The sequence below is a fragment of the Dendrobates tinctorius genome, unplaced genomic scaffold (genome assembly GCF_039654945.1).
Source record: "Dendrobates tinctorius isolate UK_male_01 unplaced genomic scaffold, ASM3965494v1 ptg000086l, whole genome shotgun sequence".
Taxonomy (NCBI): Eukaryota; Metazoa; Chordata; class Amphibia; order Anura; family Dendrobatidae; genus Dendrobates; species Dendrobates tinctorius.
This window is the reverse complement of record NW_027361754.1, coordinates 69,783,434-70,071,791: the sequence shown is the minus strand read 5'-3', so window position 1 is coordinate 70,071,791 and position 288,358 is coordinate 69,783,434. Positions and strand designations below refer to the sequence as shown.

Here is a 288,358-nt window from a genome sequence, read left to right as displayed (position 1 = left end):
TTTCGTTCCGTACAAATTTTCCTTCCTTCCTTTCCTTCCTGGAGAATCAGGCTTTCTATATCTCTTTCCAGTGCCAGCAGCTCCAGGTCACAGGAGACTGCAGCAGCACCTCCCTCCATCCATCCCACTCAGGGGATCTTCTCTCACAGACTGGCTTAGTCCTAATAATTTCCCGCTCTCTTGTGCAGACTAAGTTCCACCCACCTCCCAGCACTCTTCGTGTTCCAAGCAGGGAGCCACCAAAGGTGCTTTGCTACACTACTATGTTGTGTGGGATGCAGGTGTTGGAGCGTGGTCAGGTGTCTCCACCTTACCTGGATGGTGGGGCACCACACCTCAGGAGGAGGTGCAGTACCTCTGTGGCGACTCAACCCTCAGGGGCACCACATACCCCCCCGTTAAACACAGCATGTCCATGGGCTGCAAGTGAAACAAAGATGAAACAAAATAAGGAACATACAACATTTTTAAAATGCTTAATAAACAGTTCTTAAACTAAACTTCCCAATATGGGAGGCATTGACTCTTGAACGTTGCAGAACAATTTAACAGACTATCTATAACTTAACATATTACCTAATTTTAAAGTGCGATTGGATAATAATAATTACTAAGAAATTTACTGCTAATTCAAGTACCATCATCAACACATTTTTCTTCTTTTTGTCTTTCACATTTTCCACATTTTACTGTCTCTACTAGACCATGGGTGACAACCGCTGACTCCTGGTTCGTCACCGGAATTCAAACCTTTATTCAATATTTTTATTCAGAGTTTCAAATCTTTATTAGAACATCACTATGAGGCTAAACTCTTTAGAAAACATTCACTCCTAATCAGATACCTAAACATTGCTACCAGCTAAATTCTGTAGAAAATCTGTTTTATTGCTATCAATATTTTTTTTTTATAAAGGACTATCACTATAACCTATTCTTATAAAAGAAATGCTTTCACTATAAAATACTAAACATTATTTATCAAGACATTAAGTGCAATCATTATTAAGTGGTATAAATGCTGGTCCAGCCAGGGTTTCTTGCAGTGTCTATAGGATTGGAGCAGTACTCCAGGGTTGAGGTAGTTCTTTTTTCTAAAGAAGACTTATGTAAAACCAAGAGAGGGCACCTTAAATGGTGCAACTATTTTCAACAAAGTTTTTGGATCAGTCATTGTCCATGATCTCTTAGTTCAATAAAAACTGGTGCCAACTGGGGGAAAAACACAAATGAGGGCACAACGGTGCCCATACCCTCCTGGGTAACAGTTTAAACGATTATTGTAGCTTGTTCTTTATTGGTGATCCCCTCCTGGGGTGGTGGAAGCTGGTTTCTTTTGCTTCCAGGGAAGACTGTCTGTTTTTCCACCTTCTGGTGGGTTTACAAATTGTTGGTATTCCTTCTCCAAAGGAGCTAGGTTGGTGGCTGCCTGTGTAGATGAGGTGGCAGCTGGTTGAACTGCTGCCTGTGGTACAGCAGGGGTGGCAACTTGTACCTGGGGATGTTGTACCTCAGCTTCAGGTGGTGTCTCTGCTGCCTTGGCTTTTGGTCGGACCGCGGGTGAAACTTTTGCCTGTGGCTGCTTGTAGGGTGAAACGCGGGGATCATGAATCTCTGGAAGGGGGAACCCATGATGCATAGTAACACCCATCAGCTGCTCAGACTTCTCTGCTGAGATCAGAAGATGTCGAATGGGATGCGCCTGCTCCAGCCTTGCTCTTTTTAGCAGAGCCTTCTTCCAATTCCCCATCGCGGTCAGCTTAGTGCCTTGGAATTGAGAACACAGCTCTTCCATTTGTCCCATGCGGGGTACCGGCCCATTGCACGCAGTGTACGGGAACACGGGGCAACCCGGTTGCAGGGGTGGCGGTCATACCTGATGCTTCCCGGTGATGTCTTGGCTCTGGTGCCGATACTGGACAGCAGCCGGTGGCAGCGGTGGTTACTGGAGCTGCCTGGTCAGAGGCCGCGGACGGTGGTGGAGTGGATGGCGTCTCTGGGTCCGCAGGGGCCTCCAGCGGGACCTACGCGGCCGCGCTAGGTCCAGGAAGGAGCACAGCTTCTTCCTCCTCAGCTCCCAGGCCCTCAGGTAACTCCTCCTGGCAGGCAGCGCTCAGTGACGGTTGCAGCGTGGAGGTGGTACTAGGTGCTGCCGATGGCATCGCAGCAGCCGCAGGTTCCACAGGTGCTGCCTGAGGGAGAACCGGTGCAGCGGCGGTGGGTACCGGTGATGAAGGTACCGTTGGTGTAGGCCCCTCCTGGGCACGCTGCAAGTTCAGAATCCACAAAGCCTCCTGCTTCTGCCGCAGACAGTGCGTCAGCAGGGCAATTTCGTCCTCCAGCTGACGTAGGAATGACGCAGGAGGATCTGCTAATAAGGCTCTTCCTCCCGGGACCTGCTTTCACCCACTGTTGAGAAGGGTAGATCATCAAGAAGTTCTCTTCTGGAAGCTGCCCAAGTCAACAGCTTCCAGTACCCCAGGAGGGGACAACTAGTCATAACCTGCAAAATAACTAACTTTGTTACCCAGTAGGGTATTTGCACCGTTGTGCCTTCTTCTATTTTGTTCATCATGTTTTTCTGTTTCCAGTTTTGTTGCCCAGTTTGATTGGCAGCGCTTCTTCATTTGGAACTGTGGAGATCATGAACGCTGAATGATCCAGGACTGTTTGTAAATAGTTTGCACCTCTTTAGGTGCCCTCTCTTGGTTTTACATAGACACTTTGCGAAGATAAGGTCTACCTCATCTGGAGCATGGCTCCAATCAAAGGACATTGCAAGAGATCCTGGCTGGGAGTGGTGTCCAGCACTTATAAGAATTATTGATGTTTTAATGTGAAGTATTTGATAATGTGTCTTATAATAGCTTTTATATAGGATTTAGGAATGTTTTAATAAAGAGATGAGAGATTTGAATAAAGAATGAAGATTTGGAAGATGCAGGTGATGAACCAGGTATCAGTGGTTGTCACTTTAAGCTAATGATAGAAAAAGTAGAAAATGTGAACAAGAAAGGTGATGAAGAAATGTGTTGATGATGAAAGTTGCACTTTTGAATTAAGACTTTAGATAGTTAATTAAGAATTGTTGCAACGTTCAAGAATGAGTGCCTCTCACATTGAGAAGATTAGATAAGAACTGTTTACTAAGCATTGCAAAAATTTTGTATGTTCCTGTGTTTGTCAACTTTGTTTGCCTTGCAGCCTGCGGACGTGCTGTGTTTAACGGGGGGGTATGTGGTGCCCCTGAGGCTCAGTGGCCACAGAGGTACTGCACCTCCACTTGAGGTGTGGTATCCCACCATTCAGGTAAGGTGGAGACTCCTGACCACGCTCCAACACCTGCACCCCACAACACAAAGTAGTGTAGCAAAGCACCTTCGGCGACTCCCTGCTTGGAGTATAGCAAAGCACCCCTTGGTGGCTCCCTGCTTGGAACACAAAACGTGCTGGGAGGTGGGTAGAGTTAGATTACATTTCAAGGAGCGGGAAGAGTTTAAGTGAGTCAGTCAGTAGTTGGTTGGGGAGAGAAGAAGATCCCTAGAGAGAGGGATAGATGGATGGAAGTGCTGCAGCAGATCCCAGTGACCTGGGTCTGCTGGCACAGGAAAGGGACAAAGAGAGCAACATAGACTGAAAGCCTGGCTCTCCATAGAAAGAAAGGATTTGTACAGAACGTGAGGAGAAAAGGAGAACAGAGGACGCGGGTGAGAAGAGAACCCTTCCTAGAAGTTCTAAGCGCAAGGCTGGGGCCCGGTCCCCGAGGTTGTATGGATACTAATGGTCCTGCAGCAGACACCGGAGGAATAGAAGTAGTGACCACTTTATTCCCACATAAGGCTTGGGGGCACAACAGAAACTGGATAGTGAGCCGGGACTCAGTAGCAAGGAGTTCCCGAAGCAGGCTGCAGCTGTCTGCCATACAAGTAGAGTTCATAGGAACATCAGACGAGAGGAATTCCAGTGTAACTCAGTACTAGGAGTACTTCTTCTAAAGGCGACGTTCAGAAAAGCACAAGTTGGCGGAGTGTTGGAAAGGAGTGCTTCATCTTGCCTGGAGGTTGACTGACTCCCAGACCCAGAGGACACGGCACGGAGGCAGGCACCTGTTTGTACAACAGACTGTGAGTAAAGCTTTGGTGTCCTCCACTTATTCCTGCGTCAACCTGCCCGGCACTGCTACATCCCCTGCGCCTGACACTACACCACCTAAGTGTCACCATACCTACTCTGCCCTGGGACAACAGCCCTCCCTGTGGAGGGCTATACCATCACTGCTGCACCACACCATCTGTCCCAGAGGATCTGTCTGCAGCGTCAGCCTAACTTCTACATTGCCGAACACCACAGGTGGCGTCACGATTTACACATTGACACTGAACATTTACAATGGGCGCCCAGGGCCACGGACCGGGCCACAGCTACCATGACAACTCCCATTGAGATACACTGGGCCCGGTACCGAGTACCCCACAGCCCTGGGTGTGAGGGCGACCCATTAAGCACAGAGATGTAGCAGTGCTGAGTGGGTTGGTGCAGGAATAAGCGGAGGACACCAGGGTATGTAGTTCCAAAGCTTTATTCACAGTCTGTTGTGCATACAGGTGCCCACCTCGGTGCTGTGTCCTCCAGGTCAGGGGCTCAGCCAACCTCCAGGCAAGATGAAGTACTCTGTTCCAACACTCCGCCAACATATGCCTTCTCTGAACGTCTCCTTTCTAGCGCTTGTAATGAAGTACTTGTGGTTGTGTGTTAAACCCAAGTTCCTCCTTTAAGATGTTCCTTTGAACTCTACTTGTACGGCAGACAGCTGTAGCCTGCTTCGGGGACTCCTTACTACCAAGTCCCGGCTCACTCTCGTTGCTGTTGTGCCCCCAAGTCTTGTGTGGGAATAAAGTGGTGACAACTTCTATTCCTCCGGTGTCTGCTGCAGGACCATTAGTATCCATACAACCTCGGGGACCGGACCCCGGCCACGCGCTTCGAACTTGAGGAAGGGCTCTGCTCTGATCCTAGTCCTTAGTTCTCCTCTTCTCCTTACGTTCCGTACAAATCTTTCTTCCTTATGGAGAATCAGGCTTTCTATATCTCTTTCCAGTGCTAGCAGCTCCAGGTCACAGGAGACTGCAGCAGCACCTCCCTCCATCCATCCCACTCAGGGGATCTTCTCTCACAGACTGACTTAAGGGGGTTTTACACATAGCGATATCGCCAGCGATATCACTATAACGTCACTGATTTTGTGACGTTATAGCGATATCACTAACGATATCGCTATGTGTGATACTTACCTCTGACTGGCTCCCCCGCTTTCCATCGCTGATCGCGCGAGAATGTCCGGCTCCATTTCTCGTCGTCAGCTTCCTGCTGGGGCTTCCTGCTGTGACGACGAGCGACGCGTGGAGGCGGGCGGGAGGACGTCAGGATCGTTGTGTGTGAAAGGTGAGTATCGTGCGCTGCGTCGCTGCTGCATCGCTGTGAGGTCTGCCTGTGTGACAGCTCACTAGCGATCATTTAGCGATGCACCAGCGATCCTGACCGGGTCGGATCGCTGGTGCATCGCTAAATGTAAAAGGGCCTTTAGTCCTAATAATCTCCCGCTCTCTTGTGCAGACTAGGCACCACCCACCTCCCAGCACTCTTCGTGTTTCAAGCAGGGAGCCACCAAAGTTGCTTTGCTACACTACTATGTTGTGTGGGATGCAGGTGTTGGAGCGTGGTCAGGTGTCTCCACCTTACCTGGATGGTGGGGCACCACACCTCAGGAGGAGGTGCAGTACCTCTGTGCCGACTGAACCCTCAGGGACGCCACAATGACATAATTGTTTTTGGGATAACTCAAGCTGAACACAATCGTGCTCTATGTGCTATCTTCGAATTCCTGCTCTCTGCTGGACTCACTTTAAACAAAGAGAAATGTGAATTTGAGGAAAGATCATTGGAGTTCTATGGTCACATCTTCTCGGCAGAAGGAGTACGACCTGATACCAAGAAAGTGGAATCCATCAGGGCAGCCTCAATTCCACAGAATGCCAGTGAGGTGCGCTCTTTTCTTGGGATGGCCAGCTACTGTGCTAGATACATTCCAAATTTTTCAACAATCAGCAGTCCATTAAGAGAACTTGCAAAACAAAGTTGTGTCTTTCATTGGTCCCAGGACTGTCAGGCCTCTTTTGAAACAATTAAAAATGAACTCTGCTCAACAACCACCATGGCCTATTTTGATCCAGCTCTTTGAACTGAACTGATTGTGGATGCCAGTCCTGTGGGACTGGGTGCTATTTTAGCGCAATACCAGGATGACAACCAAAGTCCCCACATCATTTACTATGCAAGCAAAAGCCTAACAAGCACTGAATGAAAATATTCACAACCTGAAAAAGAAAGCTTGGCAGTTGTCTGGGGATGTGAACACTTTCACTTATTTCTCTATGGAGCTCCCTTTACCATTGTCACGGATCATCAAGCTCTCCTTACAATTTTTGGAAATCCCCGAGCTAAAATGCCTACATGGATCGAACGATGGGGTCTACGTCTACAGGACTACAATTACAAAATTGTTCACAAACCTGGAAAATATAGCAATCTGGCTGATTATCTCTCAAGGAATCCTGTGAACAGGGCTGGCATTTGGACCAGGCAGACCAGGAAGATGCCTGGGGCCCCCACCTACTAAGGGGGCCCCCTGCATCTGCAGTCCATTTATGAAGTGTCCAGAGGGTGTACAGGAGTGAATAATGCTGAGCATTGCTCTGTAGTCCGGAGCGTCTCTCTCGCAAAGCCCCTTGAGCCCCCCTGTCTCTTTCTCCCTGCAGTCAGGTTAAAAGTTGAGAGTGAGGGGGAGGGGCACAGTGACAGTGCAGGAGGATGCCTGCAGCTCTGTCTCCTCCTGATTCCTGATCATGGCTGCTCCTAGCACTGTCCTGCGAATGGATAGGCCTAAGGGCCCCGTCACACGTAGCGATCTCGCTAGTTTTGTGATGCAGCAGCGATCTCACTAGCGAGATCGCTGTGTGTGACAGCGATCAGCGACCGGCCCCTCTGCCGGTATCGCTGATTGCTCTAGGAAAGCCCTGGACATTTATTTGATCGCTGGTCTCCCACTGGCCCTCATGCATCGCTGCGTGTGACAGGCGGGAGACCAGCGATCAGATGGTAACTAAGGTAAACGCAGGGTTTCTAAGCACCGTGCGGTGCCTAGAAAACCTCTATGTACATTAGTTACCAGCGCGCTGATGCAGGGAGCTGGTAACCAAGGTGCACGTCAGGTTTCTAAGAGACGCACGTCCCTTAGAAACCCGATGTGTACCTTAGTTACCAGCTCCCTGCATCAGCGCACTGGTAACTAAAGTACACAGTGACGCCGGGCGCTCGGTGTCGCTGGTGCTGATCGCTGGTGAAGCTGTCTGTGTGACAGCTCACCAGCGATCACATAGCGACTCACCAGCGATCCTGACACGTTGATATCGTTGTCGGGATCACTGGTGAGTCGCTATGTGTGACGTTACCCTAAGTGAAGCCACAGAACCTGGTAAGAGCAGCAATAACAGGTCATAGTGCAGTGATTTACTCACTGTGGTCCCAGAGCTCTGTGCTGATTGCTGTAGGATCAGGATCACAGCCACAAACAGCAGCAATCAGCATCAGCTCTGACCACAGTCACTAATCACTGCTTGTAATGTGACAGGGCGACCTCCTGTCACTACTGTCTGGGTGACACAAGACAGGGATATTGTCTGCTGAATCAGGAGATTTATGATATAGAAATAAATGAATTCCCATGTGAAATAATATGGATAATCCATACATATATATAGTATTAGCAGGGCCGTATTTAGAGTTTGTGCTGCCCTAGGCACTTTTCGTGCTGCCTCCCCCCATTGGTGAGAATGACTAATGCAGACACTGTCGGCAGTGACATAGGCTTCTTTCACATCAGCGATTTTCGCCATTCATGGCAGATCCGGCAGCTTTTTCCGCATCTGTCACGTAACGGATCACTTATGGCAACGCTGCATTCGGCCGCATTCATTCCCTATGGGACTTGCGGACATGTGCGGCACTTGCAGTTTTGCCGTGATCCCACAAATGCGGTACTTGCAGCAATGGAAAAAAACGCTGCTAGCTGTGTTTTTTTTGTCTCACCGCAAGTGCAAAACCGCAAGCGCCGAACATGTTCGCAAGTCCCATAGGGAATGAGTAAGCGGTCCGAATCTATGTGTATGCCCATGTAGCTCTTTCAAAGACAATTCCAGTAATATTTTTACATGTTCAGTCTATTCATCTGAAATCAGTTTGCATCCATATGCAAATGAGGGAGTAGATCTGTTACTCCAGCTCTATACTCGCTGCCACCTCTTCCAGCTCTTTTTTTCCAGAAGGAAGCACATCATAGAGGCTGTCAGTGAAGGAGGTGGCACTCTGTGGGAAATAGAGCTGGAGTGATAGAGGGGTAAGATCCACCATAGTCGGTAGGCATTATTTATATGTCAATTGAAATGCTGATTTCTCAGTACAGCAGAACGGATCTGGTTCACAGATCAGTTTTTTCACGGATTTGTACAGATCCGTCTCCATAGACATCCATGTTATTTGACTCAGAAAGCTACAGATCCACGTCTGTCCATTTGTGTCGGCGTTTTTCAAGGCAGCTCAAAACCAGAGCAGTCTCCGATTCTGGGTGCATGAAAAAACCTGACACAAATGGATCAGAGAAAATGAATAGAATAAAATGAATAACAAAGAATAGACACGGATCAGAAATTTAGCAGTGTGAAAGCCGCTAAGATGTTTTTGATTGAAAAAGCATTTGAATTCAGTAAATGTGGCCTCAGACTGGAGACACAAGGTGTGAGATGCAGTCGAGATACTTGTACGAGTCTTGCGTGACTCAGCTGGGACGGTTGCATGAGGGAGCACGTCGGCTGTATGAGTTTCTATGCAGCTGACACACTCACGCCCAGAGAGCCTGCCGCTGTCCCGGGTGAGTCATGCGACACTCATGCGAGTATCTTGTATGCCTCTCGGTCCGTGTTTCCAGCCTTAATGCTGCGAAATCAACAAATGACCATTGGAACCTACTGTATAAGTATGGTAAAATAGCAGTTATTATTCCATGAAGCGCTACAACGCCTTCAGGCAACTGATCAGTGCTGGTGTCAATATTGATGGCCTATTATAAGGATAGGATATCAATATTACATCCACAAATAAATCAATAAAAACAGATGTGTAGTGCATATGATGAGCACACAAAGAACTAATACACAATGCTGCCAGCAAAAATATTCTTGCATAGCTATTATGGCAGCACGGTGGCTCAGTGGTTAGCACTGTACGCGGTGGCTCTGTGGTTAGAACTGTATGTGGTGGCTTAGTGCTTAGCACTGTATATAGTGGCTCAGTAGTCAGCACAACAGCTTGTAGCACTGGGGTTCAAATCCCAACAAGGATGACATCTGCAAAGAGTTTATATGTTCTTCCCGTGTTTGTGTTTGTTTCCTACCACATTCACAAGACCTACAAATAGGATGTTTAGATTGTAAGCCCCAATGGGGACAGTGTTGATGATGTATGTAAAGCGCTGTGGATTTAATAGCGCAATATCAATGAATAAATATTATTCTTAATATTATGTCACAATACCAGGATCTGAGGATCTTCTGTTTCGAGGTCACGAGCTCTCTGATGCGATGTTGCTGCCTGTTTCGCTGTATTCCTCTTTTGACACTGCAGTGTGGTGGACAAGAAAACATTAACTGGTTAACAGCAAGAAGTTTGGTGTCTGTACTAACTGAACTATAAACTATCCCCATACCATGTCCAGCAGACATTGGAGGATTACCCGTATATACTTGTGTATAAGCCGACCCCCTTAATTTTGCCACAAAAAACTGGGAAAACTTACTGACTCGCGTATAAGCCTAGGGTGGAAAATGCAGCAGCTACTGGTAAATTTCAAAAATAAAAATAGATACCAATAAAAGTAAAATTAATTGAGACATCAGTAGGTTAAATGTTTTTGAATATTCATATTGAATCTGGAGCCCCATATAATGATCCATACAGTTCATGATGGGCCACATAAGATTCTCCATACAAAATACACCCCATATAATGCTGCACAAAGGTTAATAATGACCCCATAAGATGCTCCATATAATAATATGCCCCATATGCTGCTCCATAAAGGTTATGGCCCCATAAGACGTTCCATAGATTGTGCCCCATATGCTGCCTCATAAAATGCTCCATAGAATAGGCTCCATAAGATGCCCCATAGATTATGCCTGATATGCTGCCCCATAAGATGCTCCATTGAATGTACCCCCATATGCTGCCCCCATAAGATGCTCCATTGAATATGCTTCCATTGCTGCCTCCATAAGATGGTCCACTGAATATGCCCCAATATGCTGTCCTCATAAGATGCTCCACTGAATATGCCCCCAAATGCTGCCCCCATAAGATGCTCCACTTAATATGCCCCATATGCTGCCCCCATAAGATGCTCCACTGAATATGCCCCCATATGCTGCCTCCATAAGATGCTACACTGAATATGCCCCCATATGCTGCTCCCATAAGATGCTCCACTGAATATGCCCCCATATGCTGCCCCCATAAGATGTTCCACTGAATATGCCCCCATAAGATGATCCACTGAATATGCCCCCATATGCTGCCCCCATAAGATGCTCCATTGAATATGCCCCCCTATGCTGCCCTCCATAAGATGCTCCATTGAATATGCCCCCATAAGATGCTCCATTGAATATGCCCCATATGCTGCCCCCATAAGATGCTCCAGTGAATATGCTCCCAGAAGATGCTCCATTGAATATGCCCCCATAAGATGCTCCATTGAATATGCCCCCATATGCTGCCCCCATAAGATGCTCCATAGACTATGCCCCCATATGCTGCCCACATAAGATGCCCCATATATTATGCCTCATATGCTGCCCACATAAGATGCCCCATAGATTATGCCCCCATATGCTGCCCACATAAGATGCCCCATAGATTATGCCCCTATATATTGCTGCTGCCGCCTGCCGCTACTGCAGGTATTAAAAAAAAGCTGCTCAGTCTCCCCCCGGTCCCCATTCTCCCCCTGGCACTCATTAAAACCCCCCTGCTCATTCCTCTGCCCACTGCTCAGTCTCCCCCCCGGCCCTCATTCTCCCCCTGGCACTCATTTCCCCCCTCATTCTTCTCCCCGCTGCTTAGTCTCCCCCCAGCCCCCATTCTCCCCCTGGCTCATTGCCCCACCCCGGCGCTCATTCCCCCCGCGCTCATCTCCCCCCTGCGCTCAGTCTTCCCCCGGCCCCCATTCTCCCCCTGGCACTAATTTCCCCGCCCAATTCCTCTCCCCGCTGCTCAGTCTCCCCCCCGGCCCCCATTCTCCCCCTGGCTCATTGCCCCACCCCGGCGCTCATTCCCCCCGCGCTCATCTCCCCCTGCTCATTGCCCCCCGGCGCTCAGTCTTCCCCCGGCCCCATTCTCCCCCTGGCACTCATTTCTCCCCCTCATTCCTCTCCCCGCTGCTCAGTCTCCCCCCGACCCCATTCTCCCCCTGGCTCATTGCCCTCCCCTTCAGCTCATTCCTCTCCCCGGCCCCTATTCTCCCCCAGGCTCATTGCCCCTCCTCCTGGCACTCATTCCCCCCTGCCCCGCTCATTCCTCTCCCTGCTGCTCAGTCTCCCCCCGGACCCAATTCTCCCCCTGGCTGAGCTGGCTCATTCTCCATGCAGCTCACCTGAGTGGTGGCACGGTCTCGTCCCTGCTTCAGCTGCTGTAGCTGCATCATCATGTGATTCTTCTCTTGTCATCTAGCCAGGCACCCCGGCGCCAGTAAACTTCTTCCTGCTTGTGAGTCAGTGTGCGGTCACGTGGTACCGCTCATTAAAGTTCATGAATATGGGTGCCATGCCTGGAAATGGCAGCACTTTGGACGCAGCAGACATGTGCTCCATCTAAAGTGCTGCCATCTTTTGAACGCAGGTGATTCCGCATATGTTCATTGAACTGTGCGGAATCACCACATCCTATACATTGTACGGGTGAGATTTCTCTTGCGGAGACTCGCATCAATGCAAGATAAATTGACATGCTGCAGTCTGGAGTGTCGTGCTGCATGTCTGTCTCTGCAGGTGAGGTGCGGGCGTATGTGCATGCATAGTGGACATGGAATTTCTAGAAATCCCATCCGCTGTGCTGTAACATCTGGCCGCTGCGGGTTGGATGCTGCGGATGTACGCAGCGTCCATAGTTTACTGATTGTGGACACATACACTTAGAGTTTTTGCTGGTTTTTTTTGTATAGTATTCATTTTGTCTACAGTACATGTTTAATAAAGTTTGTTTTATTCACCAAAAACACAGCAAAAAAACAACATTGCGACATTTGCAGCTTTTCTAAAACTTTTTCATTGCTTTCTACAGGTGAAAAAAATTGCTGAAAGAAGTGAGACGCTGCAGATTTAAAAAACGCTGCAGTTGTGAAATTCAGTCAGGAGAAAATAAAGGGTGTGCGGGAGATCTCTGAAAATCTCATGACATGAGGGTACTCGTGATTCAAATGAGCTTGGATTAAGCCCCATATTTACCCTGAATGATTGCCCCACACCAGTTATTACAAAAGACACCCCCCATTAAATACACTAGACATATAATGGATTTAATGGCCACAGCAGCCTTTTATTAACAAATATTACAAACATTTTTTAACATTTTAAAGCCAAACATTTTACCATATGAGGTGGTCCTCGAAGCCCCAAAGTTTGAAAGCCACAACTGCTCAAAAATTCCACCTTGGCCCCAGGTTGAGTTGCAGGGGTCTCTTTCCCTGCAGGTCCCTGATCCAATATGGCGACAGGGACCTTTGGGGGCTGCAGGGAGCTGGCTTCCTCAGTGCCTGCAAAGCGCAGGCATGAGGAAGTCTGCGTCTATGCCTGTGACAGATCACTGATCTGTCACAGTGATCTGTGATGTGACAGATCAGCGATCTGTCACAGGACAGTGATGTCCCCCCTGGGACAATGTAATAAAGTTAAAAAAAAAGTGTAAAAATAATTTTAAAAAAATCGCTAAATAAATTAAAAAAAAAAATATTCCCAAATAAATTCATTTTTTGGAAATAAAAAAAACAAAACAATAAAAGTACACATATTTGGTATCGCCGCGTCCGTAACAACCCACCCTATAAAACTGTCCCATTAGTTAACCCCTTTAGCGAACCCCTTAAAAAATAAAAAATGAAGCCAAAAATAATAATTTATTATCATACCGCCGAACAAAAAGTGCAATAACGCGCGATCAAAAAGACGCATATAAATATCCATGGTACCGCTGAAAACGTCATCTTGTCCCGCAAAAAACGAGCCACCATACAGCATCATCAGAGAAAAAATAAAAAAGTTATAGCTCACAGAATAAAGCGATGCAAAAATAATTATTTTTTATATAAAATTGTTTTCATTGCATAAAAGCGCCAAAACATAAAAAAAGACCTAAATGAGGTATCACTGTAACCGTACCGACCTGAAGAATAAAACCGTTTTATCAATTTTACCGCACGCAGAACGGTGTAAACGGACCCCCCAAAAGAAATTCATGAAACGCTGTTTTTTGTTCATTCTGCTTCCCAAAAATCAGAATAAAAAGCGATAAAAAAAAGTCACGTGCCCGATCATGATGCCAATAAAAACGTCAACTCGTCCCGCAAAAAATAAGACCCCACATGACTTAGTGGGTCAAAATCTGAAAAAATTATAGCACTCAAAATGTGGTGATGCAAAAACTATTTTTACAATAAAAAGCGTCTTTTAGCGTGTGACAGCTGCCAAACATAAAAACCACCATAAATAGTAAATCAAACCCCCCGTTATCACCCCCTTAATTAGGGAAAAATAATAATATTAAAAGAAAATGTATTTATTTCCATTTTTCCATTAGGGCTAGGGTTAGGGCTGAGATTAGGGTTAGGGGTGTGTTGGGGTTAGGGTTGGAGTTAGAATTGGGGGGTTTCCACTGTTTGGGCACATCAGGTGCTCTCCAAATGCAACATGGCATCTGATCTCAATTCCAGCCAATTCTGTGTTGAAAAAGTCAAATGGTACTCCTTCCCTTCCAAGCTCTGCCATGCGCCTAAACAGTGTTTTACCCCCACATATGGGGTATCAGCCTACTCAGGACAAATTGCAAAACAACTTTTGGGGTCCAATTTCTCCTGTTACCCTTAGAAAAAAAAAAAATTGGGGGCAAAAATATCATTTTTGTGGAAATTTTTTTTTTATTTTCACGCCCGGGCGTTATAAACTTCTGTGAAGCACTTGGGGGTTCAAAGTGCTCACCACACATCTAGATAAGTTCCTTAGGGGGTCTAATTTCCAAAATGGGGTCATTTGTGGGGGGTTTCCACTGTTTAGGTACATTAGGGGCTCTCCATAGGCAACATGAATGACACCCGCAGACCATTCCATCAAAGTCTGCATTCCAAAACGTCACTACTTCCCTTCCGAGCCCCGACGTGTGCCCATACAGTAGTTTTCTCCCACATATGGGGTATCAGCGTACTCAGGACAAATTGGACAACAACTTTTGGGGTCCAATTTCTCCTGTTACCCTTGGGAAAATGAAAAAAATGGGGACTAAAAGATCATGTTTGTTGAAAAAATATGATTTTTTTATTTTCACACCCGGTCGTTATAAACTTCTGTGAAGCACTGTTGGTTCAAAGTGCTCACTACACATCTAGATAAGTTCCTTAGGGGGTCTAGTTTCCAAAATGGGGTCACTTGTGGGGGTTTTCACTGTTTAGGTACATCAGGGGCTCTCCAAACGCGACATGGTGTCCGATCTCAATTCCAGCCAAAAACTGCTTCCCTTCCGAGCTCTGCCATGCGCCCAAATAGAGGTTTACCCCCACATATGGGGTATCAGCGTACTCAGGACAAATTGCACAATAACTTTTAGGGTCCTGTTACCCTTGGAAAAATAAGAATTGAGGGTGAAAAGGTTATTTTTGTGGAAAAAATATGATTTTTTTAATTGTACGGCTGTACGTTATAAACTTCTGTGAAGCCCTTGGGGGTTCAAAGTTCTCACCACATATCTAGATAAGTTCCTTGGAGGGGTCTAGTTTCCAAAATGGGGTCACTTGTGGGGGTTTCCACTGTTTAGGTACATCAGGGGCTCTCCAAACGTGACATGGCATCCGATCTGAATTCCAGCCAATTTTGCATTGAAAAAGTCAAATGGCGCTCCTTCCCTTCTGAGCTCTGCCATGCGCCGAAACAGTGGTTCCACCCCACATATCAGATAACAGCGCACTCAGGACAAACTGCACAATAACTTTTGCAGTCCAATTTCTCCTGTTACCCTTGGTAAAATAAAAAAAATTGAACCTGAAGTATTTTTTTTGTGAAAAAAAGTTAAATGTTCATTTTTTTTCTTTAAATATTCAAAAAAATTCCTGTGACGCACCTGAAGGGTTAATAAACTTCTTGAATGTGGTTTTGAGCACCTTGAGGGGTTCAGTTTTTAGAATGGTGTCACTTTTGGGTATTTTCTATCATATAGACCCCTCAAAGTGGCTTCAAATGTGATGTGGTCCGTAAAAATAAAATGGTGTTGCAAAAATGAGAAATCACTGGTCAACTTTTAACCCTTATAACTTCCTAACAAAAAAAATTTTTGGTTCCAAAATTGTGCTGATGTTAAATAAACATGTGGGAAATGTTACTTATTAAGTTTTTTGTGTGCTGTATCTCTGTGATTTAAGGGCATAAAAATTCAAAGTTGGAAAATTGCGAAATTTTAAAAATTTTCGCCAAATTTCCATTTTTTTCACAAATAAACGCAAGTTATTTGAATGAAATTTTACCACTAACATGAAGTACAATATGTCCTGAGAAAACAGTGTCAGAATCACCACGATCCATGGAAGCGTTTCAGAGTTATTACCTCATAAAGGGACAGTGGTCAGAATTGTAAAAATTCTTTATACCGTGTGGACATTACAGGGGGCAGAAAAAAGGACCAGGATGGATATAAGGGGGCGGCAGGATGTACATATGGGGGCAGGAAAAAAGGACCAGGATACATAAATGGGGTCAGGAAAAAAGGACCAGCATGGATATATGGGGAGCAGTAAAAAAGGACCAGGATGGATATATGAGGGGCAGGAAAAAAGAACCAGGATGGATATAATGGGGGAGGCAGGATGGATATATTTGGGGCAGGACAAAGGACCACGATGGATACATATGAGAGGCCAGGATGGACACATATGGGTTACGGGGAGCCAAGATGGATACATATGGAAATGCCAGGATATATATATTGGGGGCCAGGACAAAGGACCAGGATGCATATATATAGGGGGGAGCCAGTATACATATATATGGGGAGCCAGGGTGGCTTTATGGTAGAGCCAGGATGCATATTTATGGGAGTAGAGAATGGATATATATGGGGGGCCAGGAGGATATATGGGGGGCAGGCCAAGGATGGATATATATGAGGGAGCCAGGATGGATATGTATGATGGAGCCAGGATGCATATATATGGGGTCCTAGATGGATATATGTTAGAACCAAGATGCATATATATGGGGGGTAGGATGAATTTATGGGGGGGGTAGGGCAACGGACCAGGATGAATATATATATGGGGGGTCCAGGATGCATATATGTGGGATCATGTTGGATATATGGGGGGAGCAAGGATGGATTTATGGGGGATGCCAGGACAATAGACCATGTTGGATATATGGGGGTCCAGGAGAGATATATGGGGGGGCAGGACAAGGGATATATGGCGGCCAGTATGGATAGCTGAGGGACAGGATGGCTATCTGGGGGCCAGACTGCACAAAGGACATAAGAGGCCAGGCTGGGGCATATTATAAAATAAAGGGGGCCAGGCTTGGTGAGATTATTAAATAAAGGGGGCCAGGATGAGGGACTTAATTACTATTTGGGGGCCAGAATGAGGAACATGCTATATTAGTTTATGGTGACAAATGGGGAGCATATTTTCTTCAGGGTAAGTGCAAACATTGCGGATATTGCTGCAGATTTTTCCGCGTGGATTTGGCAAAATCCGCGGGTATATCTGCAGGTCAAAAGACCTGCTTTTTATCTGCGGATTAGCCTGCGGTTTTCCCCTGCGGTTTGACACCTGTACAATTGAGCAGGTGTAAAACCACTGCGGATTCCGCACAAAGAATTGACATGCTGCGGTTTTGAAACTGCAGCAAATCCGCACGGAAAAATCCGCAGCATGTGCACTCCGGTTTTCAATTTCCATAGAAAATAAAGGTACTGTACAATGCGGCAGAAACTGCTGCGGATCCGCAACAGAATCTGCAGCGTGTGCACAAACCCTTAGGGTCCAATTAGGGACATTACTACTACTGTAATATAATTTACTTTTCAGGAAACTGTTTTCCATTGTCCATGGAGGGAACAAGAGGGAGGTCCTGTTACTGTGCATGGCAGCACTACGTCTCTTTTTTTTCTTCATCTGACGTAGTGTAGAAGTCAGGGGAAAAGTGGGGAAAGTGCTCTGGAAGCGATCAGCTATTGATGACTGTGTGTTATTTTTTGCAGAGATGAGTCCTGGCTGGAAGAAGTGATGGCAGTCTGTACTGGCTGGAGAAGAAAAGCGAAGAGGAAGAACTTCAACTATAGACGTCACCGGGGAGTCAGTGTATTACATGTACACGCACACTATAGACTGTGTACAGAGTTCCTGTGTATAATGTCACTGGTGATCACTGTATTACCTGTACACTGACACTATATACAGAGTTCCTGTGTATAATGTCACTGGTGATCCCTGTATTACCTGTACACAGACGCTATATACAGAGCTCCTATATATGTCACTGGTAATCACTGTATTAGCTATACACTGACACTATATACAGATCTTGTGTATAATGTCACTGGTGATCACTGTATTACCTGTACACTGACACTATATACAGAGCTCCTGTGTACAAGGTGGGCCATTTATATGGATACACCTAAATGAATTGGGAATGTTTGGTGATATCAACTTCCTATTTGTGGAACATTAGTGTGTCAAGAGTGAGAGAAAAGGTTTGCATTGACAATCCAACACAATAGGCAGCACTTTGAACACATTTTATAAGTGGTCATAAACTTGTAAATAACTCATGAAAGAATAAAGTTACATTAAAACCAAGCACACCATTGCGTTTCTTGTGAAATTCTCAATAAGTTTGATGTGTCACATGATCCTCTTCCCACTGAAAAAAATAGAGTTGGATCCAAAATGGCCACCATGGTCACCACCCATCTTGAAAAGTTTTCCCCCTCCTATATACTAATGTGCCACAAACAGGAAGTTGATATCACCAACCATTCCCAATTTATTTAGGTGTATCCATATAAATGGCCCACTCTGTATATAATGTCACTGGTGATCACTGTGTTACCTGCGCACTATACACTGTATACAAAGCTCCTATGTATAATGTCACTGGTGGTCACTGTATTACCTGTACACTAAATACAGAGCTCATATGTATAAGGTCATTGCTGATCACTGTATTACCTGTACACTGACACTATATACAGAGCTCCTGTGCATAATGTCATTGGTGATCATTGTATTACCTGTACACTGATACTACAGTATATACAAGGCTCCTGTGTATAATGTCACTGGTGATCACTGTATTACCTGTACACTGACACTAGATACAGAATTCCTGTACATAATGTCACTATAGTGATCCCTGTATTACCTGTACACTGACAGTATATACAGAGCTCTTGTGTATAATGTCACTGGTGGTAATAACAGTGTTGTTAGTATTGTGGTTTGTATTCATGATCAATACTGTAGTATTCAGTCACTGTGATGGTGATATGTGGTCAGGTCATGGTGTGGTGGTATTATTTGGTGACTATGTGGCGTTAATTTATGGTCTGGTCATGGTATGGCGGTATTTATCTCCTATATGTGGTATTATTCGCTCACCATGTGGTGGAATATGTAGTGTAGTTATGATGTGGTGGTATTTCTCCTTGTATGTAGTATTATTTGGTGCCTATATGCTGGTAATATGTAGTAGTATTCGGTCACTATGTGATCTGTTCATGGTGTGGTGGTATTTCCTCGCTGTATGGGGTATTATTAGTCTTGGTGAAGTTGATTGTGTTGTGTATGGCAGTCATCTGTATTCTCTGATATTAATTAGGAGAAAATTCTTTATTTCCATTAGAGATTAGATACTTGGATCACAACGTCAGAGATGCTACAGGGGTTCTCCTGTGAAAAAAGTAATCACCTCTCCACAGCATTATTGATAAAGAATTGATTGGTGGTGGTGGGAGGGTCTGACTACTGGGACCCAGTCGGCAAAATGTTGAATTTTTATCCCCATTAGACTGGAGCGGTATGTCCGACTTGACCACTGATCCATTCATTCCCTGAGTGGCTGCTCTTGTTTTTTTCTGGAAGCCCCAAAGAGAATGAATGGAACTGCAGTCAGACATCTGAACTGCTGCTGCATTTTAAAATGGGGATAAGTGTCCTATCAGGGATAAAACTTCCCCATTCTTCCAATCGGTGCAGTTTCTAATGTTCGGACCTAAGTGATCACCTATCCTGTGTAGTCCATGGATCGGTGATAACTTGTTTTAACCATAGAACCTTTAATGTAAAATACCGTAAGGCTGGGGTCACACTAACCGACGAGAAATACGGTCCGTATTTTACATGCGTAATACGGAGAAATGTCCCCTAAATAGTGCTCTGTATGTCATCCGTAATCAGGTGTGGTCATGTATTGTGCGCATGTAAGCATCCGTATGTAATCCGTATGGCATCCGTATGGCGAGATTTTCTCGCAGACTTGCAAAAAGGACATATAATGGATGCCTATGACAGGTTAAAACCCAAATGAAAGAATAGATATACTGTATATACATAGAATACATATATATATATATATATATATATATACACACACACATGTCATTGAGACACATATATATATTTACATTTCATAGAGTTCTACATAGTAGAATAGCCGCAAATTCAATTGCCGGCTTCTGTAAAATCATTCCAAAACCCGACATGAAATGACACATGGTTTACATACAGTAAACCATTTTATTTCATGTATTTTTTATATGTCCCTGACTAATAATTAAATTAGGGATTGTGTGTAAAATTTGGGACGTCTAGGTGTTAAATTAAGGGGTTAATTCGTTGGAAAAAAATGCGTGGGCTCCCGCGGCAAAATCGCAACCAGAGAGGTAAAGCAGGTGAGTGAGGGAAGATTTTAATAGCCTTGAGAGAGACCATTGTTTTTGCACCCCCCCCGGCTACAAAAATCTGCCCCCAGACACTCCAGAAAAGGCGCATCTATTAGATAGATACCCATGTATCTACAGGGTGATTTTGGTAGTGTAGTTTATGTGAATAGTTTGTGACGCCACCTGTGGTGTTTGGCAAGTAAGATGTTAAGCCAACGCTGCTTGCAGATCCGCTGGTACTGATGGTGTGATGCCGCAAAGATGGTGTAGCTCCCCACAGGTGGAGCTGTAGTCCCAGGACAGTGTAAGTGCAATGGATCTGGAGAAGTGCAGGATGGGGTGGATGCTGGTACCCAGATGTAGCTGTGCTGAAGGTGTTAGCACACAAATCAATGGAGGACACAGGAGCTTGCAGTTTCAAAGCTTTACTCACAGTTCATGGTACACACTGGTGCCTGCATCCGTGCCATGTCCTCCGGGGTAGAGACTCAATCAACCTCCCGGGCAAGTCAGGGCTCTCCTCTCCAACTCTCTGCCAACATGTACCTTTCCCGAACGACTCCTCCAATGCGCCTTGTGGTGTGAAGCACTCCAGTACTTAGTTACCCTGGAATACCTCCTTTCTAGATGTTCCTAGAACTCTACTTGTATGACAGACAGCTGTAGCCTGCTCGGGGATTCTCCTGGATCCCGGCTCTCTATCCGTGTTGCTGTTGTGTCCCAAGTCTTGGATGGGAGTAGTGCATTTACAGCCAACTACTCCACCGGTGTCTGCTGCAGAACCATAAGTGTCCATACAACCTTGGGGACCGGGCCCCGGCCTTGCGCTGAGAACCTATAGGCAGGGTTCCTATCCAACCCAATCCTCTTCTCTGTTCTCTACTTCTTTGTTCCGTACTTGTCTCTCCTTCGTATGGATGCTTAGGTTACAGGTCTACATCTTTCCACCTTTCTTACTTTCCCATGCCAGCTGGCTCAGGTCACTGAGGCAGCTGCAGCACTCCTTCCTTCATCCCTTCTTCCAGGGATCCTCACTCCTCACTCTGAGTGACTTCCTACTCCGCCGACCTTCTGTCAGACGGCCCCCTAAGGGACTGACCTGTAATTCTAAACCTTCCCAACATTTTATATGAAACTAAACTCCACCCACCTCCCAACACATCCAATGTTCCAAGCAGGGAACCATCAGAGGTGCTCCTAATATATAGGAGGAGAAAGGACCTCAATGTGATGTGCAGAACTACCCTGTTGTGTGGGGTGCGAGTGTTGGAGTGTGGAAAGGAGCTCCCAACTTACCAGAATGGTGGGGCACTACACCTTAGGTGAAGGTGCAGTACCTCTGTGGCGACTGAGCCTCAGGGGCACCACATACCCCCCCGTTAAACACAGCACGTCCATGGGCTGCAAGGTAAACACAGCAAACAGCAGAGAAACATACAAAATTTTTTGCAATGCATAACAAACTTTTCTTATACTAAACTTCCTAGTATAGGAGGTACTCATCTTGAACGTTACAAACAATTCTATCTAAAATTTTTAATTCTAAGTGCAATTCTCAATTCAAAGTGCTATTCTCTACAACACATTTTCCTTAGTATTTTTCTTTTCTTTCTCTTTCTCTTCTGACGCAAGACGCTGACCGCACATACCTGGTCCGTCACCTGTCACTTTAATTCTTTATTCAAATTACTCATCTCTATATCAGACATTCCTAATTCTTCTATAAAAGCTATCTCTCAATTATTAATACTCTTATAAAACACATTATCAAGTACTTTACAGTAAAACATTCAACAGTTACTCTTGTAAGTGCTGGACACCACTCCCAGCCGGGATTTCTTGCAGTGTCCTTTGAGGTAGACATTATCTTCGAAAAGTGTCCATGCAGAACATCATCTTCGCAAAGTGTCTCTTATGTAAAACCAAGAAAGGGCACCTAAAGAGGTGCAAACTATTTACAAGAAAGTTTTGGATCATACAGCTTCCATGATCTCCTCAGTTCCATTGCAAAGGCTGCCAATCAAAAACTAGACAACAATTTTTGCTACCAGCAAAAATAGAACATGATGAACCAAAAGGTACAACTGGTGCAAACTAACCCTCCTGGGTAATGAGATTTGAAAAGGAAATTTTCTAATTGTGGTCTCCTCTTGGGGTTCTGGAAGCTGAACCGGAACTGCTACCAGTGGAAAGGTATTCATTAGCAATCTTTAGGTATTGTTCCTCCCATGGTGTCAAATTGGAAAACTTTAGCCTAGGCTGCCGGGTTGGTGTTGGTACTGGGGCAGCTGGTTTCTCGGGAACTGGTACAGGAACAGTCTGGATGGCAACTGTGGATGGAGGGGCAGCAACAGGTCGCTTCGGCTTGTACCTTTCAATCAGCTCTGCTGGAATACGGCGTACATTCAGGGCATACCATCCCCTGAGCCCCTCATGCCTGGTAAATGTCACATACTCTCCAGGCCGCAGATCTCTGTCAGGCTGTCCCTTCCTCAGATGCGACTCGACATCCCTCCTGCTGAATAACAAGTCACTGATTCTCTTGGGGTCTGCTATGAATCCAAAACCCCTCTCCCGGTTCACATTCAGGACTTGTCCCCATCCAGCTGCATCCCGGGGACCAAAGTGACCAGCACGGGCTCTCTCTTTGCGGTCTATATCAGGGCCCAGCACCGACATCTTCCTCTGCTCCCTCTCCCGGTATTCAGCTGCCAGCTGCCAGCTGCCATAGGGTAGCCTGACAATGGGCCTCGGTCTCTTCTTCCTCCACCTGGGACCTGCTCTCACCCACTGGGGCCTGCAGTACCACCATAAGGGGTTCAGATGTCTCCCCCTTGGGACTAGCATCCCGGTCCCAGACGAGGTCCAACACGACTTGTCCCGCCGCCACTACGGGCGCGCACCGCAGGGCCTTCCCAAGTGCAGGGGCTGCAGTCATACCTGTGACCTCCTGGCAGTGCTCTGGCTCCAGTACAGGCCCGATGCAGCAGGGCTTTGCGGGGACCTCCACCGGAACGGCGGGTCCGGGTCCTGGCGGTGGCGGAGCAGATGGCTTCTCCGGATCCGCATGGGCTTCAGTAGGGACCTGCGCGGCCGCGACAGGTCTGGGAGGGAGCACAGTCTCAGCTCCCGGGGTCTTTGATGGCTTTTCCGGGCGAGCGACACTCAGCTGCACGGACAGCGTGGAGGTGTAAACCAACGCTGCCTGAGGACAGTCCGGTGCAGCGGTAGCAGGTACTGGTGGAGCAGGTAACGCAGGCATAGGCCCTGCCGGGGCACACTGCCATCTCAGCTTCTCCAAGGCCTCCTGCCTCAGCTGCAGACGGGTTGTCAGTTCAGCAATTTTGTCTTCTAGTTGCTGGCGGTTCATTCCGGAGTCAGGTTGGAGCCGTCAGCCATGGCACCGGGGATATACACTTCCCCGCGCTCCACAGGCCTCCTTCCCTCTCTTTCCAAAATGGCATTCTGGCGTTCTTCTTCCTGCCTCGGCCCCTTTCCCGCCACTGGCTTCTCCTGCCCCTCCTTCCGGGGGCGGCGTCTTCTTCCAGCGCCTCCATACCAAGCCAGTATACGAACCCCTCGGGGGGTGGGCCATGTAGCTGTCACATAGTAATCCAGGCAGGGGAGGCCCAAGACTCTTCGGTCTTTTCCTAAGACCTCCCATCTCTTCATGCCCTTTTTCTCCGCGCTAGCGGCCAGTTCTAATGTCCTTTTTACAGTCTATCAAATCAGGTCTTCTGCACATTTTCAAAAGCGTAAAGTCCAATAAATCTCAGGCACACAGAACCCGATGGCATCGGGTCTCGTCATCCTGTTCGTGACGCCAAGTTGGGCCGCCCTCCCAGGGCCGTGGGGTACTCGGTACCGGGCCGGTGTCAGGGGGATGTGTCACAGCAGTGGTGACCTGGTCCGTCGCTCTGGGCACCCAAATCAAGGGTGATTTTGGTAGTGTAGTTTATGTGAATAGTTCGTGACGCCACCTGTGGTGTTTGGCAAGTAAGATGTTAAGCCAACGCTGCTTGCAGGTCCGCTGGAACTGATGGTGTGATGCAGCAAAGATGGTGTAGCTCCCCACAGGTGGAGCTGTAGTCCCAGGGCAGTGTAAGTGCAATGGATCTGGAGAAGTGAAGGATGGGGTGGATGCTGGTACCCAGATGTAGCGGTGCTGAAGGTGTTAGCGCACAAATCAATGGAGGACACCAGAGCTTGCAGTTTCAAAGCTTTACTCACAGTTTGTGGTACACACTGGTGCCTGCCTCCGTGCCGTGTCCTACGGGGTAGAGACTCAATCAACCTCCCGGGCAAGTCAGAGCTCTCCTCTCCAACACTCTGCCAACATGTTCCTTTCCTGAACGACTCCTCCAATGCGCCTTGTGGTGTGAAGCACTCCAGTACTTAGTTACCCTGGAATACCTCCTTTCTAGATGTTCCTAGAACTCTACTTGTATGACAGACAGCTGTAGCCTGCTCGGGGATTCTCCTGGATCCCGGCTCTCTATCCGTGTTGCTGTTGTGTCCCAAGTCTTGGATGGGAGTAGTGCATTTACAGCCAACTACTCCACCGGTGTCTGCTGCAGAACCATAAGTGTCCATACAACCTCGGGGACCGGGCCCCAGCCTTGCGCTGAGAACCTATAAGCAGGGTTCCTAACCAACCCTCTCCTCCTCTCTGTTCTCTACTCCTTCATTCCGTACTTGTCTCTCCTTCGTATGGATGCTTAGGTTACAGGTCTACATCTTTCCACCTTTCTTACTTTCCCATGCCAGCTGGCTCAGGTCACTGAGGCAGCTGCAGCACTCCTTCCTTCATCCCTTCTTCCAGGGATCCTCACTCCTCACTCTGAGTGACTTCTTACTCTGCTGACCTTCTGTCAGACGGCCCCCTAAGGGACTGACCTGTAATTCTAAACCTTCCCAACCTTTTATATGAATCTAATCTCCACCCACCTCCCAACACATCCAGTGTTCCAAGCAGGGAACCACCAGAGGTACTCCTATATATAGGAGGAGAAAGGACCTCAATATGATGTGCAGAACTACCCTGTTGTGTGGGATGCGAGTGTTGGAGTGTGGAAAGGAGCTCCCAACTTACCAGGATGGTGGGGCACTACACCTTAGGAGAAGGTGCAGTACCTCTGTGGCGACTGAGCCTCAGGGGCGCCACATGTATCTATTCCTATCCTGTGTGATACTGACTGCTGAGCTGTGTATCTAATCCTATCCTGTCTGATACTGACTGCTGAGCCATGTGTCTAATCCTCTCCTGTGTGATACTGACTGCTAAGCTGTGTATCTAATACTATCCAGTGTGATACCATCTGCTGAGCCGTGTATCTAACCCGATCCTGTGTGATACTGACTGCTGAGCCGTGTATCTAATACTATTCTGTGTGATACTGTGTGCTGAGCTGTGTATCTAATCCTATCCTGTGTGATACTGTCTGCTGAGCCATGTATCTATTCCTATCCTGTGTGATACTGACTGCTGAGCTGTGTATCTAATCCTATCCTGTGTGATACTGACAGCTGAGCTGTGTATCTAATCATATCATGTGTGATACTGACTGCTGAGCCATGTGTCTAATCCTCTCCTGTGTGATACTGACTGCTGAGCTGTGTATCTAATCCTATCCTGTGTGATACTGACTGCTGAGCTGTGTATCTAATCCTATCCTGTGTGATACTGGGCTCCCCCTGCAGTCTGTGTCAGAGGGTGGTCTGCGTTGGCACGGTAATAAATTGTGTTATTTGCAGCTTTACAGAAGGACTACAATATAACACCATAGAAATGATAAGAATAATAGGCCAAATTGTTTGGTTAATTGAAATATGCAGGGTTAAAATTTCGCCTCACAACATAGCCTATGACAATCTTGGGGTCCAAACAGGTGACTGTACAAAATTTTGTGGCTGTAGCTGCGACGGTGCAGATGCCAATCCCGGACATACACACATACATACATACATACATACATACATACATACATACATACACTTTTTCCCCATTATGTACCTAGGGGCAAAATTGTTTGGTGAATTGGAACACGCAGGGTTAAAATTTCACCTTACAACATAGCCTATGACGCTCTCGGGGTCCAGACGTGTGACTATGCAAAATTTTGTGGCTGTAGCTGCGACGGTGCAGATGCCAATCTCGGACATACAAACATACATACACACACACACACATTGAGCTTTACATATTAGATGTATTCTATGTGTATATATCTATTCTTTCGTTTCTTTATTAAACCTGTCAGTGTGATTTTACTGTATCGCGCACTGAATTGCCAGCTTTTGTTAAAGGACACCGGGTGCGTATTTCTCGCAAGTCACACATCTGGTCCGTGTGTAATGCCTTTTTTTTGGGCACCCATAGACTTGCATTGGCGTATTTTGGCCGGAATATGCTGACAATCGCAGCATGCTGCGATTGGCACGGACTGTGAAATACGCACGAGAAATATACGGTTGATGGGAGCTACCCCATAGAGAATCATTGGTCCGTGTGCAATACGTGGTTTTTACACCTCTCACTCATCCATAATTCTCTCTAGTGTGACCCCGGCCTAATTGTATATCCCAGTTATGGGGCTACAGTAGATGTGCAGGAGATCCCTGTGATTTACAGTAGATGCTCCACTATATCAGGGATAATGGGGATAATGACTGACAGATATTTGCATATAGTTGTAGGGTGGGCCCCTAGAGTCCATTCCCTTGGTGGATCCCAGACACCCCAGTCCGACACTGGCTGGGGGTGTTACACTGTACACTGTGTGTCAGGAGCTCTGTGGATTTCACCTGAGCAAATAAGAAGTTTGTGGATCTGAATGAAAGCATGGCTATAAGGGTGGTCTGCATCAACATTTCACCCTAAATGTCTATTTAAAGTGGTTCAAGCAAAAAAGGAAGCACACTGTAGCGCCAAATCATGCAAACATGAAAAATGAATTGCATTACTGCATTAGAAGTATGAAAAATTGAGAAAGTTTAGCACCTAAAATGGCCAAGGCATTTCTCGTTTTCCAGGTCCCTGTCTATGCCAATCCTCACTAAGACTGAAGTCTCCATCTGAATGGGAGCCTATGAAAAATCCTCTGTTTAGACTGAAGTCTATATCTCTGTGGAGGGGAAATGGCCCTGGTTTGATTAAAAACGCCTGCAGCTAACAGGTGGAGTGCTCAGTCAGAAGGTTAATGAATACAAATTTCAAAAACTGACCGTCACATCCAAGCATAAACATTGTGTGAACAGGTGCTTAACCTAGAGTCACCAACTCATATACATTCAAGCAAAAAAGGAAGCACACTGTAGCGCCAAACCATGCAAACATGAAAAATGAATTGCATTACTGCATTAGAACGTACCTCAGAGAGAAACGAACTGGACAATCCGGCCATAGAAGTTCCTCTAGGCCGAAGGATCCAGCTCGCGCCCCATGATCCAGTACCTACGCCTTCTGCTCAGGGTAAGAGATCTTCGTGAATGTGCCCTGATGCAGTGTTCCCCTTATGTTTTCCTCCTATAGGGGAAGAAATGCGCTGACAAGACAAAAAACAGGGAGTGCGCCCTTTGCAAATGCCCCTTGCCGGACGCCTACCCTAAAAGGCTGTGCCAGTCATGTATACGGCAGACGGTTAAAAAAAAAAAAAGGGGGAGTAGTCCCAAAAAATTACCATAATACTTCCTTACCCTGTCCCCCTCCTGTAGGTGGCGGAAGAAACCCCTGACTTCGCTACAAGTCTAAGGGAAATTATCAGGATGGAACTTAAAGCCCTAAAGTCCGGCGGCACGGTGGCTCAGTGGTTAGCACTGCAGCCTTGCAGCGCTGGGGTCCTGGGTTCGAATCCCACCAAGGACAACATCTGCAAGGAGTTTGTATGATCTCCCCGTGTTTGCGTGGGTTTCCTCCGGGCACTCCGGTTTCCTCCCACATTCTAAAGACATACTAATAGGGAATTTAGATTGTGAGCCCCATCGGGGACAGTGATGATGATGTGTGCAAACTGTAAAGCGCTGCGGAATATGTTAGCGCTATATAAAAATAAAGATTTATTTTTATTTTTACCCCAGGGGGAGTCATCTAGGAAAAGAAAGAGAGCAAGTTTCTCAGGGTCAGGCTCTTCAGCTGACCCTAGAGGAAATGAAGACTCCTCAGAGCCCTCCACCTCCGCGTCTGCATCCTCTTCAGAGGAAGACGCCAGTCATTTCTGCCTGGGTCTGGAACAAGTGGACAAACTAGTCAAGGCAGTCAGGGCTACCATTGGGGTAACAGACACAAAACCAGAACGGTCAGCACAGGACCTAATGTTAGGGGGTTTAGACCCCAGGAAACGTAAGTCGTTCCCGTTAAACGACAACGTCCAAAATTTGATCAATAGGGAATGGAGGAAACCAGAAAGGAAAGGCTCCCTACCACCAGCTTTTAAACGGCGATATCCCTTTGAGGACCCCGTGGTGAACAAATGGGACAAAGCCCCGAAATTGGACGCAGCAGTGGCTAAGGCATCTAAAAAATCCACTATCCCCTTTGATGACATGGTCTCTTTAAAGGATCCACTAGATAAAAAGGCGGACTCCTACTTGAAATGGACATGGGAAATGTCAGCTGGCGCCCTGAGACCGGCAGTAGCAGCTACCTGCACAGCCAGATCTAAGATGGTCTGCCTGGACCAGCTGGAAACACAGTTAGAGGACAGAGCCTCTAGGGAGTCTATCTTGAAAACTCTACCTACCATCCAGGATGCGGCAGCCTTTTTAGCCGACGCCTCGGCAGATTCCGCAAGGATGGCGGCCAAAGCCGCAGGGCTATCAAATGCAGCCTGACGGGCTATATGGCTGAAATGCTGGCCCAGGGACATCCAGGCCAGATCCCGGCTTTGCTCCATCCTGTGTGAGGGGGAATATCTATTCGACCAGTCCTAGATGAACTCCTGGAGAAAACTGGCGACGATAAAAAGAAATTCCCTTCCCTGCCCACCCCTTCCTATAGGCTTCCCTTTGCTAGGAAGAGATTTTTCCGTAGGAGATCATCCAGGGACCGGGGCAGATGGGAAGATAAAAAGAAAAGAGGTACCGGATTTATGTTTGGAGGGGGATGCCAGGAAATATCCCGTGAGACCAAGAAACCTCCCCAATGACTAGAGGCCCCGGTAGGAGGTAGACTATCGGACTTCTACCAAGCCTGGTCGCAGATCTCAAACAGTGACTGCATCCGGGGGTTGGTAGCCTCAGGCTAGAATTTGCCTGTGTCCCCCGGAACAGTTTTAGGGTCACCCCGCTCAGGTCTTCCCTGGCGGAAAAGGCTGCCCTAGAGACTGAAATTCTTGACCTATGCCATAAGGGAGTACTGATAAAGGTACCAGAGGCAGAGAAAGGCGAAGGCTTTTACTCCCCCCTATTTTTGGTCCGTTGGCTACAGGTTCTACACTAGGGATGGGTTGCACCTCAATGGGGAGGGTGCAGCTGTGCTGGGGGAGAAAATGGCTAGAAGGTTGGAGGAGTGTTTAAACTAGTGACGGGGGGAGGGTATTCCTTTTATAGGAGAGGAAGACAGTGCAGATGGAGACCTGGGCACAAATAATGAAATTGGGGGTGGGGGTGGCATGGGGGGTGGGGTTAGAACAGTTAATAATTTAAGAAAGAATAGAGGTACAGAGAGATACATAAAATGCATGTACACTAATGCCAGAAGCCTCGCCAACAAAATGGAGGAATTGGAGTTAATGTTGTTGGAACATAATTATGACATGGTGGGGATATCTGAGACATGGCTGGATGAGAGCCATGACTGGGCGGTTAATTTACAGGGCTATAGTCTGTTCAGAAATGACCGTACAAATAAACGAGGGGGAGGCGTGTTTATATGTAAAATCATCCTTAAAACCCATCCTTCGTGATAATATATCTGAATCTAATGAAAATGTAGAGTCCCTGTGGGTAGAGATAAGGGGAGGGGGGGAAAATAATAAATAGGGGTTTGTTATAAGTCTCCAAAAATAATGGAAGCAACAGAGAATATCCTCATAAAGCAAATAGATGAAGCAGCGACTCAAGGAAAAGTCATTATTATGGGGGACTTCAACTACCCTGAAATACATTGGGGAACCGAAACCTGCAGTTCCAGCAAAGGTAATAGGTTTTTGACAACTATGAGAGACAATTACCTTTCACAACTGGTTCAGGACCCAACAAGAGGGGGGGGCACTGCTAGACCTAATATTAACCAACAGGCCAGACCGCATATCAAATGTAAGGGTTGAGGGTCACTTGGGTAATAGTGATCACAAATTAATAAGTTTTCATGTATCCTTTAATAAGATGTGTAGTAGAGGGGTTACAAGGACACTAAACTTCAGGAAGGCAAATTTCCAACGGATGAGAGATGATCTTGGTGCAATTAACTGGGACGATATCCTGAGACATAAAAATACACAAAGAAAATGGGAGACGTTTATTAGCATCCTCAATAGGACCTGTGCGCAATATATACTATATGGGAATAAACATGCTAGAAATAGGAGGAAACCACTATGGCTAAATAGAGCTGTAAGGGGTGCAATAAGAGATAAAAATAAAGCATTTAGAGAATTAAAGTAAGTAGGTAGTGGTGAGGCATTAAATAAATACAGAAAATTAAATAAATTCTGTAAAAAGCAAATCAAGACAGCAAAGATTGAGACAGAGAGACTCATTGCCAGAGAAAGTAAAAATAATCCCAAAATATTCTTTAACTACATAACTAGTAAGAAGCTAAAAAATGATAGTGTTGGCCCCCTTAAAAATAGTCTGGGTGAAATGGTGGATGAGGATGAGGAAAAAGCTAATATGCTAAATGACTTTTTTTCAACAGTATTTACACAAGAAAATCCCATGACGGATAACATGATCAGGGATAAAAATTCTCCATTAAATGTCACCTGCTTAACCCATGAAGTACGGCGGCGTCTTAAAATCACTAAAATTGACAAATCCCCGGGCCCGGATGGGATACACCCCCGAGTACTGCCGGAATTAAGCACAGTCATAGATAGACCATTATTTTTAATCTTTAAAGATTCCTTAATAACAGGGTCTGTACCACAGGACTGGCGTATAGCAAATGTGGTGCCAATATTCAAAAAGGGGACAAAAACTGAACTTGGAAATTATAGGCCAGTAAGTTTAACCTCAACTGTGTGTAAAATCCTGGAGGGTTTTCTAAGAGATACTATACTGGAGTATCTGGAGAAGAATAACCTCATGACCCAATATCAACATGGGTTTACAAGGGACCGTTCCTGTCAGGCTAATCTGATAAGCTTTTATGAAGAGGTAAGTTCAGGACTGGACCAAGGGAATGCAGTGGATGTGGTGTACATGGACTTTTCAAAAGCTTTTGATACGGTGCCACACAAAAGCTTGATACATAAAATGAGAACAATGGGGATAGGGGAAAATATGTGTAGGTGGGTTAAGAGCTAGCTCAGGGATAGGAAACAAAGGGTGGTTATCAATGGAGCACACTCGGACTGGGTCACTGTTAGCAGTGGGGTACCACAGGGGTCAGTTTTAGGCCTGCTTCTTTTTAACATATTTATTAATGACCTTGTAGGGGGCATAGAGAGTAGAATTTCAATATTTGCAGATGACACTTAACTCTGCAGGGAAATCAATACAGAGGAGGACAATTTTATATTACAGGAGGAGTTATGTAAACTAGAAGCTTGGGCTGATAAATGGCAAATGAGCTTTAGTGGGGATAAATGTGAGGTCATGCACTTGGGTAGAACGAACAAGATGTATAATTATGTGCTTAATTGTAAAACACTGGGCAAAACTCACTGAAAAAGACCTGGGTGTATGGGTGGATGACAAATTCACATTTAGTGGCCAGTGTCAGGCAGCTGCTGCAAAGGCAAATAAAATAATGGGATGCATTAAAAGAGGCATAGATGCTCATGAGGAGAACATAATTTTACCTCTATATAAGTCACTAGTGCGACCACACTTAGAATACTGTGTACAGTTCTGGTCTCCGGTGTATAAGAAAGACATAGCTGAACTGGAGCGGGTGCAGAGAAGAGCGACCAAGGTTATTAGGGAACTAGGGGGTCTGCAATACCAAGACAGGTTATTACACTTGGGGTTTGTAAAATATCAGTATTTCTATAATAAAAAATATATGGATTAATTCTCTCATACAGAATCTAGCTAACAGGCTTTGCTTACTTTGGAGAAGTGACTGAGTTATTCTGAGTTCCTTGGCTCACACAGCTGTCTCTCTTGTCAAATGTATAGGTCAAGATAGTCAAAGCTGTCAAAATGTGACTATTTAGAGATAATGAATGGTTCTAAAGATCTCAGACTTTAGGCTTAAATATCTCAGACTAAGGTAATGCATAAATAACTGTATGCATATTGTTAAAATAACTACGGTTCACTTAATATGGAAGAACTTCTGAACATAGTGGCAAGCCACCATATGTGGTTGTAGTTTATAGTATATAAAGCCGGTCTAACTCTTGTTCAGGAGATCTCATATCCCTTGAGACTCTCGAACACCCGGACAGCTGCTCATGACTATATGTAAGATAATGCTCGTTTTCTCTTCAAATAATTACTGCATGTCATGAACTTACTTTTCTTCATTTTTGTAATCACTTTTTGAAATGAATAATTAAAACAAGATTTATTTTATCCTCAATTCAACATTGCCTTTACTTTTGATTCTCAACCGTGCAAGAAGATATATATATATATTTTTTTACATTTTGGCGAGCCGTAGCCAGCCTGATCTTTTGTGCTAATTTTGGTTGGCATTCCTTCCTCGATTGTACAAGGGGGGAGCACGAACTCTGCTAAAAAACCACCTGTTGTACAAGCTTCCTCAGGAATTCTACTATTTCACGGCACAAAGATCACACTGAACCTGAAGACGACGGGTGAGGATCGTAAAGAGCTGCATGCGTCTCATCCAGACGGAGATCTGAGGATTGCATAAGGACACAGAGGACCATCCATTGACGGGAAAGACTCTCAATAGGTGAGAAAAAATATAATGGATTTTATACATGATTATGCTAAGAAAAGTAACATAGATTTCAAGTTTGTTCATAATCATACGGATGCCCAATTATGGTCTAGTTTGTATAATCAATGTGAGGCAGAAAATGTTAAAATTGACAAAAGGTTTTTCTCAGTTAGAAAATTACAAAGGAAATTTCAAAATGTTATGCAGCTAGTTCATGTGTATAATAGCCTAGTCTTTGAGAAAACTGAACCTAACACCTATAAAACATGCATTGTCACACAAGACATTAATCACACTGACACACCAGGTGACACACAAGAGTCTGACGGGGATTACTTTGATTGTCCAAATTGTTTGATTTTGTCAGAACATATAGAACAATTGGAAGATCAAATAGATACCAGGACAGAGTTATTGTCTAAATTACGACAAGATATAAAGAGGGTTTCTGTTAACACAAGATCAACAGGTAAACAGGAGGACGATGTTGCCTCTTCATTTGTACCAAATATGCAAAATCCAGATGATTCAGTAGAGGAATTAGAGGCAGTAGAATTACAACGGAAAAAATTACATGACAGAGCAGCACGCATTAATCTGAAAATACACGATCAGCTAATGAAAATTGTAAAAGACATTCCAAATTACAATGATAAAATGGATGCCTTTTATAATGCGGACACTTTTGAATCAAACACAGACAAATACAATCTGAATGATGAGCAAAAGAATAAAATATTCAAAGTTTGGTTACCTTCACATATGGGAAAAAGATTACAGACCACACCCAGATTAAATGATGAGAATGAAATGGCACATAGTACAAAAGAAGACAGACTTAGACAATTAGTATTGTTTACAACTGGAGAAGACATGCCTACAGTTGATATTTTAGGGAGTTTACAAACAAATATTTCTGAAGACCCATTCTCTTTTTTGGTAAAGTTTGAACAGGCCTATAGGATGGTAATGGATCTCAGGCCTCATGAAGAGCCAGCATCCATGATCAAATTTTTTGTAAAGAAGTTCAAGTACTTAGATCCTGCCTCAGTGCAATTGGCTAACACTCAGCCATCATTGCAAGAAGCAACAGTTTTTATTGACAGAATAAGGAGATCCATGAAACAAAATCAGCTCAAGGCTAAAATAGCGGTAGTTCATGAGAAGGAAGACAGTCAGCTGAAACCTAGAGCCACAGTAATCTCCAAGAGCAGGGATTACATTGAGCATAGAGGTAAAAATACTACACAAAGGAACAATATCCATTGTTATTTTTGTGGTATACCTGGACACTTGAAGTGGCAGTGCAGGAAATTTTTGAGAGCAGAATCAGAGATGGGTACACAAGGAACAGGTAAGCTTGGAAGGGAAAACGGACTCATGCCAAAATCATACAACACACCTTCCGCACCTGCATTACAATTATCTGCACCTGCTCATACTACCAACAGACAAACACAGTCACCATATGCACCATTAATCAGACAGATCAGAGAAATGACAGTGAAGGAAACAGAGTCAAGGGATAGAATTCCAAGGTCTTTTAAAAAGGACACTGGTCTTCTCCCATCTCCTTCATCTTTCTGACAATCACAGACTATTCCTGTACCACATCCATTGGAATTTGTGACTCGAGTTACATTGGATGACTGTGGAAGACCATTTATCAAAGTAAGTTTAGCAGGACAGAATGTTGTATTTCTTATTGACACAGGAGCTCAGTTAAGTGTTACAAACCTTGATTTGAAGCTAAACCCAGATTCACCAGTTTGTACAATTGTCGGTTTCAGTGGAAAAGGTGGAACTAAAGCAACCTTAGTTCCCAATGTGATTTTGGAAATACCTAGTTCTTTCAAAACAGAAATTGACATCTGGTATTGTCGTGATTCTGAAAATATACTTGGCACAGATTTTATGCAGAAATTCGGATGGGTAGTTGACCTAGGAAATCAAGTGATCTGGAAAGATTCCAATGGTTGTAAACCGGTAGTCATTGATCCTAATGATTATAGCCATGTTGGAAGTATTTGCTTGAATGATGTGGTGTCATCTGACCATTTGTGGCCTGACACTAATGATGACAAGGTATTGACAGAAATTGTACAGCTTTTTCCTTCTCTTTGGGCTCAGTTCAGGAATCAGGTTGGAACAATGAAAGACGTTATCGTGAATGTAGAGGGGCGTGATCCCCCGCCACAGCGTCAGTATAAATTGCCTCCAGAATCAATTGACTCTATGTCAAAGATCATACAGGAATTGTTAGATCAAGGTGTTATCCGAAAGGCTAATTCTGTAAGTAACAATCCTTTGTGGTGTGTTTTGAAATCTGATGGTTCTTATCGAATGATATTGGATTTACGGATGTTCAATAAGCATACACCCAATGTCGCACCAATTGTGGCAGATACTCATGACATGATGGCAAGGTTAAATGCAAAGGCCAAATACTTTTCTGTACTGGACATTAGCAATGGTTTTTTCAGTATACCTCTTGAAAAGAGTTGTCAGTATAAGTTTGCATTTACTTTCTTGGACGAGCAATATCTGTTTTGCAGGTTACCTCAAGGAGCACATTTGTCACCTAGTGTTTTTCATCAGGCATTGGCAAAGGTATTATCCAGATTTTCGAGGCCTGATTGCATTCTGCAATATGTGGATGATATTTTATTGTCTACAGAGGATAAAGAGACACATGTTTCTCTTCTGACAGAATTGTTTGAGTTGCTGCATGATGCAGGGTTGAAATTGAACACCAAAAAGGTCAAATTGATGCAGACTGAGGTCAGATTTTTAGGAGTGCTGTTGAGTCCAGGAAAAAGACAGCCACTGCAGGAAAGAATTGAGGCAATTGCTTCCCTACCAATTCCGACATCACACAAGGCATTGAGACATTTTTTAGGTCTTATGAATTATTCAAGGGATTTCATTGAGAATTTTGCAGATAAGGCCAGATCTTTATATGATCTTTTGAAAGGTGAAAACAGTGATTACTTTGGTCCTTGGGGTGATGAACAGCAAACCTCATTTGAACAATTGAAAATGAATTTACAAAATGCACCTGCTTTGTCCACAGTAGATCCTTCGGCTCCATTTGCTTTGCAAGTGCATACATCAGGAACATCTGTTTCTGCTGTATTACTGCAATTACAGGGAGAAGAGTGGAGAATTTTGGGCTATTTTTCAAAACTTCTCTCACCTGTTGAAAAAGGTTTTGAGACCTGTGCAAGACACTTGGTAGGTGTGTACTTTGCAGTCAAAGCAACCGAACATATTGTCGGGTTCAACAAAATCATTTTGCAAACTCCTCACTCTACACTAAAACTTCTCTTTGAGAATAATATCCCAGGTGTGTCACATCAGAGATTTGCTCATTGGTTATTGTCATTGTCTCCCAAACAAATTGAGGTAGATTACAAGGCCAAATATGTTCTTCCTCAGCTGATGCAATATGAAGGACAAACTCATGATTGTTTACAGTCTTTTCAGGATCCAAGTCCATCACTTTTCAGACGGAAAGCAGAGGTAACAGACGAACCAATTTTTGTAGATGGTTCCAGATTCTATTCAGATGGGCACTATTATTCAGGATATGCCATTTTTTATCCCAAAAGAGGACAGGTTGTGAAGCACAAATTACCGAGTCATTTTTCAGCTCAAAGAGCAGAGCTAGAAGCAGTAAAAATGGTACTACAGCTGAATGAAGCAGATGATCAGTGTCCCATTGTGATCTACAGCGATAGCTCTTATGTTGTAAGATCACTGACAGATTACTTGTCAGTTTGGGAAAAAAGAGGCTATGTAGATTCATCTAATAAGACTCTTGTTCACAGTGACACACTGAAGACAATTTTCAGGATAGCATCAAAAAACCCTAATGGTTTTGCTATTGTCAAGGTTCCGGCCCATAAAAAATCTGATGATGAATTATCTGTTGGAAATGCAACCGCAGATATGCTAGCCAAAGAGGCAGCCCTGACAGGAGAAGAGGTGTTTGAACCTGAACCTCTCGAGGTTTCAGCAGTTCAAAGAACAGACACGCATATCCCTTCTTTTGCGGAAGAACAAGAAAAAGACTCATCTCTTGTTGCTTCCCGGGTTGATCCAAAACCTCCCTTTGTTTGTGAAAACGGGGTTTTGTGTCATGACTTAAACGGGGAGTTGCGTCCTGTTGTCCCAAGACATCTACAGGTTGAGTTCACAAAATACAATCATGAAAGTTTGGGTCATTTGGGCCAACAAAAATTGTTAGGCATTCTCAGAGAGAAATTTTACTGGGAAAAGATGGAAGAGACAGTGCAAAGTGTTGTTCAATCATGTCTCATTTGTGCCCAAATTAATCCAAGACCAAAAGGACAGAAACCGCCACTACTCCGAATCGCACCTGCAGATGGTCCATGGTCTACGTTGCAAATCGACTACATTGGACCGTTACCATCAGGTAAAAATGGTCTCAGGTATGCATTGGTTGTGGTAGATGTTTTTTCTAAGTGGGTTGAAATTTTACCTGTCAGGAAAGATGATGCTTTGTCTACAGCTAGAGCATTAGTTAATCATGTCTTTTGTACTTGGGGGATCCCAAGAATGATCACCTCTGATCGAGGAAGTCACTTTACAGGAAAAATCATGCAAGCCGTTTGTGCTATTCTAGGGGTACGACAACAGTTTCATGTACCCTACCATCCACAGTCTGCTGGTATTGTGGAAAGGATGAATAGAACAATAAAATCCAGAATTGCCAAGATGTTATTGGACAAAGGCAATACTTGGGTTGATGCAGTACCTTTTGTACTGTTGAGTGTAAGAGGAACAACCTCTGCCACAACTCAGTTTACTCCTTTTGAACTGATGACAGGAAGAAAAATGCCATTGATTTTTCCTCATGAACCATTTTTGTCTACACCACAAAAAGATGCTGTTGCAAGGTCCAAATGGTTGCAATTGTTACAGGAAAATTTGAAAACGATTCTTCCACATGCTGCATCAAGAATGCAGAGAATGGAGCCACCATATGTATCCAAATTCAAGAAAGGGGCTCTAGTGATGATTAAAACTTTCAGGAAGAATGGACCTTGGGAAAGTAATTGGGAAGGTCCCTTTGAAATTATCGAAACCATGGGACAAGTGATGATACTTGTGCAACGAGCATCTAAGGTGGTTAAAAATACCCGCAGACAACAAAAATTGTGGGTACATGTTGATCAATGCAAACTGTATATTGCAAAATAATGATACTGCATTTCTTTTAGGAAGAAATGGATTCCAATAAGAACTGGAATATGAAACTCCACGTCTTTGACGAAAGGGATTCAACACCAATCCTTCAGGAGAAAAAGACGTTGCCCAGGAAAAGCTACTATCTGATGGGAATCACATTTCTGCTGTTTTGTACTGTTTCAACTGTGATCTACGCTGAAGATATTTCACACCATGGAACAAATACTAGTGAAGTGAAGGAACTTTTCAAAGGAACTTTACATCCAAGGAAACCAAGAGGAACGAATCTACAAAGCTTAATAGATGAAGACATACCGGACGATTCAGTAGATATTACTGGAAACATTTGCATGGGTTTTGGTGCAAAATGCTGTATTGAGCTACACTTCATACATGACACTGACATAATATTACACGCAGCCACAGGACCAAAGACGAAGTTCACACAGTTACAAGGAGATTATATACACAATAATAAGACAGGCACATGGGAATGTAGTCCTACAGATGTGTTATTCTGGAATATAGAGATAAGAGGTGAAGAGAAAGCTGTGTGGTCAGGCGACATTACAAATGATATGATCGCAAAAGGGAAAGTTGAAACATCCAAAACAGATGCTTGGTTAAGGACACAACTATTTGGGAAAGTTTTAGATCCTGCATTTCTTTCTATTACAGAAGGAGACGAGGATTGGGTAAAAACATGGAATTTTCAGATAACCAGAGAACCAGTACAAGTACAGGTATCTGTAGTTTTTACAGTTTCAAATACTATAGCTCCAGAAGTGAGGGTTACACCACAAGCAGTATATAGTCAAGAAAATATGTCTCCTTTATTACTAAAATGCAGCACGAGGTTAGAGCTACCTTCAGAATCTTTGTTAATATGGACCAAAGATAAATCATTTTTGGGAAGTTTTTCAAATGGTCCAACAAATGTTATACACAGAGGTCAATCCGGTAACGTGAGATGGTTAAATAAGGATTTTATTTTTTCTGTAGATAATCCATCTCCTAAGGATTCTGGACTTTATCAATGTTGCATTTTAACGAAATATAACTACAAACAATGTAGAGATGTAAAGGTAAATATATGGTCAGCAGTAGATAATGTATGCACACAGACAAGATTTCAACCATCTACTCCTTTTCAGATCAATCAGTTCCAAACTAAACCTCTGTTACGAGATGGAGTGTTTCTAACCATGGTATGGACCTTTAACATGTCTAACTGGAAAATCTCTTCTAGATATCCCCAGTGTCAACCACATCTCACTAACATGGAGATGGGAATAGAACAATGGTTTGGGAAAAGAACTTCAACACAGGTTAGAAGTAAAAGGGGAGTGTTTGAAGGTATTTTGGGGGGATTAGGAACAGTAGGAAGTTTAATTAACACTATGGACATTCATACACTTAAATCAGATCTGGAAAATATTGGGTATATTGGAGGAAAAGGGGTAAAGATTCAGAAAAGCTTGAATCAAGTCCTTGAAAAGATGGTTTTGAACACTGCTACTGTATTGGGGTCTTCTGTATCACATCTTCAAGATGCTACTTTAGCTTTAATGGAAAGTGAACAGGAATCTCAAGTGGCCAAAACATGTCTAGAAATTCAGATTGAATATTCCATCAATCTGAAAATGATTGCACAAGCCTTACAAAGTGGAATTACCCCTTTAGGGCTAATAAGAAATTTGCCCATAGAATATAACTTTGCGTTAAACCATACAGATTTGTGGGTAAATAAGTGGTTAGGATGTGAACAGAACATTTGTGTAGGAACATCACTGATTCCAGTGTCAGGAAGAGAAGAAACCCTGGTTCCTATAGGTGTTCTGGGGATTCCTGTCAGCCCTACACAATTGTTATATTATCAATTACAGTACACAGATTTTGCATTTGATGGTACAAACATTGAACAATTAGACATTTCGTCATGCTTAAATTTTGTTTCCAAGGTAATGTGCCTACCTGGACAGGATAAAGTCATTTATCATTCATGTTTCCATAATCATACCTCATGTCATGCCAGAGTTGAGAATGTCCACACGATACATGACTTGGTGACACCAGTAAGCGCTAACAAAACTTGTTTCCAAGTCATGTCAGGAAAAGAAGCAGTTTCTGCATTCTTCTCATCTTGTGTACATGTCGAAAATCTGACAATGGGTTTATATTGTATTGAGGGAAATGTTAAAACTCTCACAAAGAAGGAAGGAAGTATTAATATTACGTCAATAGGCTCAAGACGTCTGAAAATCCTTCCGATCCAGTTCAATTTGTCACAAGTCAATAAATTCCCTTGGGATTTGTGGACAAATGAAATAAAGAAAGACAAGGGTTTATTAAATCTGCTGACAAAACAATTAAAAGAAGCTGAAATTGTATTTAGACATGAACAAGGTAATCTAAATGATATTGAACATGAATGGACGAGTATGTCAGGCTCATCTTGGTGGAGAAATTTAGGAAAATCTGTAACTAGTTGGTCACAGTCTTCAGCGAAAATGGCAGCAGGGAATGTATTGTCTAATCCGATCGTTATTTTATTTATCATAGTTTTGCTGTGTATAATATATCAAATAATTATTATGTGTAAAATTAGGAGAATTTATAAGAATATAAAGATAGAAATGAAAAAGGAAGATGATATTTTAAGAGAGATGTTAAAACGAAAAAAAATTATAACTCTCTGATCTAATTTTTGTTTTTACAATAGGTTTGAAAATTCAGATGACATTCAGGGCAGATGTTGATACAAGGTTTTCAGAATAAAGAATGAATGTGATACGAATGGTGAGAGAATGAGTTAGGATTGATTATGATATTTCTCAAATCATAATCAGGGGGGACTGTAAAATATCAGTATTTCTATAATAAAAAATATATGGATTAATTCTCTCATACAGAATCTAGCTAACAGGCTTTGCTTACTTTGGAGAAGTGACTGAGTTATTCTGAGTTCCTTGGCTCACACAGCTGTCTCTCTTGTCAAATGTATAGGTCAAGATAGTCAAAGCTGTCAAAATGTGACTATTTAGAGATAATGAATGGTTCTAAAGATCTCAGACTTTAGGCTTAAATATCTCAGACTAAGGTAATGCATAAATAACTGTATGCATATTGTTAAAATAACTACGGTTCACTTAATATGGAAGAACTTCTGAACATAGTGGCAAGCCACCATATGTGGTTGTAGTTTATAGTATATAAAGCCGGTCTAACTCTTGTTCAGGAGATCTCATATCCCTTGAGACTCTCGAACACCCGGACAGCTGCTCATGACTATATGTAAGATAATGCTCGTTTTCTCTTCAAATAATTACTGCATGTCATGAACTTACTTTTCTTCATTTTTGTAATCACTTTTTGAAATGAATAATTAAAACAAGATTTATTTTATCCTCAATTCAACATTGCCTTTACTTTTGATTCTCAACCGTGCAAGAAGATATATATATATATTTTTTTACAGGGTTATTTAGTTTGGAAAATCGAAGGCTTAGGGGTGATCTTATTACAATGTATAAATATATGCGGGGACAATACAAAGACCTTTCTAATGATCTTTTTACTCTTGGACCTGTGACGGGGACAAGGAGGCATTCTCTACGTCTGGAGGAAAGAAGGTTTAAGCATACTCACAGACGTGGATTCTTTACTGTAAGAGCAGTGAGACTAGGGAACTCTCTGCCATATGATTTTGTAATGAGTGATTCCCTAATAAAATTTAAGAAGGGTCTGGATGTATTTCTTGAAAAGTATAATATTACAGGGTATATACACTAGTTTCCTTAATATTGCGTTGATCCAGGGAGCTAGTCTGATTGCCGTATGTGGAGTCGGGAAGGAATTTTTTTCCCCAATGTGAAGCTTACTGTTTGCCACATGGGTTTTTTTTGCCTTCCTCTGGATCAACATGTTAGGGCAAGTTAGGATAGGATATGGGTTGAACTAGATGGACTTAAAGTCTTCCTTCAACCTTAATAACTATGTTACTATGTAATTCTTACAGGACCATAATCAACCTGAGGGCACTCAACAAATACTTGGTCATTCGACCTTTTAAAATGGAAACGATCAATTCCACAATAAAATTACTGTTTGAGAATTGTTTTATGGCGGTGTTGGATTTAAAAGACGCTTATTACCATATACCCATCTATGCGTCTCATCAGCGTTTCCTTAGAGTGGCGGTTCATTTAGAGGGGTCGTTACAGCATTTTCAATATGTCTCCCTTCCCTTTGGTATAGCAGTCGCCCCCCGGGTGTTCACTAAGGTTATAGCGGAAGTTATGGCCCATCTGCGGGAAGTAGACATCCTAGTAATCCCCTACCTGGGTGACTTCCTTATTGTAGGCAAAACAGCAGACCATTGTCTGGATCAATTGCAAAAAGCAAAATCAGCTTTGGAACGGTTAGGGTGGCTATTAAACATTAAAAAGTCCCATCTACAGCCCATGAAAGTCCAGCAGTTCTTGGGCTTAACCCTAGATTCTAAGAATCAGGAGTGTCGTCTTCCACCCGAAAAATTAGTTCGCCTACGTCAGCAGGTCCTGAACGCCTCCAATAGCCCTACCATGTCTCTTAGGAAGGCAATATCCCTCCTGGGTTCTCTCTCATCCTGCATCCCCGCGGTCCGGTGGGCCCAGGTCCATACAAGGGGGCTACAGGGCGAGGTTTTACGCCATCAAAAGATCCTGGGCGGTTATCTAGAACAGGGTTTCCCAACTCCAGTCCTCAAGGCACACCAACAGATCATGTTTTCAGGATTTCCTTAGTATTGCTCAGGTGATAATTGCTTCACCTGTGCAATACAAAGGAAATCCTGAAAACATGATCTGTTGGTGTGCCTTGAGGACTGGAGTTGGGAAACCCTGATCTAGAAGGCCAGCTGACTCTGTCCCAACATACTTTGAAATCCCTGGAGTGGTGGCTAGATGAAAACAATCTAGCCAGAGGGGTGCCCTGGGAATATAACGTAACCCAGGTAGTCACCACGGATGCAAGCCCTATGGGTTGGGGGGCCCACATGGGGGAAATCTTGATCCAGGACCTGTGGGAATACCATCAGTTGGAAATGTCCTCCAACCTGAAAGAGCTAACAGCCGTAGAGCAGGCAGTCAAAAACCTTTTCGTGTACCTACAGGGTCACCATGTTCGAATATTCTCCGACAATCAGGTCACCGTGGCTTACATCAACCACCAAGGTGGGACTCGTTCCAGGACCCTGATGGAGGTAGCAGAGCGACTGTTCCAATGGGCAGAGCAACATCTCCGGTCTTTAACAGCTCTGCACATAAAAGGGAAAGAAAACACCGCAGCAGACTACCTAAGCCGCAACATTCTAAAGCAAGGGGAATGGTCCTTAAATACCTCCATCTTCGACCCTTTTCGTAAAAAAATGGGGGAAGCCAGAAGTGGACCTCTTCGCCACCAGAGAGAACAGGAAGGTGCCTCAGTTCTGCTCTCTAAATCCCAGGGAGAACTCTCTGGCAGTAGATGCCCTTCTGATCAAATGGGACTTCGGGCTAGCATACGCCTTCCCTCCCCTGTCTCTACTACCCCTGGTGATGAGGAAAATCAGGAAGGACAAGGCGAGGATTATAGTGATCGCCCCGTTTTGGCCCAGGAGGGCATGGTTTTCATGCCTCAGGACCATGTCGGTGTCCGACCCTTGGGTCCTGCCAAACATCCCAGACCTCCTATCCCAGGGCCCAGTTTACCATCCTCAGGTAGCTGGCCTACATCTGACGGCGTGGATTTTGAACGGGCACTACTAAAGGAGAAAGGTTTCTCCCCAGCCCTAATTAACACCCTGCTCAAAAGCAGAAAGCCAATTACAACTAAAATCTACGTCAGGATTTGGAAAAGATTCCTTCAGGGATTAGGGGTAGCAGCTGGGCAGTCCACTCCCATAGCACAGATCTTAGAGTTCTTACAAAGAGGTCTGGACATGGGACTCTCCACCAGCACCCTTAAAGTACAGGTGTCGGCTTTAGAGGCACTTTTCAACTGCAACATCGCCAATAACTATTGGATCAATAGGTTTATTAAGGCAACAGGCAGGTCCAGACCAGTAGTAAAAAATAAATTTATGCCGTGGGATCTAAACCTAGTCCTCACGGCCATGACGGAGGCCCCGTTTGAAGCTATCTCATCAGCCTCCACAAAAATCCTGTCTCTTAAAGTAGCTCTTCTGCTAGCGTTGACATCAGCCCGTAGAGTAAGTGACATCCAGGCGCTATCTAGACTTCCTCCCTACATACAATTCAGGGACGACAGGGTAATTCTTACACCCGATCCAGCATACCTGCCTAAAGTAGCCTCCAGTTTCCATAGAACTCAGGAGATAGTCCTTCCATCCTTCCTCCCTAATCCCACGAATGATAAGGAAAGGAAACTACACACTCTAGACGTTAGGAGATGTCTCCTAGAGTACCTGGCGGTTACCGAACCCTGGAAAAAGGATAATGCCTTGTTTATCTCCTAACTGGGCACCAGAAAGGGCCTTAGGGCTTCAAAAAGCTCGCTAGCGAGGTGGTTTAGGGAGGCCATTTCATTAACATACACCTCAAAGGGCAAACCGGCTCCTGGCAAGCTGAGGGCGCATTCCACCAGGGCCATGGCAACCTCGTGGGCAGAGAGATCGGAGGTCTCGATCGACCAAATATGTAAGGCAGCTACCTGGTCCTCTCCGAGCACCTTTTATAACCATTATAGACTAGACCTGGGTGCTTCCTCAGACCTCTCCTTTGTTGTCAGGGTTCTGCAGGCTGTAGTCCCTCCCTAAAGTAATTATTACTCTCTGTAATTCTCTCAGCTGGTGCTGTCATGGACGACCGAATAAAGTCGTAGTTACTCACCGGTTAACGGTATTTTTCGGAGTCCATGACAGCACCCGTATATTCCCTCCCTTTAGTTTAATTTGGGTGTGCACTTCTTCCTCTTCATGTACACGGGTAATTAATAGTCGTGTAGAGTATTGTATATAAATTGTGCTATTAACTTCGGTGGTCCTCTTGTGCTCTGTAAACCAACTGATGCGTGGGAGAGGTGCCGCCCTTATGTATCTGTAGGATTTCCTGTTCCTGGAGGGCGGATCCCCTCTCTCAGGTGGTGCTGTAATGGACTCCCAAAAATACCGTTAACCGGTGAGTAACTACGACTTTCTCAATTTTTCATACTTCTAATGCAGTAATGCAATTCATTTTTCATTTTTCATGTTTGCATGGTTTGGCGCTACAGTGTGCTTCCTTTTTTGCTTGAATGTATATGAGTTGGTGACTCTAGTTTATGCACCTGTTCACACAATGTTTATGCTTGGATGTGACGGTCAGTTTTTGAAATTTGTATTTAAAGGGGTTGACTGGCCTTAGAGTGACTGCAGACTTGTAACTTATATTACAGCAGACTAGTGAATCCTCCCATTGCGCACACTGCACGTCATGATGATTCTCCGGAGCCAGGAGCTGTGGGCAAATGACTGACAGTATGTATCATTTTCATACATGTGGTCACATGCCGACTAGATGGTCGCAGCTTAACTCAATGCCAGTGTACTGAGCAAGGCCGGAAACAGGCTAGCTGGAATGTGGTCTGAAGTATGTAAATCACATACTTGCAGACATGTGTCTGCGGCTTCTGGCTCCAGAGAATCCTCACAGTGTGTGGTGCACCCAATGTGAAGATTCACAAGTCTGCAGTCTCATAGAGAGTATGAGAGAGATCCGCATCAAAATCCGCAACGTGTGCACATAGCCTAAGGGTTTGCAAATTTATTGTCTTCAGAATGGAAGTAGAAAAAAAAGAAGGGTTACAGTAGAGAGGGAGCCATAGGACATTGTTACCTAAAATATTTTAGAAAAGTGATTAAGTGATTACATTAAAACTTTAGGATGAACTTCAAATTTGGTTTCAGACCACCCCTTTTTACCCCTTCAACCGAGGGTCCATTTTCCGTTTTCATTTTTTACTCTCCTTTTTCCAAGAGCCATAATTTTCTTATTTTTCATCAATATAGCTGTATGAGGGCTTGTTTTTTTGCAGGACGAGTTGTACTTTTGAATGGCACCATTTATTTTACCATATAGTGTACTGGAAAATAAATAAAAAAAATTCCAACTGCAGCGAAATTGCAAAAAAAAATTGTTTATTGGGTGTTTTTATGTACCATGTCTACTATATGGTAATACTGAAGAAAAAAACAGAAAACTGAGCCGGAGTATAACTTGAGAACATGCAGTGATGTAAAGGCATGTTCCCACTGGCCATAGAAACAAGCAAAATCAAAGAAAAGACAATGTGTGCATATACCCTTACGCAGCAATACCAAATATGTGCATTTTTGTGTTAAATTATTTTATTGTCAGTGGGGCAAAAGCGTTTTGGTAGAAGGAGGCGTGGTCTGTTGGGGAAGACGCATCATTTCACCAGCTTAGTGCAGTGTCGGCTTGTTGATGGTCAGACTCCAGATCATTGTATGTGGTGTGTGGACAGTGTTGCATGGTGGACATGTCTGACTGGTCAGTGCCTGGCAGCAACCACATTGGAGCTGCCCAGAGTTTTGTAGACGTGTGCCAGAGATAATAGGTTATGCAAAAAAAAACCCTGTTTGGGAGAGAACAGACAAATTCTGCGCCCTAAGTGCGCAAACACAATATATGATAGTCTTTGATGGGTGCACAACTTCTTGCACTCACCTGATGGAAGACCACAGTATATACTCATGTATAAGCCGACCCGAGTATAAGCCGACCCCCCTAATTTTGCCACAAAAATCTGGGAAAACTTATTGACTTGCGTATAAGCCTAGGGTGGAAAATGCAGCAGCTACTGGTAAATTTCACAAATAAAAATAGATACCAATAAAAGGAAAATTAATTGAGACATCAGTAGGTTAAATGTTTTTAAATATCCATATTGAATCCGGAGCCCCATATAATGCTTCATACAGTTCATGATGGGCCCCATAAGATGCTCCATACAAAATACACCCCATATAATGCTGCACAAAGGTTAATAATGGCCCCATAAGATGCTCCATAGAATATGCCCCAAATGCTGCCCCATAAATGCTCCATAGATTATGCCCCATATGCTGCCCCATAAAATACTCCATAGATTATGCCCCATAAGATGCCCCATATGATGCTCCATAGACTATGCCCCATATGCTGCCCCATAAAATGCTCTATTGATTATGCCTCATAAGATGCTCTATAGAATATGCCCCATAAGCTGCTCCATAGATTATGCCCCCATAAGATGCTCCATAAAGGTTATGGCCCCATAAGATGATCCATATATTATGCCCCCATATGCTGCCATTGCTGCTGCAAATAAAAAAAAAAGATATACTCACCTCTTGTCATGGGGGGCCAGGTGCCGATGTCCTGAGCATTTACTATGGGGGTCGCCATTTTGCCGTTGCCTCACGCAGCAGAGGGGCTAAGTTCACCCCTGGGTGTTCGGTACGGACGCAAAACTTTACTGTTCGGGTTTGCCTATTTCTACTCACGTGTTTGCATGTAGGTCTGTGGTAGCTGCATCATGTGAGAGCACGGGAAAACATGGAAGGTTAAAAGCTTTATTAACTTTCTCATAAACATCTTTATTAACGGGCGCCATGATGTGGGCTTTATAGCCTTTGACCTTAAACTCCTCAGAGCTTAAAAATGTACTTAACATTTTGTCTCTTCCCCACTATCCCATAGAATGTAAGTCCGCAAGGACAGGGTCCTCTCCCCTCTGTACTAGTCTGTCATTGTAAATTTGTTTACTGTTAACGATATCTATAACTTTGTATGTAACCCCCTTCTCATGTACAGCACCATGGAATTAATGGCGCTATATAAATAAATAATAATAATCTCAGGAGGAACATGGATGCCTTTTATCATTTCCTACATACAGTGAGTACGGAAAGTATTCAGGCCCTTTTAAATTTTTCACTCTTTGTTTCATTGCAGCCATTTGGTAAATTCAAAAAAGTTATTTTTTTTCTCATTAATGTACACTGCACCCCATCTTGACTGAAAAACAGAAATGTAGAAATTTTTGCAAATTAATTAAAAAAAGGAAAACTGAAATATCACATGGTCATAAGTATTCAGACCGTTTGCTCAGCATTGAGTAGAAGCACGCTTTTGAGCTAGCCATGACTATTCTTGGGAATGATGCAACAAGTTTTCAAACCTGGATTTGGGGATCCTCTGCCATTCTTTCTTGCAGAACCTCTCTAGTTCCATCAGATTGGATGGTGAACGTTGGTGGACAGCAATTTTCAGGTCTCTCCAGAGATGCTCAATTGGGTTTAGGTCAGGGCTCTGGCTGGGTCAGACAAGAATGGTCACATAGTTGTTCTGAAGCCACTCCTTTGTTATTTTAGCTGTGTGCTTAGGGTCATTGTCTTGTTGGAAGGTGAACCTTCGGCCAAGTCGGAGGTCCAGAGCACTCTGGAAGAGGTTTTCATCCAGGATATCTCTGCACTTGGCCGAATTTATGTTTCCTTCAATTGCAACCAGTCATCCTGTCCCTGCAGCTGAAAAACACCCCCATAGCATGATGCTGCCACCACTATGTTTCACTGTTGGGATTGTATTAGGCAGGTGACGAGCAGTGCCTGGTTTTCTCCACACATACTGCTTAGAATTATCACCAAAAAGTTCTATCTTCGTCTGATCAGATCAGAAAATCTTATTGCTCATAGTCTGGGAGTCCGTCATGTTTTTTTTAGCAAACTCTATGCGGTCTTTCATATGTCTGGCACTGAGGAGAGGCTTCCGTCAGGCCACTCTGCCATACAGGCCCAACTAGTGGAGGGCTGCTGTGATAGTTGACTTTGTGGAACTTTATCCCATCTCCCTTCTGCATGTTTGGAGCTCAGCCACAGTTATTTTTGGGTTCTTGTTTACCTCTCTCACCAAGGCTTTTCTCCCACGATTGCTCAGTTTGGCTGGACGGCCAAGTCTAGGAAGACTTCTGGTGGTCCCAAACTTCTTCCATTTAAGGATTATGGAGGCCACTGTGCTCTTAGGAACCTTGAGTACTGCAGAAATTCTTTTGTAACCTTGGCCAGATTTGTGCCTTGCCACAATTCTGTCTCTGAGCAACTTGGTCAGTTCCTTTGACCTCATGATTCTCATTTGGTCTGAAATGCATGGCAGGTGTGTGCCTTTACAAATCAAGTCCTATCAGTTTAATTAAAGACAGCTGGACTCCAATGAAGGAGAAGAACCATCTCAAGGAGGATCACAAGGAAATGGACAGCATGCGACTTAAAGATGAATGTCTGAGCAAAGGGTCTGAATACTTATGACCATGTGACATTTCAGTTTTTGTTTTTTAATAAATGAGCAAAATTTCTACATTTCTGTTTTTTTCAGTCATGATGGGGTGCAGATTGTATATTAATGAGAAAAAAATGAACTTTTTTGAATTTACCAAATGGCTGCAATGAAACAAAGAGTGAAAAGTTTAAAGGGGTCTGAATGCTTTCTGTACCCACTGTAGGTAATTAAGAAGTATAGAGCATTTTCGCGAAGAAATAATGGGATTATTTTGTTTTGTTGGTACAAGAGTAAATTGAAGTATGCCATCTGGACCACTAGATATATCATTACCTGTGCAAGAGGCTTTGGAATATCTGATCTACTTACAAGAGCTTGACAAACCTCAGCTGTGAGATTGCCCTCAGCAATGTCTCTACATATTATAACAGAAGAATGATCGACTCCATGTTTTTGTGCCGACTTCAGATATACAGGCGCATCTCACAAAATTAGAATATCATCAAAAAGTTAATTTATTTCAGTTCTTAAATACAAAAAGTGAAACTCATATATTATATAGAGTCATTACAAAGAGAGTGATCTATTTCAAGTGTTTATTTCTGTTTATGTTGATGATTATGGCTTACAGCCAATGAAAACCCAAAAGTCATTTTCTCAATAAATTAGAATACTTTATAACACCATCTTGAAAATAATGATTTTAAAATCAGAAATGCTGGCCTACTGAAATGTATGTTCAGAAAATGCACTCTTTACTTGTGTAGGGAGATGGACCAGGCTAGTGGTACCTTTCTCATATCAGGGCCGGAACTATTGGGGCTGTCACCATTGTTGCCGGGGGGAGCACTTTCCGACCTGGACAGACCTTTGCACTTGACTACAGCGGGTCAAAGATAAAAGGGACGAATGCACCAAAACAGTCTCTTTGTACAGCAAGCAACAGCACATGTGAAAAAGATTTGGGTATACTAATAGATCACAGACTGAATATGAGTCAACATTGTGATGCAGCAGCAAAAAAGGCAAATGCAATTCTAGGATTTATTAACAGAAGCATACAGTCTAGATCACGTGAAGTCATTATTGCCCTCTACTCCTCTTTGGTCAGACCTCATCTGGAATACTGTGTCCAGTTTTGGGCGCCACATTTTAAAAAAGACATCAACAAACTGGAGCAAGTTCAGAAAAGAGCGACCAGAATGGTGACCGGTCTGCAAACCCTGTCTTATGAGGAAAGGTTGCAGAATTTGGGAATGTTTAGCTTGCAAAAGAGAAAACTGAGAGGAGACTTAATAGCTGTCTACAAATATCTCAAGGGCTGTCACATTGTAGAAGGATCTTCTTTATTCTCTTTTGCACAAGGAAAGACTAGAAGCAATGGGATGAAACTGATTGGGAGGTGACACAGATTAAATATTAGAAAAAACATTTTGACAGAGTGATCAATGAGTGGAACAGGCTGCCACGAGAGGTGGTGAGCTCTTCTTCAATAGAAGTCTTCAAACAGAGGCTGGACAGACCTCTGTCTGGAATGATTTAGTTAATCCTGCTTTGAGCAGGGGGTTGGACCAGATGGCCCAGGAGGTCCCTTCCAACTCTACGATTCTATAATTCTATGATTCTATGACAGCGTGCGCAGCAGGAGAAGGTTGACTCACTCTCTGCAGCACAACGCCAGGAGACCAGGCCATGTTTCCGACGAACGACACATGAGCAGCGAGACTGCGAGCAGCGCGTGACTGTGGGCTCTCACCTCCGACACTGGGGAGACGTCCCATACCGCTGTCTGCCACGGTGCACGCTGTAGGCCTGACTGGGGTAAACATGCAGAGACTGCCAGAATATTCCCGATCCCCACCACTGACCTCCATCCTTCTGCACCGGCACCATAGACTGTTGTGAGTTCATTTTCCCCTTCGTCACTGAGGTCTGGTGAACTCCCTATTCTGGTAAAGGAAGGTAATGAGCCTGATTATCAGGCACCTGAGACTAATGATGATGACTGGCTGAGTGGAGTCACTGACTGGATATAAGGCTGCCGACGCCCTTCTGCCCTGCGGGTGATTTCTCTGTGGACTTCTAGGACACCAGTCTGATTCCTGCTCCTCTAAAGCTAAGTTTTCTGCTTTGCCTTTTTGCATTCGTGTTTTGTTTTTTGTTTGCCTTGCTTTTCTGGATTCTGCCATTCCCTGCTGGGGTGAGCTGAATCTCCTTTTGCCTGTTGCTCTGTCTTCAGAATACTCCAGAGTACTGACATAGTCTTTTTGAAGCCTAGCATCTTCAGGGCCTTTTTCACTGTCAGTCTGTTGGCTCTTATTTTCATAGGGTTTTTCACGGATTGCAGACAGCAGCCTTCCTGTCCTTTCCTATCTAGTTAGCTTGGGCCCCGTCTTTGCTCAGTCTATCTTTCTGTCTGTGTTGTGTTCTTTCTTCTTGCTTCACCGTCAGTATTTGTGGGGGGCTGCCTTTTGCTTTGGGGTCTGCTCTGGGGCAGTTTAGATTTCCCTTTCTGTCTTTAGGCTATCTAGTCCTCCGGCTGTGATCGAGGGGTCTAGGGCATCGTAGGAACCCCCCACGGCTACTGCTAGTTGTGTTGATAGGTTCAGGGGTCTGCAATCCGATAGCTGCCAACCTCTCTGGTTTTCTGGACTTAGCTTGCATTTCTGTTTTTGCCTCCTACGGTGACTCAATCATAACAGAATCACCCGCCATACCGCAGATCCTAGGGTACTGTACTCAATAGCAGGAAAGAATTGTGTTTAAAAAAAAAAAAAAAAAGAGTGTGTATATTCTTTCCTCTATATCTCTGAGGCCGTAGGGGGAATTTTTTTTTCTCTCAATGGAGATAAAGCAATTGTCTGATCGTGTGGAGCAGCTCGCTCTGGAAGTGCGGGGAATTTCTGCCTACCTTGCTCGTTCACATGCTGTTGAACCAAAGATCCCTATACCTAATGTATTTTTTGGGGATCGATCTAAATTTTTGAGTTTCAAAAATAATTGTAAATTATTTTTTGCCTTGAAGCCTAACTCGTCAGGGAACTCCGCGCAGCAGGTTAAAATTGTCATCTCTTTGCTGCGTGGCGATCCCCAGGATTGGGCGTTTTCTTTGAAACCAGATGATCCTATTCTGACTAATGTGAACGCATTCTTTCAAGCCTTGGGATTGTTGTATGACGAACCTAATGCTGTTGATCAGGCTGAAAAGACCCTGTTGGCATTGAACCAGGGTCGAGATTCTGCAGAGTTGTACTGTCAAAAGTTCCGAAAGTGGGCGGTCCTTACTACCTGGAATGATAATGCCTTGGCTGCTCTCTTTCGGAAGGGTTTGTCAGAAGCTGTAAAAGATACTATGGTGGGATTTCCTGTTCCCTCTGGTCTGGACGATTCTATGTCATTAGCCATTCAGGTTGATCGGCGTTTACGTGAACGCAGGATTGCACGAGAGGTGTTGCCACCAGTTGAACAGACGTCTGAACCTATGCAATGTGATAGAGTTTTGTCTAAGGCGCAACGTCAGGAGTTCAGAAGGCGTAATAAGCTGTGCTTTTTCTGTGGAGATGCCTCGCATATTATTTCTGTTTGTCCTAAACGAGAGAAACGCTTTGCACACACGTTTTCTGTTGGTGGTGTTCAACCTAAGTTTCTTCTGGCAATTACTCTGATCTGCTCCCTGTCCACATTTTCCGAAAAGGCTTTTTTGGATTCGGGAGCAGCTCTAAACCTAATGGACTTGGATTTTGCTAAACGTTGTGGATTTCCGATGACACCTCTGCAGACGCCTATCCCTTTGAGGGGGATTGATGCTACTCCTTTGGCGAAAAATAAACCTCAGTTTTGGACCCAGGTGGTCATGCGGGTCGCCCCAGACCACCAAGAAAATTGCAGATTTTTGGTGTTGCATGGTCTGCATGATGCCGTTGTTCTGGGGTTTCCCTGGTTGCAAATTCATAATCCAGTTTTGTATTGGAAATCTGTGTCTGTGGTGAGTTGGGGTTGTCGTTGTGCCTTTAGTGAGGCTCCGGTTTTTTCCACCTCTCCTCAGTTGCATGATGTTCCTGACTATTTGGCGGACTTTTATGATGTATTTAGTGAGAATGAGTCTGCGTCCTTGCCTCCTCATAGGAGTTATGACTGTGCAATTGAACTGAGCCCGGGGTGTAAATTTCCTAAGGGTCGGCTCTTCAATTTATCTGTACCCGAGCATGAGGCTATGCGGTCCTATATTAAAGAGGCGTTGGAGAAGGGTCATATTATACCATCCTCTTCACCCTTAGGTGCCGGTTTTTTTTTGTAGCCAAAAAGGATGGTTCTTTAAGGCCTTGTATTGATTATCGTGCCCTCAACAAAATTACTATTAAATATCAGTATCCGTTACCCCTGATTTCGGATCTATTCTCTAGAGTTAGAGTGCTTGCTGGTTTACCAAGCTTGACCTCAGGGGGGCGTATAATCTTATCCGCATTAAGCAGGGGGATGAATGGAAGACGGCGTTTAATACTCCGGAGGGACATTTTGAGTACCTGGTGATGCCTTTTGGGCTCACTAAGGCTGGTTTCACATTAGCGCTTTTTAAGCGCACGCACGGCCGGGGGTAGCTCCGCCCCCGAGCCGGCTCTCTGCCCGGCGTGCCCGCCCCTTGCTTGTAGCGCCGCCTCCTAGCGCACAGCGGCGCCTGCGATCGGCGCACCCTATCTTTAGCATAGGGTGCGCAGACCGTGCGCAGGCCGTGCGCTAGTTGCGCTTTGACCTGCGCTGCGCACTTTTGACGGTGCGCCGTGCGCGCCAAAATCCGAAAAGTTCGATTTTGGTGTGCACGGCGCACCGTCAAAAGTGCGCAGCGCAGGTCAAAGCGCAACTAGCGCACGGCCTGCGCACGATCTGCGCACCCTATGCTAAAGATAGGGTGCGCCGATCGCAGGCGCCGCTGTGCGCTAGGAGGCGGCGCTACAAGCAAGGGGTGGGGACGCCGGGCAGAGAGCCGGCTCGGGGGCGGAGCTACCCCCGGCTGTGCGTGCGCTTAAAAAGCGCTAATGTGAAACCAGCCTAATGCCCCTTCTGTCTTCCAGTGCTTCATGAACGATATTTTCCAAGACTTTGTCGATAAATTTTTGATTATCTATCTGGATGATATTTTGATCTTGTCCAAGGATTGGGATTCTCATATGGAACATATTCCTACTGTGTTCCGGATCTTGAGGGAGAATTCCCTGTATGTCAAAGGATCGAAATGCCTTTTTGGAGTACAGAGGATTTCATTTTTGGGATTTATTTTGTCTCCGTCAACTATTGAAATGGATCCAGCCAAGGTACAGGCCATTTATGATTGGGTTCAGCTCACTTCTTTGAAGGCCCTCCAGAAGTTTTTGGGTTTTGCTAATTTTTATCGGAAATTTATAGCAAAATTTTCTAGTATTGCCAAGCCATTGACTGATCTGACTAAGAAGGGTGCTGATGTGTTGAATTGGTCTCCGGAGGCTGTTGCTTCCTTTCAGGAGCTGAAGCAAAGATTTACCTCCGCCCCGGTTTTGCGGCAACCTGATGTCTCACTCCCGTTCCAGGTAGAGGTGGATGCTTCTGAGATTGGTGCAGGAGCTGTTTTGTCCCAAAAGGATCCTGTAACATTTAAAATGAATCCCTGTGCTTTCTTTTCCCGAAAGTTCTCTCCATCTGAACATAACTATGATGTGGGGAATCGGGAACTGTTGGCCATGAAATGGGCATTTGAGGAGTGGAGACATTGGTTGGAGGGAGCTAAACATCAAGTTGTGGTCCTCACTGACCACAAGAATTTGATTTATCTAGAGTCAGCTAAACGCTTGAACCCTAGACAGGCTAGGTGGGCCTTGTTTTTTACACGTTTTGATTTTGTGGTCTCTTTTCTTCCTGGAACTAAGAATGTCAAAGCAGACGCCCTCTCTAGGAGCTTCTGTGCTGATTCTCCTGTGGTGACCAAGCCTGCTACCATCTTAGGCGAAGGGGTAGTTCTTTCTGCCATCTCGCCCGATTTGAGACTTGCTCTGCAAGAGTTCCAGGAGGACAAACCTGAGCGTTGTCCCAGTGGGAAGTTGTATGTTCCTGACCAGTGGAAGAAGAGAGTGATGTCTGAAGTTCATTGCTCTGCATTGGCTGGTCATCCAGGTATTTTTGGTACTAGAGATCTGGTGAGTCGCTCTTTTTGGTGGCCCACCTTGTCTCATGATGTCAGGAATTTTGTGCAGTCCTGTGGGACGTGCTCCCGGTCTAAATCTTGCTCTCGCTCTAGTGGGTTGTTGATGCCTTTGCCGGTCCCCAGGAGGCCATGGACCCATATTTCAATGGATTTCATCTCTGATATGCCGGTCTCTCAAAGAATGACTGTTATTTGGGTGATTTGTGATAGGTTCTCTAAGATGGTTCATCTTGTACCACTCCCTAAGTTCCCGTCTTCCTCTGAGTTGGTGCCCCTGTTTTTGCAACAGGTGGTTCGCTTGCACGGGATTCCTGAGAACATTGTATCTGACAGAGGAGTTCAGTTTGTGTCTAGATTTTGGAGGACTTTCTGTTCCAAGCTGGGAATTCAGTTGTCCTTCTCCTCTGCTTTTCACCCTCAGACCAATGGGCAGACAGAGAGAACAAACCAGACCTTGGAGTCGTATTTGAGATGTTTTATTTCCGCTGATCAGGATGATTGGGTTTCATTTTTGCCCTTGGCCGAATTTGCTTTAAATAATAGAGCTAGTTCTGCCACTTTGATGTCACCTTTTTTTTGTAACTTTGGGTTTCATCCTCGATTTTCTTCAGGGCAGGTGGAGCCTTCTGCCTGCCCAGGTGTTGACACTGTGGTGGAGAGAATGCACCAGATCTGGGACCAAGTGGTGGATAAGTTATCTCTCTCCCAGGAAAAGGCCCAGTGGTTTTCCAATCAACATAGGACCATTGGTCCCCAGTTTAAGATTGGTGATATGGTGTGGTTATCATCAAAAAATATTGCTATGAAGGTGACTTCTCCTAAGTTTAAGCCTAGATTTATTGGACCTTACAAGATTTTGGAGATTATTAATCCGGTCTCTTTTCGTTTGGCTCTTCCTGTCACATTTAAAATCCATAATGTGTTCCATGTCCTTGTTGAAGAGGTTTGTTGAACCAGTTGTTCCTGTGGTGGCACCTCCGGACCCTGTATTGGTTGAAGGTAACATGGAATATGAGGTAGAGAAAATACTGGATTCCCGTCTGGCTAGACGGAGACTCCAGTATTTAGTTAAGTGGAAGGGTTATGGTCAGGAGGATAATTCCTGGGTCTCTGCCTCTGATATTCATGCCAAAAGATTGGTGCGTGCCTTTCATCGGGCTCACCCTGATCGCCCTGGTGGCGTGGTTGAGGGTTCGGTGACCCCTCCTCAAGGGGGAGGTACTGTTGTGAGTTCATTTTCCCCTTCGTCACTGAGGTCTGGTGAACTCCCTATTCTGGTAAAGGAAGGTAATGAGCCTGATTATCAGGCACCTGAGACTAATGATGATGACTGGCTGAGTGGAGTCACTGACTGGATATAAGGCTGCCGACGCCCTTCTGCCCTGCGGGTGATTTCTCTGTGGACTTCGAGGACACCAGTCTGATTCCTGCTCCTCTAAAGCTAAGTTTTCTGCTTTGCCTTTTTGCATTTGTGTTTTGTTTTTTGTTTGCCTTGCTTTTCTGGATTCTGCCATTCCCTGCTGGGGTGAGCTGAATCTCCTTTTGCCTGTTGCTCTGTCTTCAGAATACTCCAGAGTACTGACATAGTCTTTTTGAAGCCTAGCGTCTTCAGGGCCTTTTTCACTATCGGTCTGTTGGCTCTTATTTTCATAGGGTTTTTCACGGATTGCAGACAGCAGCCTTCCTGTCCTTTCCTATCTAGTTAGCTTGGGCCCCGTCTTTGCTCAGTCTATCTTTCTGTCTGTGTTGTGTTCTTTCTTCTTGCTTCACCGTCAGTATTTGTGGGGGGCTGCCTTTTGCTTTGGGGTCTGCTCTGGGGCAGTTTAGATTTCCCTTTCTGTCTTTAGGCTATCTAGTCCTCCGGCTGTGATCGAGGGGTCTAGGGATTCGTAGGAACCCCCCCACGGCTACTGCTAGTTGTGTTGATAGGTTCAGGGGTCTGCAATCCGATAGCTGCCAACCTCTCTGGTTTTCTGGACTTAGCTTGCATTTCTGTTTTTGCCTCCTACGGTGACTCAATCATAACCACAGACGCCTCCTCCATGGACACTTTGCCCTGGTACCGCAAGGCTGCGCCTAAGAGAGCCATGATACGTCACGGCTGTCAGGAGACAGTGCTTCACATTCCTCCAGGACCAGACCAGAGACTTCACGCATCTTCTACCATGCCACCGCGGGATTTCCAAGCCTCCATCCTCTGGAATCATCAGACTAATAAGTTTACTCGTTATTTGAACACTTATTCTCATCCTGAACCTTAACCCCCCATTCCTCCTTTATACTCTCCCTGCATGGAGCATTCCCTGTATTAAAGACCAGTTAACTCTTGATCTGTCTCCTGCTCGTCACTGCTTCCCACGTTCCTGCTTAACCTTACACTTGGTCGGGGCTCCTTTGGCATCAATTACTGCATCAATGCAGCATAGCATGGAGGCGATCAGCCTGTAGCACTGCTGAGGTGTTAAGGAAGCCCAGGTTGCTTTAATAGCAACCTTCAGTTCTTCTGCATTGTTGGGTCTGGTGTCTCTCATCTTCCTCTTGACAATACCGCAGAGATTCTCTATGGGGTTAAGGTCAGGCGAGTTTGATGGTCAATGAAGCACAGTGATACTGTTGTTTGTAAACCAGGTATTGGTAGTTTTAACAGCGTGGAAAGGTGCCAAGTCCTGCTGGAGAATGAAATTTCCATCTCCAAAAAGCTTGTCGGCAGAGGGAAGCATGAAGTGCTCTAAAATTTCCTGGTAGACAGCTGCGCTGACTTTGGTCTTGATAAAACACAGTGGACTTACACCAGCAGATGACATGGCTCCTGAAACCATCATTGATTGTGGATACTTCACACTAGACCTTGAAAATATAGTCTGTAAGGCTAGTTTCACACTAACGTATCTTCACGCAGCGCACGGCGCCGCTAAGCCCCGCCCCTGCCACGCCCCCTCCGCTCATCTCCTCCTACTATCGCACAGCGCTGCGTGCGATCTCCGCACCCTATCTTTAGCATAGGAAAGAAAAAAGAAGTTCCAGCGCCAGGAATGGAAAATTAAAAATCCATTTTATTGTGCCATTGCATATTAAAATTCCAGCAGGTACAGCATATCTGTCGGATGACTACAGAACAACGCGTTTCGACGCCTCAGGTCTTAATCATGATTAAGGCGCTGGAACTTCTTTTTTCTTTCCTATTATTGATTGACTGCCTAGTCAAATCCGTGCGCAGGATCTGGATCCTACCAGCAAGGCAGTGCGGTGAGCTGGATTAATTTCTCTTTTTTTATCTTTAGCATAGGGTGCGCAGACCGTTCGCTGACCGTGCGCTAGTAGGATTTTTGCATGCACTGCGCACTTTTTGAAGGTGCGCCGTGCGCACCACAATGCAACATGGTTCGTTCGGCGCACATCAGCGCACCTTCAAAAGTGCGCAGCGCACGCAAAAATTCTACTAGCGCACGGTCAGCGCACCCTATGCTAAAGATAGGGTGCGCAGATCGCATGCAGCGCTGCACGATAGTAGGGAGGAGATGACCGGAGGGGGCGCGGCAGGGGGCGGGGCCTAGCGGCGCCGTGCGCTGCGTGAAGATACGCTAGTGTGAAACTAGCCTAAGAGGGTTAATAAAATTATATTACACTTAGGCTGCGTTCAGATTTGCGTTATTTGTGTACCAGTGCTATCCAAGGTTTTCACAGATAGCCCTCGTAACTATGACAGTCTATGGGGCCATTTACATGTCCGTGATTTTTGGTGGACCGTACGATAGGTGGAAAATCTAGGAGACGTGTCAAATTTTGATCTGAAGGTGAAATCAAAATCGACAAAGCAAGTCTATGGGTTCATGAAAAAATTGGGCAGATGCCATATGAGTGCGGTCCGATATTTACAGACTGTCAGAATGAAGAAGGCGGAGAAAGTTTTTTTCTCCAGGTACGAGAAAAACGATGGTACTCAAACCAAACTCTGATCAAACTCTGATCAAATTGTGATCCAAAAAAATCAGTCAATTTTTCTCGTATGTGGAAAAATTAGAAGCTTGATTTAGGCCTTACTTTCTACAAAGAAGTGAAATGGACTTGGATATTACATGGAGGCCATTCTTATGTTTTGGACCTTGACATCCTCTATTGGCTGCTGTAGGTCCCATTGATGTTGCCTTCTTTTTACCCCAAAAATACTGACCCAAGAATAAAAAAGGGACATGATTTTAGTGTCATGGTGTCACACATTATGAATTAACACTTCAATCTGTAATTAAATTATTGTCAAGATAATTTAGTTGCTTTACATATTGGGTCTCCTCTAATTCCTCCTAAAATATTTATCCAGTTTAAGGTCAAATTCAGACTTCTAGAAAATATGGCAGATGTACACATGGAATGTCCGCGGATCTCCAACCTGAACTCAACAGCCTCATATATGTCTATGAAGCTGTGAAATTTGTGTCAGGTGACCTGTGGCCAGTCCACGTATCATAGTCTGTACACACGCCTAATTTCATGGACTTCTGAATTCACCCTACAAAAGTATACAAACCTGAGGCAACCAAAAGGATGTATACAGCACACCAACACTGCAAAGTGCATTGTGAAACCATCAGTGCGTAAACTTTGCTTTCTATTCACAAGGCTGCATACAGTGTGCTGTTGTGGTCGCTGTTGCGGTCTCTGTCACTGTGTAAGGGGGTGAACCGGAATAGTGTCAGAAAAAAGAAATATGCTCTGGAGCTGGAACTATCGGGGCCGTCACTGCTGTTGCAGGGGGGTGACTTGCCTGATGTCCCTGACTTGCCTGGGCGGGAAGAGCGTGAGCACCTGACTGAAGGGGTGTGGGGGGCTTAAAAGGAGCGGAGTGTGGGAAGGAGACGGACTTGGCGGGAAGGCGTCTGCAGAGCATGACGAAGGTTGACTACCTCTCCTCAACTACCGCCACTGACGCCAACCCTTTTCAGACTGTTTCCCCCTCAAGCACTTTATCCAGTGCCTCCCCACATACGAGACCCATAACGGGTAGTGCAGCAGACTTACCGACCCTTCCTGGATTCTGTACGAAGCCTTGTAATACCTGAGGCCTGTACGACTTTGTGCTTCCGGCGTGTTGCGTCACACTTCAACAACCCACAGCAGGAACTGTATCCCAAATTCAACGGACCCAAGTTCAGCAGACCCAAGTTTAACGACCCCAAGATCGACGGATCGGGATACTTCGGCACGGTCAGGAGACAGTGCATCTCGTTTTTACGCCACAGAGCCAAAGACTCTGTTTACAGACTGCAATGCCGTCGGGAACTGTTCCAACCGTTCTCCAATAAGATCTTCAATCGATATGTATTTTTCTTCTCTTTCACTGTTTATTGTGTTGTATTGTATATTTCACTGCCTGTCTCAACACCTCCCTGCGTGGAAGGTTTCCTTGAATACATATTCAATAATTGCTTTAGTAAACTTTGTTAACCCCTTCTCTGCCTCCTGCTGTTCACTGCATCCGACAAACCTTTACAACTGTCTCTCTGCAGATTTGTCCATAACAATTCCTGGTACCAATTCTCCAGTTCATCTAGTCCGGACACAGCTGACATTTATAAGAAGTTGCAGTTTAGCAAAAGAGTAATTATTCATATAGTAAGTGCCTTGACCGCCACACGCCATTTTATATTAAAAATATACCATCAGTTGTAATTATTTTGCAAGTCTCCAAGCAGAAATACCAGTTGTGCCAATAATTTACCAGGAAGGGGTGAACATTGTTATAATTGACCTTCTTGTGATTTAAATACCACCTCGCTACCAAAGTTCTATCATTAATGTGTCTATGTCATAATGATGTTATGTTGTATAATGTTAGCTAGGCTGCGTGCCACCCGTACCACCCTGCGTGCCACCTGTAGGTATGTCCTTTACAGGAACACAATGTTGATGTGTGACTATAATAAAGTTGTAATAAAATTATATTGTTCTATTAAAACTTTATTAGCATAATAGCGCAACAGAATTGAGACTCATTGAGTTATGTGGGTGAATACTAACATCAATAGAATTTGCAAGTGAAATACGCCCTAAGAATCTCCTTTGCAGGTTATTGCTGGATGGTGGGTTAAGGGTCTGAAGTTCCGCCAGGAGTGGGTGAGTATTTTGCACTGTGTCGTAATAGTTAGAATTACATTAGGCTGCAAATGAGATGGCCGGTCATGGGTCAACATGGGGTTGACCCCTAACATCCCCTGTAGAGTCTGAGGGAGCATAGAAAAGGACTTTTCTGCCAGTAGGGGTCAGACTCAGATGGCACAGACAGGTACAGGATGAGGTTGTGTTAGGCTAGTTTCACACTAGCATTCAGGAGGGCTGCGGATGGCAGCCGCTTCCTCCTTTCTTCCTCTGTGAAGCTCCGCCCACGCTCTGCCTACTGCCTGATGCGTGCATTGTTTCCCTGCGTACCTATCTTTAACATTGGGTATGCAGGGACATGCGTTGTATGCGGATGCGTCCATATGCAGTGAATTGACGTGTGCGGCTGCACACATTTAAATCGCCGCATACGAACGCATTTGCATACAACGCATGTCCCTGCGTACCTGTAAGGAGAAGGCTCGGACCATGGCTACCTACTCTGTGACGGATCCGGAACTGTCGGGGCTGTCACCCAGGTTTCATGGGGGAAAGCTTAAAGCCCTGGACCGACCTCTGCACATAGGAGTAGGGGGTGTGGCTAAGATAAAAGGGCCACAGTGCGCGGCAAATCAGTTAGTTGCCCTGGGAATGTGCATCGTGCAGGAGGGCAGTGTCAGGGCTTCTGCGGGGGGAGGGGGGGCAACTGCCAGAGCGGGCAAAAACCAGCAGAGGCTCAAAGCTGTTAACAGAGACTGCAGACAACGATGTACCTGGTCCCTGCTGAGATCGCTGACCATGACTGACAGGACGCCCAGTCAGGACATAAGCCTGAGCACCCACCTATGGGAGAATTGGGACACCCGCTGTGAGTGGTTTCCCTTTGTACCTGAATTGAGTTGCTCATTGTCCCTGTACGCTGACAGGGGAAAGACTGTGCTCTGCTGGGTCATCATTTCCTGATACACCGATCACCGACTGGACCACAAGGAATCACCGTCGCCGCAAGAAGTCAAGACGTCATCTTTTCCAGGACTACATTGGACCATGAGGAATCACCGCCGCTGCCAGGATCCAGGACGCCATCTTTTCCAGGACCATACCAGACCCCTTATGCACCACTGCTTTGGCGCCAACGTCCACATCCTGAACTAACTGCATTCTGAAGTCATCAGACTGATAAGTTTGCTATCCTTGATCTTCCTACCCTATGCTTCACACCCGCATCCCCTGAGTTACATCCCCTGTGTTCCTTTATACTGTTTTATCTGTTTTCTCCCTGCGAAGCGTATACCTGTTAAATTATACCCCACCTTAACGCTTGCTCTGCCTCCGACCTGCTACTGCATCTTCCTACCTGCTCACATACCCAATGTTAAAGATAGGTACACAGGGAAATGCTGAACGCATGCGGCAGTAGGCGGAGCGTGGGCGGAGCTTCACAGAGGAAGAAAGGAGCAAGTTGCTGCCATCCACAGCCCTCCTGAACGCTAGTGTGAAACTAGCCTAAGGCTGCCTTCACACATCTTTTTTTCATGTCCACATGCGGTCTTTTTAAGGACCCCAAATATGGTCATACGAGTTGTATTCAATGGTGGTGCGCAGTTTTCAGGTTTTTTACACAGACCGTACACGGGCACGGATCTCACCAGTACTGGTTTTTCCTGTACAGGAATCACTAGGACGTGTGAAAGAGGCTTTAAGTAAAAGCCTGCACCATAGTTAGTTAGCAGTGGGAATTAGTAATCATTGGCTATTAAGCTGCACCACCCTAGGGTTTAGATGGGAACACTGAGGAGCTATAAAACCTGAGCTGTAATCATGTGATATTTGTCCCAAATTGAAGAAACCAGCTCTCCTGCCACCGCAGACTGGAGCAATGAGGATTAGTCTTGTTTGTATATACTGTGCATCCTGTATAAATACGAGATAGACAGCCAAAAAAGTAAATTCATTTATTGACTGACATATACTGTGTGCAAGTAGACAATAATGTTAAATATATTGTAGGGTGCGCCAGACCAAGCAATAGAGGATAGTACAACGTAAGCACAAAATAAATACGGTATATCTAGAAATTGAATATACTATTAAACCAATAAAATAATGCATAAATGCCATGAGGAAGTCATTAAAACCATCAGTCCACAAAGAGTATAATGAAATAAAAATTGAGAAGTTACTTGGTTATAAATGATTTGCAGTATACGAATTAGCAACAAACACTGAATTACCATGGTGAAACGAGAAATCTATGTCCGGGCTAAAGAGAGAACTAAAAGTTAGCAAAGTGGCAAACACGGCAAGGAATAATAGGTGTATGACTGACTACATATCAAACAGTATCTGTCTTCTACTGCTGGAGTGATGCCGAACTCCGACATACATTTCGGCAGATACTGTTTGGTGTGTAGGAAGCACGCTTAGCTGCCAGCACCTCTCTCATCTCCCCTGACCACCACTGTACAAGGTAAGACCATCAGTTTGATGTTATAGCTGCAGCTCATTACGCGGAGGTCCGTGCAGCAATGCAAAATCACATTAGCTTGTTCTCTGATGTTTCAGCAGTGTGGTAAAAGGTATTTCAAAATGTTCGAAATCACTTGAAATGGCAAATTTCTGGAAATTCTACTCAAACTCGATACTGCACAGACCGAACCACTAATCTTAACATAAAGCCAAAAAATGGAAGATCTCAAAAATTTTCACTGCACAAGGTTTCAAAGGTTTTTAATGTAACTTATAACATTATCCAAAGCCAGCTTTCCAGACACCATGCCAGGTTCATTAAAAGAGGTGACAATCCCATGAAAGCCATCTTTAACAAGATACCATGTGACCGGGACACCATTGTCCTCCAGCCGTTTTTTGTATAGTATCCCATCATCACGAAGAACATCAAACTCACATGTTAGTATGTAGGCCTGTGGTAGTTGCCGGACTACTGCATCATCGGACAACAATGGGGAACATGGAAGATCAAGAGTTATCTTAACTTTCTCATAAATCTTTTTATTAAAGGGCGCCATGATGTGAGGTTTGTAGCCTTTGACCTTAAATTCCTCAGAACTCAACCACTTACTTAAATTTTGTCTTATTTCAGGAGGAACATGGCTGCCCTTTATCATTTCTTTCGATAAAGAAGGATCACCACCTATATAGGTAATTAAGTAGTATAGAACATCTTCTTGGAGTAACAATGGGACCATCTTGTTTTGTTGGTACGATGATAAATTCAGATCTGCCATCTGGAGCACTGGGTACATCATCACCTGGGCAAGAGGCTTTGGGATATCTGTCCTGCTCAGGAGAACTTGACAGACCCCAGCTGTAAGATTGCCCCCGGCACTGTCTCCACATATTATAACAGAAGAAGGATCGACTCCTTGCTCTTGTGCAGTCTTCAGAAAGTGAACTGTAGCCAAGACACAGTCATCCAATGCAGCCGGGCATCTGTGTTCTGGTGCCAGACGGTACCTAAAATATTAAACAACAAAAAACATTTTATATTGGACCTTTGTTGTTTAGTAAACAAGTGTCAATATCTGGATAATAAAGACCACCATATGCATTGTTTACCACTTCTACCAATTTCATATAGTTTGTAGTCATCTTGCATAAGGTATTATTAATTATTCCCGAAGTATGACCCAATGAAAACGAGCCATGGTCAAGCTAAGTCCCTCAGATGGAGAGATCAAATTTCAACTATGATCAGCTGTAATCAGATTTGTTGCTTTAGACAACTTACTTTTATCCACACTAATTATCAACATTACTGCAAATTGAAGTTATACAAATCCCAAATCATCATCACTACATCTTTGCATTAGCTAAAACATCAGAAAATGTTACAGGAATGTTGTCACCTTACCCAACAGAGACAACCACGGCTCCGGAATTCTTGGTTAGGTATCGGCATAAACTTTCATAGGTGTCTAACCCAAATAAACAGGAGATTAGTAATTAGGATCCATTCTACTATCAATGTCATAGAAATTCTTAGGAGCCATTCTATCAAAAACCAAAATCAATGTACTGAAATATAAGTTGATGTGCATGGAGTTTGCATGTGCATGATAACACTGCCACTAAACAGACAAAACCCAAGACAAAAAGAAAATGAACAAATTCCCTCATTAAATAAATGAATAGCAATAGTGCATAATTAATATACGGTACTTGGCTAACATAAATTTGATAAAAAAAAGTAAGAGACATCACACATTAAATTTAAAAAGTTCCCCACTGCTGGGTGTTCATTAGTCGGGGCCACGATCCTTCTCAACACTTATTCACATGTATGTCAATAGACACATGGTAATTTTTTAATACTGGTGGTTAGTACTGTCCCGAAAAGGGTCACCATGACGTGGTGGGGTGGCCTTTATGTTTTTTTGCTCAAAATTATGTTAACCAAGTATCCTATATTATTTTCTTGCATTATTGCTATTTATTTATTTGCTGCCGTGAATTTGCTTATTTTATTTTTGTCTTGGGTTTTGTCTGTTCTATCGGGACCTGTTAAAAAATGGCCATTATCGGGAAATGTATAAATTTTGAGAATATTAAATCAAATTGCCAAGAGATATATCACTCCATAGCTTTTGGCTCCGGTTAGGAACTTGCAGCTCTCTGGCACCCCCCTTACCCTCAGGTCATTCAGTGAACTGTGCCTTGGATAAGAAGTCGCCAGAAAGGCTGACGTGTCACGTACTGCTATCGGGCACTCTGCAGTGAGGGCGGAATGTATATCACCAGTCCCAGGCAGGGAATACATACATAACCTCCAATTCGTCACTGCCAGGGTTCCCCAATACCACCAACGCACTAAGCTGCCAACAATTCCTCGTTTGACATCAAAACCTATATAGGGCCAGGAACCAACCCAAAAGGTAGCGTGTTTTGCCATGGCGTACGTGTCGGTTCGATCATAGAGCAAAAGAACAAACCTAGTAAATTTATATGTTTACTCCAGAAAATATAGGCAGTGTTTACAAAAATATAAAAGATATTATGAAAGGAGACAAAATACAGTGTGTAAAAACAGTTACAAATAAAAGGGATTAAACTGAGAAACTTACTACATCTGTACATAATGTCTGTACTGTTACACACTTAACATTATGGCTGGTCCAAACAATCAGGGCAATTGTTACCACCCACCTTTTGTGTCTACCTTTTTTCCTCATAGATTGTAAGCATGTGAGCAGGGCCCTCATTCCTCTTGGTATCTGTTATGATCTATGTGATTACTGTTATGCTATAATGTCTATTGTCTGTACAAGTCCCCTCTGAAATGTAAAGTGCTGCAGAATATGTCGGCGCTATAGAAATAAAATTTATTATTATTATTATTATTATTATATCTCAGTCTCTGGTATGACGTGTCGATGAGGGGAGGGGGGTTCCCAAAGAACAGATTCAGACCACCGCATGAATGTTAGCTGTCTTCCCCCAGGTTCTGAACACTCTCAAAATGGTTGACCCGGTTTTATGGTTTTGGCCATAAACTTAGGAACTCCCACCTTTGTTAACCTCACAAATGGACTGTTCCCGGGAGGACCTCCCATTTTGAGAAGTTAGGGCAAGGAGAAGCTTTCACAATCTTCGGCTGAGAAGCTCAAAGGGTGACGGCAAGGGCATTTTACCTTTCGTTTGATGCCAAACACGCCATGTCTGCGTGTTACTGGGTGGCAGAAACTATTTCCCCAGCTTCAGATGTCCGTACCGGCTGCAAAACGTTGCCGTGCATAGCTTTAATTATACTGATTCTGGAAATATATATTTTTCCTGTCTCTAGGATTATCGTGGGTTATTAAATTCGACGTAGAATAGACAAAAGAACTCTTGGAGGGAAAATCTGCCTTTAACTGGCCAGGGTAATAAAAGTGACCATACTGCTGATGGGAGGTGGGGTGCAGCTGCGAGGCAGATGCTTGCTGTGTGGATGCGTTTGAAGCTAAGGATTACACCGCACAAAACAAATGGGGGTGGGGCAGCAGGGGCTCTGTGTGAGTACTTAGGCTATTATGAAATAACTCATATTTTCCTAACAGCCATAATAAATTGATCACATTTTCTTAAGGGTGTCTTCTAGTCTATTCGCCCGATTTTTATGCTATTTTTTTAAATTTTTTTGTGTGGAGGAAGTATAAGGATTTTGGGGATAGTGTATTTTACAGTATATTTACACATGTTTTCCAAATGCTTGCAAATTTTTATATCATGAAAAGAGTATAAATAAGTACTGTAAAAATTCAGTGAAGCGTCAAGGAAAACAAAATGGTGGTGAACGGTGGCCATGATGCCAGCTATTGTACTTGTCTGAAACAAAAAAAACGAACAGATTCTTAAGTATTATGATTGCCGCTATCTCTGGTAGCAGAATAAAAATAAAATATTTGAAAATTAAAAAAATGGCATCATGCTGAAAATTGAGTATCGATTTTTGCCACTTTTTAGCATCAATGGAGGCCTGTCAAAATTACAAAAAAAAAAAAGATTTCAACTTGATTCTGGTACAGGAGATAAGCAATTGTATACGGAAAATGTGTGCATAAGCCCAACTCATCTGACCAATTGGTTCTGGATATATTGTGGCCGCTGAATTGAAAAAAGTAGTTTCGACAAAAACGTATTCAAGTTTTTCATATTATTACACAGACACATTTACTAACGATCAGCTATTCCAGAAACATAGAGTGATCCTTCCTCGTGCTCATAAAATTTCTGCAGAGCTGCTCTTTTCTGAGATGAGATCGGTCATCTTGAGTCAGACAAAGGCCGCTCCGACCGACTGTAGCAAGCCTCGTCCCGAGTATGCGAGTACATCTCTGCTTGCTGTTTTGTAGTCATTCCCATAACATCCATTGCTTTTAGAATTCCACATTAAAGATAATTATTGTCAAAAGCGTAGCTATGTTCACAATCTTTGCATACAAATGCAGATATTTCGGAGCAAGAGTCCAAGTGAGTGAGTTGAGCGATTTGTTTTTATTTTGCTTTTCTGCTCCAACACAACGTTCCAGCTAATCATCATCCTACTAGATTTCTGATCAGTGTAAGGTGATTGCTAAGGGTCATAACACCAAGGACTTTTTTTTTTTTTAAATGGTGCCCAAAAATCAACCATCTATTGGGCAATAGAAAAACAAAAAAGTCAGCTCACCCATCAGTTGTTACTGGACTCCGAGGACGGAAACTGTAATGCAACAGGAAAAGCAATGGTCCAAGGTATAATCCAACTTAAACAAGTCTGTTAAAAAATTCCAAAAATTTTTATTGAAAAAATATTTTTCACAAAACAATGGTCAAACAGTGTAAAAAATCACAACCCCCATGTGGGAATAGTAGCGTGGGCAGATGCGTTTCGAACAATAGTTCTTAGTCTGCAAAGCCAACAACACTGATGATAGTTGTCATCACTATCCGACGCCTGTGAATAGCCGTAACTTTACTGCTATTCGCAGACGATGAAGTTGAATGTGAAGGATGTGGACTACGACGCAAAAGCTTTGTGGGAACTTTTTTTTGGGAACAAGGGATGTGTGGGGGACTCTTTATGCAAATAAAGTATTTTTTCTACTTGAAAGAAGAAAATGCCAAAGAATGCTCAGGTCACGTTTTTTAGCCGCTTGGCATCTTAAGAAACCTCAGTTGGTTAAAAGACGCTCAAAAGCTTCAACATATGAACAGAATGTCGTTTTTATATTGTGAGAATCATGTGGGAATAGTGGATGAGGGCAGGTATATCTCGCCCAGATTCCTTTCCTATGTGGCCTAGTCTGGTCAGTATCGCACCTGCTTACTAATGGATAATGGGAGGTGGATATAAAAGGATGCCAGGTCGTTGTGTGAGTGTCTCAGCCTGGGAACACAGAGAGCCTGTCTGTGTGAGAGACACACGTGAGTGGAAGCAGTGCCCACTGCAACTGTGGTTTGGCTGGACGGGAGAAGCCCGCCAGTTGGTAGTTAGGTTGTCCATTGTTTAGTTAGTGCCGGACAGGCAAGGATTTGTTTTATGTTTTATTTCCTTTTGCATTGCTTTCACCGTTAATAAACCTGACCCAGGGTCAGTTATACACGAATCCCAGCTCTGCGCCTGAGTTTCTTGCTGAACGCACGTGACCTTTGACCCCAGCAAAGGCGATCCCGGAGTGTTTTATCACATTGTGGTGGAGAAACGCGGGCATCACGTTGCAAGCATGAGCATGGAGGACGTGGTGAAAGCGCTGGTACAGTCCACCGCCGTCCAGCAAGAAGCTAATCGGGTGATGATGGCCCAGCTGAAGGAGTTGGTGGACATGACAGCTACCGATCGTTCGCTTCTCCAGCAGGTGGCGCAGCGCCTGGCAAGCCTACAGGAGGTTAACCTGGAAGCCGAGTCGAGAGTGATTCACGTGAGTCGGTACTGGCAGAAGATGACGACCGAAGATGACGTCGAGGCATACCTGACCACGTTTGAACGGACGGCGGTGCGAGAAAAATGGCCGAAGGCACGATGGGCTGGCCTGATTGCCCCGTTTCTTTCCAGTGAGGCCCAAAAGGCTTATTATGACTTAGAGCCTGAAGCCGCGCAGGACTTTGACAAACTGAAAGCCGAGATCTTGGCCCGGCTGGGAGTGACGACCGCTGTCCGTGCACAGAGAGTGCATCAATGGACTTATCAGCCGGATAAACCACCGCGGTCACAGATGTTCGACCTGATCCACGTGACGAAGAAGTGGCTACAACCCGAGGTGCTGACAGCGCCAGAGATAATCCAGAGAGTCGTCATGGACAAGTACCTGAGAGCTCTACCGCCAGCCCTGAGGAAGTGGGTAAGCCATGGAAATCCTACGACGGCAGATCAACTGGTGGATCTGGTTGAACGTTACTCCGTGGCGGAAGGACTCCGAGACGACGCTACACCACCTCGTTCTTCATCATCTCCACGGGGAACCGGTAAGACTGTTCCAGGGAGTAGGGGAGATGGAAAAATCCCTAAGACAGTGGGGGAGGAAAACTGGACTGCCCGCACTGCGAGGCCGAGAGTAACGAACTATGGTCTAAGCAAGGGGCCCGTTAGGTGTTTCCGCTGCCAAGAGATGGGACATATTGCTGCGAACTGTCCGGTCACTACTGAACCCATGCAGTGCGACGTCACAGACTCTAAAAACCGCATGTCTATGGTGGCACGGGTAGTGTGAATGCCGGTCAAAAAGATGTGGAAAAACATTTGTGTGATTTAACTGTTGATGGCAAAAGTGTGGTGGCATTGTTAGACTCGGGAAGTGTGGTGACTCTGGTGAAGGCCAGTCTGGTGTCAGCCCCGACTGGACCATCAGACAAATTTTTGGTAACGTGTGTGCATGGAGACACCTGTTCGTACCTCACCGCGGTCATATGCATTACTACTTCCTATGGGTCTGTGCAACATAAAGTGGGACTCATCCCGGCGTTATTGCATGATGTTATCCTGGGCTGGGATTTTCCCCACTTCTGGCAATTGTGGGAGAATCAGATGATGCCCTCGGGTAATAGTGTACATGATTCTTCTCCCAGGGAGTGTGTGGGTCCCGAACCCCTGGAAGAGGTCTCCCCGGAAGACTCGGGGGAAGAGTCTGCGGGAAATGACCTGCAGTTCCCGATTTCAGTCATGGCGGGTGATAATGAGGAGACCGGGGAAGAGGAGGAGGCTGACAGCCGTCCACCTCCCCGTTTGCCGGATTTAGAAGTTCAGAAAGATGACTTCCAAAGCGAGCAAATAAAGGATCCTACCCTTTCTCAGGCTAGGACAAATGTGAAAGTGATAAATGGGGTACCCGTAGAACCTGGCTCTAGGCTGGCATATCCTTACATGGTTCTGGAGAATGAATTACTCTATCAGATAGAGAAAAAGGGGGAAGATACGGTGCAACTATTAGTCGTGCCAAAACCCTACCAGCGGCAGGTGCTGGACCTGGCCCACGGACATGTGATGGGAGGTCACCTGGGAGTCCAGAAAACCACCGAAAGGATATTACACTGTTTTGTTTGGCCAGGCATGCATCACGATATTCGTGTATATTGCGAGTCTTGTCCTGACTGCCAAGCCTCTGCACCTAAGCCCCGGTTCTGTAGCCCTTTGGTACCCCTACCTATTATTGAAGTCCCGTTTGAGAGGATTGGGATGGATTTAGTAGGGCCCCTTCCACGGTCTGCACATGGACACCAACATATCCTGGTCATCTTGGATTATGCCACTCGTTACCCGGAGGCCATCCCTTTGCGTAACACGGCCACCAAGACGATTGCCAAGGAGCTGGTGCATGTGTTTAGTCGGGTCGGTATACCAAAACAGATACTCACCGACCAGGGGACCCCCTTTATGTCCAGGATAATGAAGGAGCTCTGCCGATTGTTACAAATCGAACCGTTACGCACATCCGTGTATCACCCTCAAACAGACGGGTTGGTTGAATGGTTCAATAAAACTCTGAAGCAGATGCTGAGAAAGGTGATAGACAAGGATGGGAAGAACTGGGACTATTTACTTCCGTATTTGCTTTTTGCCATCAGGGAAGTACCCCAGTCTTCCACGGGATTCTCGCCTTTCGAGTTATTGTACGCCCAATGTCCTCGCGGACTGTTAGACGTTGCAAAAGAAACCTGGGAGGGTTCAGGTCACTCCGTTTAAAACAGTGATAGATCACGTCACACAAATGCAGGACCGTATTGCGGCTGTTACGCCTATCATCAAAGAACACATGTTACAGGCTCAAGGAGCCCAAAAAAGAATCTATGATAGGGGCGCCAAGATCCGTAAGTTTGCACCCGGAGATAGGGTGTTGATCCTGGTCCCCACGGTGGACAGTAAGTTCCTGGCAAAGTGGCAGGGCCCCTTTGAGATCAAGGAAAGAGTTGGTGAAGTAAACTACAAAGTATACCAGGCAGGTAAACGGAAACCTGAACAGATTTATCATGTAAATCTGATAAAGCCCTGGAAGGATCGGTCTGCCTTGTCAGCGGAGCTGGCCCGTCCTGTCTGCTCGCATACCGTACCGGAGGTACGGGTTGCAGAGACTCTCTCGGAGCGGCAAAAGACGGAAGTCAGGCAGTTTCTACTTCATAACCAAAAGTTTTTCTCAGAAAAACCCGGGCAGACTATGCTAATGAAACATGACATCGTAACGGAACCTGGTGTCACAGTTCACGTAAAGCCCTACCGAATCCCGGAAGCGCGCCGTGAAGCCGTTTCCCGAGAAGTGAAGGCAATGTTAGAGTTAGGAGTCATTGAGGAATCGCACAGTGCGTGGTCCAGCCCGATTGTGCTAATTCCTAAACCGGACAGCACCATCCGGTTCTGCAATGACTTCAGGAAACTGAATGCGGTCTCAAAATTTGATGCCTACCCCATGCCCCGGGTCGACGAGTTAATAGATCGGTTAGGAAAAGCCCGGTATATTACGACCCTAGACCTAACAAAGGGGTATTGGCAGATCCCTCTGGTGGAGGCTGCCAGAGAAAAGACAGCATTTGCTACGCCGGAAGGTTTATTTCAGTATGTGTATATGCCGTTTGGACTGCACAGGGCACCGGCGACCTTACAGAGACTTATGGATCGAGTCTTGAGGCCACATAGGCGGTATGCTTCGGCCTATTTGGATGACATTGTCATTTACAGCTTGGACTGGGAGACTCATCTCCAGAAAGTACAAGCTGTGATTGACGACCTGTGGGAGGCAGGACTAACCGCGAACCCCAAGAAATGTCACATCGGGCTAGAAGAAGCCCGGTATTTGGGGTATGTAATTGGGAGGGGTGTTGTTAAACCCCAGGTTGATAAGATTCAGGCGGTTCAGGACTGGCCACAACCTGTCAACAAGAAGCAGGTGCAAGCCTTCCTGGGGATCGCCGGTTATTATCGCCGGTTCATACCCAATTTTGCAGCCATCGCTACCCCCCTGACGGATCTTACAAAAGGGAAAGACTCCGTCATGATTAAATGGAGTTTAGCGGCTGAAGAAGCCTTCCATAGCCTAAAACGGGCACTTTGCTCTCAGCCCGTACTGGTGACTCCGGACTTCCGCAGTGAGTTTGTGGTACAAACAGATGCCTCTGATACCGGTATCGGGGCCGTACTCTCACAAGTGAGGGACGGAGTGGAACACCCAGTCCTCTATCTCAGCAGGAAGCTGAATAAACACGAGCAAAGGTATGCAGTCGTAGAAAAAGAGTGCCTCGCCATTAAGTGGGCTCTAGAGGCCCTCAAATATTACCTGGTGGGCTGAAAGTTCAGGCTGATCACTGACCATGCCCCTCTCAAGTGCAAGTGGATGCACTTGAACAAGGAACGGAATAGCCGGGTGATCCGGTGGTTCCTTGCCCTGCAGGCCTACACTTTTACGGTGGAGCACCGCCCAGGAGTACAGATGGGAAACGCAGATGCCCTGTCCCGAGTGCACTGTTTGGCGGGTGTCATTGCTCGACCGGAGTGGTCTGAGCAGAGGGGGGGATATGTGAGAATCATGTGGGAATAGTGGATGAGGGCAGGTATATCTCGCCCAGATTCCTTTCCTATGTGGCCTAGTCTGGTCAGTATCGCACCTGCTTACTAATGGATAATGGGAGGTGGATATAAAAGGATGCCAGGTGGTTGTGTGAGTGTCTCAGCCTGGGAACACAGAGAGCCTGTCTGTGTGAGAGACACACGTGAGTGGAAGCAGTGCCCACTGCAACTGTGGTTTGGCTGGACGGGAGAAGCCCGCCAGTTGGTAGTTAGGTTGTCCATTGTTTAGTTAGTGCCGGACAGGCAAGGATTTGTTTTATGTTTTATTTCCTTTTGCATTGCTTTCACCGTTAATAAACCTGACCCAGGGTCAGTTATACACGAATCCCAGCTCTGCGCCTGAGTTTCTTGCTGAACGCACGTGACCTTTGACCCCAGCAAAGGCGATCCCGGAGTGTTTTATCACAATATCGATACACATACAGTATGTTAATTCTTTTTTGTGTGTCTGAGTGATTTTTTTTTAAGCTGGTTTCAGAGCAGACTTGCTCCAAACACACCTCAAGAAGACATCATATACCATTATACAACTGAATGGAAGAACCATCAGACAAATGAATAAGAAATACAGTCAATATCATCCAAACTACAAACAATTTAATGACACCCAATTGTGTCATTTTACATAATAATGGACTATAACTTGCGGACACTCCACTAAGACTATATATCTACAAGAAACATAGAATTCAAAGTCCAAAATCGTAGAAATGTGGCGCCCCCAGGAGTATGATCACCACAATGGCATTGCCTTCCTCCTAGGGAGGGTAATGTCAATCTTGGAAGCAATGAAGGTCTCTCTGGCAGTTAATCACAGCATACAACACAGCTCCCACTCCAGTCCAGCTGAGGGAGCTCCGAACCAAGACTGGGGGAGGAGCTGCTCTCTGTGGGCCGGGAAGGGAAAATTAGTCAGTTAGTGTGAGGAGGGCAACGTGTGTAGACATGGAGAGAGAAGCTGGAGGTTGAGCGGAGAATAGAGAGCTCACTCCTAGTGATAGCGCATGATCTGGAGCCTGGTCTCCAAGGTTGTATGGATACTGATGTTCCTGCAACAGAACCCAGAGGAATAGGAAGCTGTAAATGCTCTATTCCCACATAAGACTCGGAGGCACAACAGCGACGGGTGAGCCAAAAGAAGAGATAGAAGGCTACAGCTGTCTGCCATACGAGGTTAGATCTAAAAGGAAACAAGAAGGAGGAACTTCAGTGTAACACAGTACTGCATATCCCTCAAGTAAGCGCTAGGAAGGAGACTACACAAACCATCTGCACAGAGAGATTCCTGAGTTGCTTCCAGGCTAACCAGCTCCTGTACCATCTGTAATTTGGACCCTGAACTGCATTTACCAAGCAAAGTAAAGGTAAAGAAACTGCACCCTGTTGTGTCCTTGCCTCCTTCCTGCAAGATCTTCAGTACTGCTACATCTCTGAGCCAGACACTGCACCCTCTTCCTAAACACCTATCCTCACTGCCCTGGGACTACAGCCCTGCCTGTGGAGGGCTACAACATCATTGCTGAACCACATCATCTGTCTCAGAGGATCTGTTTGCAGCGTCGGCTTAACACCTTCCTTGCCGAACACCACCGGTGGCGTCACGAATCATCCACTCACAAACTTTATTCCCATCTCTCAACTCCCTTTTACATGGGCGCCCAGGGCCACGGACTGGGTCACTGCTGCTGTGACACCTCCCTCTGAGAGACCGGCCCGGTACAGAGTATCCCACACCCCTGGGGCGGCGACCCATTTTGGCGTCACTAACAGGATTTACGGAGCCCGGTACCCCCGGGTCCTGTGTGCCAGAGACTGTGTTTTGTGCCATAGACTATTTGTGCCATTGCCGCCATTACCCTGCTGCTTGGCGCACACAGGAAGCCTAAGGGGCGGGCAGTCGTGAGCGGAGCCAGCCGAAAAGCGCAAAAAAGTGGAGTGCCACGCGGGAAGAGGCCAGCCCGTGAGAAGTGGGAAGCCGAGGCTTGCAGTCCCGGCATCCCCTGATCGTCTAGCCGGTGGAGCGGTAACCGGTAAACCAGCGCAACCCAGGGCCTGGCCAAACGTTAACTAAGGGGGGAAGAGAATGTCGGAGGCAGCGGCGGACACCCCCGCCAACCCCTCAGCGCCGCAAGATGCAGGGCCCAACGCTGCTGCGGCTCCAATAGCACCCACCGCAGCGGTCCCCATAATGCCGCTGTCTAAGCCTTACATACAGGGAGCAGCATGGTTTCCGCAGTATTCAGGGGAGTCACATACCCTGAGTGACTTCAAAGAGAGACTGTGCAGTTTGTTTGAAGTGTATCCTCTGTCTGAAAACCAGAAGGTGAACATCCTTATTGGGCAGCTAACAGGTGCAGCACAGAGAGAAGTAAAAGCCTGGCAGGACACTGATAAGGAGACTGTTAAAAAGATCCTGGCTAAGCTAAGAAGCACCTTTGACACCCGCAGTGCCGCTGAAATCAAGATGAGATTCTTTGGGTGTAAGCAGAAAGCGCAGGACAGTATAAAGGACTATGCTCTTAACCTGCAGGAGGCGCTGCGAGCCGTCAAGCAGATTGACCCAGACAGTTTGAAAGATGGAGACGGACTGTTAAAGGAACAATTCATTGAGGGACTCCTATCCAGTACCCACAGAGCACAGCTGCGCATCATAGCCCTGCAAAACCCTGACCTAGACTTTGCAGACTTCAAAGACAGGGCTATCCGGGTGCTGCATGAACCAAATGTCAGCCGTCCAGCGCCCCCTAGGCGCCCAGCGATCACATACCACCAGGAAGCAGCGTCTTTCCCCTCCAGCCCTGTGGAGGCTGATGCACAGACTCTGGACAAAGATCCATCTGCCGAACTGCGTCTTCAGGTCCAGGAGTTGACCAAAGGTATGGCTGCCCTTGCCAAGACTGTGTAGTCCCTGCAACTATCCTCCAAGGAGAAGATCCAGCTGGCTTCCAGTCCAGAGGATGTCCCGTGGCTAAAGAAGAAGAGGATCCCACTACTCCGAGGGAGAACCAACGATCGCTATGACCAGGACGGACGTCCCATCTGTCGTCACTGCTACAAGGCAGGCCACATCGCAAGATTTTGTTATTTAAATGAGCAACCCCTGGGGCAGAGGGCCAACCCCCAGGAGTAGGACCACAAGGCCCAAAGAATTGGCGAGCTAAGTATGTTGGAGGGAGACCGGTCCTCCCAGTGGTGGTTGACGGCATCCCCATGAACACTTTGCTGGACACTGGCTCTCAGGTGACAACTATGCCATATATCCTTTACAAGCGGTATTGGGCTGACTCTGAACTTACCCGTGGCCCATGTGATGAACTGACAGTAGTTGCCAGCAATGGTCAGTCTTTACCGTAAGTAGGATGTAAAGAAATTACTGTTAAAGTGGGGAGAGTAGAGTTAAAATCTCAAGGTCTGATAGTTGTACACATTGATCGACGAGAATGTAACCCAATGATGACTCTAGGTACCAATGTGATTGAAAATTGTCTTTCCGAGGTTATTGTTTTGTTGCAACAGGTAGCCGAGACTGCTGGTTCCAGTGAACAACGAGTCCTGCAGAAGGAGATCAAAGCCCTGATGCAAAGACAGCAGGTAGAACTCTCTGGCGGAGAAATTGGCAGCGTCAGAGTGAGTGATTCTTTCCCCATTGCGATACCCCCCAGATGTGAAATGTTAATTTGGTGTCAGGGAGCCATAGGTCTCAGAGGAAAAGATTACCAAGCATTGGCAGAGCCAGTGTACTCTGATAGTCGGCCCACTGTCCTGACAGCCAGAGGGGTAGTTGATGTCCGCAAAGGGAGAGTACCTGTACGCCTCTTGAATTGTGGGGAAGAGGAGGCCACAATACCTCGGTATGCCACAGTTGCTAAGCTGCTTACTGTCAGTACCAATGCAATACGGGCAGCAGAGCCATTGGTCTCATCCGACCAGGTGGAGGACAATGGCTCTGTAAAGCACCTGGAGGAGTGGTGTCAGCAGCTGCAGGTGGGAACTAGAATCACAGAATCATAGAATAGAATCATAGAATCGTAGAGTTGGAAGGGACCTCCTGGGCCATCTGGTTCAACCCCCTGCTCAATGCAGGATTCGCTAAATCATCCCAGTCAGATGTCTGTCCAGCCTCTGTTTGAAGACTTCCATTGAAGGAGCACTCACCACTTCTCGTGGCAGCCTGTTCCACTCATTGATCACTCTAACTGTCAAAAAGTTTTTTCTAATATCTAATCTGTGTCACCTCCCATTCAGTCTCATCCCATTGCTTCTAGTCTTTCCTTGTGCAAATGAGAATAAAGATGATCCTTCTACAATGTGACAGCCCTTGAGATTTTTGTAGACAGCTATTAAGTCTCCTCTCAGACTTCTCTTTTCCAAACTAAACATTCCCAAATCCTGCAACCTTTCCTCATAAGACAGGGCTTGCAGACCGGTCACCATTCTGGTCGCTCTTTTCTGAACTTGCTCCAGTTTGTTGATGTCTTTTTTAAAATGTGGTGCCCAAAACTGGACACAATATTCCAGATGAGGTCTGACCAAAGAGGAGTAGAGGGAAATAATGACTTCACGTGATCTAGACTGTATGCTCCTGTTAATACATCCTAGAATTGCATTTGCCTTTTTTGCTGCTGCATCACACTGTTGACTCATATTCAGTCTGTGATCTATTAGTATACCCAAGTCTTTTTCACATGTGCTGTTGCTTAGCCCTATTCCTCCCATTCTGTATATGCTTTTTTCATTTTTATTGCCCAGATGTAGTACTTTGCATTTTTCCCTGTTAAAAACCATTCTGTTAGTTGCTGCCCACTGCTCCAGTTTATTTATATCTTTTTGAATCCTCTCTCTCTCTCTCTTCTCTAGTATTAGCTATCCCTCCTAGCTTTGTGTCATCAGCAAATGTAATCAGTTTACCCTCAATTCCTTCATCTAAATTGATGATAAAGATGTTGAACAATACAGGGCCCAGGACAGAGCCCTGAGGTACCCCACTTGAGACATTCTTCCAACTGGATATGCAGCCATTTACGAGCACTCTTTGGGTCCGATCACTAAGACAGTTATGAATCCACCTAACAGTTGCCTTGTCCATTCCATACTTAGTCATTTTTTCAATAAGGATTGTATTAGATACTTTGTCAAATGCTTTGCTGAAGTCAAGATATACTATATCTACAGCATTTCCTTGATCCACCCAATCAGTGATTCCGTCATAGAAGGAAATTAAGTTAGTCTGACATGACTTATTAGTTACAAACCCATGCTGACTCTGTTTAATCACTTCATTCTTATCCAGGTACTGACATACATGTTGTTTAATAATTTGTTCAAAGATCTTTCCTGGTATAGAAGTCAGACTCACCGGCCTATAGTTGCCTGGGTCCACATTCTTCCCCTTTTTGAAGATAGGAACAACAATTGCTCTTCTCCAGTCTTCTGGGACTTCTCCTGTTTTCCAAGAATTTTCAAAGATTATGGAGAGAGGTTCAAAAATTTCTTCTGCTATCTCCTTCAGTACTCTGGGGTGTAATTCATCTGGGCCTGGAGACTTGAATTCATTTATGTTAGCTAAGTGTTTCCTCACTATCTTTCTGTTTATAGATATCCTGGATTCTTCTATTCCCTTAATAGGACAGTGAACAACAGTTGATGTTACATTTCCTTTCTGAGAGAAAACAGATGCAAAATAGGAATTTAAAAGTTCGGCCTTCTCAACATCCTGTCTTACCATTTCATCATTTTCATCCTGTAAAAATCCTATAGCATCTTTGACCTTTCTTTTACTTTTGACATATCCCCCAAATCCTTTATTATTGCTTTTGACATCTCTTGCAAGCCTCAATTCATTGTCAGCTTTACTAATCTGATTTGTGCCCTGCAGGTACTGCAGACATCATTATATTCTTCTTTAGGTATGCCTCCCTCTTTCCATTTTATAAACATTTCTTTCTTCCTTTTTAGCATGTGCTTAAGTTCTGTGTTCATCCATCCTGGTTTCCTTAAATGCTTCCTATTCTTCCCTCTTTTCGGAATCGTTAACAATTGTGCTTTGAGAATTTCATTTTTCAAGATTTCCCATCCTTCCTGGACATTTTTGTCTTTAAGGATATCCAGCCATTGGATCCCTCCAATTCTCTTTCTGAATCCCTTAATATCTGCCTTTCTGAAATCTAACCTTGAAGTCTGAGTCTTCACAGGTCTTCCTCCTCTAGTTATCCAAAATTCTAAAATAGGATGGTCGCTACCTCCTAGGGTCCCAGCCACTTTTACCTCCTCAACCATTTCCTCCCTGTTTATAAGGGTTAGATCCAAGGTAGCAGATCCCCTTGTTTTCTCCCCTACCTTTTGGAAGATAAAGTTGTCAGCAAGAGAGGATAAGAATTTCCTTGACCTGTTAGTTTTGCCTGAGAGAGATTCCCAACAAATGTCTGGATAGTTGAAATCTCCCATGACAACTGTCATATTTTTTGGAGAACTTGGCCATTTGATGCATAAAGAGTTCATCCATATCTTCAGTTTGCACAGGTGGCCTGTAGTAAATGCCTACAATGGTGTCCTTTCCATGGTTCTGTCCTTGTATTCTTACCCAAACAGTTTCCACAGAACTCCCAGTCTCTGAAGCTTCAATCTCTGTGCAGATATACGCGTTTCTAACATACAATGCGACACCTCCTCCTCGTTTATCAAGTCTGTTTCTTGCAAATAAGTTGTATCCTTCTAGTCTTGTATTCCAATCATGTGTATCATCCCACCAAGTTTCAGTGATTCCAATGACATCATATTTTTTTTCCTGCGTTAGTAGTTCCAATTATCCTTGTTTGCTGCCCATGCTTTGTGCATTAGTATAGAAACATTTTAGTTTGTGATTGGTGTCTCTTTCTCCAATATTTTAATTATTTAGATTCTTTTGTCTTTGTTCTTCCTTTCCACTTCTAATAGCAGAGTTCTCAATAGCATTTGTCAGGTGTATGGCTTTTTCTGGTCTTTTGCTTCCCTTCCCACGTTGTTCTAGTTTAAAGCTCTCCTTACAAGTGTAGCAAGGCAACTTCCAAATACTTGTTTTCCAGTCTTCGTAAGGTGCACCCCATATCTAGCAAGTAGTCCATCGTATAGGTAATTCACTCCGTGATCCAGAAATCCAAATCGTTGCTGACGGCACCATCGACGTAGCCAGTTGTTCACCTGCAGAATCTTATTCCACCTCCTTGTTCCATGGCCATCCACTGGGAGGATGGAAGAGAAGACCACCTGCGCTCCCAGTTCTTTCACTTTCTTGCCTAAGTTTTCAAAGTCTCTGCAGATGGTTTCCAGGTCGTTTCTTGCGGTGTCATTTGGCCCCACATGTAGTAGCAGGAATGGGTAGTCATCTGTAGGTCTGACTCCACCACTTCATACCAAAAGAGTGGGGTTTACCGAGTGACTCAGGAGTATGAGCGGGTATTCAGTAAACACCCTCTAGAATTTGGGAATGCAAAAGGGGTTCAACACCAAATCCCCACTGGAGATCATCCACCCATTAAAGAAAGGTACCGGCCTATACCCCCAACACAATATCAATGTGCCAAAAGAATGTTGCGGGAAATGAAGGAGGCTGGGGTAATCAGAGACAGTTGTAGCCCCTGGGCAGCTCCAATAGTCTTTGTGAAAAAGAAAGATGGTACCATGAGAATGTGTGTTGATTACAGACAAATTAACAGCATTGCACATAAGGATGCCTACCCATTACCCACAATTGAAGAGTCATTAGCCACACTTAAAACTGCTAACTAGTTTTCCAACTTAGATCTCACTAGTGGGTATTGGCAGGTTCCCGTGGCAGAGGCAGACAAGGAGAAAACAGCGTTTACAACACCAATGGGTCTCTGTGAGTTCAACTACATGCCATTCGGGCTCTGCACTGCCCTAGGGACATTCCAACGGCTGATGGAGTGCTGTCTGGGACACAAGAACTTCGAGACAGTCCTGTTGTACCTTGATGATGCCATTGTTTTCTCCAAGACTTATGAAGACCATCTGGAGCACCTGACTGAGGTGTTTGAAGCCTTGTCCAACTTTGGCCTGAAAATGAAGCCATCCAAATGCCACCTCCTGAAGCCCAAGGTACAGTACCTCGGTCATGTAGTGAGTGCAGAAGGTGTGGCACCAGATCCAGACAAAGTCACTGTCATCTGGGACTGGCAGAAGCCCAGCAACCTCCATGAAGTACGTCAATTCCTCGGGTTGGTAGGCTACTACCCAAGGTTCATCAAAGGCTTCACTGAGCTAGCCACGCCTATGCAAAATCTTCTGGTGGACCAGCCAAAGAAAGCCAGGAAGAAGAGTCCTACATTTGAATGGCATGAGGAGCTAGAGATGTCATTCACTCGACTGAAGATGGCTCTCACAGGAGATGAAGTTCTGGCCTACCCAGATTATGACCAACCATTTGTTCTGTATACTGATGCCGGCAACGTGGGACTGGGAGCAGTACTGTCACAGGTACAGAATGGCAAAGAAAGAACGATCTCCTACACCAGCAGGAAGCTTCTTCCCACTGAAAGGAACCCTGACAACTACAGTTCCTTCAAACTGGAGTTCCTCGCTGTAGTCTGGGCATTACCTAGCTTCAGCCAAGTTTACCATCTTCATGGACAACAACCCGTTGACTCACTTGGAAACTGCAAAACTAGGTGCACTGGAGCAGCTGCTGTCTAACTATGAATTAACCATCAAGTACCGAGCGGGACACAAGAACGGTCTATCGTGAAAGAGGCCACCCTAAATCCATTGCCTCATCATGACTGGGCAGAAACGCAGGATAGCGACCCCGCAGTCTGCCTGGTAAAGGAGCTACTGTCACAAGCTGACTCACGCCCAGATCCAGATGCTCCTGAAGAAACCCAGCAGTTGTGGATGGAAAAAGCCAGGCTGTTCATTTATGAAGGAAAGCTGTGTCGGAGGAGTATCAATGCCCGCACTCATGAGTTGCTCTGGCAAGTGGTAGTCCCAAAGAGGGAGGTATCAATGGTCTTGGAAGCATACCACAATGGAGCTGGACACTTCGGATGGAAGAAATTGGAGGCCTTGCTCCAGGAGAGAGTCTACTGGGCTGGTATGAGGAAGGCCATTGAAAATTGGTGTCGGGAGTGTGGACAATGTAACCTGCGCAGAAAGGACCGTAACAGCCAGCGAGCTCCTTTGCAGCCAATAATAACCAAACAACCCCTTGAGTTGGTTGCCCTGGACCATGTGAAGCTGGTCCCAAGCCGTTCAGGCTACGTTTATGCTCTTACCATCTTTGACCACTACTCAAGATTCCTGGTAGTCGTGCCTGTCAAGGATCAAACAGCCAGGACAGCAGCCAGAGAATTCCAACAGCACTTTTGTCGACCACATGGATATCCCGAGCGAGTGCTTACAGATCAAGGTCCAGCTTTTGAGGCAGAAGTGTTCCAGGAATTCTGTAACTTGTACGGTTGCAAGAAGATCCGGACAACACCGTACCATCCACAGACCAATGGCATGTGTGAAAAGATGAACCAGGTGGTGATTGACCTACTGAAGACCTTGCCTTTGGAAGAGAGGAATCTGTGGCCAGAAAAGTTGCCAGATCTGGTAGACCTCTACAACCACATTCCTGTGAATTCCACCAACTGCACTCCAGCCTACCTAATGAGAGCGAGGTCTGTTAAGCAGCCTATTGATATGGATATGGGAGTCCTTACACCTGAGGTGACATCACCAGATGCTGACTGGGACACAGAGAGGCAGCAACAGTATCGAAGAGTACAAGAGTGTGTAGAAAAGAGTCTAGCTCAGGCAAGACAAAAACAAGAAAGGCACTACAATCACCATGCACCTGCAGTTCCCTTGTCACCAGGAGAACAAGTCCTAAAAAGGAAGAGGAGGATGCATAAATTAGATGACCAATGGGAAGCTGAACCCTACACCATCGTACCATCAAACTTCGATAACATCAATGTGTGCCTTATCAGTAAGGATGGGGGAGAAACCTCAGCAGCAGTATCGAGGGATCATCTGAAATTGTGCCCTGACCAACTAAAGGACAGAATGGAAGAACAAAACAACCTTCAGCCCATAGAGGAAGAAGAAAAGGTCAGCACTGTACTTGGAGAATTCCCTGCAAATTGGACTTGAGCAAACAATGCCATAGTGGTGCCAGTTTTGACTTTTCCTCAACTGGTAGTGCAAGAAGAATTGACTCAAGACCACCCTGAAAATCAGCAAGTGCAAGCAGCAGATGCTACACCAGCAGTGGAACAAGAGAATTCTCACCCTGCCAGTGGTGAATCTGTCATGCCCACAGTGAGTAGAAGTGGTCCTAGGAAATCTAGTATTCCTGTGCTACGTAGAACCAACAGTAATGTAGCCAGTACAACACACTACACCAGTAGTAGTAAACACAAGGCATCCAGTAAGGTCCCCAACAACACCAGTGCTACGTAGGTCTGTCCGTAGTACCCAAGGTATTCCACCCCAAAGGTTTCGTATATATAGGGCCCCTGCTCTTCTCCGTTTACACCTCCGGCCTCGGACAGCTCATAGAATCTCATGGCTTTCAGTATCATCTCTATGCTGATGACACACAGATCTACAGCTCTGGACCAGATATCACCTCCTTACTAAACAGAATCCCTCAATGTCTGCCTGCTATTTCATCCTTCTTCTCCGCTAGATTTCTAAAACTTAATATGGACAAACCAGAATTAATCATCTTTCGCCCATCTCACGTGACCCCCCCAACAGACCTATCCATTAAAGTAAGCGGCTGCCCACTCTCTCCAGTCCCACAAGCTCGCTGCCTCGGGGTTATCCTTGACACTGATCTCTCTTTCAAACCACATATCCAAGCCCTTTCCGCTTCCTGCCGACTTCAACTCAAAAATGTTTCATGGATCCCTACATTCCTCAACCAAGAATCTGCAAAAACCCTAGTCCATGCCCTCATCATCTCCTGCCTTGACTACTGCAACCTCCTGCTCTGTGGCCTCCCCTCTAACACTCTCGCACCCCTCCAACTATTCTTAACTCTGCTGCCCGACTAATCCACCTGTCCCCCCGCTATTCCCCGGCCTCTCGCCTCTGTCAATCCCTGCACTGGCTCCCCATTACCCAAAGACTCCAGTTCAAAACCCTAACCATGACATACAAAGCCATCCACAACCTGAGTCCTCCGTACATCTGTGACCTAGTCTCCCGGCACTTACCTGCACGAAACCTCCGATCCTCACAAGATCTCCTTCTGTACTCCCCTCTTATCTCCTCTTCCCACAATCGCATACAAGATTTCTCCTGTGCATCCCCTCTACTCTGGAACTCTCTTCCACAACATATCAGACTCTCGCCTACCATGGAAACCTTCAAAAAGAACTTGAAGACCTACCTCTTCCGACAAGCCTACAACTTGCAGTAACCACCGATCCACCAAACCGCTGCACGACCAGCTCTACCCTCGCCTACTGTATCCTCGCCCATCCCGTTGTAGATTGTGAGCCCTCGCGGGCAGGGTCCTCTCTCATCCTGTACCAGTCGTGACTTGTATTGTTTAAGATTACTGTGCTTGTATGTATTATGTATACCCCTCCTCACATGTAAAGCGCCATGGAATAAATGGCGCTATAATAATAATAATAATATAATAATAAGTTATGTAATTGTTAATCTGTAAATATGCAACGTTTCAAGTTTTGTGCCTACAGAGACTCTGTAAGAACCCCTATTTGAATATTCCAGTTTCTTTTGATGGACAATTGGGCCACAGGACTATGTGTGGTCAAAACTACCTTTGTACATAGTTTACCATTTGCTCAGGAAATGGACCATAGACATTGACGCATGGACTAATCGTCACAGGACTATTTTTGGAGCTTTAGCTTTTGTAATTTTTCATTTTTCTTAAATCTTGTACATTTATAATTGTTTATTTGTTAAATTGTTCACATGTTTTCCTTCAGTCCGGGAGTACTGAATTGCACTAGGGGGAATGTGGCGCCCCCAGGAGTATGGTCGCCACAATGGCATTGCCTTCCTCCTAGGCAGGGTAATGTCAGGCTTGGAAGCAATGAAGGGTCTCTCTGGCAGTTAATCACAGCATACAACACAGCTCCCACTCCAGGCCAGCAGAGGGAGCTCTGAACCAAGACTGGAGGAGGAGCTGCTCTCTGGGGGCCGGAAAAGGATAATTAGTCAGTTATTGTGAGGAGGGCAATGTGGAGAGAGAAGCTGGAGGTTGAGCGGAGAATAGAGAGCTCACTCCTAGTGATAGCGCATGATCTGGAGCCTGGTCGCCAAGGTTGTATGGATACTGACGTTCCTGCAACAGAACCCAGAGGAATAGGAAGCTGTAAATGCTCTATTTCCACATAAGACTCGGAGGCACAACAGCGATGGGTGAGCTAAAAGAAGAGATAGAAGGCTACAGCTGTCTGCCATACGAGGTAGATCTAAAAGGAAACAAGAAGGAGGAACTTCAGTGTAACACAGTACTGCATATCCCTCAAGTAAGCGCTAGGAAGGAGACTACACAACCCATCTGCACAGAGAGATTCCTGAGTTGCTTCCAGGCTAACCAGCTCCTGTACCATCTGTAATCTGGACCCTGGACTGCATTTACCAAGCAAAGTAAAGGTAAAGAAACTGCACCCTGTAGTGTCCTTGCCTCCTTCCTGCAAGATCTTCAGCACTGCTACATCTCTGTGCCAGACACTGCACCCTCTTCCTAAACACCTATCCTCACTGCCCTGGGACTACAGCCCTGCCTGTGGAGGGCTACAACATCATTGCTGCACCACACCATCTGTCCCAGAGGATCTGTTTGCAGCGTCGGCTTAACACCTTCCTTGCCGAACACCACAGGTGGCGTCACGAATCATCCACTCACAAACTTTATTCCCATCTCTCAACTCCCTTTTACATGGGCACCCAGGGCCACGGACCGGGTCACCGCTGCTGTGACACCTCCCTCTGAGAGACCGGCCCGGTACCGAGTACCCCACAGCCCTGGGGGGGGGGGTGACCCAGAAACATATAAACAAGCTTTATTACACAAGTAATAACAATGACTCACATAATAAAAAAGTGGAAGGAAATGGCACACAGTGTCAAAAGATATGCATTGCACAGATTCACCAAAATACCGGGCATGAGATATATGATGTATAACTAACAACAGGTCCATATAATAATATAATGTACAATAGTATCTGGATTTATAATAGATAATTCAAGCTGCCAAATATCAAAATAACCAAAAACAGAGGGATGTATACACAATGAATATATGTGTCATAGCATGTAATAGGGTACATAGTCCCAAAAGATGCTCTTATAATGAGAAAAATCATTACACCCTATGTTAAATGTAACTTAGTCATGGCAAGCATACATAGATAGAAGGACAGCTCACCCATTGTAACCCATTAGTGGCAGTGCAATAGAAAGCAGCCCCAACCACAGAGTTTTATTAGCTTACCAATACTCCCAAACACGAATCCTCCTCCATGAAAGAACATGACTCCTTTTCTGCCACCAGCTGAAGGAGATCGGTGTTGGTAGACCCTCACTGGCACTCCTCCAAATTGTAGGTCTTTTGTGACGATCTCTGGATCATCCTTCAGCCTAGGCATTAATATTTTTTGTAGAAAATTAATAGGTCCTGCAACGTTCCATACTCCAAGTTTATCAAGAAACTTCCCCTGTAAAGAAAAGAAAATGTGAAAAATCACAGAGACATGTCTGATGTTGATCCAATTCAATTAAAATAGACAATGCAAGTCTATGGGTCTGTGGAAAAAGCGGACAATATTCAAATGCCATCCCAGTGAGGTCAGTTTTTAGGCCACACAAAGGCCACATTCACATATTCATTCAGTATTTGTAAGCTAAAACCAGGAGTGGAACAGTCAGAGGAAAAGTATAATAGAAACACGTCACCACTTCTGTATTTATGACCCACTCCTTGCTTTAGCTTACAAATACCCTATGTAAAATACTGACCAAATACCGAATGTCTGAACGTGGCCTGATGCATAGATTTGCACTTGGGAGTTTTATCTTAGACTCAGATTAAAATCAGACAAGTCTCCTTCACTTTATATGGACCAATCAGTCTGCAAAAACACACTTACATGTGAACAGCTTCACACTATAATAAGTAGGCGTGCTAGCCATTAAAAGCATGTACTTCTTCCTCTGTAAAAGGTTGACCTATCATAGGCAGGCAGCAGCATAGAGGGAAAAAGAACATCCCCCACAAAAGTTTAGAAATTATTTTAACTTGTGTGAAACATGTAATGACAGACAGCCTACTCTTTCCACTAATCTCACTGTAGAGCTGTGTGTGATTACAAAATGCAGGGAATTGAGCAGAGATGAGTGTGATTGCATACACCTTTCATCTTCCATCTCATGGCAGTTGGTATGAGGGAAAGGAAAATTACAGCAGAGCTTTGTATCATTACAGTCAGTTCTGCATCTGCAGCTTTTCTTTCACAGCACTGTTATGATTGAGTCACCGTAGGAGGCAAAAATAGAAATGCTAGCTAAGTCCAGAAAACCAGAGAAGTTGGCAGCTATCGGATTGCAGACCCCTGAACCTATCAACACAACTAGCAGTAGCCGTGGGGGGCTCCTACGATGCCCTAGGCCCCTCGATCACAGCCGGAGGACTACATAGCCTAAAGACAGAAAGGGAAATCTAAACTGCCCCAGAGCAGACCCCAAAGCAAAAGGCAGCTCCCCACATATAATGACGGTGAAGCAAGAAGAAAGAACAAAACACAGACAGAAAGATAGACTGAGCAAAGATGGGGCCCAAGCTAGATTAGATAGGAAAGGACAGGAAGGCTGCTGTCTGCAATCCGTGAAAAAACCCTATGAAAATAAGAGCCAACAAACTGACAGTAAAGAAGGCCCTGAAGACGCTAGGCTTCAAAAAAGGCTATGTCAGTACTCAGGAATATTCTGAAGACAGAGCAACAGGCAAAAGGAGATTCAGCTCACCCCAGCAGGGAATGGCAGAATCCAGAAAAGCAAGGAAAACAAAACACTAATGCAAAAAGGCAAAGCAGAAATCTTAGCTTTAGATGAGCAGGAATCAGACTGGTTTCCTAGAAGTCCACAGAGAAATGACCCGCAGGCCAGAAGGGCGTCGGCAGCCTTATATCCAGTCATTAACTCCACTCAGCCAGTCATCATCATCAGCCCCAGGTGTTTGACAATCAGGCTCACTACCTTTCTTCACCAGAAGAGGGAGTTCCTCGGGCCTCAGTAGTGAAGGGGAAAATGAACTCACAACAGTACCTCCCCCTTGAGGAGGGGTCACCGAACCCTCAACCACGCCACCAGGGCGATCAGGGTGAGCCCGATGAAAGGCACGCACCAATCTTTTGGCATGAATATCAGAGGCAGAGACCCAGGAATTATCCTCCTGACCATAACCCTTCCACTTAACCAAATACTGGAGTCTCCGTCTAGCCAGACGGGAATCCAGTACTTTCTCTACCTCATATTCCATGTTACCTTCAACCAATACAGGGTCTGGAGGTGCAACCCCCGGAACAACAGGTTCAACAAACCTCTTCAACAAAGATTTATGGAACACATTATGGATTTTAAAAGTGACAGGAAGAGCCAAACGAAAAGAGACCGGATTAATAATCTCCAAAATCTTGTAAGGTCCAATAAATCTAGGCTTAAACTTAGGAGAAGCCACCTTCATAGCAATATTTTTTGATGATAACCACACCATATCACCAACCTTAAACTGGGGACCAATGGTCCTATGTCGGTTGGAAAACCGCTGGGCCTTTTCCTGGGAGAGAGATAACTTATCCACCACTTGGTCCCAGATCTGGTGCATTCTCTCCACCACAGTGTCAACACCTGGGCAGGCAGAGGGCTCCACCTGCCCTGAAGAAAATCGAGGATGAAACCCAAAGTTACAAAAAAAAGGTGACATCAAAGTGGCAGAACTAGCTCTATTATTTAAAGCAAATTCGGCCAAGGGCAAAAATGAAACCCAATCATCCTGATCAGCAGAAATAAAACATCTCAAATATGACTCCAAGGTCTGGTTTGTTCTCTCTGTCTGCCCATTGGTCTGAGGGTGAAAAGCAGAGGAGAAGGACAACTGAATTCCCAGCTTGGAACAGAAAGTTCTCCAAAATCTAGACACAAACTGGACTCCTCTGTCAGATACAATGTTCTCAGGAATCCCGTGCAAGCGAACCACCTGTTGTAAAAACAGGGGCACCAATTCAGAGGAAGACGGCAACTTAGGGAGTGGTACAAGATGAACCATCTTAGAGAACCTATCACAAATCACCCAAATAACAGTCATCCTTTGAGAGACAGGCATATCAGAGATGAAATCCATTGAAATATGGGTCCATGGCCTCTTGGGGACAGGCAAAGGCATCAACAACCCACTAGAGTGAGAACACGATTTAGACCGGGAGCACGTCACACAGGACTGCACAAAATTCCTGACATCACGAGACAAGGAGGGCCACCAAAAAGAGCGACTCACCAGATCTCTAGTACCAAAAATACCTGGATGACCAGCCAAAGCAGAGCAATGAACTTCAGACATCACTCTATTCTTCCACTGGTCAGTAACATACAACTTTCCACTGGGACAACGCTCAGGTTTGTCCTCCTGGAACTCTTCCAGAGCACGTCTCAAATCGGGCGAGATGGCAGAAAGAACTACCCCTTCGCCTAAGATGGTAGCAGGCTTGGTCAGTCACCACAGGAGAATCAGCAAAGAAGCTCCTAGAGAGGGCGTCAGCCTTGACATTCTTAGTTCCAGGAAGAAAAGAAACCACAAAATCAAAACGTGTAAAAAACAAGGCCCACCTAGCCTGTCTAGGGTTCAAGCGCTTAGCCGACTCTAGGTAAATCAAATTCTTGTGGTCAGTGAGGACCACGACTTGATGCTTAGCTCCCTCCAACCAATGTCTCCACTCCTCAAATGCCCATTTTATGGCTAACAGTTCCCGATTCCCCACATCATAGTTACGTTCAGATGGAGGGAACTTTCGGGAAAAGAAAGCACAGGGATTCATTTTAGATGTTACAGGATCCTTTTGGGACAAAACAGCTCCTGCACCAATCTCAGAAGCATCCACCTCTACCTGGAACGGAAGTGAGACATCAGGTTGCCGCAAAACCGGGGCGGAGGTGAATCTTCGCTTCAGCTCCTGAAAGGAAGAAACAGCCTCCGGAGACCAATTTAACACATCAGCACCCTTCTTAGTCAAATCAGTCAATGGCTTGGCAATACTAGAAAATTTTGCTATAAATTTCCGATAAAAATTAGCAAAACCCAAAAACTTCTGGAGGGCCTTCAAAGAAGTGGGCTGAACCCAATCGTAAATGGCCTGTACCTTGGCCGGATCCATTTCAATAGTTGACGGGGACAAAATAAATCCCAAAAAAGAAATCCTCTGTACTCCAAAAAGGCATTTAGATCCTTTGACATACAGGGAATTCTCCCTCAAGATCCGGAACACAGTCCGAATATGTTCCACATGAGAATCCCAATCCTTGGAGAAGATCAAAATATCATCCAGATAGATAATCAAAAATTTATCGACAAAATCTCGGAAAATATCGTTCATGAAGCACTGGAAGACAGAAGGGGCATTAGTGAGCCCAAAAGGCATCACCAGGTACTCAAAATGTCCCTCCGGAGTATTAAATGCCGTCTTCCATTCATCCCCATGCTTAATGCGAATAAGATTATACGCCCCCCTGAGGTCAAGCTTGGTAAACCAGCAAGCACCTTTAACTCTGGAGAATAGATCAGAAATAAGGGGTAACGGATACTGATATTTAACAGTAATTTTGTTGAGAGCATGATAATCAATACAAGGTCTTAATGATCCATCCTTTTTGGCTACAAAAAAAAACCCGGCACCTAAGGGCGACGAGGATGGTCTAATATGACCCTTCTCCAACGCCTCCTTAATATAGGATCGCATAGCCTCGTGCTCGGGTACAGATAAATTGAAGAGTTGACCCTTGGGAAATTTACACCCCGGGCTCAGTTCAATTGCACAGTCATAACTCCTATGAGGAGGCAGAGACGCAGACTCATTCTCACTAAATACATCATAAAAGTCCGCCAAATAATCAGGAACATCATGCGATTGAGGAGAGGTGGAAAACACCGGAGCCTCACTAAAGGCACACCGACAACCCCAACTCACCACAGACACAGATTTCCAATCCAAAACTGGATTATGAATTTGTAACCAGGGAAACCCCAGAACAATAGTATCATGCAGATTATGTAACACCAAAAACCTGCAATTTTCTTGATGGTCTGGGGCGACCCGCATTACCACCTGGGTCCAAAACTGAGGTTTATTTTTAGCCAAAGGAGTAGCATCAATCCCCCTCAAAGGGATAGGCGTCTGCAGAGGTGTCATCGGAAATCCACAACGTTTAGCAAAATCCAAGTCCATTAGGTTTAGAGCTGCTCCCGAATCCACAAAAGCCTTGGCGGAAAATGTGGACAGGGAGCAGATCAGAGTAATGGCCAGAAGAAACTTAGGTTGAACACCACCAACAGAAAACGTGTGTGCAAGGCGTTTCTCGCGTTTAGGACAGACAGAAATAATATGTGAGGCATCTCCACAGAAAAACACAACTTATTACGCCTTCTGAACTTCTGACGCTGCTCTCTGGAAAAAACTCTATCACATTGCATAGGTTCAGACATCTGTTCAACAGGTGGCAAAACCTCTCGTGCAGCTCTGCGTTCGCGCAAACGCCGATCAACCTGAATGGCTAAAGACATAGAATCGTCAAGACCAGAGGGAACAGGAAATCCCACCATAGTATCTTTTACGGCTTCTGACAACCCCTTCCGAAAGAGAGCAGCCAAGGCATTATCATTCCAGGTAGTAAGTACTGCCCACTTTCGGAATTTTTGACAGTACAATTCTGCTGAATCACGACCCTGGTTCAATGCCAGCAGGGTCTTTTCAGCCTGATCAATGGCATTAGGTTCGTCATACAACAACCCCAAGGCCTGAAAAAATGCGTTCACATTAGTCAGAATAGGATCATCTGGTTTCAAAGAAAACGCCCAATCCTGGGGATCGCCACGCAGCAAAGAGATGACAATTTTAACCTGCTGCGTGGAGCTCCCTGACGAGTTAGGCTTCAAGTCAAAAAATTATTTACAATTATTTTTGAAATTCAAATATTTAGACCGATCCCCAAAAAATACATCAGGTGTAGGAATCTTTGGTTCAGCAGCATGTGAATGAGCAAGGTAGGCGGGAATTCCCCGCACTTCCGCAGCGAGCTGCTTCCTTTTGGAAGTGCATTGAGCAGCAAGGTGGTGTGCTGGTAAAAGGGGAAAAAAAAAAAAAAAAAAAAAAACTCTTTTAAATCTTCTTCCTGAGCGAGTGTGAACGAGCTGAGTGTGACCTGAGCGTAAGTGCGAACTGTGGTAAGTGTGTGACTTGAAATTCAGTGACTTTAGATTCAGGGAGTTTCCAAGGGAGGTCTTACTGAATTGCTGTTATATTAATACTTTTTTTTTTTTTTTTTTTAATTTATTTTTGCTTATCTTATTGTCTGGTGCAATCCCCATTAGGATGTGCTCCACTATTGCCAATGCCATCCAGTGCACGTCTTGCCGCATGTATGAAATCCTTGAACAGCCGGTCGAGGGTGCATACTGCTGTGCGAGATGTGAGCACGTTGTGCATTTGGAAGCCCAGATACTGGAACTAAATGTGCAGCTGGCAACACTGAGATCCATAGACAATATGGAAAGGAGTCTTCTGCTCACTGAGCAGATGCTCAATGGGATAGATGAGGGGGGGATGCTAGGTTGGAGCTGCAGGACAATGAAGCAGCTAGCTGGGTGACAGTTAGAAGGCGGGGTAGAGGGAAGAGCACCAGGGAGGCTAGTCCTGATCTGGCACACCCCAATAAGTTTGCTAAGTTGGCAGATGAGGGGAGTGTTAGTGCAGGAGTAGCACTGCTGCAGCAAGGCATGTCCTCTGAAAGCCGGAGGAGTGTCTGCTCCTGTAAGGGGGGATATAGGAGAGCAGGGCAGGCCAGACAGGTGCTGGTAGTGGGAGACTCAATTATTAGAGGGACAGATAGGGCAATCTGTCACAATGACAGGGATCGTCGAACGGTGTGCTGCCTACCTGGCGCTCGAGTCCGACACATCACTGATCGGGTTGACAGATTACTGGGAGGGGCTGGAGAGGATCCAGCGGTCATGGTGCACATTGGCACAAATGACAAAGTTAGAGGTAGGTGGAAGGTCCTTAAAGATGATTTCAGGGAATTAGGCTGTAAGCTTAAAGCAAGGACCTCCAAGGTGGTATTTTCGGAAATACTTCCTGTACCACGTGCCACACGGGAGATTAGGGAGGTTAATAAGTGGCTCAGGAATTGGTGTAGGAAGGAGGGGTTTGGGTTCCTGCAGAACTGGGCCGACTTCTCAGTTGGCTACAGGTTCTACGCTAGGGACGGGCTGCACCTCAATGGGGAGGGTGCCGCTGTGCTGGGGGAGAAAATGGCTAGAAGGTTGGAGGAGTGTTTAAACTAGGGACGGGGGGGGAGGGTATTCCTTTTATAGGAGGGGAAGACAGTGCAGATAGAGACCTGGGCACAAATAATGACATTGGGGGTGGAGGTGGCATGGGGGGTGGGGTTAGAACAGTTAATAATTTAAGAAAGAATAGAGGTACAGAGAGATACATAAAGTGCATGTATACTAATGCCAGAAGTCTCGCCAACAAAATGGAGGAATTGGAGTTAATGTTGTTGGAACATAATTATGACATGGTGGGGATATCTGAGACATGGCTGGATGAGAGCCATGACTGGGCTGTTAATTTACAGGGCTATAGTCTGTTCAGAAATGACCGAACAAATAAGCGAGGGGGGGCGTGTGTTTATATGTAAAATCATCCTTAAAACCCATCCTTCGTGATAATATAAATGAATCTAATGAAAATGTAGAGTCCCTGTGGGTAGAGATAAGGGGAGGGGGGAAAAATAATAAATTACTGATAGGGGTTTGTTATAAATCTCCAAAAATAATGGAAGCTACAGAGAATATCCTCATAAAGCAAATAGATGAAGCAGCGACTCAAGGAGAAGTCATTATTATGGGGGACTTCAACTACCCTGAAATACATTGGGGAACCGAAACCTGCAGTTCCAGCAAGGGTAATAGGTTTCTGACAACGATGAGAGACAATTACCTTTCACAACTGGTTCAGGACCCAACAAGAGGGGGGGCACTGCTAGACCTAATATTAACCAACAGGCCAGACCGCATATCAAATGTAAGGGTTGAGGGTCACTTGGGTAATAGTGATCACAAATTAATAAGTTTTCATGTATCCTTTAATAAGATGTGTAGTAGAGGGGTTACAAGGACACTAAACTTCAGGAAGGCAAATTTCCAACGGATGAGAGATGATCTTGGTGCAATTAACTGGGATGATATCCTGAGACATAAAAATACACAAAGAAAATGGGAGACATTTATTAGCATCCTGAATAGGACCTGTGCACAATATATACCGTATGGGAATAAACATGCGAAAAATAGGAGGAAACCACTATGGCTAAATAGAGCTGTAAGGGGCGCAATAAGAGATAAAAATAAAGCATTTAGAGAATTAAAGCAAGTAGGTAGTGATGAGGCATTAAATAAATACAGAAGATTAAATAAATTCTGTAAAAAGCAAATCAAGACAGCAAAGATTGAGACAGAGAGACTCATTGCCAGAGAAAGTAAAAATAATCCCAAAATATTCTTTAACTACATAAATAGTAAGAAGCTAAAAAATGATAGTGTTGGTCCCCTTAAAAATAGTCTGGGTGAAATGGTGGATGAGGATGAGGAAAAAGCCAATATGCTAAATAACTTTTTTTCAACAGTATTTACACAAGAAAATCCCATGACGGATAACATGATCAGGGATAAAAATTCTCCATTAAATGTCACCTACTTAACCCAGCAGGAAGTACGGCAGCGTCTACAAATCACTAAAATTGACAAATCCCCGGGCCCGGATGGGAAACACCCCCGAGTACTGCAGGAATTAAGCACAGTCATAGATAGACCACTATTTTTAATCTTTAAAGATTCCATAATAACAGGGTCTGTACCACAGGACTGGCGTATAGCAAATGTGGTGCCAATATTCAAAAAGGGGACAAAAACTGAACTTGGAAATTATAGGCCAGTAAGTTTAACCTCAACTGTGGGTAAAATCCTGGAGGGTTTTCTAAGAGATACTATACTGGAGTATCTGGAGAAGAATAACCTTATGACCCAATATCAACATGGGTTTACAAGAGACCGTTCCTGTCAGACTAATCTGATAAGCTTTTATGAAGAGGTAAGTTCCGGACTGGACCAAGGGAATGCAGTGGACGTGGTGTACATGGACTTTTCAAAAGCTTTTGATAAGGTGCCACACAAAAGGTTGATACATAAAATGAGAACAATGGGGATAGGGGAAAATATGTGTAGGTGGGTTAAGAGCTGGCTCAGGGATAGGAAACAAAGGGTGGTTATTAATGGAGCACACTCGGACTGGGTCACGGTTAGCAGTGGGGTACCACAGGGGTCAGTTTTGGGCCTGCTTCTTTTTAACATATTTATTAATGACCTTGTAGGGGGCATAGAGAGTAGAATTTCAATATTTGCAGATGACACTAAACTCTGCAGGGTAATTAATACAGAGGAGGACAATTTTATATTACAGGAGGATTTATGTAAACTAGAAGCTTGGGCTGATAAATGGCAAATGAGCTTTAATGGGGTAAATGTAAGGTCATGCACTTGGGTAGAACGAACAAGTTGTATAATTATGTGCTTAATTGTAAAACACTGGGCAAAACAGTCACTGAAAAAGACCTGGGTGTATGGGTGGACGACAAACTCACATTTAGTGGCCAGAGTCAAGCAGCTGCTGCAAAGGCAAATAAAATAATGGGATGCATTAAAAGAGGCATAGATGCTCATGAGGAGAACATAATTTTACCTCTATATAAGTCACTAGTGCGACCACACTTAGAATACTGTGTACAGTTCTGGTCTCCGGTGTATAAGAAAGACATAGCTGAACTGGAGCGGGTGCAGAGAAGAGCGACCAAGGTTATTAGGGAACTAGGGGGTCTGCAATACCAAGACAGGTTATTACACTTGGGGTTATTTAGTTTGGAGAATCGAAGGCTTAGGGGTGATCTTATTACAATGTATAAATATATGCGGGGACAATACCAAGAGCTTTCTAATGATCTTTTTACTCTTAGACCTGTGACGGGGACAAGGGGGCATCCTCTACGTCTGGAGGAAAGAAGGTTTAAGCATACTCACAGACGCGGATTCTTTACTGTAAGAGCAGTGAGAATATGGAACTCTCTGCCATATGATGTTGTAATGAGTGATTCACTACTAAAATTTAAGAAGGGACTGGATGCCTTTCTTGAAAAGTATAATATTACAGGGTATATACACTAGTCTCCTTAATATTGCGTTGATCCAGGGAGCTAGTCTGATTGCCGTATGTGGAGTCGGGAAGGAATTTTTTTCCCCAATGTGAAGCTTACTGTTGCCACATGGGTTTTTTTTGCCTTCCTCTGGATCAACATGTTAGGGCAAGTTAGGATAGGATATGGGTTGAACTAGATGGACTTAAAGTCTCCCTTCAACCTTAATAACTATGTTACTATGTTACTATGTTACACGATCAGACAATTGCTTTATCTCCATTGAGAGAAAAAAAAATTCCCCCTACGGCCTCAGAGATATAGAGGAAAAAATATACACACTTTTTTTTTTTTTTTTTTATACAATTCTTTCCTGCAATTGAGTACCCTAGGATCTGCGGTATGGCGGGTGATTCTGTTATGATTGAGTCACCGTAGGAGGCAAAAATAGAAATGCTAGCTAAGTCCAGAAAACCAGAGAAGTTGGCAGCTATCGGATTGCAGACCCCTGAACCTATCAACACAACTAGCAGTAGCCGTGGGGGGCTCCTACGATGCCCTAGGCCCCTCGATCACAGCCGGAGGACTACATAGCCTAAAGACAGAAAGGGAAATCTAAACTGCCCCAGAGCAGACCCCAAAGCAAAAGGCAGCCCCCCACATATAATGACGGTGAAGCAAGAAGAAAGAACAAAACACAGACAGAAAGATAGACTGAGCAAAGATGGGGCCCAAGCTAGCTTAGATAGGAAAGGACAGGAAGGCTGCTGTCTGCAATCCGTGAAAAAACCATATGAAAATAAGAGCCAACAAACTGACAGTAAAAAAGGCCCTGAAGACGCTAGGCTTTATAAAAGGCTATGTCAGTACTCAGGAATATTCTGAAGACAGAGCAACAGGTAAAAGGAGATTCAGCTCACCCCAGCAGGGAATGGCAGAATCCAGAAAAGCAAGGAAAACAAAACACTAATGCAAAAAGGCAAAGCAGAAATCTTAGCTTTAGATGAGCAGGAATCAGACTGGTTTCCTAGAAGTCCACAGAGAAATGACCCGCAGGCCAGAAGGGCGTCGGCAGCCTTATATCCAGTCATTAACTCCACTCAGCCAGTCATCATCATCAGCCCCAGGTGTTTGACAATCAGGCTCACTACCTTTCTTCACCAGAAGAGGGAGTTCCTCGGGCCTCAGTAGTGAAGGGGAAAATGAACTCACAACACAGCACTGTCAGCTCTGATGTATCCATCCCCCAAACTGACTGCCATGAGATGAATGATAAAGGGTGGCTATAATCACATTAATTTCTGTTCCACTCCCAGCACTTGTAATCGTTCTGCAGTGCCATCAGTGAGAATATAAGACTAGTTGTCATTACATGACTCATTCCAAAGAATGTCTGTTTTAAGCTATTTTGGAGGAGTGTTCTTTTTCCCTTGTATGTTGCTGCTTGCTTATGATTGGACAACCTCATGCAGAGGAAAAAGTACACAACGCCAAAGCTAAAACAAAGGTAACGCCCCCTTGGACTTAAGGTAAATTACTTTACAAGCTAATATCTCCTTAATAATGAAGAGAAATTAAAATATACAGAGCTTTGAAAAATTATTTATATCCTGTGAAGTACTTAAGTGTTTTTTATTTCGATTTTATGTGATATACCAACAATAAGTAGCAAAAATTTGTGAATTGTAAAGGAAATGACACACAGTTCTCTGTTGTGAATTCTCTTACTTCTGAGTCGGGGCTACCTCTGGTGGTTACAGTGGGTAGTGGAGCTGGCCGGATTAACAGATGTCTGCCACCTGATGATGATGATTGGAGATCTTGGGTTACTGATTGGAGTATTTAAGTCAGCAGGCTTCCTTCAATCCCTGCTGGGGATTATTTCTTCCTGTGCATTCTGAGGTCTGATGTCTCCTGCCTGATCCTGCATTTTTCAGTTAAGTTGTTCATTTGCTAATCCTTTTCATCTGATCTGGTTTTGCCTCTTTCTGCTTGCTGTGAGGGTTCAGCGTGCTCCCTGCTGGGGGTAGTGCTGGACCCCTCTCCATATGTTACAGCTTGTGTCAGTTTTTTCAGTCCTCTGTTATATTAGTCTCTTTTGCTTTGCTGCCAGTTCTTTCCAGAATGCTGATATAGTGGGGGCGAGGTCGTGAGACCTCAGTGTTTTTTTGTACAACAGACGTGTTGGATTTTCTTAGAGTTTTTGCGTGACTGCAGACAGTATCTTTCCTTTCCTATCGTATCTAGTCAGTTCGGGCCTCATCATTTGCTCATTCTATTTTCTGCCTGCGTTTGGGTTTCATCTTGTTTCACCGACAATATATGTTTGAGGGCTATCTATTTCTTTGGGGTTCTACTCCGGGGCAGTTTAGATTTCACCTTTCTTGCTTTAGGCTAACTTAGTTCTCCGGCTGTGTCGAGGCATCTAGGGCATCGCAGGTACGCTCCACGGATACTGTTAGTTGTGTTGTTGATTAGGGGTCTGCAATCCGCTAAGTTACCAACCTTTCTGGTTTCCTGGTGGCCTAGCCTATTCCTGCCATCCCCCTTGGTGACCTGTTCATAACAGTTCTCTAATTCAGGGTTCCCCAACTCCGGTCCTCAAGGCCCACCAACAGGTCATGTTTTCTGGATTTCCCTTGTATTGTACAGGTGATGCAATTATCACCTGGGCAATACTAAGAAAATCCTGAAAACCTGACCTGTTGGTGGGCCTTGAGGACTGGAGTTGGGGAACCCTGCTCTAATTATTGTAAAAATATATATCTGTAGCCATTATTCCATGATGTGGCCAGTTTAACATGCGGTGAAAGTTTCTATTTAATAAAAGAATAGTCAATATATATACTGTGTATATATATATATATATATATATATATATATATACACACACACACACAGTGGGGAAAAAGTATTTAGTCAGCCACTAATTGTGCAAGTTCTCCCACTTAAAAAGATGAGAGAGGCCTGTAATTGACCTCATAGGTAGACCACAACTATGAGAGTCAAAATGAGAAAACAAATCCAGAAAATCACCTTGTCTGATTTGGCAAGATTTATTTTTCATATTATGATGGAAAATAAGTATTTGGTAACCTAAAAACATGCAAGATTTCTGGCTCTCACAGACCTGTAACTTCTTCTTTAAAAGGCTCCTCTGTCCTCCACTCATTACCTGTAGTAATGGCACCTGGTTGAACTTGTTATCAGTATAAAAGACACCTGTCTACAACCTCAACCAGTCACACTCCAAACTCCACTATGGTGAAGACCAAAGAGCCGACGAAGGACACCAGAAACAAAAATGTAGCCTTGCACCACTCTGGAAAGACTGAATCTACAGAAGGCAAGCAGGTTAGTGTAATGAAATCAACTGTGGAAGCAATAACAAGAAAATGGAAGACATACAAGACCACTGATAATCTCCCTCGATCTGGGGCTCCACGTAAGATCTCACAATGTGGGGTCAAAATGATTGCAAGAATGGTGAGCAAAAATCCCACATCCACATGGGGGGCTTAGTGAATGACCTGCATAGAGCTGGGACCACCGTAACAAAGGCTACCATCAGTAACACACTACGCCAGCAGGGACTCATATCCTGCAGTGCCAGACGTGTACCCCTGCTTTAGCCAGTACAAGTCCAGGCCCGTCTGAAGTCTGCTAGAGAGCATTTGGATTATCCAGAACAGTATTCTGAGAATTTTATATGGTCTGATGAAGCCAAAGAAGAACTGTTCGGTAGAAACAAAACTCATCTTGTTTGGAGGAGACAGAATGCTGAATTACATCTAAAGAACATCATACTTACTGTGAAGTATGGGGGTGGCAACATCATGCTTTGTGGCTGTTTCTCTGCAAAGGGACCAGGAGGACTGATCCATGTACATGAAGGAATGAATGGGGCCATGTATCGTGAAATATATAGTGCAAACCTCCTTCTATCAGCAAGGGTGTTGAAGATGAAAAGTTGAAATGTGGATGGGCCTTTTAGTATGATAATGATCCCAAGCACATCAACAGGGCAACGAAGGAGTGGCTTCGTAAGAAGCATATGAAGATCCTAGAGTGGCCTAGCCAGTCTCCAGATCTCAACCCCATAGAAAACCTTTGGAGGGATTTGAAAGTCCGTGTCGCTTAGCGACAGGCTCAAAACATCAATGCTCTAGAGGACATTTGCATGGAGGAATGGGACAACATACCAACAGTGTGTGCCAACCCTGTGAAGACTTACAGAAAACGTTTAATCTCTGTCATTGCCAACAAAGGATATATAACAAAATATTGAGATGAACTTTTGTTAATGACCAAATACTTATTTTCCGCCATAATTTGAAAAATAAATGTTGCCAAATCAGACAAGGTGATTTTCTGGATTTGTTTTCTCATTTTGACTCTTAGGCTGCATTCACATGTTCAGGTTTTTTTGCGTTTTCGCGGCGGTTTTTACCACGCGATTTTTCCGTGAAAATGCAAAAAAACAGCATCCCATGCAATCCTATGGGATTCCGCAATGCTGTGCTAATGCTGCGGATTTTCCCGCAGTGGAATCGCATCGCGGAAAAATCCGCAGCATGCTCATTAATTTGCGGAATCGTGGCAATTCCGCCCACACAGGAATGCATTGTTCTGCTTACTTTCCGCATGTGGCTGTGCCCACCATGCGAAAAGTAAGCAGAACATTTGCGGATGGTACCCACGGTCCAGAGGAGAGAAGACTGTTCTCCGGTGTCTGGGTACCATATCCCTGTAAAAAATAGAATTAAAATAAAAAATCGGGTTATATTCACCTTCCGGTGTCCCGTGCAGCATCCCCAGGCTTCAGCGATACACACGGCAGTTCCCGTTCCCAGTAATGCATTGCGATGACCTTTGCTGATGTCGCGTCTCGCGATGCTGTAGCGGTCTCGCGAGACCGCGACGTCATCAAAGGTCATTGCCGCAATGCATCACTGGGAACGGGACCTACCGGAGCATCGCGGGGGCCTGGGGACGCTGCGCGGGACATCGGAAGGTGAGAATAACACGATTTTTTATTTTTTTTATTATTTTTAACATTAGATCTTTTAACTACTGATGCTGCATAGGCAGCCTCAATAGTAAAAAGTTGGTCACACTCGTCAAACACTATGTTTGACGAGTGTGATTAAAGCTGTGATTAAGCTGTGATTAAAAATCATGGTTATTCCACAAAATATTAATTTCTGAACTCTTCCTGAGTTAAAACATTAGTATTGTAGTTTCTAAATGATTATGAACTTGTTTTCTTAGCATTATTTGAGGTCTGAAAGCACTGTTTTATTCTTCTTTTTAATTTTGACCATTTTTCTTTGTCAAATACAAAATTTATTGCTTGGAAATTCGGAGACATGATGTCAGAAGTTTATAGACTAAAAGAACAATTTATATTTTACGCAAAAATATACCTATAAAGAGAAAAATCAGACAAACTCAACATTTGAAAGAGGTCTCTTAATTTTTGCCAGAGCTATATACACTCACTGGCCACTTTATTAGGTACACCTGTCCAACTGTGTGTTAAGACTTAATTTCTAATCAGCCAATCACATGGCGGCAACTCAGTGCATTTAGGCATGTAGACATGGTCAAGACAATCTCCTGCAGTTCAAACCGAGCATCAGTATGGGGAAGAAAGGTGATTTGAGTGCCTTTGAACGTGGCATGATTGTTGGTGCCAGAAGGGCTGGTCTGAGTATTTCAGAAACTGCTGATCTACTGGGATTTTCACGCACAACCATCTCTAGGGTTTACAGAGAATGGTCCGAAAAAGAAAAAAAATCCAGTGAGCGGCATTTCTGTGGCCGGAAATGCCTTGTTGATGCCAGAGGTCAGAGGAGAATGGGCAGACTGGTTCGAGCTGATAGAAAGGCAACAGTGACTCAAATTGCCACCCGTTACAACCAAGGTAGGCAGAAGAGCATCTCTGAACGCACAGTGCGTCGAACTTTGAGGCAGATGGGCTACAGCAGCAGAAGACCACACTGGGTACCACTCCTCTCAGCTAAGAACAGGAAACTGAGGCTACAATTTGCACAAGCTCATCGAAATTGGACAGTAGAAGATTGGAAAAACGTTGCCTGGTCTGATGAGTCTCGATTTCTGCTGCGACATTCGGATGGTAGGGTCAGAATTTGGCGTAAACAACATGAAAGCATGGATCCATCCTGCCTTGTATCAACGGTTCAGGCTGGTGGTGGTGGTGTCATGGTGTGGGGAATTTTTTCTTGGCACTCTTTGGGCCCCTTGGTACCAATTGAGCATCGTTGCAACGCCACAGCCTACCTGAGTATTGTTGCTGACCATGTCCATCCCTTTATGACCACAATGTACCCAACATCTGATGGCTACTTTCAGCAGGATAATGCGCCATGTCATAAAGCTCGAATCATCTCAGATTGGTTTCTTGAACATGACAATGAGTTCACTGTACTCAAATGGCCTCCTCAGTCACCAGATCTCAATCCAATAGAGCATCTTTGGGATGTGGTGGAACGGGAGATTCGCATCAGGGATGTGCAGCCGACAAATCTGCGCCAACTGTGTGATGCCATCATGTCAATATGGTCCAAAATCTCTGAGGAATGCTTCCAGCACCTTGTTGAATCTCTGCCACGAAGAATTGAGGCAGTTCTGAAGGCAAAAGGGGGTCCAACCCCTTACTAGCATGGTGTACCTAATAAAGTGGCCAGTGAGTGTATATATATATATATATATATATATATATATATATATACTCTGGCTTTTCCATTTTCCAGTTTTCCATTAGGTTTTCTCTACCAAACTTATAGAATAAATCATTGCAAGACCACAAGAAATAAATGGCAAGAATTAAGAATAAACAGTGCCCATAACTAGAATTATGAGACTGGAGTAAGAACAAGTAGGACAACAAAGTAAATAACAACAGATTCAGGCTATGTACGGTACTTACCAAGATGAATGAGCCAACAACAAATGTATGAAATCTCTGAAGAACTTTAGGATTTGCAATCCCTGGTGGGTACTCCGCTTTCGAGGATTCATACCAGGTGACCCCCAAAAATATCAGAATACCCAAAACAAGGAAAATGATGATTATTCCGAGCATTCTTGCGGCTTCTGTCCTTTCTGGCTTTCTTTCTCTTTTTTGTTTCCTTTAATAGTAATTGCTGTCTGGTAATTACAGGGTAGCGGAGCTTTGCCACCTCTTATAGGAGAAGTGCCGCCCACAGTAGATTATATAATTGAATGATGATAATAATAATATTTAAGTTGAAGTTACCAAATATTCAAGTGCAAACACACCCTCTCTATACAGATCTTCTGACATTTCCCACCCCAGCCTGCTGGCTCTTCCCTTAGCAAAAAGTTGCTTTTAGAACATTAGGAATAAATTGACAACTAAGTGATACAGTTCAATTTTTTTTCTTTTAATGCAAAAATTCACAAATTTACATGAGCCCGACTGTTAGACTTTGGATTGTGATATCATTTAATACTATTAAAAATAAAACAGAAATTTGCGCTAGTAATACCCACATAAAACCGCTCTCTCTAGGGAAAGCAAAGCTGATGCCAAAGAATTTTGATATGCGTCTATGTGAAACAATAGTAGTGACGTCCCTTGATAACTGTTGGGGTATATTATAAATATGTCTCACTGTAAAGAGTGAGTAACAGTCTAAAAAGTACAACCAGTCTCACTACCCAATAAATGCGTCTGTCACCAGAGGGAGAAAATCACACTGACCGTCCAGGTTACCGTTTATACCGTGGGCGATAATAGCAGTCTTGACTTCAGCACATAGCAACTCCTCTCCTGATAGACTTTGATGAATTCCAATGGTGGTATAATGCTCAGTCCAAAAAAATACAGGCTGATAGTGGGTATAATCCAAAAAGGTTACCTCTGCTATAATCGCGGGCGATGCTCCGGCCGGTAGCAGTCGCCCAATTCCCCCGATGTTGCGCTGCCCGTTATTGGTGGGACATGCAGCGGGAGACGCGGTTAATGCCGGCAAGGTACAGGACCTTGCGTGACGTCACAGTCACGTGTTAAGTCACATGACCGGCTTAGAAAGACTGACAGAACCAACAACCAATCCTACGCGTTTCGGAGGCTTACTGCTTCCTTCCTCAGGGATGATTCCTGTCATTGAGGTGACACATATATACCCAGGTGTGCCACCTGTAGGTATGTACTTTACAGGAACACAATGCTGATGTGTCACTATAATTAAGTTTTAATACAATTGTAATGTTCTATTAAAACTTTATTATCGTTTTGACGCAACAGATTTCAGACTGAAAGACGTTAGTCCTCATTGAGTTATGTGGGTGAATACTAACGTCACTAGAATTTGCAAGTGAAATACGCTCTAAGAATCTCCTTTGCAGGATATTTGCTGGGAAGTTCCACCAGTAGCAGGTGAGTATTTTGCGCTGTGTCGTAATAGTTAGAAGTACAGTACATTGGGCTGCAAATGAGATGGCTGGTCATGAGTCAGCATGGGGTTTACATTACATTCATCCTAACATCCCCTGTAGAGTCTTAGGGAGCAGAAAAGAAAAGGACGTTTCTGTCAGTAGGAGTCAGACTCACAGATGGCCCAGGATGAGGTTGTGTTAGGCCGCCTTCACAAATCCTTTTTTCAAGTCCGCATGCGGTCTGTTTTTTAAGGACCACAAATACGGTCACACGCACACTCATTGTATTCAATGCTTGTTCGCATATGTCATATTTTTCACACAGACCGTGTTCAAAACCTGCAGAAATGTCAGGTGTATTTTTGTGCAGCGCAGCAAAAATGCGTGTTGCACACTTGCCGATTTCATCCATGTGTAATCATCAAGACATGTACTGGCGCCTGGGAAGAAGCGGTTACAGTTCATGCTGATCCCATGCGTCGGCCGGTAGCTGAATACAACTCTCATCATTGTCCCCTGGTCGCACTGATCTCAGCACAACCAAGAGACAATGATGAGAACTACCTTCAGCTGCCGGCGCCGGGGATCAGCATCAACTATATCGCTTCTTCCCAGGCACCGGTATGTGGCACACGGATGTGAAATACAGACCATGGACAGCAAATGGAAACACCATAACATACGTACATACGGATAGTACACGGATCTCACCAGTACAGTTTTTACCTGTACAGGAATCAATAGGACGTGTGAAAGAGCCTGCACCATAGTTAGCTAGCAGTAGGAATTAGTAATCATTGTCTATTAAGCTTGCCCCACCCTAGGGCTTAGAGGGAACACAGAGGAGCTATAAAACTCCATCCTGAGCTGCAATCATGTGATATTTGTTCCAGTTTGAAGACACCAGCTCCCCTGCCACCTCATAATGGCGCAGTGAGGAATAGTCTTGCTTGTATATACTGTGCATCCTGTATAAATACAAGATAGACAGCCAAAAAATTGTAAATTCATTTATTGACTGGCATATACTGTGTGAAAGTAGACAAAAATGTTAAATACATTGGAAGGTGCGCCAGTCCAAGCAGTAGAGGACAGTACAATGTAAGCACAAAATAAATACCCTATATCTAGAAATTGAATATATTATTAAACCACTAAAATAATGCAAAAGTACAATGAGCAAGTCATTAAAATAATCAGCCCACAAAGAGTATAATGAAATAAAAATTGAGACGTTATTTGACTATAAACGATTTACAGTATTTGAATTAGTAACAAACACTCAATGACCATGCTGAAACAAGACATCTATGTCCGGGCTAAAGAGAGAACTAGAAGTTAGCAAAGTGGCAAGCATGGAAAGGAATAATAGGTGTATGACTACATATCAAACATTATCTATGCTCTACTGCTGAAGTGGTGCCGTAACCTGACACACATTTCAGCAGATACTGCTTGGTGTTGTAGGAAGCATACATTTTTTATTTATTTTGTGAATGGCAAATTTCAGGAAATTCGACACAAGCTTGATCCTGTATTGATCGAACCACTAATCTTAACATGATGCAAAAAAATGGAAGATCTCAAAAATTTTCACCATACAAGGTTTCAAAGGCCTTTAATGTAAGTAATAACATTATCTAAAGCCACCTTTCCAGACACCACATCATTAAAGGAGCTGACAATTCCATGGAAGCCATCTTTCACAGGATACCATGTGACCAGGACTCCATTATCCTCCAGCCGATTCTTGTAGAGTATCCCATCATCGTGGAGAACATCAAACTCACATGTTAGTATGTAGGCCTGTGGTAGTTGTCGGATTACAGCATCATCGGACAACAATGGGGAACATGGAAGGTCAAAAGCTATCTTAACTTTCTCATAAATGTCTTTATTAAAGGGCGCCATGATGTGAGGTTTGTAGCCTTTGACCTTAAATTCCTCATAACTCAACCACTTACTTAATTTTTGTCTTATTTCAGGAGGAACATGGCTGCCCTTTATCATTTCTTTCGACAGAGAAGGATCACCACCTATATAGCTAATAAAGTAGTATAGAGCATCTTCTTGGAGTAACAATGGGACCATCTTGTTTTGTTGGTACGAGGGTAAATTGAAGTCCGCCATCTGGAGCACTGGGTATATCATCACCTGGGCAAGAGGCTTTGGAATATCTGATCTACCCACAAGAGCTTGGCAAACCCCAGCTGTAAGATTTCCCCCGGCACTGTCTCCACATATTATAACCGAAGAAGGATCAACTCCATGTTCTTGCGCCGTCTTCAGAAAGTGAACTGTAGCCAAGACACAATCATCCAATGCAGACGGGCATCTGTGTTCTGGTGCCAGGCGGTACCTAAAATATTAAAAAACAAAAAACATTTTATATTGGACCTTTGATATTTAGTAAACAAGAGTCAATATCTGGATAATAAAGACCACCATATGCATTGTTTACCACCTCAACCCATTTCATATAGTATGTAGTCATCTTGCATAAGGTATTATTAATTACTCCTGAAGTATGTCATGATCAAGCTCTGTCCCTCCGATGGAGAAACAATTTGTGTAGCTATTGTCGGCCTTAAGTGATAGTGGTCGTGCGCTGGGAATCCTCTGTACAAGGACAGATGTTGTCTGAAGCAGGGAGCACTGTTCCTTCATTACACTATTTTATTTGAAATACATTGAAATAGCCTTCGTTTTCCAAAAATGGGACCTGAAATTTGAGTTATTGCCTTGGACTTTTTTTTTGCTTTTTAATCAATGTCCCATCTAGGCATTTTGCATGAAAATGAATATAGTTGCAGAAGGTCCCCTCAAAAAAATCAGATTTCAACTATGATCAGCTTTAATTGAATTGGTTTCTTTAGACAACTCACTTTTATTCACACTAATTGTCACCATACCTGCAAACTAAAGTGATAAAATTCCCATATCATCATCACTACATCATTACATTAACTAAAACATCAGGAATTGTTAGAGGAATGTTGTAACCTTACCCAACAGAGACAACCACGGCTCCGGAATTCTTGGTTAGGTATCGGCATAAACTTTCATAGGTGTCTAAACCAAATAAACAAGAGATTAGTTATTAGGATCCATTCTACTATCAGTGTCATAGAAATTCTCAGAATCCATTCTATCAGTAACCAAAAACAATGAACTGGAATATAAGTTGGTGTGTATGTAGCGTGTAGATACATGTTCACACTGGCCACTAAACAGACAATACCCAAGACAAAAAGAAAACTAGCAAATTCCCTACAGTAAATAAATGAATAGCAATAGTGCATAAAAATAATATAGGGTACTTGGTTGACATAATTTTAATCATCCCTCCATGTGATGGTGACCCTATTTAGGACGATCCTAACCTCTAGTAATAAAACCTTACCATGTGCCTAATGACATATGTGTGAATAAGGGCTGAGAAGGGGTGCTTGGAGTTGGACACTATGTTTAAAAAGCTCCTCACTGCTGGGTGTCCATTAGTTGGGACAAATGTAGTCACTTTTGTTACCAGCAGTTTAGACATTAATGGCTGTGTGAGTTATGTAGAGGGCACACCAAATTTACACTGTTATATAAGCTGTTCGCTGACTTCTTTACATTGTATCAAAGTGTCAGATCTTCAGTGTTGTCCTATGAAAAGATATAATAAAATATTTTCAAAAATGTGAGGAGTGTACTCACTTTTGTGAGATACTGTAGGTAGCAAAACCCACTGCAGGATCCAACATAATGTGAACAGACTCTAATAAAAGTGGGTGATGCTTATAGTAAACGATGGGTTAATCATCAGGTAACAAGCGGAGGGATAAGCAGCATGTTAGAGGGTTTGTAGAAATCGCAGGAGTTTGCAAGGATGAAAACAACAGACGACAAAGGATGGTGGCAAACTCCAAACAAACAACTGGACATTTTACTGTCTCAATTCTACAAACAGTGTATCCAATAAAGCCTTAAAAGGCCTTGGGAGATGATGTCACTGAGGAATTTTGGAGCACTTGTGAGACCTGACATTGAGCACAACAAATGGTGGTGGCCATAGGGAATAGTAGCGGAGTGCTTCCTTCAAGACGAAACCAGTACATAATAGTGTACATGTTTATGGAGTCATTGGTAAAAACATCTATTAGTTAAAAAAGTCATCAGCCAACAGCTATAATATATGTATGGCTAGATTTAACATTTTTAGAGCTCATGCACAGGTCCTGTACATTGCTTTGTAGTGATGATCGAGCGCTAAAATGTTTGAGTGCTTATTACTAGAATTGAGCTGATTGGAGGCACAGATGGGCTCCACTCGAGTAATGAATATAATGGAAGTCAATGGAAGACTTGAGAATTTTTTTTGCTGAGTGCAGCGTTGAGCCAGTGGCACTGATGAGAGTTCTCGTCACTACCCGGCACCTGTGAATAGCAGTAGCTTTACTCCTATTCACAGACGCCGAAGTCGGATGCGAATAATGTGGCCTATGGCGTAAAAACTTTGTTGGAACATTTTTTTTAATAAATTGGTGAACGAGGGACAGTGTGTGGGAGTGTTTATTCAACTAAAGTATTTCTTCTACTTGTGTTTTTTTTTATTATTGGATTAGTAATGGGCATGTCTGATAGAAAACCTCTTCATTACTAACCTTTTAGGCTTGGTGCCAGCTGACATTAACACCAAAAATATTACCCCAATTGCCACCACAACAGGGCAATAGGGAAGAGCTGGGAAAAACACCTGGTTTGGCGCATCTAATGAGATATGCCAATTCTGGGGCAGTTGCAAATTGCTATTTTTAGACTGGGAAGGGTCCAATAAACATGGACCTTACCAGCCTGATATCATCAGTCCCAGATGTCTGCTTTTACCTGGATGGTTATCAAAAACGGGGGACCCTTTGTCATTTAAAAAAAATGTACAGTGGGGAAAAAAGTATTTAGTCAGCCATCAATTGTGCAAGTTCTCCCATTTAAAATGATGAGAGGCGTCTGTAATTGACATCATAGGTAGACCACAACTATGAGAGTCAAAATGAGAACACAAATCCAGAAAATCACCTTGTCTGATTTGGCAAGATTTATTTTTCAAATTATGATGGAAAATAAGTATTTGGTCACCTAAAAACATGCAAGATTTCTGGCTCTTACAGACCTGTAACTTCTTCTTTAAAAGGCTCCTCTGTCCTCCACTCATTACCTGTAGTAATGGCACCTGGTTGAACTTGTTATCAGTATAAAAGACACCTGTCCACAACCTCAAACAATCACACTCCAAACTCCACTATGGTGAAGACCAAAGAGCTGACGAAGGACACCAGCAACAAAAATGTAGCCTTGCACCAGGCTGGAAAGACTGAATCTACAGTAGGCAAACAGGTTAGTGTAATGAAATCAACTGTGGAAGCAATAACAAGAAAATGGAAGACATACAAGACCACTGATAATCTCCCTCAATCTGGGGCTCCACGCAAGATCTCACAACATGGGGTCAAAATGATCACAAGAATGGTGAGCAAAAATCCCACAACCACATGGGGGGCCTAGTGAATGACCTGCATAGAGCTGAGAAAAAGAAATCCAGAAAATCACCTTTCCTGATTTAGCAAGATTTATTTTGCAAATTATGGTGGAAAATAAATATTTGGTCATTAGCAAAAGTTCATCTCAATATTTTGTTATATATCCTTTGTTGGCAATGACAGAGGTCAAACATTTTCTGTAAGTCTTCACAAGGTTGGCACACACTGTTAGTGGTATGTTGGCCAATTCCTCCATGCAGATCTCCTCTAGAGCAGTGATGTTTTGGGCCTGTCACTGGGAGACACAAACTTTCAACTCCCTCCAAAGGTTTTCTATGGGGGTGAGATCTGGAGACTGGCTAGGCCACTCCAGGACCTTCATATGCTTCTTATGAAGCCACTCCTTCATTGCCCTGGTGGTGTGCTTGGGATCATTATCATGCTGAAAGACCCATCCACGTTTCATCTTCAATGCCCTTGCTGATGGAAGGAGGTTTGCACTCAAAATCTCATGATACATGGTCCCTTTCATTTCTTCATGTACATGGATCAGTCGTCCTGGTCCCTTTGCAGAGAATTGGCCCCAAAGCATGCTGTTGACACCCCCATGCTTCACAGTAGACATGGTGTTCTTTGGATGCAACTCAGCATTCTGTTTCCTCCAAACACAACAAGTTTTGTTTCTACTAAACAGTTCTACTTTGGTTTCATCAGACCATATGACATTCTCCCAATACTCTTCTGGATAATCCAAATGCTTTCTAGCAAACTTCAGACGGGCCCAGACATGTACTGGCTTAAGCAGGGGCACTGCAGGATCTGAGTCCCTGGCAGTGTATTCCGTTACTGATGGTAGCCTTTGTTATGGTGGTCCCAGCTCTATGCAGGTCATTCACTAGATCCTCCCGTGTGGTTCTGGGATTTTTTCTCACCTTTCTTGTGATAATTTTGACCCCATGGGGTGAGATCTTGCGTGGAGCCACAGATCAAGGGAGATTATAAGTGGTCTTGTATGTCTTCCATTTTCTTGTTATTACTCCTGACAGTTGATTTCATCACTCCAAGCTGCTTGCCTATTGCAGATTCAGTCTTCCCTGCCTGGTGCAGAGCTACAATCTTGTTTCTGATGTCCTTCAAAAGTTCATTGGTCTTCACCATAGTGGAGTTAGGAGTGTGACTGTTTGAATTTGAGGACAGGTGTCTTTTATACTGATAACACGTTCAAACAGGTGCCATTACTACAGGTAATGAGTGGAGGACAGAGGAGCCTCTCAAAGAAGAATTTACAGGTCTGTGAGAGCCAGAAATTTTGCATGTTTTTAGGTGACCAAATACTTAATTTCCACCATAATTTGCAAAATAAATCTTGCAAAATCAGACAAGGTGATTTTCTGGATTTGTTTTCTCATTTTGTCTCTCATAGTTGTGGTCTACCTATGATGTCAATTACAGGTTCCCCTCATCTTTTTAAGTGGGAGAATTTGCACACTTGGTGGCTGACTAAATACTTTTTTCCCCACTGTATATATTATTTAATAGGTTTAAAAAAGATTAAAAACACCATTTAGTGCCACATGAAAGGAACTAAAGTGCGCAACTTTATAGTATTTAGATGACTAGGGATCACAAATAATCTTTTTCCCTCCTAACAACTCTCCCTGAAGTACTTCCTGTTGAGAGTGTAGCAAGTACCGCGTCACCGGGTCTTCTATAAGACTCGATGACGCGTTGTCGTCAGCCAACCACAGTAATTCCAGTAGCCAACATGGCTATGTCATTACCATAAACGGCGGGCAATCACTGCATGCTTATCGGCTATCTAACAGCCGCAAAACATGTAGGTCGGGGACTCAAGCATGGCGCTCGAGCATCCGCAATATTTGATCGAGTAATGAGAGTGCCCGAGCACCCTGATGATCTATAGAGTATAGAGCAGTGCCGAGAACGCTCGCTCATCACTAGTGCTTAGGATTTAAGATCCAGATATAAGGAAATCGTTTCAGAAATGCCAGCATTTTTTGCCCATGAAATATCTTTTGCAACATTATGCAGTTTTCTTTCATCGTTTTCCCAGTGTTTTTAATACACTTTTTTAAATTAAAAAGTAAAGAATCTGCTAGTGGTTATTCAAGCAAAAACACTGACAAAACTTTTAAAAATACGCCCAAGAATCATTTCAGCTTTACCATTGACTTGTATTATAAAATATAGAGCATTTTTAAAAAGGAAAATGCCTGAAGGATGATTAGGTTACTTCTTTTAACCACTTGGCATCTTAGGAAACCTGAAGTGGTTCAAAGACGCTCAAAAGCCTCAACATATGAACAGAAAGTCGTTTTTTATTTCAAAATACATTTGTTCATTCTTGTTTGTGTTTCTGGGTGATTTCTTTAAGCAGGTTTCAGAACAGACTTTCTCCAAAGAAACCTGAATAAGACATCATGTGCATATACCGTTATACAGCTGAATGGATAAACCATCAGACAAATGAATAAGTAAGTACATCCCTTCATACAGTGGATCAATAAACCACAGAGTTTTATTTGCTTACCAATACTTCCATACATGAATCCTCCTCCATGAAAGAACATGACTCCTTTTCTGCCACCAGCTGAAGGAGATCGGTGTTGGTAGACTCTCACCGGCACTCCTCCAAATTGTAGGTCTTTTGTGAAGATCTCTGGATCATCCTTCAGCTTAGGCATTAATATTTTTTGTAGAAAATTAAAAAACCCTGCAAAGTTCCATACTCCAAGTTTATCAAGAAACTTCCCCTATATAGACAAAAAAGTGAAAAATCACAGACACATGTTGCAGTGACTATAAAAATTGATATTTTGATATTTTGAGTCTATATTGAAATACACAGAATGCATTCAGACCATTACAGAGCAGCATTCCTGGTCATACATCTACAGACAGACAATGCTCATAGTGACACAACCTTGAGAACTGTTTACTAGTGATGAGTGAATGTGCTCGCCACTGCTTGGTACTCACCCGAGTATCACGGTACCTGGTGTACTCGGTGAGGACCGAACATTTCTGGGATTGTACACTGGGAAAACGATGAAAGAAAACTGCATGGCGGGTGCTCGGGTCTCCACCCAGCATTTTTGGTGGACTTTAGAGACCCAATCACACTGCAGGGATTTTCTGCCAGGCAATGAAATGCCGTAGCCATCTTTGTTGTGGTCGTGCAGTGATTGGCTGGCCACACAGCATCATCAGGGGTATAAGAGACCAGACGCCGCTCTGCTCGGCTGGCGGCCCTTCTCATATATCTGTGCGGGGGTCTGCGGAGCTATGCGGGGGTCTGTGCGGGGGTATGCGGGACTGTGCGAGGGTATTCGGGGCTGTGCGGGAGTATGTGGGGCTGTGCAGAGACCCCAACTGACCTGAGGTGATCTAACAGCGTGGGAAAAAGTTCAGAAACTTTCCCACGCTATCGAGCTCACTTCAGGTCAGCTGTGGACTCCGCACAGCCTCAGTGATGTGTGCGGAGCTATGCGGGTCTGTGCGGGGGTTTGCGGGGCTGTGCGGAGGTATGCGGGGCTGTGCGGAGTCCCTGGCTGACCTGAGGTGATCTGACAGAGTAGGAAAAAGTTCAGAAACTTTCCCACTCTATCGAGTTCACTTTAGGTCAGCCAAGTACTTCGCGCAGCCTCAGTGACGTCAGCAGTGTCCCCGGCTGACCTGAGGTGATCTGACAGCATGGGAAAAAGTTCAGAAACTTTCCCACGCTATTGAGTTCATTTCAGGTCAGCCGGGGACTCCGCACAGCCTCAGTGACATGTGCGGGGATATGCGGGGGTGTGCGGGGGTATGCGGGGCTGTGCGGGGGTCTGTGAGGTAGTATGCAGGGGTATGGGGGTCTGTGCGGGGCTGTGCATGGGTATGCGGGTCTGTGCAGGGGTCTATGAGGGGCTGTGCGGGGGGTATGCGGGTCTGTGCAGGGGTCTGTGTGGGAGTATGAGCGTCTGTGCTGGAATATGCAGGTCTGTGTGGGGGTCTGTGCGGGAGTAGGCGGGGCCATGCGGGGGTCTGTGTGAGGGTATGCAGGTCTGTGTGGGGCTGTGCAGGGGGGTATGCGGGTCTGTGCGGGGCTATGTGGGGGTCTGCGGGTCTGTGCGGGGCTTTGCGGGGGGTATGTAGGGGTCTGTGTGGGGCTGTGCGGGGGTCTGTGGGTCTATGCGGATGTCTCTGCGGGGGGTATGCGGGGCTGTGTGTGTTTGTGTGTGTGTGTGTGTGTGTGTGTGTGTATGCCTGCTACAGTGACAGTGATTGACACATTAGCCAATGATGGGATAATAGTAGTCCCATCATCTGGCTAATGTGTTGAATGTAAAAAAATTAAAAAATTAAACATACACACATACATTGTCCATACTTACCATCTACACTCAATCCCCGAAGCCATTGATTACCTGAAAAAAAATTAAAATGATAAACAAACACTGTACTCCCTGTCCGACGTAATCCATTTAATACGATTGTCCCACGACGATCTCCCGTGGAGAGAAGTCATATCAGCTGATGCGACCGCTCTCCAGGGGCTCCAGGGATACAATGATGGAGATAATCCTCTGCATTGTATCACTCCGCCACCGACAGGTCATCTGAGTTCACCTGTCACTTTGCGACATATCTCCCAATCCTCCCCCCCGCCTCATACACCCCACTAATCTTCACCCCTATTTTTCTCACACTAAGAGAAACTTCCGCAATCCTTCACACTTAAAACCTGTGCCACTGACCCCCACCCTCCCGCTCCCTCTCCCTGGAGCACTTTGGAATGCCCACTCCGTCTGCAACAAGCTCCATGTGATCCATGACCTCTTTACCTCCCGCAACCTTTCCTTCCTGGCCCTCACTGAGACCTGGCTGACACCCATTGATATGGCCTCCCCTGCCGCACTGAGTTCCGGCGGCCTCCACGTTATTCACACTCCTCACCCTGGCAACAGACATGGTGGAGGAGTGGGTTTCCTTCTTTCTAAAAACTGCTCCTTTAACCCTATCCAAACCCCACCCTCCCTTATCCTCACGTCATTCGAGGTTCCTTCTCTCTGTATCTACTCTCCCTCTAATCTCCAAATAGCTGTCATATACCGATCACCGGGCTCAGCCACTGCCTTCATTGACCAATTCTCCACCTAGCTCCTCCACTTTCTCTCTGCTGACATCCTCACCATCATCATGGGGGACATCAACATCCCCATTGACACCCACCAGCCAGCAGCCTCCAAACTCCTGTCACTTACCTCATCCTTTGGACTTACTCAGTGGTCCTCCACAGACACCCACACAGACGGACATACATTAGACCTCATCTTCACCCACCTCCCTTCCCCCTATCTGACCGCCACCTACTCACAGTCTTATCCTTATCTTTCTCACCTGTCCCCTCGCAGAAACCTCACATACCCAGACACTCACAGACTCTCAGACTCTCTTCTACCTCTGTCCGCCATATCTTCACTCCACGATACAGACACCGTCACCACTTTCTACAACGCCACCCTCATATCAGCCATAGACTCAGTTGCCCCTCTCATGCATGGCAAAGTGCGACAAATCAATAGGCAACCCTGGCACAACAACCTCACCAAAAACTATAACAAGCATCCAGGGTCGCGGAGCGGCGTTGGAAGAAAAAACACGCCTGCCAGATGACTTCACTGCTCTCAAACAAGCTACACTTGCCTTCAAATTAGCCCTCACCTCTGCTAAATAGATCTATTTCTCAAACCTTGTATCTTCATTATCCCACAACCCAAAACACATTTAACTCTCTCCTCCACCCACCACTGCCACCTCCAACTCCCCTCATCTCTGCGGAGGACTTTGCACCTACTTCAAAAACAAGATCGACCAAACAAGACAAACCTTTACTGTTCCACCACCCCAACCACTCCACATACCAGACCTCTGCTCTTCCCTAATAACCTCCCTCTCCAACATCACTGAAGGAGAGCTTACTCATCTCCTTTCCAAATCACACTTCACCACCTGTGCACTTGACCCCATCCCTTCCCACCTGCTCCCCAACCTCACTAACACGCTCATCCCAGCCCTAACCATCTCTTCAACCTATCGCTATCATCTGGTACCTTCCCCTCTGCCTTCAAACATGCCACCATCACACCCAACCTCAAAAAAAACAACCTTGACCCAACTGCTATGCCCAGCTATCGCGCCATATGAGTGCTCCTGTTTGCTTCCAAACTCCTTGAACAGCATGTCCATGCTCAATTTTCCTCCCAACTCTCATCTAACTCCCTCCTTGACATTCTCCAATCAGGTTTCCGCCCCCACCACTCCACTGAAACTGCCCTGACCAAAATTACTAATGACTTACTCACAGCCAAAGCTAACGGACAGTTCTCCATCCTCCTCCTTCTCGACCTGTCTTCTGCCTTCAACACAGTCGACCACTGCCTACTGCTACAGATTCTTTCTTCCCTTGGCATCAAAGACCTTGCCCTGTCCTGGATTTCCTCATACCTTTCTGATCGTACATTCAGCGTTTCCCACTCCCACACTACCTCCTCATCCCCCACTCTCTCTGTTGGAGTCCCCCAAGGCTCTGTCCTGGGGCCCCTACTTTTTTCCATCTATACCCTTGGCCTAGGACAACTCATAAAGTCCCATGGCTTCCAGTACCACCTGTATGCAGACAACACTCAGATCTACCTCTCTGGTCCAGATGTCACCTCCCTGCTTTCCCAAATCCCAGAGTGTCTATCAGCCACATCCTCCTTTTTCACCTTTCGCTTCCTAAAACCCAATGTAGACAAAACTGAACTCATCATCTTTCCTCCATCTCACATTTCTTCCCTACCCGATCTATCTATTATGGTAAACAGCATCACGCTTTCTCCCGCACCTGAAATCCGCTGCCTCGGAGTAACTCTCGACTCTGCCCTGTCCTTCAAACCACACGTCCAAACTCTTGCCACCTCCTGTCGCCTCCAACTCAAAAATATTTCCACAATCCATCCCTTCCTAAGCCCTCAATCTACAAAAACTCTTGTACATTCCCTTATCATCTCCCGCCTTGACTACTGCAACACTCTCTTCTGTGGCCTCCCTAGAATCATAGAATCGTAGAGTTGGAAGGGACCTCCTGGGCCATCTGGTCCAACCCCCTGCTCAAAGCAGGATTCGCTAAATCATCCCAGTCAGATGTCTGTCCAGCCTCTGTTTGAAGACTTCCATTGAAGGAGAACTCACCACTTCTCTGGGTAGCATGTTCCACTAATTGATCACTCTGTCAAAAAGTTTTTTCTAATATCTAATCTGTGTCTCCTCCCATTCAGTTTCATCCCATTGCTTCTAGTCTTTCCTTGTGCAAATGTGAATAAAGTTGATCCTTCTACAATGTGACAGCCCTTTAGATATTTGTAGACAGCTATTAAGTCTCCTCTCAGTCTTCTCTTTTGCAAACTAAACAATCCCAAATCCTGCAACCTTTCCTCATAAGACAGGGTTTGCAGACCGGTCACCATTCTGGTTGCTCTTTTCTGAACTTGCTCCAGTTTGTTGATGTCTTTTTTAAAATGTGGTGCCCAAAACTGGACACAATATTCCAGACGAGGTCTGACCAAAGAGGAGTAGAGGGAAATAATGACTTCACGTGATCTAGACTGTATGCTTCTGTTAATACATCCTAGAATTCCATTTGCCTTTTTTGCTGCTGCATCACACTGTTGACTCATATTCAGTCTGTGATCTATTAGTATACCCAAGTCTTTTTCACATGTGCTGTTGCTTAGCCCTATTCCTCCCATTCTGTATATGCTTTTTTCATTTTTATTGCCCAGATGTAGTACTTTGCATTTTTCCCTGTTAAGAACCATTCTGTTAGATGCTGCCCACTTCTCCAGTTTATTTAAATCTTTTTGAATCCTCTCTTCCTTCTCTAGTATTAGCTATCCCTCCTAGCTTTGTGTCATCAGCAAATTTAATCAGTTTACCCTCAATTCCTTCATATAAATCGTTGATAAAGATGTTGAACAATACAGGGCCCAGGACAGAGCCCTGTGGTACCCCAATTGAGACATTCTTCCAACTGGATGTGCAGCCATTTACGACCACTCTTTGGGTCCGATCACTAAGCCAGTTATGAATCCACCTAACAGTTGCCTTGTCCATTCCATACTTAGTCATTTTTTCAATAAGGATTGTATTAGATACTTTGTCAAATGCTTTGCTGAAGTCAAGATATACTATATCTACAGCATTTCCTTGATCCACCCAATCAGTGATTCCGTCATAGAAGGAAATTAAGTTAGTCTGACATGACTTATTAGTTACAAACCCATGCTGACTCTGTTTAATCACTTCATTCTTATCCAGGTACTGACATACATGTTGTTTAATAATTTGCTCAAAGATCTTTCCTGGTATAGAAGTCAGACTCACCGGCCTATAGTTGCCTGGGTCCACCTTCTTCCCCTTTTTGAAGATAGGAACAACATTTGCTCTTCTCCAGTCTTCTGGGACTTCTCCTGTTCTCCAAGAATTTTCAAAGATTATGGAGAGGGGTTCAAAAATTTCTTCTGCTATCTCCTTCAGTACTCTGGGGTGTAATTAATCTGGACCTGGAGACTTGAATTCATTTAGGTTAGCTAAGTGTTTCCTTACTATCTTTCTGTTTATAGATATCCTGGATTCTTCTATTTCCTTAATAGGACAGTGAAGAACAGTTGATGTTACATTTCCTTTCTGAGAGAAAACAGATGCAAAATAGGAATTTAAAAGTTCGGCCTTCTCAATATCCTGTCTTACCATTTTATCATTTTCATCCTGTAAAAATCCTATAGCATCTTTGACTTTTCTTTTACTTTTGACATATCCCCCAAATCCTTTATTATTGCTTTTGACATCTCTTGCAAGCCTCAATTCATTGTCAGCTTTAGCTAATCTGATTTGTGCCCTGCAGGTTCTGCAGACAGCATTATATTCTTCTTTAGATATGCCTCCCTCTTTCCATTTTATAAACATTTTTTTCTTCCTTTTTAGCATGTGCTTAAGTTCTGTGTTCATCCATCCTGGCTTCCTTAAATGCTTCCTATTCTTCCCTCTTTTCAGAATTGTTAACAATTGTGCTTTGAGAATTTCATTTTTCAAGATTTCCCATCCTTCCTGGACATTTTTGTCTTTAAGGATATCCAGCCATTGGATCCCTCCAATTCTCTTTCTGAATCCCTTAAAATCTGCCTTTCTGAAATCTAACCTTGACGACTGAGTCTTCACAGGTCTTCCTCCTCTAGTTATCCAAAATTCTAAAATAGCATGGTCGCTACCTCCTAGGGTCCCAGCCACTTTTACCTCCTCAACCATTTCCTCCCTGTTTATAAGGATTAGATCCAAGGTAGCAGTTACCCTTGTTTTCTCCCCTACCTTTTGGGAGATAAAGTTGTCAGCAAGAGAGGATAAGAATTTCCTTGACCTGTTAGTTTTGCCTGAGTGAGATTCCCAACAAATGTCTGGATAGTTGAAATCTCCCATGACAACTATGTCATATTTTTTGGAGAACTTGGCCATTTGATGCATAAAGAGTACAATGGTGTCCTTTCCATTGTTCTGTCCTTGTATTCTTACCCAGTTTCCACAGAACTCCCAGTCTCTGAAGCTTCAATCTCTGTGCAGATATACGCATTTCTAACATACAATGCGACACCTCCTCCTCGTTTATCAAGTCTGTTTCTTGCAAATAAGTTGTATCCTTCTAGTCTTGTATTCCAATCATGTGTATTGTCCCACCAAGTTTCAGTGATTCCAATGACATCATATTTCTTTTCCTGTGTTAGTAGTTCCAATTTTCCTTGTTTGTTGCCCATGCTTTGTGCATTAGTATAGAAACATTTTAGTTTGTGATTGGTTTCTCTTTCTCCAATATTTTTTATTGATTAGATTCTTTTGTCTTTGTTCTTCCTTTCCACTTCTAATAGCAGAGTTCTCAATAGCATTTGTCAGGTGTATGACTTTTTCTGGTCTTTTGCTTCCCTTCCCATGTTGTTCTAGTTTAAAGCTCTCCTTACAAGTGTAGCAAGGCAACTTCCAAATACATGTTTTCCAGTCTTCGTAAGGTGCACCCCATCTCTAGCAAGTAGTCCATCGTAGAGGTAATTCACTCCGTGATCCATAAATCCAAACCGTTGCTGACGGCACCATCGACGTAGCCAGTTGTTCACCTGCAGAATCTTATTCCACCTCCTTGTTCCATGGCCATCCACTGGGAGGATGGAAGACAAGACCACCTGCGCTCCCAGTTCTTTCACTTTCTTGCCTAAGTCTTCAAAGTCTCTGCAGATGGTTTCCAGGTCGCTTCTTGCGGTGTCATTTGTCCCCACATGTAGTAGCAGGATTGGGTAGTCCTCTGTAGGTCTGAAGAGTCCTGATATCCTGTCAGACACATCTTTAATTTTTGCACCTGATAACTCTTGCACCAATCCAGTCTGTCCTCAACTCTGCTGCCTGACTAATCCACCTTTCTCCTCACTATTCCCCTGTCTCTCCCCTCTGCAAATCCCTCCACTGGCTCCCAATTCTCCAATGAATCCAGTTCAAACTACTAACACTGACCTACAAAGCCATCCACAACCTGTCCCCTCCCTATATCTCTGAACTAATCTCCCAATATCTTCCCTCACATAATCTTCGATCCTCCCAAGACCTCCTACTCTCCTCCACACTTATTCATTCCTCACACAACCACCTCCAAGACTTCTCCCGAATATCCCTCATCCTCTGGAATTCCATGCCTCGACACGTCCAATTATCCACCACTCTAGGATCCTTCAAACGGAACCTGAAAACCCATCTTTTCAGGAAAGCTTACAGCCTGCAATAACCATTCTGCCGCATCACTACCGCCCAAGCTGCCGCCTCATCACCACCAGAGCTGCTGCACCCCTGACCTTCTGTCTGTTCCCCCCCCGTAGAATGTAAGTCCACAAGGACAGGGTCCTCTCCCCTCTGCACTAGTCTGCCATTGTAAATTTGTTTACTGTTAACGATATCTATAAATTTGTATGTAACCCCCTTCTCATGTACAGCACCATGGAATTAATGGTTCTATATAAATAACAATAATAATACAGCGTGAGAATTTTCTCACGCTGTAGTGCAGTAAAGCAAGAGGCTTATCTCCAATGACACACTGCTGGAGGGTTATCTCCGGTCAGTGTGTCATCGGAGGCCTATTGAGAGGTCACATCTGCTGATGTGACAGCTTTATAGGGGAGATCATCGTGGGACAATCGTTATTAATGGGATTATGTCGGACAGGCAGTATATTGTTGGTTTGTTTTTTTATTTTTTTTTTTGCAGTTGATCGATGGCTTCGACTAGATAGGTGTGTAATAAAAATGAAGTTGTGTACACATGATCACAAAAATTGTATTCACATGTGGCATAGATGTCTAGGACACAGACAACCTGAAAGTATAATGGAGCTACAAAGAAAAGAATTGACAAAGGATCAATTGATATCTGATTGCTCAATTACTGTAAGTTGTGAATGTTGTATAAAATCTAAAGATACAAGGATATCTATTCCTAAAGAAAGTGAAATGAAAAGCAAAAGACCACTTGATTTGGTGCATACTGACGTATGTGGACCCATGAAAGTGACTACATCAGGAGGCAATAGATATATTGTGACTTTTATGGATGACTACTCAAGATACACAGTCACATACTTAAGAACAAAAGCGAAGTTTTCAATAAACTAGTGGACTACGTGACAAAGTGGAATAACAAGTTTCAGAGGAAGCCAATTGTCATTAGAAGTGATAATGGAGGTGAATTTAGGGGAGACATTGGGGAGACATATCTCAACTTCCTGGAGAAGAAGCTAATAAATGGATACAGGCAAATAAAAATGGAAATAAAATCCATGCATGACTAAAAGACATGGACACTAAAAGAATTACCAGAAGGAAGAAAAGCTATGCGATGTAAATGGGTTTTTAAAGTAAAGTACCAAACAAATGGCACAGCTGAACAATACTGAGCAAGACTCGTAGCTAAAGGTTATTCTCAAAAATATGGAGAAGACTATGATGAAACATTTGCTCCAGTTGTCAAACATACTACAATAAGAACTTTGTTTGCAGTTGCAGCAATGAAACAAATGGAACTGAAACATCTGGATGTAAAGACAGCATTTTTGAATGGAAGTTTAACAGAAGATATTTACATGGAACAACCTCCAGGATTCAAAGATGATAGTAACCCAAACATGGTTTGCAAATTACAGAAAAGTATATACGGTTTAAAACAAGCTGCTAAAGCGTGGAATGATAAAATCAGGGAAGTGCTCACAAATGAAAAATTTCAAAGAAGCAAAGCTGATCCTTGCCTGTACACAAAAAGACTAATGGACAGATGGATTTATGTACTCATATATGTTGATGACATTTTAGTTTGTTTTGAAAAAGAAAGGGATAAAGAAGACATACTAAAAATCCTGAATCAACATACCGAGATCAAAGACTTGGGAAATGTGAAACAGTACCTAGGAATACAGATAGAAAGAGAAGATGGAAGTTTCCTATTTAATTAAAATTGCATGATTCAAGACATAACCGAAATATTTGGATTGAAAGATGCAAAAACAGCGAAGTCTCCAATGGAAACTAATTACCTTAAAGAGATGAATAGTGAGAAAAATGTGTTGCCAAATAATGAAGAGTACAGAATGGCAATTGGAAAATTACTGTATCTAGCGACTGTTACAAGGCCAGACATCGCAGCAGCAGAAGGAATTCTGAGTAGAAAAGTGTCTAAGCCAAATAAAGCGGATTGGAATGCCGTGAAGAGAGTAATACGTTATTTGAAAGGAACTAGCAATATTAAACTGAAACTGCCTACAAGTGATAAATGCATTTTAACTGGATACATTGATGCAGATTGGGCTGGAGATCCAACTGACATAAAATCTACCAGTGGCTATCTTTTCTCTTTCTCAGGCGGACCAATTAGTTGGACTAGTAAAAAGCAATCAATGGTAACGCTGTTGTCAACAGAAACAGAATATGTTGAAGCAGCACATGCGAGTCAAGAAGTTCTATGGTTAAGACAATTGCTAACAGACCTAGAACAACCTCAGTTGGAACCAGCAAAAATAAATGCGGACAATCAAAGATGTCTTGTTCTTGCTCAGATGGAAAGAGTTAACCCAAGAACCAAGCATATTGATGTGAAGTATCATTTCTTGAGGGATCATCAAGAACAAGGAATTCTGAAATTAGAATATTGTCCAACTGAAGACATGACAGCAGATATTTTCACAAAGCCATTGAATGCTGAAAATCATCAGAGACTAATGAAGAAAATAGGTTTGACTGAATATGTCCCTACTGTTGAGAAAAGGTGTTTGTATATGCAACAGTTGTGGACTTCTCTGTTTATGTGAAGGAGTACTTTATGCTGATCTGACAATAGATGGCATTGTTGTGTAAAGTTTCCTTGCTTAATATATTGTAAAAGAAAAGGTCTCTCTTGTACTTTCAGTTTTGTTTACTACTTCCTGGTGCAGCACTGAATGACTGTGCATTTTTCCTTTACCTCATGTTCTGAGAAGTAAAAGCTTGTTATCCCATTTAATCTGCTCTGTGAAGTTTCTACTGCAACTGTTGGTATCCAGAAGCTGTGCAACAGGAACTCTCTCCCATGGAATGGCAAGTCAAAGGAGGGCGGGAGTGTAAGGGGGAAGACCAAGCTGCGGGTACCTGCACCATGCCAGGTCCAGAACTGTCGAGGCTGCGTCCAGTGTTGCCGGGGCGAAAGAATGGGGAACTGGAAAGGTCCCATTACCCCGGGGAGAGGAAGAGTGACTAGGCCTGGCTGTGAGCTGGACACGCAGGAAAGAGACAGAGTTTTCCCGCCGGCAGCGAGAGCAGGAGCAGGTGTTGTCGGTACTCCAACTCCCATCAGACTGTGTGTGGATGAGGACCTGTTATGATTCCACCACACGGCAGGGGAAGAGGGTGCCACTGAGCTCCACCCACCACTGACCCTACCTACTTGCCGGTCCCACCCTAGCCGGTGGGCGACAACTGGGCGGCGGTCCCTACCTCGGCGTAAGTGCAGGGAGCTACAGTGTGGGTAAACCGAGGGTGGAATGAGTGCAGGACAACCTAAGGGAGACAAGCAGCAGCAAGGAGGACTCCTAGAGTGAAACTAAGGAGTGAATGAACCTGAAGGGTAAAACCATGAAAACCCCAAGCTAACACAAAAATACTAAGATTTCAGCAAAGACCAAAGCGGAAAGCTGGAGTCCCAGAGGTACTCAACGAAAGAGAGACCAGGAGGCTGTCAGAGGTTGTACCGGACAGCGCTGTAGGGAAGACAGGAATCCGTACCACAGAAGAATCACCGGCAGGGAGTGAGCCCTGTGGAGTGCTAAATAGGAAAAAGGCGGGACATAAGCACAGGAAACAGTGAAGCAGCCAATCACCAGAACGGAAGAAGAACAATGAACGAAAAAGAACTAGTTGATCAGAAACTGTATAATACGAATGGTTGTGTGGCACAGCAAGTAAGGCAGCGAGACTTGCTGTGGAAACCAGACTAGACCCCTGTACGAATCCTGACATTACCCCCTCCCTTATGAGGGGCCCCTGGACCCTCACACAGGGAAGGCTTCTCATGAAAATTGATATGGAACCTCTTACATAACCTGGGAACATGAACCTCTGATTGAGACACCCACGACCTCTCCTCAGGGCCATACCCCTTCCAGTCCACCAGGTACTGCAGGACCCCACAAACTTTCCTGGAATCCAAGATCTTTTTTACCTCAAACTCGGGGTGACCAAGTACAACAACAGGAGCAGGAGGTGTGTCAGCCGGACAAACTGGAGGTACATAAGGTTTTAGGAGAGCGACATGGAATACCTTATGCACTCTCATCGCCTGGGGGAGATCCAATTTGACAGAAACAGAGTTGATTATCTGAGATATTTTAAAAGGACCAATGTACCGGGGAGCCAGTTTACCAGAGGGGACTCTTAGTTTCAAATTTTTAGTAGAAAGCCACACTTTCTGCCCAACTTCAAAGGAAGGACTTCTCCTCCTTTTCATATTAGCAAAGTGGCATTGTGACTCCTGAGCCTTTTTTGATGTTGCCTTGGACTTGCTCCCAAACTGACCGCAGATCAGAGGAAACAATCTCTACCTCAGGATTGTCCGAGGGGTCCTCAGAGAAAGAGCTCGATTTAGGGTGAAATCCCATGTTGCAGAAGAAGGGAGATATCCCTGTGGAAGAGTTTACCCTATTATTTATGGCAAACTCTGCCAGGGCAATAAAAGATGCCCAGGTCTCTTGCTTATCAGCCACATAGCAACGTAAGAATTGTTCAAGGGCTTGATTGGCCCGTTCTGTCTGCCCATTGGTCTCCGGGTGAAAGGCCGATGAGAAAGCAAGGGAAACGCCAATTTTACTACAGAAAGCTCTCCAGAATTTGGAGACAAATTTGGTCCCCCTATCTGACACAATATTAGAAGGAATTCCATGCAGCCGCACCACATGATTTAGAAACAAGGGGACCAATTGCTTGACGGATGGCAATTTGGGTAAAGGAATAAAGTGTGCCATCTTACTAAAGCGATCCACCACAACCCACAAGGTAGTCATTCCCAGGTAGGAAGGTAAATCAGTAACAAAGTCCATGGAAAGATGGGTCCATGGCTTGGAGGGAACAGGTAGAGGACATAGTTCACCCAAAGGCCGTGAGCGGTTAACCTTAGACCGGGCACAAATGTCTCACGCCTTGACATAGGCAGTGGCATCCCGGCGTAAGATCGGCCACCAAAAATTTCTGCAGATTGACTCCATCATACCAGAGATACCAGGGTGACCTGAAAGAGGCGAGTTGTGGTGTTCATTCAGCAGTCTCAAACGCAAATGACAGGGAACGAACCATTTATTATCAGGAGAGCCGGACGGAGACAAATGTTGAAATTGCTTAACTTCAGCAAACAAATCAGAGGAATTAGCAGCCAAAAATACTTTATCAGGTAAAATGGGAACAGGTGGGATGTTTGACGGTTGTTCAGGCAAGAAGCTTCTAGATAGCGCGTCTGCTCTGGCGTTTTTGCAGCCGGGTCTGAAAGAAATCACAAAATTAAAACGTGAAAAGAACAACGCCCACCTTGCCTGTCTTGGATTAAGCCGTTTGGCCGTTTTGAGATATTCAAGATTTTTATGGTCGGTGAGGACAGTAACAGGATGTTTGGCCCCCTCCAGGAAATGTCGCCATTCCTCAAAGGCCAATTTTATAGCGAGCAGTTCCCTATTCCCAATATCATAATTTTTTTCAGCTGGGGAAAACTTCTTTGAGAAGAACGCACAGGGTTTCAAACGAGTCAAAGACGAAGTCCCCTGTGAAAGTACTGCCCCTACCCCTGCCTCCGAGGTGTCAACCTCAACAATAAAGGGTCTCTCCTGATCGGGCTGGGTAAGAACAGGAGCAGTGGCAAAGCTCTCCTTAAGAAACGTGAAGGCATCCACTGCATCCTTACTCCAGTTTACCAAGTCGGAACCTTTCACAGTAAGATCTGTGAGAGGCTTCACCACAATGGAGAAGTTTTTTATAAACTTGCGGTAAAAATTGGCAAACCCCAGAAATCTTTGAAGAGCTTTCAAAGATACAGGACGAGCCCAATTAAGAACCGCTTTTACCTTCTCCGGCTCCATTGTGATGGCCTGGGGTGTCAAAATATGACCCAAAAAAGATAGACTTTGGACCCCGAAAATACACTTTTCTTGCTTGGCGAAAAGTTGGTTATTGCGGAGTACCTGGAGAACATCCCTTACATGCTTTAAATGTGAGTCCCAGTCCGGAGAGAACACTAAAATATCATCCAGATAGACAATTACATAGCGGCCAATAGCATGTTGGAAAATATCATTGGTGAAATTTTGAAAAATCGCCGGAGCATTGCACAGCCCAAAGGGCATAACCAGACACTCGAAGTGGCCCTCGGGGGTATTGAAGGCGGTCTTCCACTCGTCGCCAGCCTTTACACGAATGAGATTATACGCCCCTCTCAGGTCCAACTTCGAGAACCATCGAGCCCCCTGAACCTGGTTGAACAGGTCCGGAATCAACGGTAGAGGATATTGGTTACGGACAGTTATTTCATTAAGACCTCGGTAGTCTACACACGGCCTAAGTCCTCCATCCTTTTTACTGACAAAAAAGAAACCTGCGGCCAGAGGTGAGGTGGACGGACGGATATGCCCCTTTCTTAGAGCCTCTTGTACATATTCACGTAAAGCTTCTCTCTCAGGAGGTGATAAATTATACAGGCGTCCCTTAGGGAATTTACAATTGGGAACCAAATTGATAGTACAGTCATAGGAGTGATGAGGTGGCAACCGCTCAGACTCCTTCAAAGAAAAGACATCTGCGAATAGGCCCAAAAGACTCTGAAGAGAAGCTTGTGCGGAGACGATACCACAAACGTGTGTTAACAAGCATTTCTGTGAACAATCTGCACCCCACTTCTCCAATTCACCAGAAACCCAGTTAATGTTGGGGTTATGGAGCTGGAGCCATGGAAGCCCCAGTATGACACTAGTTGGGAGGTCATGCATAACCAAAAATGACAGTTGTTCCACATGCAGTACACCAACCTGAAATGATAGCAATGGAGTACAGAGACTAATCTCCCCATTTGCTAGTGGGGTGTTATCAATACCAACTAATTTAGTGGGGTGAGCGAGTGGAATTAAAGAAATACCCAATGAGACAGCAAACTCATAACACATAAAATTAGCAGTAGCCCCTGAATCAATCATGGCAACTCCTTCTCCCTTAGAGGAGGTGAAAGCAATAGAAATTGGCACTAAGAGTCTCTTAGAACTTAAAGGAATTACCTGTCCACCCACAGGCCTAGGTGGTGTATTCCGAGAAGATTCCTGTGGAGTGCCAGGGCGCCGCGGATCCAGTGCCAAGGATCTCCGCAGTAAAAACAGGTTCCAAGTGCGTGGCGTGGACGGCAAGGACTTGGATCTGTGGCAGCTTGCATGGCTCCCAATTCCATAGGTTCGGCAGCTGGCAGATTCGGAACAGCCGGGGTGACCCTAGAGAAAATGGGAACTTGTGCTGCTGCCTGCTCCGATCTCCTCACCCTTAACCTGCGATCTATTCTGACCATTAAAGCCATCAGCTCCTCCAGAGACTGGGGCAGAGTGTAGTGTACCAATTCATCCTTTAGGGCTGGTGAAAGGCCCCGCTGAAATTGATTCCGAAGTGCGGGATCATTCCAACGGGTAGCTAAGCTCCATCTACGAAACTGGGTGCAATAAACCTCTACCTCCTGATCACCCTGGGTCAGGGAGGTAAGATTTGCCTCGGCCAGAGCGACTTGGTCAGGCTCATCGTAAATATTCCCTAAGGCTTGAAAGAAGTTGTCTACAGAATCACGGAGATTTGAATCTGGCGGCAGAGAGAAGGCCCACTCTTGGGGTCCCTCCCGTAAGCGAGAGATTATGATACGGACTTTTGAGCTGGGGGGCCAGAAGAAATAGGTCGTAATTGGAAATATAATTTACAATTTTCTCTAAAAGAAGCAAATTGGCTTCTATCTCCGAAAAATGGCTCGGGTAAGTTAACTCTAGGCTCAGAATTAGTTGTCCCTGCAACGGCAGCTGCTTGAATTTGCTCCTGACGCTGGACCTGCGCAGCAAGATCTTGCACCAGCTGAGCAAGACCCTGCATTTGATTGACTAAAGAGGTCATAGCGTCCATAGGGAAGGCCGGTGATTCTGTTATGATTCCACCACATGGCAGGGGAAGAGGGTGCCACTGAGCTCCACCCACCACTGACCCTACCTACTTGCCGGTCCCACCCTAGCCGGTGGGCGACAACTGGGCGGCGGTCCCTACCTCGGCGTAAGTGCAGGGAGCTACAGTGTGGGTAAACAGAGGGTGGAATGAGTGCAGGACAACCTAAGGGAGACAAGCAGCAGCAAGGAGGACTCCTAGAGTGAAACTAAGGAGTGAATGAACCTGAAGGGTAAAACCACGAAAACCCCAAGCTAACACAAAAATACTAAGATTTCAGCAAAGACCAAAGCGGAAAGCTGGAGTCCCAGAGGTACTCAACGAAAGAGAGACCGGGAGGCTGTCAGAGGTTGTACCGGACAGTGCTGTAGGGAAGACAGGAATCCGTACCACAGAAGAATCACCGGCAGGGAGTGAGAGCCCTGTGGAGTGCTAAATAGGAAAAAGGCGGGACATAAGCACAGGAAACAGTGAAGCAGCCAATCACCAGAACGGAGGAAGAACAATGAACGAAAAAGAACTAGTTGATCAGAAACTGTATAATACGAATGGTTGTGTGGCACAGCAAGTAAGGCAGCGCGACTTGCTGTGGAAACCAGACTAGACCCCGGTACGAATCCTGACAGGACCAGAGAAAATTATGGCAAGTGCTGTTTAAATACCAGACTGTAGCGTTAACCCTTTACTTCCCTTGTTTACTGTTTACTAACTCCCTGCGAGGAGACCATTACCATTCTTTTTGTTAAAAATTGAATAACATTGTTATAAAGCATTGTTCTGCAATCCCTGCGTTACTGCATTCCCATACCTGCTTACAATATTGCAAGTAGTAGCCTTCTTTAAATCCGTATCCGAACCTTAGTGTTAAAAATACATGTCTGACATTGATTCAAGTGTCTGATCAAAATAGACAAGGCAAGTCTATAGGTCTATGGAAAAATTGGACAACATTCGGATGCTATCCCAGTGCGGTCCAATTTTCACATGCTGTTGAAACTCTGATGAAACTTGGTCAGTTTTTAGGCCACACTAAGGCCACATTCAGTATTTGGTAAGTATTTTACATCAGTATCTGTAAGACAAAATCAGGAGTAGAACAATCAGAGGAAAAGTATAATAGAAACACGTTACGACTTCTGGATTTATCACCCACTCCTGATTTTGGCTTACAAATGCTGATGTAAAATACTGACCAAATACCGAACGTGTGAACATGGCTTGATGCATAGACTTGCACTCGTGAGTTTTATCTGAGACTCAGATTAAAATCAGACAAGTCTCCTTGATTTTATAAGGACCAACAGTCTGCAAAAATACACTTACATGTGGACAGCTTCACACTATAACAAATAGGAGTGCTAGCCATCAAAAGCATGACTTTATCCTGTGTGAAACATGTAATGACAGACAGCCTGTTCTTCCCACTGACCTCACTGCAGAGCTGTGTGTGATTACAATATGTGGGAAATTGAGCAGAGATGAGTGTGAGTACATACACTTTTCATCTTTCATCTCATGGCAGTCAGTATGGGGGGGTGGAATATTACAGCAGAGTTTTGTCCCATTACAGTCACCTGTGCCTCAGCAGCTCTTCTTTCACAGCACTGTCAGCTCTGATGTATTCATCCCCCAAACTGACTACCCTGAAATGAAGGATAAACAGTGTTTATAATCACGCTCATCTCTGTTCTATCGCCAAAACTTATACTCTCTCTGCAGTGTGATCAGTGAGACGTTTAGACTATCTGTCATTACATGTCTCATACCAGAATGCCTATTTTAAGCTATTTTGGAGTGTTCTTTTTCCCTTGTATATTGCTGCTAGCTTATGATTGGTCAACTTCATGCAGAGGAAAAAGTACACAACCCCAGAGCTAAATCTATGGTAACACCCCCTTGGACTTAAGATAAATTATATCCTAAACTTTACAAGCTAATATCTCCTTAATATTGGAGAAATTAAAATATACAGAGCTTTGAAAAAATTATTCATACCCTGTGAAGTACTTACGTGTTTTTTTATTTCGATTTTATGTGATACACCAACAATAAGTAGCAAGTATTTGTGAAGTGTAAAGGAAATGATCCACGCTTCTCTAATTATTTTAAAAATATAAATCTGCTGCCATTGTTACATGACATGGCCAGTTTAACATATGGTGAAAGATTCTATTTAATTACAGAATAGTCAGTATATATATATATAGTGATGCAGTGAAACGTGTTACAGGTAGGGGGTCGCTGTTTGTTCTCCCCAGGATGTGCACGGAGGCGTATTGAAGCCATGAGGAGGCATTGTAGTCGGAAGCGTAGCTATGATTGCAATGGTGAAGCAGTGACCGATGTCACAGATAGGGGTCGCTGTTTGTTCTCCCAGGTTGTGCATGGAGGCGTATGAAGGCCAAAGGAGTGCATGGCAGTCATGTTAGTAGCTGTGACCTTAATGCAGACTGAAAATAAAATAAGTGTCAGTCTTGGACATGCTTGTGTCCAAGGCAGATTTAGGGAAAACCCGCTCTGGGTTTTGTGTTTTGAAACAGACTGCAGGATAGTAGTCGTGCAGTCTGTTTCATTCCAGATCTGGGTTTTCCATGTGGCTTGAGGCCACAGGTTTCTATGTTAAAAGGCCCTGCAGGAAAGGGTTTGGGTGTGTCAGTGTCAGGTCCAGTGTCAGGGCCAGAGTGAGTTGGTGCTTGTTGCTGTGCAGAGCAGTTGGCGTTGCAGAGCACAGTACAGAGTGGAGCCAATAGGCCTGGCAACTACAGTGTATACAGTGGTGCTGTCATTCACGGTGACTCATCTCGGATGTGGATGTCTTGTGCCCGAAGGTGAACCAGAGGTAGACTGTTCCTGTGCCTGAAGGAGGACTGGTGTATGTAATGGCTACAAACAGGTGGATATGGTGCCCGGCTGTGATCCGGAACATATCAAGTACTGTGTACAGCTGTGCGTATGAATAAAGAGACATTGGCACAGCGGTGCGGTCATCCGCGCTAACTGGTTAGAGGAGGACTGGCGTGTGTAGTGATTGCAAACCTAATGAGGAAACCTGCGTGAATAAAGAGACATTGACACGGTTGCATAGTCACCCACAGAAACTGGTCAGAGGAAGATTGGAGTGTTTAGTGACTACAATATAAAGTATATCATGTTCTGTGCAAACTAAAGGAGGCTGTGTGTAAGAGACTTTGATATGGCATGCAGTCGCCCACGGAAACAGGACACAGGGAAGTCTGGCGTGTTTAGGGACTGTGATTTAAAGCCATGTACTAGGTAGAGCTATGAACTAGTGTGAACTGAACACTAATGAGATACACTTGTGTGAATTTGAACTTTAATGCTGTTAAGATAACACATTAAAGATACTTTTGTGTTTCAACTTTGTGGGTCACTGCCTCATCACTGCGTACAGTACTTCCGCAGCACTACAGTATATTATATATATATAAATATACAGTACAGACCAAAAGTTTGGACACACCTTCTCATTCAAAGAGTTTTCTTTATTTTCATGACTATGAAAATTGTAGATTCACTCTGAAGGCATCAAAACTATGAATTAACACATGTGGAATTATATAATTAACAAAAAAGTGTGAAACAACTGAAAATATGTCTTATATTCTAGGTTTTTCAACGTAGCCACCTTTTGCTTTGATTACTGCTTTGCACACTGGTACGGTTGCTGTAGCAGCGAGGGAAGGAGGAGCAACCCGGAAGTGGACCCTCTGGGTCACGGCTCCAGAACCCCCGAGGGCGAGCACCCAGGTGAGGACCACCCCCTATACAGGGAGTGTTAGGGGCAGACCCCCAGGGGATGGAACCGCGACAGCCGCAACCAAAGGGACGACTGGGGTTTAAGTCTGGTGTGGAGGCACAGGCAGGTCTGAAGAGGGAGCACAGGGGACCACAGAGACCACGGATAATGGGCAGGAAGCAGGACCGGAGCACAGCGGGTGGCAATAGCCGGAGACTGCAAAAGAGGAGGCACTGATATAACACCGAGCGTACGGCAAGGCAGACAAGCAGGGAAGATCAGAGACAGCACTAGCAGTGGCAAGGCAGACAAACAGAGACAGCACTAGACAGAGGCAAGGCAGACAAGCAGAGACACAGAGGACAGCGCAGACAGATGCATTAGGATGGGGGGCCTGAGACACAGAGACCGCTGCCAAGAGACAGCGTCACCGAAATCGTAGACAGGCGTCTTACCAGTCCAGACGCCGGCCATAAGTAGCGATGGGTGCTGCCATGTTGGAGGCGGGGCCATGCGCGTCACACAACCCAGGAGGCTGCGCGGCAGGATGGCAGTGCGCAGGTGCCTTGCACCGAGGGAACTGGAGGCCGGGCGCGGGGACGCATCGGAGAGCAGGAGCGCGCCGGGAGGTGTGCGCAGGGGACGAGGTAAGGGCTGGGGCTGTGACACACACTCTTGGCATTCTCTTGATGAGTATCAAGAGGTAGTCACCGGAAATGGTCTTCCAACAGTCTTGAAGGAGTTCCCAGAGATGCTTAGCACTTGTTGGCCCTTTTGCCTTCACTCTGCGGTCCAGCTCACCCCAAACCATCTCGACTGGGTTCAGGTATGGTGACTGTGGAGGCCAGGTCATCTGGTGTAGCACCCCATCACTCTCCTTCTTGGTCAAATAGCCCTTACACAGCCTGGAGGTGTGTTTGGGGTCATTGTCCTGTTGAAAAATAAATGATGGTCCGACTAAACGCAAACCGGATGGAATAGCATGCCGCTGCAAGATGCTGTGGTAGCCATGCTGGTTCAGTATGCCTTCAGTTTGGAATAAATCCCCAACAGTGTCACCAGCAAAGCACCCCCACACCATCACACCTCCTCTTCCATGCTTCATGGTGGGAACCAGGCATGTAGAGTCCATCCGTTCACCTTTTCTGCGTCGCACAAAGACACGGTCGTTGGAACCAAAGATCTCAAATTTGGACTCATCAGACCAAAGCACAGATTTCCACTGGTCTAATGTCCATTCCTTGTGTTCTTTAGCCCAAACAAGTCTCTTCTGCTTGTTGCCTGTCCTTAGCTGTGGTTTCCTAGCAGCTATTTTACCATGAAGGCCTGCTGCACAAAGTCTCCTCTTAACAGTTGTTGTAGAGATGTGTCTGCTGCTAGAACTCTGTGTGGCATTGACTTGTTCTCTAATCTGAGCTGCTGTTAACCTGCGATTTCTGAGGCTGGTGACTCGGATAAACTTATCCTCCGCAGCAGAGGTGACTCTTGTTCTTCCTTTCCTGGGGCGGTCCTCATGTGAGCCAGTTTCATTGTAGCGCTTGATGGTTTTTGTCACTGCACTTGGGGACACTTTCAAAGTCTTCCCAATTTTTTGGACTGACTGATCTTTATTCCTTAAAGTAAATGATGGCCACTCGTTTTTCTTAGCTGCTTTTTTCTTGCCCATAATACAAATTTTAACAGTCTATTCAGTAGGACTATCAGCTGTGTATCCACCAGGCTTTTGCACAACACAACTGATGGTCCCAACCCCATTTATAAGGCAAGAAATCCCACTTATTAAACCTGACAGGGCACACCTGTGAAGTGAAAACCATTTCCGGTGACTACCTCTTGAAGCTCATCAAGAGAATGCCAAGAGTGTGCAAAGCAGTAATCAAAGCAAAAGGTGGCAACTTTGAAGAACCTAGAATGTAAGACATATTTTCAGTTGTTTCACACTTTTTTGTTAATTGTATAATTCCACATGTGTTAATTCATAGTTTTGATGCGTGAATCTACAATTTTCATAGTCATGAAAATAAAGAAAACTCTTTGAATGAGAAGATATGTCCAAACTTTTGGTCTGTACTGTATTTCTATCTATCTATCTATCTATCTATCTATCTATCTATCTATCTATCTATCTATCTATTTGCCTCCCCTCTGGCTATTCCTTTTTCCATTGCGTTTTCTCTACCAAAGCTTACAGGATATAGAATTCTGAGACTGGAGTAAGAAAAAGTAGGGAAACAAAGGAAACATTCTTTAGATTCAGGATATGAACTTACCAAGATGAATGAGCCAACAACAAATGTATGAGCTAGGAGAAGAAATTTAGGATTTGCAATTCCTGGTGGGTACTCCGCTCTCAAAGATTCATACCAGGTGACCCCAAAAAATATCAGAAGACCCAAGACAAGGAAAATGATGATTACTCCAAGCATTCTTGCGGCTTCTGTCCTTTCTGGCTTTCTTTCACTTTCTGGTTTCCTTTAATAGTAATATCCGTGTAGTAATTACAGGGTAGCCAAGTTTTACAGCCGCTTATTGGAGAAGTGCCGCCCACAGGAGATTATAACTGAATGATAATAATATTTAATTTGACGTTACCAAATATTCAAGTGCAAACACACCTTCACACAAAAATTGTGATACTGTGATATAATTTAAAATTGTCTGCGTTCTGCTTATGGATGCAGACAAGTTTTTGCTTTTTGCCGTTGTTTTTCCGCCTTTTTTTCAAAGAGCCATTACATTTATGCATTTAATCGACATAGCTATATGAGGACTTGTCTTTTTTTGGGACAAGTTGTATTTTTGAAAGACACCATTCGTTGGAAAAAAAATTCCAAAGTTCGTTGAAATGGTGATCCCGCAATTTTGCCATTTTTTTTTATTTCATTTTTACAACATTAATTGAATAATAAAAATGTCATTTGAATATCATTCTTCAGGTCAGTGTGATTCTGGTGATATCAAGCATGTATAGTTTTTTTTAATTATTTTAGTTGCTTAAAAAAAAATCCCAACTTTGTAGGAAAAAAAATCTGTTTTGTGTTGGCATTTTCCAAAAACTTTTTTCATTGGTGGAGCTATGTATGGGTTTGTGTTTTGCCTGGAAGCTGACATGTATTGACATTGGAGTAAATACTACATTTCGATTCAATATTTAGTGGAGGTGCTGTGATAAAAAAACAACAATTTTGAGGTTTTCACTTTTCAATTTTTCTTTTGTTACGACATTTTTCATATGAGTAAAAGAGCCTTGTGTGGAACCTGGACAGATAGACAAGCAGAGTGTGTACAGAGCTGTGGAAAGCATCAAAATAGGTGTTCTGTTTAGTTTAGAAAGTACGGTAAGTGAACTTCAGAAGAGAATATAGGGAGTCACTGCAAACTGCAGTCAGGGCACAGAACTGGATCACTGCCTGAATACCTGCCCCATGTGAAAGGAGAACAGGTTGATCTAGTTGCCTTGCCACACTGTTTGCTGAATCATATGGTTTCCTCAGTAGAGAATTAATTGCACCACATTCATCAGGGTTACTGTTATCATCCACGTGAATTATTATAGAGCCTTCCTCCTTCAGACTTCTGGCTCTTTATTTAGAGGACTTTAGAACGCTACAAAAACGCAGACTTATTTAACCACTCAGGGTAACCCTTTGCAACAGCTACAGTCATATGTAAAAGTTTGGGCACCCCTATTAATGTTAACCTTTTTTCTTTATAACAATTTTGGTTTTTGCAACAGGTATTTCAGTTTCATATATCTAATAACTGATGGACTCAGTTATATTTCTGGATTCAAATGAGTTTTATTGTACTAACAGAAAATGTGCAATCTGCATTTAAACAAAATTTGACTGGTCCAAAAGTATGGGCACCCTTATCATTTTCTTGATTTGAACACTCCTAACTACTTTTTACTGACTTCCTGAAGCACTAAATTGGTTTTGTAACCTCATTGAGCTTTGAACTTCATAGCCAGGTGTATCAAATCATGAGAAAAGGTATTTAAGGTGGCCACTTGCAAGTAGTTCTCCTATTTGATTCTCCTATGAAGAGCGGCATCATGGGCTCCTTAAAACAACTCTCAAATGATCTGAAAACAAAGATTATTCAACATAGCTTTTCAGGGGAAGGATACAAAAAGTTGTCTCAGAGATTTAACCTGTCAGTTTCCACTGTGAGGAACATAGTAAGGAAGTGGAAGAACACAGGTACAGTTCTTGTTAAGCCCAGAAGTGGCAGGCCAAGAAAAATATCAGAAAGGCAGAGAAGAAGAATGGTGAGAACAGTCAAGGACAATCCACAGACCACCTCCAAAGACCTGCAGCATCATCTTGCTGCAGACGGTGTCACTGTGCATCGGTCAGCAATACAGCGCACTTTGCACAAGGAGAAACTGTATGGGAGAGTGATGCGAAAGAAGTCGTTTCTGCAAGCACGCCACAAACAGAGTCGCCTGAGGTATGCAAAAGCACATTTGGACAAGCCAGTTACATTTTGGAAGAAGGTCCTGTGGACTGATGAAACAAAGATTGAGTTGTTTGGTCATACAAAAAGGCGTTATGCATGGAGGCTAAAAAACACAGCATTCCAAGAAAAACACTAGCTACCCACAGTAAAATTTGGTGGAGGTTCCATCATGCTTTGGGGCTGTGTGGCCAATGCCGGCACCGGGAATCTTGTTAAAGTTGAGGGTCGCATAGATTCAACTCAGTATCAGCAGATTCTTGACATTAATGTGCAAGAATCAGTGACGAATAGTGTTGAGCATTCCGATACCGCAAGTATCGGGTATCGGCCGATACTTGCTGTATCGGAATTCCGATACCGACTTCCGATATTTTTTCAATATCGGAATTCGGCATCGGAATCGGAAGTTCAAAGTTGATTGACAGCCTGACGTCATCATGATGCGCGGTGTGTGCGCATCATGATGCGCCGTCATTTCGGGCCTTCCGGGGGTCTCTGCCGGCCTGCCGGGGGGCTGTGTGGACTGCCCAGGGTCTGTACCGGCCTGCCGGGGGGCTGTGCCGGCCTGCCGGTGGTCTGTGCACCCTGTGGGGGTCTGTACCGGCCTGCCGGGGGGCTGTGCCGGCCTGCCGGGGGGCTGTGCTGATGTCCGGGGGTCTGTGCAAGCATCGTCCGATGGGACTACAAGTCCCATCTGGCGATGCCTGCTACCATGACAGTGATTGACACATTAGCCAATGATGGGACAGTAGTAGTCCCATCATCCGGCTAATGTGTTAAATGTTAAAAAAAAAAAAAAAAATACTACATACATACTACATACATACTACATGCATGCTACATACATACTACATGCATGCTACATACATACTACATATATACTACTTGCATGCTACATACATACTACATGCTACATACATACTACATATATACTACATACATACTACATACATGCTACATACATGCTACATACATACTGCATGCTACATACATACTACATACATACTACATACATACTACATACATACTACATGCATGCTACATACATACTACATACATACATACTACATGCATGCTACATACATACTACATGCATGCTACATGCATGCTACATACATATTACATGCTACATACATACCACATACATACTACATACATACTACATGCTACATACATACTACATATATACTACATGCATGCTACATACATACTACATGCTACATACATACTACATGCTACATACATACTACATATATACTACATACATACTACATACATGCTACATACATGCTACATACATACTGCATGCTACATACATACTACATACATACTACATACATACTACATGCATGCTACATACATACTACATGCATGCTACATACATACTACATGCATGCTACATGCATGCTACATACATACTACATGCTACATACATACCACGTACATACTACATACATACTACATACATACTACATGCTACATACATACTACATATATACTACATGCATGCTACATACATACTACATGCTACATACATACCACATACATACTACATACATGCTACATGCTACATACATACTACATATATACTACATACATACTACATGCATGCTACATACATACTACATACATACTACATACATACTACATGCATGCTACATACATACTACATGCATGCTACATGCATGCTACATACATACTACATGCTACATACATACCACATACATACTACATACATACTACATACATACTACATGCTACATACATACTACATATATACTACATGCATGCTACATACATACTACATGCTACATACATACCACATACATACTACATACATGCTACATGCTACATACATACTACATGCATGCTACATACATACTACATATATACTACATGCATGCTACATACATACTGTATGCTACATGCATGCTACATACATACTACATACATACTACATGCTACATACATACCACATATATACTACATACATACAATACATTCATACAATACATACATAGACATACAGTACATATAACATAGAGTAACATACTTACCAATACTTGTCACATTGTTCCCCGAAGCCATTGTCTTTTCCGGAATAAATATTAACATAACAAACCACAAAAATACTCACCCACGATCCGAAGCAGTCCACGAGTGTGTCCCACGACGATCTTGGGTAGAGAACTGCAGCATCAGATGATGCTGCCGTTCTCTACGGGCTGCAGGAATCCAATGACGGAAGGTAGGTATCCTTCCGCACTGTATTCCTCCGCCACTTAAAAAAAAAAAAGTCCCTAGTCTCACTTTATGCCATTGCTGCGTGGGAAATTCCCACACAGCAATGGCATAAAGTGAGACTAGGGACTTTTTTTTTTTTTCCTCAAAAATGATTTTTTAGCCCGCTATGTTTTATTTTATCAAGGGTAACAGGAGAAATTGGACCACAAAAGTTGTTGAGCAATTGTACTGATTACGATGATACTCCATATATGGGGGGAACCATTGTTTGGGCGCATGGGAGAGCTCGAAAGGGAAGGAGTGCCATTTTGGAACAGACTTTGATGGAATGGTCTGCCGGCATCATGTTGCGTTTGCAGAGCTACTGATGTGCCTAAACAGTATAAACCCCCCACAAGTGACCCCATTTTGGAAACTAGACCCCTGAAGGAGCTTATCTAGATATGTGGTGAGCACTTTAAACCCCCAAGTGCTTCACAGAAGTTTATAAATGCAGAGCAGTGAAAATAAAAAATCATTTTTTTTCCCTCAAAAATGATTTTTTAGCCTGCTATTTTTAATTTCTTAAGGGTAACAGGAGAATTTGGACCACAAAAGTTGTTGTGCAATTTGTCCTGAGTACGCTGATACCCCATATGTGGGGGGGAACCACTGTTTGGGTGCATGGGAGAGCTCGGAAGGGAAGGAGCGCCATTTTGGAAGGCAGACTTTGATGGAATGGTCTCCGGGCGTCATGTTGCGTTTGCAGAGCCCCTGATGTGACTAAACAGTATAAACCCCCCACAAGTGACCCCATTTTGGAAACTAGACCCCCCAAGGTGCTTATCTAGATGTGTGGTGAGCACTTTGAACCCCCAAGCGCGTCACAGAAGTTTATAACACAGAGCTGTGAAAATAAAAAGTTTTTTTTTACACAAAAGTGATTTTTTAGCCCCCAATTTTTTTATTTTCCGAAGAGTAACAGGAGAAATTAGACCCCCAAAGTTGGTAAATAGTGGAAACCCCTCAATTCTTGCTTCAACCCTAACCCCAACACACCCCTAACCCTAATCCCAGCGCTAACCTTAATCCCAACCCTAATCCCTAATTCTAACCCTAATCCTAATTTGCCCTAACCCTAATTCTAACCCTAATGCTAATTCTAACCCTAGCCCTAACCCTAATTCCAACCCTAACCCTAATTGTAACCCTAACCTTAGCCCTTACCCTAGCCCTAACCCTAATGGAAAAATGAAAAAAAAATATTTTCTTTATTTCATTATGTTTGCCTATCTAATGGGGTGATAAAACGGGCGGGGAGGGGTTATTTCCTATATTTTTTATTTTGATCACTATGATAGTTTATCACTGTCACATTAAATAACATTGGTCCAAGCGTTCTCCATGTTTTTCACCGATAGACTCGTACCAAAACTACAGTCATACAAATGAGCCCAAATGAGCATAGTTGCATGTGATGTTTAAACAGCTACAACCTTCATTTGATTGCATTTTATTTAATTAGTAATATAGCTTCAAAATAAAAGGATTCACAGTTTCGTAATTAATTGTGAATATCAATTTATACGATAGAGGGAGAATTGAATAATTCTGCATATTCGAGATTGATCCTTTAGCTGTTCTGATACAATACACCTGCACCCCACTGTTTGTCTTACCATGAATCAGGACATTGGCGCCATGCTCTTTGGAGACACAATAAAATATGATCATTTTCCCTCTGGAGACTCATTGATGTCATCGGAGGGGGAAATTTAAACATGGTGACTGGCAGAAAGTAGATTGATCACATTCTCAACAGGACATCCACTCCTTTAGAGTGCTTCTTCCACGAACTGTCCTCTTGATGAACCTACATCTTTAAAGGGAAACGCGTTGAGGCATTGGGGCATTTCCATTGAGACTAAGAGAATTTATTGGAGGCATCAAGTAAATTGATAAGTAATAATAATAGTATGATGCGATTACTATTGTTGAAATATCAATTATTAAGGGGATGAATTACTCTTTAGTTCGATAAGTGGATAACTTTGGATCATGGACATGTGTAATCATTTTCTTCTTTTTAGAAAGACTAAACAGCAGCAAAAAGAGGAATAAAAATCCTCCAGAAATTAAAAAAAAAAAAACAGAAGAAAAAAGGCAGCAATGTTTTATCTGTCTAGGCCTCCATACAATTGCACTAGGCAGGTAAAACATCGCTTCCTTTTTTTTACTGTTCTTTTAAAAAAAGAGTATACATCTATGTCTTTCTATATTTTAATAGAGATATATGTTTAATAGTTTAGTATCTTTACAAGTGTGCTGGTTGGTGTTATATTAATTTCTGTCCCTTGGCAGGGTGTGTCTTTTTATTCATTAAACCTGTTTATCGTGGGTGTAGATTCACCTGTACTAGGGTGTATTAATGAGAGCCACCAATTGGTGGGGGGTACCAATTTGCGCTCTAATTTTTAGACTGCCAAAGTAGAAGATAAGCTTAGAGATAAATTAGGGTTATAGCTACCTGCACTGTTGTTCCTGGATTTGTACCGTTCTGGATATATCTAATCACCATGTGAATTGACACATACTATTTTTATCAGAGGTCTCATTTTTCTCATTGAGAAATATTTTCACCATTTTTGGATATTTAGTCACACACTTAGTAGTATACAGGGTCGGGACAAGGTATTTTGATGCCCTAGGCAGATGAATTTGACGGCGACCCCCACCCCCAATCTACCCCGATGAACACTCAGCACCTAAGTGAAGGAATGGGTCAGAGACCAAGTGTCAGGACTGGCTCTGGATTCTGTTAATCTGTGGTGCTTTATTGCCCTTTTTCAAGATGGTGTCTGCTGCCTCATTTCTGCTCATGTGATCTGCCTTCCCTGTCTTTATAACCCTGGTTTGCCGTCCAGTCCTTGCTTGTGTATTCTGCTTGAATCCCTGGCTCTGTGCTGCAAGAGATTGCTCCTCTCCAAAAGATCCGTTTCAGCCCTTCCAGCAAACCTCTCCAATTCTCAGTAGCGAGCTGTGTGTGAGTTCTTCCGCAGCTGCATCTGTCTCCACCTGCCTGCTTAGGACACGTAAGCTTGGCCTACTTCAGCTAACCTATTTGGTGTGCAGTGGCAGTATTTGTGACTGTTCTGGACTTCCTAAGAGACTCACAGCCCTGCACTGTTTTCAGAATTCTTATTCAGAGACTGCCAGCCCTGTTGTGAATTGTGTCTTCTGAACGGCTTTCCCTAGTGTGTGCCTCGCCCAAGAGACTTTGCCTGCAGCAGTGCTGCATATAAACTTCTTCACTGTCTCCCTGTTTGCTGTGTTTCCTTGAACTGTTGCTCACTTGCAGAACCTGCATTTATTTGTGTAAATACAGACTTGTTACCATACTCCTGTTCAGTTTACTCATTGTCTCAAGCCAAGAGGTTCTTGAGTGTTAAACTATAATTGTTACACTAAGGTAAGAGGACCCCTAAAGTAAACCCCCATTTTTACCAGAAAATACCAGCAAAAGTAAAAAAAAAATGTGATGTAATTTAGGGTTGAGGCTCCACAGGGAGTGGGACTCTTGGGCTTCAATTAAAGTGTCCATCATTTGGCAGATGCCCTAAAGGAAACTAAAAGAAATAAAGTGATACAGATACGTATGATTGTTCTTAACCCCCTTACCCCCAAGGGTGGTTTGCACGTTCATGACCGGGCCAATTTTTACAATTCTGACCACTGTCCCTTTATGAGGTAATAACTCTGGAACGATTCCATGGATCCTGGTGATTCTGACATTGTTTTCTCGTGACATATTGTACTTCATGTTAGTGGTAAAATTTCATTCACATAACTTGCGGTTATTTATGAAAAAAAACGGAAATCTGGCAAAAATTTTGAAAATTTCGCAATTTTCCAACTTTGAATTTTTATGCCCTTAAATCACAGAGATATGGCACACAAAAAACTTAATAAGTAACATTTCCCACATGTTTACTTTACATCAGCACAATTTTGGAACCAAAGTTTTTTATTATTAGGAACTTATAAGGGTTAAAAAGCGATTTCTCATTTTTACGTCATCATTTTTTTTTTACGGACCACATCACATTTGAAGCCACTTTGAGGAGTCTATATGATAGAAAATACCCAAAAGTGGCACCATTCTAAAAACTGCACCCCTCAAGGTGCTCAAAACCACATTCAAGAAGTTTATTAACCCTTCAGGTGCTTCACAGGAATTTTTTGAATGTTTAAAAAAATGAACATTTTTTTTCACTAAAAAATTACTTCAGGTCCAATTTTTTTATTTTACCAAGGGTAACAGGAGAAATTGGACATCAAACGTTATTGTGCAATTTGTCCTGAGTATGCTGATAACTGATATGTGGGGGGAGCCTCTGTTTCGGCGCATGGCAGAGCTCAGAAGGGAAGGATAGCAAAATTGGCTGGAATTGAGATTGGACGTCATTTCACGTTTGGAGAGCCCCTGATGTGCCCAAACAGTGGAAACCCCCCACAAGTGGCCCCATTTTGAAAACTAGACCCCCCAAGGAACTTATCTAGATATGTGGTGAGAACTTTGAACCCCCAAGGGCTTCACAGAAATTTATAATGTACAGCTGTACAATTAAAAAACAATTTTTTCCACAAAAATGATCTTTTCACCCCCAATTTTTATTTTCCCAAGGGTAACAGGACACCAAAAGTTATTGTGCAATTTGTCCTGAGTACGCTGATACCCTATATGTGGGGGTAAATGACTATTTGGGTGCATAGCAGAGCTCGGAAGGGAAGCAGCGCCATTTGACATTTTTGTCTGGAATTGAGATCGGACGCCATGTCGCGTTTGGAAAGCCCCTGATGTACCAAAACAGTGGAAACCCTCCACAAATGACACCATTTTGGAAACTAGACCCCCCCAAGGAACTTATCTAGATGTGTGGTGAGAAATTTGAACCCCCAAGGGCTTCACAGAAGTTTATAATGTATAGTCGTAAAATAAAAAGATCATATTTTTTTCCACAAAAATGATTTTTTCCTCCCAATTTTTTATTTTCCCAAGGGTAGCAGGAGACACTGGACCCCAAAAGTTGTTGTGCAATTTGTCCTGAGTAGACTGATACCTCATATGTGAGGGGGAAACTACTGTTTGGGCGCATGACAGAGCATGGAAGGAAAGGCGCACCGTTTGACTTTTTCAGCGCAGAATTGGCTGGAATTGGGACCAGAGGCCATGTTGCATTTGGAGAGCCTCTGATGTGCCTAAAAAGTGGAAACCCCCCAATTCTAACTCAAACCCTAACCCTAATCTCAGCCCTAGCCCTAACCCTAATGGGAAAATGGAAATAAATACATTTTTTTTAAAAAATTTTATTTTTCCCTAACTAAGGGGGTGAAAAAGGGGGGGTTTGATTTACTATATATGGTGGGTTTTTATGTTTGGCAGCTGTCACACACTAAAAGATGCTTTTTATTGTAAAAATAGTTTTTGCATCACCACATTTTGAGAGCTATAATTTTTTCATATTTTGACCCACAGAGTCATGTGAGGTCTTATTTTTTGCGTGACGAGTTGACTTTTTTTGGTACCATTTTTGGGCACGTGACATTTTTTGAACACTTTTTATTACGATTTTTGGAACGCAGAATGAACAAAAAACAACATTTCATGAATTTCTTTTGGGGGGGCGTTGACACCGTTCCGCATGTGGTAAAATTGATAAAGGGGTTTTGTTCTTTGGGTCAGAACAATTAAAGCGATATCTCATTTCCATCTTTTTTATGTTTTGGCGCGTTTATACAATAAAAACTATTGTAAAAAAATAATTATTTTTGCATCGCTTTATTCTGCGAGCTATATCTATTCTTTTGCTGATGATGCTGTATGGTGGCTCGTTTTTTGCAGGACAAAATGACGTTTTCAGCGGTACCATGGTTATTTATATACGTCTTTTTGATCGCGCGTTATTCCACTTTTTGTTCGGCGGTATGATGATAAAGCATTGTTTTTTGCCTTTTCTAAAGGGGTTAACTAGTGGGACAGTTTTATAGGGCGGGTCGTTACAGATGTGGCAATACTAAATATGTTTATTGTTTTTTTTTATTTACAAAAAAAAGAATTTATTAGGGTTTTTTTTTTTAAATTTATTTGGGATTTTTTTAAAATTATTTTTACACTTGATTATTTTTTTTTTTAACTTTATTATATTGGCCCAGTGTGGGACAATATAATAAAGTGTCAGATCGCTGATTTGACACCTTGCACAGTGTGTCAGGTCAGCGATCTGACAGGCACTGAGAAAGCCGCCTCTCTGCCAGACCCCGAAGGCCCCCGTGGCCATATTGGATCCGGGGGCCTGCAGGGAGGGAGGCCCTCAGAACAGCACGATCATAGTGCAAGACATATGAAAGCCTGCATTGAGTTTGCTAAAAAACACATGAAGGCTATCAGACTATGAGAAATAAGATTCTCTGGTCTGATGAGATGAAGATAGAACTATTTGGTGATAATTCTGAGCGGTATGTGTGGAGAAGACCAGGCACTGATTATCACCTGCCAATACAATCCCAACAGGGAACCATGGTGGTGGCAGCATCATGCTATGGAGGTGTTTTTCAGCTGCAGGGACAGGACGACTGGTTGCAATTGAAGGAAACATGAATGCGGCCAAGTACAGAGATATCCAGGATGAAAACCTCTTCCAGAGTGCTCTGGACCTCAGACTTGGCTGAAGATTCACCTTCCAACAAGAAAATGACCCTAAGCACAAAGCTAAAATAACAAAGGAGTGGCTTCAGAACAACTCTGTGACCATTCTTGACTGGCCCAGCCAGAGCCCTGACCTAAACCCAATTGAGCATCTCTGGAGAGACCTGAAAATGGCTGTCCACAAGCATTCACCATCCAACCTGACAGAACTGGAGAGGATCTGCAAGGAAGAATGGCAGAGGATCCCCAAATCCAGGTGTGATAAACCTGTTGCATAATTCCCAAGAAGACTCATGGCTGTACTAGCTCAAAAGGGTGCTTCTAATCAATACTGAGCAAAGGGTCTGAATACTTATGACCATGTGATATTTAAGGTTTTCTTTTTTAATAAATTTGCAAAAAGTCTACATTTCTGTTTTTTTCAGTCAAGATGGGGTGCAGGGTGTACATTAATGAGAAAAAAAAAGAACTTTTTTGAATTTACCAAATGGCTGCAATGAAACAAAGAGTGAAAAATTTAAAGGGGTCTGAATACTTTCTCTACCAACCTAATCCTGGCTATCTGTACATTTTGATAGCGCTTCTTCCCTAGAGCCAAGACACAGGGACTTGTTCTGCTATTCTTTTTCTGCTTGTCTCTGGTTACATGCACTGATAGCAGAACCCTGTTCTGAGGAATGTCTTTGGGCCAAAACATCAATTATTTTTGCAACACTATGGACATTGTGTGAATTATCTTATTTGCATCATATTTTGGAGTGCCAAATTCTTTTACGGAAGTTATTGGGGTGGATTCCTATTTGTGAACCCTGTATAGTTAGTGTATGTGTGTGTGTGGCTTAGTATTTTTCATATCTGTACATGGTGGCGCCCGTCTCCTCTTGCTTCCTGTACAGCAGTGGATGCTGAATGGCGTGATGACATCACCGTGTTGCGCCATCCGACATCCCCTGCGTGCGCATGACAGCTCTTCTGCTCCTGTCTGAAAAATTCGCAATAAATAACCTTAGATTTAATTAAATTACTTTTCTGAAATACATGTAATTAGCAAAGTAAATGATTTCTCTCAATATTACAGAGAAGCAGGTTTTAATTATTAACTTTACCGCCGTGAGCTCAAAATCTGGTGAGATTCTCTTCTCTGTGAGGCAGCTATTGTATACAGCATGTGACTGGTATATGGATCCTTGTGCTCAGATCCACAGGATTTGGGGTTGACTCATCAATTTGCCTCTTTTGCTAAGTCACTAGTACGTTCAATTTGATGGGAGAATCAATTCACCTATTTTCCTTATAAAGCTGCCTAACTACACAAACATGGCAAATTGTTGCACAAATTGATCCCAACAACCAATGAATCAGTGAAATAGAAATCAAGCCAAATTTTTTCTCTATTTCAACCACGAGAGAGCGTTTTACTTATTAATGACAATCGTTATATATCAGAGATGTAATAAGATGTCCATGTGTATTATGTCAACTAGCTAAATTAAGTGCACATACCTACTGTGTATACTTGTGTTTAAGCCGAGTTTTTCAGTAACTTTTTGTTGTGCTTGTACACGAGCCTTTGTCCTAGAAAGATGGCGGAGGAGTGGGAGCGAAGGAGCAATGGGTCACAGAGGCTGGAGCCGGCGGCTGTGGCCGTAATTGTGCCTGTTCCTAAAGAGAAATGAATATTCACTGCGCTGGCAATGAATAGTCATTTCTCTAAAGGTATATGCACACGCTGAGGATTCTGCTGCAGATCCGCCGCGGTTTTGGCCCTGCGGATCCGCAACAGAATTAGCTACGTTGTACAGTACCATTATATCCTATGGAAAATAGAAACCGCAGTGCAGACGGTGCGGAATTTTCCGCACGTTTTTTGCTGCGGTTTTCAATCCGCAGAAAGAATTGACAGGTCATTCTTTTCTGCGGATTCCACAGCGGTTTGCCATCTCCTCCATTGTAGAGATGATAAACCGCAGGGCAAAACCGCAGGCTAATCCGCAGATAAACCGCAGGTCTTTTGACCTGCAGATTTTGCAAAATCCACGTGGAAAAATCTGCTGACCAATCCGCAGCGTGTGCACATACCCTTATAGTGCGCACAGTTACAGCTGAAGCCGCCGGCTTCCAGCACACATTCTACTTACCTTCCCTGGCTGCCCTCGCTGCATCTCGTTCGTTCCTGCGCCAGCAGCTCTTCTGGCCAAGCGATCAAGTGGCCCCGCTCATTAAGGTGGAGTGAATATTTGTGAGTGATCGCTCGTCCAAAAGAGCTGCTGGCGTTGAATGAGATGCAGTAAGAGAGCACAGGGAAGGTAAGTAGGATGTGCTTTTTTTTGTAGGAACTATGCATACAAGGATAGGGGATAAGGAGCCATGCATACAAGGACAGGGGAGTCATGCATACAAGGACAGGGACGGGGGAGCCATGCATATGTAACAAGGTGGCACAGGGTGGTAGTCATGGGTGAGTTCACTAAGCAAGAGTAAGTGAGCACCCCGGCACCTTATACATGAAAGGATAAATAAAGTCCTGGTACTCCTATACAGTTCGTTACCTGTTGTGAATTCGCTTTCTGGCCTACCTCTGGTTACTAGTGAAGGTAGTGGAGCTGGTTCTTTTTCCTGGCTCCCTCTGGTAGTTACTGGAGGTAATGGAGCTGATCTAATTAACAGAGGCCTGCCACCTGATAATGAGGGTGATGACAGGAGATCTGGAGTTTCTGACTGGATTTAAGACAGCCGACTCCCTCTATCCCTGCTGGTGATTTTTTCCTGCCTCCTGAGGTCTTAGTTTCCAGCTCAGTCCCTGCATGCTCAAGCTAAGTGTTCTTTTGCTATTGTTCACATTTGATTTGGTTTTGTCTATTTCAGTTTTGTGTGGTCAGCCAGCCCCAGCTGGGGCTGTGCTGAATTTCCATCCTTTTGTTACTGTTTGTGCCAGTTTGTTTTTGTCCCTTATTAGACTGGCCTCTTTTTGCTCTGCTTTCAGAATAAACCAGAGTGCTGATATAGTGGGCGAAGTCCAGTAACTTCAGTATTTTTCTATCCGACGTGTTGGACTTTTTTGCAGGGTTTTTTGCGTGATTGCAGACAGAGTCTTTCCTTTCCTGTCCTGTCTAGATAGTGTGGGCCCCATCGTTTGCTCAGTCTATTTTCCTATCTGCGTTTGTGTTTTTATCTTGTCTCACCAACAATATGTGTTTGGGGGCTATCTATTCCTTTGGGGTCTGCTCTGGGGCAGTTTAGATTTCCCCTTTCTTGCTTTAGGCTTATTTAGTTCTCTGGTTGTGTTGAGGCATCTAGGATCATCGTAGGTACGCTACACGGCTACTGCTAGTTGTGTGGATAGGATCAGGGGTCTGCAATCCGCTTAGTTACCAACCTCTCTGGTTTTCTGTGGCTTGGCTTCGTCTTGCTCTCCTCCTCAGTGACCCAATCATAACAGTTACCTCTGTTAATCCAGCTTCTGGCTTCTAGGTTCCACAGAGTCACAGTTCTTTTCCAACAGTTGAACTTTACTAAACAGTAAGGTATCCATCACATCTGCAGCACAGTTCTGTCACGTTTCCGCCAGACTTAGGGCCTGCTGTTCCGGTCGCGGCCTCTAGGAGGCGCCGGACCGCCACTTTATCGTCAGACTCAGGGACGGCTCTTCCTGCCTCGGCCACTGGACAGGGCCGTGGTTCTGTCACGTCAGGCTCAGAGCCTACTGTCCCGGCTTTAGCCTCTAGGAGGCGCCGGTCTGTCACGTCGCCGTTAAATTCTGGGTCTGCTGCTCCTGTCGCGGTCACTAGGAGGCGCCATGGCTCGCCCGGGAGTTATGGTGCTGACAGAGTAAGGGCACCTGCGCAGGCATCTGGTGGACGCAGGCTCCACCCCTCTGTCAGTCATCAAGAGGTTACTGCATCTCCATCTGGCCTGGTCCTGGGGGCGGTACTGATGACATCATCAGTCCAGGAACCTATGAGGGGTGACCTGATCCCTGAAATACCTTGGGACTGGTCTTGCAAGCCGCCGGATATATTCTTGGTTCCCCTGTGTGTTACTGTGTGAATTGCTTTCTGACTGACTGACTTTGGCCTGGACTTCTGACTCTCCTTCTGCCTAACGATTCTGTACCTCTGCGACTCTCCTGGTTTATGACTTTCGGCCTGAATCTGACTCTCCTTCTGCCTAACGATTCTGTACCTCTGCGACTCTCCTGGTTTATGACTTTCGGCCTGAATCTGACTCTGCTTCTGCCTAACGATTCTGTACCTCTGCTACTCTCCTGGTTTATGACTCTCGGCCTGAATCTGACTCTGCTTCTGCCTAATGATTCTGTACCTCTGCTACTCTCCTGGTTTATGACTCTCGGCCTGAATCTGACTCTGCTTCTGCCTAACGATTCTGTACCTCTGCTACTCTCCTGGTTTATGACTCTCGGCCTGAATCTGACTCTGCTTCTGTCTACCGTTTTTGTACCATTGCTGCCCGACTGGTTTAGACTCGCATATCTCCACGTTTGTGTCCTGTATTGGAACACCTTTCTGGCGACCGTCCTGCTCTGGTCACTGCTCCTATTCAGACAGCGCCTCCTGGGCTCTGCTATAAATCCAGATCCCTGTATAGGGGTAAAGGGTATCAGTGTTTCTCGGGGTGTTGCCTGGCTGCAGCCCAGACCCGCAGGCGGACATCACATTATATCCGGCCATATAAAAAAAACTGCTTCTTGTGTATATAACCAGCATATACAAAAGCAGTCTCCCTGAACTTTTTTTTTCTCTCCCTTCTTCTGACTGAGCTGATTTCTGGCCTAAACACCTGGTTCAGTGCACAGCCTGAAGGAGCACTTTCATCTTCCTGCACCAGTATGCTGCAGTCTGGAGCCTTCAGAGAGAGAGCTGAGCGTCAGAGATCCATACTACTGAGACATCGGCCTCTGGGCAACTCTGGCTATGGTTGCCCAGGGGCACAGGTATTGCCCGCAGATGCGGCTAAAGTTTTATTGCCTATTGCCCTTTCTTTTGGTCAGAAATCTCAGTGTGTGAACGCATATGTGGATTGTGGATCTGAAGGGAATTTTATGGATTCTTTGGTTGCTAAAAGTCTCGGTGTACCCCTATTAAGACTTAATGCCCCTATAAAAACTACGGCTATTAATGGCACATCTATTGTCCAGGAGGGGGTTAAATTTGTTACTGACAAAATCACTATGTCGGTGGGAGCATTGCATACCGAGGTTATGTCATTTTTTGTGATGGATAATTTGTCTGCTGCAGTCATTTTGGGGATGCCATGGCTACGCCAGCATAATCCAGTCATCGACTGGCACCTAGGCGATGTTATACGCTGGAGTTCACACTGTCAGGAAAACTGCATGTCGCTAACAGTAAACCAAGTTAAAGTTAAACCCCTCCACATACCGTTTGCCTTCAGAGATTTTGAGGATGTCTTTTCTATTGCAAAATCTGAAAAGCTACCCCCTCACAGAAAGTATGATTGCCCTATAGATCTGATTCCAGATGCCCGTCTCCCAAAAGGGAGAATATTTAATCTCTCAGGTCCAGAGCGTCAGGCTATGAATGAGTACATAGCTGATAGCTTAAAAAAGGGGTTTATTAGACCGTCCATTTCTCCAGTTGGAGCTGGCTTCTTCTTTGTAGAAAAGAAAGATGGTGGTCTCAGACCCTGCATTGACTACCGGGAATTGAATGCAATCACTATAAAGAACCAGTACCCGCTTCCACTCATCCCTGATCTTTTTAATCAGCTAATGGGAGCCCGTTGGTTTACTAAACTGGACCTCCGGGGGGCATACAATCTAGTCCGCATAAGAGACGGGGATGAGTGGAAAACAGCCTTTAATACCCCTCTTGGCCACTTTGAGTACCTGGTAATGCCCTTCGGACTCAGTAACGCACCTGCCGTGTTCCAGCACTTTGTAAATGACATTTTCAGGGACATTTGTGGGGTGTATGTCGTCGTGTATTTAGATGACATTTTGATTTATTCTGCTGACCCTGTGACACATGCTCAGCACGTTCGCTCTGTACTGCAGAGACTGCGAGAACACTCCCTGTTTGCTAAACTGGAGAAATGTGTTTTTTTTGCGGAGGAGGTACAATTTTTAGGATATGTGGTTTCAAGCACAGGCTTCAGTATGGATCCTGCCAAGATCCAACCTATTAAAACTTGGGTGCAACCCAAGTCGCTAAAAGCGCTGCAGCGATTTTTAGGGTTTGCAAATTATTACCGAAAATTCATCAGGGGTTTCTCCGAAATTGCTAAACCACTCACGGATTTGACCCGAAAAGGGGCAGACGTGACCAATTGGAACCCTGAGGCAATTCAGGCTTTTGCTACGTTAAAAGAGTGCTTTGTAGCCAACCCAGTTTTGGTTCAGCCTGATCTGGACCGCCCGTTTATTGTAGAGGTGGACGCCTCTGAGGTCGGAGTGGGAGCAGTGCTGTCGCAAGGCACTGCATCACTCACTCAGCTTCGCCCATGTGCCTTTTTCTCCCGCAAATTCTCTGCCACTGAGAAGAATTACGATATAGGTAATCGGGAGTTATTGGCGATCAAATGGGCCTTCGAGGAATGGCGCCACTTCCTCGAAGGCGCCAAACATAAGATCACTGTGATTACAGATCACAAGAATCTGACTTACCTGGAGTCAGCAAAAAGATTAAATCCTAGACAAGCGAAGTGGGCCTTGTTCTTCTCTAGGTTTGATTTCTTAATAACCTTTCGTCCTGGTACCAAAAATGTGAGGGCTGATGCTCTCTCTCGAAGTTTCTGCCCCTCACAGGCTGAGGACTCGGAGCCAGTTCCAATACTGGCCAATGGTATTGTTGTGTCGGCTGTGTCTCTGGACCTTCTGGAGGAGATCCGTAGGTCCCCAGAACCAGCCCCTGACTCGACGCCCCCCCAGAAATTGTTTGTTCCAGCGCCGTTTCGCCTACAAGTTCTGAAGGAGTCGCACGACTCCGTCCTGGCAGGCCATCCTGGGGTCAATAATACCGCTAGACTTGTGACTAGGAGTTTTTGGTGGCCAACGGTAGTTAAGGACTGCAAGGATTATGTACTAGCTTGTGAAATCTGTGCTCGCGCCAAGTCCCCTTACAATCGGCCTGCCGGCTGGCTCCAGTCCTTGCCCGCTCCAGAGAGTCCATGGACCCACATCTCCATGGACTTCATTACTGACCTACCACCCTCAGAGGGGAAGACATGTATCTGGGTGGTGGTGGACAGGTTCAGTAAGCAATGTCATTTTGTTCCCCTCTCTGGATTACCTAATTCAGAAACTCTGAGTAAGTTGTTTATTGTTCATGTAATAAGGCTGCATGGCGCTCCAGAGAATATCGTGTCCGACCGAGGTACCCAGTTTGTTTCCAAATTCTGGAGAGCATTCTGCAAACGTATTGGTATTGAATTATCCTTCTCCTCCACTTACCACCCTGAGACCAATGGTCAAACGGAGCGTACCAACCAGGCTCTAGAGCAATATCTTCGCTGCTATGTCTCGGAACATCAGTCTGATTGGGCGGAACATCTCCCATTAGCTGAGTTCGCTCTAAATAACCAGTACCAGGAATCTATCAAAACCACCCCGTTCTTCTGCAATCATGGTTTGCACCCACGTTTTGGTTCATTTTCGGCCAAGATGTCGGAGCTTCCGGGAGTAGAGAATTCCATACGTCACTTAAGGACAATCTGGTCGGAGGTGAACACAAACTTGAAAGGGTCCCAGGTCAGGCAGGCTTCGGCCGCAAATAAACGGAGGTCCACGGGGCCGCACCTAGGAGTTGGGGACAAAGTTTGGCTGTCTACCAGAAACATTAAGCTTAAGGTGCCATCTGCCAAACTGGGGCCCAGGTTTATTGGTCCCTACGAGATATTAGAAGTAATTAACCCGGTAGCCTTTCGTTTAAGGCTCCCTCAGTCTTTTAAAATTCCTAATGTTTTCCACAAATCCCTTCTCAAGGTGTACCGCTCCCCAATTCATCCCGTCCAGTCCCCTCCTCCTCCAGTTTTGGTCAAGGGTGCCTTGGAGTACGAAGTCCAGGGCATCCTTGATTCCCGTTTAGTGAGAAAGTCTGTGCAATATTTAGTTCATTGGAAAAGCTATGGCCCAGAGGAGAGGTCCTGGGTCCCCGCTAGTGACATTCATGCCAAGGGGTTGATTAGAAGGTTTCACCTCCTTCACCCTGATAAACCGGGTTTTGAGGGTCCGGAGGCCCCTCTTGGAGGGGGGGTACTGTCACGTTTCCGCCAGACTTAGGGCCTGCTGTTCCGGTCGCGGCCTCTAGGAGGCGCCGGACCGCCACTTTATCGTCAGACTCAGGGACGGCTGTTCCTGCCTCGGCCACTGGACAGGGCCGTGGTTCTGTCACGTCAGGCTCAGAGCCTACTGTCCCGGCTTTAGCCTCTAGGAGGCGCCGGTCTGTCACGTCGCCGTTAAATTCTGGGTCTGCTGCTCCTGTCGCGGTCACTAGGAGGCGCCATGGCTCGCCCGGGAGTTATGGTGCTGACAGAGTAAGGGCACCTGCGCAGGCATCTGGTGGACGCAGGCTCCACCCCTCTGTCAGTCATCAAGAGGTTACTGCATCTCCATCTGGCCTGGTCCTGGGGGCGGTACTGATGACATCATCAGTCCAGGAACCTATGAGGGGTGACCTGATCCCTGAAATACCTTGGGACTGGTCTTGCAAGCCGCCGGATATATTCTTGGTTCCCCTGTGTGTTACTGTGTGAATTGCTTTCTGACTGACTGACTTTGGCCTGGACTTCTGACTCTCCTTCTGCCTAACGATTCTGTACCTCTGCGACTCTCCTGGTTTATGACTTTCGGCCTGAATCTGACTCTCCTTCTGCCTAACGATTCTGTACCTCTGCTACTCTCCTGGTTTATGACTCTTGGCCTGAATCTGACTCTGCTTCTGCCTAACGATTCTGTACCTCTGCTACTCTCCTGGTTTATGACTCTCGGCCTGAATCTGACTCTGCTTCTGTCTACCGTTTTTGTACCATTGCTGCCCGACTGGTTTAGACTCGCATATCTCCACGTTTGTGTCCTGTATTGGAACACCTTTCTGGCGACCGTCCTGCTCTGGTCACTGCTCCTATTCAGACAGCGCCTCCTGGGCTCTGCTATAAATCCAGATCCCTGTATAGGGGTAAAGGGTATCAGTGTTTCTCGGGGTGTTGCCTGGCTGCAGCCCAGACCCGCAGGCGGACGTCACAAGTTCATACAAGGCAATGTTTCCTGTACATTCCCTTCCTCTGCCATATGGGCAGTCCCTTTGGACAGTCAATGTCCCATCTGTACCTTCAGCGTCACCAGCTCCCCGTCAGGCCCTTGTCCCGTTCCAATAGGGTAAGGTGCCGTGAACGCGATCTCAGCTGCTCCCGCCCCTAGACCCCAAATCCTTCCTGTGGTTGATTCCTTTAAGCTGGTGCCCGTTTTCGCTATTCTTCAGCTTGGGGCCCCTTACTGCCATCTGTAGACTTATCCCCGCAGCTTGCTACTGTGCATTGCATATGTCCTGCCCTTGGGCAGACTGCCCGGGCGTCTGCAGAACCAGGAAGTATCCTGACTAAAAAGTACTCTGATCTGTGCTGCCCCTCCCATCAGGTTAACCCATGTGCTTCCTGTGTCCTTCTCTATTCTATACTCTAATCCAGGCGCGTAACTACGACGGTTACAGGAGCTGCCACTGCGACCGGGCCCGGGGGGAGTCAGGGGCCCGGCAGGCATATCTCCCAATCGTCCTGATTCTTGTGGGACAGTCTCATTTTTGACCCCCCCCACCCGTGTCCCGCACTGCTCTGAGCCACCACGCCCCCCCCATGCACCCCATCCTCGCCCTCCCGCAGAGACCCACCACACTGACAGCAGCCCGTCGCTAGGCTGTTTTCTCCAATGTGCGCACAGGACCTGTGATGAGGTCACAAGAGGGGAGGAGTTAAGGGTCACATGATCAGGGGACTCCTTGTCTGCAGGACTCTGCTGTGCTGGTTGTCATGGTGCTGGATGAGGCAAAGTTTGTGAGGGGGTCAGGAGGGGTTTACAGTGTGGATGTAGCAGAGCTGTGTGTGTACAGTTTTGGAAGGAGAGGAGCCGTGTGTGTACAAGGTGTACGGAGCGGAGCTGTGTGTGTACGAGGAGTACGGAGCAGAGCCGTGTGTTTTCGAGGTGTACGGAGTGGAGCCGTGTGTGTACGCGGTGTACAGAGCAGAGCCTTGTGTGTGCGAGGTGTATGGAGCGGTGACATGTGTGTAAGGTGTACGGAGCGGATCCGTGTGTGTGCGAGGTGTACGGAGCGGAGCCATGTGTGTAAGAGGTGTACGAAGCGGAGCCGTATGTGTACGAGGTGTACGGAGCGGAGCCGTATGTGTACGAGGTGTACGGAGCGGAGCCGTGTGTGTACGAGGTGTACGGAGCAGAGATGTGTGTGTATTTTGGCATGGGGGCCCCCATTTGAAAGTTTGCACCCGGGCCCATAACTTTGTAGTTACGCCACTGCTATACTCTAATGTGCCCTCTCTCTTCTAACCCCACTACAGTGTCTATACTATGTCCTATTCTATCCCTAATCCTACAAACAGTACACTCACATCACATGACATAACAGCATATGAACATTAATAAACCATGAGGTGCCGCATGTGACCGTGAGAACAGGATCCTGAAGAGAGGAGGCACGTGAGGCTCCCTGCCACCTCCTTACACATACAAGGACAGGGATGGGAGAGCCATGCATACCAGGGCAGGGACGGGGGAGCCATGCATACAAAGACAGGGACGGGGGAGAAATGCAAAGAAGGACAGGGACTGGGCCCGGGGGAGCTATGCATACAAGGATAGGGACGGAGGAGCCATGCATACAGGGACGGGGGAGCCATGCATACAAGGACAGGGACGGGGGAGCCATGCATACAAGGACAGGGATGGGGAGCCATGCATACAAGGACAGGGATGGGGAGCTATGCAGACAAGGACAGGGATGGGGAACCATGCATACCAGGATAGGGATGAGGGGACAATGCATACCCGGCTTATACTAGAGTCAATACGTTTTCCCAGTTTTTCGTGGCAAAAGTAGGTGCCTCGGCTTATACTTGAGTCGGCTTTTACTCGAGTATTTACAGTACTTCTAAATGGGTAATCTGCAAGACGAGAACATAGCTGTTGGTAAATGGTTACCCTAAGAAAACACCTCCGGCACTAAAAAAAAAGATATTTTTAAGGAATATTCTGTGTAACAAAAGAATCTTTATTTACAGCAGATATATGAAATGGACAAGACAAGATTTCCAATGTTTCAGCTCTCAGGCCTTTATCAAGGATGTATATCAACAAATCAATAGAAAAGAAAATAAATAAATACAAATAAACTGAAGCATATCACTTCTATGCAAAAAGTCCTGGCTATGTTACAGGATCTGTATATCATATATCATAAAATAATAAAGGATGTAACCACCTTTACATCAAAATGTATTATTCAAGATTACAAAATGACATAATAATGACATAATAATGTGAATATTCTTAAACCAAGGGTTTTTAAATAAAGTGAACAAAAATATATACAGTATAAAGCCAATGAGGTCAATATCAAAACCCACATTGCTAAGGTAAATATCTACCAAGAGAACACTTGCAATCTCTGAAAAGTTATAATATATGGAAAATCCACAAAGACCCAAGAAGGGAAGATCAGAACAAAGGCTTAAGATAAGAAAGAAAGAGTAGAACTGCCAAAGCAGACCATGTAGGTAAGGTAAAAAAAAATTGCAGGAAAGGCTGTCAGAAAACACAATGAATCACAGACAGAAATCAGGAAGAGATTACCTGTCTCAAAATGAATTGGCGTACTTGCAGCCAGGAGCAGGGTAACAAGTGTGAGGAAATTGGTACGAGAGTTTTTAAAGACCGGCCTGGTGAGCTACTTCCGGGTGAAACACCAACCCCAGGAGAATCATCTGACCTCAGGTCCAGTGTCCCTAAATAAACCGTGCACGCTTATTAGAAAAAAGACATGGGTGCAGCTGGAAGGAAGCCGAACAGTCCCCGGTGACGAGACATAGTAATGCGCACGCGTCAAGTCTTATGTTAGATATCTGAAAGGGGGGGTGGGGTGAGTAATGAACTTATGCACACCATGCAAAAGGACCAAAAAACATATTAGGACAGAAAGAATAATTCAAAGGACAAAAAGTAATAAGAATTCGAAAACCAGGAGAAGACTAAGAAAAGTGGAAGGGGAATAAAATATGTTAGCAAAGGAAAGTGGAAAATAGGAAAAAAGGGGAAAAGGAAAGAGGGAAATTTATGAGAACCCATGTAACTGGTATGCATAACCTGCAAGTTTTTTTTATTCAGGATTCATTGTGTGATCTAAAAAAGAGCAAGAGACTATATGGTTATCTCACAATATATAGCAGGAGCAAAAAAACCTTAAGGAATAAAAACGCTACAGCTCTTAAATCAATAGAAGACCTCGTATTCCCTGTTTAACCCATGAGGCTCTAATGTTTGTAAATTATATATCCAATAAGCTTCTAGTTTTTTCAATAGCTTAATGCGATCTGCACCGATTCTAGGAACCCTCACATTCTCATTAACCCGATACCTAAGTTGGCTATTGTGTGTCCTATAGAAATAAAATGTGCAGAGATGGGTAGCATTGTTCTTTTGCATCGAATATTTGAATATTGTTGGGAGATGCGGTCCCGGATATGCTGCGTGGTATCCTCCACATATCCGAGACCGCGTGGACGCTTAATCAAATATGTTACGTGTGAAGGATCGCACGTAAAAAACCCTTTAGTAGGAAAATGCTCGCCAGTTCTGGGATGTGTGAAGAATCCCGTTTACTCACATTTGAGCACTGAAGGCAATGTAAGCCTTCAAAGTACCCTGTTTTTGTGTGGCTAAAAATCTCTGAGGTTCCACAGTTCTATTGGAACCAATATCAGCTCTAACCAAGAGATTTTTCAGGTTTGCAGGTTTTTTGTTACAAATTAGTGGTAAATTATAAAATTCAGACACATTAGGATATGCCTTTCTGAGTAAATGCCAGTGTTCGTTAATGAAGTTCTTAATGATCCGCATGAATGGATGAAAAGTATTTACGAGCGGAACTCGAATTTGATTCATAGTGATAGTTCTAGTTGACATAGTAACATAGTTAGTAAGGCCGAAAAAAGACATTAGTCCATCCAATTCAGCCTATAAAATTCTGTCAGAATTAATCCCCAGATCTACAGTACGTCCTTCTAAAGAACCTAACAATAACTGTAAGATACAATATTGTTACGCTCCAGGAAGACATCCAGGCCTCTCTTGAACCCTTCGACTGAGTTCGCCATCACCACCTCCTCAGGCAGGGAATTCCAGATTCTCACTGCCCTAACTATAAAGAATCCTCTTCTATGTTGGTGGAAAAACCTTTTCTCCTCCAGACGCAGAGAATGCCCGTTGTGACCGTCACCTTCCTTGGTATAAACAGATCCTCGGAGAGATATTTGTATTGTCCCCTTATATACTTATACATGGTTATTAGATCGCCCCTCAGTCGTCTTTTTTCTAGACTAAATAATCCTAATTTTGCTAATTTCTCTGGGTATTGTAGTTCCCCCATCCCCTTTATTAATTTTGTTGCCCTCCTTTGTACCCGCTCTAGTTCCATTATATCCTTCCTGAGCACCGGTGCCCAAAACTGTACACAGTAATCCATGTGCGGTCTAACCAGAGATTTGTACAGAGGCAGTATAATGCTCTCATCATGTGTATCCATACCTCTTTTAATGCACCCCATGATCCTGTTTGCCTTGGCAGCCGCTGCCTGGCACTGGCTGCTCCAGGTAAGTTTATCATTAACTAGGATCCCCAAGTCCTTCTCCATGTCAGATTTACCCAGTGGTTTACCGTTCAGTGTGTAATGGTGATATTGATTCCTTCTTCCCATGTGTATAACCTTACATTTATCATTGTTAAACTGCATCTGCCACCTTTCGGCCCAAGTTCCCAACTTATCCAGATCCATCTGTAGCAGAATACTATCTTCTCGTGTATTGACTGCTTTACATAGTTTTGTATCATCTGCAAATATCGATATTTTACTGTGCAAACCTTCTACCAGATCGTTAATAAATATGTTGAAGAGAATAGGTCCCAACACCGACCCCTGCGGTACCCCACTGGTCACAGTGACCCAGTTAGAGAATATACCATTTATAACCACCCTCTGCTTTCTAACACTAAGCCAGTTACTTACTCATTTACACACATTTTCCCCCAGACCCAGCATTCAAGATATACCACATCCAATGACTCACCTTGGTTCAGTCTATAGCTTACCTCTTCATAAAAACTGATTAGGTTGGTTTGACAGGAGCGATTCCTCATAAACCCATGCTGATATGGCGTTAAACAGTTATTCTCATTGAGATAATCCAGAATAACATCCCTCAGAAACCCTTCAAATATTTTACCAACAATAGAGGTTAGACTTACTGGCCTATAATTTCCAGGTTCACTTTTAGAGCCCTTTTTGAATATTGGTACCACATTTGCTATGCGCCAGTCCTGTGGAACAGACCCCGTCGCTATAGAGTCTCTAAATATAAGAAATAATGGTTTGTCTATTACATTACTTAGTTCTCTTAGTACTCGTGGGTGTGTAGGGAAGGTGACCTGACAGACGGACGGACGGACTTGTCAGAATAGAGAAAGGAAGGTTTGCACAGTTTAGAAAGGTGTCAGTTACTACAGTGGGGAAACAGCTGAGAAAGTGTAGTGGACGTGCAGTACCTAGGGTTGACCATTAGAGGGCAGGGAGGAGTGTGAGCAAAGGACTTGACATCAGCTTAGGGCTTAGGAAACCGTTGGTCATAGGGGGTGGAGTTACAGGGAACCAGGAATGATATAAATGCTGAGGTAAGGTTCCAGAAAGTTCCAGTCCCCAGGGGGAGCTCGAGTGACAGGAGGACTACGACAGTTTGTGCACTCTGAGGAAAACCAAGCCAGGGGGACTGAGGAGAGAGAACATCAGGGGGGTGGTCCTGACAGGAAAGTACCGCAGCATAGACGAGGCACCGAGGTAAAGCATACCGTATTGAGAGAGACGACTGTTCAGTAAAAGTACTGTTGGTTTACTGGCCTAAGGCGGCCACAGTGATGGATCTGACAGGAGCGTCGAAGAGTGAAGAGGGGACGGTGCATATAAGTACATCCCCGGTGTAAAGTACGGTGTGCGTGAAGCGGCCTTGGAAACGGAGGGCCGATTAGTGAAGTGAAGTAAAGTGCTGTGAATTGAAGTGAGGTGTACTTCGGAGGCCGTCAGGCGGACGGCAAGAGAATAAACTTGGACCTGTTGTACCTGACATTTGCCTCCATCGTGTCTCTGTTACATCTCTGCGTGGTAAGAGAGGGACCACCCCCTAGCTCGGCCCACTGACCCTACATTTGGCGTAGTCAGCAGGATCGCCGCCGCTAATACATCATCTTCTGTGGCAGGCCTGCCTTAAAGAATGGAGAAAGACTTGGATTATACTGCTTGGATTATAAACACCTGTGGATTACAAATTACCTACCTGTGGAATACAAATGGGGAGCGCTGTGGCGGATCTGTGTTGCCAGCAGAGGATCCGGGGCGGTACCAGGACTGGTGCAAGATGGCAGTGATGCTTCTGTGCAGAGGAGAGATGCAGGTGTTTGCTGTTGTTCCCAATGGACTGGGGCCCCCTCCTATGTACCCCGGGGACCAGCGCTGTGTCCCGGGAGGCCGATGCGCCCCCATCCTGGACCCTGACAAGTGGGTGGAAAGGCCTGCCAATGCCCCACCCAACAGAGAGAGTGGCACAGAGCAAAAGTTTGGCTGTGGCTGTCTGGCGCCGTGCGAGTGCTGCCCACTGGACGGTATGAGACGCTGCGGGTGTCGGGGCATCGGCCGCCTGGAGTGGCAATGGTGGCGGGATATCGAGCTCCACCAGAAAGTGACATCTTCTGAGCCAAGAGCAGGCAGCAGGATGGTGAGCTGGGAAGCGGAGCCGGTGCGGAACCAGTGGGAGCGGCTACAGAAGTTGCCAGCGGAGAGCCTCCCTGTGGAACCCATGAGCCCGGAGGTTAGCCCCGCCGGACGGTGGGGTGAAGAGAGGAAACTGTGGAAGGAGCCGCGTGATGACGCAACGGAGGCCGCGGCGCCGGGGAAGGTGAGAGATCCTCCGGCCCCGGCAGTGGCTCCGCAAGCAGCCCCCCCATTTGGCTGCAGCACGCGGCAGCCTGTGTACCCGAGAGACCGGACACAAGAGGCCTGCCCCTCTATGCTGAATTGAGTGGGACCCCCACTCCGAGTCCTGCCCCACTCCGCCTGAAGACACCACGCACGGTGCCGCCAGAGCGGAGCCTGATCCCAGAGGGCGCTGTTGCGCTTCCCCTGCCGCTGGTGACCCCAGCTCTAAAATCGGTTACTACCCCGGCCCCGGCTGAAACGTCAAGTGCGGCCTACCCGGCGGCCACGGTTAGGCCGATACTGGAACTGGCTGCGTCCTATTTGGCCGACCCGGTGACCCAGCATTCCGAGAACACGGCTGTTCCCACCCGCCATTCGGCTCCAGCGGCTGCTGGGCCGCAGAAACCATCGGCTGCCTCTTCCCTGCCCTCTTCTTCGGCGGAGCCCCGCCCATCGGACTCTAGAGCCTGCGCTGTACCCTCCGTTTGGGTTGCGGAGGTTATCAAGCAGAAGAAGGTTCGGGAGCAGGAGGAATGGAGCCTGCTCCACTCAAAGGGGGAGGCTGGCATGGCGGTGAAGAGATCATGGGGACGGCTGGTATACACCAACATCGATAGCGGATACGGTTTCATCCGGGATGAGACTGGACAAAAGGTCTATATTAATGTGGCATCTATTAATCACGGCCGGGCTCTACACGAGGGGGACTGGGTGTCATACTACAAAGAGTACTGCCCCCGTGGCTACTACGCGGTAGCTGTGATTGCTGAGCCAGAGGACCGTGAGCCCCCGTAGTAAGAACTCCTAGGACACTCCCTATATCCCGGGTGCTCCACGGCTGTGGGGCCCCTCGCTGCCGGTTGCCTGGGAGTGGTTTGAACTCTCGAAATTTCGTTGCACTGTTGTGCCAAAGCATAAGAACATTTGATGTATACGTTAATGAAAAGTTTGATATAAGAGTTAAAGTTGTTGGTTGTATTAAGCCTGGCAAAGCGGGGATGTCAAGAAGCGAGGGAGTGCATATGTCCAAGGAAAGGGGGAAGAAGGAAAAAAACATGTGATGTGTTATTTGTTAAATGTTGGTTTAAAGAAAATGAGTAAAAGAAAAAAAAAATATAAAAAATGGGGTACTTGTGATATTATAAAGTTATTTGGTTGTATAATATGCACAAGTAAATGCAACAGGTCTGGGTAAGAGAAGGTCTGAGGGACCAAAGGGAAGTGTGAGATCCGAAAGGGGTCTATGTGTGAAGAGGGTCAGGGAGACCGAGGTGCCGACCATGACATGTAACTGGAAGAAAGATAAATGAGATGGAAGATGTGAGAAAGACAGCTGTCCTAGGTCAGGTCACCGACACCACGGACACCCCTGAAGGAGGAAAGTGGGCACCGGTAATGATCTGGTAGGTGTGAGGCCTCGATCATGGCGTACCAGACAGTGGAAGGTGACAGAAGGGGAGAATAGGGGAAGGTACATGCCATAGAGAGAATATGGGTGTACCTAGCCCAATTTGAAAGACGTCATGTGGCGTGCGCGCTGGTGAGTAGCAGTAGGCTGCTCAGAGCATGGTGCTCCCAGTATGGTTCGGCCCCTGCGGGTAATGGGTTTGGCCCAACAACTGGTCCGACAACAGAATGTAGGTGAAGCTTCAGAACAACGAAGGCAGGGATGACGATTATTGAGGACGACAATAGACAAAGGAAGGGGGAGTGTAGGGAAGGTGACCTGACAGACGGACTTGTCAGAATAGAGAAAGGAAGGTTTGCACAGTTTAGACAGGTGTCAGTTACTACAGTGGGGAAACAGCTGAGAAAGTGTAGTGGACGTGCAGTACCTAGGGTTGACCATTAGATGGCAGGGAGGAGTGTGAGCAAAGGACTTGACATCAGCTTAGGGCTTAGGAAACCGTTGGTCATGGGGGGCAGAGTTACAGGGAACCAGGAATTCCAGAAAGTTCCAGTCCCCAGGGGGAGCTCGAGTGACAGGAGGACTATGATAGTTTGTGCACTCTGAGGAAAACCAAGCCAGGGGGACTGAGGAGAGAGAACATCAGGGGGGTGGTCCTGACAGGAAAGTACCGCAGCATAGACGAGGCACCGAGGTAAAGCATACCGTATTGAGAGAGACGACTGTTCAGTAAAAGTACTGTTGGTTTACGGGCGGCGGCCACAGTGACGGATCTGACAGGAGCGTCGAAGAGTGAAGAGGGGATGGTGTGCATATGTACATCCCCGGTGTAAAGTACGGTGTGCGTGAAGCTGCCTTGGAAATGGAGGGCCGATTAGTGAAGTGAAGTGCTGTGAATTGAAGTGCGGTGTACTTCGGAGGCCGTCAGGCTGACGGCAAGAGAATAAACTTGGACCTGTTGTACCTGACATTTGCCTCCATCGTGTCTCTGTTACATCTCTGCGCGGTAAGAGAGGGACCACCCCCCAGCTCGACCCACCGACCCTACAGGTGTATGCCATCCGGACCCAGAGATTTATCTATTTTAATCTTATTTAGCCGGATTTGCACCTCTTCTTGGGTTAGATTGGTGAATGACCCTTAATATAGGGTTTTCTTTGTCTCTCGGCATTTCACCTAGCACCTGGAGAAGAAGGTGTTTAATATATTAGCTTTTTCCTCATCATCTACAACCATACTTTCCTCACAATTTTTTAATGGGCCTACACTTTCACTTTTGATTCTTTTACTTATTGATATAGTTGAAGAACAGCTTGAGATTAGTTTTACTCTCCTTAGCAATGTGCTTCTCTGTTTCCTTTTTGGCAGCTTTAATTATTTTTTTAGATAAAGAATTTTTCTCCTTATAGTTTTTTAGAGCTTCAACGGTGCCATCCTGCTTTAGTAGTTTAAATGCTTTCTTTTTACTGTTAATTGCCCCTCTTACTTCTTTGCTTAGCCAGATTGGGCTTTTCCTATTTCTTGTCCTTTTATTCCTACAAGGTATAAACCGCTTACAGTGCCTATTAAGGATGTTCTTAAACATTTCCCATTTATTTTCTGTATTCTTATTTCTGAGGACATTGTCCCAGTCAACCAGATTAAGGGCATCTCTAAGCTGGTCAAACTTTGCCTTCCTAAAGTTCAGTGTTTTTGTGACTCCCTGACATGTCCCCCTAGCGAAAGACAAGTGAAACTGTACAATATTGTGGTCGCTATTTCCTAGATGCCCAACAACCTGCAGATTTGTTTTTCTGTCAGATTCATAGTGATAGTTCTAGTTGACGGTATCCGCGGTGTATGAATTTCACATCCATAACCTTCATGCACTCAATTTTTTTCCAGTCATCAGTGACAATACATTGGACCCAAAGGAACTGGGATTTTGATAATGATTTTTTGACGTGCTGTGGTTGGCAACTTGAGAAATGTAAGAGACTGTTCTTGTCAGTTGGTTTGACATAAAAGTGTATATCAAGAATCCCATTTTCCTGTGTTGATATTAGGTTATCAAAGAAATTAATATTTTTGGTACTATATTGAATTGAGAAGGTAAGGTTAGGAATAGAGGAATTGATGTCTTGGAAGAACCTAATCAAAGAACCACCATCACCCCTCCACACCATAAAGATGTAATCGATAGACCTCTTCCAGTACATGGAATGTTCACGGAAGAGGGGGTGAGTATAGATATAATTTTCCTCAAATGAAACCATAAAAATATTGGCATATGAAGGTGCCATATTGAACCCATGACTGTGCCCATCTTTTGGATATACTATTGGTTTCCAAACAGAAATTTTTGGTTTTGAGAATTAAAGAAAGTAATTCAATACAAAATACTTTTTGTGATGAACCGAAGTCCATATACCATTTTAGAAATTCTTGGACCGCCCTTATACTATCACGGTGATCTATGCAAGTATAAAGGCTGTTGGTGTCTAGTGTCACTAAAAATCAGTCGGTAGGGACAGGTCCAGGTGTCTTCAGACCATTCAAGAAATCAGAGGTATCCTTCATGTAAGAAACCATGAAAGGCAACAGAGGGGTCAACATTTTTTCAAGAGTTAGGGCCCTGTCACACATAGCGACGCACCAGCGATCCCGACAACGATATTACCTTGTTAGGATCGCTGGTGTGTCGCTACATGATCGCTGGTGAGCTGCCAAACAGGAGGCTTCACCAGCGATCAGCGCCAGCGACACGTGGGTAAGAAGTGACGCACGTCGCTTAGTTACCCACTGTATACCTTAGTTACCAGCGTGCTGGTGCAGCGAGCTGGTAATCAAGGTACACATCGGGTTTCTAAGCTGCGTGCGGCACTTAGAAACCTGTTGTGTACCTTGGTTACCAGCTCCCTGCACCAACGTGCTGGTAACTAGCGTACACATCGGGTTTCTAAGCGCTGCGTGCCGCTAAGAGACCCGGTGTGTGCCTTAGTTACCAGCGGCAACTCGCTGATCGCTGGTCTCCCGCCTTTCACACGTAGCGATGGTGCTGGCCAGCGGGAGACCAGCAATCAAAAAAATGTCCTGGCCATTCCAGGACGATCAGCGATACCCGGCAGGGGGGCCGGTTGCTGAGAAGTGTCACACACAGCGATCTCGCTGGTGAGATCGCTGTTGCGTCACAAAACTTGTGACTCAGCAGCGATCTCGCTAGCGAGATCACTATGTGTGACGGGGGCTTTATGGCAAGGGGTGAGAGAATGGAATTGGTAGATGCCACAATTGTTGTTTGAATATGTGTATTTTCTATTTATAGCTGTCTACAAATATCTAAAGGGCTGTCACATTGTAGAAGGAACAACTTTATTCTCATTTGCACAAGGAAAGACTAGAAGCAATGGGATGAAACTGAATGGGAGGAGACACAGATTAGATATTAGAAAAAACTTTTTGACAGTTAGAGTGATCAATGAGTGGAACAGGCTGCCACGAGAAGTGGTGAGTTCTCCTTCAATGGAAGTCTTCAAACAGAGGCTGGACAGGCATCTGACTGAGATGATTTAGCGAATCCTGCTTTGAGCAGGGGGTTGGACCAGATGGCCCAGGAGGTCCCTTCCAACTCTACGATTCTATGATTCTATTCTTTTTTAATTGATTTAATACTATTATCAGTATAGCTCCTGTTGGAGAGGCTGTGGACCACCAAGGGAGTGGGGGCCCTGGGCAAATGCTCAGTTTGCTCTCCCCCAATCCCTAACACTGACCCTGGGGGTTAAAAATTTATGTTTTTTTCTTGAGTTCTGAAGTCCCCTAAATAAAGAACCAGAAGTCTGAGAGAGGAAGATTCAGGTTTGTGAAGAAAATATCCCTGAGGCATTTGATGCAATTAATTCCCTACTGAATAAATCATACGTTTCGGCAAACAGTATTGTGATGCAGCTAGTTCAATCTGTTCTCCTTTCATGTGGGGCAGGTATTCAGGCAGTGATCCAGTTCTGTGCCCAAGCTTGCAGAGACTCGATATAGTCTCTTCTGAAGTTCACTCACTTTCTAAACTAAACAGAACACCTATTTTGATGCTTTTCATGGCTCTGTACACACTATGCTTGTCTATCTGGCCAGGGTCCACACAAGGCTCTTTAACTCATGCAGTAAATGTCGTAGCAAAACAAAAAAAAAAAATCGAGAAATCAAAATCTAAAAATTGACATTTTTTGTCACAGCACCTCCCACAAAATATTAAATCAAATGTAGTATTTATTCCCATGGTATGATTAAAAATATGTCAGCTTCCCATGCAAAACACAAACCCATACACAACTCCAAAATAAAAAAAATAAAAAAAGTTCTTGGAAAATACTGACACAAAACAGTTTTTTTTTTTTTTTTTTTTACAAAGTTTGAAATTTTTTTAAGCAGCTAAAATAATTAAAAAACTATACCTATGATGTCACCAGAATCATACTGACCTGAAGAATGGTATCCAAAAGTAATTTTTATTGTGCAATTAATGTTGTAAAAATTAAATTTAAAAAACAAGGAAAATTGTGCTTCTTTTCGCCACTTCACTGCACTTGGATTTTTTCCCCCATTCTCCCATTGCCAAAAAGAGAAAACGAATGGTGTCTTTCAAAAAATACAACTGTCCCACACACAAAAAGACAAGCCTTCATATAGCTTTGTCGATGAAAAAAAATGTAAAAGTAATGGCTCTTTTAAAAAGGGAGGAAAAAGAACAAGAAGGCAAAAAATGTAAAATTGGCTGCATCCATAGAATAACGCAGACAATTTTAAATTAATTCACGATCAGGAGCCTAAGGCTAAGTGCACACGTACCGGAACTCTCGCGGAAATTACCACGAGAATTCCGGAATTCCATTCCGCGGGAAAATCGCATTTTAAATTCCCGCGATTTTCCCGCGGAAAAACTAGCATTTTGCAAGCGTATTTAGCTTGCAAAATGCTAGCGTTTTCCAAGCGATCTGTAGCATCGCTTGGAGAACTGATTGACAGGTTGGTCACACTCGTCAAACATAGTGTTTGACGAGTGTGACCAACTTTTTACTACTGAGGCGGCCTATGCAGCATCAGTTGTAAAAGATAGAATGTAAAAAAAAATAAAAAATAGTGTTATTCTCACCTTCCGACGTCCCGCGCATCCGTTCCCAGTAATCCTTTGCGAAAATGCCCGCGATGACGTCCGTTCTCGCGGGATCGTGATGTCTCGCGGTTATTCGCGATGACGTCGCGCGAATGACCGCGAGACTTCGCGATCCCACGAGAACGGACGCCATCGCGGGCATTTTCGCAAAGGCTTACTGGGACCGGGCGCGTGGAGAGAGGCGGGAAGGCTGCGCGGGACGTCGGAGGGTGAGAATAACAATATTTTTTAGTTTAAATTCTATTTTTTACAGGGATATGGTACCCAGAGCCCGGAGGACAGTCTCCTCTCCTCCAGACCGTGGGTACCATCCGCAATTGTTCTGCTTACTTTCCGCATGGTGTGCACAGCCACATGCGGGAAGTAAGCGGAACAATGCATTCCTATGGGTGCGGGATCGCCGCGATTCCTCAAATTAATGAGCATGCTGCGTTTTTTACCGCAAAGCAATTCCGCCGCGGTAAAAACCGCAGCATTAGCACAGCATTGCGGAATCCCATAGGAATGCATGGGATGCTTATTTTTTCCGTTTTCGTGGCAAAATCGCGCGGTTAAAACCGCCGCGGAAACGCGAAAAAAAGCCACGTGTGAACTCAGCCTCACAGTGGGGCTCATGTAAACTTGTGAATTTTTGCATTAAAAGAAAAAAAAAATAGAACTGTATCACCTAGTTGTCAATTTATTCATAATTTTCCAAATTAAATGTAGAGCTAAGAGTGAAAAATAAATGATAATAAACGAAAGTCAAATAAAAATATAAAGCACTGTTCATAGGAAACTGTTTCACTGTTTCACAGGAAAGTCTAAAAGCGAGTAAAATAAATAAATAGTCAGCTGCTTTTTTTTTAAAATGACAAGCAGCCCTGGGCTTTAGGGGTTAAATAATTGTGTTATTTTTTTTGGGTGTGCTAAGGGAAGAGCCAGCAGGGCTGGGGCGGGAAATGTCAGAAGATCCATACAGAGAAGATGTGTTTGCACATGCATATTTGGTAACTTTAATGTAGATATTATTATTCAGTTCTAAATAATCTCCTGTGGGCGGCACTTCTCCTAAAAGAGACAGTAAAGCTCTGCTACTCTATAATTACTACAAGGCAATTAGTATTAAAGCAAACCAGAAAGAGAAAAAAGCCAGAAAGGACAGAAGCCGCCAGAATGCTCGGAGTAATTGTCATTTTCCTTGTTTTGGGTCTTCTGATATTTTTGGGGGTCACCTGGTACGAATCCTCAAAAGCGGAGTACCCACCAGGGATTGAAAATCCTAAATTTCTTCGGACAACTTATACATTAGTTGTTGGCTCATTCGTCTTGGTAAGTCCATAGCCTGAATCTGAAGATTTTTTTCTTAGTTTTCCTACTTGTTCTTTCTCCAGTAGCAATATTCTAGTTATGGACACATTTGTTTCTTAATTCTTGGCAATTATTTCTTGTGGTCTTACAATTGATATAACCAATAAGCTTTGATCTAAAAAAAAAAAACTAATGGAAAATGAAAAAGCCATATACCTATAATACCACAGAGGGGAGGCATATACTTACGCTAATTAGTGTTTTAGTGTATGTATATCGCATAAAATCGAAATAAAAAACACTTAAGCTTGTGGTTGTAACATGAAAAAATGGAAATCTTCACAAGGTATGAATACATTTTCAAGGCACTGTATATTTTAATTTCTCTTCTATATTGAGGAAATATTATTTTGTAAATTTTAAGATATCATGTATCTTTTGTCTACGGCGGGTGTTACCATAGGTTTGGCTCTGGGGGTCTGTACTTTTTTTTCCTCTATATGATGTTGGCGAATCATAAGCAAACAGCAAAAGAGCAAAGAGGTTTACCCGTCCAGGCCTCCAGACAAAGGCACTATCAGGATGCAGTGGACCCATGTAATTAAGATGGAAACACAGGTACAAGAATACCGATAAAACAACCGCTCACAGCCTACCAATACATGGAGGGGGCGGCTGCCTGGTATGTTGATGCACAATAAAACACTTGTATGTGGCGCTGTTCACACTATGGCCATGCACAGCATCCAGGCCAGCCTAGTAGTGACACCCTTCTATTAGCTCAGGCGGGCTGGCCCAGCGCTATCAAAATGCATGCCATGTGAACAGACACCGCAGTTTACAAAACCAAATGGGCCCAACTGCACCCTGAATAAAAAGTGGAGACCTTTGGCGCAGGTTACGGGCTCACGTATTTTGGCCAAAATATCAGCTAATACTCCATTTTTTTATGTGTTTTTTGCACTTTTTATTCAGGGTGCAGTTGGGCCCATTTGGTCTTGTAAACTGCGGTGTCTGTTCACATGGCATGCATTTTGATAGCGCTGGGCCAGCCCGCCTGAGCTAATAGAAGGGTGTCACTACTAGGCTGGCCTGGATGATGTGCATGGCCATAGTGTGAACAGCGCCACATACAAGTGTTTTATTGTGCATCAACATACCAGGCAGCCGCCCCCTCCATGTATTGGTAGGCTGTGAGTGGTTGTTTCATCGGTATTCTTGCACCTGTGTTTCCATCTTAATTATATGGGTCCACTGCATCCTGATAGTGCATTTGTCTGGAGGCCTGAACAGGTAAACCTCTTTGCTCTTTTGCTGTTTTCTATTATTGGAGGATTTTTAAGTCCTCTTTCTGTGCTGTTTCAGCAAATCATAAGCAAGCAGCAACACACAGGAGAAAAGATCACTCCTCCAAAATAGCTTAAAACAGGCATTCTTTGGTATGAGACATGTAATGACATACAGTCTGATCTCCTCATTGATCGCACTGCAGAACGATTACAAGTAGAGATGAGCGACTTTGCCTTTTTTCGGGTCGAGTCGGGTTTCATGAAACCAGACTTTCGCAAAAGTCGGGTCGAACGCAATCGGCCGATTACCGTGAAAAGTCGAAGGCCGACTGAAACACAAAACCCAATGCAAGTCAATGGAGAAGAAAAGTCGGCAGTGAGTGGAGGACAGGAAACACACCTACAGTGCCCATTTTAATGCCAAAAACATCAATTCTTATTACTTAAGCTTGTCAACCTTAATTTACTTTATATTAATAGTTAGGCATTGAAAACTGGGGGTTATTTGGCTAAAGTTGTGGGGGGTAGGGCTGGCTCCAGATTTTCGTGGGCCCAGGGCCAAAGAGTGTCACTGGGCCCCTTTAACACATGCCACAATTCATGATCCTCTGATACGGCAGAGAAATAGCGGTATACTACAATGAAAAATACTTCACTTCTTACATCACATGACTGATATCCATTTTAAATTCTCCAATAGCTCCAAAAACGGACAGTATATTGCTCCATACAGTATTATGGCCACCGCATAGTGCGCCATACAGAGTAATGAGGTCCATATATTTCTCCATACAGAATCAATGGTCCCATATAATGTTCGATGCAGTATATGATGAGCTCCACATAATGCTACCTACAGTATATGTTGGTCCCCATGGATGAAGCTCCACTGTCTTATGGGCCCAAATAATGCTCCATATATAATGGGCCCCATTTCTAATGCTCCAGTGCGTAATGGGCCCTGTAAATGCTGCTCCAGTGTCTGATGTCCACCTTTGGAATGCTCCAGTGTATGGTGGGCCCCATATATCATTCTCCAGAGTATAGTGCTCCCCAAAAATTGCTCCCAACCTTTAAAACAATTAAATAAGTCTCCTCACTAGGGAATCCCTGTACTCTCTGGACTCCTCATCGTCCCCATCTTCCATCTCTCTGCACTTGGACTGTTTAAGCAGAGGGCGTACAGATGTGATGTCATCGCGCTCTCTGACCAGAATGTCACTGTCAGGAAACGCGGAAGACGTCACGGCGGTGGAGCAGGAAGAGGTAAGTATTTCAACTTTGCAAGCGCTGTGATCCTGAGCAAGCAGGGGGGGGCCCACTCGTTGGCGACGGCACTGGCACAGGGCCCCTCATAGTACGGCAGTGTGTCTGACGGCGGGTGGGAGAGACCCTGTGCCAGTGCCGTCGCCAATGAATATGCCCCCCCACCTGCTCAAGGAACCTGCACTTTCATCTGCACCTTCCACTTTGTCACCGTGTAAGGTGGTATAGTATGCTAGTATGCGGGAAGGGGAACCTGAGTTTCATCAGGGTCTGATTCTGGCTGTGTAGAGTGCGAGGGAAATGTAGTGGTCTGGGTCAATGTACCAGCAGAATCATCTAGCAGTGGCTAGGCATCAGTGCACTTGTGGTGCCCCCAGGAGTATGGTCGTCACAGTGGCATTACCTTCCTCCTACGGAGTGTAATGTCATGCTTGGGAGCAACGAAGGATCTCTCTAGCAGTTAAACCAACACACAACACAGTTCCTACTCCAGGCCAGCAGGGAGAGCTCTGAACCTGACTGCTGAGGAGCTGCTCTCTGTGGTCGGGAGGAGGGAAGTTAGGGCAGTCTGTGAAGGGAAGGGGAAGTGTGTGGACGTGAGAAGGGGAACTGGAGGTTGAGCAGAGTTAAGGCAAACTCCTACCTGGAGCGCATGGTCGGGATTCCGGTCTCTGAGTTTGTAGGGACACTGACGGTCCTGCAGCAGAAACCGGAGGAAGTAGCAGCTGTAAATGCTCTGTTCCCAGCTAAGGCTCGGAAGCCCCAGCAGCGACGTGTGCGAGCCAGAAGGAAAAGGCTACGGCTGCCTGCCATACGAGAAAGTTCAAAATGAGAGTCAACAGGGAGAACTTCAGTGAACTCAGTACTGCGAGTACCTCAGATAAGCGCTATAACGGAGGCCACACTACCTCTCTGCAGAGAGAGAATTCCTAATTTGCTTCCAGGCTGACCAACTCCTTCTCCATCTGTACTCTGGGTCCTGGACGGCACTTACCAAGTACAGGTAAAGGAACTGCACGACTGTGTCTGTCATCTTTCTCCTGCGCCTGACGCACGGCTCTGCTACATCCTGCACTGCACACCATCTACCAACTCTTTCATCTGTCCGACGACTACGGCCCTACCTGTGCAGGGCTTCTACATCTTAGCTGCACCACAACATCTGTCCCAGAGAAGCGACACTGCAGCGCTGGTCAATCTGATCAGAAACCACAGGTGGCATCACGTATCATTCACCTATAAATGTTATTCACCCCTTTGCATGGACGCCCAGGGCCACGGACCGGGTCACCACCACCGTGACACATCCCTCTGAGACACTGGCCCGATAACGATTAACCCCACTGCCCTGGCTGGTGACCCACACTCCATGTGAGATTCATCTTGGGCTGGGGAATTCACAATTTGACTTGATAACCCAGGCATGGTATGTGAGAAAGAGCTACATGGACTAGTGTGAAGTGTGGCCTGCTGCATCATTCACTTTTGGTTGGGGTGAAGGACACAAGGAAAGGGGTTCTTCATGACCAGGAGCCATCACTTGACGACTCAGTGCTTGCATTTTTTGAAACTTCAGAAGAGGAGGGCATATTAGCTGGAGTCTGTTTCGGCAATGTAAGCCAAAACCAGTTCCTGATGTTCCGGCTTTAAAAGCGGTTAACCTACTCCCAGAAAAGGTAGCCTTCCAGGCCTTCCGGAGCCAGACCATGACGCAGGCTCAACACCTCCAGCCTTAGCTGCTATTGTGCTTTTGCCACTACCAGCAGATGCACCACCACCATCAGTACCAGCTTGCCCCCTCACGCCCACGTCCGCGGCCTCTTCCACCATACTTCCAAATTTTGGAGAAAATGTACCCAAAATGACATCAGATATATGGTACTGTATCAGAAGCGTACAGCTGTATACAGTCAAAGGATAATTGTAAATCTCCGTATATATTTCATGAGTCACACAGAGACGATCACAGGCTCAGTATGGATTAGACAAGAATATAAAAAGTAGAAAAAGGGTACAGTATCATCAGATAGCAGGTATATATAGTATAGTTTAAATAGTTTAAACATTCTAAATCTCCGTATATATTTCAGGAGGCAGACACAGACGCTCTCAGGCTCAGTATGGATTACAACACAATATAAAAAGCCGTAAAACGGTAATGGATCTGGAGCGTACAGCTGTATACAGTGTAGGGGTCATTGTCAATCTCATTATTTATTTCCAGAGTCAGAAACAGACTCTCACTTGGTCAGTTTGGATTAGACCAGAATATAAAAAGCAGTAAATGGGTAATGTATCACAAGCGTAGAACTGTATACAGTGTTGGGGTAATTTTTAAATCTACATATAAATAGCAGGAGTAACACACAGACTGTCACACACTCAGGATGGATCACACCACAATATAAAAAGAAGATCCGCAAGAAATAATCACATGTGGGCCAATGTTCCAGGTGTCAATGACACACTTTGATCGGTGGGTGGAGGTGGACTTTCTGGCAGAAAGGGTACAGCATCACCAGATACCAGGTATATATAGCATAGTTTAAACATTAAAAATGTACGTCTATATATCAGGAGTAGTGTTGAGCCACCCCGCTAGTGTTCGAATTTGGTTCGGTTCGTCGAACAGGAGGCAAGTTCGTCGAATGTTCGTCGAATGCTCGAGGAACACCGTCGAACCCCATTGAAAACAATGGCAGGCAAACACAAACATATACAAACACATACAAAACATCCTAAAAGGTGTCCCAAAGCAGACAAAATGCTCAGAAGACACAAATAACATATGGAAAAGGGCAACTGCATTTAGATAAGAGGTGGAGTAAAAGGAGGAGGAGGAGACACAGATATAGGCATGTCATGCCCTTATAAAGTCAAGAAAGGCTGGAATAAAAATCTACAATACAAAAAAAATTCTAAAATTCTAAAATCGAAGACGATCATATACCGTCGGACTTCCCACCATAAATTATGCCAACTGCCGATCGGGCAGCATTATTCCCACGACCCTCCGAACAGCGTCCATGAAGGCACAGTGTTTGGTTTATGGGGGCAGTATGGTTGCAAAGCTGAACCTTAAAGGAATGTCCAGAAGGGCACCACCACAAGGAGTGGAGCCTGCGGCTTAATTGGCTCCACACGGGCAACCTCAACCATGCCAGCTACGGAAAAGATGGACAGATTGCAAGCTTTGTCGATTCTGTGGGTGGTGGTGCATGGCCGTTTTTAGTTGTGCTAGCGATTTGTCAGCTTAATTCCATTAACGAACGAGACTCCGGCATGCCCCCGTGGTCCGCGTCCAGATTACTAGAGGGACACGCGAGGCTCTGGCACGCGAGATCGAGCAATAACAGGTCTGTCATGCCCTTACATGTCTAGGGCTGCACGCGCGCTACAATGAAAGGACCAGCATGTGTCGCTTATAGGTGCGGATAACCCACTGAACCCCGTTAGTGATGGGGATCTGGGATTCCAATTCTTCCCCGCGAACGAGGATTTCCCAGTAAGTGCAGGTCAACCAGAATTCTGGAATTAGGCCTTACCGGCATTCCAGAACGAATGTGCAAAAATTAAGTATCCAAACAACGGGTGCTGTAGCTTGCTTAACAGCTGGGCTTCTCTGCTGAGTAGTACACAGTTCTTACATAAACAGGTGGCATAGCTTGGTTCACGGGTGGGCAACTCTGCTGAGTAGCAGACAGTGCTTACATAAACAGGCGGCATAGCTAGGTTCCCGGGTGGGCTCCTCTGCTGAGCAGTAGACACAGGTACTAGGCCCAAAGTATTGACTGGACTAAATGGAGTTAAAAAATGGTTCTTACATAAACAGATAGCACAGCTTGGTTCATGGGTGGGCTCCTCTGCTGAGTAGCAGACACAGATACTAGGCCCAAAGTATTAACTGGGCTAAATGCAGTCAAAAACTGGTTCTTTCATAAACAGGCGGCATAGCTAGTTTCACGGGTGGACTCCTCTGCTGAGTAGCAGATAGTGCTACAAGGCCCAAAAGGATTTCCGGGACAAGATGCGGTAAAAAATTATTAGAAATACACACGTGTAGCTCCTTGACAGGTGTACTACACCGCTGGCTACCAGACACAGCTACTATGCCATGAAACTGTCTATTAACATTGAAAACCATGATTAATGTGAAAATAAAGTTACGCTTTTGGTGAATGAACCGTTCTTGAATGGAACCTCGAACAGCCGAATTTTAAGCAAAGTGTTCGAGTTCGACGAACGGCTCGAACACCGCACAAAACAGCTCGAATTTGAACTTGGCAAACAATTTGACTCGAACACCGCTCATCTCTAATCAGGAGTAATACTCAGACGGTCTTAGGCCCAGTATGGATTTGACAAGATTGTAGAAAGTTGAGAAAGGGTACAGTATCACCAGATAACAGGTTTATATAGCATAGTTTAAACATTAAAAATCTCTGTGTATATTTCCGGAGTCCAACAAAGACACTCACAGCCTCAGTATGGATTAGACAAGAATCTAAAAAGTAGAAAAAGGGTAATGTATTCGAAGCGTACACCAGTATACACTGTTGGGGTATTTTTAAATTTTCATATATATTTCAGTCTCAGTAAGACAGTCCAGACTCTCCGCAAGAGGAAATGAGATGGATACAAGTACAGATGGAAAGTCGAGTGATTGCAGAAATTTTGGAATTACTAATCATGGGAAAAACTCCCGGGAGAATTCTCAGAGATGATGCTGACCCTCAATTACTTTGTCTGTGGAGACAGCGAAAACAGTTCTTTGTGAAGAAAGGGTTGCTGTATCGCAGTACCGTGGATCCCATCACCGTTACTCATCCCCATCAAATTGTGATCACAGGGAGAGATGTAGACATGGTCCTCACTGCCTATCATCTGTCAGGTAACTTTGGAGTGCAAAAGACTGAAGCCACAGGCCGGAGGCGATTCTATTGGATTGGCATGAGAGGACACATTTAAAAATGTGGGCAGGAATGTCACACGTCTGTGAGTAGGAAAACTGTGAAAGCTGATGATAAACCACCACTGCATCTCATTGTGAGTCGACGTCCATAACAAATGGAAGCCATTGATCATCTGAAGATAGAGCCCAGCAGGACAGGGCATAGCTACATCTTAGCCATCACCTATCAGTTCACCAAATTTGTAGTGGCAGTCCCAGTGAAGGATTCAGCAGCCCAGACTACACAGCGGTGGAGCACGGAGAGGTAAGTATTGCAAGTACTGGGGCCCTGAGCAAGCAGGGGGGGCCCACTTGTGGGCGGCAGTGCTGGCACAGGGCCCTCATAGTCCACCGGTGTGTCTGACGGTGGGTGTGCATTCCCACTGTCAGAGACACTTGATTGTACTATGAGGGACCCTGTGCCAGAGCCGTCATCCAAGAGTGGCCCACCCACCTGTCCAGCGCAACAGCACTCGCACTGGTGCGTGCGCCAGGTGGTGACCCCGGCCCTGGGGGGGGAGGCAGCCCAGTTAGGGAGGTTGAAAAAATGGCATATGTTGATGTTGGACGTTCAGCAGCTGCAAATGGAGGAATTGGAGTAGTCAGAGGAAGAGGAGGACAAAAGCGAGCCATTTTTCTGGCAACCTATTTGTCAGCAGGGGAAGGTGGGACAAAATCCTTTGAAATCCCTGCATGGTTCATTTTAATGAAGGTTAGATCATCAACATTTTGGGTCGACAGATGGGTCCTTTTTTCTGTCAGGATTGATCCAGCAGCACTGAGGACTCTTTCGGATAGCACACTAGCAGCAGGGCGAGCGAGCTCCTGTAAGGCATATTGTGCCAATTCAGGCCAGGTGTCCAGTTTACAGGCCCAATAGTCAAAGGGGAATGACCTGTGAGGGAGAACATCGATATGGGAGAAGTAGTTTGTAACCATAGTTGACAACTGCTGTCTCCTGTCACTTTCAATCGATGCAGTATTACCAGTCGTGTGAACGGTACTTGAAAAATCAGTCCACAACATGGTCATGAAACCCCTGTCTACAACACCATTTCGAATGTGTGCACCACAAACACCTCTTCCATGTTGCCCCCTACGGCTCGTGTGAGAACCATCACCGCTGCTGTGTGCTGGGAATGCCTCAAACAAACGGTTTACCAGAGTTGCTTGTTTGTTAGCCAATATTAACTCTAGGTTCTCCTGTGGCATGATGTTTTGGAATTTGCCTTTATAGTGTGGATCCAGGATGCTGGCCAACCAGTAGTCGTCATCGTTCATCATTTTGGCAATGCGGGGGTCCCTTTTTAGGATCAGCAAGGCATAATCACACATGTGGGCCAATGTTCCAGGTGTCAATGATGCACTGCGAGTGCTGGGTGGAGGAGCACTTTGTGGCAAATCCACATCCCTTCAGTCACGCACAAACCCTGTACTTGACCTTGCCAGGCCAACATTTTTTCTTGCCCCCTGAGAAGCATCTTCCTCCCCTAAATAATCATCCCCATCATCCTCCTCCTCCTCCTCTTCTTCCTCCACCTCGTCCAGGAGAGTTCCCTGAGCAGACAATGGCTGACTGTCATCAAGGCTTCCCTCCTCCTCTTCCTCTTCAGCTGCAGACGCCTGCTACTTAATGTGCGTCAAAGTTTGCATGAGGAGACGCATAAGTGGGATGCTAATGCTTATGATGGCGTCGTCTGCGCTTACCAGCCGTGTGCATTCCTCAAAACACTGAAGGACTTTACAGAGGTCTTTCAGCTTCGACCACTGCACACCAGACAACTCCATGTCTGCCCTCAAACTGCCTGGCCGTGTATCCTCCCACAAATGCATTACAGCCTGCCTCTGTTCGCACAGCCACACAACCATGTGCAGGGTGGAGTTCCACCTTGTTGCAACGTCGATAATTAGGCGGTGCTTGGGAAGGTGGAGCAATCGCTGCAGCTTTTGCATATGACTGGAGTGTACGGACGACCGGCGGATGTGCGAGCACAGTCTTCGCACCTTATGGATTAGGGCTGTTAACTCCGGATAATTATTGAGGAAGCACTGCACCACCAGGCTCAAGGTGTGAGCCAGGCAAGGTATGTGTCTGAGTTTTCAAAGGGCTATGGCTGCCACAAAATTCCAGCCGTTATCACTAACTACCTTGCCTGCCTCAAGATGTAGACTGCCCAGCCATGACTCAGTTTGTCGCATGGACAATGCGGTCTTTCACGTGCAGGTGGAGGGTTGGGATGGCTTTACGAGAAAAGAAGTGCCGACTGGGTAGGTCATAGCATGGTACTGCGTAGGCCATGAGCTCACGGAAAGCTTCCCTTTCAACCAACCGGTAGGGCATCATCTCTAGCGAGATTAGATTGGCAATGTGGGCATTCAAACACAGTGTACGCGGATGAGAGGATGAGTACTTTCTTGTCCTACTCAGAGTCTCTGGTAGGGTGAGCTCGACTTGAGAGCTGCATATGGTGGAACTAACGGTGGATATGGCGGACTGAGAGAGGGTTGGTGATGGTGATGGTGTTGGTGGTCTTGCTGATGGCCTAGATTCAGTCTTTCGTAGCAATAACATTGTGATTCCCTGACTGCTTTGGCCTTGCGACGACACCTCAACATTTGCTGCTGGTGGTGTGCTAACCGGTGGGCTTACAGTGGGGGAAGCGATGTAGCATTGCTGACTACCTTCATTCGGAGCAGGTGCACATGTGGTATGTGAGGTTTGGTAGTCCGTCCACGCTTGCAAGTGCATGGTGGTTAAATGTCTAAGCATGCAACTGGCATTCAAATTTCTCCCGTTTTTTTCCCTCGGCTAAAGGTCTTTGCGCACTTCTTACAGATAACCTTTGCCTGATCATTAGGATTTTGTTCAAAAAAGTGCCACACTGCACTCTTCCTACTATGGAAGACATTTTGAGGCCTTGCACGCTGTGCTAATTTGACCGTCTGGCCAAGCTGTCCTGCAACTCTTTTGGTTTTTGTAACCCATTTTTGGACTGCTACGGGCTTGCCAGCTAACAGCTGTTGCGATGTTGATGCCTGCTGCTGATCCTCCTCCTCTTCTGAGCTATTGGCAGCGGCACCCTCTTCCCCCCAATGGATGCCAATCTGGGTCAACAACTGGGTCATCCATCACCTCCTCTTCAATTTCATGTGCACCTTCCTCTGTGTCACCGTGTAAGGTGGTATAGTATGCGGGAAGGGGCACCTGAGTTTCATCAGGGTCAGATTCTGACTCAGTACACTGCGAGGACAATGTAGTGCTCTGAGTGACTGTACCAGCAGAAAAATCTAACAGTGGCTGTGCATCAGTGCACTCCATGTCCGATTCATCTTTGACTGGGGAATTCACGATTTGACTTGATAACCCAGGCATGGTATGTGAAAAGAGCTCCATGGAGTAATCTGTAGTGTGGCCTGCCGCATCCTTCACTTTTGGTAGGGGTGAAGGACACAAGGAAAGGTGTTGTTCCTGACCAGGAGCCTCCACTGACGACTCAGTGCTTTTATTTTTTTTGAAACTTCATAAGAGGAGGCGATAGAGCTGGAGGCTGTGTCAGCAATGTAAGCCAAAACTTGATCCTAAAGCTCTGGCTTTAAAAGCGGTTTACCTGCTCCCAGAAAAGGGAGCCTTCGAGGCCTTGTGGAGCCAGATGATGATGCAGGCTCAACACCTCCTGCCTTAGGTGCTATTGTGCTTTTGCCACTACCAGCAGATACACCACCACCACCACCATCAGTACCAGCTGGCAACCCCCGCCCACATTCACGGCCTCTTCCACCATACTTCCTCATTTTTGAGAAAATGTACCCAAAGTACCACCAGCTATATGGTACTGTAAAACAAGGTACAAGGTGTATATAGTATTGGGGAGAATTTGAATCTCCCTAGAGATTTTAGGAGGCTGACAATGATGCTCTCAGTCCAAGTATGGCAGCAGGCAGCCTAATAAGCAGGACTGCTGCACACAAAAGTGTGGAAAAATGAACGCTTGGTAACTGTGCAGAAAAGAGGAAGAAAAGTATTTTTTGCTTTTAAAAAAGCAGTTTGCACAGCAGTGTGCAAACAGCAATGCAGCTATCAGGGAGCCTTATTAGGCAGCCTAATAACCAACAGAGCTGATGCACAAAAATAGAGCCTCCCCTGTCACTGCACACAAACTGTTGTGTTGTACAGTGAAAATTGCTACCAGCAGAAGCAGTTTTTTTGCTCTTCTTCCCTGCCTAATGCTCTCCCTTATTAAGAATCAGCAGCAGCAACCTCTCCCTATGCTAAGATCGGCAGAAGTAAGATGGCGGTCGGCGTGCATGCCCTTTTATAGCCCCTGTGACGCCATACAAAGCAAGTCAATCACTTGCATGCCCTTCTAAAAGATGGTGGTGACTGCTGCCCATGTCATCGCGTTGCCCACAGTGTGCGTCCTCCATCATTGGCTGAAAAAGGGCGCTGGAAGCATCATTTGAAACGCGACTTTGGCGCTCTGGTCGCCGACCTCATGGCCGACCTCACGCTATGGTCGGGTTTCGTTTCATGAAACCCGACTTTAGCGACTTATGAATTTGACCGACCCGTTTCGCTCAACTCTAATTACAAGTGCTGGGATTAGAACAGAGATTAGTGTGATTATAAGCACCGTTTATCGTTCATCTCAGGGTAGTCAGTTTGGGGGATGGATATATCAGAGCTGACAGTGCTGTGAAAGAAAAGCTGCAGATGCACAAGTGACTGTAATGGGACAAAGCTCCGCTGTAATATAATACACGCCACACTGCCTGCCGTGAAATGAAAAGTGTATGTAATCACACTCATCTCTGCTCTATTCCCCTCATTTTGTAACCACACAGCTCTGCAGGGAGGTCAGTGGGAAGTGCAGACTGTCTGTCATTACATGTTTTACACTGGTTAAAGTCAGTTCTAAACTATTGCGGGGGTGATCTTTTTTTCCCTTTCATGATGCTGCCTACTTTTGATTGGTCAACCTTTTAGAGGGGAAGAAGTACATGCTTTTCTTGGATAATGCTCATACCTATTATTTTGTGAAGCTGTCCATAAGTGTAATTTTATAGATTTATTGGTCCATATAAAATTGAAAAGATATGTCTGATTTCAATCAGAGTCTCAGATAAAACCAGTGCAAGTCTATGCATCAGGCCACATTCACGCATTTATTATTTTACATCTGTATTTTTAAATATACAAAAATTTAGCTGGAGTTTAAGTTGGTGTACATGTAGCACATAAACGCATGTTCACATTGGCCATTAAACAGAAAAAACCCACAACAAAATGAGCATAAACCCTGCTGTAACTAAGTCAAAAGCAAAAATGTATTTAAATAACATAGGGTTCTTATTAAACACTGTTTTTGACAAAAAAAAAGCCATCCCACCAGCGACAAGGTGACCCTATTTGGGACGGTCCTGCACTGTCTAATATCAAAACCTTAGCATTTGTCAGATGTGACTTCAGTGTTATAATGGTAGACAAACGACAGGTTCCCTAACTCTGGGTACTTCAGACTTGACCACTTCAGCTCAATTTTTGCATTTTTTCTTTGTATTTTGTGCAACTTATACTGTGGCCTCCCTTCATTGAGCTGGACATTACATTTAAAAAGCTTCCCAAGGCTGAGGTGCCCAAAATTCGGGACCCAGTGCTTTGTCTGCCCTTGTTCACACTGAAGTCATATCTGGTAAGGTTTTAATATTAAACCGTGTAGGACTGTCCCGAATATGGTCACCTTGCTGCTGGTGGGATGGCTTTTATGCTTTGTTTTTTCATCAAAAACTGTTTACTGAGAACCCTATGTTGTTTAAATGTACTTTTGCTTTTCACTTATTTATTTACAGCAGGTTTTATGTTCATTTTGCTTGTAAGTTTCATCAGTTTTTTTGTAAGCCAAAACCAGGAGTGGGTGATAAATCCAGAAGTGGTGACGTGTTTCTATTATACTTTTCCTCTGATTGTTCCACTCCTGATTTTGGCTTACACATACTGATGTAAAATGCTGAGCAAAGACTGAATGTGTGAATGTGGGCTTAGTAATAAAAACGGACAGCACTCAAATGTCATCCATGTGCCGTCCAATTTTCATGGATTATTTGATAAGAGAAACTTGAAAAACCTCTTTTTTTTTTATATATTCTTTATTTAGAAAATTTCAATAATATAACAGGAAAGGAAAATTCTTTTTTCCAGAAATAGTAAAAGAAAGAATGAGATTACAAAAACAAAAAATCGTAATAAACCACAACGATAACATTACAAGGCTGCGGATTTGCAAATGAAAAGGGTTGTAAGAAGAGTTTAAAAGACAAGGGGCAGTGGTGGGGAGGGACACGGGAAGGAAAGGGGGAGGGTAAGGAGTCAGAAAATCCTGCTTAAAATATAGAGGTTAGCTAAGCGATTTGGGAGATCAAGCTCAAATCAAGGCATGAACATTGCAGAACTATATGTAAAGTAAAGAAAAAAAAAAAGAATAACAAAAGAAATTTGTAGAGGGACAAATTAAGGATTACCAGTTGTGCTTATTTGGTGATTCTCTGAGGCGTTCAACCAGGTTACCCATGCGTTTACAGTCTTTAAGTTTTTAGATCCTGAAAGTCTAATTTTCTCGTATATACCGATTTGGTTGGATTCTTTTATCCATTCTTTGCAGGTAGGGGTCTCTACATCTTTCCAGTGTCTTGCGATAGTTATTTTAGCTGCGTTGAGCAGGTGAGGTATGAGTGAGCCTTTTTTAAAGTGTAAATTTGAAGGATCCAGATTGAATAGAATGAAATTTGACGTTAATGGGATGTCTATGTTTAAGGTTTTCTTTATATGCTCTCTAACTCTCTCCCAAAAACTTTTAAATTTTGTGCATTCCAGTCAAATGTTAGATGGAGAACCCTTCTCTCTGGTGCATCTCCATCAAAGAGGGGAGATTGAGCTATTTTATTCAATATGTCAGGTGTTTTATACCATCTTGATATAATTTTATAATTAAGTTCTTGGAATCTCACTGAAGATGTTAGGAAGTGGATGTTTTTGAAGACTATGAATATCTTCTGGGAGAAATGTTGTGTTTAGTTCTAATTCCAATTTTTAATGAAATCTGGGATCTCCTGTGTTTGGGTTAGGTTTTTATTTATTTTGGCTATCATTTTTCCCTTTCCTTTTGTGTTCATAATTAGTTTAAGAATTGGCGGATCAGGTGCTGAGGTAGAAATGTCTGGGAGATAAAGATTTATTACTTCCTGTAGCGTTTGAATTTCCTCATCTTTCAAGTGAAGGTTTGCAGTGAGTGAGCTGATCTTCTTCTTGCTCATACATCTGTTTTTATGCACCAATGAGTAAATCGGTATGTTTCTGAAGGCAATGGAGAGCCTGATTTTCCTCTTAAGGGATCTATATTTATTAGGGATCAAATGCAAGATAGGAGTGGCTTTGCATATATTTGGAATAAGATTCATTTTTTTTTTGTATTGTGACATAATCTGAGGGTAGTCATAGTGTACGGGTTCGTGATCTTATTGTATTTAAATCTATTAAATGGGGTGGGCCATAGGTAGTGTGCAAAACCCTCATGAAGATCATTCAACTCAAGTGGAACCCAAAGTTTTGTGGGACAAGGGGATTGCAGCTCAATCACTCTTGATATGTGGGTTGATAATCTATGTCTTTCAAAATCAGGGAGACCTAAGCCTCCTCTACATCTTGATTTTACCAAGGTTTTATGGTTTATCCTATGGTTTTTATCTGCCCATATAAATTTTAAAATTATAGTTTTGAGTTTTTGAAAAAATTGTTGAGGAATGTCTATTGGGAGGGTTTGGAGAAGGTATAGGACTTTGGGGAGAATTATCATTTTTATAAGGTTGGCTCTACCGAACCATGAAACCGGGACATCTCTCCAATTTGATAAGGCAGACTCGACTAAATGAAACAATGGTTTGAAGTTTAAATTGAAAAGGCGTGAAGGAGAGCAGCTAAGTTTGGTTCCCAAATATGGAATGAATGAGCATTCTTTAAATGACGAGAGTGATGCTAAATTACTTCTGTTTTCAGGAGATAAAGAAATATGCATGATATTGGACTTGGTGAAGTTTATTTTGAAGTTGGAGATAGAGTTAAAGAAGCGCAACTCATTGAGTAAAACCTGAATAGAGTTGTCAGGATCCACTAAAAAGAAAAGTATGTCACCTGCGTATGCTGCACATTTGTGTTCAACTGTGCCGATTTTCAATCCTTTGATCTTAGGGGATTCTCGTATTTTCTGCAATAATGTCTCCAATGAGAGAATAAACAAAAGGGATGATAGGGGGCAACCTTGCCTTGTGCCGTTTTTGATGTCAAAGCTGGCGGATAGTGTGTTATTAATTTTAATTTTCACAGAGGGTGCTGTGTATAGGGTAAATATTTTATGTATAAAATTTAGAGGGAAGCCAAATTTTGCAAGCGCTTGTTCCATGAAATACCAATCAACGCGATCGAAAGCTTTCTCTGCGTCTGTGGAGAGAATCAACATTTGTATATTGTGTTGTTTTGCTAGATGAATCGCGTTGATTGCCCTCATGACATTATCCTTGGCTTCTCTTCCTTTGACAAAGCCAAGTTGTTCTGGGTTTTTCAGATCTGGAAGAAGTTTTTGTATTCTGTTTGCTAATATTTTGGCGTATAATTTTGCATAATTATTAATGAGTGAAATTGACCTGTAACTACCACAAGAGATGGGGTCTTTTCCCTCTTTTGGAATGAGGCTGATGTGGGCTACTAGAGACTCTTTTTTGAAATTGTTGGATTTACTAATATGATTAAAGTAATCTATCAAATGTTGGGATAATTCAGGCTTAAAATATTTGTAGTATTCAATCGAAAAACCGTCTGGACCTGGACTTTTTCCACCTGGAGATCGGTTTATCGCCTCTTCCACTTGTTCTTTAGTTATGGGACTATCTAAAAAATTAGATTGAAGGTCCGTGATTTGGGGAAGGGATAGGTCTTTTAAGAAATTTTGTGTTTTAACAGTCTTATCTATGGCAGAGCAATAATTGGGTTTTAAATTGTATAGATTTGAGTACAAATCTGAGAGGGCCTTGGCAATATCTTCTGTTTTATAAAGTAGCTGATCTTTATTATTCTTTATTTTAAGTATGTGCGTGGAGTTAATTTGTTTCTTAATTACATTTGCTAGATATTTGCCACATTTATTTGCAGATGAATATGCTCTGAACCGAGAATATGATAAAAAAATTTCAAATTTTTGATTTAGGAGGGCCTTTAGTTCATCTCTTAAGTTACAGAGGTCTTTCTCTAGAGAGGGAAGCTGTGTTAGTTTGTGTGAAGCCTCTAGTTTTTTTTTATCTGAGAGAGTTTCAGTAGTATTTCCTTTTCTTTTTTTGTTCTGGAACCCAATTCAATAAGGATTCCCCTAAGAACAGCTTTATGAGCCTCCCAGATGTTGGAGTCGCATTTGTCATGAGGGCGGTTTTCTTTGAAGAAATTCTTTATGCATGTGGCTATATATTCTTGTGTGATTTTGTTCTTAAGTAGATTATTATTTAGCTTCCAGTTTAATGACCCTCTTTTATGTGGATCTATGGCTGTTTTGAGAAATAATGGGGCATGATCTGAAAGAAGAATTGTGTCATAAGAATTTTTTTGTATGGTATTCAATAGATGATGGGGAGGAACAGATAATCAATTCTTGAATATTTGTTATGAACTGAGGAGAAAAACGAATAATCTTTTGTGGAGGGATGTATTGTTCTTCAAGCATCTATCAAGAGCCTGTTATTTAATAGTTTTTTTTATGTATCTGATTGTTTTTGCAGGAACTGTAGAGTGACCGTTTGAGGTGTCTAAAGAGGGGTGTAGAGGTACATTAAAATCACCTCCTAAAATTATTTGACCTTCTGCAAAATTACCTAAAATATCAATAATCTTCTTAAAGAATGGGCAATGATTGCTATTGGGGGCATATATGTTGACCAAGGTAAATAATTCATTGTAAATTGTGCACTTTAATAGTATATATCTTCCGTCTGTGTCATATATAGCATTCTTAAGTGTGAAGGGAATTCTCTTGTTTATAATTATGGATACTCCTTTATTTTTTTTATCGGGGAATTGGCATTGAATCATTTGATAAAAATTTTATTCTTAGTGATAGGTTTAGAGGTTTGCTTAAAATGAGTTTCCTGACGAAAAACGACGTCCATCTTATTTTTTCCTAGATAGCTCAGAATTTGCGACCTTTTTTTCGGGATGTTCATACTTCTTACGTTGAAGGTAGCAATATTTAAATCAACCATTAAAGTTTAATGGGGGCGTACTACTAAGTAGTTTCTTTTTTAGCAGGACTTGGGGATGGGGCAGGGTTATATGGGGTTAAAGTAAACAATGGAGGTTTATTACAGAACATGAGCAACATGCTCGTGAATCTCAGAAAGAACCTGAGAAGGTTTTGCAGCTGGTTAGGATGTAGGCAACAATGCGAGCCCAACCAGGTATAGATGCAAAAGGGTGGTGTCTAGGCCTGTGGGGGCGTGGACCTAGATATGACAAAACCCTCAGTTGATTTGAAAGTGTATGAGAATAAGTATAATTGCAGGTGAACAGACTCCCGGTGAGTCTTATTTGAACAGGTAATACCATAAACACAGTGCAGCATTTTACAATCCAAGGATGTAACTAAAAATAGTCAACTTAAACTATAATGCTAAATATGCTAAATGCATACAACATGCCCAGACTTCTCCTGTACCCCCTCCCCTCCGTGCGGGAGAGGGAGGAGGAAGAGGAGAGAGGAGAGAGGGAAGAAATGCCATGAATATACTAGAAATATATCAAACAGCAAATAACAACCTCAAAAGTAATTAGTGTCAGATTTGTAAAAAGAGAAAAACAGATGAGAAAGAGAAAAAATTGGCGAACATGTCAGCTGCTAAATGTCTCAGCAGAAGTGTAGAGCCACACACCAGTTTAAATTGACAACATCAGCCGACCTCCTCTTCCCCTTCCATATCCTTGTTGGGGGTTTTCTTGAGATCCTCATTCAATCTTCTCTTTTTCTTTGACTTGGAAGGGGTTGCTGTGGACCATTTTTCAATTCTTGGAAGAGGTGGTAGATTAAGAAAAACTTCCGCTGTGGCCCAGTCCGGGACATGAAGATTCGTCAGGTCTAGTTTTTGGAGGACAAATGGCAGGTCATCTGGGGTTCTGACAATCAAAGTTTTGTTGTTCAGGGGAATTGCCAAGCCAAATGGGAAAAGCCATCTATAAGCAATGCCTTTGTCTCTCACCACTCTTGTTAAGGGCTGAAGCTGTCTTCTCAGATTCAGGGATAGCTTTGTAAGGTCTTTTTGGTATATCTCCTCTTTTGTTCTGAAGCTTTGAAAACAACATAAGATGTCTATTGGTCTGTCCGGTCCAGAAGGCTTTGGTCTATAGACTCTATGGGCTCTTTCTATTCCTAGGTCATTGTCGTCATTTTTTCCAATGATGTTGTTGAAAATTGTAGACAACGTAGTGTATATGCCTTTGTCTAGGATATTCTCCGGAAGCCCTCTAACTCTCAAATTATTCCGCCTCGACCTGTTTTCCAGGTCATCAAGGTGAATTCTCTGCAGAAATTGTTCTTTTTGGTTCTCTATTAAGATTTCTGTGACTCTTGTGGCGTGCGTTATAATCTGATCAGAGCTGGTCTCTAAATGCTGTACTCTGTCGTGAACAGTCTTAACATCATTTCTGAGATTTGCTATCTCTTCCTTTACCGCTTGGGTGAGATCTTTAAATAGGTTTTTCATGTATTCAGCTGTGGGTAGGGTTTTAATATATTCCTTTATATCTGGATCATTTTGTATAGAATCCACATCTTCATCGCTATCTGACCAATGATTGGTTAGGCCGGTTTCACATTTGCGTTAAAGTCCGCAGCGTCAGCCTGCGCACGGCTGCCGCTAAGCCCCGCCCCATGCCGCGCCTCTGCCGGTAGCTTCGCCTCCAGGCGCATGACGCTGCATGCGTCCCCTATCTTTATCACTGAGGATGCAGGCCGTGCGCAGTATGCGTTTTGGCGGCGCCTGCATCCTTTTGACGGTGCGCCGACCAGCGCCAAACGCAACTTGTTGCAATTTGGTTGCGCTCGGCGCACCGTCAAAAGGACACAGGCGCCACCAAATGCATACTACGCACGGCCTGCATCCTCAGTGATAAAGATAGGGGACGTATGACGCATGCAGCATCATGCGCCCGGAGGCGGAGCTACAGGAGGAGGCACGGCAGGGGGCGGGGCTTAGCGGCGGCCGTTAACGCAAATGTGAAACCGGCCTTAGAAGTGGGCCAAACTTCAATTTGTGCGGGGCTCACTGAGATTTACTGCCCATAGGAGTTTCAGTGGGCAGACGTTTTTGAGCCTTGTCTTCATCTTGGGTTTTTTTAGTTGTCTTATGAGGCTTGCTTGGCTCATCAGTGTGAGTTTTAGTGGATCTTCCCATTTTGTGGTCTGATTTAATGTAACTACACCGGGAGAAGTGCTAAGTGATTAAATCATGTGAGCGAACTGGTGTTCTATATTAGATTTGTACAAAAAAAAACAAAAACCACACAGTGGTCAAGTGTGCTAATAGGTCTTGCAAATTGCATCAGAGGTGCAGTAAATGGCACTATGTTTAGATGAGACTTTATGAGAATGTTCATCTGTATGACTTCACAAGTTATTTTACTTTTCTTTTTCTTTCTTCTTTCGCTCAAAGATATAGAGTTAGGTTTGTGAGAATTTGCGTCTCAAAGTATGTAACAGTGGCTAGGGGTGCTTCTTAAGATGCAGGGGATTTTAATTGATGTTTTATTAGAAAGGTGCCTGCCTTGTGCTGTTGCTGTGAGGGGGTCCACCTAGGGATCATTTTCCAAGTATATTCAACTATTTTCCTCTCTTGTGAATCCTGTGAAAAGTCTGTAGCAGAAAATCTCTGATGTATAGTGAGCTGCTAATCTGTTTCACATACTTCTAGACAATATGAGCTGATCTGCCAGCTATAGTGCTGTGCAGCAAGGTGACACTGCTTCACTGTCTCCCCAAGCTCCCTGTTGGTTTTAGCTCCCCCTGAGCAGAGCAGCCCCTGGAAGCAGTAAGGTGGATGGCCCCCTGCAATCTGCAGCTGGCTGGATGCCAGGAGAAGCTCCAAGGCAGGCAGGAGATATGTGTGAGCTGATGGATGGGAATAAACAGCCAGTCTCAGGAGAAACAGAGTGGGTGGCCAGACACTGCCAGACCAGAGTGAATGGATCCCAGGCAATTGGTCAGGAGCAAACAGTCAAGCACAATTAGTTGGGGGACAGAGGGTGCACGTGGCACTGAATCCCAGGTAAGCCCTGTTTCACACATCCGTTTTTTGTGTCCGCCAAACGGATCCGTTTCCGTTTGCCGTTAATGGATGCTAACTGATCCGTTTGGATCCTTTTTTTACGGATCCGCGGTAGCCGCTAATGCAAGTCTATGGGAAAAAAAAACGGATCCGCCAAAAACATGGCGGATCCGTTTTATAACGGAAAACGACGGATTTGGACGGATTTAAAAAAACGGAAGTGTGATCCAGGCCTTAGACCCACCAGAGATTTCTCCCTCACCTCCTTAGCTTGTCTCCTGAGGATGAGTCACTTCTTACTTTTGGTGTGAGGATATTTCTTTGCTTGCACTCTCCAGCAGATCTCCAGGGATTAAAGTGCCCCTTTGTAAGCTGCAGTTCAAGCCAGATGAGTCTTGTTGAATCCACTTGCCTTTCTATTAGTAAGAATGCAGTTTCAACTAGTTAAATTAATTTCTTGGTGCAAATTCACTTGTTTTTCCTTGTCTAGGAGCAGAAGCTGTGGTGATGTGCTTCTGTCCTGTGTGCTGCCTAGGCCACGCCCCGAAAAACCTCTTTTTTACATACCAGAAATATTGATTAAACTCTGATGGTAAAAACTGACACTAACCAAACTCTGAGCTAAAATACTGATGAAATTTGGACTGTTTTGGTCCCAGCCCTCATTCACACAATTTATTTTAGATAGAAGAAAAACTGACCAAGTTTCATCAGGGTGTCATCAACTTTTTCTCTTATGTGAAAAAAAATGTCTCCATCTTCTTTTAGTTAACAGTTCCTGAAAATCGGACCACACTGGGATGGCATTCGAGTGTTGTCCGATTTTCCCACTGACACATAGACTTGCATTGTCTATTTTGATCTGATACTTGGATCAACATCGGACATGCTTTGACGATTTTCCACTTTTTTTTTCTTTTCCTTACAGGGGAAGATTCTTGATAAACTTGGAGTATGGAACGTTGCAGGACCTATTAGATTTCTAGGAAAAATATCAACACTTCAACTGAAGGAGGATCCAGAGATCTTCACAAAAGACCTACAATTGGGAGGAGTGCCAGTGAGGGTCTACCAGCCCCGATCTCCTTCAGCGGGTGGCAGAAAAGGAGTCATGTTCTTTCATGGAGGAGGATTCATATTGGGGAGTATTGGTAAGCGAATAATTCTCTGTGTTTTAAAGATTGATCCACTGTATGAAGGGATGTACAGGGTGGGCCATGTATATTGATAGACCTAAATAAAATGGGAATGGTTGGTGATATCAACTTCCTGTTTGTGGCACATTAGTATTTGGGAGGGGGAAAACTTTTCAAGATGGGTGGTGACCGTTGCGGCCATTTTGAAGTCAGCCATTTTGGATCCAACTTTATTTTTTCCAATGGGAAGAGGGTCATGTGACACATCAAACTTATTGAGAATTTCACAAGAAAAACAATGGTTTGCTTGGTTTTAACGTATCTTTATTCTTTCATGAGTTATTTACAAGTTTCTCTTTGGTTACAGCCATTGACATGTCGCGCTGAATTTGTCGAATGGGCAAAACAAAAATTGGAAAACGACCCATCAGTTTACACAGAACATTATGTTCAGTGTTGAGGCAAACTTTTTTGGGTGGGCCATTTATATGGATACACCTAAATAACATGGGAATGGTGACAGTTCTCTTGCGTAGGATGTCTTGCATTGAAATCTGCTGCAATGACCCGGGTACTGCGTTCACCAGACATCAACACAATTTCTATCCGCTCCTCACGTGTGTTCTGTGACATGTCAATGGCTGTAAACAAAGAGAAACTTGTAAATAACTCATGAAAGAATAGTTATGTTAAAACTGTGAAATTCTCAATAAGTTTGATGTATCACATGACCCTCTTCCCATTGGAAAAAATAAAGTTGGATCCAAAATGGCCAACTTCAAAATGGCTGCCATGGTCACCCACCCACCCATCTTGAAAAGTTCCCCCCATATACTAATGTGCCACAAACAGGAAGTTGATATCTCCAACCATTCCCATTTTATTTAGGTGTATTCATATACATGGTCCACCCTGTACTTACTTATTCATTTGTCTGATGGTTCATCCATTCAGCTGTATAATTGAATATGCACATGATGTCTTCTTGAGGTGTGACTGGAGCAAGTCTGTTTTGAAACCTGTCTAAAAAAATCACCCAGAAACACAAAAAAGAATGAACATATGTATTTTGATATAAAAAACGACTTTCTGCTCATATTTCAAGGCTTTTGAGCGTCTTTTAACTACTTCAGATTTCCTAAGACACCAACCGATTTAAAAGAAGTGACCTGAGCATCCTTCAGGCATTTTCCTCTTCCACACTTTATAATACATGTCAATCGGAAATCTCGCATTATGCCCCGGGCGTATTTTTAAAATTTTTGTCACTGTTTTTGCTTGAAGAACCACTAGCAGGTTCTTCATTGTTGAATGAACAAAAAATGTGTTGAAATCTGGATTTGGAATCCTAAGTGCTGGTCAGTTTGTGATGTGGAATTTCTCTGCAGCACGTGGATGAGATTTCATAACATCTTATCCATAATGCTGCCACTGTAGCACAAAACATATTTGGGTTTCTTCTTCTGTTTGGTTTTATGTTGGAATCAATCATAGAAAACCCCATCAGATATGTGCGTATAGAGATCCTGCTTCTAGATGACAATATCAGTTTTCACATTATGTTCGTCAGACACTATGTGCACTACTGTACAGGCCCTGTGCATGAACTATGACTCTAAAAATGTTAAATCCAGCCATACATATAGTTATTGGTTGATAACTTTTTCAACCAATAGATGTTTTTCCCAACTCCTCCATAAACATGTATGCTCTTACACACTGGTCTCAGCTTTCTCATCTTGAGGGAAGAGCTCCACCACTATCCCCTATACCTATAGCCACCACCATTTGTTGTGCTCCATGTCAGGTCTCACAAGTGCTCAGAAATTCCTCAATTACATCACCTCCCAAGGCCTTTCAGTGTTCTCATTGGACACACTCTGTCTCTAGAATTGAGACAGTAAAATGTCCAGTTGTTTGTTTGGAGTTTGCCACCATCCAAAGACATACTGATAGGGAATTTAGATTGTGAGCCCCATTGGGGACAGTGATGATAATGTGTGCAAACTGTAAAGCGCTGCGGAATATGTTAGCGCTATATAAAAATAAAGATTATTTATTATTTATTATTATTATCCTTTGTTGTCTGTTGCTTTCATCCTTGCAAACTCCTGCGATTTCTACAAACCCTCTAACATGCTGCTTAACTCTCAGCTTGTTACCTGATGAATAACCCATTTTTTGCTATAAGCATCACCCACTTTTATTAGAATCTGTTCGCATTATGTTGGATCCTGCTGTGGATTCTCCTACCTACACCTGAGTGCTTTTTCAGACCTGCCATTTTCCAGTTCTCTGTTTTCCTACATGTCTTGCCTCCCTTGTTTATCTGCCTTTCATCATAGCCTGGTTTCCAAGTCCCCACTATTTCACATGCCCTGGGTCTGTGACTACACCAATACCAGTGGCTTCATGCAGGGCCGGTTTTAGGCAAAGTGGGGCCTTAGTCAAAGTTTAAAATGGGGCCCCAAATGGTAACATATTGCACATCACACACAAGCATTTTGATTGTATTTGTATGCACTGAGTTGTTTCCCGGCCTCTTTTCACCGTCTTAGAAAGAATGATGAGGAAAGAACAATCACTAATAGAGCAATCTGTTCCCATATAGTATCATGTTTTCAGCAGCACATCTACAGTTTACACCCCATAGTCCTCCACATAATATAATGTGCCCCATAGTCCTCCATATAGTATAATACACTCCTTATAGTCCTCCATATAATATAATGTGCCCCATAGTCCTCCATATAGTATAATACACTCCTCATAGCCCTCCATATATTAAAATACACTCAGTCCTCCATATAATATAATACACTCCTCATAGTCCTCCATATATTAAAATACACTGCTCAGTCCTCCATATAGTATAACACACTCCTCATAGTGCTCCATATAGTATAATGCACCACCAGTCATCCATGTAGTACAATTCGCTTCCCATAGTATAATGCACCCCATAGTTCTTCACATAGTATAATGTATTCCCCATAGTCCTCGATACAGTATAATGCAGCCCACATAGAGCATAATGCAGCCACCCCACAGAGTATAATGCAGCCCCGCCATACAATATAATGTAACCCCCATAGAATATAATGCAGCCCCCCTCTTATAGTATAATGCAGCCATGCTTTACAGCATAATGCAGCCACCCCACAGAATATAATGTAACCCCCCATAGAATATAATGCAGCTCCTCCATAGAATATATGGCAGCCCCCTCAGAGTATAATGCAGCCCCCATAGAATATAATGCAGCCCCTTATATAGTATAATTTAGCCCCTCCATAGAATACAATGTAGCCCTCCTCATATAGTATAATGCAGCCCCAATAGAATATAATGTAGCCCCCTCATACAGTATAATGAAGCCCCCATACAATATAATCTAGCCCCCATAGAATATAATGCAGCCCCCCATAGAATACAATGTAGCCTCCTCATATAGTGTAATGTAGCCCCCTCATAGATTAGGATGCAATCACCCCCCCCATATAATATAATAGATATAATACAGACCCCCACAGAATATAATGTAGCCCCAAATAGAATATAATACAGCCCACCTCCCCATAGAATGTAATGTAGCCCCCCATATTATAGAACACAGCCTCCCCCATAGAATATAATGTATAATGTACCCCCATGGTATATAACACAGCCACATAGTATATAGCACAGCCACAAAGTATATAACACAGCCGCATATTATATAACACAGCCCACATAGTATATAGCACAGCCGCATAGTATATAACACAGCCCACATAGTATATAGCATAGCCCACATAGTATATAACACAGCACCACATGGTATATAGCACAGCACCACATGGTATATAGCACAGCCCACATAGTATATAGCACAGCCCACATGGTATATAGCACAGCACCACATGGTATATAGCACAGCCCACATAGTATATAGCACAGCCCACATGGTATATAGCACAGCACCACATGGTATATAGCACAGCACCATGGTATATAGCACAGAACCACATGTATATAGCACAGCACCACATGGTATATAGCACAGCACTACATGGTATACAGCACAGCACCACATGGTATACAGCACAGCACCACATGGTATATAGCACAGCACCACATGGTATACAGCACAGCACCACATGGTATATAGCACAGCAGCACGTGGTATGCAGCACAGCCCCACATGGTATATAGCACAGCACCACATGGTATATAGCACAGCCCACATAGTATATAGCACAGCACCACATGGTATATAGCACAGCACCACATGGTATATAGCACAACCCCCATGGTATACAGAACAGCACCACATGGTATACAGCACAGCACCACATGGTATACTGTATAGCACAGCACCACATGGTATACAGCACAGCCCCACATGGTATATAGCACAGCACCACATGGTATACAGAACAGCACCACATGGTATACAACACAGCCCCACATGGTATATAGCACAACACCACATGGTATATAGCACAGTACCATGGTATGTAGCACAGCCCCACATGGTATATAGCACAGCCCCACATGGTATATAGCACAGCCCACATGGTATATAGCACAGCCCCACATGGTATATAGCACAGTACCATGGTATATAGCACAGCCCCACATGGTATATAGCACAGCCCCACATGGTATAAAGCACAGCACCACATGGTATACAGCAAAGCACCACATGGTACATAGCACAGCACCACTTGGTATACAGCACAGCCCCACATGGTATACAGCAAAGCACCATGGTATACAGCACAGCTCCACATAGTATACAGCACAGCACCATGGTATATAGCACAGCACCACATAGTATACAGCACAGCCCAACATGGTACACAGCACAGGACCATGGTATATAGCACAGCCCACATATAGTATTTAGCACAGCCCGCATATCTCCCCCCGACAATGGCCCACAGTCAGTACTCATTGTTACATTAAAAAACAACACACTCCTCACTTCTCCTCGTGCCCGCGCTGCTCCCAGCTCCTGTCTCAGCGGCTGCTTTGCCTGACACACAGTGAGTGCACAATGACGTCATCGTGCACCCGCAGTGTCAGAGGCAGGGCGGAGAATGATGGGAGAGGGAGTGTCAGCTGACGCTCTCTCCTCCATCATTGCTTTGAACTGTACCGGTGTCTATGACGCCAGTATAGTTCAATGCGGCGGTGGAGGAAGTCGGTGATGGGGGCAGGCGGGTCCCCCTGCCTCACAGGCCCCATAGCGGCTGCATGATGTGCCGCTAGCTGGGGGCCCCTGGGGGAGTGGGGGCCCTAGGCAGCTGTTTGGGCTGCCTGCCCCTAACGTCGGCCCTGGCTTCATGAATCCACCTCTCCAGGTGAGCCTAACATTTCACTTCTTTAGCCATTTACCTATCTCCATCCATAAAAAACATTATGTTTGTTTAACTGTCAATTTTTATTATATCATATTTTGGGGCAGCATTTTGCACTAAGGCTAGGTTCACATTGCGTTTTACAGCCCGTTCAATGCATTGCGTTGACGGGCTGCGTTAACGGTATACCATAACGCGATCGCGTTATGCTATACCCGCTAGTACTGATGATTCATCAGCGCTAGCGGTGACGGAGCCTCCGACGCTGCAGCCCGCGTCCGAGGCTCCGTCACTGAATAACGGCACATCGCGAACGCGTGCCACTTTACGGCATGCATCGCGATGCGCCACATAATGGGGGTCAATGGCAGCGTTAACGGACTGCGTTACATCGCGTTATACCGCGGTGTAACGCAGTCCGTCTAACAGGCTGCCTAAACGCAATGTGACCCCCGGCCTAAGATTGTCATCTCATAACCCTACTAGGCATACTGACCTAGTCTTCTTTCATCCAGGAGGCACTCATACTGATCAAATATCCACTGGCCCCTCAAACATTTCTTCATATGTATGCACAAAGCAGCATGAGTATAGTATGTAATATAAATAATGTAATAAGCGTTTATAATCAAATTCCCAATACAGCTATGGGTATTATCAACGAATATATATAAACATGCGTAATCCAAGTGGATTTATACTATTTCATTTACCCATGAAATCTCAGGACTGTAATGTATGCTCCAAACCATAACCAAACAACAACCAGAATGGGGCAAGCCACCCAACACAGAAGTGGCCAACCAAGCCTAACTCAAAAGGAACTGTCCCAACAACAGCTTCAGTGAGGGTCTGTCATGGTGGCAGTCCACTTATTTGTAAGCGGGTTTTCGTACACTTTTTGACCTCTTTACAACCTTTCAGGGGAAAGAAGGATTGATGGCACACGTTGATAGTCAGCAACACTGCAAAGGAAAGGAGAAACAGGAGACCTTCATTTTCACTTTTACGGACCCGAATTTTACTTGTAGCTAGCAACATGCAGTATCATCTAGTTAAGTAAATATGATAAATTATTACGGCCATTTTTTAATGGTCCCTGATAGAACGGATCCTGAGAATTTCTATGACACTGATAGTAGAATGGATCCTGTTATGAATGAGTCACCGTAGGAGGCAAAACCAGAAATACTTGCTAAGTCCAGAAAACCAGAGAAGTTGGCAGCTATCGGATTGCAGACCCCTGAACCTATCAACAACAACTAGCAGTAGCCGTGGGGGGTTCTTACGGTGCCCTAGACCCCTCGATCACAGCCGAAGAACTACATAGCCTAAAGACAGAAAGGGAAATCTAAACTGCCCCAGAGCAGACCCCAAAGCAATAGGCAGCCCCCAACATATAATGACGGTGAAGCAAGATGAAAAAACACTCACACAGATAGAAAGATAGGCTGAGCAAATGATGGGGCCGAAGCTAACTAGATAGGACAGGATAGAAAAGCTGCCATCTGTAATCCGCCAAAACCCTATCAAAACAAGAGCCAACAGCTGATAGGGAAAAAAGCCCTGAAGACGCTAGGCTTCAAAAAGACTATATCAGTAGTCAGGTATTTTCTGAAGACAGAGCAAAAAGGAATTCAGCTCACCCCAGCAGGGAATGGCAGAAATCAAGGAAAACAATGCAAAACAAAACCAAAACCCCAAATGCAAAGAGTAGAGCAGAAAACTTAGCTTTTGAGGAGCAGGAATCAGACTGGTCTCCTAGAATCCCTCAGAGAGATCACCAGCAAGGCAGAAGGGCGTCGGCTGCCTTATATCCAGTCAGTAATTCCCGTCACCCAGTCATCATCATCCTGCCCAGGTGCTTGGTAATCAGCCTCACTACCTTCCTTCACCAGAAGAGGGAGTTCATCAGACCTCAATGGTGAAGGGGAAAATGAACTCACAACAGTACCTCCCCCTTGAGGAGGGGTCACCGAACCCTCATCCACGCCACCAGGGCGATCAGGGTGAGCCCGATGAAAGGCACGCACCAATCTTTTGCATGAATATCAGAGGCAGAGACCCAGGAATTATCCTCCTGACCATAACCCTTCCACTTAACCAAATACTGGAGTCTCCGTCTAGCCAGACGGGAATCCAGTATCTTCTCTACCTCATATTCCATGTTACCCTCAACCAATACAGGGTCCGGAGGTGCCACCCCAGGAACTACTGGTTCAACAAACCTCTTCAACAAGGACTTATGAAACACATTATGGATTTTAAATGTAACAGGAAGAGCCAAATGAAAAGAGACCGGATTAATAATCTCCAAAATCTTGTAAGGTCCAATAAATCTAGGCTTAAACTTAGGAGAAGCCACCTTAATAGCGATGTTTTTTGATGATAACCAAACCATATCACCAACCTTAAACTGGGGACCAATGGTCCTATGTCGGTTGGAAAACCGCTGGGCCTTTTCCTGGGAGAGAGATAACTTATCCACCACTTGGTCCCAGATCTGGTGCATTCTCTCCACCACAGTGTCAACACCTGGGCAGGCAGAAGGCTCCACCTGCCCTGAAGAAAATCGAGGATGAAACCCAAAGTTACAAAAAAAAGGTGACATCAAAGTGGCAGAACTAGCTCTATTATTTAAAGCAAATTCGGCCAAGGGCAAAAATGAAACCTAATCATCCTGATCAGCGGAAATAAAACATCTCAAATACGACTCCAAGGTCTGGTTTGTTCTTTCCGTCTGCCCATTGGTCTGAGGGTGAAAAGCAGAGGAGAAGGACAACTGAATTCCAAGCTTGGAACAGAAAGTCCTCCAAAATCTAGACACAAACTGAACTCCTCTGTCAGATACAATGTTCTCAGGAATCCCGTGCAAGCGAACCACCTGTTGCAAAAACAGGGGCACCAACTCAGAGGAAGATGGCAACTTAGGGAGTGGTACAAGATGAACCATCTTAGAGAACCTATCACAAATCACCCAAATAACAGTCATTCTCTGAGAGACAGGCATATCAGAGATGAAATCCATTGAAATATGGGTCCATGGCCTCCTGGGAACCGGCAAAGGCATCAACAACCCACTAGAGCGAGAACAAGGTTTAGACCGGGAGCAAGTCCCACAGGACTGCACAAAATTCCTGACATCACGAGACAAGGCGGGCCTCCAAAAAGAACGACTCACCAGATCTCTAGTACCAAAAATACCTGGATGACCAGCCAATGCAGAGCAATGAACTTCAGACATCACTCTCTTCTTCCACTGGTCAGAAACATACAACTTTCCACTGGGACAATGCTCAGGTTTGTCCTCCTGGAACTCTTCCAGAGCACATCTCAGATCGGGCGAGATGGCAGAAAGAACTACCCCTTCGCCTAAGATGGTAGCAGGCTTGGTCACCACAGGAGAATCAGCAAAGAAGCTCCTAGAGAGAGCGTCAGCCTTGACATTCTTAGTGCCAGGAAGAAAAGAGACCACAAAATCAAAACGTGTAAAAAACAAGGCCCACCTAGCCTGTCTAGGGTTCAAGCGTTTGGCCGACTCCAGGTAAATCAAATTCTTGTGGTCAGTGAGGACCACGACTTGATGTTTAGCTCCCTCCAACCAATGTCTCCACTCCTCAAATGCCCATTTCATGGCTAACAGTTCCCGATTCCCCACATCATAGTTATGTTCAGATGGAGAGAACTTTCGGGAAAAGAAAGCACAGGGATTCATTTTAGATGTTACAGGATCCTTTTGGGACAAAACAGCTCCTGCACCAATCTCTCCACCTCTACCTGGAACGGGAGTGAGACATCAGGTTGCCGCAAAACCGGGGCAGAAGTGAATCTTCGCTTCAGCTCCTGAAAGGAAGAAACAGCCTCTGGAGACCAATTCAACACATCAGCACCCTTCTTAGTCAGATCAGTCAATGGCTTGGCAATACTAGAAAATTTTGCTATAAATTTCCGATAAAAATTATCAAAACCCAAAAACTTCTGGAGGGCCGTCAAAGAAGTGGGCTGAACCCAATCATAAATGGCCTGTACCTTGGCCGGGTCCATTTCAATAGTTGACGGAGACAAAATAAATCCCAAAAAAGAAATCCTCTGTACCCCAAAAAGGCATTTCTATCCTTTGACATACAGGGAATTCTCCCTCAAGATCCGGAACACAGTCCGAACATGTTCCACATGAGAATCCCAATCCTTGGAGAAGATCAAAATATCATCCAGGTAGATAATCAAAAATTTATCCACAAAGTCTCGGAAAATATCGTTCATGAAGCACTGGAAGACAGAAGGGGCATTAGTGAGCCCAAAAGGCATCACCAGGTACTCAAAATGTCCCTCCGGAGTATTAAACGCCGTCTTCCATTCATCCCCATGCTTAGTGCGGATAAGATTATACACCCCCTGAGGTCAAGCTTGGTAAACCAGCAAGCACCTTTAACTCTGGAGAATAGATCCGAAATCAGGGGTAACGGATACTGATATTTAATAGTAATTTTCTTGAGGGCACGATAATCAATACAAGGCCTTAATGAACCATCCTTTTTGGCCACGAAAAAAAACCCAGCACCTAAGGGTGAAGAGGATGGTCTAATATGACCCTTCTCCAACGCCTCCTTAATATAGGATCGCATAGCCTCGTGCTCGGGTACAGATAAATTGAAGAGCCGACCCTTGGGAAATTTACACCCCGGGCTCAGTTCAATTGCACAGTAATAATTCCTATGAGGAGGCAAAGACGCAGACTCATTCTCACTAAATACATCATAAAAATCCGCCAAATAGTCAGGAACATCATGCGACTGAGGAGAGGTGGAAAAAACCGGAGCCTCACTAAAGGCACACCGACAACCCCAACTCACCACAGACACAGATTTCCAATCCAAAACTGGATTATGAATTTGCAACCAGGGAAACCCCAGAACAATGGTATCATGCAAATTATGCAACACCAAAAATCTGCAATTTTCTTGATGGTCTGGGGCGACCCGCATTACCACCTGGGTCCAAAACTGAGGTTTATTTTTCGCCAAAGGAGTAGCATCAATCCCCCTCAAAGGGATAGGCGTTCGCAGAGGTGTCATAGGAAATCCACAACCTTTAGCAAAATCCAAGTCCATTAGGTTCAGGGCTGCTCCCGAATCCACAAAAGCCTTGGCGGAAAATGTGGACAGGGAGCAGATCAGAGTAATTGCCAGAAGAATCTTAGGTTCAACACCACCCACAGAAAACGTGTGTGCAAAACGTTTCTCTCATTTAGGACAGACAGAAATAATATGCGAGGCATCTCCACAAAAAAAACACAGCTTATTACGCCTTCTGAACTCCTGACGTTGCGCCCTGGACAAAACTCTATCACATTGCAAAGGTTCAGACATTTGTTCAACAGATGGCAACACCTCTCGTGCAGTCCTGCGTTCACGTAAACGCCGATCAACTTGAATGGCTAATGACATAGAATCGTCAAGACCAGAGGGAACAGGAAATCCCACCATAGTATCTTTTATGGCTTCTGACAAACCCTTCCGAAAGAGAGCTGCCAAGGCATTATCATTCCAGGTAGCAAGGACCGCCCACTTTTGGAATTTTTGATAGTACAATTCTGCAGAATCTCGACCCTGGCTCAATGCCAACAGGGTCTTTTCAGCCTGATCAATAGCATTAGATTCATCATACAACAACCCCAAGGCTTGAAAAAATGCGTTCACATTAGTCAGAATAGGATTATGTGGTTTCAAAGAAAACGCCCAATCCTGGGGATCGCCACGCAGCAAAGAGATGACAATTTTAACCTGCTGCGCGGAGCTCCCTGATGAGTTAGGCTTCAAGGCAAAAAATAATCTACAATTATTTTTGAAATTCAAAAATTTAGACCGATCCCCAAAAAACACATCAGGAGTAGGGATCTTTGGTTCAGCAGCATGTGAATGAGCAAGGTAGGCGGAAATTCCCCGCACTTCCGCAGCGAGCTGCTCCACACGATCAGACAATTGCTTTATCTCCATTGAGAGAAAAAAAAATTCCCCCTACGGCCTCAGAGATATAGAGGAAAAAATATACACACCTTTTTTTTTTTTTTTTTTTTTTTTACAATTCTTTCCTGCTATTGAGTACCCTAGGATCTGCGATATGGCTGGTGATTCTGTTATGAATGAGTCACCGTAGGAGGCAAAAACAGAAATACTAGCTAAGTCCAGAAAACCAGAGAAGTTGGCAGCTATCGGATTGCAGACCCCTGAACCTATCAACAACTAGCAGTAGCCGTGGGGGGTTCCTACGGTACCCTAGACCCCTCGATCACAGCCAGAGAACTACATAGCCTAAAGACAGAAAGGGAAATCTAAACTGCCCCAGAGCAGACCCCAAAGCAATAGGCAGCCCCCAACATATAATGACGGTGAAGCAAGATGAAAAACACTCACACAGATAGAAAGATAGGCTGAGCAAATGATGGGGCCCAAGCTAACTAGATAGGACAGGATAGAAAAGCTGCTGTCTGTAATCCGCCAAAACCCTATCAAAACAAGAGCCAACAGCTGATAGGGAAAAAAGCCCTGAAGACGCTAGGCTTCAAAAAGACTATATCAGTACTCAGGTATTTTCTGAAGACAGAGCAAAAAGGAATTCAGCTCTCCCCAGCAGGGAATGGCAGAAATCAAGGAAAACAATGCAAAACAAAACCAAAACACAAATGCAAAAAGTAGAGCAGAAAACTTAGCTTTTGAGGAGCAGGAATCAGACTGGTCTCCTAGAATCCCTCAGAGAGATCACCAGCAAGGCAGAAGGGCGTTGGCTGCCTTATATCCAGTCAGCAATTCCCGTCACCCAGTCATCATCATCCTGCCCAGGTGCTTGGTAATCAGCCTCACTACCTTCCTTCACCAGAAAAGGGAGTTCATCAGACTTCAATGGTGAAGGGGAAAATGAACTCACAACAGGATCCTAATAACTAATCTCTTGTTTATTTGGTTTAGACACCTATGAAAGTTTCTGCCGATACCTAACCAAGAATTCCGGGGCCGTGGTTGTCTCTGTTGGGTAAGGTGACATTTCTCTAACATTTCCTGATTTTTTTTTAAATTAATCTAATGATATAGTGATGATATGGGATTTTTATCACTTCAGGTTGCAGGTATGGTGACAATTAGGGTGGATAAAAGTGAGTTGTCGAAAGCAACCAATTTAATTAAAGCTGATCATAGTTGAAATCAGATTTTTTTTTCGGGTAATGTGGTGCCCCTGAGGGTTCAGTCGCCACAGAGGTACTGCACCTCCTCCTGAGGTGTGGTACCCAACCATTCAGGTAAGGTGGAGACACCTGACCACACTCCAACACCTGCATCCCACACAACATAGTAGTGTAGCAAAGCACCTTTGGTGGCTCCCTGCTTGGAGTGCTGGGAGGTGGGTGGAGCTTAGTTGCACAAGAGAGCGGGAGATTATTAGGACTAGGTCAGTCTGTGAGAAGAGATCCCCTGAGTGGGATGGATGGAAGGAAGTGCTGCAGCAGACCTCAGTGACCTGGGTCTGCTGGCACAGGAAAGAGATATTCAGAAAGCCTAATTCTCCATAAGAAGGATAGTTTTGTACGGAACGTAAGGAGAAGAAGAGAACTAAGGATTAGGGTTAGAGCAGAGCCCTTCCTCAAGTTCTAAGCGCATGGCCGGGGGCCGGTCCCCGAGGTTGTATGGATACTAATGGTCCTGCAGCAGACACCGGAGGAACAGAAGTTGTCACCACTTTATTCCCACACAAGACTTGGGGGCACAACAGCAGCGTGAGTGAGCCGGAACTTAGTAGCAAGGAGTCCCCGAAGCAGGCTACAGCTGTCTACCGTACAAGTAGAGTTCTAAGAACATCTGAAAGGAGGAACTCCAGTGTAACTCAGTACTGTGAGTACTTCAAATAGGCGCTAGAAGGGAGACGTTCAGGAAAGGCACATATTGGCGGAGTGTTGGAACGGAGTACTTCATCTTACCTGGAAGTTGGCTGAGCTCCTGACCTGGAGGACACGGCACGGATGCGGGCACCTGTATGCACAACAGACTGTGAGTAAAGCTTTGGAACTACATGCCCTGGTGTCCTCCACTTATTCCTGCGCCAACACACTCAGCACTGCTACATCTCTGTGCTTAACACTGCACCATTACGCTCTCCTCACTAGCTCTTCATCTACACTGCCCTGGGACTACAGCCCTACCTGTGGAGGGCCACAACATAATTGCTGCACCACACCATCTGTCCCAGAGGATGTCTGCAGCGTCAGCTTAGCACCTTCATTGCCGAACACACAAGTGGCGTCACGAATCATCCACTTATAAACTTTAATCATCATCCACACGCTCAACATCCTCCCTTTTACAATGGACGCCCAGGGCCACGGTCCGGGTCACAGCTACCGTGACATCTCCCAATGACATCAACGGGCCCGGCTCCGAGTACTCCATGGCCCTGGCGGGCGACCCAGTAACGTCTGTAGTTTTCATCCAAAATGCCTGGTAAACAATGCATGTGGTGGTCAGATATTGAATACTGACCCTTGTTTACTAAACCACAAAAATTCAATATAAAATGTTTTTTTTTTTTTTTTTAATATTTTAGGTACCGCCTGGCACCAGAACACAGATGCCCGGCTGCTTTTGATGATTGTGTCTTGGCTACAGTTCACTTTATGAAGACGGCGCAAGATCATGGAGTTGATCCTTCTTCTGTTATAATATGTGGAAACAGTGCCGGGGGCAATCTTGCAGCTGGGGTCTGTCAAGCTCTTGTGGGGAGATCAGATCTTCCAAAGCCTCTTGCCCAGGTGTTGATATACCCAGTGGTCCAGATGGCCGATTTTAATTTACCCTCTTACCAACAAAACAAAATGGTCCCATTGTTACCCCAAGAACATGCTCTATTGTACGTAACTAGCTATATAGGTGGTGATTCTTCTTTGTCAGAAGAGATGAGAAATGGCAGCCATGTTCCTCTTGAAAAAAGACAAAAATTAAGTAAGTTGTTGAGTTCTGAGGAATTTAAGGACAAAGGCTACAAACCTCACGTCATGGCACCCTTTAATAAAGATGTTTATGAGAAAGTTAAGATAGCTTTTGACCTTCCATGTTCTCCATTGTTCTCTGATGATGGTGTAATCCGGCAATTACCACAGGCCTACATAGTAACATGTGAGTTTGATGTTCTTCGCGATGATGGAATACTCTACAAGAACCGGCTGAAGGACAATGGAGTCCCGGTCACATGGTATCATGTCAAAGATGGATTCCATGGAATTGTCAACCTCTTTCATGATGTGGTGTCTGGAAAGCTGGCTTTGGATAATGTTATTACTTACATTAAAAACCTTTGAAACCTTGTGTGTTGAAAATTTTTGAGATCTTCCATTTTTTTGGCTCAGTGGAGGATCGAAATTGAGTCGAAATTTGCCGTTTCATCTGATCTCAAACATTTTGAGATACAATTTACGATTTTCAAAAAAAAAACTTGCCTGGTACTACTTACCACACTGCTGAAACATCAGAGAGCAAGCTTACGTGATTTTGCATTACTACACGGACCGCCCCATAATGACCTTCAGATATAACTTCTAGTTGATGGTAATACATTGTACAGTGGTGATCGGTCACAGATCAGCGGTTCCCAGAGCAGCATAGTTTGTATAACGGAGTCATTTTCCATCCTCCTGCTTTGCCGAACGTATCAGGGTTTGGCACCACTCCAGCAGTAGAACACAGATACTGTTTGATGTATAGTCTTACGCTTATTTTTCTTTGCTATGTTTACCACTTTGCTAACTTCTAGTTCTCTCTTTAGCCCGCAGATTTCTTGTTTCACCTTGATCATTGAGTGTTTGTTACTTCTTCATATTGTATAAATCATTTATAGCCAAGTAACTTCTCAGTTTTTATTTCATTATACTCTTTGTGACCTGATGGTTTTAATGACTTGCTCATTGTACTTTTGTATTATTTTAGTGGTTTAATAGTATATTTAATTTACATATTGTGGTGTAGTAACCACTGTGTCTGCTAGGGGGCGCTGTGTGGAGGTCCCAAGAGAACGGATGAGTGGCAGAATCCTGAAGGATGGTTATGTATCTCAAAGTGGGTGGCTTTGAGATGGAGACTTGTGTATGTGTGATCAGCAATATCATTGCTGAGGTGTTGTTTCAAAGTGTAAGGGAGAAGTCTTCAGGTAACTAGTGAGATGGGCGGGTTCTGGTTGCCTACAAAACCACCCAGGGGTGTGTCTGAAAACACCTGTAGTAAAAGGCTATGTGAGTGTGTGAAGGACCTGTGATGAGGTCATAGTCACGTGACCCGGTGGGCGTGGCTATAGACCATATAATGTGGCCAGGGTAGGTCACATGGGGTGAATGCAGGGACCTGGTTGGTCCAGAGTGGAAGGTCCCATGCGCAGGATTGGCTCCTGGCTAACAGCCGGTGTTTGGGTGTGTGTAATAGCTGCCAGAGCCTGAAAGTTCCCTGGAGGGATATGGACGTCTGCAGCATGAGTGACGGAACCATGTGGAGATCCTGACGTGGGTGAGATAAATGAGGCTAAGAGAACATGTATGCTGGACATTGAGCAATCTGTGTGAACACTGGGTTTACAGAGAGAAGCTATAATGGACGCTCTGCTGTTTATGTGAAGTTTTGTTGATTGCTTCTATCGGTTTATGCTGCATAATAAACCGCATGGACTTCTATGTTTGATTGAAAATCCGTGCCGGATGTGTTTTGTTCGCTGCCAAGTGAGAATTCCCCAAGTAAATGACAGCGCTGCCTCACAATATATATATACACACATATTTTGCGCTAATGTTGTACTATCTCCTGCTGTTTGGTCCTTCCACTGTTTTTAACATTTTTGTCTGCTTGCATTTATGTCAATCAATAAATGAATTTACATTTTTTGTCTGTCTATCCCGTTTTCATATAGGATGCACAGATTGTACAAACAAGACTAATCCTCAATACTTCATTCTGCGGTGGCTGGGGAGCTGATTTCTTCAATGGAATGGGCCTCTCTCTTTCAGCAGAGTAACTTCAATTTGGGACAAATCTCACATGATTACAGCTCAGGCTGGAGTTTTAGATCTCCTCAGTGTTCCAATCTAAGCCCAGCTAGGGTGGTGCACCTTAGTACCCTATGATTACTAATTCCCACTGCTAGCTAATTGTGGTGCAGGCATTCACTTAACACAACCTCATCCTGTTCCTGTCTGTACCATCTGTGAGTCTGACCCCTACTGGCAGGAAAGTCCTTTTCTGCTCCCTCAGACACTACAGGGAATGTTAGGATGAATGTAATGTTAACCCCATGCTGACCCATGACCAGCCATCTCATTTGCAGCCCAATGTACTGTGCTTCTAACTATTACGACACAGCGCAAAATACCCACTCCTGGCTGTACTTCAAACCTGCAAAGGAGATTCTTAGGGCGTATTTCACTTGCAATTGCATTCACCCACATAACTCAATAAGGACTAACATCTTTCAGTCCCAAATCTGTTGCGTCATAATGATAATAAAGTTTTAATAGAACATTACAATTGTATTAAAACTTTATTATAGTCACACATCAGCATTGTGTTCCTGTAAAGTACATACCTACAGGTGGCACGCAGGGTGGTACAGGTGGCACACAGCACACGTTAGCCTATCTAACATTACATGATGCAGCATCATCATGACAAAGATACATTAATATGATTTTGGTAACAAGGTGGTATTTAAATCACAACAAGGTCAATTAATGCAATGTTTTCCCCTTCCTGGTAAATTACTGGCACAACTGGTATTTCTACTTGGAAACTTGTAAAATAATTGCAAAGGATGGTATATTTGTATTGGAAAATGGCGTGTGGCACTAAAGGCTCTTTCTATATGAATTATCACGATTTTGCCAAACTGCAAAGTCCTATAAATGTCAGCCGTGTGTGGACTAGGTGAAATGTGGAATTGGTACCTGGAATTGTAATGGATAAGTCTGCAGAAAGACAGTGACAGAGACAGCAACAGCACACTGTATGCAGCCTTGTGAATAGAAATCAGAATTTACTCACTGATGGTTTCACAATGCACTTTGCAGTGTTGGTGTGCTGTATACATCCTTTTGGCTGCGTCAGGTTGGTATACTTTTTGTGTGGTTTAAAACTGGGGAAAAAAATCATCTCATGTCAGCATGCATAAATCACTTTCTAGGGCAAATTCAGAAGTCCATGAAATATGGCGTGTATACAGACTGTGATACGTGAATTGGCCACTGGTCTCCTGACCCAAATTTCACAGCTTCATAGATACATATGAGGATGTTGAATACAGGTCGGAGACCCACAGCCAGTCCATGTATCACGGTGTGTACACGCGCCGCATTTCATGAACTTCTGAATTTGTCCTTAAACTGGACAAATGTCTTGGGAGGAATCCGAGGTGACCCAACATGTAAAACAACTCAATTATTTTGATAATAATTAACTTACAGATTGAAGTGTAAAATCATAATGTGTGATTAACTAAGAAGGTGACCGGATGCACAAGTGGACGTAACCTGTGAAATAGTTTATTTCCCTGATCTGGCGGGAATTGTAGTAACTATGCAACGACAATTAATGTTAAACAAGGTAATTACAGCACAAAATATACGATAACAAATGTACAAAGAATCTCCTCCCGTTTTAGCACACTCTGATTTTATATCCGAGAACTGTGTCATCCTGGTAACGTGACTCGGTGCTCCATTCAAACTTTTCCTCTCTGAAACTCTCCCTCTTCTGGTTGGTTCCACAGGGTCTTGTTTCTTATCTCCTATGTCGTACCTTCTTACAAAACCACACCACCAAAATCATGCCCGTTTTTTATTCTTGGGTCAGTATTTTGGGGAAAAAAGAAGGCAACCAAAATGGAACTTACAGCAACCAATAAAGAATATCAAAGTCCAAAACATATAAGTGGCATCCATGTAATGTCCAAGTCCATTTTACTTTTTGGTAGAAGGTAAGGGCTAATTCAGATGCCCGATTCTTCCACGTATGACAAAAATGGACTGATTTTTCGGCTCACACTTTGATCAGAGTTTCATCAGCGTTTGGACCAAGTGTTATCAGTTTTTCTCATACCTGGAGAAAAAGGTTTCTCCACCTTCTTCATTTTGCCGGTTTGCAAACATCGGACCGCACCGATATGGCATCCGAACACGGCCAGATATTTTCATGGATCCATAGATTTGCCACTTTTGATTTCACCCTCAGATCAAAATCTGACATATCTGCTAGATTTTCAACTGAACATCTAGTTGTCAATAAATTTATACATTTATAGGCAGAATATCAGAGAAACAGCTCAATGCCCTAGAGTTATGACTTACAAACATATTTCTAAATTCTACTAATAGGAAATAGAGAGGTTGGGGCAGCAAATTAGTCCTTTTTAAATGACATAGAGCCCTGGGCATAAGGGGTTAAATATGTGCCTGTGGCAAGCTAATAAGGGAAGAGCAGAGGCCCTGGGGCATGAAATGTTATCAGTAGGATCCATACAGAAAAGTTGTTTTTGGATTTCAAAATGTTATAATTTGGACCGAAATACTATTATTATATTGCTATAAATATCTAGTGCTACTTCCCCTTTAAGAGCCTTTAAGAGCCCACTCAGCTACCCTACAATTACTATGAAGAGGATCCAGGAAGTGAAGACACAACTAAGGAAATCTGCGAGAATGCTCGGAGTACTGGCTGCTCCGCTCTGTGCAATCTGTATTTTTCTGGTTTTGTGTCTTCTGACATTTTTTGGGGTCACCTGGTATGAATCCTTAAAAGCAGAGTACCCCCCGGGGATTGCAAATCCTAAAATACTGAGGACAATTCATACATTTGTCACTGGCGCATTCCTCCTGGTGAGTCCATAGTCTGAGGCTGAAGATTTCCTTTTTTCTGTTGCTTGTTTGATCTCCAGTCTGTGCTCTCTTACATTTCTATTTATTTTGCACTTTTTATTTTTTGCAACAATTTACTTCATAAACTTCAGAGAAAACCTCATTGAAAACCGCATGTAAAGACCATGATCAGGTAGTGCCACAATGGAGCTGGCAAATAATTATTTTTTACCAAACTATTACTATATGATAAGGGAGGCAAAATTGTGCTGATTTTTTTTTTTTGCTGTTTTTTTCATGTGGAAATGATTGATCCCTTTGCTTTACATTGCTCTTACAGGCATCCACAGATAATTTTTTCCTTTTCATGCGTTTTGTTTCACGTCTTTTGCACTCACTTGAGGGTGTGAGGCAGTGACCGGTGTCATATGCGAGGGTCGCTATGTGTCCCCCAGGATGTGTAAAGAAGTATATGGAGGCCAGGGGAGTGCATTGCAGTCCCAGGAATAGCTGTGATTGCAAGGCAGAAAAGAACTGTTGATCTTGAGCAAGCTATTTGTCCAATGCGGATTTAAGAAAATCTACCATGGACTACAGGATGGTAGTGGGGTGGTCCATTTCCTTCCCCGGCCCCAAGTTTTCCATGCGGCCTGCGGCCACAGGTTCTGTTGTAAAAAAAAAGTGCAGTAAAGGGGTGAGTGTGTCAGTTTTGGTCTTGCAAGCAGGCAGAGCAGAAGGCTTGCAGAGCTCAATCTGTGTGAGGCAACACAGGGCCAAGAGGAGCCAAAAGGCCTGGCACCCTCAGCATACACGGCGGTGAAGTCGCCTATGGCAATTGGACACAAACTGTCTTTGTTTTCAAGGCTGCGATCCGGAGGATACCGCGTGCTGTGCACTGTGTGAGTTTGGACATTAAACACGTTTTGCTGTGAACTTTCCTGTTATCACTGCCTGTTTATCACACTGCACCAACCCCGCTGCACTGCATATGGTTCGAGAATGTGGGCAGTGTGAGCTGAGGTACACCCCAAAGCGTGCTGCAAGTCAGTAGTTAAGCCGGCAATGCTGCAGCTCAAACCTGCTGACAAGATGGAGGAGCTTTTAAAGCAGTTGGTCCTCGCTCAGCAGTGGCAACATTAGTAGCACCAGCAGCAGCTGCATTGTCGGCGGAGCAGCAAGAGCAGCAGCAACGGCAGCAGGAGATATTTAACCAGCAACAGCGCCAGACAATTAACTTCTTGATGCAGCAGATTGCGGCTATGCGAGAGGGGGCCCCACCAGAGACCTCAATTCATGTGGCGGCTCAGTAAAAAGTTCAGTCAGCCTTAAGGAAGATGATTCCTGAGGACTATATGGAGGCTTTTCTCACCATGTTTGAATGAGGAGCAGGAGAGCTTGCCGATGACCCAGTGGGCTGAAGTGGTGGCCCCCTTCCTGACAGGAGATGCCCAGAAGGCCTACCTGGACCTCAGTCGAGATGATGCCCTCGACTATGGGAAGCTGAAAGGTGAGATCCTTGCCCAACTGGGGGTTAATACATACATGCGGGGTCAACGAGTATTCCAGTGGTCTTTGGTGGAGACTCGTCCCACCAGGTCTCAGGCATATGACTTGCTCAGGAGAGGTCAAGAAGACCCAACCAATTCCCCTGGTAAGTTCGGGACAGCTCAGCTCCAGGATCCCACCCTGGCCCGGGCACGAGAAAGGGTGGTCGAAATTAATGGAATAGCTCAGCAACCAGGTGCTGAGAGTTTTTCCTTGCATGGTTATTGACCAGGAGTTGTTCTACCAGGTAAATAAAGTCCGTGATTAGGTGGTGGAACAGCTGGTGGTGCCCCAATCCTACCGTTGGGCGGTGCTCGATATGGCTCACACCCTCATGCTAGGAGGGCACTTGGGACCAAAAAAGATGCAAGAGAACATTCTGCAGTATTTTTTTTGCCTGGGGTCTACTCGGAGGTCCAGAGGTACTGTGACACATGTCTGGAGTGTCAACTATCCTCCCCCACCCCGAAATACCAAAGTCCCTTGGTACCTCAGCCCATCATAGAGGTACCATTTGAGGGGATCACAATGGATCTGGTAGGACCCATAGTGAAATCCGCCCGTGGCTATCAACATAGTTTGATCATAGTGGACTACGCCACCGAGAACCCAGAGGCGATCTCCGCCACACATCGCCCAAGCTAATAGCCCGCAAGCTATTTGCCGAGTTTTGTCGCTTTGGGATACCAAAGGAGATCCTTACAGATCAGGGGACTCCTTTTATGTCCAAGGTGACCAGGGAGCTATTTAAGCTATGTAAGCTGTTCCAGATTAAACAGCTACGTACGTCGGTGTACCACCCACAAACCGACGGGTTGGTGGAGAGGTTTAATAAGACCCTGAAAGCCATGCTCAAAAAGGTGGTCGCCAAGGATGGGAGGGATTCGGATATGTTATTGCCCTATCTGATGTTCGCTGTCCGTGAGGTACCACAGGCGTTCACAGGTTTTCCCCGTTTGAGTTGTTGTATAGCAGGCATCCAAGGGGACTGCTAGATGTAGCTAACGAGACATTGGAATGGAGTGTCAGAGCGTAAGTGAGCACGTGGCAAGCATGCAGGACCGGATTGCGGCAGTATGGCCCATAGTAAAAGAGCATCTACTGGATGACTAGGCCGCGCAGAGCCGCACTTACAATAAGACAGCCATGGTCAGGACCTTTAAAAAAAGGGGACCGGGTGTTGGTACTAGTGCCTACCCCAGACAGTAACCTCATGGCCAAGTGGCAAGGGTCACATGAGATACGGGCAAAGGTAGGAGAGGTGAATCCTAGAGTGTACCAACCTGGAAAAAGGAAACCTGAGCAACTATACCACGTCAACCTGCTAAAAGCCTGGAAGGACCAGGAATGTTTGGTCACGGAGGAGACTCCGGTTGTACCAATGGGGATCCCGCTGGCACTGGCCAAGGACACAGCAGGGGGTCAGGTTAAAATAAATGAGGCTCTCACCAAACAGCAGCGGCGGGAGGCTCGGGCTCTGGTGCAGCGGAATACGGATGTATTCTCAGAACTGCCAGTGCAGACCTCTGTGATACAACATGACATAGTCACCGAGCCCCAGGTAAGGGTACGGATGAAACTGTACCGAGTGCCAGAAGCTTGATGGCAAGCCATCACAGCCAAAGTGAAGCAAATACTTCAGTTGGGGGTCATTGAGGAGTCCCGGAGTGAGTGGGCTAGCCCCATTGTGCTAATCCCAATGCCAGAATGAGCTATCTAAGCTATTTGAGAGACTAGGGGAAGCCCAGTACTTCACCACGCTTGATCTCTCCAAAGGTTGCTGGCAGGTCCCGTTAACGGCGTCAGCAAAAGAAAGGCAGAGGGTCTCTATCAATAGGTTGTCCTGCCTTTTGGATTACATGGGGCTCTGACTAAATTCCAGAGGCTGATGGACATTGTGTTAGAGCCTCTTCGGAATTACGTGTCAGCATATTTTGATGACATAGTTATTTTTAGTGTCAACTGGGATACCACGCCGGACACAGGAGCAAGCAGTGCTGAAGTCTCTCAGAATCGCGGGGTTAACAGCAAACCCAAAGAAATGCACTCACGGAATCCCAGCACTTAGGTTACGTGATCGGCCGCGGGGCTATCAAGCCCCAAGTAAACAAGATTGAGGCCATTCAAAACTGGCCCAAGCCATTTAGTACCAAACAGGTGATGACATTCTTTAGCATCATTGGGTACTACTGCCGGTTTATACCCAATTTTGCTGGTATATCAGCACCCCTAACGGACCTGTTAAAAGGTAAGAAGATGGTGATGGTCTGGTGCAATCCTCAACCGGAGGAAGCATTCCAGTCCCTGAAGTCGAGGTTGTGTGGACAGCCAGACCTATTAAGTGGGCCTTGGAGTCCCTACACTATTATTTGCTCGGTTGTCAGCTTAGTTTAGTAACGGACCATTCATCCCTCGTCTGGATGAGAAACGCAAAAGAGAGAAATGCTCGAGTCACTAGATGGTTACTGTCCCTACAAAACTTTAGTTTATCAGTGGAACATCGGGCGGGGAAGTCACAGGGAAATGCGGATGCCCTGTCACAGGCTCCCTGAATGGTGACAAATGTTCAACCCCACAAGTTTGAACAGAGGGGGGATATGTGAGGCAATGACGGGTGTCATATGCGAGGGTTGCTATGTGTCCTCCAGGATGTGTAAAGAAGCATAGAGGCTGGGGGAGTGCATTGCAATCACAGGCATAGCTGTAATTGCAAGGTAGAATAGAAGTAAGTGTTGATCTTGGGCAAGCTATTTGTCCAAGGCGTATTTAAGAAAACCTGACATGGGTTTGTATTTTTGAAATGGACTACAGGATGGTAGTGGTCCATTTCCTTCCCCGGCCCCAAGTTTCTGTTGTGAAAAAAACCCTGCAGTAAAGGGGTGGGGTGTGTCAGTTTTGGTCTTGCAAGCAGGCAGAGCAGAAGGCTTTCTATAGCTCAACCTGTGTTAGGCAACACAGGGCCAATCGGAGTCAAAAGACCTGGCACCCACAGCGTACATGGTGGTACAGTCGCCCAAGGCAACCGGACATGGACTATCTTTGTTTTCCCTGCTGTGATCCAAAGGATACCGCGTGCTGAGCACTGTGTGAATTTGACATTAAAAACGTTTTGCTGTGAACTTTCCTGTGGTCACTGCCTGTTTGTCACACTGCACCAACCCCGCTGCACTACAAGAGATTTTGAGGAATTGGCTAAGATTCTTCAGTAACGCTGCCAGAACCAAATGTCTGGCTATACATCATGTTTGTAGCAGGTTATATCAGCCAGAGAGGATCTGCTAAGTATTAAAGACGCTTGTAATGAAGGAGGTGAATAATTTTGATATTGCAGTAGTCAGTAAAAGTGGATTTTGTGTTGATTTTGGAGAAACCTCTTGTTACCGTACATTAGTTGTGTTCTTAGTTGTTCTTGTTTCATTGGTTTAATGCAAACAGCAGAAAGTTTGCAAATTTTCCTAATAAACTTAATCTGTAATAAAAGTGGAGGAGAAACTGGGACCTGCTGAGAAAGCCATCCTAATTTGACAGCTGCATAGTAATCCATCACGCTGTCATGCTCAGGTCAGGAGAGGTGCCGGCCAGGGCAAGTTTTACGATCCGATTCTCGGACGAAAAATTTGCCAGTGTGTCTCTGCCCTTACCGAGAAAAACTGGCACCTGCAAAAAAGAAAAATATAACACAGATTACAATAAATGTTATATTGTTTAGCATTTTCCTAACCCGAACTGACGTTATTATTAGGGTCTATAGCAATATAAATGACCTGACCTTCATTTTATGTCTTACATTGAAAATAAAAAAAGTAAAAAAAAAAAACTGTTAAACTATTGCTATATTTATGGTTATGACATACATCAGCATATTAGATGTTGTGCAATTGGAACAAATACAGAAATTAATCTACAGACAGACAAACATAGTTAAAAAAATGTTACGCTTAACATTGAATAAACTTGTTTTTTTTCCATATTTTTATTAGATTTTTTCAAAATATTTTATCAAAGAAAAGTCCTGAAAAAATCCAATATAACATATATGGGGATTGTGCGCAGCTGTTCTATAGACAATTAATGGAGAGGAGGCCGGGCATGCATTACAAACCTCTCTGTCCCATTTAGGGTGGGGCTGAATTGATTTTTTGGGAATAAGCCTTTAATATTTTTTACATTTTTAATTAGTACCCTTAGTCCTATAGTTTTGAGTTATTTTGTGAAATTGACAATGGCTCGTCTTCACAGGAGATCTTAAATACCTGGCTACAATACTGCAGGATACAGACAGGCCCTAATGACATACAGCGGAGGCAGCGTAAACAAACAAAGACCCGCACTGCATGGAGCAGACTCAGCTCCTGAGCCCGCGCCATAAAGTGATAGCACAGCAATCACTAAGGGTTTAAATAGTAGTTGCTCTATTATAATAACTGATTCCAGAATGGACATTGCCTTTAAGGTTATTTTTTCACTTTTTCTTTTCTTTGCTCTACAGAGGAAAGCTCTTGATAAACTCAGAGTATGGAACATTGCAGGGTTTCTTAATTCTCTAGAAAAAATATCAATACCTAAGCTGAAGGAGGATCCAGAGATGTTCACAAAAGACTTAAAATTTGGACGAGTGCCGGTGAGAGTCTACCAGCCTCGATCCCCTTCAGCTGGTGACAGAAAAGGAGTCATGTTCTTTCATGGAGGAGGATTCATGTTGGGGAGTATCAGTAAGCAAATCAAACTCTGTGGTTTAAAGATTGATCCACTGTATGAAGGGATGTACTTATTCATTTATCTTATGGCTCATGCACTCAGCTATAGTTAGGTACATTCACACACACACACACACACACAGGATAATGGGAAAAGCCACCAGTGCAAAATCTGCAAAAAAAATCTTAAAATTTTTACTTCAAAAATGCATTGTAAAGGGTGAAAATCTGGATTTCGAATCCTAATCGCTGCGGAAGTTCTCTGCACCGTTTAAATGAGATCTCATCCATAATCTCATCCACAGTGCGGCCACTGGAGAAGATTTTGGGCATTTTGAACATTTTCTCTCAGAGCCTGACATATAACGAACAACCAATTGTGGCTCGTTTCATTAGATGATGTACAGTATGTATAGAGGTATAAAGATGTACTGCTTCTGGGGGACACTGTACACACTAAGTCTGCCAGAAAATGTGCACCACTGTACCCTGTGCACAGAGCGCTATAGGCCAAGTGAACTGTACTTCTGAAAATGCTAAATCAAGCCATACATTTAGGATAGATGTTGGCCAAAGACTTTTTCAACCAATAGATGTTCGTCTTCTCAGCGCCACCATAAACATGCAGAATCATTTCAGGTGGGACATACATGTTCATATCTGCGGAGAGAATACGCCACTTGTATATTACAATGTCCATAGTAGAGATATATTATGAGTGTGACACTGGGCACAATCTGTTTTGAGTCCATTTATTTGTAAGCAGGCGTTGGGACCCTTTTCAACACTCTTCCAACCATTCAGGGAAAAAGAGTGACCCCCATTGAGCAGAAAAGACTAAGCAACAATCGTTATCATCTATCTAAATATTATTATTATTTAATTTGCCCTGATATTAGAAAGTTTCTGTGACATCGATAGGAAAATGGATCCTAATAACTAATTACATATATTTGGTTTAGACTTATATGACTCTCTCTGCCGAAACCTAACGAAGAATTCTGGAGCTGTGGTCGTCTCTGTTGGGTAAGATCACAACAATACTGTAACATTTCCTAAAGTTTTAATCAAAGAGTATCTATCACCATATGGCCATATGGTGCTCTGATTTTATTCCCTCTGCTCTTCTAAGCATTTAGTTTTTTTTTATCCACCAAACGGTTCTGGAGATATAGACCTTTTTATTTGACATTAATTTTTTTTTATGAAAGGGGAAGACAACAAAGAAAAGTAGCATGTAAAAGGCAAGGATCACCATTAAATGTACAAGATTAGCAAAATTTATCTTTATTAAACAAGCAAAACAAGAAATGGTTTAAAAATAATTAAAAAACCCAAAGAGGTTTACAGATAGACAACAACATGGAGGGTCATAAGTGCCCAACAGTCACCTCCACTATGTGCACCGGGGGTGTGCTAAAGTAAAGTACACTATACAAAAGAAATCAAAAATGCAGTACAGTAGATAAAAAGCTCAAAAAACTAAAGAATTGCAAGACATACAAATACATACTTAAATTATACATCATTGTACCCCTTATGAGGAATATAATAATTCTTAAAGATAAAGAAGATAAGGAGCTATCCCTATAATAAGGGATGTAATAGCCCCAGGTAAAAGGGAGAAAAAAAGAGCAAATGAATAAGGCTGTATATGACCTGTTGGAATCTGGGAAAGAGTCACCCAGTCACATCATATTATGTGGAGGGAGAAGAACCCCACACGTATCTTTGGCTTTGAAAGGGTTATAGAGACTGGTTTATGCCCCACCCCCTTAAGCACGTCATGGTTGCGGCTGGTAATATGTCTGATATATATATATATATATATGTATCTACGTGTTTATGTGTAATACAATGTACATGGAATGTGTAGTGATGAAGTTAGCCCACTAGATGGGGACACATTAACACACATAGAGTAGGTTAGGAAAAGGTTAACATAGGAGGGGCCAACTGTGGGTAAATCAGTGAGTTTATCTTATTTTAGTCAGTAGGGCCTGGGAGCCAGGACAGGGCAGTTGTCAATGTAGCATTAAGCAAGCAGCCCAGTCGTCCAGGGCCTTTGGGCCAAAGGTTACATCAGTGAACAAATTCAGGGCAGCTCCAACATGTGGCAGCTAACTACGTGGACAGATGCCCTTACAGTATGTCTGGGGCAAAACAGAGAGGGTAACTCCTGAAGTTAGTGAGGCTGACCAGAAGGAACGATGCGGTACCAGACGAGTCAGTACGACCCTGGGACATTCTAGAAAAAGTGAGGGAAAGCACAGGGAAAGAAAAGTATGTACTCTGTCATGAACCGTATGTTGCTTCTGTGACTGAGCTGGACGTACTAAGATTGGAACCTAGTAAAAATGTTTACTTTAAGTTGGAACTGGACTCTGTCTTTCTTTGTATGGATTTGTCAGTAGGAAATCCTCAGCAGATCAGAGAGGACCCTGATGGATCTGAAAGCGGGAAGAAAGGTAGACTACAAAGTGGATATCATGTGTATGTGGCGGGAGACCAGGGTGTGATAGAACAACCACCATCAGCCACAACTACCTCCCTGGTCCCCATTACAGCTTCCTCAGGGGAAAGTGAGAAATAAAGAAACTTGTCAGCTTTATAAAGTCAAAGTCATTATACAAATTACCAATAAAACAGGTGTAAGAGTCATCCAAGAGTACCAAGTGTGCGGGTATGTACAGATGAATGGACACTTCCTATTTTGTGTTAAGTCTACCTGCATAAACACCCATACCCATGTTGACATAACACATGTGCAGAGCAGCAATCAGCAGCAGGACCTGAAGATCCTACCTCCAGCCTTTTCATCTGAGCGTGCTCTGTTGAATGCTGTTCAGGTCCTGTTGCTGATTGCTGCTCTGCACGTGTGTTATGTCAACATGGGTAAGTGTGGCACCCCTGAGGGTCCAGTCGCCACAGAGGTACTGCACCTCATCCAGAGGTGTGGTATCCCACCCTCAGGTAAGGAGGGAGCACTACGCAGGACTCTAACACTCAGATCCAATACACACCAGTTCAGTCAGGGCATCTGGGTGTACCCTTGGGGAGGAAGGCCTCATCCCTGTCTGGGTAGTAAAGGGTGTTGGGAGGTGAGTGGGAAAGGTAGGAAAACGGGAGGAGCTTAGGAGGTGAGAGTGAACAGTGACAGTTAGTGGGCGGAGTTAGTGTTGAGGTAAAAAGATTGTTCTGGAAAGATTCAGTCAGTTAGTCCGAGGGGAGCGAGAGGAGTGGGGGCTGACAGAGTCTGTGGAGGGTTGGTGACGGGACAGGGGAAGAGAAGGACGAGAGTAGGAAGAGCTACAGAGAGAGGCGTGAGGAAGATCTGAAGGAAGCTCCTGGGAGAACAGAAGGGGTCCCTGGGGCACGGGTAGTGCGGAAGCCACCCGCGGGGCCCGTATCCAGAAGTGGAAGGACCAGGCCGCAGTGGGGAGCTGGCCCCTGAGACTAGTGGAGAACAACAAGGCTCAGCTAGCAAGCCGGAGGCTGAGGTGACTGCAAGTACCTCAGCCACATCCACAACTATTCCTTAAAAAGGATATAGGATCCCGGGGCCTGACCAACGTTGCCCGACAAGGTCTGCGGCTGCTGCATTTGGGACACAGTAAAAACTCTGAAACTGCACCCAGCCGTGTCCCTCGTGTCATTTGTGTCTCACCTGCCCTACGCTGCACTCACCACCACAGTCACCATCTCAACCGATAAGATCTTTACTGCCCCAGGATAAAAGCTCTGCCTGTGGAGAGCTATAACAACTCAGCTGCATCATCATCAGTCCCGGAGGATCTGCTTGCAGTGCTGGTCGCCTCTGACCAGAAACCACAGGTGGAATCACGACAAATATCGCTTACAAACCACCCCTTCATCATTATCATCTTTCATCTACCCTATCTTCATCTTCTTTCATTAATTTTACTGGACGCCCAGGTCCACGGACCGGGTCACTGCTGCCGTGACACATTCCCTTAAAGAACTGACAGGCTCAGTACCGAGTAACCTAAGGCCCTGTGGGGCGCTCCATAAGGTTGTTTTTGCAGGTAACCTTAACAACACAAAATAGGAAGTGACCATTCATCCATACACACCTGCGCTCTTGGTACTCTTGGATGCCTCTTACACCTGTTTTATTGGTAATTTGTATAATGACTGACTATATAAAGCTGACAAGTTCCTTTCCTCCTCACTTTCCCTTGAGGAAGCCACGCTGTCTGGCGATACGCGTGGGGTTCTTCTCCCTCCACATACTATGATGTGACCGGGTGACTCTTTCCCAAATTCCAACAGGTCTTATACAGCCTTATCTCCTTTCTTTTCTCCCTTTTATCTGGGGCTATTACATCCCTAATTATAGGGATAGCTCCTTACCTTCTTTATCTTTAGGTATTACTATATTCCTCCTAAGGGGTGAAATTATCTATAATTTAAGGATGTATTTGTATGTCTTGCAGTTCTTGAGATTTTTGAGCTTTTGATCTATTGTACTGTATTTTTGGTTTCTTTTGTATAGTGTGCTTTACCTTAGCACACCCCCGCTGCACATAGTGGAGGTGACTGTTGGGCACTTATATGACCCTCCATGTTGTTGTCTATCTGTAAACCTCTTTGGGTTTTTTTAATTGTTTTTAAACCATTTCTTGTTTTGCTTGTTTAATAAACATAAATTTTGCTAATCTTGTACATTTAATGGTGATACTTGCCTTTTACACTCTACTTTTCTTTGCTGTCTGTTCATACCCTCTTAGCATGTGGTTAGTGATGCCATTTATCTATATTTACAGTAGTGCCCTCAGTCTTTGTTTCCTTTATGAAAGGGGCGTGGTATATGGGGTAATTATGTAGATCAGCCTAAAGACACACCTTAGAGGATCTTGTGAGTCACGCCCCCTTGTAAAAACAATAAAAATGAATACTCAATAAAAAAACCCATGTCTCTGAAACCGTATGATGGATTATAAAAATCTGAATAATCAGGGGAGCAGTGGGGATAAAATAAGAGCAACAACTTGTCATTTTTGACCTTGTGACAGGTTCTCTTTAAAGTAATTATGTAGTGATGATGAGATGTGATTTTTTTCACTTCAATTTTTAGGCAAAGGGACAATTAGTGAGGATAAAAGTGAGTTGTCTAAAGCAACCAATCCAATAACAGCTGGAAATTAAAGTTGAAATCGGATTGCTTGTTTTGGTTACTGCCACACTTATATTAGTTTTTAAATAAAGTGCCTGATGTGAAGGTAAGAAAAAATAAACTGTCAATGGCAATAACCCATATTGTAGCTCTTATTTTTGGAATACAAAGGCTGACATGTAAGATTGGTTGCCATAATCAGATATTCTTATCTATCTAAATTTCCAACTAAAACATTGTAATAAAGGTGTTGTTTGCTTCAAACATCTTCTATCTATGTACGGAGGATTCCCAACAATAGTAGCTCCAAAAAATGCTTCTCCATCTGAGGGACCTAGCTTGACCAAGGCTCATTTTCATTGGGTCATTCTTCGGAAGTAATTAATAATACCTTATGCAAAGTTCATCCAAACTATATGAATTCGGTCATGCATATGGTGGTCTTTATTATCCAGATATTGACCCAACCTTAATCATAAAGGTCCAATAAAAAGTATTTATTTTTTATATGTATATTTTAGGTACCGCCTGGCCCCAAAACACAGATGCCCAGCTGCTTTTGATGACTGTGTCTTGGCTACAGTTCACTTTATGAAGACGGCGCAAGAACATGGAGTCGATCCTTCATCTGTTATAATAATATGTGGAGACAGTGCCGGGGGAAATCTTACAACTGGGGTTTGTCAAGCTCTTGTGGGTAGATCAGATATTCCAAAGCCTCTTGCCCAGGTGATGATATACCCAGTGCTCCAGATGGCGGACTTCAATTTACCCTCGTACCAACAAAACAAGATGGTCCCATTGTAAAGCCAAGAAAGTTGGCACCCTAGTTGTAGACGATAGTGGCGCCCCCGCTCAACGTCGGTGACCCTAATACACCCTACAAGACCCTAGTCCACGACGAGGATACACAAAAAAACACAAACACACAGTAACCACCCGAAAAACCCTGGTGGAGAGACTGTATAACGTCTCAGAAGATGTTTAACTTATCTCGTACTAAAATCATGGGTAAATAAACCCATGGTGGTTCATCATCCCCCTCCTCTTCTTTTTTAGAAACGAAGGGTTTGGCCCCCTACAAACTAAGGGAACGTACCAAGTAGGGATGAAGAGGGGGTTTGATAACCAGATCATTAATCTGTCCTCCTATGCTCCTACTAAGATGGAGATTGATGTCCTGAGTAGAGGACTTTCCTTTGTACCAACTACTAAATTCGATCCTTTTGAATGGATAAAAGACATTAATTTGTTTATACGGAAATTGAAATGGAAAAAAATTTTTTCTATGGGTGACAAGGTTAAGTGTCAGCAATTAGGTATAACATTGGAGGAATTTCCTGATGTTCTTCTTCTAACCAGTTTGGCAGAGGAAGGACAACGGGAAATTGGGGCTGGACCGTTCTCTGATTTGAAATTAAAGAGTAAAAAGACACCCCCGATGGGGGAGACTGGGTGTATTGACATCTTTTTGCAACTAGTTTCTGATGAGATTCGTAGTATCAATCCTAGGACTGAACAGACTCAACCCAATCTCCCTTATTGTGAAAGAAAGGCCCTGGAAGGGTTGATGAACAATAAGCAGATTATATTGAAGCCGTCAGACAAGGGAGGCAATACAGTTATCCTGGAAAGGGATAAATATATTGAGATGTGTCTCTCTATTCTGTCTGATCAATCGACTTATGAGACTCTGAAAGTAGATCCCACGAGGGACTTTAGTTTTGGACTGTCTAAGATCTTGATGCAAGCCCTTGAAACAAAGTTAGTTTCAAAAAATGAATTTGACTTTTTGTTGCCAAAATGGCCAGTCATTGCAACATTTTACACGTTGCCAAAAATTCACAAGTGTATTGACCCACTAAAAGGGAGACCAATTGTCTCTGGGATTGACGCCCTGTGTCAAAACTCCAGTGTCTATCTGGATAAATTGTTGAGACCATTTGTATTGGCCCTTCCCTCCTACCTTAGAGATACTATGGATCTCCTAAATAAATTAGAGGGGATCATAGTTGACCCAGGCACTATCCTAGCATCTATTGATGTAGAAGCTCTGTACAGTAGTATTGGACATACTGAAGGCCTGAAGGCAGTCGACTATTTCCTTAAAGGTAGGGGGATCCATCTGGGGGGCGCATAATACATTTTTGTTACAGCTTCTGGAGTTTGTACTCTGCCATAATTATTTTTTGTTTAATGGCAGATACTTCCACCAGCTCAGGGGCACTGCGATGGGGAGCCCTTGTGCCCCCACGTATGCTAATTTGCTCCTGGGCTGGTGGGAGGACACTGTGGTGTTCAGGGACGAGGATGTCGTCTGGTCCCCTAACATTGTGTTTTGGGACGCTACATTGACGACATTCTCGTCCTATGGACAGGAGACCGGGAGTCCTTCAAGTCTTTCGTGGACTATTTGAATAAGAATGAGATGGGTCTGTTCTTTACACATGAGATTGGGGGGGATAGCATCACTTTCTTGGATACTACAATATCCATTGAAAGGGATGGATCCCTAAAAACATCTTTGTATCGTAAACCCACATCAACGAACAGTCTTTTAAGATGGGAGAGTCATCACCCCCCCCCGAAACGTGGTATTCCCAGGGGGCAGTTTCTCAGACTCAGGAGGAACTGCTCCGACTGGAGTGATTTTGAGGAACAATCAGGTGATTTATGGGGTAGGTTTAGGGACAGGTGTTACCCCATCAATACTATTCAGCCAGCTTACAATCTGGCAAGACGGACAAGGAGATCATCTTTATTGGTCCCGAGAGAGAAGAAAAATTCTGACAGCCTTGTTAGGTTGATAGGTACGTTTGATGATCAGTCAGGGAGAGTAATGGAGATTTTGAAGAAACACTGGGCTATTCTCAGGACCGATCGGGATATTAGAGAGATAATTCCTTCTAGACCCTCAGTGACCTATAGGAGGGGCAAATCTATTAGAGACATGGTGGTAAAGAGTCATCTTGAACCTCAGAAGAAGGAGGGAACATGGTTAACAAACAGGCAGGTTGGAACGTTCAGATGCGGACACTGTAGTTTTTGCAAGTTTGTTATACCTTCGAAAACCTTTACCAGTGCTTACACGAAAAGGACATACAAGATGAATTCATTTGCTAACTGCAAAACTGCAGGGGTTGTTTACTTATGCAAATGTTCCTGTCCCCGAGACTATGTGGGCAAAACCAAACGTGAGCTCCGCATACGTATTGGTGAACATTTGGGTGATATCAGACATAAGAGAGATACACCATTAGCACGCCATGTCAACTTGGTTCATGGTGGGGACGAAAAGCAGATTGGTTTCTGTGTTATTGAGAGAGTTCAGATTCTGGCAAGACAGGGGGATTGGGACAAGAAAATCCTACAACGTGAGACACGTTGAATTTTCTGGCTTGAATCACAAAGCCCTAATGGTTTAAATGAGCAGTTGAATTTTACTAGCTTTCTATAAGATGGTACTTGATGAATCCAGTATGCTATTTTTCTTGTGTGCTTATTGTGTTACTTTATTTTTCATTTATCTCTTTTTTTTGGATACATAGAGGTCTTTTGAGTGCTCTGTTATGATGACTAATGCTCTACCCATAAGGAATATCTTTATATATCTTTCCATGTTATTGGAGATGTCCTGGAATTTCCTTATTGAGTTTTTATTGTTCGTAATTACGTATGATTACAACATTACATCCTGCAGCGATTATCTATTATTATGAGCTGCTACATGGATTTATCTTATGTTGTGATATAATTTGGGTGATGCAGGACGCTATATATAGGAAACGCAAGTTCCGGGGTGTGGGTTTGGAGGTGACGCTGCATGTTTAGATGGGAAGCAGGATGGTGTCCATCATAATTCTTCCCCACTATGTGTGAGCACTGCGGAAGTGACGTTGCCGGTGTCTCATGCTTCTGAATCCCTCCAATGAGAGTATTGTTTACACCACACGTGATTGCGGCGCCTCACCGGAAGTGACGTCACAACTAGAACGCGGTAAATATGAGCCTCAGAGACACGGAAAAGACGCCGCACACTGCACTGATATTTCGGCCAGAGGGGATGGAATCCCCTTTCCTTCTTTGCCCCTGATGAACCCTCAATATCTAGGAGGGGGAAACGCGTCGGGCTGGGCCTCATATCTTCTGATGGCTGATAAGTATTTTCATAACGCTGACAGACCTATTGTTTGATGGTTGGCAAAATGTTTCTGTATTAGGGCAACCTGGCAATCAGGGATTGTTTTTTGCTGCCACCACTGTTTATATGTAGGACTATTATGTCCATTATTTAAGTGTTGTGTATATTATTTTCATGCCACTAATCTTTATTTGGTGGATAATTTTGGCTGTTATGTAACCTGAGGTGCTTGGATTGTGCATCCCTGTGGCTGCACCTCTTACTGTAAACGTTTTTTCTTTTTCCCTTTTTTTTGGGGGGGGCTATATCAGGTCTGTCATTTTGCAGCATAAGCCTTTTATTACGAGATAAGCCAATATAAGCTGCTATATATCAGTATTTTTTACTACGAGATAATATCTGGGATGGGTTTATTTACCCATGATTTTAGTACGAGATAAGTTAAACATCTTCTGAGACGTTATACAGTCTCTCCACCAGGGTTTTTCGGGTGGTTACTGTGTGTTTGTGTTTTTTTGTGTATCCTCGTCGTGGACTAGGGTCTTGTAGGGTGTATTAGGGTCACCGACATTGAGCGGGGGCGCCACTATCGTCTACAACTAGGGTGCCAACCTCCGCGGCTAGGCAGGGATTGCCAGGGCCCACTAGGGCGAGTTTAGTGACCTGGAGTATCTATTACTATTTTTTGTCTGGTGTCTGTTTAAATATTACCCTAGTCTTTATGCACTGGGATTGTCCAGATTTTAAACATTGATTAAAAGTGAAGTTTTAGGGATCATTTTTCTGTTGCTACCTTTTCTTGTCTTTGATCCCAAAATATTTTTTGGAGGTTTTTTTAAAACCAAGAAAGTTGCCTATACTACTTAATTACCTATATAGGTGGCAATCCTTCTGTATCGAAAGAAATGATAAAAGGCAGCCATGTTCCTCCTGATATAAGACAAAATTAAGTAAGTCTTTGAATTCAGAGAAATTTAAGGTCAAAGACTACAAACCTCACATCATGGCGCCCTTTAATAAAGAGATTTATGATAAAGTTAAGAATGCTTTTGACCATCCATGTTCTCCATTGTTCTCCGATGATGCTGTGATCCGACAACTACCACAGGCCTACATACTAACATGCGAGTTTGATGTTCTTCGCGATGAAGGGATACTCTACAAGACAAAGCTGGAGGAAAATGGAGTCCCGGTCACATGGTATCATGTTAAAGATGGCTTCCATGGAAATGTTAACTTCTATCATCAGCCTGATGTGGTGTCCGGAAAGATGGCTTTGGATAATATTATAGCTTACATTAAAAACCTCTGAGACCTTGTATGGGTGAAAAATTGTGCATTGATGTTCTAATGCCAGAAACTTGAAGCTCTCACGTTATGTTATGAGATTTATTATAAAATTGTAACCTTTCAATAAAAAGGTTTACGGTATATCACTGAGGTTTCCTTCACAATAAGATTTTTATCAGCAGTTTATATTAAATTTTGTGAGATCAATGAATTTGTTTATATCATATTTTTGGGTGACTTTTTTGTGTAATTTTGAGTGCTGTGACTATACATAACTCTTATACGCTATTCATACACTGGAATCGGGTATCCATCCCACAAAGTACATTTTCTTACAATTTGACCCTATAGGCTGATGCTATAGAAGGATAGTTGAAAGCATGGCGATAAATGTAAAAGCAGGAGGAGGCGTGAAATAGAGATGGAGTGACAGAGGCTTCAGATCTACCAGAGCTTTTCATCCTCATTTACATATAAATGCAAATTCAGATTTCTCAATTAATGGAGAACTGGACTGGCCTTGTAAAGGTATTGCTGGACTTGTCTAGATCCCAATTAAAAAAAAGTTGTTGGTTTTGGAATATGGCAACATCATATTTTTTTTATTTACAAAGTTTAGATTTTTTTAAAGCCACTATAATATAAAAAAAATATAGTAGTTTGTTATCATCATAATTATAATGATCATGTCACCCAGTCATTTTTACCACACAACACTGTAAAGAAAACAAAACCCATAAATAATGTCAGAATTTCGTTTGTCTTCATCATTTTTCAGTACATTATATGGTAAAATGAATGGTGTGATTCAAAACTAGGACTTGTACTGCAAAAAGCAAGCCCTCAAACAATGATGTTGATGGAAAAATAACAATGTTATGACTCTTAGAAGAAGAGGAGGGGTAAAGCAGACCTGGGCCACATCAGGCCCTCTGACTCGCCCAGTCCAGCTGAGGGGCTGAAACAGCAGCCACAGGCGGCACCATTTCCTCCCTCTCCCTCCGTCCATCTGCTGCCTGCTGTCACCACTATCTGCAACATCTGGATGAAGACAACGGTGAATTTATTTGTGGAGGACAGGGCCGCCAGCTCCATCTTCCACCAATCAGCATGTGAGACAGCAGACATAATGATGTCATTGCATCAGATTTCAGTCGAGACATGTTTGATTCTGATCGAGAACTGCCCAGAAGGATGCAAGCAGTTTTGAAAGCCAAAGGTGGATTTACAGGATAGGAAAAAAGTGGTCAGAAAATCCGCGCTGCAAATCACTATGAACAATTATTATTACAGTGGTCTTTATTCAACGCGTTTCGAAGTTTCACAGACCTCCTTCCTCAGGTGGTTTTTTCCTGAGGAAGGAGTTCTGTGAAACTTCAAAACGCGTTGAATAAAGACCACTGTAATAATAATTGTTCATAGTGATTCGCAGCGCGGATTGTCTGACCACTTTTTTCCTATCCTGCATCTTCTACGTTGGTCCCTCGTGGATCTGTGGTTTCTGCAGCAGCGAATCCTCCATGCTTATTACAAGCTCCATCTGGTGAGTGTATTATTTTTAAATTGATATACCTACACTGGATAATGCACTATTGCGCTATTTCTCTTCAATAGTATCCCTAAAGGTGGATTTACAACATACTACCAAAATAATGAAAATTAAAATTTATATTTTTAAGAGCAAAACAGTAACAATGCAGTGATATGACAAGAATTTGCATAACTAATGATATGTTAAATAGTTGAAAGTCAAACTAAAGTATGAGATAGCCAAGATGATTGTCTATAAAATGATGGTAGTCTCATGTTCAAAGCTGTAGGGGATTGTGAGATATGGAGCCTGAAAGTCAAAAGTTCAAAACATTTTTGTCCTTTTGTTTGTCGCTGTATATAGGAGGCTATGTGGGGCTCACACTGTATATATGGAGGCTACATGGGGCTCATACTGCATATATGGAGGCTATCTGGGGTTCACACTGTATATATGGAGGCTATGTGGGGGACTCATACTGTATACTGGAGTCTATGATGGTGGCTCATACTGTATGTAGGGAGGCTATGTGGGGCACATGCTGTATATATGAGGTTATGTAGAGGATCATGCTGTATATAGAGGGCTATGTGGAGATCATGTCCATTTAGGCTATGTGGGGCTCATAATGTTTATATGGAGGCTAGGGCTCACACTGTATATGGAGGCTATGTGGTGCTCACACTGTATATACGAGGCTATGTGGGGCTCACGCTGTATATATAGAGTTTATGTGGGAGCTCATGCTGCATATAGGAGTCTACATGGGGGCTCCCATTGTATATAGGAGTCTACTTGGGGTCTCATACTGGAGATAGGAGTTTATGTGGGGGGTCACACTATATATGGAGCCTATGTCAGGGCTCACACCGTATGTATGAGTTCTTGTGGGGCTCACAGTGTATATTGGAAATTATATGAGGGCTCATACTGTATATAGCAGGCTATGTGGGGGCTCATACTGAATATAGGAGGCTATATGAGGGCTCAAATAATAAAAATCAGAATAAAAAACGATCAAAAAATGACATGTGCCCGAAAATGGTATCAAGAAAAGCATCAGCTTGTCCTGCAAAAAACAAGCCCCCACATGACTCTGTCGGCCAAAATATGGAAAAATTATAGCTCTCAAAATGTGGTGATGCAAAAACTACTTTTTGCAATAAAAAGCGTCTTTTAGTGTGTAACAGCTGTCAAACATAAAAACACAATATAAATCTGGTATCACTGTAATCACACCGACACGAAGAATAAAGTCGTCTAATCACTTATACCACACGAGGAATGGCATAAAAAATAAATAAAACCAATTCTTCACATGCTGTTGATTTTTTCATTCTGCCTCCCAAAGATCGCAGTAAGGCTCGGCGCACATTTATCCTGCGCTCTGCGCTGAGTGCTTACTCTGGGGTTTCAATGTAAATCTTAAATCTCAGAAATATGTGATTTAGACAGAACCCCGGTGGAAAATTCCCTATAATGAGGCAGATGGAGGCACTGTGGACGCCATAGCACCTGTGATCCTGGGGCGTCCGTCTTTTTAGGATTGCATAAAAGTATCGTCAGCCACAGTTTAGTGCACTTCTGAAAAGAAGGAAACTGCGGATCAGAGGCCAGACGGAGTCCAGAGGAACTCTGCTGCCTCACTATAGTGAATGGATGCTTTGGGGGTTTCATGTGACTCACGTCACTCAGAGATTTAGATGGAAACCCTATAAGGCTGGGGTCACACTGCATTTAGGCAGGCCGTTAGACGGACTGCATTACACCGCGGTATAACACAGTGTAACGCAGTCCGTTAACGCTGCCATTGAGCCCCATTGTCTGATGTGCTAGCGGGTATAGCATAGCGCGATCGCGTTATGCTATACCGTTAACGCAGCCCGTCAAATCTATGCGTTGAATGGGCTGCTTAATGCAATGTGAACCTAGCCTAAGAGTATGAACTGTAATGGCATCAGGAGAGCATTAGGACCAGGGCCTGCATTTGGACCAGGCAGACCAGGCAGATGCCTGGGGCCCCCACCTGCAAAGGGGGCCCCCTGCATCTGCAGTCCATTTATGAAGTGCCCAGAGGGTGTACAGCAGTGAATAATGCTGTGCATTGCTCTGAAGTCTTGGAACGTCTCTCGCAAAGCCCCTTGAGCCCCCTGTCTCTTTCTCACTGCAGTCAGGTTAAAAGTTGAGAGTGAGGGAGAGGGGCCGATTACAGCACAGTGACAGCCAGGAAGATGCCTGAAGCTCTGTGTGTCTCCTCCTGAGTCCTGATCATGGCTGCTCATTGGAACTGTCCTGAGAATGGATATGCCTAAGTGAAGCCACAGAACCTGGTAAGAGCAGCAATAACAGGTCAGAGAGCAGTGACTTACTCACTGTGGTCCCAGAGCTCTGTGCTGATTGCTGTAGGATCAGGATCACAGCCACAAACAGCAGCAATCAGCATCAGCTCTGACCACAGTCCCTAATCACTGCTTGTAATGTGACAGGGCGACCTCCTGTCACTACTGTCTGGGTGACACAAGACAAGGATATTGTCTGCTGAATCAGGGGATTTATGATATAGAAATAAATGAATTCCCATGTGAAATAATAAGGGTAAACCATACACATATACAGTACAGGTGTGCAAAGGAATCCGCGTTTTTGGTGCATTTTTTTTGCAGCCAAGGCCGGCTCTTTGGCAGTAAAAACCCTGCTTTCAAAACACCCATTTTTTAGGGTATGTGCAGATGATCCGGAAATGGCAGCACTTTGGACGCAGCGGACATGTGCTCCATCTAAAATGCTGCCATCTGTTGAACGCAGGTAATTCGCATATGTTCACTGAACCGTGAGGAATCACCGCATCCTATACATTATACTAGTGAGATTTCTCTTGCGGAGACTTGCATCTATGCAAGATAAATTGACATACTGTGGTCTGGAGAGTCGTGCTGCATGTCTGTCTCTGCAGGTGAGGTGCGGGCATATGTGCATGCATAGTGGACATGGAATTTCTAGAAATCCCATCCACTATGCTGTAACATCTGTCCGCTGCGGGTTGGATGCTGCGGATGTACGCAGCATCCAGAGTTTACTGATTGTGGACACATACACTTAGAGCTTTTGCTGTTTTTGTCTACAGTACATGTTTAATAAAGTTAGTTTTATTCACCAAAAACACAGCGAAAAATAGCGTTTCGACATTTGCGGCTTTTCTAAAACTTTTTCATTGCTTTCTACGGGTGAAAAAAGTTGCTGAAAGAAGTGACACGCTGCAGATTTAAAAAACGCTGCAGTTATGAAATTCAGTCAGGAGAAAATACAAATGTGTGCAGGAGATCTCTGAAAATCTCAGTCTTTGCTTGTGCTATAAAATGCTGCAAACTTCTTATTTGCAGAAGAAAAAGCTGCAGAAATTCTGCCTATGAACATGGCCAAAAGCTGCTCTTTAAAGTGCCAGCAAAACATATGAAATTTCCGAAATCTCCTGTATGCGCTTGTTTTTTTTCTGACTGAATTTCAGAACAAAAAGCAAAAAACACAAATAAAAAGTAAAAAATAAACTGCAAATAATGCATAAAGGTAATAATAATAAGGGTATTTAGTAAACATAATTTTGATCAAAATAATGTACAGATTTTTTTTATCCATTTTATTGTGCATTCAGTGCATATAAGGGTGTGACCGCCCTCTTCCTGAGCTGGGAAAACCATCCACTCTGGCCTATGCTTTTACTGGTGGGTCAGTCCCTCGATCCTTGTTCACATTCACGTCACTTGGCAAGTGAAAAGGTTTTAAATACTAGAGTAGGACTGTCCCACAAGGGTTGCCGTGACGTGGCGGGATGGCTTGTACATTATTTTGATCAAAATTATGTTTACTAAATACCCTTATTGATATTATTACCTTTATGCATTATTTGCAGTTTATTTTTTACTTTTCATTTGTGTTTTTTGCTTTTTGTTTTCTCTGGTTAATGGTCATGTGTTAATATGCACTTACATTGTGCATACACATTAATTTATTTTCTCAGTTCAGACTTCAGTTTTTCTATGAATTTTTAGAACTGTAGCGCTTTTTATATCTGCAGCGTGTCACTTCTTTCAGTGTGTTTTCACCCGTAGAAAGCAATGAAAGAATATAAAAAAGAAAGCTGCAGATGTTGCAACGGCATTTTTTGCTGCAATTTTTTAGGTGGATTTGGTGAATTAAACTACTAAGTGTCGTTCACACGTTCAGTATTTGGTCAGTATTTCACATCAGTATTTGTAGTGCAGAAACAGCAGTGGAACAATGAGAGGAAAAGTATAGTAGAAACACGTCACCCTCCTGGTTTTCACTTGCACATACTGATGTGAAATACTGACCGAATACACAACGTGTCAATGTGGCCTTAAACATACTGTAGACAAAGCAAACATCCCCATTTTAAAAAAAAGCTGAAAAAAGTGTAAAGAACACCAGAAAACAAGCTGAAAAACAGGTGTTTTGAACGCAACATTTTTACTGCCAATAGAACAGGTTTTAGCTACTGAAAAAAATGCATGTTAACATAGCCATAGCATTTCAGAGTAAGACAATCTGTGGTGTTACATAGGACTGCAGGTGACATCTACTATATTATCTGTTCTCAGAGAGTTATCACTGCTGTCTCTGGTGTTACGTAGGATGAGGTCACAGTCATGTGACTGGTGACGTGAGCCGGGGAGGGCTTCTGTTCTGGAGTGTGCTGTGCATAGAGGGAATTGTATGGCGATCGGTACACAACTCCTTCTGAAATGACAGGTGGGCATGGTGGCTGATTCGCACTGCGGGAAAACTACAATCCCGGCCGGGATAGTGGGTGGGAGTGTCAAAATCGGGGCTGTCCCGCTGGATCCAGGACAGTTGGGAGCCCTGCTGTGTCATTTGCAGTGTTAAAAAAAAAATTAAAAGGGGGTTGGGGGACAACTCTTTGTCTTGGGGCTTGGGCCCCCCGATCTTTTCTGACCCTAGCAATGCTCCTGTGTAATGCTAATAGTGGCAGACCCGTTGGCTGATATAAGGCCCCTGAATATGGGGGCCACAGTGACAGCACAAGCCCCTCTGCCACCTGTATCCACATCCTGCTCGTGCAATGTAACCTAAATGTGTGATTTTACAATGTTAGCATTTTGGGCCCCACTTTAAACTTTTGCCTAGGGCCCCACTTTGTCTAAAACCGGCCCTGATTAGAACCCTGCTGCTTTTGCATGTCTGAGCTGAGAGAAAAAGCCTGGGAAACTGTGTGTGCTGGGGCCTAGTGTCTGCTGTATAGGACACCGAGGGGTGATGCTGCTAGAAGCGGAGAGACTGCTATGTGAGACGCAGTGTGAGGCAGCTGATAAGAAGAGGCGTCTGGACTTTGTAAAGACTGTTTGCTGCCAGCGTGTTTGTGAGAGAGCATTTTTGAGAGCTGTGTGACTTTGGAGCTCTGTGGCATCCCTGCTGATCTGGAAGGCTACAGAAGACATCTTTCCTGTGCAGATCCAGGTGGTCTACCCTCAGGGAAATTGTGAGTGGCTGATGGAGGAGAGACAGAATCCTGTACCATCCATATTGAGAGGGATCCAGACAAGCACCATAGAAGTGCTATCTTAGACCGGACCCTGAGGCTACAGAACTGTAAGTCCCCGGCGTGTGGGCTCGGCATCGGTCGACAAGACGCGGATCCTTGTGTTTGCTGAAGTTTGGTGCCAAAGATTTTTGGGACTGGCTGCAGCTGATGGAAAGCATAGGCCTGTGTGAGGATCTACCACAGGTTAAAGGTACCATAGCAATAGAGACCCGGGTATCCCCAGATTCAGTATAAGAACATCTGTTATATTGCTCTATATTGTTATGTTGGGTTTTGTTAAGTTTATACTCAGTGTGCCATTCCAGGGATTCCCATGATGTTAGGGCTGGTGGAATGCACCAAATAATAAAAAGATGGTAATAAGGTGCGTTCGCACCCCGGGGTCCACCGCGCAGAGATGTTAATGTGGCGCCCCCAGGAGTATGGTCGCCACAGTGGCATTGACTTCCTCCTAGGGAGTGTGATGTCATGCTTGGAAGCAATAAAGGATCTCTCTAGCAGTTAGCCACAACACACAACACAGTTCTCATTCCAGGCCAGCAGAGGGAGCTCTAAACCAAAATTGGGGGAAGAGCTACTCTCTGGGTGCCAGGAAGGGAAAATTAGGAGTTTGTGTGAGGAGGGCAATGTGTGTGGACGTGGAGGAGAAGAGCCGGGAGATTGAGCAGAGAGTTCAGGCTCATTCCCAGCTATAGCGCATGATCAGGAGCCCGATCTCCAAGGCTGTATGGAAAATGATGGTCCTGCAACAGAAACCGGAGGAATAGGAAGCTGTAAATGCTCTATTCCCACATAAGACTAGGAGGCACAACAGCGATGTGTGAGCCAGAAGAGGAAGGCTACAGCTGTCTGCCATACGAGGGAGTTCTAAAGAGAATAAGCAAGTGGAACTTCAGTGTAACACAGTACTGAAAGTACCTAAAAATAAGCACTAGGAAGGAGACTACACAACCCATCTGCATAAAGAGATTCCTAAGTTGCTTCCAGGCTAGCCAGCTCCTGTGCCATCTGTAATCTGGACCCTAAACTGCATTTGCCAAGCAAAGTAAAGGTAAAGAAACTGAACCCTGTTGTGTCCTTGCCTTCTTTCTTCAACCCCGTCAGCACTGCTTCATCCCTGTGCCAGACACTGCACCCTCTTCCTCAACACCTATCCTCACTGCCCTGGGATTACAGCTCTACCTGTGGGGAGCTAATACACCTTGCTGCCTTACACCATCTGTCCCAGAGGATCTGCCGGCAGCGTCGGCTTAACCCCCTATTTGCCGAGCACCACAGGTGGCGTCTCAAATCATTCACTCATAAACTTTATTCCATCACTTAACCCCTTTTACATGGGCGCCCAGGGCCATGGACCGGGTCACCGCTGCTGTGACATTCCCCTATGAGAGACCGGCCCGGTACTGAGTACCCCACAGCCCTGGGAGGGCGACCCATTTTGGCGTCATGAACAGGATAAATGGAGCCCGGTGTCCCCGGGTCCTGTGTGCCAGAGACTGTGTTGTCTGCCACAGACTGTCGGCGCCATCGTCGCCATTACCCCGCTGCTTGGCGCGTGCGGGAACCAAAGGGGCGGGCCGTCGTGGGCGGAGCCAGCCAAAGAGCTCGAGAAAGTGAAGCGCCATGCGGGAAGAGGCCAGCATGCGAGAAGTGAGAAGCTGAGGCCTGCAGCCCCGGCGTCCCCTCCCCGATCGTCCAGCCGGTGGAGCGGTAGCCGGTAAGCCAGCGCAACCCAGGGCCTGGCCAACGTTAACTAGGGGGGAGGAGGATGTCTGAGGCAAGAGCAGATGCAGCGGTGGACGCCACCGCACCCCCACAGCCCCGCAAGATGCAGGGGCCAGCGCAGCTGCGGCTCTAATGGTGCCACAGAACCCAGCAGCCAGCGCCACCGCCAGAGTGCAGCAGGAACAAGCGCCCACTGCAACAGTCCCCATAATGCCGCTGTCTTTGCCCTATATACCGGGAGCGGCCTGGTTACCGCAGTATTCAGGGGAGTCACATACCCTGAGTGAATTTAAAGAGAGACTGTGCAGTCTGTTTGAGGTGTATCCTCTGTCTGAAAGCCAGAAAGTGAACATCCTTATTGGGCAGCTAACTGGTGCAGCACAGAGGGAAGTAAAAGCCTGGCAGGACACTGATAAAGAGACTGTTAAAAAGATTCTGGCTAAGCTAAGAAGCACCTTTGACACCCACACTGCAGCTGAAATAAAAATGAGATTATTTGGGTGTAAGCAGAGAGCGCAGGACAGTATACGGGACTATGCTCTTAACCTCCAGGAGGCGCTGTGAGCCATAAAGCAGATTGACCCAGACAGTGTGAAAGATGTAGATAGACTGTTAAAGGAGCAATTTATTGAGGGACTCCTATCCAGTACCCACAGAGCACAGCTGCGCATCATCGCCCTACAAAACCCTGACCTGGACTTTGCAGACTTCAAGGACAGAGCTATTCGGGTGCTGCCTGAACCAACTGTCAGCCTCCCAGCACCCCCTAGGCGCCCAGCGATCACATACCATCAAGAAGCAGCATCTTTCCCTCTCAGCCCTGTGGAGGCTGATGCACAGACTCTGGACAAAGACCCATCTGCCGAACTGCGTCTTCAGGTCCAGGAGTTGACCAAAAATAGGGCTGCACTTGCCAAAACCGTGCAGTCCTTGCAGGTGTCCTCAAAGGAGAAGATCCAGCTGGCCTCCAGTCCAGAGGATGTCCCATGGCTACGGAAGCAGAGGATCCCGCCACGCTGAGGGAGAGACAACAATCGCTATGACCTGGATGGAAGTCTCATCTGTCGTCGCTGCTGCAAGGCAGGCCACATCGAAAGATTCTGTTATTTAAACGAGCAACCCCTGGGGCAGAGGGCCAACCCCCAGGAGTAGGACCAAAAGGCTCAAAGAACTGGCGAGCCAAGTATGTTGGAGGGCGGCCGATCCTCCCAGTGGTGATTGACGGCATCCCCATGAACGTTTTGCTGGACACTGGCTCTCAGGTGACAACTATGCCATATATCCTTTACAAGCGGTATTGGGCTGACTCTGAACTTACTCGTGGCCCATGTGATGAACTGACAGTAGTTGCCAGCAATGGCCAGTCCTTGCCGCAAGTAGGATGTAAAGAGATTGCTATTAAAGTGGGGCGAGTAGAGTTAAAATCTCAAGGTCTGATAGTTGTAGACATTGATCGACGAGAATATAACCCAATGATGACCCTAGGTACTAATGTGATTGAAAATTGTCTTGCCGAGGTTATTGTTTTGCTGCAACAGGTAGTCGAGTCTGCTGGTTCCAGTGAACAACGAGTCCTGCAGAAGGAGATCAAGGCCCTGATGCAAAGACAGTAGGTAGAACTGTCTGGCGGAGAAATTGGCAGCGTCAGAGTGAGTGATTCTTTCCCCATTGCGATACCCCCCAGATGTGAAATGTTAATTTGGTGTCGGGCAGCCATCGGCCTCAGAGGAAAAGATTACCAAGCATTGGTAGAGCCAGTGTACTCTGATAGCCGGCCCACTGTCCTGACAGCCAGAGGGGTAGTTGCTGTCCGCAAAGGGAGAGTACCTGTACGCCTGTTGAATTGTGGGGAGGAGGAGGCCACAATACCTCGGTATGACACAGTTGCTAAGCTGCTTACTGTCAGTAACAACGCAATACGGGCAGCAGAGCCCTTGGTCTTGTCCGACCAGGTGGAGGACAATGGCTCTGTAAAGAAGCTGGAGGAGTGGTGTTAGCAGCTGCATGTGGGGACTGACTCCACCCCTTCATACTAAAAGAGTGGGGTTTACCGAGTGACTCAGGAGTACGAGCGGGTATTCAGTAAACACCCCCTAGACTTTGAGAAGGCAAAAGGGGTTCAACACCATATCTCCACTGGAGATCATCCCCCCATTAAAGAAAGGTACCGGCCTATACCCCCAACACAATACCAATGTGCCAAAAGTATGTTGCGGGAAATGAATGAAGCTCGGGTGATCAGATATAGTTGTAGCCCCTGGGCAGCTCCAATAGTCTTTGTGAAAAAGAAAGATGATACCATGAGAATGTGTGTTGATTACCGAAAAATTATCAGCATTACACTTTAGGATGCCTATCCATTACACAGAATTGAGGAGTCATTAGCCGCACTTAAAACTGCTATTTTTCCACCTTAGATCTTACTAGTGGGTATTGGCAGGTTCCCGTGGCAGAGGCAGACAAGGAGAAAACAGCGTTTACTACCCCAATGAGTCTCTGCGAGTTCAACTACATGCCGTTCGGGCTCTGCACCGCCCCTGGGACATTTCAACGGTTAATGGAGTGCTGTCTTGGACACAAGAACTTTGAGACAGTCCTGTTATACCTTGATGATGCCATTGTTTTCTCCAAGACTTATGAAGACCATCTGAAGCACCTGACTGAGGTGTTCGAAGCCTTGTCCAACTTTGGCCTGAAAGTGAATCCATCCAATTGCCACCTCCTGAAGCCCAAGGTACAGTACCTCGGTCATGTAGTGAGTGCAGAAGGTGTGGCACCGGATCCTGACAAAGTCACTGTCATCCGGGACTGGCAGAAGCCCAGCAACCTCCATGAGGTACGTCAATTCCTCGGTTTGGTAGGCTACTACCGAAGGTTCATCAAAGGCTTCACTGAGATAGCCACCCCTATGCAAAATCTTCTGGTGAGCCAGCCCAAGAAAGCCAAGAAGAAGAGTACTACATTTGAATGGAATGAGGAACTGGAGAGGTCCTTCACTTGACTGAAAATGGCTCTCACAGGAGATGAAGTTCTGGCCTACCCAGATTATGACCAATCACTTGTGTTGTATACTGATGCCAGCAACGTTGGACTGGGAGCAGTACTGTCACAGGTACAGAATGGCAAAGAAAGAGTGATCTCCTACGCCGGCAGGCAGCTTCGTCCCACTGAAAGGAACCCTGACAACTTCAGCTCCTTCAAACTGGAGTTCCTCGCCATAGTCTGGACTGTAACTGAACGATTCAAGCATTACCTAGCTTCAGCCAAGTTTACCATCTTCACGGACAACAACCCGTTGACTCACTTGGAAACTGCCAAACTGGGTGCACTGGAGCAGCGATGGATGGCCCAGCTGTCTAACTACGAATTCACCATCAAGTACCGAGCAGGGCACAAGAATGCCAATGCTGATGCGCTGTCCAGAATGCCTAATCTGCCAGATGCAAGAGAAGACCCTGAGGCACTTGAAGAAATAGAGTTACCTGCCTTCCACCGGCCAATTGAAAGAGGCCACCCTAAATCCATTGCCTCATCATGACTGGGCAGAAACGCAGGATAGCGACCCCGCCGTCCGCCTGGTAATTGAGCTACTGTAACAAGCTGACTCACGCCCAGATCCAGATGCTCCTGAGGAAACCTAGCAGTTGTGGAAGGAAAGAGGCAGGCTGTTCATTTATGAAGGAAAGCTGTGCTGGAGGAGTATCAATGCCTGCACTCATGAGTTGGTCTGGCAAGTGGTAGTCCCAAAGAGGGAGGCATCAATGGTCTTAGAAGCCTATCACAATGGAGCTGGACACTTCGGATGGAAGAAGTTGGAAGCCTTGCTCCGGGAGAGATTCTACTGGGCTGGAATGAGGAAGGACATTGAAAATTGGTGCCGGGAGTGTGGACAATGCAACCTGCACAGGAAGGACCGTAACAACCAGCAAGCTCTTTTGCAGCCAATAATAACCAAACAGCCACTTGAGTTGGTCGCCCCGGAGCATGTGAAGCTGGTCCCAAGCCGTTCAGGCTACGTTTATGCTCTTACCATCGTTGACCACTAATCGAGATTCCTGGTAGTCGTGCCTGTCAAGGATCAAACAGCAAGGACAGCAGCCAGAGCATTCCAACAGCACTTTTGTTGACCACACGGATATCCCGAGCAAGTGCTTAAAGATCAAGGCCCAGCCTTTGAGGCGGAAGTGTTCCAGGAGTTCTGTAATTTGTATGGTTGCAAGAAGATCAGGACAACACCATACCATCCACAGACCAATGGCATGTGTGAAAAGATGAATCAGTTGGTGATCGATCTACTGAAGACCTTGCCTTTTGAAGAGAGGAATCTGTGATGAGAAAAGTTGCCAGATCTGGTCGACCTCTACAATCACATTCCTGTGAATTCCACCAACTGCACTCCAGCCTACCTAATGAGAGCGAGGCCTGGCATGTTGCCTATTGATATGGATATGGGAGTCCTTACACCGGAGGTGACATCACCAGATGCTGACTGGGATACAGAGCAGCAGCAGCAGTACAGTAGAGTACAAGAGTGTGTAGAAAAGAGTCTAGCTCAGGCGAGACAAAAGCAGGAGAAGAACTACAATCAACATGCACCTGCAGTTCCCTTGTCACCAGGAGAACAAGTCCTAAAGAGGAAAAGAAGGATGCATAAATTGGATGACCAATGGGAAGCTGAACCCTACACCGTCTTACCATCAAACTTCGACAACACCAAAGTGTGCCTTATCAGTAAGGATGGAGGAGAAAAATCATCAGCAGTATCAAGGGATCATCTGAAACTGTGCCCTGACCAGCTAAAGGAAAGGATGGGAGAACAAAACAACCTTCAACCCCTAGAAGAAGAAGAAAAGGTCAGCACTGTACTCTTAGAATTTCCTGCAAACTGGACAAGAATGGATCAAGCCATCGTAGTTCCTGTCCTAATCTTTCCCCAGCCTACTGCAACTGAAGTAGCAGAGACTGAAGACAACTCTGAAAATCAGGAAGTTCAGGCAGCGGATGCCACACCAGCAGTGGAGTCAGAGAATCATCGCCCTGCCAGTGGTGAATCTGTCATGCCCACAGTGAGTCTAAGAGTTCACAGATGGCTACTACTCAGTTTACCCATACCAGTGCTACGTAGGTCTGTCTGTAGTACTCAAGGTATTCCACCCCTAAGGTTCCGCATATAGATAAGTGTTGTAAATGTTAATTTGTAAATATGCAACGTTTCAAGTTTTGTGCCTACAGAGACTCTGTAAGACTTTTTGGATATTTTATTTTGTTTCAATGGACAATTGGACCACAGGACTATGTGTGGTCAAAACTCTTCTTGTAAATAGTTTACCAACTTGCTCAGGAATTGGACCATGGACATTGACGCTTGGACTAATCGTCATCAGGACTATTTTTGAGCTTTGGGTTTTTCTTTTTGCATTTTTCCACTTTTGGAAATCTTGTTATATTTATAATTGTTTATATGTTTACATGTTTTCTCTTCAGTCCGGGAGTACTGAATTGCATTAGGGGGGAATGTGGTGCCCCCAGGAGTATGGTCACCACAGTGGCATTGCCTTCCTCCTAGGGAGCGTGATGTAATGCTTGGATACAATAAAGGATCTCTCTAGCAGTTAACCACAACACACAACACAGTTCTCATTCCAGGCCAGCAGAGGGAGCTCTGAACCAAAATTGGGGAAGAGCTACTCTCTGGGGGCCAGGAAGTGAAAATTAGGAGTTCATGTGAGGAGGGCAACGTGTGTGGACGTGGAGGAGAAGAGCCGGGAGATTGAGCAGAGAGTTCAGGCTCATTCCCAGCTATAGCGCATGATCTGGAGCCCGATCTCCAAGGCTGTACGGACAATGATGGTCCTGCAACAGAAACCGGAGGAATAGGAAGCTGTAAATGCTCTATTCCCACATAAGACTCGGAGGCACAACAGCGACATGTGAGCCAGAAGAGGAAGGCTACAGCTGTCTGTCATACGAGGGAGTTCTAAAGAGAATAAGCAAGTGGAACTTCAGTGTAACACAGTACTGAAAGTACCTAAAAATAAGCGCTAGAATGGAGACTACACAACCCATCTGCATAGAGAGATTCCTAAGTTGCTTCTAGGCTAGCCAGCTCCTGTGATATCTGTAATCTGGACTGCATTTGCAAGCAAAGTAAAGGTAAATAAACTGCACCCTGTTGTGTCCTTGCCTCCTTCCTGCAACATCTTCAGCACTGCTACATCTCTTGCCAGACACTGCACCCTCTTCCTAAACACCTATCCTCACTGCCCTGGGACTACAGCTCTACCTGTGGGGACTCGGGAGCTAATACACCTTGCTGTCTTACACCATCTGTCCCAGAGGATCTGCCGGCAGCATCGGCTTAACCCCCTATTTGCCGAGCACCACAGGTGGTGTCAAGAATCATTCACTCATAAACTTTATTCCATCACTTAACCCCTTTTACATGGGTGCCCAGGGCCACGGACCGGGTCACCGCTGCTGTGACATTCCCCTGTGAGAGACTGGCCTGGTACCGAGTACCCCACAGCCCTGGGAGGGCGACCCATTAACTGCTGCTCGCCTGGTAATGGAGGACACTAAATGGCGGTATCGCACTGGACACACGTGGGTTAAATGTCACCCAGTGTGTAGTAGCGACAGTCTCTGTTACTTCACAGAGCCACGGTACCACATAACACAGATGCCTTACCCTGTTAACTGTCCCAGGGCACAGCAGAGTCAGCGCTAGTGTACGGTCACAAGACTCTGCCCCAAAGACGCAGGGTATGAGCCTCTCTAGACCTACTAGGCACACGGCGTCGCAACTGTGAACGCCACTAATAGACGGTGGCTACTGTGGAGTGCCAACCAAGTGCTCAGCGGCATACAGGCAAAGCCACTACTTGGCGCTGAAGCTAGGCCCTGACTCTGCCTCCTACCTGCACTATCAGCCAAGGCACTACCTGGCAAGGCAGATCAACACATGTGTACCAAGGGTAGGGGTTTCATAATGAGTCAGTCACCAGAGACATTCATACGTGCATACAACACTCACTCCACATTGTCTATACTAGCGCAAGGCCGTGCGATCCTTTTATAACCGCAGCCTTCCAGGACCTTCCTGATGGCCCAATCTGAGCTGCTTGAGGACCTGAGCATGTGACCTCCGATAACATCTGTTATTAAATTTGTTAACCGTTGCTCTGGCTCCTGTCCGTCACTGCATCCCGTTACCTGCTCACATGGGCAAGATTGCGCGTCGTGAGCGAATCAAAGTTTTTACGATATAAGAGATTGGTTGATATTTATTAGTTATTTATTAAACAAGTTTTTATTATATGGTATTTATTTTGAATGGAAATAAAGTAACCCTTACCAAAGATCCATGGCCATTTGTTCCACAAACGTCTGATTGTCTTACTTACTTAATGTATAGCATAGGTTGTTGGGTTCTATATTGCCATGTTTAGACCATCCAGACTCCAGGGCCTGTGTGCGTTCCAAACCTCTGCCCCATTTAGTTCTGCCCCTGCTCATCCGCTATCATTTTTCAGATGAAAGAAGTGCAGAACAAATCTATTTTTAGCATCGGATTACGCATTTATTTGCAGGAGTAATCCAGCGTCGCTCATTGTACCATGTGGAAGTGATTGCCACTTAAATGGCAGAATATCAGATTTTCTGGATAATCAGATGTCTGTGTTTGCAGCACATTTTAACTTCACCATAAATTCTTATGCTTTCTTTTAAACACTTTTAAGTCAGATTTATATACTTTCTATGCCCATCTGATAATCCAGAACGTTTAACAATCCAGCACCCTTCAACTTACACTGATAAAAGAAAATCTACTGTCTAGTTATTCTGTGTTAGTGGTCACTATAGTTTATCTATTAATATGGATGGACTATGCCCTCAGAGCTAGAACTGTCTTATCTTATCATCGTATACAATCACGAGAAAAACTAAGTACATCCTCTTTGAATTCCATGGTTTTACATATCAGGACATAATAAAAAAAAATCTGTTCCATCGGAGTTCTTAAAATTCAGCAATTACAACCCAACATACACAACACTTGATACACTGCAGTGCGTTATTATGTACCAAAACTAGGCTGAAATCCCAAAGCAGCAATTTCTCATTTTTCCAACAAAAAGATTTACTGACGCTGGGGGCAGTATACCTTTATTTCTCAGCGCCATTAAAAATCAACACTGAAGAATAAGTATCATTAACTTCCACCATTAAAAGGCAAATCGGTGGTCGTTAAGGGTATGACGAGTTGACTCACTCAGCTGCTTGCCGAGGTAGACACAGGAATGCCTCTTGTGGTAAATCACCTGCTGGTTTATTAGGGCACAACATAAACCGTAGCAGGGTTGAACAAAGTAAATGTGGCCTTTCTGGCCTAATGACAAAACAAAGCAAAGATAAGGTCCAATAGAGTCATTTTCCTGCAGAATTCACCCGCAGGGAACACTCAAAGTCCTCAGCTCCTCCTGGAACCACATCCAGCGAATTCCCTCTCCAAACATACAACAGAGGGAAAAAAAAGAGGCTGAACATTTAACTTCCCAGCCACACCCTTGAGGTGGGAAATATGGAGAGTAGGCGTCACGCCCATCTCTCACCTACTCACAAAAAAAACCTGGTCCCTTATAATGGCTGTTTAACCTCTTCAGCACAAATCATGTTGGAGAGAAACATATGGGTTTCAAGATCACGGAAGAAAGCCATCATCGTGACACATATCTCCCCCCACATACAGTGCCAGTGACCCTGTCACAAGGGGTTAAAGCGAATCTGTCACCAGAAAAAACGCTGTTAACCTGCAGATATGGAGTTAATCTGCAGGTTAACCCCTTCATCCCACACCACATTTTTGTTTTCTCATTTCTGTTTTTTCCTCCCCTTCTTCCGAGAGCCATAAGAGTGAGTGCACACAGTGCGGATTCAAATGCGGATTTGCAGGTAAATCCACAGGTAAAATGACCTGTGGTTTTCCTGCGGACTTGCCAGCGGTTTTCCCCTGCGTTGTGACACCTGTACAATGGAGCAGGTGTCAAACCGCAGCGGAATCCGCAGAAAGAATTGAAATGCTGCAGATTTAAAGCCGCAGCAAATCCGCGCCAAAAAATCCGCAGCATGTGCACTGCGGTTTTTAAAATCCATTAGTTAACATTGTACTGCACCTTGCTTGCGGATCCGCAGAGGCAAATCCACTGTGGAACCACAGCAAAATCCACACCGTGTACACATACCCTAACTCTTTTATTTTTTTTTGTCCACATAGACGTATGCGGGCTTGTTTTTTGCGGGTCGAGTTGTACTTTTCAGTAACTCCATTCATTTTACCACATAGTGTACTCGAAAACTGGAAAAAAAAATCCAAGTGCAGTGAAATTGTGAAAAAACACACAGTTCTGACATTTTTTGGGGAATTGTTTTAACGGTGTACGTTTTGTAGTAAAAATGACCATGAAATATTATTCTCCTCATCAATATGATTATGGCGATACCAAACATGTCCAGTTTTTTATTATTTTAATGGAGAAAGCAAAATCTGAAGTTTGCAAAAATTTTTTTGTAGAGTTGTGTCCCCATTTTCTGAGACCCATAACATTTTTATTTTTCATCTGATGAAGCTGTATCATAGCTTTTTTTTTTTGTGCAAGGCAAGATGACGTTTTTATTAGTGCCAATTTTGGATAGACGTGATTTTTTGATCGCTTGTTTGTGCAATTGTAGCCACCAAAAAAAAGTAATTTTGGCGTTCTTCAATTTTTTTGTTACGGTGTTTTCCAATCGGCATGCCCGATACTGATCCAAGTGTCTGATCAAGATCTGCAACACAAGTCTATGTGTCCGTGAAAAAAGTATTGGACCACACTCAGACACTATTTGAGTGTTGTCTGTTTTTCACAAGCTGCTAGATAGGAGAAGGTGGAGAAACTTTTTTGCTTTTCTTGTAAGAAAAACTAATGAAAATGGGACCAATCTCTGAAGAAACTCTGACCAAAATTACTGATAAGATCGTTGACCGTTTTTCTCAAGACTTTTGAATGAGCCTTTAACATGGTTCATGCAAGAAGGAAAAATAAAAGCGCAAATTACACCAAAAAATGGAGTAAAAGAAATAGCTGCCCCATATCATATTATTGTGCTACTTCTCCTTTAACCCCTTAATGACTGCCGATACGCCTTTTAATGGCGGCAGTTAATGGTCCTTATTCCTCAGCGCCGCTTTATAAAGGCACTGAGAAATAAGGGTATAGCGCCTCCGAGTGTCGAAATTTCTCCAGGGTCTCAGCTACTGGTGGCAGCTGAGACCGCAGATAACTTGATTGAGGTCTGTTTTTACCAACACCATTGTTGCAATCGCCGTTATTAAGGGAATAATGGCAACCGCAAAAAAAGGTCAGATTTCACATTTAATTTCTCTCTCCTCTGATGTGCGATCACAAATGGAATCCCCCAATCACCCCCCAGTACCTAAAGTGTCCCTAGATCCTCCTGCATCCCCCCGTGATGTCCCTGGCCGGCGGCGACTTCTTCTGGGAAGAAAAAAATGGCGGGCGCATGTGCAGTGTGCCTACCGAGATCTGCTGGCCGACACCCGGCAACTATGTAGGGTCGGTGGGCCGAGCTGGGGGGTGGTCCGTCTCTTTACCGTGCAGAGATAAAACAGAGACAAGATGGAGGCAGATTGTGGGTGCAACAGGTCCAAGTTTATTTCACTCGCCGTCCGTCTGACGGCCTCAGAGCACACCGCACTTTCTTTACCTCACGGCCCTCCGTTTCCAGGGCCGCTTCTCACACACCGTACTCTATACTGGGGACGTGTATGCATACACCGTCCCCTCTGCACTCGTCGACACTCCTGACAGGTCCGTCACTGTGGCCGCCTTAGGCCCATAAACAAACAGCACTTCCACTGATCAGTCGTCGTGTCCAACACGGTGTCCCACACCCGGTGTCTCGTCTCTTCTGCGGTTCTTCCTGTCAGGACCACCCCCCTGACGTTCTCTCTCCTCAGTCCCCCTGTTACGGTTTTCCTCACAGCTCACAGACTGTCGTAGTCCTCCTGTCACCTGAGCTCCCTCTGGGAACTGGAACTTTCTGGAACCCTCCCTCAGTATATATACCTTTCCTGGTTCCCTGTAACTCCGCCCCCCATGACCAATGGTTTCCTAGCCCTAAGCTGCTGTCATGTCCTTTTCCTCACACTCCCCCCTGCCACCTTGTGGTCACCCAGGGTACTGCCTATCACTTTTACTGCCCAGCTGTTATCCATCTGTTATAACTGACAAGTACGTCTGTCCGTCAGGTCACTGTCCCTACAACTATAGGAATTTTTTCCTATTGGTTCAGTTTGATCACCATGATAGAGTCTATCAGTGATGAAAATATAAAAAATTAGTAAATCAAACCCCCCTTTATTACCCCCTTAATTAGGTAAAAATAATAAAATAAAAAAAGGATTTATTTCCATTTTTCCATTAGGGTTAGGGTTATGGTTGGGCTTATAGCTGGGGTTATATCTAGGGTATAGGGTTGGAGCTAGGGATAGGGTTATGGTTGGGGTTATAGCTGGGGTTATGGTTGGAGTTATAGTTAGGGTTATGATTGGGGATAGGGTTAGGGTTGGGCTAAAGTTAGGGGTGGGCTAGGTTTAGGGTTGTGGTTATGGTTGGGATTACAGTTAGGGTTGGGATTAGGGTTAGGCGTGTGTTGGGGTTAGTATTGTGGTTAGGGTTATGGTTAGTGTTAGGGGTGTATTGGGGATAGGGTTGGAGTTAGAATTGGGGAGATTCCACTGTTTAGGTCAGGGGTGGGGAACCTCAGGCCCCCGGGCCATTTACGGCCCTCGATGACCTTTTATTCGGCCCCTGGCAGATTCTCCATGACCGCAGTGCTTTGGCAGGGAGCTGTATTTTCACCAGCTCATTAATTTCTTCTTGCTCTGTTAGCACCCACACGCAGTATTCACTACTGAACACTGAAGGGCATGCAGTGAAAGATTATGTCCTGACACCAGTGCCAGAGTCAGGATGTACTTTGTGGGCGGAGTTTGTACGGCCCCCCGAAGGATGGTATATATATACAATCTCCCCTTGGCAGAAAAAAGATTCCCCACCCCTGGTCTTGGTACATCAGGGGATATCCAAACGTTACATGGCGCCACCATAGATTCCAGCCAATTTCGCATTCAAAAGTCAGATGGTGCTCCCTCCCTTCTGAGCCCTGCCATTAGTCCAAACAGTGGCTTTCCTCCACATATGGTGTATTAGCGTACTCAGGAGAAATTGCACAACAAGTCTTGTGGTCCATTTTCTCCTGATACCCTTGTGAAAATAAAAAAATTTGGTTCCAAAGTAAACATTTTTGTGAAAAAAGTAAAATGTTAATTTTTTCCTTCCACATTGCTTTAGTTCTTGTGAAGCACCTGAAGGGTTAATAAAATTCTTGAATGTGGTTTTGAGCACCTTGAGGGGTGCAGTTTTTAGAATGGTATCACTTTTGGGTATTTTCTGTTACATTGACCCCCCAAACTCACTTCAAATGTGAGGTGGTCCCTAAAAAAATGGATTTGCAAATTTTGTTGGAAAAATGAGAAATCGCTGGTAAACTTTTAACCCTTATAACGTCCTAACAAATAAAAATATGTTTCCAAAATTGTGCTGATGTAAAGATGACATGTGGGAAATCCTATTTATTAACTATTTTGTGTGACACCACTGTCTGATTTTAGGGTGAAAAAATTAAAAGTTTGAAAATTGCAAAATATTTAAAATTTTTTGTCAAATTTACACAAGTTATATCAAATAAATTTTACCAATAACATGACGTACAACATGTCACGAAAAAACTATCTCAGAATCAGTGGGATACATAAAAGCATTCCAGAGTTATAATAATCTCATAAAGTGACAGTGGTCAGAATTGTAAAAATTGGCTTTGTCACTAAGGGGTTAAGTGTCAGTCATCTGCTACCATGCATTTACTACCTATAGAGGATCACCAGGAAGTGAGGGAAGAATCTACGAAGAGCTGCAAGAATGCTTGGAGTACTGTCTACTCCTCTCTGTGTAATTGCCATTTTCCTTGTTTTGTGCCTTCTAATATTTTTGGGAGTAACTTGGTATGAATCCTCAAAAGCTCAGATCCCATCAGGGATTGCAAATCCTGATTCACTTCGCAGAATTCATACATTTTCCACTGGTGCATTCATCCTGGTGAGTCCACAGCCTGAACCCAAAGAATTTCTGATCTGTGGTTTTTTTCTCTAATTTTGTCTTACAAATTTCAGGGTCCTAATCATGGTTGTGTGAGCCCACAACGGTCCAGCAGATGGGATCAATGCAGTCATTGGGGTTTTACAAAACTACACTTACACCCTAATTATAATTGAAAAATTTGCATTTTGTATGTCATTCAGTACTTTTTTTTTTTTTAGGTGGGTAGAACTTGGTTTGTTGTGGTTTTGCAACAATTTTACCCATAACTGTTCAAAAGTGGACAGTTTTTGTTCTTTCTTTTTTTTATTCCTTGTTCTCTTTTATTCCTGCTGCTTCCCTTGAATTTTCTGCATTTTCCTTTTTTTTTTTTTTTTTAAATCCGCCATACTGTTCTAGTGATATGGGCGTTTTTTTTTTTAGTGCATCCAATAAGTTAACTCCTGTGGTCTTTATTAAGGGCATTGCCGTTGCTCATTGGTCTCTGTAGCGCATGTCTTTAGGCTGTTTTACATTATTACTCTGTGAGCCACGTCATCTTGGTAAAGGCTGTAAAAACTAGTACTAAATAAAGAGGCTCATATCTCTGGATCTGTATGGCAGATTTAACAAAAAATGGAATAGGAATAAAATATAAAGCAAATCATTTTGATTTTTGAGTGTTTTCTAATTCCTTATCAGTCACTGTTAATAAGAGTAGTCTATGTACTGCTAATCCCTAGGACCCACGAGTATCAGTAAAACATGGGATTTATTAATACATGGAGATGAAAATTTGTGGCTCTTTCCTTGAAGTGCTTGCTCACAACACCGTATTAATCGAACTGGTGCTATCCGATTATTTTATCTGATTGCACTTGGACCAATGATATGTAATGGGGCAATGCTGATCAATATTTCTTTCTTACACCAATTTGTCATAAGAAAAATAATCACAAAATGCTGCTATTTGACGCATATATCAGACGAGACTCTCCCATTCAAGTCTATGATTGCGTGGAAATCACCGAACTGCACTTGGATGACATCTGAGAGCAGTCTGATTTCCGCGGACACAGTGTGCTCCAATTCTCACATCCGAGATAATCGGATCGAACTATGCTGACAATGTGATCAGAATGTTATTAGTATAATCAACTTGATTATCTCAAATGAGAGGATCTACGGTCGCGTGACCCTAGCCTGAGGGAGTTTTTGGCTTGGCTATCTTCATGTCTATTGAGGCCTCATTCAGACGTCCATTTTTTTGTGCATGATAAAAAAAGAGAACAGTCCCCACCTGCAGAACCGAGGGTGTCTTGATAATTGCCAATAATTTCCATCTGTTGTCTATTCCATTTGCACAACAGCATGTGAAATTGATTGTCAATCAGTGTTGCTTCCTAAGTGGACAGTTTGATTTCACAGAAGTTTGATTTACTTGGAGTTATATTCTGTTGTTTGTGTTCCCTTTATTTTTTTGAGCAGTGTATATAAAAAATTTTCAAGCTGCTCTTACCCATTAAACAATAAAAAATAGGCAGCACTCAGATGACACGTGAACGGCTTCCAAGTGCTATCTATTAATTTCACGGACCCATTCACATGGGCGAGTTTGATCTGCAAATCCAATAAAAAATGGACATGACTGTTTTTTTTTTTGTAGGCAATTACCCTATCCCCCCCAAAACCCATTAACTATCATCGATCCGGTTCTAACCAAGAAACACATAGATATCTAAATGAGTTCTTAGACATGGTACAAGCTCTAAACATAACCATAGGGCACAATTCACATTTCGGGTGCCAAACTTTCGAAATGCAGTACATCTGGTGTATGTTGTAGGTCTGCCATGCTTTATAATGCAGAGACGTCTTGTTCACCACATGGAATGCACTTTTTCAAGTGTGAGAAATACAACTGAAGCCTCAAATGCAGGGTGAGCTGAGACTTGTTCCCCCAGAATTCAGTGGATACACGCACAATGCTCTCCAATATGAGCCTGCCATTAGGGTTCTGATGATTTGGGTCACTGGGTCCCCCCAACAAATTATATTTTTTTACCTAGAGACCTCTACCAAATTTACGTTGCAAAATCAAGCAGTTACCCATATAATTTGTTAATAATTTACCGGATTGTTTTTTGGGGACCTACAATATGAGATTACGGTAGTTTTAATTTTTTTTTCATAGGGGAAGGCTCTTGATAAAATCGGAGTAGGGAATGTTGCAGGCCTTATTATCTATTTACAAAGAATATCAGTACCCAAGCCAAAGGATGATCCAGAGACCTTCAAGAAAGACTTAGAATTTGGAGGAGTGCCGGTGAGAGTCTACCAGCCCCGATCTCCTTCAGCGGGAGGCAGAAAAGGAGTCATGTTCTTTCATGGAGGAGGATTCGTGCTTGGAAGTATTGGTAAGCAAATCATAGGTTCATCCTTAGCTGTTCATTTGTCTTAGGGCTCATGCACACAGCTGTATTATAGGGGTTGTCCATTAATGGGTCTGCAGCTCTCACACTTTCTTCGTATGTCTGAGTTTTGTCCGAGGAATTGTGAGCGAGGCAGTCCATTAGTAGTTGCATAATTACAGTCATGGCCAAAAGTATTGACACCCCTGAAATTCTGTCAGATAATATTCAGTTTCTTCCTGAAAATGATTGCAAACACAAATTCTTTGGTATTATTATCTTCATTTAATTTGTCTTAAATGAAAAAACACAAAAGAGAATGAAGCAAAAAGCAAAACATTGATCATTTCACACAAAACTCCAAAAATGGGCCGGACAAAAGTATTGGCACCCTCAGCCTAATACTTGGTTGCACAACCTTTAGCCAAAATAACTGCCACCAACCGCTTCCGGTAACCATCAATGACTTTCTTACAATGCTCTGCTGGAATTTTAGACCATTCTTCTTTGGCAAACTACTCCAGGTCCCTGATATTTGAAGGGTGCCTTCTCCAAAGTGCCATTTTTAGATCTCTCCACAGGTGTTCTATGGGATTCAGGTCTGGACTCATTGCTGGCCACCTTAGAAGTCTCCAGTGCTTTCTCTCAAACCATTTTCTAGTGCTTTTTGAAGTGTGTTTTGGGTTATTGTCCTGCTGGAAGACCCATGACCTCTGAGGTAGACCCAGCTTTCTCACACTGGGCCCTAAATTATGCTGCAAAATTTGTTGGTAGTCTTCTGACTTCATAATGCCATGCACACGGTCAAGCAGTCCAGTGCCAGAGGCAGCAAAGCAACCCCAAAACATCAGGGAACCTCCGCCATGTTTGACTGTAGGGACCGTGTACTTTTCTTTGAATGCCTCTTTTTTCTCCTGTAAACTCTATGTTGATGCTTTTGCCCTAAAAGCTCTACTTTTGTCTCATCTGACCAAAGAACATTCTTCCAAAATGTTTTAGGCTTTTTCAGGTAAGTTTTGGCAAACTCCAGCCTGGCTTTTTTATGTCTCGGGGTAAGAAGTGGAGTCTTCCTGGGTCTCCTACCATACAGTCCTTTTTCATTCAGATGCCGACGGATAGTACGGGTTGACACCGTTGTACCCTCGGACTGCAGGGCAGCTTGAACTTGTTTGGATGTTAGTGGAGGTTCTTTATCCAACATCCGCACAATCTTGCGTTGAAATCTCTTGTCAATTTTTCTTTTCCGTCCACATCTAGGGAGGTTAGCCACAGTGCCAGGGGCTTTAAACTTCTTGATGACACTGCGCACGGTAGACACAGGAACATTCAGGTCTTTGGAGATGGACTTGTAGCCTTGAGATTGCTCATGCTTCCTCACAATTTGGTTTCTCAAGTCCTCAGACAGTTCTTTGGACTTCTTTCTTTTCTCCATGCTCAATGTGGTACACACAAGGACACAGGACAGAGGTTGAGTCAACTTTAATCCATGTCAACTGGCTGCAAGTGTGATTTAGTTATTGCCAACACCTGTTAGGTGCCACAGGTAAGTTACAGGTGCTGTTAATTACACAAATTAGAGAAGCATCACATGATTTTTCGCACAGTGCCAATACTTTTGTCCACCCTCTTTTTTATGTTTGGTGTGGAATTATATCCAATTTGGCTTTTGGACAATTCTTTTTGTGTTTTTTCATTTAAGACAAATTAAATGAAGATAATAATACCAAAGAATTTGTGTTTGCAATCATTTTCAGGAAGAAACTGAGTATTATCTGACAGAATTGCAGGGGTGTCAATACTTTTGGCCATGACTGTATGTTGCGTGAGTGTTGATAGACCAGTGCAGGAGATGAGTGTCTGATACTTTTATTTTACATGGTGGAATATAGTATTTAAGATGGGGTTGTCCACGTTCTAGATTCTATTTTGTAAGGTGCTGTAATAGCGTAATAGAGATGTCTTGGAGATGCATGAGTCCCCTCTACTATATGTCATGTGGAAGCTTTTTCTGTATGAAGTGGTCTATGGGAGAATATCTCTTTATATACTGATTCTGCTGGAGACTCAATGCACGGTAAGGAGTCAGAGGCCTAATCCTGAGAAGATGAAAGCCGGCAATATACAGTGCTTGGCGAAAGTATTCCGCCCCCTGGAACTTTTCAACCTTTTCTCATATATCATGCTTCAAACATAAAGATATCAAATGTAGATTTTTATTGAAGAAACAACAAGTGGGACACAGTTGTGAAGTTGAACGAAATTTATTAGTTATTTTAAATTTTTGTGGAAATACAAAAACTGAAAAGTGGGGTGTGCAATATTATTCGGCCCCTTTAACTTAATACTTTGTTGCGCCACCTTTTGCTGCGATCACAGCTGCACGTCGCTTGGGGTATGTCTCTATCATTTTTGTACATCGAGAGACTGAAATTCTTGCCCATTCTTCCTTGGCCAACAGCTCGAGCTCAGTGAGGTTTGATGGAGATCGTTTGTGAACAGCAGTTTTCAGCTCTTTCCACAGATTCTCGATTGGACTCAGGTCTGGACATACACTTGGCCATTCTAACACCTGGATACGTTTATTTGTGAAACATTCCATTGTAGATTTTGCTTTATGTTTGGGATCATTGTCTTGTTGGAAGACAAATCTCCGTCCCAGTCTCAGGTCTTTTTCAGACTCCAACAGGTTTTCTTCAAGAATGGTCCTGTATTTGGCTCCATCCATCTTCCCATCAATTTTAACCATCTTCCCTGTCCCTGCTGAAGAAAAGCAGGCCCAAACCATGATGCTGCCACCACCATGGTTAACAGTGGGGATGTCGTGTTCAGGGTGATGAGCTGTGTTGCCTTTACGCCAAACATATCGTTTGGCATTGTTGCCAAAAACTTTGATTTTGGTTTCATCTGACCAGAGCACCTTCTTCCACATGTTTGGTGTGTCTCCCAGGTGGCTTGTTGCAAACTTTAAACAACACTTTTTATGGATATCTTTGAGAAATGGCTTTCTTCTTGCCACTCTTCCATAAAGGCCAGATTTGTGCTATGTATGACTGATTATTGTCCTACGGACAGACTGTCCCACCTCAGCTGTAAATCTCTGCAGTTCATCCAGAGTGATCCATGGGCCTCTTGGCTGCATCTCTGATCAGTCTTCTCCTTGTTTGAGATGAAAGTTTAGAGGGGCGGCCGGGTCTTGGTAGATTTGCAGTGGTATGATACTCCTTCCATTTCAATATGATCGCTTGGACAGTGCTCCTTAGGATGTTTAAAGTTTTGGAAATGATTTTGTATCCAAATACGGCTTTAAACTTCACCACAAGAGTATCACGGACCTGCCTGTTGTGTCCCTTGGTCTTCATGATGCTCTCTGTGCTTCAAACAGAACCCTGAGACTATCACAGAGCAGGTGCATTTATATGGAGACTTGATTACACATAGGTGGATTATATTTATCATCATTAGTCATTTAGGACAACGTTGGATCATTCAGAGATCTACAATGAACTTCTGGAGTGAGTTTGCTGCACTGAAAGTAAAGGGGCCGAATAATATTGCACGCCCCACTTTCCAGTTTTTATATTTCCACAAACATTTAAAATAACCAATAAATTTCGTTCAACTTCACAATTGTGTCCCACTTGTTGTTGATTCTTCGCCAAAAACTTACATTTGGTATCTTTATGTTTGAAGCTTATGTGGGAAAAGGTTGAAAAGTTCCAGGGGGCCGAATACTTTTGCAAGGCACTGTATATGGGGCGGATGCTGGCAGTTAACCGACTCCTATGTCTCCCACTGCCACCATAAACATGCATGATAAGTTCGGGTGTACAAGTTAATTTTTATGGGAGAACAGGATAAGTCACTGGTATTTCTTCTCTGGAACATTTCAGTCCATTTTGTACATGTGTTATCTGGGTTGCTATTTGTCTTCATCGTTCACAGATTGAAACCCCACCAATGGGGTCCCAAGCGCCTATGGTTTCAATCTGGTAGAAAGAATAAGCCCGCTATTTGTGATAAGGCAGAACATGAGCCAACCTCAACATCTGCTAAATGGCAGAACCACTCGCGTTCCCAGCCCAGCCAGCCCTTTGCTTCTCTTCTTCTCCACGTGGATGTGACTTCTCAGCATAGCTGTGTATGGGAAGTTCCAGATGCAGGTCTCTGGCTATCGATCATCAATCACACCTTTGTTTCCTCCTTTCTTCCTTTGTCTCTTTGTATAAAAAAAATAAAGGGGATATAGGGGTTAAAGAGCAACTAAACTATGAAGCTTTTTTTTTCTCCAATTTTGACAGGCATTTTAATGGCTTGTAGATAAGTGGGGTCCAGGTTCTGAGACCCCCATCGATCACTCAGTAGACCCCTGATTAGTGCGAAGCTCAGCAGATTGAAGTACAGATTGCTTGTTTGATAATTTTTTTTGTAGTAAAGCTTTTGACACTATTGCTTTGCAGCGCTGCGGTCCTGGCTTCAAATCCCACCAAGGACAACATTTGAAATTAGTTTGCATGTTCTTCCCGTGTTCCGTGGGTTTCCTCCCACTCTCCAAAAACATACTGATAGGGAATCTAGATTGTGAGCCCCAATGGGGACAGTGATGATAATGTCTGTAAAGCGCTAGCCAATATTATGGCGCTCTATAAGCAACGCATAATAATAATGATAATACTGAGTGGGAAGGGGAGGTGGTGTCATCTTTTGAAAGACAAGACGGTATTGTGAACCCCATTTGCAGAAGAAGCAGGGACCCGCCATTTGTGCCTACTATATCTGGCTCTCTTCCTGGTAGATCTAATATCATCTCTATATGATAACGTGACTGGTTACTATTTGCAACAGAGAATTGTTTTTTTATTGATAGAACTGATCCGATAACTCATGTCTTGTTTATTTGGTTTTAGACACGTACGACTCTCTCTGCCGATACCTAACAAAAAATTCTGGAGCCGTGGTCGTCTCTGTTGGGTAAGGGAGCATCATTCCGCTACCATTTCCTTACATTATAATTAAACTAATAATGTAGGTATGATGTATTATGTGTAATGTTCATAACTTCAGCCTTCAAGCATTGTGACAGCTAATTTCCAAAAGTGTTGTCCCAAGCAATCAATACGATTATAAAGGTGAAGTCTGTTTGGTTGTTTGGGGAAACTGCCCAAATTTTTGTCTTTAGAAGTCTGTATACACAAGGCATAATGGGGAAGTAAATCAAAGGATTTTCCCCTTTCCCAAATTATGTATAAGTGCATGCAGCTCTTTCAAAAACAAGCCCAGCAATACCTTTACATGGCCAGTCCATTCCTCCGTTACTGAGAAATCACCATTTGAATTGATATGCAAATGAGGCTGAAGAGCTATGGTAGATCTGAAGCCTCTGTCACTCCAGCTCTATTCTCCACACAGCGCCACTTCCTCCTGCTTGACTGACAGACTCCTTTGCTTAAAGTCGAACATAAAAGAAGCTGTCAGTTAAGCAGGAGGAGGTGGCACTGGGAGGGGTATAGAGCTGCAGTGATGTAGGCTTCAGATTTATCATAGATCTTCAGAATTTCCAGGCAAACATCATAGAAGCTGTCAGTCAAGCAGGAGGAGGTGTCGCTGGGTGGGGGACAGAGCTGCAGTGACGTAGGCTTCAGATCTACCATAGCTCTTCAGCCTAATTTGCATATCATTTCAAATACTGATTTCTTAGTAACAAAGGAATGGACTGTAATTATAAAGGTATTTCTGGACTTGTCTTTGAAAGAACTACACTTCTATATAAATAGTTTAAGGGGTGAAATCCTTCTGACAGATCTGCTTTCTCTTAGCAGATTTTTTTTAGATAATTTTTCATTCCTTTTTTCCAAGTGCCATAAATAAGTTGCAGTTTTGAATTCCACCCTTCAAATTAACATGAAATGTACAATAAAATGGAAGGCACAGGGTGGCAGATGGTGGGTGTAAACTGCAACAATTGGATCTAGCTCTGATCACTGCAGATACAGCTAGGCTCTAGCTACGGTATATCACAAGATGAGTAGGTTAGAGGAAGGGAGAAGCTGCCCATCGCAGTCACTTATCTATTAACTCTATGTGTTGGAAACATTTTGATCATTTAGGGCAGGGGTGGGGAACCTCAGGCCCCAGGGCCATTTGCGGCCCTCGATGACCTTTCATCAGGCCCCCGAGCAGATTCTCAGGGAATGCATTCTTGGGCAGGGAGCTGTATTTTGTTTGCCACAAGCTCATTAATTTGTTCTTGCTCTGTTAGCACACGCACGCAGTGTTCACTACTGAACATTGAAGGGCATGCAATGAAAGATTGTCATGAAACCAGTGCCAAAGTCAGGGTGTACTTTGTAGGCGGAGTTTGTATGACCCTCGAAGGATGGTATAAATATCCAAATGGCCCTTGGCAGAAAAAAGATTCCTCACCCCTGATTTAGGGGATCCCCAACTCAGGACCCGACTCTAATCCTTAGGGCTCAGATTAGCTGCAGAAATCTCTATCTCTCTGGAGGAAGTAGCCTGACCATGGCTTGTTAGTGGACATGGTGTGAAAATGCCGGGGTAATTATTAATATCTTAAGCAGAGTACCTCCAGACTTGGTAGAAGTAGTAAACAATGCTTGTGAGTACCGTATAATATTCAGGTATTTACTCTTGTTTCACAAAAAAAATGTGATTAATAATTTTAGGTACCGCCTGGCCCCAAAACACAGATGCCCGGCTGCATTGGATGACTGCATCGTGGCTACGCTTCACTTTCTGAAGACAACAGAAGAACATGGAGTAGATCCTTCTTCGGTTATAATATGTGGAGACAGTGCCGGGGGCAATCTCACAGCTGGGGTTTGTCAAGCTCTTGTGGGCAGATCAGATATTCCAAAGCCGCTTGCCCAGGTGATGATATACCCAGTGGTACAGATGGCGGACTTTAATGTACCATCTTACCAGCAAAACAAGTTGGTCCCATTGTTACTCCGAGAAAATGCTTTATACTACTCCCTGACCTATATAGGTGGTGATGTCTCTTTATCAAAAGAACTGATGATGGGCAGCCATGTTCCTCCCGAAGTAAGACAAAAATTAAGTAAATGGTTGAGTTCTGAAGAATTTAAGGTTGAAGGCTACAAACCTCACATCATGGCGCCTTTTAGTAAAGACATTTATGAGAAAATTAGGAAGGTTCTTGACCTTCCATGTTCTCCATTGTTCTCTGATGATGCTGTGATCCGGCAATTACCACAGGCCTACATACTAACTTGTGAGTTTGATGTTCTCCGAGATGATGGGATACTCTACAAGAAGCGGCTGGAGGACAATGGAGTCCCGGTCACATGGTATCATGTTAAAGATGGCTTTCATGGAATTGTCAGCTTTTTTGATCAACCTGATGTGATGTCTGGAAAGCTGGCTGTGGATAATGTTATTACTTATATTAAAAACCTTTGATAACTCGTACACGTGAAAAATTGATATTTTAGATAACCCAAAATCAAACGATGAACTTCAGCTTTATTTTTTCAGGCCTATTACAAAATTGTTACCTCTCACTCAAGGGTTTATTATGTCACTAAAGTTTCAATAGATGAGGTCCATACATGATGACATGTGTCAATGTTATGTAATCTGTAGTTTGTTTGAAAAAAGGGTCAGGTCAGGTCCGAACCTGAAACACGTCAATGAAAAACTACTTGGCCTTCTTCAAGAGTATGGAACTACTCTTCAACCAGTAGCAGCATGGTCAGTATCACACATCTATACCTCTTCACTGTTTGGCACAGTGCTTAAAGGAGAAGTAGAAAGGTACTTGACATCCAAAACATTGTCCATTTTTATCATCAATTGTATAAAAATCTGTACTGGAGCCACAATCTATCATTTAGTTATGACTTCCTCATATGGGGCATGCACTTTTTCGACTCTCGAGCCTGACTGTATTTCCTAACTATCTATTAATCCAGAACATTCGATAATCCACAACTGTTGAACACCTGTAAATGCCTAATAAAAGGAATTTCACTGAACTACTAATTTGTTTGTGTTCAGCTACTCACAACATAGTGATCTTTCAGATGTGCTAGTTTTCACCATAGGCCATTCATTAATGTGGTCTATGATCTTTTACAGTTTTCCTACGGTCATAACGTAATTCTATGGGACCCTCAAATCTGTTGTTTTATTACAAATGACCCCCAATGGCAGGGGGATTGCTACAATGTCCATAGGGTTTCAACCCTATTACTGATTGAGGGAAAATTGGGAATCAATAGAAGATAGGATTGAACAGAAGATCTTTGTTAACTTCCACTCTATGAAACAGGGATATCTGACCCAACACAATAATCCTCCAAGCCAAAGGTTACAGGAACTTGCTGCCTTGGTCCTTAGGTGTGGCCTGCTTAGTGTACAGTTCCGTTAAGAGGACATGGGATAACTAGCTATATAATGGCGAGGCCTACTCCCTAATGAGGACTGCTAGAGGTTTGCACAACGGACCTGTGTCAGTTCCAGGAGTCTATTGCAGGGCCATCACCACTATTTTCCACAATTATGGACTACAAAAGTCTCAATGATGTTTCCCAAGTTCCCATCACACTTCTATCTGAAGATATTAAGCCTGCTTTTTTCAGCCAGCCAAGAACTAGGAATAAATGTCCAATCCAATCTCTGATCTACCTGGGGGAAACTCTGAGTCAGCCTCACTATGTTTTGGAAAAGGACTGCAATGGAAACATTGGGGTCCAAGAAAGCAGGGGATGCCGGATAACAGAGTGGCAAGTGAAGCAGGAAGCACCAGATATTGCAGTAGGGGCAGTCACATACAGGAGCAGCAGAGAAGTACATGCAGTACAGACCTTCAGCAGGAACATGATTAACAGCCGAGACATGTATGCAATCAATATCTTGTAGTAGGAATATGGTTAAAAACAGAAACGGAAATGCAATTTGTTAACTTGGTTGCATACGGGCAATTACACACAGAAATAATGTACGTATAGGCTATCTGGTAACTTGCTTGCAGAGACAAAGTTGTAAACAGCACAAGCATTAGCAGAGATATGACTGAGCTAGGAAATGGTTGCAGATTGCTGGACAGCAGACGGGTGTTTGCTGGTGAGATGATTATTCACCTGGCTGGATCTGAAAAGATGCGACAAAGTCCTTTAAATCTCCTGGTAACTGGATGCAATGCTTCCTGAATACTCAGTCACACATGGATGCCTGAGCCGTCCTTAACACACCTTAGGTGATGAGCTTAAAGATGGTTTTCAAAGTAACCTGGCACAGGCTAGTATTAAGGGAGCTGGCGATCACGTGACAGGGGATAGTAAAATCCGGCCCTGATCATGTTCTCCAGGTCGAGACCCCGGAGATTTTCCGATGATGGGGGGCACTATACACTTATTTCTCAGCGCAATTAAAAAGCAGTGCTGTGGAATAAGCACCCTTAACTGCCGCCATTAAAAGGTATCGGTGGTCGTTAAATAGAACCTGTCATCAGAAAAAAAATGCTATTAACCTGCAGATATGGGGTTAATCTGCAGGTTAACCCCTTCACTCCGCACCCCATTTTCATGTTTTTGTTTTTTCCTCTCCTTCTCAGAGCCATAACTCATTTATTTTTCTGTCCACATAGACATATGAAAGCTTGTTTTTTGCAGGTCGAAGTGTACTTTTGAATAACACCAATAATTTTACCACATAGTGTATTCGAAAAAGGGGGAAAAATTCCATGCGCAGTGAAATTTTGAAAAAAAAACAACACAATTCTGACATTTTTCAGGGGAATTGGTTTTACGGTGTACATTTTGTGGTAAAAATGACAATACAATATGATTCTCCTCATCAATACGATTATGGCGATGCCAAATATATCTAGCTTTTTTTATTGTTTTAGTGGTAAAAAAAATCTGAAGTTTGCAAAAAAAAAACTGTTGTGTCGCCATTTTCTAAGACTCTTAACATTTTTATTTTTGTCTGATGGAGCTGTATCATAGTTTGTTTCATTCCGAGGCGAGATGATGTTTTTATTAGTGCTATTTTTGGATAAACGTGACATTTTTTTATCGCTTATTACAGCTTTTCTATGTAATTGTGGCCACCAAAAAGCCCCCGTAATTTTGGCAATCTTGAATTTTTTTTGTTAGAGCTCATCCCCATTTGCGAGAAAAAAAAGGTCCGTTTTCTGGGTGGAAAAAACGGACCTATTCTATGCGATTGTCATGTGAGTGTCATGCGAGTAATGCAATTTCCACCTTCCAATCGTAAGGTGACATTAAACCAAAAATTATTAACCCATTCGCCACCGCTACAGGGCAATAGAAATAGAGAGGCTAAGTGCCAGAAAAGGTGCATCTTATAGATTCGCCTTTTCTGGGGTGGCTAGGGGAAGATTTTTTTTTAGCTGGGGGGGGGGGCTAAAACAATGGTCTCTCTCAAGGCTATAAAAATCTGCCCTCACTCACCTGCTTTACCGCTCTGGTTACGATTTTACCGCGGGAGCCCACGCATCTTTTTCCTGGAATTAACCCTTGAATTTAAGAGCTACAGCTCTCAAATTTTAAACACATACACTACTAACATTTTTAGTCAGGGACATATAATAAAAATAGGGATATGCAATGGCTTACTATACGTAAACCATGTCTAATATCCTGTCGGGTTCTGAAATGATTTGACAGAAGCGGGCAAATGAATTACCGGCTTTTGTTCTATCTTACTGTGCCAAATAAATATATATGTATAAATATATATTGTGAGAATCATGTGGGAATAGTGGATGAGGGCAGGTATATCTCGCCCAGATTCCTCTCCTATGTGGCCTAGTCTGGTCAGTATCGCACCTGCTTACTAATGGATAATGGGAGGTGGATATATAAGGATGCCAGGTGGTTGTGTGAGTGTCTCAGCCTGGGAACACAGAGAGCCTGTCTGTGTGAGAGACACACACGTAAGTGGAAGCAGTGCCCACTGCAACTGTGGTTTGGCTGGACGGGAGAAGCCCGCCAGTTGGTAGTTAGGTTGTCCATTGTTTAGTTAGTGCCGGACAGGCAAGGATTTGTTTTATGTTTTATTTCCTTTTGCATTGCTTTCACCGTTAATAAACCTGACCCAGGGTCAGTTATACACGAATCCCCGCTCTGCGCCTGAGTTTCATGCTGAATGCACATGACCTTTGACCCCAGCAAAGGCGATCCCGGAGTGTTTTATCACATTGTGGTGGAGAATGCGGGCATCACGTTGCAAGCATGAGCATGGAGGACGTGGTGAAAGCGCTGGTACAGTCCACCGCCGTCCAGCAAGAAGCAAATCGGGTGATGATGGCCCAGCTGAAGGAGTTGGTGGACATGACAGCTACCGATCGTTCGCTTCTCCAGCAGGTGGCGCAGCGCCTGGCAAGCCTACAGGAGGTTAACCTGGAAGCCGAGTCGAGAGTGATTCACGTGAGTCGGTACTGGCAGAAAATGACGCCTGATGATGACGTCGAGGCATACCTGACCACGTTTGAACGGACGGCGGTGCGAGAAAAATGGCCGAAGGCACGATGGGCCGGCCTGATTGCCCCGTTTCTTTCCGGTGAGGCCCAAAAGGCGTATTATGACCTGGAACCTGAAGCTGCGCAGGACTTTGACAAATTGAAAGCCGAGATCTTGGCCCGGCTGGGAGTGACGACCGCTGTCCGGGCACAGAGAGTGCATCAATGGACTTATCAGCCGGATAAACCACCGCGGTCCCAGATGTTCGACCTGATCCACGTGACGAAGAAGTGGCTACAACCCGAGGTGTTGACAGCGCCAGAGATAATCCAGAGAGTCGTCCTGGACAAGTACCTGAGAGCTCTACCGCCAGCCCTGAGGAAGTGGGTAAGCCATGGAAATCCTACGACGGCAGATCAACTGGTGGATCTGGTTGAACGTTACTCCGTGGCGGAAGGACTCCGAGACGACGCTACCCCACCTCGTTCTTCATCATCTCCACGTGGAACCGGTAAGACTGTTCCAGGGAGTAGGGGAGATGGAAAAATCCCTAAGACAGTGGGGGAGGAAAACGGGACTGCCCGCACTGCGAGGCCGAGAGTAACGAACTATGGTCTAAGCAAGGGGCCCGTTAGGTGTTTCCGCTGCCAAGAGATGGGACATATTGCTGCGAACTGTCCGGTCACTACTGAACCCATGCAGTGCGACGTCACAGACTCTAAAAACCGCATGTCTATGGTTGCACGGGTAGTGAGTGTGAATGCCGGTCAAAAGGATGTGGAAAAACACTTGTGTGATTTAACTGTTGATGGCAAAAATGTGGTGGCATTGTTAGACTCGGGAAGTGTGGTGACTCTGGTGAAGGCCAGTCTGGTGCCAGCCCCGACTGGGCCATCAGACAAATTCTCTGTAACGTGTGTGCATGGAGACACCTGTTCGTACCTCACCACAGTCATATGCATTACAACTTCCTATGGGTCTGTGCAACATAAAGTGGGACTCGTCCCGGCGTTGTTGCATGATGTTATCCTGGGCCGGGATTTTCCCCACTTCTGGCAATTGTGGGAGAATCAGTTGATGCCCTCGGGTAATAGTGTACATGATTCTTCTCCCAGGGAGCGTGTGGGTCCCGAACCCCTGGAAGAGGTCTCCCTGGAAGACTCGGGGGAAGAGTCTGCGGGAAATGACCTGCAGTTCCCGTTTTCAGTCATGGCGGGTGATAATGAGGAGACCGGGGAAGAGGAGGAGGCTGACAGCCGTCCACCTCCCCGTTTGCCGGATTTAGAAGTTCAGAAAGATGACTTCCAAAGCGAGCAAATAAAGGATCCTACCCTTTCTCAGGCTAGGACAAATGTAAAAGTGATAAATGGGGTGCCCGTAGAACCTGGCTCTAGGCTGGCATATCCTTACATGGTTCTGGAGAATGAATTACTCTATCAGATAGAGAAAAAGGGGGAAGATACGGTGCAACTATTAGTCGTGCCAAAACCCTACCGGCGGCAGGTCCTGGACCTGGCCCACGGACATGTGATGGGAGGTCACCTGGGAGTCCAGAAAACCACCGAAATGATATTACACTGTTTTGTTTGGCCAGGCATGCATCACGATATTCGTGTATATTGCGAGTCTTGTCCTGACTGCCAAGCCTCTGCACCTAAGCCCCGGTTCTGTAGCCTTTTGGTACCCCTACCTATTATTGAAGTCCCGTTTGAGAGGATTGGGATGGATTTAGTTGGGCCCCTTCCACGGTCTGCACGTGGACACCAACATATCCTGGTCATCTTGGATTATGCCACTCGTTACCCGGAGGCCATCCCTTTGCGTAACACGGCCACCAAGACGATTGCCAAGGAGCTGGTGCATGTGTTTAGTCGGGTCGGTATACCAAAACAGATACTCACCGACCAGGGGACCCCCTTTATGTCCAGGATAATGAAGGAGCTCTGCCGATTGTTACAAATCGAACCGTTACGCACATCCGTGTATCACCCTCAAACAGACGGGTTGGTCGAACGGTTCAATAAAACTCTGAAGCAGATGCTGAGAAAGGTGATAGACAAGGATGGGAAGAACTGGGACTATTTACTTCCGTATTTGCTTTTTGCCATCAGGGAAGTACCCCAGTCTTCCACGGGATTCTCGCCTTTCGAGTTATTGTACGCCCGACGTCCTCGCGGACTGTTAGACGTTGCAAAAGAAACCTGGGAGGGTCAGGTCACTCCATTTAAAACAGTGATAGATCACGTCACACAAATGCAGGACCGTATTGCGGCTGTTATGCCTATCGTCAAAGAACACATGATACAGGCTCAAGGAGCCCAAAAAAGAATCTATGATAGGGGCGCCAAGATCCGTACGTTTGCACCCGGAGATAGGGTGTTGATCCTGGTCCCCACGGTGGACAGTAAGTTCCTGGCAAAGTGGCAGGGCCCCTTTGAGATCAAGGAAAGAGTTGGTGAAGTAAACTACAAAGTATACCAGGCAGGTAAACGGAAACCTGAGCAGATTTATCATGTAAATCTGATAAAGCCCTGGAAGGATCGGTCTGCCTTGTCAGCGGAGCTGGCCCGTCCTGTCTGCTCGCATACCGTACCGGAGGTACGGGTTGCAGAGACTCTCTCGGAGCGGCAAAAGACGGAAGTCAGGCAGTTTCTACTTCACAACCAAAAGTTTTTCTCAGAAAAACCCGGGCAGACTATGCTAATGAAACATGACATCGTAACGGAACCTGGTGTCACAGTTCACGTAAAGCCCTACCGAATCCCGGAAGCGCGCCGTGAAGCCGTTTCCCGAGAAGTGAAGGCAATGTTAGAGTTAGGAGTCATTGAGGAATCGCACAGTGCGTGGTCCAGCCCGATTGTGCTAATTCCTAAACCGGACGGCACCATCCGGTTCTGCAATGACTTCAGGAAACTGAATGCGGTCTCAAAATTTGATGCCTACCCTATGCCCCGGGTCGATGAGTTAATAGATCGGTTAGGAAAAGCCCGGTATATTACGACCCTAGACCTAACAAAGGGGTATTGGCAGATCCCTCTGGCGGAGACTGCCAGAGAAAAGACAGCATTTGCTACCCCAGAAGGTCTATTTCAGTATGTGTATATGCCGTTTGGACTGCACGGAGCACCAGCGACCTTCCAGAGACTGATGGATCGAGTCCTGAGGCCACATAGGCGGTACGCTTTGGCCTATTTGGACGACATTGTCATTTACAGCTTGGACTGGGAGACTCATCTCCAGAAAGTACAAGCTGTGATTGACGACCTGTGGGAGGCAGGTCTAACTGCGAACCCCAAGAAATGTCACATCGGGCTAGAAGAAGCCCGGTATTTGGGGTATGTAATTGGGAGGGGTGTTGTTAAACCCCAGGTTGATAAGATTCAGGCGGTTCAGGACTGGCCACAACCTGTCAACAAGAAGCAGGTGCAAGCCTTCCTGGGGATCGCCGGTTATTATCGCCGGTTCATACCCAATTTTGCAGCCATCGCTACCCCCCTGACGGATCTTACAAAAGGGAAAGACTCCGTCATGATTAAATGGAGTTTAGCGGCTGAAGAAGCCTTCCATAGCCTAAAACGGGCACTTTGCTCTCAGCCCGTACTGGTGACTCCAGACTTCCGCAGCGAGTTTGTGGTACAAACGGATACCTCTGATACCGGTATCGGGGCCGTACTCTCACAAGTGAGGGACGGAGTGGAACACCCAGTCCTCTATCTCAGCAGGAAGCTGAATAAACACGAGCAAAGGTATGCAGTCGTGGAAAAAGAGTGCCTAGCCATTAAGTGGGCTCTAGAGGCCCTCAAATATTACCTGGTGGGCCGAAAGTTCAGGCTGATCACTGACCATGCCCCTCTCAAGTGGATGCACTTGAACAAGGAACGGAATAGCCGGGTGACCTGGTGGTTCCTTGCCCTGCAGGCCTACACTTTTACGGTGGAGCACCGCCCAGGGGTACAGATGGGGAATGCAGATGCCCTGTCCCGAGTGCACTGTTTGGCGGGTGTCATTGCTCGACCAGAGTGGTCTGAGCAGAAGGGGGGGATATGTGAGAATCATGTGGGAATAGTGGATGAGGGCAGGTATATCTCGCCCAGATTCCTCTCCTATGTGGCCTAGTCTGGTCAGTATCGCACCTGCTTACTAATGGATAATGGGAGGTGGATATATAAGGATGCCAGGTGGTTGTGTGAGTGTCTCAGCCTGGGAACACAGAGAGCCTGTCTGTGTGAGAGACACACACGTGAGTGGAAGCAGTGCCCACTGCAACTGTGGTTTGGCTGGATGGGAGAAGCCCGCCAGTTGGTAGTTAGGTTGTCCATTGTTTAGTTAGTGCCGGACAGGCAAGGATTTGTTTTATGTTTTATTTCCTTTTGCATTGCTTTCACCGTTAATAAACCTGACCCAGGGTCAGTTATACACGAATCCCCGCTCTGCGCCTGAGTTTCATGCTGAATGCACATGACCTTTGACCCCAGCAAAGGCGATCCCGGAGTGTTTTATCACAATATATATATATCTCCTAGCTGAAGAGCCCGGCGTTGCCCGGGCATAGTACCTAACTGTGGGTCCCGCTGTCTTCCTTAACATCCCCACTCTCCACCTGCCGTCCCATTCTATACCTCAGCAGCCGTGCTCTACATCCATGTCCCGGTGTCCCTCCACAGCCCCGCTCTCTTCTTCCACAGCCCCAGTCTCCTGCTCTCTCCCTCCACAGCCCCATTCTCTTCCTTCACAGCCCTGCTCTCCCCGTCCACAGCCCCGTTCTATTCCTTCGCAACCCTGCTCTTCCCGTCCACAGCCCCATTCTCTTCCTTCACACCCTGCTCTCCCGTTCTCTCCCTCTACAGCCCTGCTGTCTTCCTTCCTCCACAGCCCTGCTCTCCATGCACCATACGCGATGACGCCGGGACCAGGAGAGAGAGGTGCGCAGATCGTTCGTTTGGCCGGAGTGGGCGGAGCTGGATGGAGTGGGTGGAGCTAGAGCAGAGCTGCAGCGCATGTGATTGGGCGACCTGCAGGGGGCGTGACCTAGCACGGGCGGAGTGGGTGGAGCTTGCCAGAGTGGGCGGAGCTAGAGCGGAGCTGCAGCGCATGATTGGGTGGCCTGCGGGGGCGTGGTCTAGCGCTGTAGTAGGCCGCAGTAGAAGTCTGGGACTAAATTTAGACCGGGAAGCTGCAGGGGAGAGGGGGGATAGCGCAGTTGGTGACGGGGAGCACCGACTGAGCCGGGACAGGGCTGGGAGGGTGCCGGAACTATTCAATCCTGAAGACTGTCTTCCTCACAGCCCCGCTCTCCATGCATTGTCCTGCTGTGTCCGTCCTCAGCCCTGCTCTCCAACCGCGTCCTACTCTGCTGCTTCGTGATTGGTTGGTGATACACACACATTCAGATTTATATATAAAGATATATATATATAAAAATTATATATAATATAATTATATATATAATATACATACATATATATAAAAGATATATAATATGTATACATATAGAATATATGTAAGCTAAACATATTAAAAAATATATTGTGTGTATATATATAGAGAGAGAGAGAGAGAGAGATGTCATTGACAAATACAATTAGTATAGTGTTGCTGTCTCTAAATTATAGGGGAATCCCACGCCATTTTGTTTATTGAAAAAATCATTTATTAATTACAGTTGTGGCCAAAAGTATTGACAGCCCTGCAATTCTGTCAGATAATACTCAGTTTCTTCCTGAAAATGATTGCAAACACAAATTCTTTGGTATTATTATCTTCATTTAATTTGTCTTAAATGAAAAAACACAAAAAGAATTGTCCTAAAGCCAAATTGGATATAATTCCACACCAAACATAAAAAAGAGGGTGGATAAAAGTATTGGCACTGTTCGAAAAATCATGTGATGCTTCTCTAATTTGTGTAATTAACAGCACCTGTAACTTACCTGTGGCACCTAACAGGTGTTGGCAATAACTAAATCACACTTGCAGCCAGTTGACATGGATTAAAGTTGACTCAACCTCTGTCCTGTGTCCTTGTGTGTACCACATTGAGCATGGAGAAAAGAAAGAAGACCAATGAACTGTCGGAGGACTTGAGAAACCAAATTGTGAGGAAGCATGAGCAATCTCAAGGCTACAAGTCCATCTCCAAAGACCTGAATGTTCCTGTGTCTACCGTGCGCAGTGTCATCAAGAAGTTTAAAGCCCCTGGCACTGTGGCTAACCTCCCTAGATGTGGACGGAAAAGAAAAATTGACAAGAGGTTTCAACGCAAGATTGTGCGGATGTTGGATAAAGAACCTCGACTAACATCCAAACAAGTTCAAGCTGCCCTGCAGTCCGAGGGTACAACAGCGTCAACCCGTACTATCCGTCGGCGTCTGAATGAAAAGGGACTGTATGGTAGGAGACCCAGGAAGACCCCACTTCTTACCCCGAGACATAAAAAAGCCAGGCTGGAGTTTGCCAAAATTTACCTGAAAAAGCCTAAAACGTTTCTGGAAAAATGTTCTCTGGTCAGATGAGACAAAAGTAGAGCTTTTTGGGCAAAGGCATAAACATAGAGTTTACAGGAGAAAAAAGAGGCATTCAAAGAAAAGAACACGGTCCCTACAGTCAAACATGGCGGAGGTTCCCTAAAGTTTTGGGGTTGCTTTGCTGCCTCTGGCACTGGACTGCTTGACCGTGTGCATAGCATTATGAAGTCAGAAGACTACCAACAAATTTTGCAGCATAATGTAGGGCCCAGTGTGAGAAAGCTGGGTCTCCCTCAGAGGTCATGTTATGAGTCAGATTTCTGCCTCTCCTTTGCTGAAATCTAGATCCTCACATTCTGCAGTCTCCTGCTCTGCATCTGCTGTAGAGGAGACAGCAGAGGAAATTGCCTTGCGGCAACTCTCTCCAGAGGCTAAGTCTTCTACTCCTGCATCTGAGCATGCTCATGGGACGAACTCCCATTGGAGTTCGGGAGTCAGGTGTTCAGGACCTGTGTCGGATCCCATTGGCTCCTCTTGGAGACCTGGAGATTTCCGGAAGGTCCCATTCACTATAAAAAGCGCACATGGCTGTTCCGCCATGCGCTAGTATACCCATACTTCTGCTGTATGTTTGTTGATGGATGCATGGACTGGTGAATGACTCATTGGAAACCCCTACCCTCTGATACTACGTCTGTGAGAGTGTTTGAGTTATTGCCAGTATCTGCGCCAGCGCGCTATTGCTCCATTGCCTCAGCAGCCTAGCATCAGCATTGCGCCTGCTAGTTAGCAGTGTCCTTGCAGCGGCTCTGTTCTCGCCGTGCTGCAGTTGCAGCTTTATGTGTGTCTGCGGTTGCGACGCATTACACCCGATCCTGTTCGGTAGGTCTAGACAGAGTAAGTACCGCCATCTAGTCATACTCCTGTGACCAGATACCGCGGTTGCAGCGCTGTAGTTCTGTGTCCTAAACAGACTCAGCGTTTTTGTGTTCATTATTGTTTGTAGTACTCTGTGAGTTTAACAGAGTCTGTGCTGTGCACTTTGGGTGCAGTTAACCCTGTGCACATTACCGCCTGATTGCTCTGCCATCACCTAGCAGCAGTTATTTCATCTTCTACAGGGTGGACCCCGAGTGGCGAAGGCACTTTATTTATATTTTTAAGTCTTAGAAATCCAGAGCAGAAAATGGTCGCACTCATTGAGATGAAGAGATCACCAATTTATTGGCATTCCAATTACATATCAGGTCGGGGGAGTGACATCAGGAGTGCACGAGAGGCTGACAACGGCCGTTTCGCGCTCACACAGGGCGAAACGGCCGTTGTCAGCCTCTCGCGCACTCCTGATGTCACTCCCCCGACCTGATATGTAATTGGAATGCCAATTAATTGGTGATCTCTTCATCTCGATGAGTGCGACCATTTTCTGCTCTGGATTTCTAAGACTTAAGGATTCACTTATACAAGGTCTACCACCCGGGATTTCCAGCTGATGGTCTTCTGTCTGCCGCACATCATTAGCGCATCCAAGGTAACAACGTTGCCGTCCGCAATTTCTTGTTTCTTATTTATATTTTTATTTAGTGCCTTCCGCCACTCCTAACATTATACTAGCGCCCGGGTCTGGCTAGTGATGGCAGATCAGCAGCAACTTATGCAATGCATTCGGCAGCTTGAGAACCGTTTAGTCACGCTTGAGAAGGCCCTCACCGCTGCACAAGCTACTGATGCTGCTGTACAGGCTCTAACTGATGCGGTAGGCTGTAAGTCAGTGTCCACCCTCGCACCGACAGTCACCCGCCTCCGGTTGCCCGATAAGTTTTCCGGGGATGGCGCCTCCTGTAGGGGCTTTATCAGCCAGTGCTCAATCAATCTGGAGTTGCTGGCCGCGCAATTCCCTACGGAACGGGCCAAGGTGGCATTTGCTATTTCGCTACTGTCGGGCAAGGCCTTGGAATGGGCTACACCTTTGTGGGAGCGCAGTGATCCTGATATTCAGAATGCAGGTCACCTGTTAATGGCTATCAAGCAGGTTTTCCTCGGCCCACGGGTCACGCACGATACTTCCCTGCAGTTACTCGCTCTTATTCAGGGATCCCTCTCGGTTAGCCAGTATGCCGTCCGTTTTCGGACACTGGCATCCGAGCTGGAATGGTCCGATAAGGCCCTTATTCCCGTTTTTTGGCGAGGGTTAGCGAAGCCTGTCAAGGATGCTCTCTCTACCAGAGAGATCCCAACTACCTTGGAGGAGCTAATTTCTGTCTCCTCACATATTGACCTCCGTTTTTCAGAGCGCGGTATGGAGCGTGCTCACTCCAAGCGGTGAGCTAGTCCAGCTCTCAAATTTTTTGAGCCTCTTGAGCTGCCTGAGCCAGAGGTTCTACCCCCAGAGCCCATGGAGGTGTCTTGTACCAGTTTTGATACAGCTCCGGCTCCAGTGTCCATTTGCGGTTGTCATCATGTGTGTGCTGCTTCTCAGGAAGCCAGCTCCCCGCAATGGTCGGACTCTGAGCCGGTCGACGAGTCTTTTGTTCCTCCTCATCTTAGGGCTCAGGTCCTCGCCTGGGCACACGTGTCCAATGCGCACAACCATCGGGGCTATATGCAAACCACGAAGCTATTGGCCGGCGCGTATTGGTAGGGCTCGGGACATCAAAAAATTTATTCAGGCCTGCACCTCATGTGCTCAGGATAGCCTTCCTAGGCGGAGAGTGGTGACGACCGCCGACTCACGGCGGCGCTCTGTTGCATCGCCCGCTGTCTCCCAGGGGTCCCTTCTGAAACCTGGTGACCTTGACTCCACTGACGCCTTCCATGTGTCCCGGTTCACTGTATCACCCACCAGGACACCAAGCTCGCCATTGGGCGAGTTTGAGCCCTATGCCACTGTAGGGCACAGGCTGATGGTCCGGAAGGCTCAGGAAGGGGGGCCCTAGGAGGGGGGGGTAATGTTAGGAGTCAGATTTCTGCCTCTCCTTTGCTGAAATCTAGATCCTCACATTCTGCTCTGCATCTGCTGTAGAGGAGACTGCAGAGGAGATTGCCTTGCGGCAACTCTCTCCAGAGGCTAAGTCCTCCTGCATCTGAGCATGTTCATGGGACGAACTCCCATTGGAGTTTGAGAGTCAGGTGTTCAGGTCCTATGTCAGATCCCATTGGCTCCTCTTGGAGACCTGGAGATTTCCGGAAGGTCCCATTCGCTATAAAAAGCGCACATGGCTGTTCCGCCATGCGCTAGTATAGCCATACTTCTGCTGTATGTTTGTTGATGGATGCATGGACTGGTGAATGACTCATTGGAAACCCCTACCCTCTGATACTACGTCTGTGAGAGTGTTTGAGTTATTGCCAGCATCTGCGCCAGCACCAGCGCGCTATTGCTCCATTGCCTCAGGAGCCTAGCGTCAGCATTGCACCTGCTAGTTAGCAGTGTCCTTGCAGCGGCTCTGTTCTCGCCGTGCTGCGGTTGCAGCTTTATGTGTGTCTGCGGTTGCGACACTCTACACCCGATCCTGTTCGGTAGGTCTAGACGGAGAAAGTGCCGCCATCTAGTGATACTCCTGTGACCAGATACCGCGGGTGCAGCGCTGCAGTTCTGTGTCCTAAACAGACTCAGCGTTTTTGTGTTCATTATCGCTTGTAGCACTCTGTGAGTTTAACAGAGTCTGTGCTGTGCACTTTGGGTGCAGTTAACCCTGTGCACATTACCGACTGATTGCTCGCCGACACCTAGCAGCAGTTATTTCATCTTCTGCACGGTGGACCCCGAGTGGCGAAGGCACTTTATTTATATTTTTATTTAGTGCCTTCCGCCACTCCTAACAGGTCATGGGTCTTCCAGCAGGACAATGACCCAAAACACACTTCAAAAAGCACTAGAAAATGGTTTGAGAGAAAGCACTGGAGACTTCTAAGGTGGCCAGCAATGAGTCCAGACCTAAATCCCATAGAACACCTGTGGAGATATCTAAAAATGGCAGTATGGAGGAGGCACCCTTCAAATATCAGGGACCTGGAGCAGTTTGCCAAAGAAGAATGGTCTAAAATTCCAGCAGAGCATTGTAAGAAACTCATTGATGGTTACCGGAAGCGGTTGGTCGCAGTTATTTTGGCTAAAGGTTGTGCAACCAAGTATTAGGCTGAGGGTGCCAATACTTTTGTCTGGCCCATTTTTGGAGTTATGTGTGAAATGATCAATGTTTTGCTTTTTGCTTCATTCTCTTTTGTGTTTTTTCATTTAAGACAAATTAAATGAAGATAATAATACCAAAGAATTTGTGTTTGCAATCATTTTCAGGAAGAAACTGAGTATTATCTGACAGAATTGCAGGGGTGTCAATACTTTTGGCCACAACTGTAAATACATGTCCACAATTTAGAAACAACAATAGACTAATTGTATTTGTCACTAACATATATATTTGATATATATTATATTTTGACTATATTAATAATATATATGATATATATATATATAATATATGTATATATTAAATATATACTGTATAATAATAATATATTAGCTATATATTATATGTGTATATATATATATATATATATATGTCTTCAATATAATATATTATATATATATATATATATATATTATTTCATGTGTGTATATATATATATATTTATATTCTATATATACTGTATATATTTTATATATATATATATATTATGGATATATATTATATATTACATATAAAATATATATATATTATTTTATGTGTATATATATTATTTACATATACTGTATCTTCTAAATATATTACATATACTAGCTAAAGAGCCCAGCGTTGCCTGGGCATAGTAACTAACTGTGGTTAGTTATAACAAATTATAATGATTATATTGCACATAAACACCGTGCATCTAATCCTATCCTGTGTGATACTGACTGCTGAGCCATGTATCTAATCCTGTGTGATACTGTCTGCTGAGCCATGTATCTAATCCTATCCTGTGTGATACTGTCTGCTGAGCCGTGTATCTGTTCCTGTCCTGTGTGATACTGACTGCTGAGCTGTGTATCTAATCCTCTCCTGTGTGATACTGACTGCTGAGCCGTGTATCTAATACTATTCTGTGTGATAATGACTGCTGAGCTGTGTATCTAATCCTATCCTGCGTGATACTGTCTGCTGAGCCGTGTATCTGTTCCTATCCTGTGTGATACTGACTGCTGAGCTGTGTATCTAGTCCTATCCTGTGTAATACTGTCTGCTGAGTCGTGTATCTCTTCCTATCGTGTGATACTGACTGCTGAGCTGTGTATCTAATCCTATCCTGTGTTATACTGACTGCTGAGCCATGTATCTAATCCTATCCTGTGTGATACTGACTGCTGAGCTGTGTATCTAATCCTATCCTGTGTGTTACTGACTGCTGAGCCATGTATCTAATCCTATCCTGTGTGATACTGTCTGCTGAGCCGTGTATCTCTTCCTATCCTGTGTGATACTGACTGCTGAGCCGTGTATCTAATCCTATCCTGTGTGATACTGACTGCTGAGCTGTGTATCTAATCCTATCCTGTGTAATACTGACTGCTGAGCTGTGTATCTAATCCTATCCTGTGTGATACTGACTGCTGAGCCGTGTATCTTGTTAGGAACGGCGGAACGCACTAAATAAATAAATAATAAAGTGCGTTCGCCGCTCGGGGTCCACCGTGCAGTAGGTGATATAACTGCTGCTAAGTAGTGGCAGGAGCAATATGGTGGTAATGCGCACAGGGTTAAACTTCACCCAGGTGCGCAGAGCAATCTCAGTTAATTCACAGAGATGCCAAATAAATACAAAAGACTGAGCCTGTTGAGGTCACAGTACTCTGTAAAAACGCACACACGGTAACAGGTCACAGGAGTAGCCCAAGACGGCGGCACTACGTCCGTCTAGACTTACTGTGTGCGGAGCGTCGCAACTGCGAATGCAAAGGAGGCTGCTACTGCAGCGCGGCGTGGACACTGCCGCTAAACGACAAGGCTAAGGCGCAAGCGCTATGTCGGACGCTAGCAGCTGTGGATGTTGCAGCAGAGGAGCACTGGCGCTGATTCTAAACTCAGTCCCTAACCACATACGTAATATCAGAGGGAAGGGGTTTCATAATGAGTCATTCACCAGAATCATACATCCGTCCTCATACACACAGCAGCAAGTAAGTCTATACTAGCACATGGCGGAACAGCCATGCGCGCCTTTTATAGCAGCCGGGACCTTCCACAAGCTTCCAGGTCTCTGAGATGGACCAATGAGCTCTAGAGCGGGACCTGAGCACATGACTCCCGATCTCCAATGGGAGATCGTCCCATGAGCATGCTCAGTAGGAGGACAGAAGGACTTAGCCTCAGGAGAGATCTGCTGCAAGGCAATCTCCTCTGCAGTAGATAAACAGCAGGAGACTGCAGAATGTGAGGGTCTGGATCCCTGTGGAGTAAACGCAGAAATCTGACGCCTAACAGTATCTAATCCTCTCCTGTGTGATACTAACTGCTGAGCCGTGTATCTAATCCTATCCTGTGTGTTACTGACTGCTGAGCCATGTATCTAATCCTATCCTGTGTGATACTGTCTGCTGAGCCGTGTATCTCTTCCTATCCTGTGTGATACTGACTGCTGAGCCGTTTATCTAATCCTATCCTGTGTGATACTGACTGCTGAGCTGTGTATCTAATCCTATCCTGTGTAATACTGACTGCTGAGCTGTGTATCTAATCCTATCCTGTGTGATACTGACTGCTGAGCCGTGTATCTTGTTAGGAACGGCGGAACGCACTAAATAAATAAATAATAAAGTGCGTTCGCCGCTCGGGGTCCACCGTGCAGTAGGTGATATAACTGCTGCTAAGTAGTGGCAGGAGCAATATGGTGGTAATGCGCACAGGGTTAAACTTCACCCAGGTGCGCAGAGCAATCTCAGTTAATTCACAGAGATGCCAAATAAATACAAAAGACTGAGCCTGTTGAGGTCACAGTACTCTGTAAAAACGCACACACGGTATCAGGTCACAGGAGTAGCCCAAGACGGCGGCACTACGTCCGTCTAGACTTACTGTGTGCGGAGCGTCGCAACTGCGAATGCAAAGGAGGCTGCTACTGCAGCGCGGCGTGGACACTGCCGCTAAACGACAAGGCTAAGGCGCAAGCGCTATGTCGGACGCTAGCAGCTGTGGATGTTGCAGCAGAGGAGCGCTGGCGCTGATTCTAAACTCAGTCCCTAACCACATACGTAATATCAGAGGGAAGGGGTTTCATAATGAGTCATTCACCAGAATCATACATCCGTCCTCATACACACAGCAGCAAGTAAGTCTATACTAGCACATGGCGGAACAGCCATGCGCGCCTTTTATAGCAGCCGGGACCTTCCACAAGCTTCCAGGTCTCTGAGATGGACCAATGAGCTCTAGAGCGGGACCTGAGCACATGACTCCCGATCTCCAATGGGAGATCGTCCCATGAGCATGCTCAGTAGGAGGACAGAAGGACTTAGCCTCAGGAGAGATCTGCTGCAAGGCAATCTCCTCTGCAGTAGATAAACAGCAGGAGACTGCAGAATGTGAGGGTCTGGATCCCTGTGGAGTAAACGCAGAAATCTGACGCCTAACAGTATCTAATCCTCTCCTGTGTGATACTAACTGCTGAGCCGTGTATCTAATCCTATCCTGTGTGATACTGGGCTCCCCCTGCAGTCTGTGTCAGAGGGTGGTCTGTGTTGGCACGGTAATATATTGTGTTATTTCCAGCTTTACAGAAGGATGATAACACCATAGAAATGATAAGAATAATAGGCCTCAGTTACCACAACTGTCTACAAAGAAAACTGTTGCTGATAGCATCAATCACAGCTCATTTTTCATCTTTTAAACAGCTCTGGGACAGCGTGGTGAGTTTTGAGTGGTGACTTTTGTGTTTCGACTTTTATGTGGCGAAACACTTGTATGTGTGGTGAAATGTGTGCTGAGGGTGGTATATGTGTTGAAGCACGTGGTAGTGTGTGGCGCATTTTGTGTGTGTGTTCATATCCCCGTGTGTGGTGAGTATCCCATGTCAGGGCCCCACCTTAGCAACTGTACGGTATATACTCTTTGGCGCCATCGCTCTCATTCTTTAAGTCGCCCTTGTTCACATCTGGCAGATGTCAATTTGCCTCCAACACTTTTCCTTTCACTTTTTCCCCATTATGTAGATAGGGGCAAAATAGTTTGGTGAATTGGAATGCGCGGGGTTAAAATTTTGCCTCACAACATAGCCTATGACGCTCTCGGGGTCCAGACGTGTGACTGTGCCAAATTTTGTGGCTGTAGCTGTGACACACACACACACACACACACACACACACACTGAGCTTTATATATTAGATTTATTATATGTATATATATTCTTTATATATTACATATATATATTATGCTTCTATATAAATAAATATGTGTATATAATGTATATATTATACATTTGATATAATATATATACTGTATGTCACATATGAATGTATTCTATGTGTATATATCTAGTGTTTTGTGAGCTGTCAGTGTGATTTTACTAAACCCGACAAATGAATTATCACCTATTCTGCTATGTATCTCTCTATTAAATATAATTATATATGTCTGTGTCTCACTGACATACTGTGTGTGTATATATATATATATATATATATATATATTCACCTATTCTATGTGTATACATGTATTATATCTTTTGTATTAGAACATAGTGTGATTTTACTGTATAGCCGCATATGATTTACCTATCTATCTATCTATCTATCTATCTATCTATCTATCTATCTATCTATCTATCTATCTATCTATCTATCTCTCTATCATAAATACATAGATATATATGTGTTTGTGTCACTGAAATGTATATATCTGTGTATTCTATGTGTATATATCTATTCTATCTAATCCTTTCTGACCTGTCAGTGTGATTTGACAGTAGCCGCATATAAATTGCCGGCTTTTTTCAAATGACACCGATGCGTATAAATCGGACAGCACTTGCATGGTGTGAGTGCTGTCAGATTTTTACACGCACCCATTGACTTGCATTGGAGATTTTCACCTGAAAATCACAGCAAATTGCAGCATGCTGCGATTTTTTTTCTCAGTCCGATTGCGGCTGAGAAAAAAAAAAAAAATCGCAAATGAAATGTCACCCATTGAAAAACATTGGTCAGAGTGCAATCTGATTTTTAATCGGAATGCACTCATCTGATTTTCGCATCAGTGAGTATGAGCCCTTACGGTGTTTACTGATCGGCATGTCCAATACTGAGCCAAGTGTCTGATCAAGATATGCAACACAAATCTATGTGTCCCTGAAAAAAATAGTGTATAGCACTCAAACACTATCTGAGTGTTGTCTGTTATTCACGGACGGAGAAGGTGGATAAGTTTTGTTTTGTTTATGTTGGTCGCCCTCCCAGGGCTGTGGGGTACTCGGTACCGGGCCGGTGTCAGGGGGATGTGTCACAGCAGCGGTGACCCGGTCCGTGGCCCTGGGTGCCCAAATCAAGCTTGGTTTTTGGTGGTTAATGGAATAGTTTGTGGCGCCACCTGTGGTGTTCGGCAAGGGAGGTGTTAAGCCGACGCTGCATGCAGATCTGCTGGGACTGATAGTGTGGTGCAGCAAAGATGGTGTAGCTCCCCACAGGTGGAGCTGTAGCCCCAGGGCAGTGTAAATGTGGTTGGCACGGGGATGTAGCACTGCCGACAGGGTAGGAAGCAGACAAGACACAGCGGGGTGCAATTTCTGTACCTTTACTTGATAACTGCAGTCCAGGGTCCTGATTACAGATGGTAACGGAGCAGGCTAGCCTGGAAGCAACTCAGGGATTCTCTCTCACAGACGGGCTGTGCAGTCTCCTTCCTAGCGCCTTGTGGTGTGAAGCACTCCAGTACTTAGTTACTCTAGAGTTCCTCCTGTCAGATGTTCTCAAGAACCTTACTTGCACGGCAGACAGCTGTAGCCTATCTCGGGGGCTCCTTTCTGCTCTATCCAAGCTGCTGTTGTGCCTCAAGTCTTAGATGGGACTAGAGCATTTACCGCCTCCTACGCCTCTGGTATCTGTTTCAGGACCTTTAGTATCCGTACAAGCATAGATACCAGGCTCCAGTTCATGCGCTCTCAAGATGAGGGAGCTCTCCTTCTTAGCTCAACCTCCAGCTTCTCTCACCACATCTGCACACTTCACCCTCCGCAGACTAACTGACCACTCCTTCCTCTTGGCCCACAGAGAGCACTCCTCCCCTTAATCCTGGTTCAGAGTTCCCCCTGCTGGCCTGGAGTGGAACTGTGTTGCATGTTTGGATTGACTGTGAGAGAGACCCATCATTGCCTCCAAGCCTGGCATTACCCTCCCCTGGAGGAAGGCAAAGCCAGTGTGGCGGCCATACTCCTGGGGGCGCCACATTTGCAAGAAAAACTGATCAAAATGGGGCCAATTTCTGATGAAACTCTGACCAGATAACTGATTACTGATAAGATCTTGGACCGTTTTTCTCAAGACGTTTGAATGAGCCTTGTGAGAAGCATGGGGGAATAGTGGATGAGGGTAGGTATATCTCACCCAGGTACCTTTCCTATGTGGCCTAGTCTGGTCAGTATCTCACCTGGTGACTAATGAGTAATGGGAGGTGGCTATAAAAGGATGCCATGTGGTGTGTTAGTTGCTCAGCCGGGGGGAACACAGAGAACATGTCTGTGTGAGCAACACTTGTGAGTGAAAGCAGTGCTTACGGTAACGCTGGTTTGCCTGGCTGGGAGAAGCCCTCCAGTTGGTAGTTAGTATGGACCCTGTTCAGTTAGTGCTGTACAGGCAAGGATTTGTTTTATTTCCTGTATGTTTTGCTTTCACCTGAAATAAACCTGACCCAGTGTCAGTTATGACCGAATTCTGGCTGTGCACCTGAGTTTCATGCTAAACCCATGTGGCCTTTGACCCCAGCAAAGGTGATCCCGAAGTGTTTTGCGCAAAGTATGCCAAAGAAATGGAGTAAAAGGAATAGCTGCCCCTTATCATATTATTGTGCTACTTCTCCTTTAAGTGTAAGTCATCTGCTACCATGTATCTACTACCGGCAATAACAATAGAGGATCACCAGGAAGTGAGTGAAGAATCTAGAAAGAGCTGCAGGAATGCTCGGAGTACTGTCTGCTCCTCTCTGTGTAATCGGCATTTTCCTTGTTTTGTGCCTTCTAATATTTTTGGGAGTAACTTGGTATGAATCCTCAAAAGCTCAGATCCCATTAGGGATTGCAAATCCTGATTTACTTCGCAGAATTCATACATTTTCCACTGGTGCATTCATCCTGGTGAGTCCACAGCCTGAACCCAAAGAATTTCTGATCTGTGGTTTGTTTTTCCTTTAATTTTGTCTTACAAATTTCAGGGTCCTAATTATGGTTGTGTGAGCCCACAACGGTCCAGCAGCTGGGATCAATGCAGTCATTGGGGTTTTACAAAACTACACTTACACCCTAATTATAATTGAAAAATGTTTAGGTGTGCAGAACTTGGTTTGCTGTGGTTTTGCAACAATTTATCCCAAAAATGTTCAAAAGTGGACAGTTTTGTTCTCTTTTATTCCCTGTTCTTTTTTATTCCTGCTGCTTCACTTGAATTTTCTGTTTTTTTTCTTATCCACCATACTGTTCTTCTTATTTAGTGCATCCAATAATCTTATTTTTATGGTCTTTTCCAAGGACATTGCTGACAGGTACCTGTAGCTCGTGTCTTTAGGCTGTACTGCATTATTAGGGCTCACACTCGCATGCGAGAAACTCGGACGAGCCTCACACGTCAATAACCGGCACTTGGGAGTGGAGCGTTCAGCTGCATAGAAATACATGCAGCTGAACGCTCCGATCCGGGTGACGGCGGCAGGGCCGGGTACTGACATGCGAGACTCGTCCGAGTTTTTTGCATGTGAATATGAGCCCTTACCCTGTGAGCCACGCCATGTTGGTAAAAGCTGTAAAAACTAGCACTAAATAAAGAGGCACATATGACTGGAACCTATAGCGGAATAAAAAAAAAATGGAATGCTCAAGGAATAAAATATAACTCTTTTGCTTTTTGAGTGTTTGCTAACCCCTTATCAGTCACTGATAATAAGAGTAGTCTGTGCACAGCTAACCTCTAGGACCCCCATGTGTCAGTAAAACAAGGCATTTATTAATACATGGAGGTGGAGATGTTGCTCTTTCCTTGAATTCTAAGTGCTCGCTCACACTACGGTATTAATCGAATGAGTGCTATACGATTTTTTTTTTTTTTTTTTTTTTTATCTAAGTGCATTCCGATTTCACAGAATGGAGAAATTTTGCTATCCATCTCCTCACAGTGTGCTCCAATTCTCGCATCCGAGAGCATCAAATCGTACTATGCTGACTGTGTGATCAGAATGTCATTAGCATAATCAACCTGATTATCTCAGATGAAAGAATTTATGGTCACGTGAACCTAACCTGAAACAGTGATTGGCTTGGCTCAGGCTCGGACTGGAACATAGGGGAACAGGGGAATCCCCCGCTGGGCCCCTCTGCGGATCTGTGTCCCCAAACCCACTGTGTGGGCAGCACTTGGCATAAATCACTTGAATCACTCTGTATAGAAAAAGCAGCATCTCATCATTCATTAGTCAAACTTCCCAGTGTATTATTAAATAGAGATATAGGTAAATTTGTGAACGAGGGTAGTGTAATATTTGTATGCAAGTTAAAAGTGGGCCCCCCCAATGTCTATGTTACTGGTGGGCCCTTGACACCCCAGTCTGACACTGGCTTGGCTATCTTCATGTCTATGAGGTCTCATTCAGAAGTCCATTTTTTTTGTGTACGACCATTATTTATCAGTAGGCTGGATCCAATTTTCATTCATTTTTTAGGGGGTTTGTGTGTCTGATATTATCATCAGTTTGTCATCTTTTTTCCCTTGTTTAAATGAAAAAAAAAAAAAATTTTATCTAAAAATTTTCCAAGCTTCTCTTACCAATTAAACAATAAAAATCCGCATCACTCGGACGACATGTGAACAGCATCCAAGTGCTATCCATTTCTTTCATGGACTAATTCACATGGGCGAATTTGATCTGCAAATCCAATCAAAAAGAGACATGACTTTTTTTTTTTTGTAGGCAAATACCCTATCCGCCCAAAAAAACACAAAAGCCCATAATCTATCATGGATGCGGATATAGCCATGAAATACATAGATATATAAATGAGTTCTTAGACATGGTACAAGCTCTAAACATAACCATAAGGCACAATTCACATCTCGGATGCCAAAGTCTCGAAATCAGAAAAATCTGGTGTATGTTGTAGGTCTGCCATGCTTTATAATGCAGAGACGTCTTGTTCACCACATGGAATGTAGTTTTTCAAGTGGGAGAAATACAACTGAAGCCTCAAATGCAGTGTGAGCTGAGACTTGTTCCCCCAGAATTCAGTGGACACACGCACAATGCTCTCCAATAGGAGCCCGCTATTGGGGGTCATATGGTCTGTGGCCCCCCCAAATTATCTTTTTTTACCTAGAGACCTCTACCAATTTTACGTTGCAAAATCAAGCATTTACCCATATTGTCTGTTAATAATTCACCGGATTGTTTTTTGGGGACCTTCAATATGAAATTATTTTTTAATTTTTTTTCATAGGGGAAGGCTCTTGATAAAATCGGAGTAGGGAATGTTGCAGGCCTTATTAATTATTTACAAAAAATATCAGTACCCAAGCCGATGGATGATCCAGAGATTTTTAAGAAAGACTTAGAATTTGGAGGAGTGCCGGTGAGAGTCTACCAGCCCCGATTTCCTTCAGCGGGTGGCAGAAAAGGAGTCATGTTCTTTCATGGAGGAGGATTCATGTTTGGAAGTATTGGTAAGCAAATCAGAGGTTCATCTTTAGCTGTTCATTTGTCTTCGGGCTCATGCACACAGCTGTATTATAGGGGTTGTCCATTAATGGGTCTGCAGCTCTCGCACATGCTCCGGATGTCCGAGGAAGTATAAGCGAGGTAGTCCATTAGTGGTTACATAATGATGTCACACGAGTGTTGATAGACCCGTGTGGGAGATGAGTATCTGATATTGTTAGGAGTGGCGGAAGGCACTAAATATAAATTAAGTGCCTTTGCCACTCGGGGTTCACCGTGCAGAAGATGTAATAACTGCTGCTAGGTGACGGTAGAGCAATCTGGTGGTGGTGTGCACAGGGTTAACTGCACCCAAAGTGCACTGCACAGACTCTGTTAAACTCACAGAGTACCAGAAATAATAAACACAAAAACGCTGAGTCTGTTTGGGACACAGAACTACAGCGCTGCACCCGCGGTATCTGGTCACAGGAGTAACACTAGATGGCGGTACTTACTCCGTCTAGACCTACCGAGAAGGATCGGGTGCCGAGCGTCGCAACCGCGAACGCAAGAGCTGCTACTGCAGCGCGGCTACAACAGAGCCGCTGCTAACACGCAGGCACAATGCTGACGCTAGGCTGCTTAGGCGATGGAGCAATAGCGCGCTGGCGCTGATACTGGCAATAACTCAAGCACTCTCACAGACATAGTATCAGAGGGTACGGATTTCCAATAAGTCATTCACCAGTCCATGCATCCATCCACAAACATACAGCAGCAGTATGGCTATACTAGCGCATGGCGGAACAGCCATGCGTGCTTTTTATAGCAAACGGGACCTTCCGGAAATCTCCAGGTCTCCAAGAGGAGCCAATGGGATCCGACACAGGACCTGAACACCTGACTCCCAAACTCCAATGGGAGTTCGTCCCATGAGCATGCTCAGATGCAGGAGTAGAGGACTTGGCCTCTGGAGAGAGTTGCCGCAAAGCACTCTCCTCTGCAGTCTCCTCTACAGCAGATGAAGAGCAGGAGACTGCAGAATGTGAGGATCTAGATTTCAGCAAAGGAGAGGCAGAAATCTGACTCCGAACATTACCCCCCCTCCTAGGGCCCCCTCCTCCCTGGGCCTTCCGGACCATCAGCCTGTGCCCTACAGTGGTATAGGGCTCAAACTCGCCCAAAGGCGAACTTGGTGTCCTGGTGGGTGATACAGTTAACCGGGACACCAGTCCCTTTCCCCTGCTGTCACCACTCGCCTAACTAAAATATTTAACGTCTCTCTCTTCTAGTATCTTTCCCTCCTCATTTAAGCATGCCATCATACATCTACTACTTAAAAAACCATCCCTCAACCAAAACTGTGCCGCTAACTATAGACCTGTCTCTAATCTTCCCTTCATCTCTAAACTCCTGGAATGCCTGGTCAACTCCTGTCTGATCTGCTATCTCTCTGATAACTCTCTTCTTGACCCTCTCCAATCCGGTTTCCGCTCTTTACACTCTACTGAAACTGCCCTCACTAAAGTCTTTAATGATCTATTAACAGCTAAATCTTGTGGTCACTATTCCATGCTAATTCTCTTGAATCTCTCTGCAGCATTCCACACGGTGGATCATCAGCTCCTCCTCACTATGCTCCGCTCCATCGGCATCAAAGACACGTTCTCTCCTGGTTTTCCTCCTATCTCTCTGACAGCTCCTTTACTGTATCTTTTGCTGGCTCCTCCTCCTCTCATCTTCCACTTACTGTTGGGGTTCCTAAAGGATCTGTTCTAGGTCCCGTCCTCTTCTTTGTACACTGCCCCTATTGGTCAAACAATCAGTAGATTTGGTTTCCAGTACCATCTCTATGCTGACGACACCCAATTATACGCTTCCTCTGCTGACATCACGCCAGCCTTTTTAGAAAACACCAGCGATTGTCTGAATGCTGTCTAACATCTTGTCCACACTATATCTGAAACTGAACCTGTCAAAGACTGAACTCCTTGTGTTGCCGGCGCAGTGCCCCGGCAGGCCCGCA

General features: G+C 44.5%; 5 protein-coding genes and 1 pseudogene across 8 annotated transcripts in view; 4 read left to right on the top strand and 2 right to left on the bottom strand.

Annotated features, from left to right (window-relative positions):
* Window positions 1-64,032: 64,032 nt before the first annotated feature.
* LOC141097997 (arylacetamide deacetylase-like 4) lies at window positions 64,033-105,267 on the bottom strand. Its single transcript, XM_073585576.1, has 4 exons — window positions 105,061-105,267; window positions 88,090-88,312; window positions 65,967-66,030; window positions 64,033-65,569 (listed from the first exon to the last, which is right to left on the bottom strand). Exons 1-4 carry the CDS (start codon window positions 105,214-105,216, stop codon window positions 64,813-64,815), a joined length of 1,200 nt encoding a protein of 399 aa, XP_073441677.1. The 5' UTR covers window positions 105,217-105,267; the 3' UTR covers window positions 64,033-64,812.
* A 2,263-nt stretch (window positions 105,268-107,530) lies between these two features.
* Window positions 107,531-160,073, bottom strand: LOC141097996 (arylacetamide deacetylase-like 4). Of its 4 annotated transcripts, none has more exons than XM_073585572.1 (5): window positions 159,850-160,073; window positions 136,894-137,183; window positions 114,609-114,831; window positions 109,544-109,607; window positions 107,531-108,894 (listed from the first exon to the last, which is right to left on the bottom strand). In XM_073585572.1, exons 2-5 carry the CDS (start codon window positions 137,047-137,049, stop codon window positions 108,144-108,146), a joined length of 1,194 nt encoding a protein of 397 aa, XP_073441673.1. In that variant the 5' UTR covers window positions 137,050-137,183; window positions 159,850-160,073; the 3' UTR covers window positions 107,531-108,143. The 4 variants fall into 4 exon arrangements, with proteins under 4 accessions (XP_073441673.1, XP_073441674.1, XP_073441675.1 ...); XM_073585573.1 differs by lacking the exon at window positions 159,850-160,073 and adding an exon at window positions 116,452-116,484 and having other exon boundaries at window positions 136,894-137,025; XM_073585574.1 differs by lacking the exon at window positions 136,894-137,183.
* Window positions 160,074-171,823: 11,750 nt separating this feature from the next.
* LOC141097995 (arylacetamide deacetylase-like 4) lies at window positions 171,824-210,323 on the top strand. The gene is made up of 4 exons (XM_073585570.1): window positions 171,824-172,101; window positions 193,862-194,084; window positions 206,380-206,443; window positions 208,007-210,323. Exons 1-4 carry the CDS (start codon window positions 171,946-171,948, stop codon window positions 208,755-208,757), a joined length of 1,194 nt encoding a protein of 397 aa, XP_073441671.1. The 5' UTR covers window positions 171,824-171,945; the 3' UTR covers window positions 208,758-210,323.
* Window positions 210,324-213,080: 2,757 nt separating this feature from the next.
* LOC141097994 (arylacetamide deacetylase-like 4) lies at window positions 213,081-230,237 on the top strand (annotated as a pseudogene).
* Window positions 230,238-251,956: 21,719 nt separating this feature from the next.
* On the top strand, window positions 251,957-262,550 carry LOC141097993 (arylacetamide deacetylase-like 4). Its single transcript, XM_073585569.1, has 4 exons — window positions 251,957-252,145; window positions 254,319-254,541; window positions 259,440-259,503; window positions 261,219-262,550. Exons 1-4 carry the CDS (start codon window positions 251,969-251,971, stop codon window positions 261,973-261,975), a joined length of 1,221 nt encoding a protein of 406 aa, XP_073441670.1. The 5' UTR covers window positions 251,957-251,968; the 3' UTR covers window positions 261,976-262,550.
* Window positions 262,551-283,565: 21,015 nt separating this feature from the next.
* LOC141097992 (arylacetamide deacetylase-like 4) overlaps window positions 283,566-288,358 on the top strand; it is a 17,695-nt gene continuing 12,902 nt past the window's right edge. The window contains exons 1-2 of the mRNA XM_073585568.1: window positions 283,566-283,786; window positions 286,133-286,355. Of these exons, the coding sequence (XP_073441669.1) occupies window positions 283,610-283,786; window positions 286,133-286,355 (400 nt within the window). The 5' untranslated portion in view covers window positions 283,566-283,609. The remainder of the gene's footprint in view (window positions 283,787-286,132; window positions 286,356-288,358) is intronic.

Coding starts and splice junctions, on each gene's coding strand:
- LOC141097993 (XM_073585569.1), top strand. CDS start 251,969: ATGCTTGGAGTACTGTCTACTCCTCTCTGTGTAATTGCCATTTTCCTT. Junction 254,542..259,439: donor ATTCGTGCTTGGAAGTATTG/GTAAGCAAATCA, acceptor ATTTGGTTTTAG/ACACGTACGACTCTCTCTGC. Junction 259,504..261,218: donor GCCGTGGTCGTCTCTGTTGG/GTAAGGGAGCAT, acceptor TAATAATTTTAG/GTACCGCCTGGCCCCAAAAC.
- LOC141097997 (XM_073585576.1), bottom strand. CDS start 105,216: ATGCTCGGAATAATCATCATTTTCCTTGTTTTGGGTATTCTGATATTT. Junction 88,313..105,060: donor TTGTTGGCTCATTCATCTTG/GTAAGTACCGTA, acceptor TTTTCTTTACAG/GGGAAGTTTCTTGATAAACT. Junction 65,570..65,966: donor GCCGTGGTTGTCTCTGTTGG/GTAAGGTGACAA, acceptor TTAATATTTTAG/GTACCGTCTGGCACCAGAAC.
- LOC141097996 (XM_073585572.1), bottom strand. CDS start 137,049: ATGCTTGGAGTAATCATCATTTTCCTTGTCTTGGGTCTTCTGATATTT. Junction 114,832..136,893: donor TTGTTGGCTCATTCATCTTG/GTAAGTTCATAT, acceptor TTGTCTATATAG/GGGAAGTTTCTTGATAAACT. Junction 109,608..114,608: donor ATTCATGTATGGAAGTATTG/GTAAGCAAATAA, acceptor TATTTGGTTTAG/ACACCTATGAAAGTTTATGC.
- LOC141097995 (XM_073585570.1), top strand. CDS start 171,946: ATGCTCGGAGTAATTGTCATTTTCCTTGTTTTGGGTCTTCTGATATTT. Junction 194,085..206,379: donor ATTCATATTGGGGAGTATTG/GTAAGCGAATAA, acceptor TATTTGGTTTAG/ACACCTATGAAAGTTTCTGC. Junction 206,444..208,006: donor GCCGTGGTTGTCTCTGTTGG/GTAAGGTGACAT, acceptor TTAATATTTTAG/GTACCGCCTGGCACCAGAAC.